A 247199-nucleotide genomic window follows, 5' to 3' on the forward strand; every position below is an offset into this window, starting at 1 on the left:
CATAGACTAACACTGGACACGTAGACTAACACTGGACCCATAGAATAACACTGAACCCATAGACTAACACTGGACCCATAGACTAACACTGGACCCATACACTAACACTGGACCCATAGACTAACACTGGACCCGTAGACTAACGCTGGACCCATAGACTAACACTGGACCCGTAGACTAACACTGGACCCATAGACTAACACTGGACCCATAGACTAACACTGGACACGTAGACTAAGACCGGACCCATAGACTAACACTGGACACGTAGACTAACACTGGACCCATAGAATAACACTGGACCCATAGACTAACACTGGACCCATAGAGTAACACTGGACCCCATAGACTAACACTGGACCCATAGACTAACACTGGACCGGTAGGACTATGTTATTCTTGCCGTGTGGCAGCGCTGTAGTTCAGGAGCTAAGTGCCAATGTCGAGGTCTGCTGCTGCTGCTGCCACGACGAGAGGGCTTCAGCAGAGAGAGAGAGTTCATGTCGTGTCGCTGTTCCTCCTCCTCCTCTGCTGAAGGAGCTCAGACCACAGTGGGTCTACTGTGGGTCCGTAATGTGGCTTAGATGCCCACAATCACACTGCTGTGGTTTGATCTTTCTCGTATCTCCATGGGTCTCTAGTTTTCTGAGTCTCTGTTTCTCTATATGAGTCTATGTGTCTCTGTATGAGTCTCTGTGTCTCTGTGTGAGTCTCTGTGTCTCTGTATGAGTCTCTGTATGAGTCTCTGTGCCTCTATATGAGTCTCTGTGTCTCTATATGAGTCTCTGTGTCTCTGTATGAGTCTCTGTGTCCTCTGTATGAGTCCCTGTGTCTCTATATGAGTCTGTGTGTCTCTGTATGAGTCTCTGTGTCTCTGTATGAGTCTCTGTGTCTCTATATGAGTCTCTGTGTTTCTATACGAGTAAATGTGTCTCTATATGAGTCTGTGTGTCTCTGTATGAGTCTCTGTGTCTCTGTATGAGTCTCTGTGTCTCTATACGAGTATCTGTGTCTCTATATGAGTCTCTGTGTCTCTGTATGAGTCTCAGTGTCTCTGTATGAGTCTCTGTGTCTCTGTATGAGTCTCTGTGTCTCTATATGAGTCTCTGTGTCTCTGTATGAGTCTCTGTGTCTCTGTATGAGTCTCTTTGTCTCTGTATGAGTCTCTGTGTCTCTCTATGAGTCTCTGTGTCTCTGTATGAGTCTCTGTGTCTCTATATGAGTCTCTGTGTCTCTATATGAGTCTCTGTGTCTCTGCATGAGTCTCTGTGTCTCTGTATGAGTCTCTGTGTCTCTGTATGAGTCTCTGTGTCTCTGTATAAGTAGACTGTGTCTCTGTATGAGTCTCTGTGTCTCTGTATGAGTCTCTGTGTCTCTGTATGAGTCACTGTGTCTTTGTATGAGTCTCTGTGTCTCTGTGTGAGTCTCTGTGTCTCTATATGAGTCTCTGTGTCTCTATATGAGTCTCTGTGTCTCTGTATGAGTCTCTGTGTCTCTGTATGAGTCTCTGTGTCTCTGTGTGAGTCTCGGTGTCTCTATTTGAGTCTCTGTGTCTCTATATGAGTCTCTGTGTCTCTGTATGAGTCTCTGTGTCTCTATATGAGTCTCTGTGTCTGTGTATGAGTCTCTGTATCTCTATATGAGTCTCTGTGTCTCTGTATGAGTCTCTGTGTTATTGTGGACGTCCACTCTGTTCGCCAGCGTTCTACCTGAGCCTGGCTGCGACATTATCGGATGGGTGACAGCAGAAAGGGGTGGTGGGTGGGTGGGGTGGGTGGGTGGGATGGTGTGGGTGGGGTGGGTGGGGTGGGGTGGATGGTGTTGTGGGTGGGGTGGGGTGGGTGGAGTGGGTGGGATGGTGTGGGTGGGGGTGGGTGGGGTGGTGTGGGTGGGGTGGGGTGGGTGGTTTCGGGTGGGGTGGGTGGGATGGTGTGGGTGGGGTGGGTGGGGTGGGTGGGGTGGGGTGGGTGGGATGGTGTGGGTGGGGTGGGGTGGGTGGTGGTTGGGTGGGTTGGGTGGGTGGATGGGTGGGTGGTGTGGGTGGGTGGGTTGGGTGGGTGGGGTGGGTGAGTGGTGGGTGGGTGGGGGAGGCCACGATTTGAGTTTGGCTGCTGCGAGGAGGAGGGCACCGTTGCGGTCTGGGTTGATAACGGCTCTAGGGGGCGGTCGTCGGTAAGGAAAACGTCACCTCCCTGGCGGTCTTCCCCTTCTTAATCTTCTTCTTAATCTTGTTATTCTTAATCTTCTTCTTGGTTCTTTCGGTAAAGTCACGTAGAAGGGAAATAATAAAATAATAAAAATAAAACAGAATAAAATACAATGTTCACGACGTTTCGGCCACAACGCAAGCAGCCGTCCTCGTTGTGGCCGAAACGTCGTGAGAATTGAATTTTATTATGTTAATTTTTTTATTATTTTATTATTTTTTTCTGCAGTTTTTATTGAAAATGCAATATTTGATATCTCAAAAACCTGATGTGATAGACAAAAACTGATGCCAGATTTGGAATCAGCACCCCAAAATTACATTGGAATACCTTATGCCAGAAAAAGTGTGTTGACCAGTGTAATTTATGCATTGTCCTTGAAACTGATTGGTCCACACCAGAGACAGCTTTCCTTAGAGCCTAGTCTCATTCGGTGTTCGACCAGATGACGCCAAAAAAAGCCGTCTCTGGTGTGGACCAATCAATTTCAAGGACAGTACATACATTATCAGAGTGTGTTTTTTGTTTGTATTCTGACCGCAGTTTATTGTGGTCAATGTAAACATGATTCCTTGTTAAAAGGTTTCAGTTTTGTTGCCAGGAAAAAAGGGGAAAAGACCTATTATTGGATTGTACCAAGTTGGATACTCTTCAGTTCTTACGGTAAAGTCACGTAGGTATAAAATAAAATAATCAAAAATAAATTAAAGCAACACAAGCTCCCGTCCCACCTGATGACGGAAGCGTGTGTTGCTTCTTCGTGGCTTTACCGAAAGAACTAAAGAGTATGGAACATTGCAGTCACGAAAACTTAAGATCTAAACTGTACCATGTCAATCCTCTGATAGTGCGCTGTCTTTGAGTTGTATGCCTTTTGGCGTCATCTGGTCCAACACCAATGGAGACTAGGCTCTAAGAAAAGCTGTCTCGGGTGTGGACCAATCAACTTCAAGGACAGTGCATATCATTATCATCTTCAGAGTTGTTTATTTTTGTTTGCATTTTGACTGCTTGTGTTGTGGTTATTGCAAACATGATGCCTTGTATAAAGGTGTCAGATTTTGTACCAGTTGAAAGGGTAAAACCTATTACTGTACCAAGTTGGTTTTGTTTGTTTGTGTTTCCCCCAAAACTATTTTATTATTCACAAGACGATATCAGTTGCGAAGCACTAACCACGCATTGCCGATTGCAATGCAGTGCGTACATTATCATGCACTGTCCTTGAAATTGATTGGTCCACACCCGAGACAGCTTTTCTTAGAGCCTAGTCTCACATGGTGTTGGACCAGAAGACGCCAAAAGGCGCACAACTCAAGGACAATGCACCATCAGAGTATGAGAGCTCCGGTAAGCATTTACACCATTTATCTGGCAACAAAACTGACACCTTTTTTGTTACAAAGAGTCATGTTTGCATTCACCACAATACCTGCAGTCGGAATGCAAACAAAAAACATAACTCTGATAATGTATGCACTGTCCTTGAAGTTGATTGGTCCACACCCGAGACAGATTTCCTTAGAGCCTAGTCTCACATGATGTTGGACCAGATGACGCCAAAAGGCGCACAACTCAAAGACAATGCACCATCAGAGTATGAGAGCTCGGGGTAAGCATTTACACCATTGGTACCTCATTTGCCAGTAGCAAAATATGATAATTGTTTTTTTACCCTTTTATCTGGCAACAAAACTGACACATTTTTTACAAGGAGTCATTGCAAACGAGGTACCAATAGTGTAAATATTAAACTATTTTTTTAAATGTATTTAACCAGGTTCGGTTCCCACTGAGCCATGTAGCGCTCTCTCTCTCTCTCAGAAGCGACCTGGCTATTCGCAAATGAGAGATCAACGAAGTTGGCTCAGCATTACCATCATCATCATCGCTGTGGATATCTTTGGCAGTCAGATACTCTGAACGCGTGGTGATGTTGATTCTCAATGTGGAGGGGGGAAACCAGAGGACTCGGAGAAAAATCCACGCGACCACGGGGAGAGAGAGACACGCAAACTCCAAGTATACAGCAGGCATCGTCAGGGTCGAGATCTAACCCACGACCTCCTGTATACCAGGCGAGGTAATTAACATCTCCTAGCCACCATGATGATGAGAGAGAGACACGCAAACTCCAAATATACAGCAGGCGTCAGGGTCAAGGACGAACCCACGACCTCCTGTATACCAGGCGAGGTAGTTAACATCTCCTAGCCATCGTTGCATCCCCTACAACCTGCCTTCGACTCCTGATCACGGCTACCATCAGTGGCGAGCAATATCTAAACCGGTGCCCTGACTGTCACCAACCTTACCCTAAACCCCAACCGTCGCTTGAAACCAGCGTGGTGAAGTATGGTCAAAGAACCTCCAACGACAAACAACAACAGCAACAACAACAACTCGTCCTACGGTTGCTTTCATATGAGCGGTGGGTTGACAAAGGTTCGGTGCATCGATGTTATTTTAAAACGCGCACATCAATGGTCTCTTGGACAATCGCCTTTCATTCAGTTTCACCCATCTCATCCGCGATACTCATTCAATCAAAATTAATTACTCGTAACACACTCACTCCCTCCCTCCCTCCCCCCGCCCTCCATCCCTCCCACCCTTCCCCCCTCCCTCTCTCCCTCTCACCCTCCCTCTCACACTCCCACCCTCCCCCCCCTCCCTCTCACCCTCCCTCCCCCACTCCCACCCTCCCTCCCCCATCCCACCCTCCCCCCCCCTCCCACCCTCCCTCCTTCCCTCTCACCCTCTCTCCCTCCCCCCGCTCCCACCCCTCCCTCCACCCGTCCCTCACTCCCCCACTTCCACCCTTCCTCCCCCCTCCCTACCTCCCTACCTCCCCCTCCCTCCCTCCCTACCTCCCCCCTCCCACCCTCCCTCCACTGTGAACGAGAGCACGTGACCCTTGCCTCTCAAATCCGCTGCCCTCTCTGTCCACACAGAAGCATCATCATCATCATTATTTAGTATTATTCATCATCATTAGTATTATTTACACACCAACAACCGCAGTGCTCTCGAGATCTAAAGAGAGATAATCTCGTTACAAAAATAACGAACGCATCCGTCCCAAATTTGTCTCCCCACTTACAAAACAATAGACACATGTTGAAGTGTTTTTTGTTATTAACAAAATATCATCATCGTCATGATCATCTGTGAGTTGCATGCGTTCAGCAGAATTACTAAACTAAACGATGTATTTTATTTTACCAGGTGATGCCCCAATCAGCTACGCAGATCTTTTTCATGAGCGACATGGCGAAACACGAAGTGTCTTATCATCGTCATCATCACGTGGAAGTTGATAGCAGCCAAATGCTCTGAACGCGTCGTGAGGTTGATTCTAAATGCGGAGGGGAAAAAACGGAGAAAAATGTACGCGACCACGAGCAGAGAGAGACACGCCAACTCCAAATATACAGCAGCAGGCGACCTCCTGTACACCAGGCGAGGGAGTTAACATCTCCTAGCCACCTTGATGATGATGAGAGATAGAGACACACAAACTCCAAATATACAGCAGCAGGCGTCAGGGTCGGTATCAAACCCACGACCTCCTGTACACCAGGCGAGGTAGTTAACATCTCCTGGCCACCTTGATGATGATGAGAGACAGAGACACGCAAACTCCAAACATACAGCAGAAGGCGTCAAGGTCGGTATCAAACCCACGACCTCCTGTACATCAGGCGAGGTCGTTAACATATCCTAGCCACCGTGATGATGATGAGAGAGATGATGAGAGAGACACGCAAACTCCAAGTGTACAGCAGGCGTCATGGTCGGGATAGAACCCACGACTTCATGTACACCAGGCGAGGTCGTTAACATCTCCTAGCCACCGTGATGATGATGAGAGAGATGATGAGAGAGACACGCAAACTCCAAGTGTACAGCAGGCGTCATGGTTGGGATAGAACCAACGATTTCCTGTACACCAGGCGAGGTCGTTAACATCCCCTAGCCACCGTGATGATGATGAGAGAGATGATGAGAGATAGAGACACGCAAACTCCAAATATACAGCAGCAGGCGTCAGGGTCGGTATCAACCCCACGACCTCCTGTACACCAGGCGAGGTCGTTAACATCTCCTAGCCACCGTGATGATGATGAGAGAGATGATGAGAGAGACACGCAAACTCCAAGTGTACAGCAGGCGTCATGGTTGGGATAGAACCAACGATTTACTGTACACCAGGCGAGGTCGTTAACATCCCCTAGCCACCTTGATGATGATGAGAGACAGAGACACGCAAACTCCAAATATACAGCAGCAGGCGTCTGAGTCGGTATCAAACCCACGACCTCCTGTACACCAGGCGAGGTAGTTAACATCTCCTAGCCACCGTGGCGAGTTGCAGGCGACAGGGCCACGTGCTCTCTGCGTGGCATTCCGTGGGTTTAAGCCACGAATCCCGTGGCCGCCTCTCTGTGTGTGTGTGATGACTAATGCATTGCGCCGCCGTTACATCCCGTGGGTTGGAGCCCTGTCGGCGAGCGGTCAATATTGATGCGGAGAGGCGAACGCCGTGGAATTGATGCCACTCGTCTCCTCGTCGGAGCACTGACCTCGATCCCTGCCCCTACACAGCGGCAACAACTTGCCCCCCCCCCCCCTTCTGCTTTCGCGAGCGTCGTTTACGTGAAAGTGGGGAACATTTAGCGCGACACGAGTTCATCTTTGCAAGAGCAGAGCTTATATTCTTAGGGTTTTTCGGTAAAGTCACGTAGGTAAAAAATTTAAATTAATAAAAGTAAAATAAAATTAAAATAAAATAAAAATCACGACGTTTCGGAGGCAACACAAGCTTCCGTCTTCAGGTGGAACCGTCACAGCACGCTTGCTGTATACAGCCTCCGAAACGTCGTGAATTTTTTATTTTATTTTTATTTAATTTTACTTTTATTAATTTAAATTTACATTTTTTTACCTACGTGACTTTACCGAAAAAACCTAAGAATATGAATCCTTGCAGTCACGAAAGCTTCAAATCTAGAAGAGCGGAGCTGTTTTGTGTGCCGCGGTGTCCCGCATTGCAAGGCCCCCCCCCCCCCCACGTGACCCTGAGTGCGGCCCACGTCAATAGGGGCCATCCATTCAGTAGGTACCCACAAATCTGTCAAAGCTTGAACCCTTCCCCCCCTCCCTGTTTGCACGCGGACTTCTTACACCCCCCCCCCTCCACACACCTGAATTCTATAGAACGGCCGATATTTAATCCACGCAGAAACAATCAAGGATTAATAAAATTCACGTGTTTGAGCAAACAGATCGTCCACCGCCGGACTGTCTAACTCATTTGAAGGCCAATGTAGACAAATGATTATTATCGAGGCTTCAACCCCCTCCCCCCCCCCACCGTCTTCTATGCGTACGGACATTGTCAGTAGACCCCCCATACACGTTTGGGTTAACCCCCCCCCACCTCCATGCGTACAGTGAGGGAAAAAAGTATTTGATCCCCTGCTGATTTTGTACGTTTGCCCACTGACAAAGAAAAGATCAGTCTATAATTTTAATGGTAGATTTATTTGTACAGTGAGAGACAGAATAACAACAAAAAATCCAGAAAAACGCATGTCAAAAATGTTATAAATAGATTTGCATTTTAATGAGGGAAATAAGTATTTGACCCCCTCTCAATCAGAAAGATTTCTGGCTCCCAGGTGTCTTTTATACAGGTAACGAGCTGAGATTAGGAGCAGGGGATCAAATACTAAATGGATGGCCCCATACACGACGATTGACAAAACTCCCAAATCATGGTGCTGTCAACCCACCCACCCACCAATGATTCTAGATTTGAAGCTTTCGTGACTGCAAGGATTCATATTCTTAGGTTTTTACGGTAAAGTCACGTAGGTAAAACATTAAAATTAATAAAAGTAAAATAAAATAAAAATCACGACGTTTCGGAGGTAACACAAGCTTCCATCTTCAGGTGGAACCGTCACAGCCTCGACAGCTGTATCAAGTAAATGAGAGATTGCAAGAGCTACCACTCCGTATATATGATGGTTGGAGAGGGGGGGAAGGGCCAAGTACGGCACACTTTTTTATTAATATGGTAAGGTGAGGCTTAAGAGGCTGAGCCTTTGTTATGGAGAGGTACGGTTTGTGACTAAGCCTGGCCTACATAACAATATTGTGAAAAAAGAAGAACTAAACATTGTAAAACAAGCCTGGCTGTCTATCAATAACCTGTAATAGTTGTCTGTCAAATGCGATGTCTTATCGGCAAAAGTGGCTCCCCTCTGTGAAAACGAGTGAAGACCGCCGCTTTATGAAGAGCTTCCAACACCGGCGTCGCCTTCCTGCCGGCAAGGCGACGCAAGCGAGCAATCCGCAAAGAGAAGTTGATCATCTGTGATATCTGTCTGCTTAATATGTCTGTCTATATGTCTCTGGTTCTGTGTTTGATCTCTCTCTAAAAATTTAGCATTCTCAGGAAGAACGTAATCAACCAGGCAGGGTGTTGACTGTTATGTTATCCGACTCTCTGTTGTATTACATTACATTTCTAAGTATACTAGTTTTGTGTTTCTATTTCATTTATACCTGATGATCATTGCTTGTGTTGCAATCGAAACGTCGTATGCTAGTATTTTATTAAATTTATTATTTTATCTTGATACGTGACTTTACCGAAAGAACCAAAGCATAATTCCTGCAGTCACGAAAGCTCCAAATTAAGTTTGAAGTGGGTGGGAGTGGAGGTGGTGGGGGTGGTAAGGGAGATGTGGAGCTGTGTGGATGCGTGTCACGTGGTCATCACGGATGAATTTCTCTTAATTTGTAAATTATTCATTTAGGTAGCAGAAAGTCGTGGGTTCGTTCCGGCCCTGACGCCTGCCGTGTATTAGGAGTTTGCGTGTCTCTCTCTCTCTCATCATCTCTCTCATCATCATCACGGTGGCTAGGAGATGTTAACTACCTCGCCTGTTGTGCCGGAGGTCGTGGGTTCTATCCCGGCCATGACGCCTGCTGTACACTTTGAGTTTGCGTGTCTCTCTGTCATCATCTCTCTCATCATCATCACGGTGGCTAGGAGATGCTAACTACCTCACCTGGTGTACAGGAAGTCGTGGGTTCTATCCCGATCATGACGCCTGCTATACACTTGGAGTTTGCGTGTCTCTCTCTCTCTCATCATCTCTCTCATCATCATCACGGTGTCTCGGAGATGTTAACTACCTCGCCTGGTGTTGTTTGTGTGTGTTGTTGTTTGTGTGTGTTGTTGTTGTTTGTGTGTGTTGTTGTTGTTGTTTGTGTGTGTTGTTGTTTGTGTGTGGTTGTTGTCTGTGTGTGTTGTTGTTTGTGTGTGTGTTGTTGTTTGTGTTGTTGTTTGTGTGTGTTGTTGTTTGTGTGCGGGGAGGAACGAGAGTGGTCATTAAGGTGATGAGCGATGGAGCGCCGCCTGGCGGCTAAAGAGAGAGGGGAGGGGCGGGCGTGAGAGTGGGGGGTGGAAAGGAGGGGTGGGCGTGAGAGTGGGGGGTGGAGGGGAGGGGCCGCCGTGAGAGTGGGGGGTGGAGGGGAGGGGTGGGCGTGAGAGTGGGGGGTGGAGGGGAGGGGCCGCCGTGAGAGTGGGGGGTGGAGGGGAGGGGCGGGCGTGAGAGTGGGGGGTGGAGGGGAGGGGCCGCCGTGAGAGTGGGGGGTGGAGGGGAGGGGCGGGCGTGAGAGTGGGGGGTGGAGGGGAGGGGCCGCCGTGAGAGTGGGGAGTGGAGGGGAGGGGTGGGCGTGAGAGTGGGGGGTGGAGGGGAGGGGCCGCCGTGAGAGTGGGGGGTGGAGGGGAGGGGCGGGCGTGAGAGTGGGGAGTGGAGGGGAGGGGTGGGCGTGAGAGTGGGGGGTGGAGGGGAGGGGCCGCCGTGAGAGTGGGGGGTGGAGGGGAGGGGCGGGCGTGAGAGTGGGGGGGTGGAGGGGAGGGGGCGGGCGTGAGAGTGGGGGGTGGAGGGGAGGGGCGGGCGTGAGAGTGGGGGGTGGAGGGGAGGGGCGGGCGTGAGATTGGGGGGTGGAGGGGCCGCCGTGAGAGTGGGGGGTGGAGGGGAGGGGGCGGGCGTGAGAGTGGGGGGTGGAGGGGAGGGGCGGGCGTGAGAGTGGGGGGTGGAGGGGAGGGGCGACTGGGAATCTAACCTCTGTAACTCCTCCATGCCACGTGTTCACTTTCATGACAACTCGACTCTATGGGTGTCTGTGTGAGTCTATGGGTGTCTGTGTGAGTCTATGGGTGTCTGTGTGAGTCTATGGGTGTCTGTGTGAGTCTATGGGTGTCTGTGTGAGTCTATGGGTGTCTGTGTGAGGCTATGGGTACCTGTGTGAGTCTATGGGTGTCTGTGTGAGTCTATGGGTGTATGTGTGAGTCTATGGGTGTCTGTGTGAGTCTATGGGTGTCTGTGTGAGTCTATGGGTGTCTGTGTGAGTCTGTGGTGTCTGTGTGAGTCTATGGGTGTCTGTTTGTGCGAGTCTATGGGTGTCTGTTTGTGTGAGTCTATGGGTGTCTGTGCGAGTCTATGGGTGTCTGTCTGAGTCTATTGGTCTCTGTGTGAGTTTATGGGTCTCTGTGTGAGTCTATGGGTGTCTGTGTGAGTCTATGGGTGTCTGTGTGAGTCTGTGGTGTCTGTGTGAGTCTATGGGTGTCTGTTTGTGCGAGTCTATGGGTGTCTGTTTGTGTGAGTCTATGGGTGTCTGTGCGAGTCTATGGGTGTCTGTGTGACTCTATGGGTCTCTGTGTGAGTCTATGGGTGTATGTGTGAGTCTATGGGTGTTTGTCTGAGTCTATGGGTCTCTGTGTGAGTCTATGGGTGTCTGTGTGAGTCTATGGGTGTCTGTGTGAGTCTATGGGTGTCTGTGTGAGTCTATGGGTGTCTGTGTGAGTCTATGGGTGTCTGTGTGACTCTATGGGTGTCTGTGTGAGTCTATGGGTGTATGTGTGAGTCTATGGGTGTCTGTGTGAGTCTATGGGTCTCTGTGTGAGTCTATGGGAGTATGTGTGAGTCTACGGGTGTCTGTGTGAGTCTATGGGTGTCTGTGTGAGTCTATGGGTGTCTGTGTGAGTCTGTGGTGTCTGTGTGAGTCTATGGGTGTCTGTTTGTGCGAGTCTATTGGTGTCTGTTTGTGTGAGTCTATGGGTGTCTGTGCGAGTCTATGGGTGTCTGTCTGAGTCTATTGGTCTCTGTGTGAGTTTATGGGTCTCTGTGTGAGTCTATGGGTGTCTGTGTGAGTCTATGGGTGTCTGTGTGAGTCTGTGGTGTCTGTGTGAGTCTATGGGTGTCTGTTTGTAAGAGTCTATGGGTGTCTGTTTGTGTGAGTCTATGGGTGTCTGTGCGAGTCTATGGGTGTCTGTGTGACTCTATGGGTCTCTGTGTGAGTCTATGGGTGTATGTGTGAGTCTATGGGTGTTTGTCTGAGTCTATGGGTCTCTGTGTGAGTCTATGGGTGTCTGTGTGAGTCTATGGGTGTCTGTGTGAGTCTATGGGTGTCTGAGTGAGTCTATGGGTGTCTGTGTGAGTCTATGGGTGTCTGTGTGACTCTATGGGTCTCTGTGTGAGTCTATGGGTGTATGTGTGAGTCTATGGGTGTCTGTGTGAGTCTATGGGTCTCTGTGTGAGTCTATGGGAGTATGTGTGAGTCTACGGGTGTCTGTGTGAGTCTATGGGTGTCTGTGTGAGTCTATGGGTGTCTGTGTGAGTCTGTGGTGTCTGTGTGAGTCTATGGGTGTCTGTTTGTGCGAGTCTATGGGTGTCTGTGCGAGTCTATGGGTGTCTGTCTGAGTCTATTGGTCTCTGTGTGAGTTTATGGGTCTCTGTGTGAGTCTATGGGTGTCTGTGTGAGTCTATGGGTGTCTGTGTGAGTCTGTGGTGTCTGTGTGAGTCTATGGGTGTCTGTTTGTGCGAGTCTATGGGTGTCTGTTTGTGTGAGTCTATGGGTGTCTGTGCGAGTCTATGGGTGTCTGTCTGAGTCTATTGGTCTCTGTGTGAGTTTATGGGTCTCTGTGTGAGTCTATGGGTGTCTGTGTGAGTCTCTGGGTGTCTGTGTGAGTCTATGGGTCTCTGTGTGAGTCTATGGGTGTCTGTGTGAGTCTATGGGTGTTTGTCTGAGTCTATGGGTCTCTGTGTGAGTCTATGGGTGTCTGTGTGAGTCTATGGGTGTCTGTGTGAGTCTATGGGTGTCTGTGTGAGTCTATGGGTGTCTGTGTGAGTCTATGGGTGTCTGTGTGACTCTATGGGTGTCTGTGTGAGTCTATGGGTGTATGTGTGAGTCTATGGGTGTCTGTGTGAGTCTATGGGTCTCTGTGTGAGTCTATGGGAGTATGTGTGAGTCTATGGGTGTCTGTGTGAGTCTATGGGTGTCTGTGTGAGTCTATGGGTGTCTGTGTGAGTCTATGGGTGTCTGTGTGAGTCTATGGTTGTCTATGGGTGTCTGTGTGAGACTATGGGTGTATGTGTGAGTCTATGGGTGTCTGTGTGAGTCTATGGGTCTCTGTGTGAGTCTATGGGTCTCTGTGTGAGTCTTTGGGTGTCTGTGTGAGTCTATGAGTGTCTGTGTGAGTCTATGGGTGTCTGTGTGAGTCTATGGGTGTCTGTGTGAGTCTATGGGTGTCTGTGTGAGTCTGTGGTGTCTGTGTGAGTCTATGGGTGTCTGTTTGTGTGAGTCTATGGGTGAATGTGCGAGTCTATGGGTGTCTGTCTGAGTCTATTGGTCTCTGTGTGAGTTTATGGGTCTCTGTGTGAGTCTATGGGTGTCTGTGTGAGTCTATGGGTGTCTGTGTGAGTCTATGGGTCTCTGTGTGAGTCTATGGGTGTCTGTGTGAGTTTATGGGTGTTTGTCTGAGTCTATGGGTCTCTGTGTGAGTCTATGGGTGTCTGTGTGAGTCTATGGGTGTCTGTGTGAGTCTATGGTTGTCTGTGGGTGTCTGTGTGAGACTATGGGTGTATGTGTGAGTCTATGGGTGTCTGTGTGAGTCTATGGGTCTCTGTGTGAGTCTATGGGTCTCTGTGTGAGTCTATGGGTGTCTGTGTGAGTCTATGGGTGTCTGTGTGAGTCTATGGGTGTCTGTGTGAGTCTATGGGGGTCTGTGTGAGTTTATGGGTCTCTGTGTGAGTCTATGGGTGTCTGTGTGAGTCTATGGGTGTCTGTGTGAGTCTATGGGTCTCTGTGTGAGTCTATGGGTGTCTGTGTGAGTCTATGGGTGTTTGTCTGAGTCTATGGGTCTCTGTGTGAGTCTATGGGTGTCTGTGTGAGTCTATGGGTGTCTGTGTGAGTCTATGGGTGTCTGTGTGAGTCTATGGGTGTCTGTGTGAGTCTATGGGTGTCTGTGTGAGTCTATGGGTGTCTGTGTGAGTCTGTGGTGTCTGTGTGAGTCTATGGGTGTCTGTTTGTGCGAGTCTATGGGTGTCTGTTTGTGTGAGTCTATGGGTGTCTGTGCGAGTCTATGGGTGTCTGTCTGAGTCTATTGGTCTCTGTGTGAGTTTATGGGTCTCTGTGTGAGTCTATGGGTGTCTGTGTGAGTCTATGGGTGTCTGTGTGAGTCTATGGGTCTCTGTGTGAGTCTATGGGTGTCTGTGTGAGTCTATGGGTGTTTGTCTGAGTCTATGGGTCTCTGTGTGAGTCTATGGGTGTCTGTGTGAGTCTATGGGTGTCTGTGTGAGTCTATGGGTGTCTGTGTGAGTCTATGGGTGTCTGTGTGAGTCTATGGGTGTCTGTGTGACTCTATGGGTGTCTGTGTGAGTCTATGGGTGTATGTGTGAGTCTATGGGTGTCTGTGTGAGTCTATGGGTCTCTGTGTGAGTCTATGGGAGTATGTGTGAGTCTATGGGTGTCTGTGTGAGTCTATGGGTGTCTGTGTGAGTCTATGGGTGTCTGTGTGAGTCTATGGGTGTCTGTGTGAGTCTATGGTTGTCAATGGGTGTCTGTGTGAGACTATGGGTGTATGTGTGAGTCTATGGGTGTCTGTGTGAGTCTATGGGTCTCTGTGTGAGTCTATGGGTCTCTGTGTGAGTCTATGGGTGTCTGTGTGAGTCTATGGGTGTCTGTGTGAGTTTATGGGTGTCTGTGTGAGTCTATGGGTGTCTGTGTGTCTATGGGTGTCTGTGTGAGTCTATGGGTGTCTGTGTGAGTCTATGGGTGTCTGTGTGAGTCTATGGGTGTCTGTGTGAGTCTGTGGTGTCTGTGTGAGTCTATGGGTGTCTGTTTGTGTGAGTCTATGGGTGTCTGTGCGAGTCTATGGGTGTCTGTCTGAGTCTATTGGTCTCTGTGTGAGTTTATGGGTCTCTGTGTGAGTCTATGGGTGTCTGTGTGAGTCTATGGGTGTCTGTGTGAGTCTATGGGTCTCTGTGTGAGTCTATAGGTGTCTGTGTGAGTCTATGGGTGTTTGTCTGAGTCTATGGGTCTCTGTGTGAGTCTATGGGTGTCTGTGTGAGTCTATGGGTGTCTGTGTGAGTCTATGGTTGTCTATGGGTGTCTGTGTGAGACTATGGGTGTATGTGTGAGTCTATGGGTGTCTGTGTGAGTCTATGGGTCTCTGTGTGAGTCTATGGGAGTATGTGTGAGTCTATGGGTGTCTGTGTGAGTCTATGGGTGTCTGTGTGAGTCTATGGGTGTCTGTGTGAGTCTATGGGTGTCTGTGTGAGTCTATGGTTGTCTATGGGTGTATGTGTGAGACTATGGGTGTATGTGTGAGTCTATGGGTGTCTGTGTGAGTCTATGGGTCTCTGTGTGAGTCTATGGGTCTCTGTGTGAGTCTATGGGTGTCTGTGTGAGTCTATGGGTGTCTGTGTGAGTCTATGGGTGTCTGTGTGAGTCTATGGGTGTCTGTGTGAGTCTATGGGTGTCTGTGTGAGTCTATGGGTGTCTGTGTGAGTCTATGGGTGTCTGTGTGAGTCTGTGGTGTCTGTGTGAGTCTATGGGTGTCTGTTTGTGTGAGTCTATGGGTGTCTGTGCGAGTCTATGGGTGTCTGTCTGAGTCTATTGGTCTCTGTCTGAGTTTATGGGTCTCTGTGTGAGTCTATGGGTGTCTGTGTGAGTCTATGGGTGTCTGTGTGAGTCTATGGGTCTCTGTGTGAGTCTATGGGTGTCTGTGTGAGTCAATGGGTGTTTGTCTGAGTCTATGGGTCTCTGTGTGAGTCTATGGGTGTCTGTGTGAGTCTATGGGTGTCTGTGTGAGTCTATGGTTGTCTATGGGTGTCTGTGTGAGACTATGGGTGTATGTGTGAGTCTATGGGTGTCTGTGTGAGTCTATGGGTCTCTGTGTGAGTCTATGGATCTCTGTGTGAGTCTATGGGTGTCTGTGTGAGTCTATGGGTGTCTGTGTGAGTCTATGGGTGTCTGTGTGAGTCTATGGGTGTCTGTGTGAGTTTATGGGTCTCTGTGTGAGTCTATGGGTGTCTGTGTGAGTCTATGGGTGTCTGTGTGAGTCTATGGGTCTCTGTGTGAGTCTATGGGTGTCTGTGTGAGTCTATGGGTGTTTGTTTGAGTCTATGGGTCTCTGTGTGAGTCTATGGGTGTCTGTGTGAGTCTATGGGTGTCTGTGTGAGTTTATGGGTGTCTGTGTGAGTCTATGGGTGTCTGTGTGAGTCTATGGGTGTCTGTGTGAGTCTATGGGTGTCTGTGTGAGTCTGTGGTGTCTGTGTGAGTCTATGGGTGTCTGTTTGTGCGAGTCTATGGGTGTCTGTTTGTGTGAGTCTATGGGTGTCTGTGCGAGTCTATGGGTGTCTGTCTGAGTCTATTGGTCTCTGTGTGAGTTTATGGGTCTCTGTGTGAGTCTATGGGTGTCTGTGTGAGTCTATGGGTGTCTGTGTGAGTCTATGGGTCTCTGTGTGAGTCTATGGGTGTCTGTGTGAGTCTATGGGTGTTTGTCTGAGTCTATGGGTCTCTGTGTGAGTCTATGGGTGTCTGTGTGAGTCTATGGGTGTCTGTGTGAGTCTATGGGTGTCTGTGTGAGTCTATGGGTGTCTGTGTGACTCTATGGGTGTCTGTGTGAGTCTATGGGTGTATATGTGAGTCTATGGGTGTCTGTGTGAGTCTATGGGTCTCTGTGTGAGTCTATGGGAGTATGTGTGAGTCTATGGGTGTCTGTGTGAGTCTATGGTGTCTGTGTGAGTCTATGGGTGTCTGTGTGAGTCTATGGTTGTCTATGGGTGTCTGTGTGAGACTATGGGTGTATGTGTGAGTCTATGGGTGTCTGTGTGAGTCTATGGGTCTCTGTGTGAGTCTATGGGTCTCTGTGTGAGTCTATGGGTGTCTGTGTGAGTCTATGGGTGTCTGTGTGAGTCTATGGGTGTCTGTGTGAGTCTATGGGTGTCTGTGTGTCTATGGGTGTCTGTGTGAGTCTATGGGTGTCTGTGTGAGTCTATGGGTGTCTGTGTGAGTCTATGGGTGTCTGTGTGAGTATGTGGTGTCTGTGTGAGTCTATGGGTGTCTGTTTGTGTGAGTCTATGGGTGTCTGTGCGAGTCTATGGGTGTCTGTCTGAGTCTATTGGTCTCTGTGTGAGTTTATGGGTCTCTGTGTGAGTCTATGGGTGTCTGTGTGAGTCTATGGGTGTCTGTGTGAGTCTATGGGTCTCTGTGTGAGTCTATGGGTGTCTGTGTGAGTCTATGGGTGTTTGTCTGAGTCTATGGGTCTCTGTGTGAGTCTATGGGTGTCTGTGTGAGTCTATGGGTGTCTGTGTGAGTCTATGGTTGTCTATGGGTGTCTGTGTGAGACTATGGGTGTATGTGTGAGTCTATGGGTGTCTGTGTGAGTCTATGGGTGTCTGTGTGAGTCTATGGTTGTCTTTGGGTGTCTGTGTGAGACTATGGGTGTATGTGTGAGTCTATGGGTGTCTGTGTGAGTCTATGGGTCTCTGTGTGAGTCTATGGGTCTCTGTGTGAGTCTATGGGTGTCTGTGTGAGTCTATGGGTGTCTGTGTGAGTCTATGGGTGTCTGTGTGAGTCTATGGGTGTCTGTGTGTCTATGGGTGTCTGTGTGAGTCTATGGGTGTCTGTGTGAGTCTATGGGTGTCTGTGTGAGTCTATGGGTGTCTGTGTGAGTCTGTGGTGTCTGTGTGAGTCTATGGGTGTCTGTTTGTGTGAGTCTATGGGTGTCTGTGCGAGTCTATGGGTGTCTGTCTGAGTCTATTGGTCTCTGTGTGAGTTTATGGGTCTCTGTGTGAGTCTATGGGTGTCTGTGTGAGTCTATGGGTGTCTGTGTGAGTCTATGGGTCTCTGTGTGAGTCTATGGGTGTCTGTGTGAGTCTATGGGTGTTTGTCTGAGTCTATGGGTCTCTGTGTGAGTCTATGGGTGTCTGTGTGAGTCTATGGGTGTCTGTGTGAGTCTATGGTTGTCTATGGGTGTCTGTGTGAGACTATGGGTGTATGTGTGAGTCTATAGGTGTCTGTGTGAGTCTATGGGTCTCTGTGTGAGTCTATGGGTCTCTGTGTGAGTCTATGGGTGTCTGTGTGAGTCTATGGGTGTCTGTGTGAGTCTATGGGTGTCTGTGTGAGTCTCTGGGTGTCTGTGTGAGTTTATGGGTCTCTGTGTGAGTCTATGGGTATCTGTGTGAGTCTATGGGTGTCTGTGTGAGTCTATGGGTGTCTGTGTGAGTCTATGGGTGTCTGTGTGAGTCTATGGGTGTTTGTCTGAGTCTATGGGTCTCTGTGTGAGTCTATGGGTGTCTGTGTGAGTCTATGGGTGTCTGTGTGAGTCTATGGGTGTCTGTGTGAGTCTATGGGTGTCTGTGTGAGTCTATGGGTGTCTGTGTGAGTCTATGGGTGTCTGTGTGACTCTATGGGTGTCTGTGTGAGTCTATGGGTGTATGTGTGAGTCTATGGGTGTCTGTGTGAGTCTATGGGTCTCTGTGTGAGTCTATGGGAGTATGTGTGAGTCTATGGGTGTCTGTGTGAGTCTATGGGTGTCTGTGTGAGTCTATGTGTGTCTGTGTGAGTCTATGTGTGTCTGTGTGAGTCTTAGGGTGTCTGTGTGAGTCTATGGGTGTCTGTGTGAGTCTATGGGTGTCTGTGTGAGACTATGGGTGTATGTGTGAGTCTATGGGTGTCTGTGTGAGTCTATGGGTGTCTGTGTGAGTCTATGGTTGTCTTTGGGTGTCTGTGTGAGACTATGGGTGTATGTGTGAGTCTATGGGTGTCTGTGTGAGTCTATGGGTCTCTGTGTGAGTCTATGGGTCTCTGTGTGAGTCTATGGGTGTCTGTGTGAGTCTATGGGTGTCTGTGTGAGTCTATGGGTGTCTGTGTGAGTCTATGGGTGTCTGTGTGTCTATGGGTGTCTGTGTGAGTCTATGGGTGTCTGTGTGAGTCTATGGGTGTCTGTGTGAGTCTATGGGTGTCTGTGTGAGTCTGTGGTGTCTGTGTGAGTCTATGGGTGTCTGTTTGTGTGAGTCTATGGGTGTCTGTGCGAGTCTATGGGTGTCTGTCTGAGTCTATTGGTCTCTGTGTGAGTTTATGGGTCTCTGTGTGAGTCTATGGGTGTCTGTGTGAGTCTATGGGTGTCTGTGTGAGTCTATGGGTCTCTGTGTGAGTCTATGGGTGTCTGTGTGAGTCTATGGGTGTTTGTCTGAGTCTATGGGTCTCTGTGTGAGTCTATGGGTGTCTGTGTGAGTCTATGGGTGTCTGTGTGAGTCTATGGTTGTCTATGGGTGTCTGTGTGAGACTATGGGTGTATGTGTGAGTCTATAGGTGTCTGTGTGAGTCTATGGGTCTCTGTGTGAGTCTATGGGTCTCTGTGTGAGTCTATGGGTGTCTGTGTGAGTCTATGGGTGTCTGTGTGAGTCTATGGGTGTCTGTGTGAGTCTCTGGGTGTCTGTGTGAGTTTATGGGTCTCTGTGTGAGTCTATGGGTGTCTGTGTGAGTCTATGGGTGTCTGTGTGAGTCTATGGGTGTCTGTGTGAGTCTATGGGTGTCTGTGTGAGTCTATGGGTGTTTGTCTGAGTCTATGGGTCTCTGTGTGAGTCTATGGGTGTCTGTGTGAGTCTATGGGTGTCTGTGTGAGTCTATGGGTGTCTGTGTGAGTCTATGGGTGTCTGTGTGAGTCTATGGGTGTCTGTGTGAGTCTATGGGTGTCTGTGTGACTCTATGGGTGTCTGTGTGAGTCTATGGGTGTATGTGTGAGTCTATGGGTGTCTGTGTGAGTCTATGGGTCTCTGTGTGAGTCTATGGGAGTATGTGTGAGTCTATGGGTGTCTGTGTGAGTCTATGGGTGTCTGTGTGAGTCTATGTGTGTCTGTGTGAGTCTATGTGTGTCTGTGTGAGTCTTAGGGTGTCTGTGTGAGTCTATGGGTGTCTGTGTGAGTCTATGGGTGTCTGTGTGAGTCTGTGTGAGGCTATGGGTGTATGTGTGAGTCTATGGGTGTCTGTGTGAGTCTATGGGTGTCTGTGAGAGTCTATGGGTGTCTGTGTGACTCTATGGGTGTCTGTGTGACTCTATGGGTGTCTGTGTGAGTCTATGGGTGTCTGTGTGACTCTATGGGTGTCTGTGTGAGTCTATGGGTGTCTGTGTGATTCCACGGGTTTCCATGCGAGTCTGCGGGCCTCCTTGTGCATTCATTGGCGACCAGACTAAGGGGCCGTCCATAAATGACGTCACGCAATTTTGGACGATTTTTGACCCCCCCCCCTCGTCACACGGCGTCACAAAAAGTCAGACCCCCCCTCAAATATGACGTCACAAAGCTCTGCCCCCCCCCCCCCCACCAAAAAAATAAAACATGCTTCAAATCGCTTTAAACTATTGTCATTGTAGTGCGTGTTTAATGTGGCGCTGCACTCTCTTGTAGGAGAAAACATTTATTTAAAAGTCTATTTAATTAAGTAGAACGTGTTGTCTATATTTATTTAAAGTTGCGCATTTTGATGTGACGTCACATTTCTCAAACCCCCCCCCTCCCCCTCGTCACACATCGTCACAAATGTCTGACCCCCCCCCCCTCCCCTAGGTGCGTGACGTCATTTATGGACGGCCCCTAAGCCCGTCAAACCCCGCCACGCGTGTGAACGCGGCTGAGTCAAAGTCTGCGGCTGAAACCCCGAATTGTAACCCAGAAGATCTCAACGGTCGGCGGCCTCAACGCGTTGACCTCTGACCTCGGAGCCACGCGCCCTCTTCATAGCATTCCTGTAACGAGCACCAATTGTTTCACTTGGTTCTAGGAATTTAGAAAGAAGGGGAGGTGGGGGGTCAACCCTCCCCCCCCCCCACTCCACCCCCACCCCCCACGCGTGCCTCCTGGCCACACGTGTTGATGTGGCCTTGACACGCGCGCGTTGGGAGCCAAGGCTGTGGAGGGACATTGGACGAGTTAATTAGGGACAGAACGTGAATGCACAAAGGGTGGGTGGGGGAGGGTTGAGGGTCCAGCCGTATAAACATCATCAGCGGTGGGATCGATAAATTATGAGTGTAATTAACCGGCATCAGCATTGTCACTGAGGGTGGCTACAATGTATAATAATCTTTGTCTGCAGCATCAGGAATGATGACGGTGATCACCATCCGTTTGCCGATGACATCCCGGCGTCATCATCATCAGCAGCAGCAGCAACAGCAGCACCAATGATCAGCGCGACTCGTCATCATCATCATCAGCAGCAGCAGTTACCCACGAAATTAACCATCATCATCATCAGCAGCAGCAGCAGAAATTATCCACGAAATTAACCATCATCATCATCATCAGCAGCAATTACCCACGAAATTAACCATTATCATCATCAGCAGCAGCAGCAATTACCCACGAAATTAACCATTATCATCATCAGCAGCAGCAGCAGCAATTACCCACAAAATTAACCATTATCATCATCAGCAGCAGCAGCAATTACCCACGAAATTAACCATTATCATCATCAGCAGATTGATGCAGATGAGATCGAGATGCGATCTGAGAGAGAGAGAGGGAGAGGTGTAGACGAGAGGCAGGGATGGAGCGAGACCAGCACGCGTCTTTATGTCCTGGAGGAATCGCATCTGTTATAAAGGGGCCCTAAATAAAATAAAAACACGTAAATATTTAAAAACACACATTTTTAACTTGCATAGTAAAGTCATTATATTGTTTCATTTGCTATACAGCCAGATAATACGACAAATCGCTAACCTTAAACACCCGGTCGTTCGTAAAAGTTGAAGGCGGTATAGTACTATAGTCATAGAGCAAGTGCAGAATCACTGCACCGGAATTGATATCTTGAAAGCATTTCGCGCGGGGCCCTTAAAAGTGCGGGGCGCGTAGCTACTACATCATATGTAGATACTACACGTGCAGCTACTGCATATGTAGCTACTTGTGCTACTACGATAATCCGGCACTGCTGGTGGAGTGTTTTAAATTTCCCACGTGATCATCAGCTACCCCACGTGATCATCAGCTACCCCACGTGTGCATCAGCTACCCCACGTGTGCATCAGCTACCCCACGTGTGCATCAGCTACCCCACGTGTGCATCAGCTACCCCACGTGTTCATCAGCTACCCCACGTGTGCATCAGCTACCCCACGTGTGCATCAGCTACCCCACGTGTGCATCAGCTACCCCACGTGTGCATCAGCTACCCCACGTGTTCATCAGCTACCCCACGTGTGCATCAGCTACCCCACGTGATCATCAGCTACCCCACGTGTGCATCAGCTACCCCACGTGTGCATCAGCTACCCCACGTGTGCATCAGCTACCCCACGTGTGCATCAGCTACCCCACGTGTGCATCAGCTACCCCACGTGTGCATCAGCTACCCCACGTGTGCATCAGCTACCCCACGTGTGCATCAGCTACCCCACGTGTGCATCAGCTACCCCACGTGTGCATCAGCTACCCCACGTGTGCATCAGCTACCCCACGTGTTCATCAGCTACCCCACGTGTGCATCAGCTACCCCACGTGTGCATCAGCTACCCCACGTGTGCATCAGCTACCCCACGTGTGCATCAGCTACCCCACGTGTGCATCAGCTACCCCACGTGATCATCAGGGAACTTTCGATATGCGCAGTGGCTCTCTGCGAGTGCTGAGTGCAGCGTGATGTGCTTCCTTGCGCTCTCCATGTGTAAACACGCCGCTGGAAGCATCGCAATCGGAATAAAATTGGAATGACTGTATATATTTTTATTTAAATAAACAATAATAATTCCATCATCCGTCGGGAACACGCGTTGAGTGGCTGGTGGAGAGGTGTGTGTGTGGTGTGGTGTGTGTGGTGTGTGTGTGGTGTGTGTGTGTGGTGTGTGTGGCGTGTGTGTGTGGCGTGTGTGTGGTGTATGTGTGTGTGGTGTATGTGTGTGTGGTGTGTGTGTGTGTGGTGTATGTGTGTGTGTGCCGTGTGTGTGTGTGGTGTGTGGTGTACGTGTGTGTGGTGTGTGTGGTGTATGTGTGTGTGGTGTGTGTGTGTGTGGTGTGTGTGTGGTGTGTGTGTGGCGTGTGTGTGTGGTGTGTGGTGTGTATGGTGTATGTGTGTGTGGTGTGTGTGTGGTGTGTAAGGTGTGTGGTGTGTGTGTGTGGTGTGTGTAAGGTATGTGTGTGGTGTGGTGTGTGTGGTGTGTGTGTGTGGTGTGTGTGGTGTGTGTGTGTAAGGTGTGTGTGGTGTGTGTGTGCGGTGGGCGTCGTTAAACCCGACGCCGCCAACGAGTAAGGTTTGTCGCGTAAACAACACGTGCCAGCGGACCCGTGTGTTGGAGACTAAAACCCACAACAATTTACCACTGACAACATTCACATCGGTAAATGCACAGCTACGTTCGATGACTTCCTACACTTTCTATAGCAATATGTAATTCAGTACGGTGCCTGCTTGGGCCAATCTTGGTATTTTAGCCCCTCGTAACCCGAATCGGGCAATGTTTGGGCCGGACTGAACGTAGGATGGACATCTGTGAAACACAAAAATTGAGCTTCGCAGTTAATCGGACTTACGATGATGGGGTCGTCGTAACGCATCTCCATCGTAAGTCGGGGGCTACCTGTATAGTTTTGATTTAAAGCTTTCGTGACTGCAGGGATTCATATTCTTGGTTATTTCGGTAAAGTAAAAAAAAAATATTGCTATGGATTTCACACCTGATGATGATTGCTTGTGTTGCAGTCGAAACGTCGTGAGAATTTTTATTGTTTTATATTATCTTATTATTTCCCTTCTACGTGACTTTACCGAAAGAACCAACAATTCTAGATTTGAAGCTTTCGTGACTGCAAGTATTCATATTCTTAGGTTTTTTCGGTAAAGTCACGTAGGTAAATTTTTTATTATTTTATTATTTTACTTTTATTAATTTAAATTTTTTTTTTACCTACGTGACTTTACCGAAAAAACCTAAGAATAAGAACCAAGAATATGAATACCTGTAAAGTGTGTGCTTATTTGTTTGGCTGGTCACTGTGTTTTTCGTATCGGAATCGCCTCCAGTGCTGTTGCTGCTGGCGGCAATGAAAGTTGTTAACAAGTCAAAACGTCTCCCTTTCTTCTCTCTCTCCCCCTCGCCCTGTGTTGCTGCGTCGCTCCGCGTGACCCCCCCCCCCACCACCTCCACCTCCTCGTCCTCCTCGTCCTTCTCGGTGCCCGCGCGTCCAGGACACGGCGCACCGCTGTCGTGGCTCTGCGAGAAGATGCGGGGGGGGGGGGGTCTGGGGGGGGGCTGGGGACCTGGGGGGGGGGGGCTGGGGGGGGCCAGCGGTCTCCGTGTTAGGACGCCTCGACACAACCTCGGTCCATGCCCGCTCGGCAATCACGAGCAGTGGAAATACCCCCCCCCCCAGTCGCCCCCCCCCCCCCACACACACACTCACACTCACTCGCTGTCAATCAATCCACTGCTGGATAGCTCTGGGTACCAATGCCCTCAGTGGCCAATGGCCCGATACGTCAAGCGGCCGGCGACAAGCAGCACGACCACATTGGGAGAGTGGAAACACCGCACCTCCGATCAGCGCGGTTGGATACGTACGGCGCGAAAGAAGTTCAACGCAGGTACATAACACGTGTCTGGAATTGAGCAAGTAGTTGTTCACCTTCTTGGTTCTTTCGGTAAAGTCACGTAGAAAGAACCAAGAAGATGAATCCCTGCAGTCACGAAAGCTTTAAATCGAAATTCAAGTAGTTGTTCTTGTTGGGGGTGTGGGGGCAGGGGGTGTTAACTACCTCGCCCGGTACGCAGGAGGTTGCATGTTCGATCCGTACCCTGACGCCTGCTGCTGTATATTTAGAGTTTGCACGATCTCCTCGTGGTCGCGTGGATTTTTCTCCGGCTCTTCGCTCCACGTTTATATATTTAAAAAAAAAAAACCCATCACGCGCTTGAGAGTATTTGGCCGCAATACATTTCCGCGTGATGACGGCAATAAGCCGCTTTCGTTGAGCGATCGTTTGTTGTTGGCCAGGTGGCTTCTGGAAAAAAAGAGCTACAACACAGCCCAGTGGGGGCCCTTATCTGGTAAAATGGGAGAAAAAAAATTGTGACGACAAAAATGGTTGACTCAACCAACGGCACTACGTTGAATGCGATGGAGAGATCAATATTTTAAATCATAATCATAATAATAATTCAGCGATTTCTAACGCGCACGATGTCTCACGGACATCAACGAGCACGGCTCTGGGAGGCGCGGAGCCAAATTCAGTGTCGCTCGAAATTCGGCCCGAAAGATGTGGGGCCTCTAACAACGAAGTGGGGCCTTTAGCAGCGAATTGGGACCATAATCAAAGATGCGGGGCCTTTAGCAGCGAATTGGGACCATAATCAAAGACGCGGGGCCTTTAGCAGTGAAGTGGGGCCTTAATCAAAGATGCGGGGCCTTTAGCAGTGAAGTGGGGCCTTAATCAAAGATGTGGGGCCTTTAGCAGTGAAGTGGGGCCTTAATCAAAGACGTGGGGCCTTTAGCAGTGAAGTGGGGCCTTAATCAAAGACGTGGGGCCTTTAGCAGTGAAGTGGGGCCTTGATCAAATACGTGGGGTCTTTAGCAGTGAAGTGGGGCGTTAATCAAAGACGTGGGGCCTTTAGCAGTGAAGTGGAGCCTTAATCAAAGACGTGGGGCCTTTAGCAGTGAAGTGGGGCTTTAATCAAAGACGTGGGGCCTTTAGCAGTGAAGTGGGGCCTTAATCAAAGACGTGGGGCCTTTAGTAGTGAAGTGGGGCCTTAATCAAAGACGTGGGGCCTTTAGCAGTGAAGTGGGGCCTTAATCAAAGACGTGGGGCCTTTAGCAGTGAAGTGGGGCCTTAATCAAAGATGTGGGGCTTTTAGCAGTGAAGTGGGGCCTTAATCAAAGACGTGGGGCCTTTAGCAGTGAAGTGGGGCCTTAATCAAAGACGTGGGGCCTTTAGCAGTGAAGTGGGGCCTTAATCAAAGACGTGGGGCCTTTAGCAGTGAAGTGGGGCCTTAATCAAAGACGTGGGGCCTTTAGCAGTGAAGTGGAGCCTTAATCAAAGACGTGGGGCCTTTAGCAGTGAAGTGGGGCCTTAATCAAAGACGTGGGGCCTTTAGCAGTGAAGTGGGGCCTTAATCAAAGACGTGGGGCCTTTAGCAGTGAAGTGGGGCCTTAATCAAAGACGTGGGGCCTTTAGTAGTGAAGTGGGGCCTTAATCAAAGACGTGGGGCCTTTAGCAGTGAAGTGGGGCCTTAATCAAAGATGTGGGGCCTTTAGCAGTGAAGTGGGGCCTTAATCAAAGACGTGGGGCCTTTAGCAGTGAAGTGGGGCCTTAATCAAAGACGTGGGGCCTTTAGCAGTGAAGTGGGGCCTTAATCAAAGACGTGGGGCCTTTAGTAGTGAAGTGGGGCCTTAATCAAAGACGTGGGGCCTTTAGCAGTGAAGTGGGGCCTTAATCAAAGATGTGGGGCCTTTAGCAGTGAAGTGGGGCCTTAATCAAAGACGTGGGGCCTTTAGCAGTGAAGTGGGGCCTTAATCAAAGACGTGGGGCCTTTAAAAAAGACGCGGGACCATAAAGTGTCTCCTGAAAGTCGGTGTAGATCGGCGTTCTTCAATGCAAGGCCCGCGGGCCTCCGACAACACACGAATGGTGACATCACCGCCACCCATCATCATCATCGTCGTGCTGCTGTCACAAACCCCACAATGGTTCCAATTGTGTGGCGACCCTCGCACTCGTGATGACTCATCGGCGAAAGTGGGCCCCTTCTGAAGAGTCGTGAACGCCGGTGGAGCAGTGGAACGCTGCAGCAGCAGCAGCAGTGGGGATGACGACGATTATGACGGCGATGGTGAAGACGATGACGATCAAGACGACAATGAAGGCGACGATTGACGACGATTATGAAGACGATTATGACGACGACGATGGCTGGGTTCCAGACGGCGTGAAAATCAAAACAAACGCAACGCTCTTGCGCACCCCTGGACCTCGGCTCGGCTCGGCGCGGCGCGGAAATGCGACGGCGAGATTGTCGAGCGCCCCGCGGTACAAACGGTGCCATCCGCCCCGACGACGGCTCGAGACGACGCGTCCGCAGCGACCGGGGGAGCGGTCACGTTTGAGTCAACAACAACAACAAGATTTTTGTCATAATTGTTTTTTTACCCTTCTATCTTGCAACAAAACTGACACCTTTTTTACAAGGAGTCATGTTTGCATAGACCACAATACCTGCAGTCGTAATGCAAACAAAAAAACATAACTCTGATAATGCATGCACTGTCCTTGAAGTTGATTGGTCCACACCCGAGACAGCTTTCCTTAGGGCCTAGCCTCACATGGGCTCTAAGGAAAGCTGTCTCGGGTGTGGACCAATCAACTTCAAGGACAGTGCACATTATCAGAGTTATGTTTTTTTGTTTGCATTATGACTGCAGGTATTGTGGTCTATGCAAACATGACTCCTTGTAAAAAAAAAGGTGTCAGTTTTGTTGCCAGATAGAAGGGTAAAAAAAAAACAATAATCATATTTTTTACTGGCAAATGAGGTTCCAATGATGTAAAAGATTTTTGTCGTTTGTTTTGTTTTGTTTGCTTTAAGGTGCAGACTTTGGACAGAGGTTCTCTTTGGTGGGGGGGGGGGGGGGCACGGTGACCTACCTGGTCACGAAACATGAAAAATAACCGATCGCTCGCAATGAAGAGCGGCGCGCGGCATGACACGGAGGCTGCGTGTGTCCTCGGAATACCGCGAGCTCGACGCCAGGGAGGATGTGGGGGGGGGCACGCAGGTTCATCCACGCTGCTCACCAAACCCCGCGACTTACACGAAGATCTCATTTAGGCCATTCGCACGGTGCAGTTTACCGTGGAAGTCCAGTTTATCATGGAAGTCAAGTTTATCATTGAAGTCCAGTTTACAACGGGAGTCCAGTTTACCATAGGAGTCCAGTTCACCATGGGAGTCAAGTTTATCATTGAAGTCCAGTTCACCATAGGAGTCCAGTTCACCATGGGAGTCCAGTTCACCATGGGAGTCAAGTTTATCATTGAAGTCCAGTTCACCATAGGAGTCCAGTTCACCATGGGAGTCCAGTTCACCATGGGAGTCCAGTTTAACATGGGAGTCCAGTTCACCATGGAAGTCCAGTTCACCATGGGAGTCAAGTTTATCATTGAAGTCCAGTTCACCATAGGAGTCCAGTTCACCATGGGAGTCCAGTTTAACATGGGAGTCCAGTTCACCATGGAAGTCCAGTTCACCATGGGAGTCAAGTTTATCATTGAAGTCCAGTTCACCATGGAAGTCCAGTTCACCATGGGAGTCCAGTTCACCATGGGAGTCAAGTTTATCATTGAAGTCCAGTTCATCATGGAAGTCCAGTTCACCATGGGAGTCCAGTTCACCATGGGAGTCAAGTTTATCATTGAAGTCCAGTTCACCATGGGAGTCCAGTTCAACACGAGCAGGGGTTAGCAGCCTGCGGCTCGTGAATGTCCGTTCTGTGACGTCGTCTCCTAGGGACCGCACCGCGTCTCGGATCGGGAGTCTCAAGTCCCACGGTGCCGCTCGAGTGAGCGCCGAGGCATCGCTGCTGCCCTCGCCTCCCGTGGTGGACATTCCACATTCCCGTGGCCGGAGGTGTGTGGTCTCCGCTCCAGTGGCGGCGAGGGCTTCATGGCAGAGATTCGCGTCAAGGAACGTGAACAAAAAAACGAAATCATCATCGCGCGAACTGCGATCGTCCTCGCCGTGGCTATTGGCCCGAGCCGTCGGACATGAAAGACGGCGCTTTCAGACGCGCGGATTCTGCGGTGGCCGTCTGGAGCGCTCTCTTCCTTCCCGTGACGAGGAAGCCAACGGGAGAGCCATGGCACTTTTAGATCATCATCATCATCATCATCTCGATTTACCAACTCGATTCTTGTGCTTTGTTTAATGTCCTCCTCCACGGTTGGCTACGTGCGGTGCGAATTAGTTCAACACACACACACACGATGATGATGGTGGTGGTGATGTTGTTGAAGAGGTACCGGTGTGAGGAGTGTGGGTTGTTAACGTTGACGGTTGTGATGGTGGTGATGTTGATGGTGGTGATGTTGGTGATGTTGGTGATGTTGGTGATGTTGGTGGTGATGGTGATGTTGATGGTGGTGATGGTGATGTTGATGATGGTGATGGTAATGTTGATGGTGGTGATGTTGATGGTGGTGATGTTGATGATGGTGGTGATGTTGATGGTGGTGATGTTGATGGTGGTGATGTTGATGATAGTGGTGATGTTGACGGTGGTGATGTTGATGATGGTGGTGATGTTGACGGTGGTGATGTTAATGATGGTGGTGATGTTGATGATGGTGGTGATGTTGATGATGGTGATGTTAATGATGGTGTTGATGATGGTGGTGATGTTGATGATGGTGATGTAGATGGTGGTGGTGGGGATGTTGATGTTGCAGCAGCCGTCTGGAACGCTCTTTCCTCTGATGTTAGGAAGCCACCGAGGGAGCTATGGCACTTTTAAATCATCACCATCATCATCATCTCGATTGACAAACTCATTTATTCAGACCCGCTTCTTGTGCTTTGTTTGCTGTGCACGGCTGGCTACGTGCGGTGCGAGAGAGCTTCAAGGTTCACGCTCCTGTTGGGGCACAGGACGAAGCTGCGGCGGCGTTTCCCGTGGTGCCACGCAGCTGCAACTGTCGAGTCGGCACCGCTTTGCGATGCTGGGAAGACAAAGGCGGCCGGGCGCGGTGCTGGCCACAAACCCCTCGTGTGTCGTGCCGGCATTCATAGGTGCTCGCTAACATCACTTGCCCCAATAGTTTGTAGGCTACACGGGAGATCTTTGTCTTTGTACGTTGAACTTCTTTCGCGCCGTACGTAGCCAACCGTGGCAATCGGAGGGTTGGGTGGGTGTGTGGATGAGTGACTATGTGAGCGTGTGAGTGACTGTGTGAGTCTATGTTCACGTGTACGTTGAACTTCTTTCGCGCCGTACGTAGCCAACCGTGCCAATCGGAGGTGCGCGGGGGAAGGACGACAACACAAAAAAAACAGTCCTAAGGAAATGAGTTTGTCAATCCAAATGATGATTTCAAAGTGCCGTAACTCCCAGTGGTTTCATCAACGTCGGAGGGAAGAGCGTTCCAGACGGCCGCATAAGCAGCACGTCCGAACGCGTCGCGTTGCGGTGACCGACTGGTCGTGCCATCGTTCCCCTCCAGCCCGTGACACTTCGAACCCACACAACACAAGAACAATTCCATGCACACAGCGGCTTTTCATTAAGGATCTCAAAGTGCCGTACGGGACACTCGGCAAACAAACAAACAATTATATTACATCTTCTTGGTTCTTTCGGTAAAGTCACGTAGAAGGGAAATAATAAAATAATACAAATGAAACATAACATAATTCTCACGTTTCGGCCACAACGCAAGCAGCCGTCCTCAGGCGAAGAACAGGTCTGTCGGAAAGACAGCGTCCTCATGTTCTCGAATGCTCTGTTCTTCACCTGAGGACGGCTGCTTGCGTTGTGGCCGAAACGTCGTGAGAATTATGTTATGTTTCATTTTTTTATAATTTTATTATTTCCCTTCTACGTGACTTTACCGAAAGAACCAAGAAGATGAATCCCTGCAGTAACGAAAGCTTTAAATCGAAAATTATATTATATTTTAAGAAACGTTAACTGGTTTGGCCATGTTTGTTTGTTGTAGTACACAGTAAGACTGATGGCCTTAATCTAAGTTGTCTTGTGGTTGTTGTTGTTGTTTGACTTGCATCCCACTGGGATTTTTGCACACAGCGTCGGTGTACAGTGCTTTTTCTGCAATATTTTGCTGTCTATTCTTGGATTTTCTGTTTGCACATAGTCACATATTCACTTTAAGATGTTTTCTTGTTCACGTTTTTGTTTTTTGCTTGTTGCCGTTGCACTCTATTCAACAGCCGAATGGCTCACAGGGCTACACCTAATAAATGAACTTGAAGAATCCATTTACTAAACGAACTAAAGGTTGAATAAACAGAAGGATATAAATGTTTTAAGGCGCATTAAAAAAAATCCACAGACTCAAGAGAGAGATTTCCTGATATCACGTGGTAGAGCGTTCCGTAGCCGCGGGGGGGGGGGGGCTACACGGGGACAAATCTCGGCCACCCATCGCCCAAAGATGCCTCGAACTGACAATGCAGATATGTTCTGCATCCCCCCCCCCCGCCGCACCCCACAGATCTTAGCGACATTGATGGGACCCAGATGGATGGCTAAGACTTCCCTATGCTCGCGGCGACGACTGAAACTCGACAAGGCAACCCCCAAAAAAAATAACCACGACGAAGCCACATCCACCCAGCAGAACTACACATAGTCTTTGTTTTTTTCGGTAAAGTTACGTAGGTAAAAAAAAGAAAATAAATTAAATCACGACAGTAACTTTGCTGTGACGGTGCCACCTGAAGACGGAAGCTTGTGTTGCCTCCGAAACGTCGTGATTTTATTTATTTACATTTTCTTACCTACGTGACTCTACCGAAAAAAACAGAGAGTATGGACCCATGCAGTCACGAAAACTTCAAATCTAGAAATAATTACACATGCCGGACCGCGAAGACATCATAAATATTCACTTTATTTTTTCGTTAAAAAATATACGCACAACCAACACGCGTGCACACGTGTCCCAACAACCCCCAGCGCCCCACACATGACACCATCACTTCTCGCCGTCTCGCCTGCGTACAACCTAGCGCTTAAAGGAGGGAACACATTTAAAAACAAATTAAAAGGTGACCACTTTTTAAAATGTTTTCTCGTTTGTTATGATGGTACAACACTGACGCATACACTGGGCTCGCAGACAAGATCCCCCCTCTCCACACACCGTACACCTTGAACAGACTTTAATGGGCAAGTGATGTTAGCACCAGGTGCTCATTTGAGTCGGAATCGACCTAGGGGAGGCCCAGGACCGGTTCAGATAATCGCGAGCGGGAATCGAACTCAGCTCGAAGGGGTTCGTAGCGCAGCGCGCTAACCGCTACACCCACCGCTCCCCCTTCACACACAGATACGCGCACACACACACATTGACACACACACATCAAGCAGACTTTCAGGCGCGCGCGCACACAACACACCTCTAGACGAGTCGCGAGAGAGACAATCGCCGCAATGTAAACATGACGAGGCGGGAAGGGGAGTTTCATTTGATTTGTTTGACGTCTCGCGCGTCTCTGCGTGCCGTCAGGGCCGGAGACCGCTACCCCCCCCACACACCCCTATCCTCTTCCTCGCTTCTCTTACACGACTTTTAATTGACACAAATTAAGACAAAGATCCCCCACGTGTAGCCTGTAACAGCCTGCTGGGGCAAGCGCTGTTAGCGAGCACATGTGAAGGCCGGCACGGCACACGAAGGGGTGGGGTGGCCAGCACCACGCCCGGCCGCCTGTCTCCCCGGCGGCGATATTTACACACCGCACAGAGTACTCACTTGAGGCCGAGTCGACCTAGGGGAGGCCCAGGACCGGTTTAAATACCCGTCGCCGGTGTTAGCCGCGAGCGGCTTTGCTGGGTTCCGTAGCGCTAACCGCTCCACCACCGCTCCCCACACAAGACGAAACGGACTCAATCGAACACCGGGCCGCGTGCGTTGCGTTCGTCTCGCTCTGGTGACCCTCCTGCCCGCCCGCCCGCCCGCTCGCAGCTGATGTTCACGACCCCAGCGACTCTGCCACTTGGCCCACAGCTGCCTGGGGTCACCAAGCCCCGCCCTCTCAAGCGGTGACCTCTCAGCCGTCGAGTACGCAGGCGGTGCAACTGCACCGGCCGTCCCCCCCCCCCCCACCGCTAACAACCCCCACGTGCCAGAGGGATAGGAGGGGGGACAAGGTGCCACGCTACGGACGAAGATATGAATCTGTTAACGAGCTATTCTTTAATGCTTCATAACCAACGGGGGGGACCCGAGTATAACGCCGCACGTTTACGCATTGTTATCACCACCATCATCATCACCACCATCATCACCATCATCACCATCATCATCACCATCATCATCACCACCATCACCACAATCACCACCACCATCATCACCACCATCACCACCATCATCACCATCATCACCACCATCATCATCACCACCATCATCATCATCACCATCATCATCACCACCATCACCATCACCACCACCATCATCATCATCACCACCACCACCATCACCACAACCATCACTACCACCATCACCACCACCATCATCACCACCATCATCAGTACCATCATCAGTACCATCATCAGCACCATCATCATCATCACCACCATCACCACCACCATCAGCACCACGTGGATCCTCGTGGACCAACAGATGACGCCTCTAGAGATCAGCGGCGACGTTCTCCGTTCCCCGACTCCCACGGCGCGTAAGGGCGACGTAAGGGCGATGTAAGGGCGACGGCTCCGGAGAGAAGACGCACCACCCCTCCAAACGTGTTGCCCCGGTACAATAGCGTTATAATACAGAGCTGGTCACACACACACAAGGAACTCCCACCCACCAACCAGCCCTCCCCGTACTGCCTGGACAGACTTTCTTTTGGGGCAAGTGCTGTAAGCGAGCAGCACTGATGGAGGCCGGCTCTGTGGCACACGAGGGGGTGGGGTGGCCAGCACCACGCCCGGCCGCCTTTGTCTCCCCAAGTGGCGATGTTGACGACGACACATCGCGCCGGGGTGCTCGTTTGAGGCCGAGTCGACCTCGGGGAGGCCCAGGACCGGTTCAGACAATCGTCACCGGCCTTGGCCGTGAGCGGGAATCGAACTCGGCTCGCGCGCTAAACCACACTGCACTACCGCTCCCCCACGCATGCACATGCACACACACACGCACATACACACGCACGCACACACGCACGCACACACACACGCACGCACATACGCACGCGCACACACACACAAGCACATACACACACGCACATACACACACACACACGCAGAAACACCCAGCGGATTGTAAGACGCACGCACGCACACAAGGCGACCGTTTTCTGCTTTCCGAAATAAAACACACCATGTACACAGACGAGCGATAAACCGCGAGCGACACAATTGCACAGATCCACCGCTGTCGCCTCGACGGGGTAAACAGGAGCGGCGTTTAAAAGAAACCAAACGAGCAGACAACCCTACACCGCCACCACCGCCACCACGGCGTTTTGTTCGGGGTTATTTGATCGCAGCAAGAGGGCACCGTGTAGGCGGAGGCATTTTTAATCAAGTGCTCGTCAGAACGAAATCGTTGTATTGCACGGCTACAGACTTGTGGCTCTTCACTCCCGAGCCGCGGGCGGTCTCGGGCGAAGGCCGGTCAAGAATCCGTTTCGGTCTGACCACGAAGTCGCCACCCACCAAAACCACCACCACCACCAACACCACCCCCAATACCACCACGACCCCCAGCACTAACCAGCACCAACACCAACCACCACCACCAACCAACACCACCCTCAACACTAACCAGCACCACCCCCAACACCACCACCACCACCCCCAACACTAACCCAGCACCAACGGGCGTAAGATGGTCGAAACCACGAGACCTCCTGTATACCAGGCGAGGTAGTTAACACCTCACCACCACCACGGCGGCACCCATCATCATCAACACCAGCCATGAACTGTCGAAGGGCTTCCGAAGCGACTGCCGGTCACTCGGGGGGGGGGGGGGTGGTTCCTCGTGGTGCAACGAACCCATATCTAGTGCGCGCGCACAAAGTCGCATTGCCCAGCGCTCCATCACGCTCTCGGTCCGCGTTGCGCCGCTCAACTGAGCCGCCGCTCCCTGCCGGGGTCGTCTCACCCCCCCCCCTTCTCGTCGCGAGCGAGCCCACAGCGACTTGTCAGCGCGGATGTCCCCTGAACCGGCGTCAAGCAGCTCTCCGACGCGTGTCCTTCCGTCGGCGTGACGTCACGCAAATTTAAGAACTCCCATCGCTCGACACGGCGTGGTGGGATGGGGGCGGTTAAGTGTATAAGAATGTGAATTAAACTGGTTGCGACTGAGATCGCTAGACGCATCAATTGCGGTGTTTGTCCCATAACGTCTCTTGGGGAGACTCTAATTCTTCCCGGAGCATCGTCAATTTACTTATTCGTACTCTTAGGTTTTTTCCTTGCAGTCACGAAAGCTTCAAATCTATAATTGACTTATTCATGTCTCCCAATTGGGACAGCCCCGTTCCCCTTAATTTTAGAGAGCTCAGCTTGATGCCGAAAGCCTTGAAGCTCGTGGAAAGGATCCACACTCGCATCGGCAGCTTTCCTCAACATCCGACATCCGTGGCCCAAACGCAGAAAGAAAAGACACCGCTGCGCTGGCCTTCGCTTATCCGGGGTCTCCTCGACCCAGCCAGAGGCAGGCGGGCAAAAACGACGATACTTACTAGGCAGCGTGATTAGCACGAGATTAAAGTACGTGCCAGCTGTGGTCCCCATTACGCCTCGCTCAGTGTGACCGACGGCTGTGCTCATCGCTAAAAAAAACCACCACGCGGTTTTTTTTTTCTCTCTCTCGTTTCTTCGCGACCTCAAGAATCTCGAGCTCACTAATCGCGACCTCGAGAATCACCACCTCCCGTTGACCAAGAAAATCTCTGGCCCAAACTCGAGGCCGCGAACCGACTATTCGCGTCTTACCAATACCACGTCAACACGGACCTGCTGGCACACGGTTGGGTCACATCACCGCAGCCTGGGACGCGTGGGTACACGGTTGGGTCACATCACCGCAGCCTGGGACGCGTGAGCGCACACACAAAGCATCAATTCCCAGCGAGCCGCAGCACCGCCGCTCACCCGGAGAGACGCGCTCGCAATAAGAACGCGGCAATCGTAACAAACAAACAAACACACGCATGCACGTGTAACCAGCGGCGCAAACGCTCCCTCGCTCAAGCGAGTGTTTGTTGTGCGTGTCTCTTTACAATTGCCGGCTCTCCTTCGATGCAAAACGACGGGCGAGAGAGCGCCGGGTATCGCCCCCGCAGCGCCGCCAACAGACGGCAATGTCGCGGGCTCGGCGAGGGCACGTTCGAAATGAATGCGCACCTTTGCAAAAGACACGGGCAATGTTCTAGGGCGGAGAAAATAATACCGAAGCGAGGTCATTGTAAGACGCTTAGAAGGTAGTCTTTATATATATATTTGTTGTAAACACAGCTGCTTTTCTCAATAGTAAAGTAAAAAAGAAAATACTACCTATTATTGCAGTTATTAGGAATTGCTTGAACGTTTTAGCGTCATGATATTTTGACATCTACACACGGGCCGGTCCAGCAAGAGGAACGATAAAACGAGAACAACCCAACGGGGGGGAACCCGTCGCCTGGAACCCGGCTGGGCGACGGAGCCGGAGGGCAACGCAGGCAGCTGGGGGGGGCACCCCGAAGCGTTCCGTTCCGTTCGGGGTTCGTGGCGTTAAGCCCGGCGGTGAAGGCGAGGGGGCCAGGCCATCATCATCCATTCCAGCGGGAGAAGGGGAGACAACACGGGTCAGAATCCGTTCCGGGATTCGTGGCGCTCGGCAGCGCAAACACTTGAAAAACATATTGGACCTTTTTTTGGCCAGTTTGAAAGAATGAAAAATGAGAATAGGTGTTAACCCTTTTGCCGTTGTCTGGTCTGACACTGGTGGGACTAGGCCATAAAGCAGGCCGTTTCTGGCGTTTAGGCCAATCAGTTTCACAGGCAATGCATACATCATCATAGCATGTGTGTTAGCACGTTGCATGTTCACCACAAGTACCGCGTATTATTAATGTGGACTTGATTCCCTGCAAAAGGTGTCTAACTTGGTGTTTGAACATCTTAGCATGTGTTTTATTGCGAGAAGGGGTAAAACTTTACAGCGCGAATAACCTGAAGCGAGTGGCAGGGTGAATTATGATTTTTGATTTTTCAGATTTGTGGTCGTACGGTCTGGCCGGCGATCGCCACCACCTCCTCCCTCCACCGAGGGCCAAGAAGCCGCGTCGCCGTGTGGAGGAGGTGGAACCGCAATCTTGGCGAGCTGGCGAGCAAAGCAAAAATAAATAAATAAAATATGAAGCTTATTTTTTGGCGACTTTCCCGTTTCGCTTTCGGAAGGCCAGGTGCGATCCACAGTCTACGTGAGTTTGGAGTTCACCGGTAGGTAGGTAGGTGGGTGGGGTGGGGGGGGTGGGGGGTGATATCCGACGTAAACCATAACCTCGCGTCTCTCCGGCAAACGAGCGACAGAAACTCTCTCCCGGAAGAAGTCGCCGCGCGTCCGCTCTGAACGCGTCGTGACAAAATACACACACACACACACGTGTGCGACTCGCGCAGTTCAAAGCTGCTCCCCCAGCCGCAAGAAAACGTAGAACTTCACGTGGTTAGTCCAACCCCACCGACCCCCCCCCCCTTCCCCCTCGCCCCCCCCCCCCCCAGTGGTGGGTGCTGCTGGTGCCTCCCCCCGCCGGCGCTGGAGGCAACCGGAGTCAGCAATCCTCCTCGCTCGATGGTCCGAGCTCGAGCCGAGCCGCGCGTCAAAAGTTCCGCGTGCAAATGTTTTATTTACCTCCGCGGGTACGTTCTGCCGTGGGCCAATTAAAAAGCACCACGCACGCACACACACAGAATGCGCCAACGTGACCCCGAGCTCTGGAGGCTCAAACTAACGATCGCAGCCTGGGTCCGTAGCGACGCTATCCATGCCTTGTTTCTCCTCCTCCCCCCCTCACAGTCAGACTTGCCCTGCTCCCTGGTTTGTGTCGTCTCCAGAGAGGCCGGCGTCGCGGGCGCAAGCCTGGCGAGTTTTTCCACGTTCCGGGTCGGTGGGCCTTGGCGTCGTTCATCCCACGGCCTGGCCCCATTCTTTTACTTTTGCTCTCTCTTCTTCGCCGAGGGCGGGCGACTCGGCCCGACGATCGGGAAAAATCCGACGGCGCCGCGTTCGAGCGTAGTAGGGAGCGTGCGCGCCAGTGCAGTCGGCCCGCCCTCCTTGTCCCTCTCGCGCCAGCTGCCTGCTCCGCTCCGTCCCGACGCGCGTGCCGCGTCCCCCCGATCTCACGGCAGGCGATCGTCAGCTGCCGAGCGCGGAGCCAGCTACTGGCGGGCGCTCAATCCGGCTCGAGGGTTCTGATCCGCCTGGACGGGCTGAGTTGGACCGTGTGAAAGGCCCCCATCTGGATGGAAGGTGATGATTATTGGCAAGATCCACATGATTGCAGATAAACGGCGAGATTCAGATGAGTCCAACGTGGATGGAAGATGTAATCCACAAAGAATGGTGACATCTGGATGGTGCAGCTGGAGAGAACAGCCGATCCAAGTTGTATTATTGTCCAGAGAGTTGGATATCTCCGCTTGCGGCTGATCCAGTTCGGCCAATCTGGATGGTGAGGTCTCCTCCGGATAAGGGAAGCTGATCTCGGCGGATTGTCCCATCCGAACAGAACAAACTTGACCTGGCCGCATCGTCCCATACTGACAGATGACTTCAATCGGACGGACGCCCCGATGTGGCCTCAGGGTCCGATCCAGCGGCAAGTGGGTGCGGCGCAAGCCCGGCTCAGCGGCTCGATCCCGATCCGGGTTAACGACGGTGCTAACCGGTTCCTACTTCCTCAACGGCCACCCGCCCCTCCTCTCTCCACCGACCACGGCCTGTTGGGGCACCAGCCCCTCGCACGATTTCCGGGCTCCGGCTCCCTCATCTCGTTGACAACGGCCGCCGGTCCTCGACGCTTTAAAAACCCGGCGGGGCACATGCCCCGCGGACGGACGGTCACATGCGGCGACGCAGAGCGAGAGTGGGAGAGCAGCGGAGGCCGCCGGCGGGAAGGGCGGTGCGGCGGGGGGCGGGGAGAAGGAGGGGGGGGGGAGGGAGGGGGGGGTTTAGGGGGCGGGGGTGGCGACCAGGTGCGGCGGCGCTACGACCCGCACAGGCGATGCATGATGCTGAGGAGGCGCGGCTGCACGATGCCAAGGAGGGGTCGGCGGGCGGGGTCACCGTCCCAGCACGCCTCCATCAGCTGCCAGCACTCCTCGTCGAACAGCGGCAGCCGCTCGGGCCGCGTGCCTGCACGCCGCACCAGAGACAACGATGATCCCACCCCCCCCACCCCCCCACCCCCCCACCACACCGTGTAGCCTTAACGGACTGTCGGAGCAAAGTGCTGTTTGCGAGTAGCAGCTACGAAGGCCGGGCACTGTAGCGCACGAGGGGGTGGGTGGCAGCACCACGCCCGGCCTCGTCCGTCTCCCGAGTGGCGATGTGTTTACACACCGCACCGGGCACTCGCTTGAGGCCGAGTCAAAGTAGGGGAGGCCCAGGACCGGTTCAGATAATTGTCACCGGTGGTGACCGTGGGCGGGAATCGAACCCGGGTGTCCAGGTTCGTAGGGCACCGCGCCGCATAACGCACTCGTGACGCGCACATTAACCGACACCACCCGCATCCGTTCCGTGAAATGCCGCCAGCAGAGAGAGCCTTCCGCACGTCACCTAACGGCCTCAAAGCGAACCTAGCATGGCGCGAGCTAGGCCGCGGTGACGTCGCCGCGTACGCACGACGGGCGCCTAGGCACAGTCGCGCGCGACAGTCACGCTCAGTGGCGAGCAGCGGCTCGTTGTTGATGACGCAACGTATGTACGTACGTCGAACTTTTTGTCGCGCCGTACGTAGCCGACCGTGCTGATCGGAGGTGCGGTGGCTTCCTGACATCGTAAGGAAGAGCGCTCCGGACGGCCGCCGCAGAAGCGCACCTGCAGCGGTCGCGTGGGTCGCGTGGGTCGCGTGGGTCGCGTGGGTCGCGTGGGTCGCGTGGGTCGCGTGGGTCGCGTGAGTCGCGTGAGTCGCGTGGGTCGCGTGGGTCGCGTGGGTAGTGCGGGTCGCGTGGGTGCCGTGCGTGCGCTGCCTCACCCCTGCGCACGTTGGTCCAAAGCTGATCCTTGGTGGCGCAGCGCTCGAAGGCCTCGGGCAGCCGCACGGCGCCGGCGCACACGTACCAGAAGAGGATGCCGAATGCGTACACGTCCACAGAGTTGTCGTACTTGCCTGCACCGCGCCGCGCCAAGGCCGCGGTTTCGGGGGCGGGGAGGAGACAGAGACGAAGGATGGGGGGGGAGGGGGGTACCATCAAAAGGTGGCGCAGAGAGGATGAGCAGGAGGGGGGAGGAGGAAGAGGGGGGGAGGATGAGATGAGGGGTGGGGGGTGAGGGAGATGGGTGGTGGGGGGGGCGGGAGGGGGGGGGGGGAGCAAATGCTTCTGAAAGCACAGGGTGTGCCTGTTGGGTGTGTGTGTGTGTTTGTTATTGGTGTGCCTGTTGGGTGTGTGTGGTGTGTGTGCGTGTTTGTTATTGGTGTATGTGGTGTGTGGTGTGTTTGTTATTTGTGTATGTGGTGTGTGTTTGTTATTTGTGTATGTGGTGTGTGTGGTGTGTGTTTGTTATTGGTGTGCCTGTTGGGTGTGTGTGGTGTGTGTGCGTGTTTGTTATTGGTGTGTGTGGTGGAGAGCGGCGGCACACTGATTATCGCACTGCCCTGCTCACGACCAATAACGGCGGCGATTAAATGAACCGGCCCTGGGCATCCTCGAGGTCGACTGAGCCTCAAAAGAGCACCTGGCGCATCGCGTAAACATCGCCCCACGTGTGCCGTGGCAGCCTCCATAGGTGCTCGCTCGCAGCACTTGCCCCAAGTGACGTACGTACAAAGTTTGTTTTCGGTCATCGATACCCATTCAAAGCCATCACTTTAAAGCTGCCTAAGCAGCGGGGCCTCCTCACTAACGAGGGCGCTGTCGAGAGAGAGAGGGCGGCGCGGGCATTCTGCGAGCTTGTTTGCGGTCCGTTGCGTTTCCGCCGTTCGTCACCGACGGACAAAGGCCGCTCGTTCACTCAGCGGGGAGATACGGGGGAGAGATGGGCACTCGAGGAGAGAGAGCAATCACGGCCACCCCACCCCCCCCCCCCCCCGCTACTGAACGTATGAATCAGCGACTACGCAGGATAAATCCATCTCGCCTCTCCACGGTTTCCCGCGAGCGAACGCACACGGGGGGTCGCGGGGGTATCGGTAAGGTCACCCCACACGCGCGCCCCGTGGAAAATGACGAGACGTAATGGTGGCTGCGGATGGATAAACGCGTTTGTAGCAACGGCGAAAACGAGGAGCGATCGCAAACGCGCGATTATTATCATCATCATCATTTAAAGAACGCTACGGGAAGGCTCACGCTCGCTCGCTGTGCGATGCTGGATCACCCGCACGAAATGCTCGGAATTTTATGTTTTTCCTTCTCCTCAGAAATGTTTACTCTGGGACTCGCGCGTGAATCACGTGCGGGGGGGGGGGGGGGGGTGCGGGGGGGGTGCGGGGGGGGGGGGTGCGGGGGGGGGGGCGGGGGGGGGGGGTGCGGGGGGGGGGTGCGGGGGGGGGGGTGCGGGGGGGGGGCGGGGGGGAGGGGGGGCTGCTCCTGCTGTGCGCGAGCGGCAGGCATCGGCGCGTAAGCGTCGCAAACCAAGCACCTTCGATTAGCGTGCTTGGCTCCGTACGGTGCGAAAGACGTTCAACTTCACTCACCTGCTGCCCGTCCCCTCCATGAACACTCATCCCTTACATCCCTTACCCATCCTCCGCTACTGCTGCTACTCTTCCCGCATCGGCGGCGAGATGTTAATTGCCTCGCCTCGTATGCAGGAGTTCGTGGGCTCGATCCCGGCCCCTGGAGATACCCGTTTATTTGGAGTTTGCGTTCCTCTCTCCCCGTGGTCATGTGGAGTCCCCCGGTTATTCCCTCCACACTTAGAATCAACATCACTCGTTTGGAGCATTAGGCGGCTTTAAATGTCCCCGTGACGATGATGAAAAAGAGCTGCATAGCTCAGTGAGGCCTTACCTGGTAAAATAAAAAAACAGTTGATAGTTTTTTTTAATTTGATATGTACTCTATCCCTGCATAAGTAGTTCGCGGACTCGGTGAGACGTGGATGTGTTGAAGTGCATCACCTGCCAATGTTACTTGAAAAGAGCAAGGCTTGAGTGTTTTGTTCACTTGCTCGTTACTCAGCGTCCGCAGTAGTACGACTTACATGCTGTAACTTTCTGTTTTTTGTACGTATCTACACATGTTGTACTTCACAGTACGTAGCCGACCGTGCTAATCGGACGTGCGGGGGGGGGGGGAAACGACAAAAAAACTAAAACACAAACAGAAATTAGTTTGCCAATCTGGATTTAAAATTGCGAAGCCCAGGGTGGCTCCTTTGTCACCAAGATCCTCCGCGCGTCATTCTTGGAAAACAGTCGACTGCTTCATATGTATTACGCGCGGAAACAAATACGGCCATTCAAAACAACCACCGCACGCCTCCTCCTCCTCTTCCCCGCGTGCCGCAGATGACCCCAATATTTGCCGCACGGCATCTTGAGACGGCGGCCGCATTTGGAGGCTCTAGAATTCCAAATCGTAATTTCCGTTGAAAGGCAGTGCTGATCTACAGTTTAAAGTGTTTAGGCATTGGCCCGTTGCTCTCATCCATAATTTGGGGGGGGGGGTGGCAACTCTCGTAAAGATGATCTAAAAACACAATTCCTGCGGAGGGAGCTGGTAGGAACGTTGAGTTGCTCGGTCAATGGCCAGGGTCAACGGCGGCGTGGTGTATTCCGCAAATATGCCCGACTGTGAGGGCGGGCACAAGCCGGCGTGAGTAGGTTAAACGTTGAGTTTCATAAGGGCACCACGGGGTGACCAGCCCCTCCCCACCCAGCTCCACCCAGCCCCTCCCCACCCTCCCCACCCAGCTCCTCCCCACCCTCCCCTCCCCACCCTCCCTACCCAGCCCCTCCCTCGATAGCTACCGTGGCTATCGTCTCGTTGCCTGGCTTGTTGCTGTCACGTTCTGACCACGTGCCCCTGCTGTACACCTGTGAAAAAGAGCTTTGATTGCTCATCGGATTCCTCCCGCAGCACGAATAACCATTCTGATTATCGCAAATTAAACACGAGGGAGGGTGACCGAGCGGTGGTGGGAAGCGTTGTACGTAGCCATGCGAGTGCAAGGTTTTTCTTACTTGTTAGTTTGCCCTCGAACTCACCAGAGAAGAGCTCGGGAGCCATGTGGATGGGCGTCCCCACGATGCTGCCCGACATCATCGCCTCGGGTTTGCAGAATCCCAGGTCGGTGATCTTCGCGCGGTTTGACTTGTCCAGCTACACAGAGCGACGCACACATGGTGCACGCACACAGGCACACATGGTGCACGCACACACGCACAGACGCAAAGACGCACACACGCACAGACGCACAAGCACAAGGGGCATGCACACACGCACACATGGTGCACGCACACACGCACACACGCACAAGCACAAGGGGCACGCACACACGCACACATGGTACACGCACACACGCACAGACGCACACGCACATGGGGCACGCACGCACACGGGGCACGCACACACGCACAGACACACACGCACATGGGGCACGCACGCACATACGCACACACGCACACACGCGCAAAGACAAAGATTACCGCATACAGCCTTGAACTGACCATTGGGGCAAGTGCAGTTAGCGAGCAGTTACCCCAAACCAAAGACAAAGATCCCCCGTACAGCTTAAACAGACTGTTGGGGCAAGTGCTGTCAGCGAGCACCTGCGAAGGCCGGAACGAACGGCACACGAGGGGGTGGGTGGTCAGCACCACGCCCGACCGCCTTTGTCTCCCTAGAGGCGATGTTTACTACGCATCGCACCAGGTACTCATTTGAGGCTGAGTCGACTTAGGGGAGGCGCAGGACCGGTTCAGATAATCGTCACCGGTGTCGGCCGTGAGCGGGAATCGAACTCGGGCCGCCGGGTTCGTAGCGCAGCGTAGCGCTAACCGCTACACCACCCCAGCTACCCCAACACACACAGCACAAACAACCGCTATCCGCCACCGGGCGGCGGTGACGTCACCGCAGCGATCTTGCCAGGCAAGGTGCACTCTGTGCCAGGCTAGGTGCACCAGGGTGACGCTCTCTTGGAAAGGGGGGGGGGGGTGCGTGCGGTCACGTGGGCGGACGTACGAGCACGTTCTTCAGTTTGATGTCTCGGTGGACAAGGCCTTGGCTGTGCAGGAATCGGATCCCCTCCACCACGTCCAGCGCCACCCGGAGCCGAGCCGCTAAAACCAGCCCCCCCTAAGAGACAAAAAAGATCCCACCCCCCCCCCCCGCAAAGCCTTTACAGACCGGCGCAGGCACGAGCAGTCAAGGAGCATCTCACGTACACGTACAAGCGAGCACTTGAAGGGGAAACACATTTTAAAAATACATGAAATGGTGACAACTTTTAAAAAGTTTTTTTATTCATTTCACGGTTAGCGATGCTTGGGGCACATCCGTCCACGCACCCAGACAAAAAGACAAAGATCCTCCAAATATCTTCTTGGTTCTTTCGGTAAAGTCACGTAGAATGGAAATAATAAAAATAAAGCATAATTATTTTATTATGTTTTATTTTTATTATTTTATTATTTCCATTCTACGTGACTTTAAAAAATAAAGCATAATTATTTTATTATGTTTTATTTTTATTATTTTATTATTTCCCTTCTACGTGACTTTACCGAAAGAACCAAGAAGATGAATCCCTGCAGTCACGAAAGCTTTAAATCGAAATCCTCCATATAGCCTCAACAGACTTTCAGGGTGCTGGTAGCAAGCAGCACCTATGAATGACGGGCACGGCACGCCAAGGGGGTGGGTGGTCAGCACCACGCCCGGCCGCCTTCGTTTCACAGGTATTCATTTGAGGCTGAGTGGACCTAGGGGAGGCCCAGGACCGTCAAATCGTCACTGGTGTTGCCCGTGAGCGTGAATCGAACTCGCTGGGTTCGGAGCGCGAGGCGCCAACCGCGACACTCCCGCCTCCTCTATGCCACATACACACACCATATATACACTATGCAGATCTCGACCAGACCATGCATATATGTAGCCTCGAACAGACTGTTGAGGCAAGTGCTGTTCACGGGCACCGATGAAGGCCGGAACGGCACACGAGGGAGTAGGTGGCTATGGGTAGGTGGCTGGGGCCACGCCTGGCCACATTTGTATCCCCAGTGCTGACGATTACACACCACACCAGGTACTCGGTTAAGGCTGCGTCGTCCTAGAGGGGGCCCAGGATAAGTCGAGGTATTCGCTCTCGTTAGTCGCGAGCGTGAATCGAACGCCGGTCGGCCGCGTTCGTATCGCAGTGCGCCGACCACTGTGCCACCGCTCCCCCACGCACGCTCGCACACAACCACTGTGCCACCGCTCCCCCACTCACGCTCGCACACGATACACACGACCACTGTGCCACCGCTCCCCAACACACGCTCGCACACAATACACACGACCACTGTGCCACCACTCCCCACACACGCTCGCACACAATACACACGACCACTGTGCAACCACTCCCCACACACGCTCGCACACAATACACACAACCACTGTGCCACCGCTCCCCCACACACGCTCGCACACAATACACACGACCACTGTGCCACCACTCCCCACACACGCTCGCACACAATACACACAACCACTGTGCCACCGCTCCCCCACACACGCTCGCACACAATACACACGACCACTGTGCCACCACTCCCCACACACGCTCGCACACAATGACACACGACCACTGTGCCACCGCTCCCCAACACACGCTCGCACACAATACACACAACCACTGTGCCACCACTCCCCCACACACGCTCGCACAAAATAATACACAACCACTGTGCCACCACTCCCCCACACACGCTCGCACAAAATAATACACAACCACTGTGCCACCACTCCCCCACACACGCTCGCACACGATAACACACGACCACTGTGCCACCGCTCCCCCACACACGCTCGCACACAATACACACAACCACTGTGCCACCACTCCCCCACACACGCTCGCACACAATGACACACAACCACTGTGCCACCACTCCCCCACTCACGCTCGCACACAATGACACACGACCACTGTGCCACCACTCTCCCACACACGCTCGCACACAATGACACACGACCACTGTGCCACCACTCTCCCACACACGCTCGCACACAATGACACACAACCACTGTGCCACCACTCTCCCACACACGCTCGCACACAATACACACAACCACTGTGCCACCACTCTCCCACACACGCTCGCACACAATACACACGACCACTGTGCCACCACTCTCCCACACACGCTCGCACACAATGACACACAACCACTGTGCCACCACTCTCCCACACACGCTCGCACACAATACACACAACCACTGTGCCACCACTCTCCCACACACGCTCGCACACAATAACACACGACCACTGTGCCACCACTCTCCCACACACGCTCGCACACAATACACACGACCACTGTGCCACCACTCCCCCACACACGCTCGCACACAATACACACGACCACTGTGCCACCACTCCCCCACACACGCTCGCACACAATACACACGACCACTGTGCCACCACTCCCCACACACGCTCGCACACAATACACACAACCACTGTGCCACCACTCCCCACACACGCTCGCACACAATACACACAACCACTGTGCCACCACTCCCCCACACACGCTCGCACACAATACACACGACCACTGTGCCACCACTCCCCACACACGCTCGCACACAATACACACAACCACTGTGCCACCACTCCCCCACACACGCTCGCACACAATACACACGACCACTGTGCCACCACTCTCCCACACACGCTCGCACACAATACACACAACCACTGTGCCACCGCTCCCCCACACACGCTCGCACACAATACACACGACCACTGTGCCACCACTCCCCACACACGCTCGCACACAATACACACAACCACTGTGCCACCACTCCCCACACACGCTCGCACACAATACACACAACCACTGTGCCACCGCTCCCCCACACACGCTCGCACACAATACACACGACCACTGTGCCACCACTCCCCACACACGCTCGCACACGATAACACACGACCACTGTGCCACCACTCTCCCACACACGCTCGCACACAATGACACACAACCACTGTGCCACCGCTCTCCCACACACGCTCGCACACAATAACACACGACCACTGTGCCACCACTCCCCCACACACGCTCGCACACAATACACACAACCACTGTGCCACCACTCCCCCACACACGCTCGCACACAATAACACACGACCACTGTGCCACCACTCCCCCACACACTCTCGCACACGATAACACACGACCACTGTGCCACCGCTCCCCCACACACGCTCGCACACAATAACACACGACCACTGTGCCACCACTCCCCCACGCACGCTCGCACACAATGACACACGACCACTGTGCCACCACTCCCCCACACACGCTCGCACACAATGACACACGACCACTGTGCCACCACTCCCCCACACACGCTCGCACACAATGACACACGACCACTGTGCCACCACTCCCCCACACACGCTCGCACACAATAACACACGACCACTGTGCCACCACTCCCCCACACACGCTCGCACACAATGACACACGACCACTGTGCCACCACTCCCCCACGCACGCTCGCACACAATGACACACGACCACTGTGCCACCACTCCCCCACGCACGCTCGCACACAATGACACACGACCACTGTGCCACCACTCCCCCACACACGCTCGCACACAATAACACACAACCACTGTGCCACCACTCCCCCACGCACGCTCGCACACAATAACACACAACCACTGTGCCACCGCTCCCCCACACACGCTCGCACACAATAACACACAACCACTGTGCCACCGCTAGCCCACACACGCTCGCACACAATAACACACAACCACTGTGCCACCGCTCCCCCACGCACGCTCGCACACAATAACACACAACCACTGTGCCACCGCTCCCCCACACACGCTCGCACACAATAACACACAACCACTGTGCCACCGCTCCCCCACACACGCTCGCACACAATAACACACAACCACTGTGCCACCACTCCCCCACACACGCTCGCACACAATGACACACGACCACTGTGCCACCACTCCCCCACACACGCTCGCACACAATAACACACAACCACTGTGCCACCGCTCCCCCACACACGCTCGCACACAATAACACACAACCACTGTGCCACCACTCCCCCACACACGCTCGCACACAATGACACACAACCACTGTGCCACCGCTCCTCCACACACGCTCGCACACAATACACACAACCACTGTGCCACCACTCCCCCACACACACTCGCACACAATAACACACAACCACTGTGCCACCACTCCCCCACGCATGCTCGCACACAATACACACAACCACTGTGCCACCGCTCCTCCACACACGCTCGCACACAATAACACACAACCACTGTGCCACCACTCCCCACACACGCTCGCACACAATACACACAACCACTGTGCCACCGCTCCTCCACACACGCTCGCACACAATAACACACGCACTTCTCTGCTCCGTTTGCAAATGCTCACTCTCGAGCACGAGAATGCCACGCGGGTTTTAAAAAAGACTTTCATTTGAATATGTCGTCGGGCCCGAGTGTTCTGATCAAACAAAACCCCACGCACCGATTCAACTGCGCGCTGCTGATTGTATCCACACTTTGAGCAGCTCTTGGCGCCCGCTGGCCAATCAACGAAGACAAATGCTCACAGCTTCGAGTGCGTGCTTGTGTTTCGAAACACGCGTGCGCGCGCGCGTATATATAAATAACACAACCTGAATGACAATACTAATACGGACGCGGGCTGCTGCTGCTGCTTGCTGCTGCGATGACGACGACGACGGAGAAGAAGCAGCGCCGGGGACCGTCACGCTCGCGAGTCGGTATCCGCGGCTAAGAGGCGGCTCGCTCATTGTCCCGCCACAAAAGCGTGGCGGGGAGCGTTAATGCCGCTGGCGGAGAAACGGGTGGGTCGGGGTGGGTGGGTGGCACTTAGCAGCAACTTCAATACTCCCTTCAAAGGGGTGCGCGGCACTCTCTCCTCACTCTCTCTCATTTTAGCGGGGGGGGATTGGGGGGGGGGGATTGGGCCTTTTCTCTCTAACTACACCGGGAAAGCAGTCCGCGGGACAAAACGCTTTTGTTCGGCGATCGCCGCGAGTACGGACGGAAGGATGCGGGGCTTGCAACGGCCGAGCCGGCCTCGTGCACTAACCCTTTCCTGCCCTCGGGGACTTTTTGTTTGCGATCGCGGCGAGGCGGCCCGGACGGCCGCGTGGGGGGCCCCGGCCCAGGGTCGCGACGGAGATGCCGAGCCGGAGCCGGTGAGGCCGCGAGAACCCGGGCGTCGGCCCGCCCCGGGGTGATAGAAACACGAGTTCTCGAGCGAAGCGAAGCAGACGTTCTCTCTCAGCCGGCTCACCGGTGACCGTACCAACGGGCACGTCCAATTCGGTGCCGCGCTTAATTGCGGATCTGACCGTCGGGTGATGTAAATGTTATTCACGGTGGCAGGTGTGGGTGGGAAAGTTCCGTCCCCTATTGCAGGGGTCCACAACCCCCAGGCCGCGCGGGCTGGTACAGGTCCGCCGCCTGTTAGGAACCAGGCCGTGGACCGGTCCGTGAAAAAAGTTGTCTTCCACGAAACGGTTCCTGGTGCCAAAAAAGTTGGGGACCGCTGCCCTGCCGCACGGACGAGGTCAGGTGCAGGGATATCGCAAGTAGTTTTGCGATATCCGCTTCCGCACGTCGACGTTTAGCGAACAAGGGAGAAGTCGCGCCGTTCTGCGTGAGATCCGTTCAAGCCCTGACATTCACCCTGCAGTGACTGCAGCCCGGACAACGGCGGTGGAACGGGAGCGAAAAGACAGATGAACGGACGGTCCGACAGTCGGGCGGACAGATGGATGGATGGTCAGAAGAAGTATGGATGGTCGGGCAGATGGACAGACGGACGAGCGAATTGTGGCTGAGCAGATGGACAGACAGTTGGACAGACAGTTGGACAGACGGACGAACGGACGGATGAACGGAAGGATGGATGGAATGGTCCAATGGAGAGTCAGAGACACAGACGGATAGACGCGTAGAGGTGGCAATCGCTCGCTCGCTCGCAGTGGGGGCGAAGTCGAGCCATCTCCGGGGTAAACTCAAACAAAACTGTTTTTATTTCACCAGGTGAGGCCCACTGAGCTATGTAGCTCTTTTTCAGAAGCGACCTGGCCACGAATGGTAGCTTAGCGGAGTGGCTTGTCGTGCGGAAATTTACAGCAGCCAAATATTCTTCACGCACACTTCAAGATGCGGAGGGAAAGACCGGGGGACCCGGAGAAAAATCCACACGACCGCGGGGAGAGAGACACGCGCAAACTCAGGATCGGACCCACGACCTCGTGTATACCTGGCGAGGTAGCTAACAACTCGCGGATGCAGAGCTGACGCGGCGCAACGGACTCGGACCGTCGCTCTTTCCTCCTCATGGGTTAAAAACCGCGGCGGTGGAGGAAAAAAAAAACAAACCCAAGTGCAGCTTTTTTTTAAATAAACACAAGCGGCGTGGAGTGGCCGTAATTAAGAGGCCTCACGCGGAATCTTTCAGCTCCTTGGCGCGTTTATTTATTTATTTAGGCCTGAGAGCAGAAAAGATAAGGCTCCATTTGCAAGGGTCAGAACCGACGCTCCCCCCACCCCCCAGTGTCTCGCTCTCTCTCTGGGCTATTACGCGTTTTTTTGTTTATCGGCCACAAACAAATCCCTTCAAAGCCGTCCCCCTCGTATTATTAAACACATGCAAAGGACACGTGAAGGATGCCTCTTGTGGATTTGGCGGGCGGGCGGGCGCGCGTTGTTTTGTTTGTATTAATATTTTGTTTTACTGAATTCGGCTAAACTTGCATCTCGTCGAGTAATATTAATAATAAAACGTTGCTTTGAATGTAACGCGACAGGCACCTTTGTAGTGGGGGCGCGTGGGAAAGTGCTGACCCCGAGAGCGGGCAAGAGGTCGCTGGAATGGATCTCAGAAGTAGTTCTGTGACATCTCCTTCAGCGAGGGTGGCGAATGGACACTTCGTCGATTCATAAACTGGCGCCGATAACGCAGCAGGTATAACAAAAAAAAACAACAACGGGGAAACGACACGACGGAAAGAATGATCGCAAATGAACTCCCGGCTGCGTTGCCCGCAGTTGTGAATTTTCCCACGCACGGTGTCACGAATCCCCAACGGACGACGGACAGAAATGGAAGTCCATCGCAGACCGCCCGACCTCGCAAATCGCGCGGATGCGGGATGGGCGCGATCGCTCGCTAGGGGCACACAAACGAGCGCTGCATCGGCCGCGCACGCACACATGCGCACGCACACATGCGCACGCACGCGCACACACACATGAATGCGCACACACACACGCATCGCACGGCCACGTTTACAGAGACAAAGATCTGTCTGACGCACACAGGCACGAATGTACGCACGCACGCGCGCGTGGGCGCACTCACCGACGCACACATGGACGCACGAGATCGCACACACGCACGTATGGTCACACTGACACGCGCACATGCGCACGCACCTTGATGGCGGTGTAGAGATCGCGGAGCAGCCGATCCATGATGAGGAGCACGGCCATGTTGGAGCCGCCCCCGTACGTGTAGTCAATTACGGAGCCGTGCAGAGACACGAGCCGGTCGTGCCGCGGCATCGAGCTGGGTGAGGATACGCACGCAGAATCACACACGCACGCACAATCACACACGCACGCACGCAGAATCACACACGCACGCACGCACACAGAATCACACACGCACGCAGAATCACACACGCATGCACGCAGAATCACACACGCACGCAGAATCACACACGCACGCAGAATCACACACGCACGCACGCAGAATCACACACGCACGCAGAATCACACACGCATGCACGCAGAATCACACACGCACGCACGCAGAATCACACACGCACGCAGAATCACACACGCACGCACGCAGAATCACACACGCATGCACGCAGAATCACACACGCATGCACGCAGAATCACACACGCACGCACGCAGAATCACACACGCACGCAGAATCACACACGCATGCACGCAGAATCACACACGCACGCACGCAGAATCACACACGCATGCACGCAGAATCACACACGCATGCAGAATCACACACGCACGCAGAATCACACACGCATGCACGCAGAATCACACACGCATGCACGCAGAATCACACAAGCATGCACGCAGAATCACACACGCATGCACGCAGAATCACACACGCATGCACGCAGAATCACACACGCACGCACGCAGAATCACACACGCATGCACGCAGAATCACACACGCATGCACGCAGAATCACACACGCATGCACGCAGAATCACACACGCATGCACGCAGAATCACACACGCATGCACGCAGAATCACACACGCACGCACGCAGAATCACACACGCATGCACGCAGAATCACACACGCATGCACGCAGAATCACACACGCATGCACGCAGAATCACACACGCATGCACGCAGAATCACACACGCATGCACGCAGAATCACACACGCACGCACGCAGAATCACACACGCATGCACGCAGAATCACACACGCATGCACGCAGAATCACACACGCATGCACGCAGAATCACACACGCATGCACGCAGAATCACACACGCATGCACGCAGAATCACACACGCATGCACGCAGAATCACACACGCATGCACGCAGAATCACACACGCATGCAGAATCACACACGCATGCACGCAGAATCACACACGCATGCACGCAGAATCACACACGCATGCAGAATCACACACGCACGCAGAATCACACACGCATGCACGCAGAATCACACACGCACGCACGCAGAATCACACACGCATGCACGCAGAATCACACACACACGCACGCAGAATCACACACACACGCACGCAGAATCACACACGCACGCACGCACGCAAAATCACACATGCACGCACGCACGCAGAATCACACACGCACACACAAAACAATAACGACAACAGGCAACGTTCGCCAACGAGTGACGTCCTCGCAACGCCTGTGCCAGGCTAGCTGCACTTTGAGGCCGTCACGTGCAATGCGGGAGGCTCACTGCTGAGAGGAGGTCACGGGACAGACCCAGGTACAGTCGGTGTTGATTGCCTGAGATCACTAGCAGATGCACCACCTGTGCCAAAACTGTTGGCACAGGTGGCGCATCTGGTCCAACGCCACGTGGGACTAGGCTCTAAGGAAAGCCGTCTCGGGTGTGGACCAATCAACTTCAAGGACCATGTGAGACTAGGCTCTAAGGAAAGCCGTCTCGGGTGTGGACCAATCAACTTCAAGGACCATGTGGGACTAGGCTCTAAGGAAAGCCGTCTCGGGTGTGGACCAATCAACTTCAAGGACCATGTGAGACTAGGCTCTAAGGAAAGCCGTCTCGGGTGTGGACCAATCAACTTCAAGGACCACGTGAGACTAGGCTCTAAGGAAAGCCGTCTCGGGTGTGGACCAATCAACTTCAAGGACCACGTGAGACTAGGCTCTAAGGAAAGCCGTCTCGGGTGTGGACCAATCAACTTCAAGGACCATGTGAGACTAGGCTCTAAGGAAAGCCGTCTCGGGTGTGGACCAATCAACTTCAAGGACAGTGCATACATTATCAGAGTTATGTTTTTTGTTTGCATTACGACTGCAGGTATTGTGGGCTATGCAAATATGACTCCTTGTAAAAAAAGGTGTCAGTTTTGTTGCCAGATAAAAGGGTAAAAAAACAATAATCACTGTTGGCAGAGTTGTATCGCACGCGCACACACACGCACACACGTGGTATCACACACACACTGACACATACAAGCGGTATTACGCACACGCTAGCATGCACACACACACACGGGCGTCATTGCACACACACAGGAACGCATAAGACAAAGATCCCGCGAATAGCCCATCAGGGTCGACACGGCACACGAAGGGGGGGGTGGCGTGGCCAGGCCTCACAATGGCCTACTCATTTCGAATGACGTCAGAGGACCTTGAAAGTTCACCGTGAAGCAGACGGGCGGGTATTCATGGTCGACACACCCGCGCAGCATTAACCAGGGCGACCCGCCGGATTAAAATCGTGAACACCTTAACAAGCGGCGAATGCGTCACCCTTGGGCCACGGACACCGAGATGAGATGTGACGTAAGAGGCTCCGAGTCTAAAGTTTAAAGGACCTATAAATACAAATCCTCATCCCTGAAAGGATGTACACGCACGCACAAGCATACTCAGACGCGGGAACGTATCAATCAGACCGCTCTACCGTTGAATGCACATTATGTACGGCGCAAAATTACAGCGATGTTGCCATAACGACGGCCAAGGGCAGGACTGGTCAAGTGGGCCCGCGTTGCGGCTCGCACACATGGGAGCGAAGCGTGACGCGTGGACGATCGATCGCTGACGGCGGGAATGAGATTGATGCGGCGTTCTTGAGAAGCACGTCAAACGCGCAAACGGCGATGCTAATGAGATGCGGTTCATTGGTACCGTCACGTACGTGCGTACGTGACGTAGCCAACCGCGCCATAAAATCAGAGGTGCGGCTAATGGGAGATTCATCTCAAGGCAGTTGTGGCACAATGGTGGGCACGTTGGTCAGAGAGAGAGGCACAGTCAGTCGGTCATAGGCATAAGGGGCGAGAGATCTTGAGCCTGGACCTGAAAAGGAACAGGGAGTCGACAGAACAGATGGGGGGCACAGAGGAGAATGAGCCAAGATTGGAGGGCGAGTGGCAGAGGTCGCAAACGAGTTTTGATTCCTTACCCGTACCCGGCCGCACCAGGGTCGCAAACGGGTACCCGTACTTGTACCCTACCCGATACCTGGCTACCCGTACCCGGCCGGGTATCGGGTAGGGTACGGGTACCCGATTGCGACCTCTGGGATGAAGCCATGTTGCAGGCGCGGGTGGGTTGATTCTATGAACTTGAATTGTGAGAAGAGACAAGACGTCGGGAAATAAGTGACAAACGGTGACTCACCAGTGACTCACGGTCTACCCGTACCCGGCCGCACCAGGGTCGCAGACGGGTACCCGTACCCGGCCGGGTATGGGTAACCGGGCACGGGTAGCCGGGTATCGGGTAGAGTACGGGTATCGGGTACCCGATTGCGACCTCTGGCGAGTGGATGAGCGGGTGAGCGAGGAAGCGAGCCGGAGGGCAGGTGGGCGAGCAGACCAGTGGCCGGGCGAGCGAGCTGGCGAGCAGACGAGTGGAACGGCGAGCGAGCGAGCAGACGGAGCGGGCGGCCGAGGGGCGCCGGGCTGTCGAATCTCACCGCGTGTAGTGGAACTCGAGCGCCAGGTCGTTCCAGTGCTTGTCGTCGGGCGGGATGACCGACTTGAGGGCGCAGTGCGCGTGTCCGCCCCACGGCTCGTGGCAGGCGTACACCACGCCGTACTGCCCGCGGCCCAGCTCGGGGCCCAGTCGCGGCATGCCTACACGAGCGAGCGCCACGCGGTACACGCGCAAGACAAAGATTCACGACAATAGCCTCAACGGACTGTCGGGGCAAGCGCCGTTAGCACCGATGAAGGCCGGCACGGCAGGTGAGGGGGGCAGGCGGCCGGAACCACGCCCGGCCGACTTTGTCTCTCTCGTGCCGTTGTTTACACACCGCAGCGGGCAGAGTCGAACCTCGGATTGCCGGGTTGGTAGCGCAGCGTGCCAACTGCCTCAACTACCGCTACTACGTGTGCCGCAGGGACATATCGAGCACGTACACATGCGCACGGCACGCACACACACACACGCACGGCCACAAGGGTCAGCAGGTACAAAGGGGCAGGGTGTCACACGGGTTTATGGACACACCGACGGGCAGGCGGAGACATAGAGACTTGTGGATTTTGAATGTCTGCAACAGAAAGAAACAAAACATCCCGCGTCCAGCCAAACCAGACTGTTGGGGCAAGTGCTGTTAGCGAGCCGTACCTATGAAGGTCGGAACGGCACACGAGGGGGTGGGTGACCAGCACCACGCCCGACCGCCTTTGCCTCCCCAGTGACGATATTAACTACACACCACACCAGACATTCATTTGATGCCGAGTCGACCTAGGGAAGGGCCCAGGACCGGTTCAAATAATCGTCACTGGGTGTTGGCCGTGAGCGGGAATCGAACTCGGGTGCCCGGGTTCGTAGCGCAGCGACACGACCGGTCCCCATACGAACAGCACCACAAACAGGCAGATAGGCGTGCAAAATCAGGTCACGTGGATACAAATGCATTTAGATACACAGCTATGCCGATATGCGGATAAAAGCGTGTTCCGCAGATTCGCAGGTACGTGAAAACACGGCGCACGCACAGGCACAACAACAACAACAACAACCGCCATTCGCCACTAAGTGGCGGTGACGTCACCACGACGCTTGTGCCAGGCCGTGTGCACCTTGAGGCCACGTGAAGTGTCGAACGCCCGCTGGCAGGTCACGGGGCAGGCACACACACACACACAGACACATGAAGGCGACTAATGCTACACATTAGTCAAGGTGTAACGCGCCGTGCCCGAGGACACGGGTCCGTAGGCAACTCATCTCCAGCGTGCGGAGGTCACCAAGGTCGCCACACAATGCCTCCCAGTCCCCTCGGCACTTTGCGGCTCTCACGGCTCGCTCGCTCGTCCGCCCCCCTTCGCTTCGCGATCCGGACAACCGGGGAACGGCGCTGGGCTGTCTTCATCCTTACCAGGGTTGCAAAAGAAGTGCGCCAAATGTCTTCCGGATTATTTCATCCAACCAGGTAAATTCCCCTGTGTTATCAAAACGCTCCTCTCCCCCCTGTCTTTGCTCAAATTACACCACCCCACCCGCCCCCCCCCCCCCGCTAGCAGCCCCCCACCCCCCCCCCCGCAGTAATCAGGTATCCAATTTTTATTTTAAAACTATTTTTTATCTTTACCAGGTAAGGCCCCCCCCACTGAGCGATGTGGCTCTTTTTCAGAAGCGACCAGGCCACAAATGATAGCTCAATAGAGTTGGCTTATCGTCACGTGAACATGTATAGCAGCCAGATACTCTAAACGCGCGCTGTTGATTCTAAATGTGGAGGGAAAAGCCGGAGGACCCGGAGAAAAATCCACGTGAGCACGGGGAGAGAGACACGCAAACTCCAAATAGACAGCGGGCGTCAGGGTTGGGATAGAACCCACGACCTCCTGCATACCAGGCGAGGATGTCAACATCTCCTAGCCACCGTGGCGCCCCAAAGGGTGCTCTGCTCACAAAGCGGCGGGTGACGCACCGCTCCCCCTCGACGCCCATTGCACGGACACCGCTTTTCCGCCTCGTGTAAGACCACACGAAGCTCCCAAGAGCCGAAAGCGTGGCCATTCCGTTGCGGTAAACCAGCACTCGCTTCGCCCACCCGGCGCCCGGCAAAACTTCCCGTGGCTTCAACGGCGAATTTGCATTTCGCCCGCCGAACACGTTGAGTCTCGGTGTGTGCACCACGACGGTCAAATCGTTCGCGAGAGCCAACGCCGCATCGCGCAGCGCGCACTCGCTGGGCGCAAACGGACCGTCGTCCCCGTCCGTCTCGGCGCACGGCTGCCCATGTGGACGCAGCGCGACGACTTCACGTGCGGGCGGGCAGGCGGGCCAGGCAACCGCGTCAGGAGACAGCGGAGTAGCGTTACCATCGCCGCGATGTCTCCTTCCGATTCGTGGATCGGGGGCATTGAGTCGTTACGCGTTTGCGTACCGTCTGTTCTGGATGACCGCAGTCGCACCGCCACCACTACTACTACTGGAGAGTTTTACGTTTGTGCATCAGGTATCCGCATCTGCCGCGGCTTGCACGGACGCGGTTTACGGTGGACCACGGAGCATTTGTGGAAGATCAAAAGCGGGAACTTTTGCCATCGAAGCGGCGACCGAACATCGATCGTCGACCCCCCCCCCGGTCCCCCGAGTGGCAACAACAACAACAGCAGCAGCAGCAACACGTGCAACAACCGTAACTCATGCAAATAAACGATGGCGGTGGCGGCGCTCGGTCATCGTCCCGGGGTGACAGCTCCTCTGGGCGCGCCATCCTGGCGAGCCGACCCCTTCTGGCAGGCCTGACCCCCCCCCACCCCCCCACCCTCACTCCCACCAAGACCGATCGCGGTGGCGACTGCGCCGACATAAATTAAGCCCAGGGGGTGAGCGCGGACGTTCGTCCGAGCCGGCAGACGGACGCTCGGACGGTTCAGACGGGTCGGATGCGCGCGAGCGAGCGCACCGCATCGATCGGGGCGGCGATATGGGCCGGGTGGCAGCAATCAGGTGCGCTCCCGCGGCCGTCTGGAACGCTCTCCTTTCCGATGTTAGGAAGCCACTGGTAGCTACGCACTTTTAAATCATCATCATCTCGATTGACAAACTCATTTCTTTAGAACTGCTCTTCGTAGTTTAGTTTGTTGTCCTTCCCCTCCCCGTCACCTCAGATTAGCACGGTCGGCTTGAGTTCAACATTCATGCACACGTACTGCAGGGAGTGTCCCGTGAGTTAGCTGCGCAGCGCGTATCGATTCTCCTAATCGTGTGTGTTTGCAATACACCCGTGGCGGGGAGCCGTCATCACCGTGGTCGTTAGCACCACACCGAGGAAAGGGGCTGCGGCGGTGGCGTTAAATACCCCCCCTCCGCCCCCGCCGGAGCGTCTCAACGGCATCGACGTGAAACCGACCACGGCGGTCTACGACCACGGCGAGGCCACGCCGCCGCCCGCTAATTGCGTCGATTACCGAAAGTCACGTCGCGTCGGCGCCCACGGTGCAGGGAGCGCCGACCCCGAGCGCACGCGAGATTAAACCCCGCGCCGGGGCCTTTGCCGGACAACAAAAGTAAACAAAAACAAACCCAACGGCCAAACGAGAGATTTTCGCTTAGCCGATCGCGCACTCAAGAACCGACGGGATTTAATGTGCACCTCGAAAACATAATGAGCCGCGTTCAATCCAACTGTGCTAATCATGGCAGATCCACCCACTGTGACCTTCACCCGCGGAAGTTCACGGAAAGCGTGGCGTGCAATCGCAGAGACACCGACCGGACCATCGACCACACAGCAGTGAGTCTGTGGGCCTCTGCCTGAGTCCATGGGACTCAACGTGAACCTGCAAGTCACTGAGTGAGACCACATAGTAGTGAACCGCTGTGAACAATGCGCGAGTCTGTGGGCCTTTGCCCGAGTCCATGGGACTCTACGTGAACCTGCAAGTCACTGAGTGAGACCACATAGTAGTGAGACCACACAGTAGTGAACCGCTGTGAACAATGCGCAAGTCTCTGGGCCTCTGCCCGAGTCCATGGGACTCTACGTGAACCTGCAAGTCACTGAGTGAGACCACATAGTAGTGAACCGCTGTGAACAATGCGCGAGTCTGTGGGTCTCTGCCCGAGTCCATGGGACTCTACGTGCACCTGCAAGTCACTGAGTGAGACCACATAGTAGTGAGACCACATAGTAGTGAACCGCTGTGAACAATGCGCAAGTCTCTGGGCCTCTGCCCGAGTCCATGGGACTCTACGTGAACCTGCAAGTCACTGAGTGAGACCACACAGTAGTGAACCGCTGTGAACAATGTGCGAGTCTGTGGGTCTCTGCGCAAGCCGTGCGAGTCATTGCCAACTCCAAAAATTCTACGGAAGCATCGAAGCCATCCAATGCACGTCCACTTACTCTGGACGTAGACTAATGCACCGCCATTCATGCAGAAGAGGACCAACATCATTCAGCTGTGACAATAGAGACGCGAGTATTAATGGGTCTGGCTATTTAAAAAAAAAAAATAATTGCCTTACCACCCACACCGTTGCGACGACTCGGCTGGGCTAAAATTATTGGGGGGTTTACACCGGGGCTGAACACGCGGAGGAGTAATAGGCCCCCCCCGACCCCTCCATCACACACACTACAACTAAATAATGTTTTATTTTACCAGGTAAGGCCCATTGAGCTACATAGCTCTTTTTCCGAAGAGACCTGGCTATCATCTTCTTGGTTCTCTCGGTAAAGTCACGTAGAAGGGAAGTAATAAAATAATAAAAATAAAACATAATAAAATAATTCTCACGACGTTTCGGCCACAACGCAAGCAGCCGTCCTCAGGCGAAGAACAGGTCTGTCGGGGAGACAGCGTCTGAATGAAACACCACCACGCTTGGAGCGTATATTTAAGCTGGGTTGGAAGTGGAAGAGCACCAAGAAGATGAATCCCTGCAGTCACGAAAGCTTTACATCGAAAATTAGACCTGGCTATCGTGAATGATAGCTCAAACGAGTGGCTTATCATCATTTGGAAATATATAGCAGTAGCCAAATACTCTAAACACGTGATGTTGATTCTAAACGTGCAGGGAAAACCCGCAGGACCCAGAGAAAAATCCACGTGACCATGTGGAGAGAGACACACACATTCCAAATATACAGCAGGCAATCAGGGTCGGGATCGAACCCACGACCTCTCCTGCATGCCAGGCGAGGGAGTAAACATCTCTGCCCAGGGCAGCAAGAATTATCTGAAAAAATGAAAACCCTCTCAAAAAAATGTAATTCTAAGTCGGCCGGAGCTTTGCGTTATTCAATACTCGCAAGCACAGAGACGCCGCTTCGGAGCCCAATTCACAGACCGCGAATTTGTCAGCTGCGTCGGAAGAAGGGCAGCTTGATCGATCGTTCCTACTCATTGGCCAGCCAGGTGGGAATGCATTGGGACAACGCGTTGAGCTGGGCGGTGGCGGCATTGGTGGCGGCGGCAGCAGCGAGGGTTGGTGGACACACAGAGATGTTAAATTTCGATTTAAAGCTTTCGTGACTGCAGGGATTCATCTTCTAAAAATAATAAAATAAAACATAATAAAATAATTCTCACGACGTTTGGGCCACAACGCAAGCAGCCGTTGTGGCCGACACGTCGTGAGAATTATTTTATTATGTTTTATTTTATTATTTTTATTGTTTCCATTCTACGTGACTTTACCGAAAGAACCAAGAAGACACAGAGATGTTGTTGTGACAATCGACTTTCTCCCGTGGGCGTCGAGGAGCAAGCCCTACCCCTGGCTCCCCAGGAAAAGGCCAGTGCAGCGCAGTGTGGACTAATCGCCATCTGTTGATTCCATCTGTACGGGGGATCGAGCGTTGCCCCCTCGCGCGCGTGTTTGTTTTCTTTTTCTCGAGCGCTCCGGTTTCCTTCCACTTGTGCAAGTACTCATTAGTTGGCTGGAAAAAAAACAATGCAAAACACCTACGAAAAAGCCTAAGTGTGTCTCGCATGGATGAATAGGTAAATTGTAATTAGTAGTAGTATTTTTATGTAATTAACAGAGGGCTCATATTTGTATCAGCGGCTCGGCTCAGGCTCCTGGAGCGAATATTTTCTCACCGACTTACATGAGAGACCCGCAGACTCACAAAGAGACCCGCAGACTCGCACAAGGCAGCGGGCTCAGCTCCGGCTTGAGCGATTCACTTGCCTTCATAGGCACAGGGAGTGGGCACAAGCCTTGGCCTGGCTCAGGTTTAGGCTCAGACTCATGGAAATACTGAGGCATGGCTGGGACCGTGTTCAGTGGCTCAGAGCCGAGAGCCGGCTCTGAGCCACGATTTTCAAGACCAACGCAAGACACTTTTTACAGGGAGGTCCAGGGTAACAGAGAGACCAGCGTGGGGAGCGCATTACTGTGCAAGTCACGTGTAAAACAAGCACGTGTAAACAAGAAACATAAACACAACAAAATACTCGGCTACAGATACAAACTACTGCTTTGTCTGGACTATCATGCATTTCCCCAACCCCACCGCCCCCATGTAATTTTCATGAAAAAGTTGGCGGTGCGTCTTTGCGCGTGAACAGATTTGTATAACTTCACCGACACCGGGCATGAGAATGGGGTGCGTCAAACTTTCGAGAGAGCCTCATAATCTGGAGAATACGGCAACAGAGAAATGAGTTGAAGGCAAAAATAATCATCATCATCAAGAGCAATCACACTCAAACCTTCAGAGTATCTCGCTTGTCGTAGGAGATGGTTTTCAAAAGGCCAAGATCAAGATCGTCATGATTGAAGCTGTTCATGCCACCGCCACCACCACCACTGCCACCACACCAACCACTGCCACCACCACCGCCACCACACCAACCACTGCCACCGCCACCACCACTGCCACCACACCAACCACTGTCACTGCCACCACCACCGCCGCCACCACCACCACTGCCACCACACCAACCACTGTCACTGCCGCCACTGCCACCGCCACCACCACCACCACTGCCACCACACCAACCACTGCCACCGCCACCACCACCACCACTGCCACCACACCAACCACTGCCACCACCACCGCCGCCACCACCACCACAGCCACCACCACCACAGCCACCACACCAACCACTGCCACCGCCACCACCACCACCACCACCACACCTAATTGCCAACGCGGTCCAACTTCTGCCAGCAGATACCACAGCTGCTGCACAGCAAAGAGAAAGACACCCCCCCCCCGTATTGCCTATAACAGACTGTGAGGTCAAGTGCTGTTAGCGAGCACCTACAAAGGCCGGACACAGCGCACGAGGGGGTGTGTGGCCAGCACCACGCCCGGCCGCCTTTGTCTCCCGAGTTGCGATATTTACACACCGCACCAGGTACTCATTTGAGGCCGAGTCGACCTATGGGAGGCCCAGGACCGTTTCAGATTATTTTCACTCGTGCCCTAAAAGTATCCCGCCGTACAATCCGAGGTCTCCCCTTAATATTGGTCGCCAAGCCCACTCCAACATCTGTCGGGGTATCCATACCTCCCCAATCCTGCATGCTTGATGTGTATGGTCGCGGGTGAATGAGCAATCTACGGAATTCTCGCATCAATTCTCGGAAGCTTACGGGGGGGATTTAGCGAAGTGCCGTGAGGTCGCGAGGGTCGAGGTCACGCTTGTAGTTGCACAATCGTACGCAGATGCAGCCCGCCCGCCCGCCCGCCCGCCACCCCCCCCCCGCCCCCACCGAGTTAAAAGCCATCCCCTCCAGGTACAACACACGGAGACGTGTCACGGAGCAAGGGGAAATAATCGCAAATTGGACATTCGTAATTCATAATTCACGGGGCGAATGCGGCAAGGCTTGCAGCGGCGTCAAACAGCCTTTTGGTGAATTCTGGACATCCGCACTTGTGTGTGAGAGAGAGACAAGGGAGAGGAGTGGGAGATCGAGAGAGACAGAAATTCACCGTGGGCGATGCAAAGCACACTCCAGATTAAGCGCCGTGCCGCTGCCGATATGGCGCGCTATCCGAGAGCTAAAACGGGCGTGCCGGACGGCACAAACGAGGCGAGGCGAGGCTGCGGCACGCGGCGACACACACAGCGACACACACAGCGACACACCTCTCCATACGCAGCGACACACACAGCGACACACCTCTCCATACGCAGCGACACACACAGCGACACACCTCTCCATACGCAGCGACACACACAGCGACACACCTCTCCATACGCAGCGACACACACAGCGACACACCTCTCCATACGCAGCGACACACACAGCGACACACCTCTCCATACGCAGCGACACACACAGCGACACACCTCTCCATACGCAGCGACACACACAGCGACACACCTCTCCATACGCAGCGACACACACAGCGACACACCTCTCCATACGCAGCGACACACACAGCGACACACCTCTCCATACGCAGCGACACACACAGAGACACACCTCTCCATACGCAGCGACACACACACAGCGACACACCTCTCCATACGCAGCGACACACACAGCGACACACCTCTCCATACGCAGCGACACACACACAGCGACACACCTCTCCATACGCAGCGACACACACACAGCGACACACCTCTCCATACGCAGCGACACACACACAGCGACACACCTCTCCATACGCAGCGACACACACAGCGACACACCTCTCCATACGCAGCGACACACACAGCGACACACCTCTCCATACGCAGCGACACACACACAACGACACACCTCTCCATACGCAGCGACACACACACAGCGACACACCTCTCCATACGCAGCGACACACACAGCGACACACCTCTCCATACGCAGCGACACACACAGCGACACACCTCTCCATACGCAGCGACACACACAGCGACACACCTCTCCATACGCAGCGACACACACAGCGACACACCTCTCCATACGCAGCGACACACACAGCGACACACACGGCGACAAAGAACCCCCGTATAGCCTTAACAGACTGTAGGGGCAAGTGCTGTTAGCGAGCACCTATGAAGGCCGGAACGGTACAAGAGGGGGTGGGTGGCCAGCACCACGCCCGGCAGCCTTTGTCTCCCCAGTGGCGATGTTTACACACCGCACCAGGTACTCATTTAAGGCTGAGTCGACCTAGGGGAAGCCCAGGACCGGTTCAGATAATCGTCACTGGTGTTAGCCGTGAGCGGGAATCGAACCCGGGTCGCCAGGTTCATAGCGCAGCGTAGCGCTAACCGCTACACTACCGCTCCCCACACACGGCGACACACACGGCGACACACACACGGCGATGCACACACAGATACACACGGAGACACACACGGAGACACACACGGCCACGCACACGGCGACACACACGCCTGCTCTGCAATCAAATGCCGAAGGAACAAGGTGGCAAGGCAGATGGCAGAGTTGCGACGGTGGTGGTGGTGGTAGGATTTGTCTCGCGACGAAGGGGTGGTTCTGTTCGGTCGGATCATGACTTGGGGGGGGGGGGGGGGTCACGGCGCCCTGGGCACACAGAGCTGTCCCTGTTCCCCCCAGTCTCCTCCACCCCCTCTGTCCCCCCAACCCCTCTCCCCCCCCCTTGCCCATGGCTGAAGTTAGTGGCCCCTGTGCACGTGTTTGTGCGGGTGTGTTTGTGCACCTGTTTTTGTGCGTGTGTGTGTGCGTTTGCTTGACCGCGTGTGTTTGAGCGCGTGTGTTCGTGCGGGTGTGTTTCAGCGCGTGTGTTCGTGCGGATGTGTTCGAGCAGGTTTGTTAGTGAGCGTGTGTTTGTGAGTGTGTGTTCGTGAGCGTGTGTTCGTGAGCGTGTGTTCGTGCGCGCGCGTCTGCACGAGTGTTTGAGCGCGTGCGTTTTTGCGTCTGTAACTCTCCAGATTTGCCAGAAGCGCAGCCCGAGGCGAAATGGCACGCACGCCGCCGTACGTCCAGGCCGATTTCATCTTGGAATTCTTTTTTGTTGCTTTGCGGCACGTCCTGCTGAAATGTGATCGCTCATTCGTCCGTCCGTCCGTCCGTGTGCGCGTGCATGAAGCAAAGCATTAAACAGAGCTGCTTTGAATGCTTCTTTGAAGACATCAACTGTGGCTGACAACTCTTGACAAAAAAAAAGAAAGAAACACGACAGCCACTCACAACTCGGATAAAGGAAGAAAAAACGCTTTCATATATTTTTGCAGTCTCCTGAACCGACTTCTCACCGCGTTCGCTCGATACTCAACGCTTTGCAATTTTGGACAGGAGCAAGCAATTATGCCCCCCCCTGACAGTAATTTCTGCGCCTTAATAATTCACGTTAGGCGGCGATGTGTGCGCCCGAAGGCCGCCTCTGCCGGCCGCCGAACTTCAAGCGTTCGCTACCCGGCCGCGACGATCGCAAACAGGTCGCGCGGGTTTCAAACCCAGCACGTGGACGAGGCCTCGTTTGACTGTTCGCGTGACTCAGCGCCTGTGGGTCAAGGCAGGACAAAACTCCGAGGCGGTGCGGTCGCTATCGGAGATGAGAGCGTAAGGATCGGGAGGCAGCTTCCTCGCCCGCTCCTAAACCTCATTTGTAATTCGCGAGCAAACGAGCAGATCTTGTTTGTAGATGGGACGCATACCCAGCCTCATTTACAGGAGGAGGAGGGGGGTGGGGGGAAGTTTGAGGAATTAGGGTTTATCCAAGCGCCTGGGAATATATACGTGGAGAACTGTGATTAAGCGGCGTTGGGAATTGAGTGGGGACACACGGAATTAATGAGCTCTGATCTTCATCCATTATTAATGCGCCTGAAGACGAAAGTTTTACCGGCGGACGTGACCGGCCGTGACGTGGATGGGTCCGACACACGGACACCCAACCAGAAGAGATTGGAACCCGAGCTGAAATGTTTGCTCAAATAAGCACGGAAAGATGTATGTATGTACGTACGTTAAAATTTATAATTGGTTTTTTACCCTTCTATCTGGCAACAAAACTGACACCTTTTTTTACAAGGAGTCATGTTTGCATAGACCACAATACCTGCAGCCATAATGCAAACAAAAAACATAACTCTGATAATATATGCACTGTCCTTGAAGTTGATTGGTCCACACTCGAGACAGCTTTCCTTAGAGCCTAGTCTCACATGGGTTGGACCAGATTACATTAAAAGGCGCACAACTCAAAGACAATGCACCATCAGAGTATGAGAGCTTGGGGTAAGCATTTACACCATTGTAACTTCATTTGCCAGTAAACAATATGATAATTGGTTTTTTACCCTTCTATCTGGCTTTGGAGGCAGGACACGTTACCAGAAGGATGGCCGGTGTTCGAGGCTAACGCCAGAGTCGCAGCCAAAGGAGGGGGGGACACACGCCCGAGAGAATGTCTATTGGAGTGAGATGGAGCGATCCAATCGGCTCAACGTGCAGGAGTGAGATGGATTGCCGCATCGCAAGACCGTGACAGATGGTGGCGGCTTGGGGAGACATTCATCCAGCAGCCTGTCTGCCTGTCCGACTGCCTACCTGTGTATACGTGTGTGTCTGTCTGTCTGTCTCAACAGTCTGCCTGCATCTGTCTGTACGGTACACGAGGGGGTGGGTGGCCAGCACCACGCCCCACCGCCTTTGTCTCTCCAGTGGCGATGTTTACACACCGTACCGGGTACTCATTTGAGGCTGAGTCGACCTATAGGAAGAGGCCCATAACCGGTTCAGATAATTGTCACCAATGCTGGCCCGTGAGTGGGAATCTAACTCGGGTCGCCGGGTTCGTAGCGCAGCACGCCGACCGTGACACCACCGCTCCCCGCCGCCCATACACACACACGCTCGTGCATGTGTGTGCGTGCATGTGTGTGCGTGCATGTGTGTGCGCGAATGTGTGTGCGCGCATGTGTGTGCGCGCATGTGTCTGCTGCCACGGCGACTCACGTCAACGGGGCACGATGAGCGGCAGCGTCGGTTGGCGGCGCCGGCCACGTGTTCCGGTGCGAGCCTCCCAGCTGCGCTCCGCAGACGCTCGCCCCCTCGCACGCTCGCCCCCTCGCACGCTCGCCCCCTCGCACGCTCGCCCCCTCGCACGCTCGCCCCTCGACGTCAATCGCGGCTGAAGCGGAGCGACCATCGCCCCGGCACGCGCGTGGCCCCACCACGCCGGCGGTGGCAACCACGGTGACCCGCTGCGTCATCCTTTTTTAGGTGCGTGTACGTACGCCGAACTTCTTTTGCACCGTACGTAGCCAACCGTGAGTGAGTGGGTGAGCGTGTGGGGGAGTGAGTGGGTGAGTGGGTGAGTGAGTGAGTGTGTGGGTGAGTGAGTGGGTGGGGGAGTGAGTGGGTGGGTGGGTGAGTGGGTGGGTGAGTGGGTGGGTGAGTGAGTGTGTGGGGGAGTGAGTGGGTGAGTGTGTGGGTGAGTGAGTGAGTGGGTGAGTGGGTCAATGCGTGGGTGTGTGGGTGAGTGTGTGGGTGAGTGAGTGAGTGGGTGGGGGAGTGAGTGAGTGTGTGGGTGTGTGGGTGAGTGAGTGTGTGGGTGGGTGAGTGAGTGGGTGAGTGGGTCAATGCGTGGGTGAGTGGGTCAATGAGTGGGTGGGTGAGTGTATGTGTGTATGTTGAACTTCTTTCGCACCGTACGTAAACCAACCGTGCTAATCGGAGGTGCGCGAACATTCGTTGCCGAGCCCAAGCCACCGAAAAAACGACAAAGCGGCCAGCAACAAATGGAACTCTTGAAGTCGGAATCGATTTGAGATGAACTCTTTCTCGAGCCGAGCGAGGTCATTGTAAGAGCTTCAGAAATTGGATGAGAGAAGTAAACTCCAAAGTTGAGCGTTGTGAGAAAAGAAGCGGAAAGGGAAGAGGCTTGACCAGCGGGGGATGAGCGAGCGTGTGAATGAGGCCACGCCATGTGCCGCCACGTGTGCGTACTTTGAACTTCTTTCGCACCGTACGTAGCCAATCGTGCTAATCGGAAGTGCGTGTCGTGCAGGCAGGCGGCACGGCGTGGGTTGGCGAGTGGGTGGATGGGTGAATGAGTGTGGTCGTCGTGACCTGCGGTCTGGTGGCTGAACGCAGCATGGACGAGACGAACCAGTGAGTCGAGTAGACCGAGTTCCCCGCATCAGCGAGTGAAGTTCATGGGAACAGCACGAATGCAAACACTTGTGATAGAAGAGTGATAAGGGGGAGAACTGACCACCAGTTGTTCTGGCTTAGCAATCATGGGAAGGATTTGATAAACCATTTCGGGTCTTAATTGATTGTGTTCAGGCTTACGGTGACTTTCAGACCACATTCCATCCTTTTCTTCTCCCCCCTCCTCTTTTCCAAACATAGATGGACTAGTTCATCTGAACAACTGCCAAAATCGCTGTCCGTGGTGCTGACGTTAAGAAAAAAACGCCACTTTTTTAAAATTTTCTTTCTGTGTTTTTCACACCTGATGATGATCAAAGTTCAAAGTTAATGTATTAGGTATAACCCTGTGAGCCATTCGGCTCTTGAATCGGGTGCAACCGCAACAAACAAAAAACAAAAACATGAACAAGAAAACATCTTAAAGTGACTATGTGCAAACTGATTGCTTGTGTTGCAGTCGAAACGTCGTGAGAATTTAATTTTTTATATTTTTATTATTTCATTGTTTCCCTTCTACGTGACTTTGCCGAAAGAACGAGTGGACCATGAATCAACGTGGCGTCAGTACATCCGTAGCACCAGGTTGTTGTGGCGATACAGCAACACCCCGATGGACGTCTCCACCTTCAACGTCATTTTCGAAATCCATTGTCACTTTATTATTAACACCGCTACCTGATTTGCATCGCCTTAACGTCGCTGGCAGCATCGTCGCCCGCAGCATCGTCGCCCGTCCTGTCTCGTTATCCGTTAACTCTCAGCCTCCACCACCACCCACTACCACTACCACCGTGTAAATCACTTCGACTGACGTCGTTCCGATATTCGTCTTCGCACCAATAATAATCTATTCATACAGGTAGGAACAATAGTTCCACACTGCCCACCAGGGAGTATTTGTCTGTCTGTCGTGCATAGCCACGCCCTCGATTTGTATTTCATAGAGCCCTTCGGCCGGGCTCAGCACCACGTGACGCGCCGCGTGACACGGATCGCACGAATGCGCTGTCCAACCAAGTTCCTACCTGCCCACTTCCGAAGGAACGTGTCTTAGAACATTTAAACTTCCGTCATGGATCCCGTATCGTACGATGCATCGTGGTATCGCCACATCGCGGGTGACCATGGCAACGACAATACGGTCGCCCCCCCCACCACGGCCACAATCTCAATCTCGCGACGCGAACCAAATCGACGGCGTGCGTCCCTCCGCAAATCTGTTTTCATTTCCTCCTCTCCGGGAAAATAAGTCAACATTTTTACATTTTTATCCCGTTCATTTTAGGGCGACCCTTCTTGCACCTTCATCGCCACAAAATAAAACGAAAAGCAAAAACCTCGCCGTGCCGAGGCGGGCGGAGGGGGAGAGAGAGGCGCCCAGCGGAGTTGCCCCTCCGCTGGATTCCGTGTCCTAACTCGCAGTAAATTTGGATCGCGACTTCGAGGCAATTCAGTTCAATTTTATTTAACTGGGAGGTCTCTCTTTCCATACGGGGGGGGGGGGGGGGGAAATCGCAATTTCCAGAAGAGTCCTGGGACATATGAAGCACACAGATACAACGTTCTCCAGGTTATAAGAAATGCTTTTGAACCCCTGTGTTTTTAAACAACATTTGTTGTGGGGTCCCGTACTTTTCGTTCACACCACATCATAATGGATGAGTGACTGGGTGAGTTGATGGGTGAGTGGGTGAGTAAGTGGGTGACTGGGTGAGTTGGTGGGTGAGTGAGTGGGTGAGTGGATGAGTGACTGGGTGAGTTGGTGGGTGAGTGGGTGGGTGAGTGAGTGGGTGAGTGGATGAGTGACTGTGTGAGTTGATGGGTGAGTGGGTAAGTGGGTGACTGGGTGAGTTGGTGGGTTAGTCAGTGGGTGAGTGGATGAGTGACTGGGTGAGTTGGTGGGTGAGTGAGTGGGTGAGTGGATGAGTGACTGGGTGAGTTGATGGGTGAGTGGGTGAGTAAGAGGGTGACTGGGTGAGTTGGTGGGTGAGTGAGTGGGTGAGTGGATGAGTGACTGGGTGAGTGAGTGGGTGAGTGGATGAGTGACTGGGTGAGTTGGTGGGTGAGTGAGTGGGTAAATTTAGCCTTCACCCCCCACTAGTTCTAGCCGTTTGCCCTGCAGGTCCTGTTCATCTCCTGGCTCTCCATACACGGCGGCATGCATTGGTGGGATCTATGGTTGAAGTTCCACTTTACTCACGGAAATTAGTGTTAACACCGGCGTCATTACGAGAGCGGCAATTTGGTGCGATTCGTTCTATCCGCCTACGTTGTACGCTCTCACTTTTTGCAGCCAACTGCAGGTGCGGCCACCGTCACCACCACAATGCGAGCACGAGAGAGGGAACCGATCTTTGTATGGAACTGCGAAAGAATCGGAAGAACGCGCGGAATCTCAACACGCGGCAGACGAACGGGCGAGACGAACTGGGGTTGAACGAGAGCTGAAACGCGCGCAAAGAAGCGTGGAGGGCGCCCTTACGACGAACGGCTTGCCGTGTTACGGCGCTGCAGAGGCAGCCGCTGTTATTACTATTCATTCGCCTATATAACCATCTGTTTCAAAGTTAATTGATCTATCGATTAAGCCATCTAATCAGTCTGTCTGTCCATCAATCGGTCTGTCAGTCTGTCTGCAGGCCTGAATGCCACCCTACCTGCCTGCCTGTCTCGTCTGTCTATCCATTCCCCCTACCTACCCATCTGCGCGTCCCGTTCATTCAACCGTTGATCTGTGCGCCCGTTTGTCTGGCGCAAGGCCATCAACAGCCACGCCAAGCGCAACGCGTGTGCGGTATAATGCGGCAACAACTACGCTGACCGTTACCGCCCGCCCGCCCCCCCCGGCCCCCTGAACGCTCTCTGACCCACCCCTGGTGACATTTGCAATTGTCAGCTCCCGGCAGGTGCTGTTCCCGAAGGAGGCAGGGGGTAGTGGGGGGGTGGGGGGGGGCTGGGAGGACAGGGAGCAGAAAGTGGCAAGAAATTGGCCAAAACAAAAGCTCCGCTCCCATTTACAAGGCGGAGGGGGCAGCGTCCGTTACATTTCCTCCCAAGGACCGCCCGGGCCGGCCGGATGAGGCCCAGGCAAATGTCCATTACGACGGCTAACGAGCTACACGACCAACTCATCCCCGACTCTTTATAGCGCGCGTACCCCCGCCGGGCATCGGAAGCCCGTGAGAGGCCGCCGTTGATCAGCGAGGCCGGGACAAGCTCACGATTTTATCGATGCCGAGCGAAATCATTAAATTGCACGGTCAAATTGACCCTCCCCACCCCCCCCCCTCCCCTCCCCTCTAAACCCACCCCACCCCAAGCTGTTAAGTTTTGAATTTCACTCTTTCATCAGTGTGCCGTAATTAGTGACATACCCTTACGGGAGGGGAAAGGTGCGGGGGGGGAGAGACTTCACACAGAGAGAGAAAATCAAAAAAATCAAGGAAGTCAAATTCTCCAATTTAACGAGCAAGTGGAGCTTGGTAGAGTTCACGTAACTAGTATCGGCTACTGAAATGTAACTGTCGGTTTCATTACAGCGGCATTGCTAACGCGTGACACGCTGTTATCGCTACATTTCCCGCGTGGGTTCCCGTGGCTGTCCTGTTATTACCGCACGGCATTTCTGAGTTGCGAGGATTATTGTTTGGCCTCGAAGGCTGTTGACGTATTCGGTGCAATTTCGCGGCGATTGTTGATGGCAACCGTTGCCACGTCGTTCTGTATTTCCAAAAACAATTGTTGCCCAAATGCAGCCACATCTGTTTCTCCTGTAACGCTGGAGGAGTTGCGTTCCTGAAAAGAAAAACGCGTTTTGGAAAAAATCGCGTTACAATAATAAAACCTGGGTAAGGCACTGCGGGGAATAACACGTGAGATCCATAATACAGGTTTTTGTTGTTGGGTTAGATCGCGTGAATATGAATGTGTCTCGATTTAAAGCTTTCGTGACTGCAGGGATTCATTTTCTTGGTTCTTTCGGTAAAGTCACGTAGAAGGGAAGTAATAAAATAATAAAAATAAACATAATAAAATACAATTCTCACAACGTTTCGGCCACAACGCAAGCAGCCGTCCTCAGGTGAAGAACAGGTCTTTCGGAAAACTTCATTCATTCAGACGGAAAGACAGCGTCTGAATGAAACTTCATTCATTCAGACGCTGTCTTTCCAACAGACCTGTTCTTCACCTGAGGACGGCTGCTTGCGTTGTGGCCGAAACGTCGTGAGAATTATTTTATATTGTTTTATTTTTATTATTTTATTATTTCCCTTCTACGTGACTTTACCGAAAGAACCAAGAAGATGAATGTGTCGTATACACGGCATCTCCCGACACAGCCTATTCGTAAGGTTTGTCACGTAAACAGAACGTGGCCAATTCGTTACTAGTACAGCACACCGGTGTGTTGGGAGCGTAAACCTACAACATTTACAATTCGAGTAACGTGACGTTTCGCCGTTTATTACAACCAGCCTCGTCATTAGAGTCACTGGGACTTGGCAGCAGCAGCAACTTTTGGCTAACCATCGAACAAAGACGGTCAACCGCATCGCGTGGCGCTTTCAGACGCACGCTTCTGTGGCCGTCTGGAATGCTCTTCCTTCCGATATTAGGAAGCTACTGCAGCTATGCACTTTTAAGTTATCCAGATTGAAACACATATTTTTTTACAACTGGATTTTTGTGTTCAGTTCAGCGTACATAGTTTGTTTTCCTTCCCCCGCACCTCCGATGAGCACGGTTGGCTACGTACGGTGCAAAAGAAGTTCAACGTACATCACACGTGCCTCAAGGAGAATCTAGAATCGATCTAGCGCTAACGAGATGGAGGCCACTGGCCCCCTCTCATTTGTAGCCTTTTCTCACTTCATCACTCATGTTAAAATGTGCATGGATATTGGCGATTGGGAATATGGGATGTCAAAATCCGATGAGTAATAGGTTCCTTATTTATGCCTCTGTGAGCCTCAGGCTCAAGAACCCAAAAAGGTGCCTTGGTCGGTTAATTTATGTGCAGCGACCGCTCACGTCCGCATAGTCGTCTACGTAATAATCGTACAAATATTAATAACAATGCCGGATGACGGCCTCCGGACACCAAGTCCGTCACGGGGTTTTGCTTGAAGCATACTTCACCAGCGCATGCTGGATGAGGGGCGGAGGGGCCTAGGGCCAAGATCAGACGTCACCCGCCGCTGACGTTCGCTGTAGCCAGGAAGAATAGAGACTCGGGTGGGCGGCTGGCTTCATAGCGCGAGGCGCGCCACACCGGCAGACCATGCAGCCGCACACAATCTGAACGCGAAACACTGAGCGCAAATCCAAAGGGTGGCCATAACATCTTCCAGATGCGGTGACTCCATGGTATCCCACGGGACCTTGACCTCGCGACAACAGACGCTGCCTCATTAAGACGGAAAAACCCCCTGAGTAAATCAGTGGATGGTGGAGACTTGTGGGAGGTGTGATTTACTGGCTGCCCTTGTATTAAGTGCTCCCGGGCCAAAATGTGAAATGGGATTTATATAAGACGAGGATTGCAAAAACAACACAATTAAAGTAGAATTTGGATTTAGATATACCGTCCGAGGTGGGGGGCAGTGGTCACCGCAACGCCGCTAGCTGTGAAGGTGGCAGACCCGAGTTCTATTCCCAGCCACGGCTAACCTCAGCGGCGAGAGATCCTAGGCCTCCGTAACCTTCCAAAACACGGGAGCCATTTGTTGAAATTCCATAATCCTATGGCGGGGACGAGACTGGTTCAAGTGGTGGCAGCCACGCCAATGGCTCACTGCATCGCTCGCTTTCAGGTGCGTGCTTCTACGGCCGTCTGGAACGCTCTTCCTCCCGATATTAGGAAACCTCCAGAGCTATGCACTTTTGAATCGACACTTCAAACTCATTTGTTTAGAGCTGCTTTTTTGGCATTAGTTTGTTGTCCTTCCTCCGCACCTCTGATTAGCACGGTTGGCTAAGCACGGTGTGAAAGTGCAACATACATACATCATACAACCAACGCGTCACCGCGTAGACAGCAATAACCCAATTTGCGCCTTTCCGTTTGACGTACTTTCGCTATGATGTACTCGACTAAATTGATACCCAATCCCGTTGTACGCACTCTGGTACCTCGCTATAACCAAATGCCCTAATGCTCATGTAAATGAGCGTACATTGCCCGCACATTGACCCTTGACTTCTGGCCGAGATTAGCCGTGGACCAGGAATGGAACTCGGGTCACGGGGTTTGTAGAGCAAGTGCACTCACCGCCGCATGGCCGCTCGCACAATTAGCACGCGTGTATAACATCTGAAGGGTAGATCGCCTGCCAGCTCGGTGAAGGACCACCGATCCATCTTAAAAAATATCTTTAAAAAATACACAAGTTGTACGAAGCGGCCGTTACACGCTTAAAGCAAAGGCAATGAGTGCGTCAGCCTGGGGCTTTTTTTAAAGCCACTCTCCGACCCGCGCCGCCGACGGAGAGTGAAGATGAGCGAGCATCCGTCGGGGATGGGACCTCCTTCATTACGACGGCAGCGCGAAAAACAAGCGTCACGCACGCACGCACACACGCCGACGACACAAACAACAACGACGACAAGGGCCCTCAGGGTAGACACACGGCTCTTCTGCTCGTCCACGGTGACGACCGCGCTCCGAATCGCACATCGAGTGCTCGCAAACGGTCCGGAGGGAGGGTGGGGGCGGGCTGAAGAGGGGACGGGAGTAGAGAGGGGCACGCGAAACGGAGAGAGGGACACTTGTGGGCAAACTGTGCTCGATGCGCAAACGCTTGGGAACGTCGTCAACGATGGGGTTTGACGAGCGGTCGAACTGCACGTCCCGATGGTCTAATTCGCGACTGCGTACTGAGTGCGCGCACTGAGTGTGCATGTACCGAGTGCGCGCGCGTCCTCAGAAGACGGTGTTCGGATATCCCACCCCCCCAACGGGCTACGAGCGGCGGTGGAGGTGAGGGCTTGAGCTACGTGGCGAACGGCAGGCGCCATCTGCTGGCGCGGTTTCAGAACTGGATGTCTCAAAGACGTTAAACTAAACTACAGTATGTTATTTAACCTCACCTTGGTGTGTCGATCACAACCCTGACGACGCCTGCTGTGTATGTGGAGTTTGCGTGTCTCTCTCCCCGTGGCCGCGTGAATATTTCTCCGGGTCTTCCGGTTGTTCCCTCCACATTTAGAATCAACATCGCGACGCGTTTTAGCGAATTCGGCCGCTGTGAATTTCCACGTGATGATGACGACGACGAGCCACTTTGCGGAGCTGTAATTCGTGGCCAGGTCGCTTCTGAGAAAGAGCTACGTAGCTCAGTGGGCCTTCCTTACGTGGCAAAATTAAAAAAGTTGAGTTCATTTTAGATTAGACTCTTTTTGTCATTTATACCGAGTGGGCTGCAGGGAATGCTGCACGTTAAATGTGTGTAATGTGAGGACATATCCGGGTTGCTGTTGGATTACAACTCGTACGATGATTGGCTCTGCTGGTCCCGGCCCATAGCCAATGGGGAGAAGTCGAGGGGCGTGGCCCTGACGTAATGGAAAGGTGACATCTGTAAGTAGAGGATTGGTTCTGCTGGCTTTGGCCACAGCCAATGGGGGACGAGTCAGGGGCGTGGTCCCGGGAGCCTACGATGGAGTCTAGAAGATTCCATAGAGGCTAACCAGGATTGGTGGAAAGGTACCACGTGACCCAGGTATTAAAAGGGGAGGAGACAAACAACACGTGGTCAGATCTGGAACGAACGGAGGGTGAGGCCACGCTGGAGCGGGGTCCAGGCTGCCACGTGGCCGCGCGTGTCTCTCTCTCTCTCTCTCCCTCTCCCGCTGTCTGTCAGCAGCGTGAAGGAGTAAGACGGGAGTGTTGTGAACGAAAGACAAATAAAGACCGGATTCCAGAAGTCGCTTCCACGACCTTTGTTACATGTGTAAGAGAAGAGTCGCGTGGATGGCGGTATTGACGAAGAATCAACGGGTCGCCCGCTGTTTCGCGAGATGCATTCGCGTAATACTCCCCGTACTCTAACGGTAAATACTGCAGTGGGTTTTACTCTCCAACGCACGACCGGTGTGCTGAACCGGTAACGAATTGGCACGTTCTGTTTACGTGACAAACCCCTCACTCATTGGCTGTGTCGGGTGGTGGCGTGTTCAACGACACACATCTACATTTCAGCGATCGAACCCAAAAAAAAACCTCTATTGTGTGTATTCAGCGTCCCGTGGCGTGACGCCGACGCCGAAAGCACGGTTGGAGGGGGGGTGGCGGGTGGAGTTAAAGACACAAAGACACGGGGGATGAGTGGGCGCCAGCGTACCGTGCAGGAGGATGTCTCGGAGCGAGCGGCTCTCGAGCGACAGTCTGGCGAGGCGTGGGGCGTGGTCCTTCCTCACCCTCAGCCACATGTCCTCCGTGCGCTCCAGGCGGCCCGAGTGTTTCGCCTCCAGCTGTGAAAACGACGAGCGGGGGGGGCGGGGGGGTCACGACGGAAACTCGCACGCCGCCGCAGTCGTCGCCGTCGGATCCAGAGAATCCACGGCGTCGCCAAAACTACGACGGTGTGCCGACTCGAAGATAATCGATGGTCGCTCGGTCGCTCGCGCGGTACGACGCGATCTTCGATTGTGGACCGGGCGACGCGGCCCAGCGGTGGCGCATTCGCCGGCAGGACGCAGAAGGTTTCGCGGTTTGAATCCGACAGGTTGCCCTGGGTTATTACCACCGCGGTTATTAAGCGTACGCGCACGCGCAGTCCGCTTCACGGTGGACGAGGAAGATCGCATAAGTCATTCGGAAAGAGTAGGCCACCGTGCGTGTGCCGGCGTCACGCTTCAAATTTGCCAAATTCGATTAAATTCCCCGATTGGAAAATACAGTAGAACCTTGGATTGCTAGTAACTTGGTCTGCGAGTGTTTTGCAAGACGAGCAAAAATTTTAAATGAATATTAATTTTATAAACGAGCGAGGCCTTGCAATACGAGTAGTACGTGTATACGCTTTGTCTGCCGAGCGTCACGTGATCACAACTGATAAACGAGTGCTTTGATATTACGAGTGATTTGGATTACAAACACGTTTCCGGAACGAATTATGCTCGCAGTCCAAGGTTTTACTGCACCGCGCCGCAACGTCGTCAACCTCCTGCGAAACTACCCCACAGCCCGTGTCTGCGAGACATGGCGCCTTCGTGACAGCCTTGCCCTTCAAAGATCTGCGCGCGTACCAAACGCGCCAAATCACGGCCCATCGCGATTCCGCAACGGCACCCGTCGACCCCAGACTTCACCGTTCCCCTTCGGCGGCGGCGTCTCACCTGGCGCAGCGAGGACGCGAAGGCCTCGTGCGAGTGGTTGAGCCGCGCGCGGAACTGGCTGCAGATGTTCTTGGCGAGCTTGGAGGCGCTGAGGCTCTCCATGGTGTCCTGCGCCACCTTGCGTTTCCACTCGGCCGTGGGCGCTGGCGGCGTTGTCCACGTGAGGCTGTGGATCAGCTGTGGTTCCGCACAAACGCAGGGTCGCGTACGGGACGCCGCGTGGCGTTGGAACAGGTCGACAGGCCGCAAAGCCAGTCCAGCAAGGGAGCCTCTCGCCAGCCGGCTTGTTAGCGTTTTCCGTATTTCGTAAATTTTCGCCCGAATTTTATCGCGATTCTGATCACGGCAAAGTATCCGTTCGGGTCGGTGTGAAACCCTTTGCGTTCCGGTAAATTTGCCAAATTCAAAAAGATGTACCTGCAAATCGGTCAATTGCGACTACACTCCTGCGCCCCTTGCGGGTAGACTCAGGTCAAGCGCCCGAGTCACCTTGTGCTGCACAGAGACAGCTGCCACTGGAGGTGCCCCTTTTCAACGTTCGTGATGAAGATGTGACGTGAGCCGCTTATTGCGCGGAAAAGCGCTCCCGAGACATTCCGGTGAACACGGTTGCTGCTCTTATCAAAAACAAATCAGAATATGTATTTATACTACCGGAGGAATACGATGAGCTATGAAGCTATTTTCCACAATTGGGAATCAATACAAAAACATGACGGGAGTGCAAAGTATGGGAAAGTTAAACAAATCACTTGACAATACACAAATTAAACTAGATAACTTTTGTTTTATCGCTAACCTTAAGATTACGCAACGCGCAACATACAAATTAGAACCGCGACGCTTTATTTGCTAGGGTCAGCGCCAGAATGCAGAATGTCCCCACCCACCCACCCCCCGAGGGTCACATTGGACGGTGGCACACAAAGCGCCACTGTCCGCTACCCCCCGCGCACGCAGTCACGAGCTGCCAGCCGGCCCGCCGAGCCTGTGCCTCGTGACCCCTGACCCCCGGGGGTCATGAGCACAAGGGTGAGGCACTCAGACTCGTGACCCCAGGCCCCCGAGGGTCATGGCCACAAGGGGGCGGCACCCAGCCTCGTGACCCTTGACACCCAGGGGTCATGAGCACAAGGGGGCGGCGCTCGTGGGGCCGCTCCTCTGTTGGGGCCGCTGCCACCGTAATATTATTCAAACGAGGCGATGATGTTACGTACGGGCTTATAGAGTGGACAACACTGCACGAACCAGACGTAAGAAACACAACAAACTAGACCAGGCCCACCTGCTTAATCTGCTCCCAGAGGATGTAGGCGACGGAGGAACCCGACTGGAAGGTGACCTCCACGTGGTAGGCCGCGTTCAAGATCTGCCGGGACGCGCGTGGGGAGGGGGGGGGCACGGTGAGGACAGAGCGAGCAACTCCCACCCCCCACACAACCGATAACGTGAAGTCCTTGTTATCAAATAAAAAAGGGACGCAGAGGCAGATAACGCAGAGCTCGCTTCAAGTGACGCGCGGGCATAAGTAAGCGACTTCCCACTCGCACCGGCACAGGCAGCAGCGAGTGAGGGTTCGTCGCTAGACCGTCAGCCCCACATTCTCATTCTCAGAGATGAAATTCGGGCAAATTCACTGCAGAAACGAATGTAATGCGAGAGTTTTGTTTTGCAGTGGTGGTCAGGCCGAGACGATCGACTTGCTAGGCTCCAGCGCCCAGTTGAATCACAACTCATTCACCGTGAATCTACGGGTCTCTGAATTTCTACAGGTCTCCTGCTCTGAGTCCATAGATTTTCTGTGTACATCTACGGGTCTCTATGAATTTCATTGGTGACCTGGTCCAGAAACGGTCAATGAACACTAGGCTTGAGAAGCCGGATTGATCACAGGCAGCTGAAACCTGACCAGGAACGCATCGGTGTCAGCACAGCGAGCGCCGTGACCTCTGAGCGACCCTGCCACCTTGTGTGTGCTTTCATTAACGATTTTTTATATTTTACCTGGACAATCCTTGAGATGGAACATCTCATTTGAAGGAATGTCCAGCGGACGAACTTACCGATTTCAAAATAAAACGTTTGAACGCCTACAGTATGTACAGCGGACCTTTATACAGCGTCACGTGATTGAATGCGAGGTCAAGAACAGGAACAAGGCCAAGGCAGCGCGCGTGAGCATCATACGTGGACGTCATGTGTGGACGTCATACGTGGACCTCATACGTGCTCTCAGGGAGCCCCGCATGAGCCTCACGTCCCATCGTTCCCACGTGCAACCAAACGCTGTTTGAATTCGTTGAGCAACAAACTCTGTCTGGGGCGACATGGCCGCGCGATGTTAACTACCTCGCCTGGTACACAGGAGATCGTGAGATAGATACCGACCCTGACGCCTGCTGTATATTTGGAGTTTGCACGCTCTCCCCGTGGCCGTGTGGATTTTTACCCGGGTCCTCCAGTTTTTCCCTCCACACTTAGAAACGTGCGTTCATAAAAGTCTACGTGGCGGATGGACAGACAGAAAAGCAGGCAGACATACGGACAAATTGGCAGACAGACAGAAAGACAGGTAGACGGACAGACGGTCGGACCGATAGAGAGATGGACGGACATACAGGCAGGCAGAGAAATGGATGGACAGACGGATGTATGGACAGACAGACACAGGCAGACAGTGCACACCTCACCACCCCCCCCCCGCCCCCACCTGCTTGAGGTGCGAGCTGGTGAGGCTGTTGCTGGTGACGTCCCCGCCCGACTTCTCCAGCGAGTCGAGGCAGCGCGCGAGCGTGCCCACGAAGCTCTCGCGCAGGTAGTCCACCGAGGCGATGAGCTTGCTGGCCACCGCCTCCTTCAGACGATTCAGCACCAGCTCCTGGATGTGCTTGGAGCAGCGCTGGACGCCACGTCCGCTGCCCGACTCCCCGTTGCTCACAGGAACGTCTGCGACGAAAGACAACGGCGGCGATGCCCAGTTGTTGTTGTTGTTGTTTTTCTCTTCCCCAACGCGGCGGGGGAACAAAAACAACGGCAAGTAACGTTTCCCGACGCGTGTTTGCCCGCGGCAGTACGTTACACTGGCCGCGCAGAGACGGCGCCGCTGTTTTTGTATTTCTCACTCGCCCAACCGCCCAACCGCCTACTCACCAAACCACCCACTCACTTCTAGACTTGAAGCTTTCGTGACTGCAAGGATTCATACCCACTCACTCACCCACCCACCCACCTAACTGCCCACTCACTCACCCAACCACCCACCCACGCACCACCCACCCACCCACGCACCACTCACCCACCCACGCAACCACGCACGCACCCACGCACCCACCCACGCACCCACCCACGCACGCACCCACCACACTGCAGGCCACAACTGCTTCGCTTTCTGCCTCCACTTTGGAATTCCCTCTCTCACAAGAAGTTTGTACTATTTGTGCCCAGTTCAGGATACGTCAACTTGCTACACCTCACTTTATTCTGCTGATTGTAAGACGCACCACTGCCTCTGTATTTCAGACCAAAAATGTGGGGTGCGTACTATAATTGGGTTGATGTGCGTGTGTGTATGTAAGGGAATGTATAAATTTATGTTTAACGGCAAGGCACAAAGGGGGGGTGGGGTGCGGGGGGAGTAGTCAGGATTCATAATGGCTGTGTAAGAGTCGGCACAGCCGAGATCTGGAGTTGGTATCTCCGAGAGCGCCGGTTTTGACCGCGTGCGATTTATCGGGGGTCGTACAGCTACGGGGGTCAACACGCAATAAAATTATCGTCGTTGACAAAGTTGGCTTGTGAAGGTGGCCGGGTGGTTTGGGGGGGCTGGTTGCACGTGCGTGCATTGAACTTCCTTCGCACCGTACGTAGCCAACCGTGCTAATCGGAGGTGCGTAACCAGATCCGTGCAACTGCGTGGACACCGGGCACGAGTTTTGGGCACGTCTTACTTTTCCGCAGAGCTTCTTGTCATCCGGATAAAGTGCCAATCGGCGACAGGTGTAAACACGTTTGTTTGAAGTGAGCATGGCTACGAGGAGAAAGTGGGAAAATAAGCGATGGGAGGGAATTCCAGTGCGGAGCGGTGCGAGGAAAGTAGTACGCGGAGAAGATTTGTGACCTGCTGGACATTAACCGCCCCCACCCCCCACCCTTCGCACCCGATTGGCTCGCAAGTGACGACATCACATTCATCCCCACCTCTGTTTAAGACCGAAACAGGAGGTGGATTTCGCCAAAAATCTGCGGCTGTCCGCCTGATGATGCTGGTTGTTGTGATTGCCGGCGAAACGTCACGGTACAGGAATGGTAAATGTTGTCGTGGGTTTGCTCTCTGACACACCGGTGTGCTGAACTAGTAACGAATTGGCACGTTCTGTTTACGTGACAAACCTTACTCATTGGCTGTGTCGGGTGGTGGCGGGTTTAACGACACATTTACTCGCTCTAACCCAAAAGCTTCTCTTATGGATTATATCGGTCGCGAAAGCCCCCTCCTCCTCCTGCGACTGCTGCGTGTTAAACTCCTGTACACGCTCGCGATTGTGCCCTTTGGGGGCCTGTGTTTGACAACCGCGATCAAAAAAAAAATCCCGGCAAAAATTTCTCGCATCAAACCCGCGGTAACGACCGCCCCATCTCCCCTCTCTCTCGCCAAACCCTTAACCCTGAACCATAAAACCCTATCCGTTAACCGCAACCCTAACCCACAGCCACAACCGCACCACCACCACCCACCCCGCCCCGCCGACGAACCGGCGAACTCCGTGGTGGCCGCCTCCTCGAGCAGCTGCTTGCGCATGCTGTCGAGCGTGTCGACGATCATCTGGCGGATCTCCTCCTGCTTCTCGTTGGCGATCTCGAGCAGCGACGCGTACAGCTCCTCCTCCTTGGCGCGCGTGTACTGCAGGCGGCGCGGCGTGATCTGCAGGTCGCGCGCCATGTCGAACGCGTGGCTGATGAACAGGTCGAGGCCGCGGGCATGCACCCCGCCCAGCACACCCGTCGCCTCCACGAGCCGAGCGTGCAGCGCCAGCCGCGAGAAGTGCGGCAGCCGGTCGGCGCAGTCCGTCAGCGCGCTGTGAGCCCGGCCCGCCGACGTGCCCGCCGACGTGCCGCCCAAGTAGTCCAGCCCGACGAGCTGCTGGTGCAGCGCCGTGCCGCCGCAGTTGTTGCCGGCGCTCAGGAGGTCCCTTTCCAGTTTGGCGTAGGTGGTGGTGAGGCGGGCGTAGGGGGGCGCGGGCGCGGGGGGCGGCGCGTGCGCGGGGGGCAGGCGCAGGAAGAAGACCGGCTCGGAGAAGTTCTGCTTGAGGTGCGCCAGCTCGAGGGCGTCGGCGTCGCACAGCCGGTCGCAGGCGACGGCGTAGAGGACGACGGGCAGGAAGTGGCTGCGCAGCTCCTCCAGCGCGGCGGTGAGCGGCTGCAGCTGCCGCGACGGCGCCAGCACCACGCTCACCTCCTGGTGGGGCGGGCACGTGGGGGTGACGCGGGTTGTACGGTTAGCACGGCACGGCTCCGATTATCGCGTTTGGCTATGTACGGCGCGAAACGTACACGTGCGTAAATATATATAGGGGTAAACAGACACACGGACGGACACGCACACACAGAAACGCAGACACGTGGTCACACGTGGACATTCGGACAGACAGGTACACAGGCGCGCACACACACAGACAGGTACACAGGCGCGCACACACACACAGACAGGTACACAGGCGCACACACACACAGACAGGTACACAGGCGCGCACACACACAGGCAGACGGGCACACAGGCGCATGGTCATACAGAAACATTGGCAGATCAGCTGACATAAGCACAGACACACAGAGGCATAGACACAGGGGCACGCAGACGCATGGAGCACCTATTAAGGATGGCACGGTACGAATTGTGGGTGGCGTGTATCCAGCAGCATGCCTGACTGCCCGTGTTGTTTAACGGTCCGTGCCGGGTACTTAATTAAGGCCGAGAAGGCCGAGGACAACAAGAAGATCAAATACCACTCTCCACCGAGCGGGAAATCAAACGCAAGTCGGTGGGTTCGTAGCGCAATGTGCCAACCACTGCACTGGTGCATACCACGCATATTCATGGAAAGGTATTCGGATGTACCGGCGAACAGGGAGACAAACAGGCAGGCAGAAAAGAGAGGCAGATTGACAGGTAGGTAGAAAGACAGGTAGTCAGAAAGTCAGTCAAACAGGTAGAGACCCGATGGTCAGGCAGGCAAGTCGACAGGTAGACAGATGGGCAGACAGAAAGTAACACAGGCAGGCGGACACAGTCAAACAGGTAGACGGACAACCAATGAAGCAGGTAAAACAGGTGTGCTGGGTAGTAAACCCACTGCGCTAACCACCGTCCCACGCCCTCCACTCGCAAACGCACACACGCACACACGCACGCACGCACGCACGCACACCAACACGCACCTTCGATGAACACGGTTGGCTATGTACGGTGCAAAGTAATTTTAACATACGTACATACAACAGGCCATGCTTTGCTATTAGGAACCAACTATTTTTATTTTGCCAACTAAGGCCCACTGAGCTATGCAGCTCTTTTTTTAAGAGCGACCTGGTGACAAATGGTAGCCCAACAAAGTGGCCTGTCATCACGTGTCCATGTATAGCCGCAAAATTCTCTAAACGCGTGACGTTGCTGAAATGTGGAGCGGAAAAAACCGCGGACCAGGAAAAAAATCCACACGACCACGGGGAGAGACACGCGCAAACTCCAAGTGTGTACAGGCGTCGGGATCGAACCCACGACCTCCTGTATACCAGGCGAGGTAGTTAACATCTCCTAGCCACCGTGATGATGATAATGATAGACAAATTCCAAATATTCAGGCGTAGTCAGGGTCGGGATCGAACCCACGACCTCCTGTATACCAGGCGAGGTGGTTAACATCTCCTAGCCGCCGTGGTGCCCAGTATTTAAAAACTTTCCAGTTCCCATGGTAACCGCACATGTTGTTAAAAAACAAAGCAGATGATTATTGGAGCTCGCGCGCAGCATTCCTTGCGCCTGCAGGCAACTCGGTATGAACTTTCCCTGGCAACACGGGAGCGTTGTTGTTACTCGCACACAACACAACAACACGCCGCCTCGTACGTTGTGTTACCCGCACACACCACAACAACAACAACACGCTGCCTTGCACGTTGTGTTACTCGCACACACAACAACAACACGCCGCCTTGCACGTTGCGTTACCCGCACACACCACAACAACAACAACACGCTGCCTTGCACGTTGTGTTACTCGCACACACAACAACAACACGCTGCCTTGCACGTTGTGTTACCCGCACACACCACAACACACCGCCTTGCACGTTGTGTTACCCGCACACACCACAACAACAACACGCTGCCTTGCACGTTGTGTTACTCGCACACACCACAACAACAACAACACGCCGCCTTGCACGTTGTGTTACTCGCACACACAACAACAACACGCTGCCTTGCACGTTGTGTTACCCGCACACACCACAACAACAACAACACGCTGCCTTGCACGTTGTGTTACTCGCACACACAACAACAACACGCTGCCTTGCACGTTGTGTTACCCGCACACACCACAACAACAACAACACGCCGCCTTGCACGTTGTGTTACTCGCACACACAACAACAACACGCCGCCTTGCACGTTGTGTTATTCACGCACACACCACAACAACAACAACACGCTGCCTTGCACGTTGTGTTATTCACGCACACACCACAACAACAACAACACGCTGCCTTGCACGTTGTGTTACCCGCACACACCACAACAACAACACGCTGCCTTGCACGTTGCGTTACCCGCACACACCACAACACACCGCCTTGCACGTTGTGTTACCCGCACACACAACAACAACACGCTGCCTTGCACGTTGTGTTACCCGCACACACCACAACAACAACACGCTGCCTTGCACGTTGCGTTACCCGCACACACCACAACACACCGCCTTGCACGTTGTGTTACCCGCACACACAACAACAACACGCTGCCTCGCACGTTGTGTTACCCGCACACACCACAACAACAACAACACGCTGCCTTGCACGTTGTGTTACCCACACACACCACAACAACAACAACACGCTGCCTTGCACGTTGTGTTACCCGCACACACAACAACAACAACAACACGCCGCCTTGCACGTTGTGTTACCCGCACACACCACAACAACAACAACACGCCGCCTTGCACGTTGTGTTACCCGCCTACACACCACAACAACAACAACATGCTGCCTTGCACGTTGTTACCCGCACACACCACCACAACAACAACAACACGCTGCCTTGCACGTTGCGTTACCCGCACACACCACAACAACACGCTGCATTGCACGCTGCGTTCCCCGCGCACACGGCGACGATGACATCGCCGCAGCAGTGCCAGCAGGACGCCTGCTGGCCATGACAATGCCAACGCGGCCGCAATAATGCGCGAGGGGCGTGAAGGCGACGACATATTGGGTTTAGGAACTACGCTCGTGACAATGGGACAGTTCTGCAGGTTCTCTACGCGCTCGCGAGGGCGATGAAAACTGAGGGGCGTGTGTCGGGACCGGGGGGGACAAGGCGTGTAGGCGATGAGGACAGGCCGGGGCGAGAGAACGCGCGCAGGCCAGACACGTCGTGAAGGCCGAGGGTCATGCCTCACAGCGGAACGCGAGCACAAGGAGGGGGCCACTCCTGAGGGGGACGCGGAGCCGTGAAATCATCTCGCGTGCACGCGGCCGCCGGGTTCCTGCACCGTGCGATCGTGAGAGATGGCGACGGGCTTCGGGAGGCCCTCGGTGCTCGTACGCCGAGCTTCCTTCGCACCGTACGTAGCCAACCGTGACGGTCGGAGGGGGGGGCGGTGGGGAAAGACGACGAATTGATGCGGGACCCCTTTGTGTTTGACCGTCATTCCCCACACACGTTCGAATATCCGACCTTCTCACTTGTCCGCCTGTACGTCAGTCCCCAGCTGTTCGGATATGCGAAGTTGTACTTCACATATATATTTTCATACATTATATATGGGATGTTTATTGGGTGTTTTTTTTTTTCACTTGCCGATCGTGTCGACTCGGTGCTAATGAAGTCTTCCTGCCCGTGCGACATTCCGCACGTGAGTGGGCGCCGGGCTTCATCGTGGCGCGCCCCGCCGCGACGTTCCGGCACCGCGTTGTTAAAACTCCCGCGCCGTTAATTATATCTCGTTGGTGGGTGCTTGTAATTCATCATCATGGCAAAAACAAAATAAACTTTTTCTTTTACCAGGTCAGGCCAGAGGTCGGGCACGGGTAGGCCGTGAGTCACTGGTGAGTAACTGTCACTCATTTCCCAACGTCTTGTCTCTTCTCACAATTCAAGTTCCTAGAATCAACCGACCCGCACCTGCAACATGGCTTCATCCCAGAGGTCGCAATCAGGTACCCGATACCCGTACCCTACCCGTACCCGGCCGGGTACGGGTAGGGTACGGGTACGGCCGGGTACGGGTACCCGTTTGCGACCCTGGTGCGGCCGGGTACGGGTACGGGTAAGGAATCAAAACCCGTTTGCGACCTCTGGGTCAGGACCACTGAACTACGCAGCTGTTTTTCAGTAGCGACCTGGCTAGCACTAATGATAGGTAAACGAAGTGGCTTGTCATCATCACGTGGGTATTTCTAGCAGCCAAATACTCTAAACGCGTGATGTTGATTCTAAAGGCGGAGGGAGGAAATCGGGGGAACTGGAGAAAAATCCACGCGAGCACAGGGAGAACGTGCAAACTTCAAATATACAGCAGGCGTCAGGGTCGTGATTGAACCCACGACCTCCTGTTTACCAGGCGAGGTAGTTAACATTTCCTAGCCACCGTGATGAGAGAGAAAGAGACACGCAAACTCCAAATATACAGCAGGCGTCAGGGTCGGGATCGAACCCACGACCTCCTGTGTACCAGGCGAGGCAGTTAACATCTCCTAGCCACCGTGGCGGGCCCCACGGACGGCTCCTCGAGATCAGCTGATCGTCAACCCCTCCGTGCGACCGCCAGCAGCGCCCCGCGCGGTCACCTTGAGCAGCGGGTGCGGCAGGCTGAGCTCCAGCTGAGCTTGCCGGAACGCCGGGTCTTGGCACTCGGGCTGCAGCATGCGCAGGTAAGCAGCGGTAGCAGCAACAGCAGCCGGCGTCCTCTCCCAGTCGTCGTCTTCGTGCTGCTGCTGCAGCTGCTGTTGCAGCTGCTGCTGCAGCTGCTGCTGTAGCTGCTGCTGCAGCTGCTGCTGCGGCTGTTGCGTCTGCTGCTGCTGCAGAGGCTGCTGCGGCGGCGTGGCCTGCTGCGGGTGCAGCAGCTCAAACTGCCCCGGCAGGACGAGGCTGGCGCGGCGCTCCGTGCCGTGCCGCAGCCGGGTTGCTCGGCACGCCGCTCCCGCGCTGCCGCCACCGTCGCCGTCGCCGCCATTGCCGTTCCCGACGCCGTCGGCCGTTCCACCGCCCGCATTGTCCGCTACAGCCGGGAGGCCGGGAGGAGAGAGAGCGGAGTGCGGTTGAGGGGGAGCTGTTGGGGATGGATCAGAGGTCGCAAACGGGTTTTGATTCCTTACCAGTACCCGTACCCGGCCGCACCAGGGTCGCAAATGGGTACCCGTACCTGTACCCGGCCGGGTACGGGTACCCGTACCCTACCCGAAATGAGTGACAAACAGTTACTCACCAGTGACTCACGGCCTACCCGTACCCGGCCGCACCAGGGTCGCAAACGGCTACCCGTACCCGGCCGGGTACGGGTAGCCGGGTATCGGGTAGGGTACGGGTATCGGGTACCCGGTTGCGACCTCTGGGACGGATTCCACTTTCGCACGATGCAGTCTCGTCCCCGAGGCATTCGAAGTATGTCGGTCTTGGGCGAATGGGCTCGTGCGTGTACAAGTACGTTTACTTAGTCGCACGCGGACGACTGCTTGAAGAGGCGCTGAAACGCGTCGTCCGCACAATGAGAAAGCTCATCCGAATATTGACGCACGGGCGTGCATTTAAACATTGTCAAAAACCGATGTAACTCATTGCACCCCTGGGGCTAGAGTAGGCCAAATACCCCCCCCCACCCCCCAGAAGGGCCCCCTAGAGCCCCTCCTCGTGAAGGTATTTCTGGCAGGTCGTGGTATGAGGCAGCAATTTCAAAAATCGCAAAAATGCCAAACAAAGGGTGTTGAATGATCATCAGAAAGCCGCGGTGCCGAGATGTTAACTACCTCGCCTGGTGTACAGGAGGTCGTGGGTTCGATCCCGGCCCTGACGCCTGCTGCTGTATTTTTGGAGTTTGCATGTTCCCTCTCCCCGTGGTCGCGTGGATTTTTCTCCGGGTCCTCTGGTTTTTCCCTCCACATTTAGAATCAACATCGCGCGTTTAGAGTATTTGGCTGCTAATAAATGTCCACGTGATGATGACAAGCCACTGAATCGGGCTTTCATTCGTGGCCAGATCGCTTCTGAAAAAGATCTCCATAGCTCAGCGGGCCTTAACACCTGGTAACACAGAAAATAGCTTCCAGTTTAAATAGTTTAAAATAGCTCACAATTCATCTCTCGGCTTGCCAATACGTGCCAGTACAGCACAAGCGGATTAATCCCCTTGCACGGGGGGAGGATCGAGTTTACGGTCGACCCCTTTGCCGTTTGACCGCAGGTGACGAGAGCGGGGCCGCACCGTCCGAGGGAAGGTCGGGCAGCACGCGCTCCCCGAGGATGCACTCGAGCGCGCGCAGCTTGGCGCCGTCGCTGGTGCCGGCGATGAGGAGGCACGGGGCGCAGTCGCCCACCGAGTGGAGGTAGGCAAGCTCGTGCGCCGGGAAAGAGATGCAGCTGCGCTGGTCTGCGGGGGGGTGTGGGGGGGGTCAAGCGGACACGAGCGGATTAACGTCGTCGTCGTCTCTGAGCTTTAGACGGCGCACTGGTCGACGTGGACAACACACGCATCCGCCAGCACGAGCAGCGGCGGAGAGAGGGCCAGATCAACGTGGTCGTCGTCATCGTCATCGTCGTGATAACCATCGTCGTCATATCCGAGCTCTAGATGATGTATTGCGCTGCGGTGACAAAACATGCACAGCACCACCAGGACTACCGATGAAGAGAATGTATGAATGTCGTCTTCATCATCATCATCATCGTCGTCAACATCATCGTCAACATTATCATCATCTCCAAGCTGTAGATGATGCATTGGCCTGCGGTGAGAAAACATGCACGGCACCACCAGGACTACCGGTGAAGAGAATGTATGAATGTCGTCATCGTCATCATCATCATCATCGTCGTCGTCATCATCGTCAACATTATCATCATCTCCAAGCTGTAGATGATAAACTGGCCCACGGTGACGACACACACACACACACGGGACCACGACGAGGCTGAATAATCACCATTGACATCATCGTTGTCATTATCGCCAAACTCCAGGTGATGCGCTGGACTGCAGTGACCACGCACAGCCACAGCAGTGGATGAACGACATCATCATCACGTGATTGACCATTTCTGTGTTTACGTTCATGCTTCCAGTGAGGTTCTTTGTAAGTCTATGGGTCCAATGTTTGCGTATGAATTCTATGTAAGTCTATGCGTATTATGTTAGTGTATGGGTCCTGCATAAGTCTTTGGATTCTACGTTAAGGTATGGGTCCTATGTAAGTGTATGGGTCCGACGTGAGTTTATGGGCCCTATATTAACGTATGGATCCGATTTGTGCGTGTCCTATGTCAGTAAATATATAATTTTTCCTGTCTGCTGTAACATCGTCAGTGCTCTTAGTTGACAACGATGCACCCCCCAACCTTCTTTTGCCTTAAGATGCGGGGAAAAACAAGCGCGTCATAATCCGGAGAATACAACATTCGAATCATTTGCTCAAAAAATCCTCTTAAACCGTCACCCGGCCCCCGAGCAAAACGCGACGCTGCGGAATCGCACAACAACTTCATCGTCGGATTTTTTTCCTTTCTCGGCGGCCACGCAAACCGGCGGGAGTACAGTAGCGGCTTTGTGAGCACCGCCATTTGTCGACGGCGGGGTGGAGGCAACGGGATGATGCGCGACAAAACAAAGAAAAAAAGAGCAGAATGGCAGCGGCGCTCGCTCCGTCCGATAGCCCCAAACCACGGGGCGGGGAAAACCTTCCAGTTTCAAGTTGATTTCGCGATAACCAAGGCGAGAGCAATGTCACTTGCGAGAGTGACCGAGGGCATTTCATTCGTCTGCCAGTCGGAGGAGGTCGTGGGTTCAATCACGTGTAATGCAATTGAGTAACCTGCCGTGCCATTCGGATACTGACGCACACGTACGTGTGTGTGTGTGTGTAAGTAGAACTTCTTTCGCACCGTACGTGGCCAACCGTGCTAATCGGAGGTGCAGATGGCCAACTGTTGCGAATGACATCGGGGGGGGTTCTTTTCGCGTCAGTTGCGAGTGAAGCTGACGGCATTCACGGTTATCAGATCCACAACAATAACAAGGTGACTGTAATGATGATCGGTGGAGAACGTGCTATCCCTCAGCCATATCACCAGCCAAACGCATTTCCTTACTAAGGGCCGAACAAGATACTCAGATACTATTGGCAATCCACATATGAACACACGCCTCGGGATTATACAACAAACGGCGCACGTGCAGCCCTGCGGCTACCGGCATTGCACGTTGAACTTCTTTCGCACCGTACGTAGCCAAGCGTGCTAATCGGAGGTGCGGGGGAAGGACAACAAACTAAACACAAAGAGCAGTTCTGAAGGTGGAGGAAAGGGGCCTCACAACTCAAGAGGGGGCCGAAGAGCGCTCATCTCAACGCAATTTTGGGCCCACTATGGATAATAATTTCAACTTGTAACGCACACGCAGCGTTCGCTCGCCCTCAAAGAGAGAGAGAGAGAGCACGACTCAAGGGGCACGGGGAGGAACCACGGGAGAATTTTGTTTTTATTGGAAGATGTGCTGGTTTATTCCAGGATGTTTCTGTTGCGCGTCGTCGCTTTAAGATGTTCTCCGTTCATATTTAGTTTGTTGCGGTTGCACCCGACTTAAGAGCCACATGGCTCACAGGGCTATACCAAATAAATGAAACTTGAATGAAATGAAACTTGAAGTGGGAACGCAGCCGGGCGGTGAGCCGGCGCCACCAGTTACCCCAGCTCTGCAGTCCCCGACGTATTAAGATGTTTTCAGCCAATTAACGACGGTTTGTACGCGGGAGGTAAACCAGAGTACCCGAAGAAGATCCACACGGGCGACAACACCCGACCCCGTGCAGCACGCAGAGTTCCACATTTGCTTGCACCCCGACGTCCACGGGAAGGGGCTTGCACGACATCTGCGCAATCCACCAACCGTCGCCTCCACGCTGCTCGATTCACAGGCGTGCACGGCCCGCCGCCAACGCCACCGCCACCGCCGCCGCCCTGCTGCGACTCTTCCACGCTCGACAGGGACGAGCGTTGCTCTGATCCGCGGTCGACTCGCCACAGGAGGTCGCCGCTCCCGCCACGGCTTCTGGGGTCTGGAATTCTCGGCCGCTTGAACCGAGCGCAGTTGAGACCCCGCCCATGAAAACAGGCGCATCTGTTTTCGTGGGCATGCGTCCATAACAGTTGTTTTGTGGGGGTTAGATCGCGTGAATATAAATGTTGTCGTTAAACCCGCCAACACCCGAAACAGTCAATTAGTAAACATGCCAATTAGTTACTGGTACGGCGCACCGCTTGTGTGTTGGAGAGTAAACCCACAACATTTACAATTCGAGTGCCGTGACGTTTCGCCGGCAAATTACAACAACCAGCGTCATCAGGCGGACAGCCGCAGATATGTGGAGAAATCCTCGTCCTGTTGCGGTCTCAAATAGAGGGGGGTAAAAATGTGACGTCGTCAACTGTGAGCCAGTCGGGTGCGAAGACCAGAGGGGGGGGGGGGGGGTTAATGTGGTCGTATAAATTCCTTCATTTTTCGTGTCTACCGCTCTGTTAAGGCCCAACTCGTTTAACGCTTCACGTTTCGTGTGACGCGTCTGGAGTTGCGTAGCGAAGGACACTGCTGTGTGGACGGGTTTTGATTCCTTACCCGTACCCATACCCGGCCGCACCAGGGTACGGGTAGCCGGGTATCGGGTAGGGTACGGGTATCGGGTACCCGGTTGCGACCTCTGATGCTGATGTGTGTATGCTGAACTTCTTTCGCACCGTACTTAGCCAACCGTGCTCATTGGAGGTGTGTGATTACGGACCAAATGAACAAAACGACAAAACTAAAGCTTGTGTTGCGATCGAAACGTCGTGGTCTATGAATTTTCTATCTACGTGACTTTACCGAAAGAACCAAAGAGTATGGATTCCTGCAGTGACGAAAGCTTCAAGATTGGTAAAACTAAACTATTTAAATTTTATATTTCGATTTAAAGCTTTCGTGACTGCAGGGATTCATCTTCTTGGTTCTTTCGGTAAAGTCACGTAGAAGGGAAATAATAAAATAATAAAAATAAAACATTAAATTTTTTTGTTTTTATTTAAATTTTATCAGGCAAGGTCCACTGAGCTATGTAGCTCTTTTTCAGAAGCGACCTGGCGACCACAAATTATAGCTCCATCACAAGTGACTCATGAAGTCGAAATTCATAGCAGCTATATAATACTATTAACGAAACGTTGATTCTACATTTGGAGGGCCCGGAGAAACATCCACGTGACCACGGGGATAGAGGGAACACGCAAACTCCAAATATACAACGGGCGTCAGGGTTGGGATCGAACCCACGACCTCCTAGATAGCAGGTGAGGTAGTTAACATCTCGCCAGCGTGGCACTACTACTGCTGCTGCTGCCGATGATGATGATAAGTGCAATGATCACATTAACACAACGGAGTTGGGAAAATTACAGTTTTCTGTCAGTCGCCTGGAAAACCGCTCGTCCTCTCCGATTGTTTTCTGGTCCAACTTCGAGGCGGAAAACCGATTGGCTCCGCCTGGATTAAGGCCACGGAGAAAAAAGCCAAACCACAATCGAGGCATTCCAGCGGAGCGAACGCCAATTTAGAAAACAAGTCAGGGGGTGCTGCTGTTAACCAGCGTTTGCCTCGGGGATCATTTTCACGGGACATAAAAATCTTTTTGTTGTTGTTGCGGATAAACTCACATTGAATACCGCTAGAGAATCCACAATATTTCTAGATTTGAAGCTTTCGTGACTGCAAGGATTCATATTCTTAGGTTTTTTCGGGTAAAGTCACGTAGGTAAAAAATTAAAATTAATAAAAGTTAAATAAAAATAAAATAAAAATCACGACGTTTCGGAGGCAACACAAGCCTCCATCTTCAGGTGAAACCGTCACAGCACGACTGCTGTATCAAGTGAGAGCTTGAGAGCTTCTCACTTGATACAGCTATCGTGCTGTGACGGTGTGTTGCCTCCGAAACGTCGTGATTTTTATTTTATTTTTATTCCACAATGTTTATTCCCCGTTTTATCTCCATCAAATTAATCCGTTACCTCGCAAATCCATTTGTGTGGTCACGCCGCATGGCTTTTAGAGCGAGTGGTCGTGACATTAAACCCTTACAGCAGCAAGATTCACAAAGCCTGACTGCTAAATGAGATCACAACGAGTGAGACCGGGCCACAGAATTTTTCCGCTTGAACAAAAAAACGCTCCTGGATAACAGTTGGCGAGGGCGGTAAGCGAAATGAACTTGGAAACCTGAGTTCGATTCCCAACCAGTGGTGTGTAATAACTGATCCGGTTCTGAGCGCCCCCCCCACCCCCCCCGTTCACCAACCTGCAATGAGCATGTACGTATTATGAACTTCTTTCACACCGTACGTAGCCAACCGTGCGGGGCAAGGACAACAAACTAAAGGCTAGAGACAATTCTCTAGCATTCTCTGGAAGAACGTAATCAACCAGGTAGGGTGTTGACTGTTATGCTAGCCGACTGTCTGTGTTGTATTGCATTACATTTCTAAGTATACTAGGTTTGTTTTCTATTTCATTTATACCTGATGATGATTGCTTGTGTTGCAATCGAAACGTCGTATGCTATTATTTGATTTTATTATTTTCTCTTCATACGTGACTTTACCGAAATAACCAAAGAGTCATTCCTGCAGTCACGAAAGCTCCAAATTAAGTTTAAAGACAAGAGACAATTCTAAAGAAATGAGTTTCCAATCTAGATTTTAAAGTGAATAGCTCCAGTGGCTGACTAATATCAGAAGGGAAGAGCATTCCAGACGGCCGCAGAAGCGCATCTGAAAAGCATAGCGGTATGGTGATGTACAGCCAAACAACTTTCATCGCCTGCAAGTGTGGAAAGTCCCTCTTGCAGTGGTTGATTGACAATGGGCTGTAAAATTTTGATTTCAAGCTTTCGTGACTGCAGGGATTCATATTCTTGGTTCTTTCGGTAAAGTCTCGTAGAAGGGAAACAATAAAATAAATAATAAAGAAATAAGAAATAAATTATAATTAAAAAAATCCCCATTTTTGCTCGCTTGACGAATAAAATGGGTCAAATTTCGATTTAAAGCTTTCGTGACTGCAGGGATTCATCTTCTTGGTTCTTTCCGTAAAGTCACGTGGAATTGAAATAATAAAATAATAAAAATAAAACATAAAATAATTCTCACGACGTTTCGGCCACAACGCAAGTATCCGTCCTCAGGTGGAGAACAGGTCTGTCGAGGAGACAGAGTCTGTCTATTTTTATTATTTTATTATTTCAATTCTACGTGACTTTACCGAAAGAACCAAGAATAATGGGCTGCAAGCTATTATTTCTATTCGATATTGAGTCTGGCAATTACCGAGCATGACGGACAGACGACCAGCATCATTGTGTCACGAGATTCAGAAATGTCCACGCGGAAACTCTCGCGGCCGCAGCGCCGTTCGCCCCACGCCGCAAAACGTCGCCAGGAGTCACGGAACAACTTCTGAATTAACTCCCTTACAACCACGCAAAAAACCTAGACGATAGAAAGTCCGATTATTTACGTTCTTAACCAAAAAACGTTACGCAACAGCGCACACTCAATTTTCACTTTCTGTTGTTGTTAATTAAGGCACGTAACACTCGCAAAGATGTCTGCAGAGCATCGGCAAACTCATCATTGCCAGGACGACAAATTCCCGGGCCAAGTGAGGAATGTGTGACGATGAGTGACAATGTACTGTGCGTGGACAGGACTTCATAAGGCAGTCCACTTTCATTTGTTCCCGTCCAAAGGGCTTCACAACTTCTTCACAAGTTAGCGGTAAATCTGGTCAACTATTGACCCGGACGAGCAAAACCTCGGACGTACCCGGCAAGGGAGATTCCACTGCGGACGCTCGCACGATCTTCGCTCGCGCACAAAATCGTTGGTCGCAGGACGCCGACGAAAAACTCAAACAAAGAGCCAAAGAGCGCGGGGTTTCACGAGCACGTCTGTGTCGGTGCCGCACGAGAAGCAACGTCACTCTTCTCGTGATCGCAGCGGGGGGGGGGGGGGGCGCCGAACGTCGTTTACCATTCCAGCCGTGCGGCTGTCGTTTGTTTTTGTCGCCGGCTCGCGAGTCGGCTTTAGAAGTGCTTTGTCAAATTCTAGAGTTTGATGTTTTCGTGACTGCAAGGATCCATACTCTTTGTTTTTTTCGGTAAAGTCACGTACGTGAAAACAAAAACTAAATTAAAAAACGACGTTTCAGAAGCAACACAAGCATCCGTCATCAGGTTTGACCGCTCCGGCAAAATTACTGTAGCGTATTTTATTTTGTTTTCACCTATGTGACTTTACCGAAAAAAACAAAGAGTATAGTTTGTAAAATGTTACAAAAATATCGATTATTTTTTTTGGGGGAGTTTTTTTAACCCCAATTCAACGGTGCACCAAAAGATTCAGTTGTGTTGCCGGAAAAAAGGGGAAAAACCCTATTATTATATTTTGGTACTGGCAAAGGAGGTCTAATGATAACGTGGGTTACCAAGGTCCCAATGGCGTTCTCGACATTGTACCATGAGATTAATTTTGCATGTCCCCTCCTACACCCCCCCTCCCCCCCGCTGCCTTATACCTACAAAAATCACCCAGGAATGTCCTTAACGCTCGTAACGTCACTCCACATCGACCAGCCCCACGAATTAATATTCATGAGCAGGTGACGTCCCCCAAATGGACACCCCTCCATTATCATTACCTACTTTGAGCCAAGAATGTCTGTGTGCAACGCTGGTGACGTCACCACGTCGACCAGCTCCTCCTCGAAAATTCTGCTCCTCGCTTCCTCCTCCCGGATTGAGGATTTATTTTGTCCACACCACAGATCACAACAACTCACTCACTCACCACACCGCATTAAACCAACTACTCACTCACCACACCACATTAAACCAACTACTCACTCACCACCCCGCAGATCACAACAACTCACTCACTCACCACACCACAGATCACAACAACTCACTCACTCACCACACCACAGATCACAACAACTCACTCACTCACCACACCACAGATCACAACAACTCACTCACTCACCACACCACAGATCACAACAACACACTCACTCACCACACCACAGATCACAACAACACACTCACTCACTCACCACACCACAGATCACAACAACACACTCACTCACCACACCACAGATCACAACAACTCACTCACTCACCACACCACAGATCACAACAACTCACTCACTCACCACACCACAGATCACAACAACTCACTCACTCACCACACCACAGATCACAACAACTCACTCACTCACCACACCACAGATCACAACAACACACTCACTCACCACACCACAGATCACAACAACACACTCACTCACTCACCACACCACAGATCACAACAACTCACTCACTCACCACACCACAGATCACAACAACTCACTCACCACACCGCAGATCACAACAACTCACTCACTCACCACACCACAGATCACAACAACTCACTCACTCACCACACCACAGATCACAACAACTCACTCACTCACCACACCACAGATCACAACAACTCACTCACTCACCACACCACAGATCACAACAACACACTCACTCACCACACCACAGATCACAACAACACACTCACTCACCACACCACAGATCACAACAACTCACTCACTCACCACACCACAGATCACAACAACTCACTCACTCACCACACCACAGATCACAACAACTCACTCACTCACCACACCACAGATCACAGCAACTCACTCACTCACCACACCACAGATCACAACAACTCACTCACTCACCACACCACAGATCACAACAACTCACTCACTCACCACACCACAGATCACAACAACTCACTCACTCACCACACCGCAGATCACAAAAACTCACTCACTCACCACACCACAGATCACAACAACTCACTCACTCACCACACCACAGATCACAACAACTCACTCACTCACCACACCACAGATCACAACAACTCACTCACTCACCACACCACAGATCACAACAACTCACTCACTCACCACACCACAGATCACAACACACTCACTCACCACACCACAGATCACAACAACACACTCACTCACTCACCACACCACAGATCACAACAACACACTCACTCACCACACCACAGATCACAACAACTCACTCACTCACCACACCACAGATCACAAAAAACTCACTCACTCACCACACCACAGATCACAACAACTCACTCACCACACCACAGATCACAACAACTCACTCACTCACCACACCACAGATCACAACAACTCACTCACCACACCACAGATCACAACAACTCACTCACTCACCACACCACAGATCACAACAACACACTCACTCACCACACCACAGATCACAACAACACACTCACTCACTCACCACACCACAGATCACAACAACTCACTCACTCACCACACCACAGATCACAACAACTCACTCACTCACCACACCACAGATCACAACAACTCACTCACTCACTCACCACACCACAGATCACAACAACACACTCACTTACCACACTGCAGGTCACAACAACACACTCACTCACCACACTGCAGGTCACAACAACACACTCACTCACCACACCACACTGCAGGTCACAACAACACACTCACTCACCACACCACACTGCAGGTCACAACAACACACTCACTCACCACACCACACTGTAGGTCACAGCAACACACTCACTCACCACACTGCAGGTCACAACAACACACTCACTCACCACACTGCAGGTCACAACAACACACTCACTTACCACACTGCAGGTCACAACAACACACTCACTCACCACACCACACTGTAGGTCACAGCAACACACTCACTCACCACACTGCAGGTCACAACAACACACTCACTCACCACACTGCAGGTCACAACAACACACTCACTCACCACACTGCAGGTCACAACAACACACTCACTTACCACACTGCAGGTCACAACAACACACTCACTCACCACACTGCAGGTCACAACAACACACTCACTCACCACACTGCAGGTCACAACAACACACTCACTCACCACACTGTAGGTCACAGCAACACACTCACTCACCACACTGCAGGTCACAACAACACACTCACTCACCACACTGCAGGTCACAACAACACACTCACTTACCACACTGCAGGTCACAACAACACACTCACTCACCACACTGCAGGTCACAACAACACACTCACTCACCACACTGCAGGTCACAGCAACACTCACCCACTCACCACACTGCAGGTCACAACAACACTCACCCACTCACCACACTGCAGGTCACAACAACACTCACCCACTCACCACACTGCAGGTCACAACAACACTCACCCACTCACCACACTGCAGGTCACAACAACACTCACCCACTCACCACACTGCAGGTCACAACAACACTCACCCACTCACCACACTGCAGGTCACAACAACACTCACCCACTCACCACACTGCAGGTCACAACAACACTCACCCACTCACCACACTGTAGGTCACACCAACTCACTCACCACACTGCAGGTCACAACAAAACACTCACTTACCACACTGCAGGTCACACCAACTCACTCACCACACTGCAGGTCACAACAACACTCACTCACTCACCACACTGCAGGTCACAACAACACTCACCCACTCACCACACTGTAGGTCACACCAACTCACTCACCACACTGCAGGTCACAACAAAACACTCACTTACCACACTGCAGGTCACACCAACTCACTCACCACACTGCAGGTCACAACAACACTCACTCACTCACCACACTGCAGGTCACAACAACACTCACCCACTCACCACACTGTAGGTCACACCAACTTACTCACCACACTGCAGGTCACAACAAAACACTCACTTACCACACTGCAGGTCACACCAACTCACTCACCACACTGCAGGTCACAGCAACACACTCACTCACCACACTGCAGGTCACAACAACACACTCACTCACCACACTGCAGGTCACAACAACACACTCACCCACTCACCACACTGCAGGTCACAACAACACACTCACTCACCACACTGCAGGTCACAACAACACACTCACCACACACCACACTGCAGGTCACACCAACTCACTCACTCACCACACTGTAGGTCACAGCAACACACTCACTCACCACACTGTAGGTCACAGCAACACACTCACTCACCACACTGTAGGTCACACCAACTCACTCACTCACCACACTGTAGGTCACACCAACTCACTCACTCACCACACTGTAGGTCACACCAACTCACTCACTCACCACACTGTAGGTCACACCAACTCACTCACTCACCACACTGTAGGTCACACCAACTCACTCACTCACCACACTGTAGGTCACAGCAACACACTCACTCACCACACTGCAGGTCACAACAACACACTCACCACACACCACACTGCAGGTCACACCAACTCACTCACTCACCACACTGTAGGTCACAGCAACACACTCACTCACCACACTGCAGGTCACAACAACACACTCACCCACTCACCACACTGCAGGTCACAACAACACACTCACTCACCACACTGCAGGTCACAACAACACACTCACCACACACCACACTGCAGGTCACACCAACTCACTCACTCACCACACTGCAGGTCACAGCAACACACACTCACCACACTGCAGGTCACAACAACACACACTCACCACACACCACACTGCAGGTCACAACAACACACTCACTCACCACACTGTAGGTCACAACAACACACACTCACCACACACCACACTGCAGGTCACAGCAACACACTCACTCACCACACTGCAGGTCACAACAAAACACTCACTTACCACACTGTAGGTCACAGCAACACACTCACTCACTCATCACACTGCAGGTCACAACAACACACTCACTCACCACACTGCAGGTCACACCAAAACACTCACTTACCACACTGTAGGTCACAGCAACACACTCACTCACCACACTGCAGGTCACAACAAAACACTCACTTACCACACTGTAGGTCACAACAACACACTCACTCACTCATCACACTGCAGGTCACAACAACACACTCACTCACCACACTGCAGGTCACAACAACACACTCACTAACCACACTGCAGGTCACAACAACACACTCACTCACCACACTGCAGGTCACAACAACACACTCACTCACCACACCACACTGCAGGTCACAACAACACACTCACTCACCACACTGCAGGTCACAACAACACACTCACTCACCACACCACACTGTAGGTCACAGCAACACACTCACTCACCACACTGCAGGTCACAACAACACACCCACTCACCACACTGCAGGTCACAACAACACACCCACTCACCACGCTGCAGGTCACAACAACTCACTCACCACACTGCAGGTCACAACAAAACACTCACGCACTGCACAACATTTCCCTTTCTGTTTCACCCTTGCATTGACCGACTTTGGAATTCCCTCCCTTCGTCTCTTTTCCCAAGGTCACAAAGACCTTTCTCAACCCAAGAAACGTACCGACTGTTATCAATTACAACAAGCGGTGTTGTGTGTAACAGGCCGCTTGGGCACTTTGGGCCTTGTGTTGAAGAGCTGCGATGAAAAAAATAAAACAATTACATAAACGTTTTAGCTCCGCTGCGGACGATGCCCCGAACCAGGATTTCCCGCAAGAGTGACACCATTTGCATGCAAGCATGAGCGTGCGTGCGTGAAAAGCGTATGCACCCTGTATTAATCGCTCGCTTTAAGCCACTTAAAACCAGCGCACAGAATATGCGTCCCTGTGCGGGCCACTGTAATGAAGCTTCGGCGGGATCGTAAAGACGGAATTTCATCGTCATGAGATCGACTTGAGAACACTTCTGGGAGAACTAACAAGCACGCGCACTGCACCCGCTCTCCTTCCCCTCTCTCTCTCTCTACCAGTCAATGCCCGCAGTCTATTATATTGCATTTGTCTCACGTCGGCTCGCATGAACACTGCAAATTCATTTTTATTTTTATTTTGTCAAGGTCGCTCTTCTTCCCACCTCCCCCCCTCCAACCCAGCTTAAATATACGCTCCAAGCTTGGTGGTGTTTCATTCTTCACCCGAGAACGGCTGCTTGCGTTGTGGCCGAAACGTCGTGATAATTATTTTATAATGTTTTATTTTTATTATTGTATTACTTCCCTTCTACGTGACTTTACCGAAAGAACCAAGAAGACTGCAAATTCATGTTTATTTGTGTGAAGGAGGCATGGGGGGGGGGTGGGTAGCGGGCACAGAGTTTAGTGCACCGCACTCCCAGTGAACAACTTTGGAGATCTGATATGGCCCTGGGCATCATCCCTTTTCCCCAATTCGCACTGACCAGCGTGGTGAAGTATGGTGTACCAAAAAAAAATCTGAATTTCTTTGACATGGAACGGGGGGGGGTAGGCCTTCATACAGCAGTGAATAGAACGTAGATAAATATTTGGAGCCATACCGCCATGCACAGAGCTGGCCGACCTAAAAACACACAGCCTCTTAAGAAAACTTGCAATATGCGATGACGTTCAAGCTTCACTACTTGTTTAGGCAGGTCAAAGTTTTTATCTTCTCTTGCAGGGAGATACTTAAATATTTCACCGAAATGAGTGACAAACGGTTACTCACCAGTGACTCACGGCCTACCCGTACCCGGCCGCACCAGGGTCGCAAACGGCTACCCGTACCCGTACCCGGCCGGGTACGGGTAGCCGGGTATCGGGTAGGGTACGGGTATCGGGTACCCGGTTGCGACCTCTGCTGCAGGTTGCCCAAGCGAGTCACACGAGAGCGCGTTCGGGATTCTTCAAGAATTCGCCGCAAATACCGAAAGCACCAGCGAACGGCGAAGCCTCAAGCGACTTCACCGAAAATCCCAAGTTCATTCCGTTCACGAGCCAGGTGAAGGCTCGAGAGACGAGGAAAATCGAACTTGCAGGCGTGACGCGGGGTGAAGAGCGGCGGGTGAAATGACCCACGCCCTCCTGCGCGGACGCCTCGTTATAATTAAATCACGATTTGAAGCTTTCGTGACTGCAGGGATTCATCGTCTTGGTTCTTTCGGTAAAGTCACGTAGAAGGGAAATAATAAAATAATAAAAATAAAACGTAATAAAATAATTCTCACGACGTTTCGGCCACAATGCCTGAGGACGGCTGCTTGCGTTGTGGCCCGAAACGTCGTGAGAATTATTTTATTATGTTTTATTTTTATTATTTTATTACTTCCCTTCTACGTGACTTTAACGAAAGAATCAAGAAGATAATTAAATCACTTTTGTGTTCTTCTCACGTTTGCCAGAAATATTTCAGTATTAACGTTGCCAAACCATCACCCCCCACCCCCCATCGTGACCAACGAGCAGTGCCACTCTCGCTTTTATAGCTCCTAGCCATAGTGACAGGCTGGTTCGCAATTTTAGTCGGCTTGGGTGCCACACCCACGCCGCTTGAGTCACTAAAACTCGTGTTGTTGAGGCTTGCATCCAACCTCAATTTCAGTTCTACAATAGCCCCGGCCCCGGGGCCCCCTCCCTCATTCCAATAAATATGAAATAACGAAGTAAAAAAACAATTCGGTATTTAATTGCCCGAGTGGAGCAGTCCCCGGGCAATGTTAGATTGGGTCATGCCGCCTTAAAGTGGCCTTGCCGCCGAGCGATTCCAACAGCTATTTAAGGTATAGTACAGGGGTCTGCAACCTTTAAGACATAAAGAGCCACTTGGACCCGTTTCCGAAGGAAAAAATAAACTGGGAGCCGCAAAACCATTGCAACATTTAAAACAAATATAACACTGCATATATTGTTTCTTACCTTATTGCTATATACAGGACCGTGCAGTCAGCTGTCAATCTGAATAAAAAAAGGACTTTTTCACTTAACAATGTAAAATATATTTTTGCAAATTAATAGCTAAATTACCTGGTTAATGGGATTTTTGCTCCTGAACCTCAGTGCACAGTGTCTGCACATCAGGGCTGTAAGACGTCACCTTCATTTTCACACAGGCTTGCAAGCTGTCATCTGTGAGGCGTGATCGATGTTTGTTTTTAATATAGTTCATGTTGGAGAAGACCTGCTCACATACATATGTGGAGCCGAAGATCGACAGGACTCCAAATGCATACTTTTTCATATTTATATAAGTGTTGGGGATGGCATTCCATGTTTCGAATACAAGTTTGTCCTGTTTGGGAAGGTTTTCAATATCACTCCATTTATGATTCTGAGCCAGAATGGCCTTCTGACGGGCAACATCCTCAAGAGTAGCGGTCAAGCATTTGAACTTGGACACCCATATATCTTTGTCGGCTATATCGGCCAGTTCCATCTCAAGATCAGGTTGACTTACACCTGCAAATGCAGTCATATTCAATAGGGATGGATCGATCGCCAGGGGAGTGACAGGGAAGGATAATGTCGTTTTTTCCTCTCTGAACTCACAGAATCGTTTCCCAAACGAACTTTGCATTGTGGTGATTGCAGACTTGAAATATTCCAAATTTATCGTATCATGACTTTGTTTGAACTCTCTCAAAGAGGGAAAGTGAGACAGTGTACCTCTCTGTAAATCTTTGACAAACACTGTCAACTTGCGCTCGAATGCCAAAACCTCCTCCAGCATGTGCAGGGATGTGCCTCCTTTCCCCTGAAGGGTTGTATTTAGCGTGTTTAGATGTGCTGTCATGTCTACCATAAAATGTAATTTTTCCAGCCACTCTGGCTGTTCCAGCTCAGCAAAGGTGAGCTCTTTGCTGCCCAGGAAGGTTTTTACTTCTTCCAAACATGTGACAAAGCAACGGCAACGTTATTGCCTGTCACCGGGCGGGCAGTGTGGAGCGGAGCGGCGACCTGTCAGCAGCGGCAACGCCAGAGCAGGTGTCACAGTGCGCCTCCCCCCCTCGCTAGCATCCGCCCCGGAGCCGCGGTCAAGGTTCAAAAGAGCCGCATGCGGCTCCGGAGCCGCAGGTTGCCGACCCCTGGTATAGTAGTAGGTTTTTACCCTTTAAACTGGTACAAAACTGACACCTTTATACAAGGCATCATGTTTGCAATAACCGCAACACAAGCAGTCAAAATGCAAAAGAAACAACTCTGATAATGGTAATGATATGCATATCATTACCATTATCAAAATGCAAAAGAAACAACTCTGATAATGGTAATGATATGCATATCATTACCATTATCAGAGTTGTTTCTTTTAGACTGCTTGTGTTGCGGTTATTGCAAACATGATGCCTTGTATAAAGGTGTCAGTTTTGTACCAGTTTAAAGGGTAAAAACCTACTACTATATTTTGCCACTGGTAAAGGAGGTCTCATAGTGTAAAAGCTATTTAAGACCTCGACACAGAGGCGTGGTTTCTGTGTGCCTATGTATCTTTGTGATATCTGTCTCCACTTATATGTCTGTCGAAATGTCTCTGGTTCTGTGTTTTAGCTCTCAAATTTAGCATTCTCAGGAAGAACGTAATCAACCAGGTAGGGTGTTGACTGTTATGTTATCCGACTCTCTGTTGTATTACATTACATTTCTAAGTATACTAGATTTGTGTTTCTATTTCATTTATACCTGATGATGATTGCTTTTGTTGCAATCGAAACGTCGTATGCTAGTATTTAATTTATTCTTTTCTCTTTATACGTGACTTTACCGAAAGAAATGTAATGTAATACAACAGAGAGTCGGATAACATAACAGTCAACACCCTACCTGGTTGATTACGTTCTTCCTGAGAATGCTAAATTTGAGAGAGAGATCAAACACAGAACCAGAGACATATAGACAGACATATAAGCAGACAGATATCACAGAGATACATAGAGAGACAAACATAGGCACACAGAGAAACCACGCCTCTGTGTTGAGGCCTTAATTTTCCACTTGTGTATCTCAGAAGCCAACTAGGGTTGAGCTTGGACAGAGTTCCTGATGGGTGACCACCATACAGAACAGGTCTTATAGGCTAAGCGCTGTGTGTGCGGCTGCATTGGCGAACAGCTGATGGACAGTGCAGAAAAAACATACTGTTGTACTGTACTTCTATGCTCATAATGAAGGTGTTCTTTTTGCCATTCTGGCAAATCGCCCGACACCGCGCTGGGTGTACTCACCAGCGAAACGTCGTACTACTCAAATTGTAAATGTTGTGGATTTACTCTCCAACACACCGGTGGGCTGAAGTTGTAACTCATCGGCGCGATGTTTACGTGACGAACCTTACCGGCTGTGTCGGGTGGTGGAGGGTTACGACACAATTACACTTACGTGATCTAAACCAAAAAAAAACCTAATTATGAATAATATTGGTCGCGAAAAGCCTACGCGCCAAACTGTACCCCTATGTTCCCACGTATATGCTGCCCGCCTTCAAGCCCCCCCTCCCCCTTCCTACCGACCGGCATGGTCAGTGGAGGTGGTCACGAGAAACGACGGTGGCCGGTGGTCGAATATAACGACGGCGTGGCAGCCAAGGGAATGAGCGCACCCAAGAGGATGTTGACTGCGGAAATGCAGTGACGAAACCGGCATGGGCAACGCAGAGGTCGATGGGTTCGGGGAGGTCTTCATCCAGCGGTGGGTGGATCATGACCATGGATAACTATAATTTGGAAATACAGTAATCCCTCGCCACTTCGCGGTTCAAGTTTCGCGGCCTCAGTGCATCACGGATTTTTCGAACTGATTTAAAGGCCTCATTATACCTGTGCAGTAATACCATCATCATCATCATTCATCAACACATTCATCGAACTGCACAGGTCTGTCATCGTCGTCATTGTCATCGTCATTGTCATCGTCGTCGTCGTCATTACTGGAGTCAAGTCTCAAGATACTACTGTCATTGGTAAGTGTAGAACACCATAATATGTATCGTATGAGAGAGAGAGAGTGAATGTATAATATTAAGGTTTTATAATTAAATAGATTTAAGTAATATATATATAAAGTATAAATATACATATTTTAAACATTCTGGTACCTACACACACATATACGGAAATTCCTAGGGGGCCAATCCTACTTCGCGGATTTTCACCTATCGCTAGGGGTTCCGGTCCCCATTAACCGCGATAAACGAGGGATCACTGTACCGAAAACGTGCCATGACCACTGAGCCTTCACCACCAAGCGAAGCAACCCCATGCCCCCCCCAGGGCCCAATGGTCACCACATTTTCTGAATGCCTCTCCCAGATGTGTGGATCGTGGAATTGAGGAAATGACCTATGCAAAGTAGAATTATTTATTTTATTGCCGACGAAGACCGCACCGAGAAGATGAGGAACAAACCAGCGGGTCAGTGCCCATCTCAGACAACTGAGTAAAATTATTGACTCAGATGGCTAAGATATATTGATCAGGGGTTAAAGTTCGAGGTTCATGGTGGCCACCAAAGACTGGCAGAGAGAAACATCTATTCAAGTGGCCAGGGAAGCTTATTGGTTAGGGTTAGGGTTTCGTGGTGCCCATCTCGGAAACGCAGAGAGGAAGTCCACTCAGCTGGCCAGGGGGACACACGCGATAAGAATAGAGGAAAACCACATTGAAAGAAGAAACGCAAACGACGTGGAAGTACCAGGAGAGAGTACCGAGAAGCTGGCCTAAGAAGGATTTGGTTGCAAGTGGTGAACCAGGGATGTGAAGGATGTAAAGGCCTCTGGAGTGGACGTGGAGAATATGGCGCAGTTTACACCATTGAGACCTCCTTTGCCAGTAGCAAAATATGATAATTGGTTAAAAAACAACCAATTATGATATTTTTTACTGGCAAAGGAGGTTCCAATTGTGTAAATGCTTACCCCGAGTGCTCATACTCTGATGGTGCATTGTCTTTGAGTTGTGCGCCTTTTGGCGTCATCTGGTCCAACCCATGTGAGACTAGGCTCTAAGAAAAGCTGTCTCGGATGTGGACCAATCAATTTCAAGGACAGTGCGTACATTATCAGAGTTGTGTTTTTTGTTTGCATTCCGACCGCAGGTATTGTGGTCAATGCAAACATGACTCCTCATAAAAAAGGTGTCAAGTTTTGTTGCCAGATAAAAGGGTAAAAAACCAATTATTATAATATGGCGCGGGTTTAGGAATGCGTGGGGAAAGAGGATGGCCAGGAAGGTGGAGGCCACAAAAGTGAGACCAAATCCAGGAAGAACAAGACTCAACTTCTTGGTTCTTTCGGTAAAGTCACGTAGAATGGAAATAATAAAATAATAAAATAAAACATAATAAAATAATTCTCGCGACGTTTCGGCCACAACGCAAGCAGCCGTCCTCAGGTGAAGACCAGGTCTGTGGCCGAAACGTCGTGAGAATTATTTGATTATGTTTTATTTTATCATTTTATTATTTCCATTCTACGTGACTTTACCGAAAGAACCAAGAAGATGAATCCCTGCAGTCACGAAAGCTTTAAATCGAAACAACACTCAACTTAAGGCAGCTGAGAAGAAATAACACGGCTCTGCTCAAGACAACATGGCCACATAATTATGACCGGCACAGCCACGGATGGCTATGTTTGTTGCCACTGAATGGAGACCTGAGATCACCCAACGGCAGAGCTCCACAACTACTAATAACAATACGTGATATTGATAAAGCGCCATGCAACATGTACTCAAGGCGCTGCACACATCAGATACGTACATAAATAAATGTTTCATTGCCCAAGGGGAGAACATCTTATCTTATCTATATATAAAAGGGAAATTTGTGAATATGCGTGTCTGTTCGAAATGTTTAGCATACTTCCCGACATGCAACAAACTTAAAATTTGGCACGTGGGTAGCTTCCAGACTGTACACAATGCTAAAAGTATAAAAAATAGACTTGTGTATTTTTTTGGGGGGGGGGGCGCAATAACGGATATATTTTGCACGGCAAGTGAGCTGTGACGTCACATCTGTGATGTCACCCGCATGCGGCAGCGTCACGCAGTGTGCCCGCTGACGTCACGCAGTGCCCGCTGACGTCACGCAGTGTGCCCGCTGACGTCACGCAGTGTGCCCGCTGACGTCACGCAGTGTGCCCGCTGACGTCACGCAGTGTGCCCGCTGACGTCACGCAGTGTGCCCGCTGACGTCACGCAGTGTGCCCGCTGACGTCACGCAGTGTGCCCGCTGACGTCACGCAGTGTGCCTGCTGACGTCACGCAGTGTGCCCGCTGACGTCACGCATCCCCCCCAACCCTCCGCGTAGGCCGCGTATTAATCCAAGACAAGAATCCAAGTCTCGGGCAAAGCCGATGAGTAAAGCCAGTAATTTATAAAGCGCCTTTATCCACGGCGCTTTACAACTGAAAAGCCTCCAATGTGCCTCAAAACTTATGTCAGGAGGTTTCTGCAACATTTTAAAGTAAAACCAGTTCGACATTGAAGAGTTCGGCTCCGTGCGAGAGGAATCTGGGGGAACCTAGTGAAAACCCAGCAAGTCTTCTTGGTTCTTTCGGTAAAGTCACGTAGAATGGAAATAATAAAATAATAAAAATAAAATATCATAAAATAATTCTCACGACGTTTCGGCCACAACGCAAGCAGCCGTCCTCAGGTGAAGAACAGGTCTGTCGAGAAGACAGTGTCTGAAGACAGACCTGTTCTTCACCTGAGGACGGCTGCTTGCGTTGTGGCCGAAACGTCGTGAGAATTATTTTATTATGTTTTATTTTTATTATTTTATTATTTCCCTTCTACGTGACTTTACCGAAAGAACCAAGAAGATGAATCCCTGCAGTCAGGAAAGCTTTAAATCGAAACCCACCAAGTGTAAATTACGTACAACGGGGTGACAACCTCGGCACCCGCCAACTTTTTGGCCACACCTCACGGCCTCGCACACACACCGACGACACCGGAACAATGCCCCCTTGGCCACCCATGCGAGCATGAACCAGGCGCCGACCTGTTTAGCCTCCGAAGACCCGGCGAGGTTTAGTCTTGAGGACACACTGACCGCCGCACCGGTGGGGTGTATGCAGAGACCTGGCCTGGCCCCCACAGTCCAAATCGACCACCCGGGTTATCCCATTAACAGTTCACCAAGTGCCTTTCATTTCACTTGGCCTCGGAGCACCGACGACTCGAGTGAGAGAGCAGTTAAGAGCCGCCTGGGTATATAACGTCCTCCTCCTGTGCTATGATTTCCCGGCGATAGCGAATATCAAGTGGCGAGCGATGTCTTGCAGTTTGGTCAAAACAAACTCCCTTCATCCCCCTCCCCCCCATGACCGACGTGGCTTGGCCAGGGCATTTGTCCAGCTGTAGATTGACAAAGGGGCTTATAAATTACAAAATAAAAATGTCATCGTTTGCCAATAATTTTTAACATGATCTCCGCTGTGTGACTCATGAGACTAGCTGTCCTGTGATCGCCACACGCAACTGCATTGCTTCCTTTGTACGAGTCTACCGAAGGCCGACTTTTCCGATCTCGCTTTGAAATGTGCCTTCTTTTTCAATTTCACTGCTCGAAACTATGAAAACTTTTCTCGTCCTAATTCTCCCAATTGCTTGCTCTGTTCGATACCGATTTCCTCATCATCACCATCAAGATCATCACCGCCAGGTGCATTGGTATTTTTAATTTGTATTTTGCCTTTTTTTCACTATCTCCTTCGTGACAAAGGCTGCTGTGATACTGGTAGGAACCTCCTGGTTACCACCAGCCCACAGGGGATTATTGTGTCCGTCCGTCGTGCAGGGACGGGCTGGGTGGGGAGGGAGGGGCTGGGAGGGGAGGGGAGAGTGGGGAGGGGCTGGATGGGGAGGGTGGGGAGGGGCTGGGTGGGGAGGGTGGGGAGGGGCTGGTCACCCTGTGGTGCCCTTATAAAACTCAACGTTTAACCTACTCACGCCGGCATGTGCCCGCCCTCACAGTCGGGCATATTTGCGGAATACACCACGCCGCCGTTGACCCTGGCCATTGACCGAGCAACCCAACGTTCCTACCAGCTCCATCCGCAGGAATGTGTTATAGCAATCCAGTGAGAGCTCCACTAGCCAGACTAATACGGGGGTGGAGAGCCGTGGCCCTACTAGCAGAAAAGTCCGGTTAGCCGCTACATTAATTAACATGAATGGAAAAAAAGATATCAACAAACCTGTGGCTACCTTAGCTGCATACGTATATGGTGTCATTGTATGTATATGAATGTTGTGGGGGCATATGTAGCGTGTGTGTATGTGTGTTAATTGTGCAAATAAACTAATGAAAAGTAATTATAGTTATACTGCAAGCTATATTTGCTATTCAATTTCTACCTTATCATTAATATAATTAATATTGTATTGCATTTCAGTTTGTTTTACCGATGTTTTTTTTATTTTAGCCGACCTGGTGTGGTTAAATGTGAAATCTGGGTAGCCTGGAAATAACTGTACAAAAACATGTCATTTCAAACATAACCCAACATCTCGTCCACTTCGAAAAATATTGTTAGATAGCAAGTATCATTTCACTTTAAAATGTTCCTAAATATTCCACTTCCTGGCAACATATTCTACAATATAACACCGTAATTAAATGTGATTCAAAAAATATGTATTATATGAGACATTTTTTTAAAATATTTCAGGAGTAATTGACGTTTTGGTGATGATGACATTATATATATAACTAATGGATTATTTTCCATTTCACTGACAGTATAAGCATCTTCTTGGTTCTTTCGGTAAAGTCACGTAGAAGGGAAATATTAAAATAATAAAAATAAAACATAATAAAATACAATTCTCACGACGTTTCGGCCACAACGCAAGCAGCCGTCCTCCCTTCTACGTGACTTTACCGAAAGAACCAAGAAGATGAATCCCTGCAGTCACGAAAGCTTTAAATCGAAGTATAAGCATCATGCGTTCTAATGATTCAACTGTTGAAACGATGTTACCAGGTAAGGCCCACTGAGCTATACAGCTCTTTTTCAGAAGCAACATGGTCACAAATGATAGCTGAACTAAGTGGCTTAACAAGTGAAAATGTATAGCAGCCAAATACTCTAAATGCGTGACGTTGACTCTAAATATGGAGGGGAAAAACCGGCGGACCCCAAGAAAAATCCAAGCGACCACGGGGAGAACAAGTAAACTTCAAATATACAACAGGCGTCAGGGTCGAGATCGAACCCACGACCTTCTGTATACCAGGCGAGGTAGTTAACATCTCCTAGCCACCGAGACTCATGGCAAGGATGTATTGTGTGAACTGTAGTTGAATAACTTTTAATCAATGTAAATTCGTACCAAAAGTGCAGCAACGCACACAAAATCTAATACAAATGTGAAGTGAATTACAAAGTCACGAGAAACTGATATCACAATAATTTTCGATTTAAAGCTTTCGCGGCTGCAGGGATTCATATTCTTGGTTCTTTCGGTAAAGTCACGTAGAAGGGAAATAATAAAAATAAAACAATACAATTCTCACGACGTTTCGATTGCAACACAAGCAATCATCATCAGGTGTGAAAACCACAGCAATAAAATTTCAAAAAAACGCCACTTTTTTAAAAATTTCTTTCTGTGGTTTTCACACCTAATGCCGATTGCTTGTGTTGCAATCTAAACGTCGTGAGAATATTATTGTTTTCTTTTTATTATTTTATTATTTCCCTTCTACGTGACTTCACCGAAAAAACCAAGAATATCACGCTAATTGTTAAATTGTGAAATTTTATATTATGTCTTGAAAAATTACACTGTGACACCTATTAGGAAGTTGTTTACTTTCGATTACATTAAGCTACGCTCGTTTGAATTAACTTCCAAGTAATGTTCAGCAATCTCACACTGCCACTTCCCGATGACACCCGGTTCCATTGCAAGACCTTTCGTCAAATATTTTATCTCACTTCTCACCTTGAGTTTGTGATGCTCCTGTAGATTTCCTCGCGAGATAGATAATGCATTCACTTTTCTTTTGCTTTGACACAACATCTCTGAAGTTTAGCTGCTCGTTTATCGTTTCATAATTGTTAACTTCGTTCCGTTAGCATCCACTTCCACTCTGAAGTTCACAGAACTGTGCGCTAACCACTCACTGCACCACTGCCACAACCCCAGGTGCATAATGTACGGTGCAATTAAGTACCGGATTCTGTGCATCATCATGCACTCTTTTCCCCTGTAATGTAAACAAAAAGTGGGGAAGTGCGTCTTACAAGATGTGTCTGCGTGCGAGACCAGATTCGTCTAACTTTATTAACATCAAGCACAAGTTTTGGCTGCGGATTACTTTCCAGAGTGCCATATAATCCGGAGAAAACGGTTTAAGTGGGTGAAAGTCCTTTTGGCAACAAGTCTCGGATTGTAAAGGAGACCTGGGGCGCAAATCATTAACACAAAAAACACACGCGACACACGAGCCTGGTGAAATATTAAACACGTGCTTAGAAATCAACAAAAGATGAAAACACATTTCAGGGAAGTCTCATGCCGGTGAAGAATGATAATAATACGACAGTGGTGGTGATCTTTCCGAGTCTAAAGACTGACCGACGAATATGGCAATGACCAGAAACAACGGAGGGGGTCAGTCCTCCGTCAACAGACTTGTGTCACCCCAACCAACCACGGCATCACTGCGATGAATCATGAATCAAGCCTCAAGGGTCGTGTCTGTTTTCCCCTATTCAAGAAATGACCAAATCAACAACAACAACCGCCATTCGCCACTAAGTGGCGGTGACGTCATCCACGGCGCTCGTGCCAGGCTATGTGCACAATAAGGGCAGCTGAAGTGTCCAACGCCCGCTGGCAGGAAGGTCACAGGTCAGACTCAGCAGGTGCCATGGGGCTGACTGACTGCGGGTGCCACACGACCCCATCGAGATGTTGTCGCAAGCTAAGCAGTTTTGAGCCTGCATGGCGCTCCGTCGGGAGACAAAGATCCCCCGTGTAGCCTTAACAGACTGTTGGGGCAAGTGCTGTTAGTGAGCACCTATGAAGCCCTGAACGCTACGCGAACGGGGATAGGTGGCCGCCACCACCACGCCCGGCCGCCTTTGTGTCCCCAGTGGCGATGTTGACTACACACCGCACCAGGTACTCATTTGAGGCCGAGTCGACCTAGGGAAGGAGGCCCAGGACCGGTTCAGACAATCGCCACCGGTGTTGGCCGCGAGAGGGGGGGGATCGAACTCGGGTGGCCGGGTTCGTAGCGCAGCGTAGCGCTAACCGCTGCACACGCCGTCTGGAGACGACACGCACGCACAAGGCAGGTTGTCACAGTGGCTTTGCAGGCTCACGTGGTGCGTGAGCAGCCACGCAAGTGCAATGGAGCAACAACAACAAAAGCAATTGTTGCACGCCACCTCTATGCTCCCACGACTAGCGCTCGCCAGTCTTCACCGACCCGCAACTAGCACGGCGTGGGAACGGAGAATCCCTCGGCCAACAATGGCAGCTGGTTATGATGACACCATGCATGGGGTGCTGCGGCGGCGAGATGTTAACGACCTCGCCTGGTATACAGGAGGTCGTGGGTTCGATCTCGACCCTGACGCCTGCTGCTGTATACTTGGAGTTTGCGTGTCTCTCTCTCTCTCATCACGATGGCTAGGAGATGTTAACTACCTCGCCTGGTATACAAGATGTCGTGGGTTCGATCCCGACCCTGACGCCTGCTGTATATTTGGAGTTTGCGTGTCTCTCTCTCTCATCACGATGGCTAGGAGATGTTAACTACCTCGCCTGGTATACAGGAGGTCGTGGGTTCGATCCCGACCCTGACGCCTGCTGCTGTATATTTGGAGTTTGCGTGTCTCTCTCTCTCATCACGATGGCTAGGAGATGTTAACTACCTCGCCTGGTATACAGGAGGTCGTGGGTTCGATCTCGACCCTGACGCCTGCTGCTGTATATTTGGAGTTTGCGTGTCTCTCTCTCTCATCACGATGGCTAGGAGATGTTAACTACCTCGCCTGGTATACAGGAGGTCGTGGGTTCGATCTCGACCCTGACGCCTGCTGCTGTATATTTGGAGTTTGCATCTCTCTCTCTCTTATCATCACCACGGTGGCTTGGAGATGTTAACTACCTCACCCGTTATGCAGGAGGTCGTGGGTTCGATCCCGACCCTGACGCCTGCTGCTGTATATTTGGAGTTTGCGTGCCTCTCTCGCCGTGGTCGCGTGGATTTTCCTCTGGGTCCTCCGGTCTCCCCCCCCGCCCTCTCCACATTATCACGCGTTCAGACTAATTTGGTTGCTTACATTTTCACGTGATGATGATGATGATAATAAGCCGCCAACTTCGTTGAGCTATCGTTTGTGACAGCCAGGTCGTCGTCTTCTGTAAAAATAGCTACAACATAAGCTCAGTGGGGGGGGGGGGGGGTGTGGGGGGGGCTTACCGAGTAACTCGTTTAGTTTCGTAATCTTTCGCGTAAAATTTACAAGGGGAAGATTCGCATCGAGTCGTCTTTGCCATCTTCTTATTCTTCCTCTTCACACCATCGACAAATGTCAATTCGACCGCGCGCCAAGCGAAACCCACGAGCGGATTAACGCGCACAAACCGATTAATCGTAGCGAGCGGATTAACGCGCACAACATCGATTAATCGTAGCGAGCGGATTAAGGCGCACAAATCGATTAATCGCAAGGGGGACACAACACGTGTGTGACGTCGCGCGAGCCGAGAGGGCGATCGATGGGGGCACGGCGGGGTCGTCATCCAGCAGCGGATCGAGAGAAACCCCCAACACGCAACTGGTTGTTGTGGGTTGCCGTGCCTCGTAACGAAAGGGCACGTTCTGTTTACGTGGCAAAAACCTTAACTAAACCACCTATATTCTTGGTTCTTTCGGTAAAGTCACGTAGAAGGGAAATAATACAATCATAAAAATATAAAACAATAAAATTCTCACGACGTTTCGATTGCAACACAAGCAATCATCATCAAGTGTGAAAACCAGACAATTTGAAAAAAAAAAATGCAAGACAATTTGAAAAATGTTTGCTGTGGTTTTCACACCTGATGATGATTGCTTGTGTTGCAATCGAAACGTCGTGAGAATTTTATTGTTAAAATTTTATTATTTTATTATTTCCCTTCTTCTACGTGACTTTACCGAAAGAACCAAGAATATGAATCCCTGCAGTCACGAAAGCTTTAAATCGAAATAAACTACCTACATTACGGATGATATTGATCGCAAAACGCCCGACTAACCACCACCACCACCACCACTGCTACGACTTACGCGTTAATAAACTAACGTGGAGTTTGATAATTGTTTTTTTACCCTTCTATCTGGCAACAAACCTGACACCTTTTTTACAAGGAGTCATGTTTGCATAGACCACAATACCTGCAGTCATAATGCAAACAAAAAACATAACTCTGATAATGTGCACTGACTTATGTTTTTTGTTTGCATTATGACTGCAGGTATTGTCGTGTATGCAAACATGACTCCTTGTAAAAAAAGGTGTCAGTTTTGTTGCCAGATAGAAGGGTAAAAAAAACCAATTATCATATTTTTTACTGGCAAATGAGGTTACAATGGAGTAACGTGGAGTTTGTTTACAATCGCCGGTGCCGTTCATATTTCCCAGCTCGCATAAGCGCAAGACCCCCCCCCCCAACCCCCCCGCGCGCCATTGGCCCCGGCAGCCCACGTGACGCAACGTTCATCCAATGGGCGTGCGCCGCCGCGGTAATCCCACGCCTATCCGCACTGGGAAATCGCAAGGCGGGGCGTGGCCACGCCGACCCTCCTCCCCCCCCCGTTCGAAGCGAAGCAAAAAATGGAAAAAAATGCCGCGATTTGGAACTGCGGCGTTCGGCAAACTCGGCACTCGCCTTCGTCATAGTGTCCGCAGTCCTGCAGCTCGGCGAAGTACTCCTCCGTCTCCTGCAGGTTGTTCTGGAAGTGCTGCTTGAGGCGGCCGAAGGCGCGGAAAGTGCGCGCCAGCTCCTTGGCGAGCAGCGCGGGAGACGCGACGAACCAGCGAGTCGACGCGTCCGCCATGATGAACTGGGCGGTGGGGGGGGCAGCTGTGGAGGGGGTGGGGCAATGGGTGGAGGGGGGGTGGGGTAATGGGTGGAGGGAGTGGGATAATGAGTGGGCGGGGCGCTGGGGAAGGTGGGGCAATGAGTGGGGGGGCAATGGGTGGAGGGGGTGGGGTAATGAGTGGGCGGGGCAATGGGTGGAGGGGGTGGGGCAATGGGTGGAGGGAGTGGGATAATGAGTGGGCGGGGCAATGGGTGGAGGGGGTGGGGCAATGGGTGGAGGGGGTGGGGTAATGAGTGGGCGGGGCAATGGGTGGAGGGGGTGGGGCAATGGGTGGAGGGAGTGGGATAATGAGTGGGCGGGGCGCTGGGGAAGGTGGGGCAATGAGTGGGGGGGCAATGGGTGGAGGGGGTGGGGCAATGAGTGGGCGGGGCGCTGGGGAAGGTGGGGCAATGAGTGGGGGGGCAATGGGTGGAGGGGGTGGGGTAATGGGTGGAGGGGGTGGGATAATGAGTGGGCGGGGCGCTGGGGAAGGTGGGGCAATGAGTGGGGGGGGCAATGGGTGGAGGGGGTGGGGTAATGGGTGGAGGGGGTGGGATAATGAGTGGGCGGGGCGCTGGGGAAGGTGGGGCAATGAGTGGGCGGGGCAATGGCTGGAGGGGGTGGGGCAATTGGTGGAGGGAGTGGGATAATGAGTGGGCGGGGCGCTGGGGAAGGTGGGGCAATGAGGGGGGGGGGGGCAATGGGTGGAGGGGGGTGGGGCAATGGGTGGAGGGGGTGGGGTAATGTGGGAGGAGGTGGGGTAATGAGTGGGCGGGGCACTGGGTGGAGGGGGTGGGACAATGGGTGAGTGGGGCACTGGGGGAGGTGGGGCAATGCGGGGGGGAGGGGTAATGTGGGAGGGGTGGGGCAATGGGGGGGAGAGGCGAGGAATTGGGGTAGAGGGTGGGGCAATGAGGGGGGTGGGGCAATGAGGGGGGGGGCAATTGGGGGGCGGGGCAATCGGGGAGGGGCACGAGCAATTTGACTCAGAATTATAATTTAGACAACATGAGGAATCCGATGAGCTCTAAAGCTCTTTTCACAATGGGGAAAAGTGGTGGGGCAATGGGGAGAGAGGCGGGGTCAACAGGGGATAGGACAATGTGTCTCTGAATACAATTGAGTTTTTTTTATATTTTTTGGTTCTTTCGGTAAAGTCACGTAGGTGAAACCTGATGACGGACGCTTGTGTTGCGCCCGAAACGTCGTTATTTAATGTAGTTATTTTAATTTTTTATTTTATTTATTTTTATTCTTATTTTCACCCACGTGACGTTACCGAAAGAACCAAAGAGTATGGATCCTTGCAATCACAAAAACTTCAAATCTAGAATTGAGTTTATTTAGTCATACACTCATACGTTTGAATTATTTGAGGTTTTATGCGTTAGTAGAGAGCGAATACTATGTAACTATTCACGTGATAATAAACACACTTCACGAGGAGACGTTTTAAAGGTGTAATTATTGCCGTGTTCTATCATGATGCGCCAAACGAAGGGCCATTGCCCGAAACGTCCCCTCTGCCATAGGGGCCGTCCATAAATGACGTCACGCACCTGGGGGGGGGGGGTCAGACATTTGTGACGATGTGTGACGAGGGGGGGGGGGGGGTTGAGAAATGTGACGTCACATAAAAATGCGCAACTTTAAATAAATATAGACAACACGTTCTACTTAATTAAATAGACTTGTAAATAAATGTTTTCTCCTACAACATCAGAGTGCAGCGCCACATTAAATACGCGCTACAATGACAATTGTTTAAAGCGATTCGAAGCATGTTTTATTTTCAAAATGGAAACATGGTTTTCAGGGGGGAGGGGGGCAGAGCTTTGTGACGTCATATTTGAGGGGGGGGGGTCTGACTTTTCGTGACGCCATATAACGAGGGGTGGGGGGGGGTCAAAAATCGTCCAAAATCGCGTGACGTCATTTATGGACGGCCCCATATATTTGTTTTTACTTTCGGGCCACACTGGGTGAGGCTCTACCTTGGCGAGCCCTGGAAAACCTCAGTGGGATGAAGTGGGCGGGGCGAGATGGCCTTGGGGGGGGAGGGGCTGCGGGTTAACTGGGGGATGGGGGCGGGGCTTTGGTTAAATAATTTCGGCTTTTTTGTACAGGATGGTCCAGATGTTTCGATTTAAAGCTTTCGTGACTGCAGGGATTCATCGTCTTGGTTCTTTCGGTAAAGTCACGTAGAAGGGAAGTAATAAAATAATAAAAATAAAACTTTACCGAAATAACTAAGAAGATGGTCCAGATGTCTTGTGACCTCCCCTCCCCATTTAATTCTCGAAGCAAGTGATTCTTAACCTGGGGTGCACGCAATCCCTGAGGGGGGGGGGGGTGCGAGATGCCCTTTCTAAGGACCAAATAGGTGCAGGCTGCACTAAGAGTTAAGAAACCGCTGGTCTACATTATTAACTACACGAACTTGTGAGGAAAAAACATGCAAACGAAGACAATGGCTATATTACCAGAGGAGGTTTGTTTGCATGCTTGTCATGTGGAACTGTAAAGCAGCCAAATACTCTGAAAGCATGTTTCGAAATGTGGAGAGGAAAAACTGGAGGTCCCGGAGAAAAATCCACGCGGCCGCGGGGGGAGAGAGACACGCAAACTCCCAATATACAGCAGGCGTCAGGGTCGGGATCGAACCCACGACCTCCTGAATACCAGGCGAGGGAGTTAACATCTCCTAGCCACTGTGATGATGATGAGAGAGAGAGACGCAAACTCCAAATATACAGCAGGCGTCAGGGTCGGGATCGAACCCACGACCTCCTGTATACCAGGCGAGGGAGTTAACATCTCCTAATCGCTGTGGTGCCCATTATTAACCAGGGCCGCCTGCCGGATTCTAATCCGTGAAACCCCTGCGACAAGAGGCGAATGCATTGCGTAACTTCCTCACTTAACATAACTGACCCAACGTGGATTTCAAATATAAAAAAAACTCTTTCTGACCGTACGCATGCATGTAGGCTGGCCTCAAGCGGGATATTTGACCGGGCGTAATGCGAACATTGTGTCACGGAAATGAGAAAAAAACGTGGGTCTCACCGCAACAGAAAATCTCCCCTTCCCCCCTCCAAATAAACTTTGACGCAAACATTTTTTTTCCGTTTAAGGGCCACGGTGGTTTATTGACGAATGTGTTGAGTGTGCATTTATGCTGGTAGGAACGAAGTGGACCAGACCACCAATAGATTATATCGTCCGACCGTTTGTCCGTCCGTCCGTCCGTCCGCGTCCGTTTGTCCGTCCGTCCGTCCGTCCGCGTCCGTTTGTCCGTCCGTCCGTCCGTCCGCGTCCGTTTGTCCGTCCGTCCGTCCGACAAGATGGCCGCCCGCTCCCCCTGCGCGTGTGTGTGTGCGTGTGTGTTTGCGTGCGTGTGTGTGCGTGTGTATGCGCGTGTGTGTGCGTGTGTGTGCGTGTCTGTGTGTGCGTGCGTGTGTGTATATGTGTGACTGTGTGCGTGTGTGTGCGTGCGTGTGTGCGTGTCCGGCCCACTCGAGCGGCGTGATGAATGGGCGCTATTGGGCTTCGGATCGTTATTCACGGCGAACTGGAAGCGTAGCAACACAACTTCATTACGTGTGCGTGTGCGCGCGTGCATGTATGTGTGTGTGCATGCGGTGTGTGTGCGTGTGTGTGTGCGTGTGTACGTTTATGCGCGTGTGTGCGCGTGTGCGTGCGGTCGATATCCCTGTACCGGTATTAGTATTATTCCTACCAGCCCACCCGCAGGGTCCTGTTACTGGTAGGAACAAAGTGGACCAGACCACCAATAGATTATATCGTCCGTCCGTCCGTCCATGTATCAACATCGCCCCCTACTGCAGACACTTGGCATGACCCTGTCCGACAAGATGGCCGCCCGCTCCCCCTGCGATCTGTGAATTAAACAAGATGGCCGTCGCTTCCGGCGCCTCACGGCGAAACTTTTTGATCGACTGACTATGGGCGAACTCATTTATTCTGGTGGGTGAACAGTGGCGGGGAGGGGTGGAGGAGGAATTGATGATAAAAACAAACTTGCACCATCGTTACAGCTGCCGCGACGAGAGATGTGGGAGGAGAAGCGGCGACCGCTGCCTTGCAGGTGAGAGGTGCGTGTGTGTGTGTGTGTGCGCGTGCGTGTGTGTATGTGTTTGCGTGCGTGTGTGTGCGTGTGTATGCGCGTGTGTGTGCGTGTCTGTGTGTGTGTGTGTGCGTGCGTGTGTGTATATGTGTGACTGTGTGCGTGTGTGTGCGTGCGTGCGTGTGTGCGTGTCCGGCCCACTCGAGCGGCGTGATGAATGGGCGCTATTGGGCTTCGGATCGTTATTCACGGCGAACTGGAAGCGTAGCAACACAACTTCATTACGTGTGCGTGTGCGTGCGTGCATGTGTGTGTACGTGTGTGTGTGTGCGTGCGGTGTGTGTGCGTGTGCGTGTGTACGTGTATGTGCGTGTGTGCGCGCGCGTGTGTGTGCGGTCGATTTCCCTGTACCGGTATTAGTATTATTCCTACCAGCCCACCCCGCAGGGTCCTGTTTTATTTCACTCTTCTTCTTCTGAAACTTCTTCTTTTTTCGATTTAAAGCTTTCGTGACTGCAGGGATTCATCTTCTTAGTTCTTTCGGTAAAGTAACGTAGAAGGGAAGTAATAAAATAATAAAAATAAAACAATAAAATAAACGTCGTGAGAATTATTTTATTTTATTATGCTTTATTTTTATTATTTTATTACTTCCCTTCTACGTGACTTTACCGAAAGAACCAAGAAGATGAAACTTCTTCTTTCGTACGGCTGCTGATGTCGATCCACAGCAACAACTACAATTTCACTGTCACGTGGTCGATCCAGCGGCGTCGTCGCATCATCGCTGTGACGTCTCCTTTTGTTCTAGATTTGAAGCTTTCGTGACTGCAAGGATTCATACTCTTAGGTTTTTTTTCGGTAAAGTCACGTAGGTGAAAAAAATATAATAATAAAAGATAAATAATAATAAAAATAATGGAAGAAGTAATAGAAATAAAATTAAAATAATAAAATTGTATTACTATTATTTTAAATATTTATTCTTTATTTATTTTTACCTACGTGACTTTACCGGAAAAACCTAAGGAGTTCTCCTTTTGTATGTGCGGGTCGGGGCGGCATTGCGTCATCATCTGTGTGTGTACCGTCTGTTCTGAATGACCACAGTCACACCAACCACCACTACTACACCTACTACTGGCATCATGTGTGTGTACGGTCTGTTCTGGATGACCACAGTCCCACCGCCACCACTACTACACCTACTACTGGCATCATGTGTGTGTACGGTCTGTTCTGGATGACCAAAGTCGCACCGCCACCACTACTACACCTACTACTGGCATCATGTGTGTGTACCGTCTGTTCTGGATGACCACAGTCCCACCGCCACCACTACTACACCTACTACTGTCATCATGTGTGTGTACCGTCTGTTCTGGATGACCACAGTCCCACCGCCACCACTACTACACCTACTACTGGCATCATGTGTGTGTACCGTCTGTTCTGGATGACCACAGCCCAACCGCCACCACTACTACACCTACTACTGGCATCATGTGTGTACGGTCTGTTCTGGATTACCACATTCGCACCGCCACCACTACTACACCTACTACTGGCATCATGTGTGTGTACCGTCTGTTCTGGATGACCACATTCGCACCGCCACCACTACTACACCTACTACTGGCATCATGTGTGTGTACGGTCTGTTCTGGATGACCACAGTCCCACCGCCACCACTACTACTCCTACTACTGGAGAGTTTATTTCATTTAAACGCGGCGACCGATGCCAATGGCAGTGCCAGGAAACATGGGGTCAGCTGTTGGTCCCACGATCCACGTTCACTGGCAATATCCATATTTAATTTGGAGCTTTCGTGACTGCAGGAATTACTCTTTGGTTCTTTCGGTAAAGTCACGTATAAAGAGAAAATAATAAATTAAACGATAGCATACGACGTTTCGATTGCAACACAAGCAATCGTCATCAGGTACAAATGAAATAGAAAACAAACCTAGTAAACTTAGAAATGTAATGCGATACAACACAGACAGTCGGCTAACATAACGGTCAACACCCTACCTGGTTGATTACGTTCTTCCAGAGAATGCTAAATTTGAGAGAGAGATAAAACACAGAACCGGAGACATAGATTCTGGTTCTGTGTTTCATCTCTCAAATTTAGCATTCTCTGGAAGAACGTAATTAACCAGGTAGGGTATTGACTGTTATGTTAGCCGATTGTCTGTGTTGTAATGCATTATATTTCTAAGTATACTAGGTTTGTTTTCTCTTTCATTTGTACCTGATGATGATTGCTTGTATTGCAATCGAAACGTCGTATGCTATTATTTAATTTATTATTTTCTCTTTATACGTGACTTTACCGAAAAAACCAAAGAGTAATAACCATAGATTTGAAGCTTTCGTGACTGCATTTTCTTAGGTTTTTTCGGTAAAGTCACGTAGGTAAAACATCAAAATTAATGAAAATTAAATAAAACAAAATTTATTTTATTTTATTTTCATTAATTTTAATGAAAATAAAATAAAATAAAACAAAATTTATTTTATTTTATTTTCATTAATTTTGATGAAAATAAAATAAAATAAAACAAAATTTATTTTATTTTATTTTCATTAATTTTAATGAAAATAAAATAAAATAAAACAAAATTTATTTTATTTTATTTTCATTAATTTTGATGAAAATAAAATAAAATAAAACAAAATTTATTTTATTTTATTTTCATTAATTTTAATGAAAATAAAATAAAATAAAACAAAATGTATTTTATTTTATTTTCATTAATTTTGATGTTTTACCTACGTGACTTTACCGAAAAAACCTAAGAAGAGTAATAACCATATTGTCCAGATGAGTGGTTCTCAATCTTCATTTTGGCTTCTGTTACTCCCCTTGTTGAATTTTGTTTCAACCGAGCACCCCCCCTTTGCCTGACCCAACAAGGTTCTGAGAAATAAATGTACGGATGATGAACGTAAATATTTTCTAACCATATTCTTGGTTCATTCGGTAAAGTCACGTAGAAGGGAAATAATTAAATAATAATAATAAAACATATTAAGATAAAATTCTCACGACGTTTTTATTATTTCCCTTCTACGTGACTTTACCGAAAGAACCAAGAATATAAATCTACTTTCTTTGCCATTATTGAAACGGCTGTACGCCGTGTGGACCTGAAAACTCAACAAAGTAACACGAGGTCGGACGGAGCCTGGCTTGTGGGACACTGCACTCAAAACTCGACACCCGAATCAGCGTCTCCACCTAGTGGATGATATCACTGGTCAACAAAAAAAAAGTTCTTTTCTGGCCTGGACTTTTGCAGCTGTTTTAGACTAATTTCAGGGTGCTGATTCCAAATCTGATCTCAGATTTGCTCTATCACATCTCATTTTATGCTATAGGCATACCCCATTTTCATTGATTTTACCCGAAATTAATTACGTCACTTATGATTGCAAGATGTTGCGAGTCAGTGACTGCTTTAGTGTTAAAAGATGGTGCTGTATTTTTAGGATAGTGTGTTTATAATATCATTTTATGTAGATATCCAAGCTGTCACAGTAGGGGGCACAGGTGGTGCATCAGCCAGTCGTCTCAGTCAGTCGACCCGTGGCACCTGCTGGGTCTGCCCCGTGACCTCGTGCCAGCGGGCGTTCGACACTTCACGTGGCCTCAATGTGCACACAGCCTGACACAAGCGTCGTGATGACGTCACCGCCACTTCGTGGCGAATGGCGTTTGTTGTTGTATATAGTAGCATACATGTCAACCCATACGGTTTATCCCGTATTCTTGTACAGGGAAATTTAGTTTTTAGGTCGTTTTAATAAGGGCAAAAAAATAGTTTTTTCTATTTGTTTGTGTTTTGGCCTTGCGATGGTACGTTGTAGGATGAACGTTGAGGTTTATAAGGGCACCGCGGGGTGACCACTAAGATCCGAATTGGCCTGTAAGAAGTTAGGGCACTGATAAGGGGGTCGGACAGGTATGGGGTTCATCTTCTTGGTTCCTTCGGTAAAGTCACGTAGACTTTACCGAAAGAACCAAGAAGATGAATCCCTGCAGTCACGAAAACTTTCAATCGAAAGGTATGGGGTTGTATTGTACGTTAACTTCCTCCTACATTCGCCCCGAATGAAGGGAGGGAAAACTGGGCTCCACACTGCTGCCCTACCCAGGTGGTGACCACGAGGTGGAGAGGGGGGGTGGACATGAACAGAGGCGTCCTTCTGCCAAAGCCGCCCGCAATCAACCTTCGTTCAACAGGAGGAGGCGGGGGGGGGGGGTCGCTCCTTTTCGGCTTCTGCTCCCGCTGTCTGGAATCCTCTTTCTAGATTTGAAGCTTTCGTGGCTGCAAGGATTTATACTCTAAGGGTTTTTTTTCTTCAGTTGGGGACGTTCCCACCTGAAGACGGAGACTTGTATTGCCTCCGAAACGTCGTGATTTAATTGAGTTATTTTCATTTATGATTATTATTTTATAATATATTTTTACCTACGTGACTTTACCGAAAAAAACCCTAAGAGTATGGAATCCTCTTCTTCTTGATCTCCTTTTGTGCGCCCTCGTTCAAAAGGTCAAAGTCCAACAATTTGTTTTCATTTCCCCTTGCCCTGCGAATCGTCCTGAGACGTGGTTGTGGGTACGTTGCTGAATTTTCTTTCGCGCCGTTACGTTGCCACCCGCGCTAATCGAGGAGACGCGGGGCCTTGCGAGCGACACCTCCCACGCTGGCATTCGCATCGCACCAGCCGCAAATTCTTTCCACGCCTTCCCCCCGTGCCACCGCATCTCAAAAGCACACCTTGAAGTGACCTCCTCTCTTCTTGGTTCTTTCGGTAAAATTACGTAGAAGGGAAATAATAAATTAATACATTTAAAACATAATAAAATAATTCTCACGACGTTTCGGCCACAACGCAAGCAGCCGTCTTCAGGTGAAGACCAGGTCTGTCGGGGAGACAGCTGTCCAAGAAGATGAATCCCTGCCGTCACGAAAGCTTTAAATCGAAATTTGACCTCCTCTCCGTTAAGACCGTCGCATAGGGCAATGCACGCTGTCCGCGCGTGTACCGCTCGCGACGACTGAAACGCCTGGGGCTGGCTCGGTGGCTCCATGGCTCAAGAGGAGGTCCGAGACACTGAGTCAGCACCGTTGACAACGCTGGGTTCGACCCCAGGTTTCAGCCGCCTGTGATCTAGTTAATCAGAGTGTAGCGAGTTGATGGTCTCAGCCTCGAACGCATTATTAATAAAATGATGTACGTTAAAATGTGGTTCGACAGCTCTCGGAATCAAACACATTCCTGCGGAGGGAGCTGGTAAGAACGTTGGGTTGCTCGGTCAATGGCCAGGGTCAACGGCGGCGTGGTGTATTCCGCAAATATGCCCGACTGTGAGGACGGGCACAAGCCGGCGTGAGTAGGTTAAACGTTGAGTTTTATAAGGACACCATGGGGTGACCAGCCCCTCCCCACCCAGCCCCACCCCACCCAGCCCCACCCTCCCCACCGAGCCCCTCCCTCCCCACCCAGCCCCTCCCTGCACGACGGACGGACGGACACAATAATCCTCTGTGGGCTGGTGTAACCAGAGGTTCCTACCAGTAATATCTCGGGGGTTTGACTGTTCTGCGATGAGCATTACTCTCGTCACAGACTGGGTGGGGAAGTGTTGATTGATCGTGGGCCTTTTGATGGAATCTCAGAGGTCGTTCTGCAATATCCTCTTCCGTGGGCAGTTCTCTAAAATTGTGGGGGGGGGGGGAGGGGGGTTGCAATTCTCTGCGAGTTCCAAATTGTTATGAGATGACAGAGACAATTGTGGGAAAAGACTAAAAATAAATATATAATTTGGCGGGTATTGAAATTGTCCACCAGAATTGCCAACAAATACACGCGCGCGTGAATGGTAATTAGAACAATGACGACACTTTCTACGCAGATGTTTTTTCCCCCCCACGTTTATTGTACACATCACAGATGCAATTGATGACACCGGATTGCGCCACGCACACACACACACACGCGCGCGCACGCACAGATACCCCTACCGCTCCCAATCACCGCTAACACACGCCACCACGTACTGTGGCTTCGATTAGAAAAATAAACGTACAAACTAGAGCAGCGCAGCGGTCCGTTCGCTCCGTGTGGACATCCAAGCGGCCGGGGCTCAATTCCCGGCGACGTCCGCGTGTGTGTCCCGATACTTCAGAATTGAAGATTCCACCAACATTACCGCCACAGCTCAGTTGCAGCAGCAGCAGCAGCAACAGTAGCGGGCGGTATGACCATCATTCTCGATCCACCGCTGGAAGAACGCCTTCCCACGCCACATCTCGGCAGCGTCACTCATCTCCGGAGTCCCAGCGCTGTTTGCCGCCCTGCGTCTCCTTTGCGGTGGTGCCCGTCCCGGGGCTGTGCGCGTTCAAACTTCCAAGTGACCCATTTTATCTTCTTGGTTCTTTCGGTAAAGTCACGTAGAATTGAAATAATAAAATAATAAAAATAGACAGACTCTGTCTCCTCGACAGACCTGTTTCTCCACCTGAGGACGGCTGCTTGCGTTGTGGCCGAAACGTCGTGAGAATTATTTTATTATGTTTCATTTTTATTATTTTATTATCTCAATTCCACGTGACTTTACCGAAAGAACCAAGAAGATGAATCCCTGCACTCACGAAAGCTTTAAATCGAAATTTGACCCATTTTATTCGTCAAGCGAGCGAAAATGATCGGCAACGCGGGAAAACGGGTTGGCGGAGCCGAGGGCATCTCAGCCACGAACGCTTACAAGGGGACCCCCCCCCCCCCCCACCACGACCACGAGTCGCACGCACGCGCGGAGACGCACGCGGTGCACAGCGCGACGACCTTACGCGAGCAAAATGAGCGGGAATAATCAAGGACCGGGAAGACGTCGCCCGTCGTCGTCGTCACCATAGGGCCACGATCTGGTCCACTGCTGCTGGATGAAAGGCCTCCCTCGCCGTGCGTCGCCATGCGACGATCCGCGTGAGTCGCTGCACACAAGCCCATTTTTAAATCCTTTATATTAAGTTCACTTGCTTGCTTGTTTGCTTGCGCGCTTACGACCGTGCAAATCTTTCGGTCGTTTTTTTAACCCACTTCCCGTGATCCGATCGAGCTGACATTTTGCACACAGACTCGTTGTGCGTGACAATTAATTTTCGTGAATTTTTTTTTCCTAAATTTTCCACTTTTTAGAAAAAAAAATGTTCATATTTTATTTAAAATACCAATGTGATAAAAATGAAACTCTTAAGAAAAACAGAAATGAATAATAAAATAAAACCGATGCCACGCATATAAAGGATTTATAGTGAAAAACTTTGTTTTTACGGGTTAATTTTTATCGCAATAGCTCCGCAGCGAGCATTCCTCTGGGGCGCGATTGGCTGCTACTCCCATCGTCCCGTCGGTAGTTCCGAAACCCCCACACCCCCTCCACCGCCACATCCCTTCTCCTTGATGTACCCCGGGCCCCGAGCCCGCGTAGTTTTTTTTCTATTAAAGTCAATATGACATCTATAGCTTGGCTTATGTCCTCGAATCCATAAGCGAGCGGAGTTAACGCGACGGCGATTCACGCCGAAGAGAAATGAAAAATGCCTTTTTTGTTTTACTTGTAACACATCGCTGCCGCGTGGGGATGCCGGCACGCCCTCGACCAAATCCGAGTTGAGATTTTCTTCTTTTTTTTTCGGTCACGTCCCTGAAAGATCGGGAGAGCCCGCGCAGGATAGAGGAGTTTAGGAGGAACACGGCGGGAAAGCGCCCCCCTTCGCGAGCCCGCGATGCCAACTGCTGCCGTACGCAGGTTCTTACAAGGGAAAAGAAACACGCGCGGCTCGGTGCATTTCTTCTGTAAGAAAAGAAACCACGAGCAACGGCTTTTTTTTGTTAGTCCCTCTCGCGTGTCGTCGGTATTTCAAGTCGATCGCACGCTGACACCAGCGTCTTAGCTCGCACGGTCTCTCGACTGCTCAAATTGTACCCCCCCCCCCCACACTTGCCACCCCCCCCCCCACACGCACCACCCACACCCACCACACTCACCACCCCCCCCCACACTCACCACCCCCCCCCACACTCACCACCCCCCCCCACACCCACCACCGCCCCCCCCCCCCACACTGACCACTCACACCCACCACACTCACCACCCACACCCACCACACTCACCACCGCCCCCCCCCCACACTCACCACTCACACCCACCACACTCACCACCCACACTCACCACCGCCCCCCCAACCCCCCCCACACTCACCACTCACACCCACCACACTCACCACCCACACCCACCACACTCACCACCGCCCCCCCCCCCACACTCACCACCCACACCCACCACACTCACCACCCACACCCACCACACTCACCACCGCCCCCCCCCCCCACACTCACCACTCACACCCACCACACTCACCACCCACACCCACCACACTCACCACCGCCCCCCCCCCCCCCACACTCACCACTCACACCCACCACACTCACCACCCACACCCACCATACTCACCACCGCCCCCCCCCCCCCACACTCACCACTCACACCCACCACACTCACCACCCCCCCCCACACTCACCACCCCCCCCACACCCACCACCGCCCCCCCCCCCCACACTCACCACTCACACCCACCACACTCACCACCCCCCCCCACACTCACCACCCCCCCCCACACCCACCACCGCCCCCCCCCCCACACTCACCACTCACACCCACCACACTCACCACCCACACCCACCACACTCACCACCCACCACACTCACCACCGCCCCCCCCCCCACACTCACCACTCACACCCACCACACTCACCACCCACCACACTCACCACCACCGCCCCCCCCCCCCACACTCACCACTCACACCCACCACACTCACCACCCACCACACTCACCACCGCCCCCCCCCCCCCACACTCACCACTCACACCCACCACACTCACCACCGCCCCCCCCCCACACTCACCACCCACACCCACCACACTCACCACCGCCCCCCCCCCACACTCGCCACCCACACCCACCACACTCACCCCCCACACCCACCACACCCACCACACCCACCACCCACACCCACCACACACACTTGCGTTGCACTGATGGAAGGCAATGGGCTATTTGTGATGGCAGCGGGCACTCTGGGGTGGCAGGGTGGCAACACTCGTGCCTCGCGGCGAGAGGGCCTGGCTTCAATTGCTCATGTTGGTGCCAACTCTGCATGGAGTTAGTACGTTCTCTACACGCTCTGCATGGGTTTAGCTACAAAGACAAAGATCCCCCGTATAGCCTTAACAGACTGTTGGGGCAAGTGCTGTTAGCGAGCACCTCATGAAGGCCGGCACGGCACACGAGGGGGTGGGTGGCCAACACCACGCCCGGTCGCCTTTGTCTCCCTAGTGGTGATGTTTACACACCGCACCAGGTATTCATTTGAGGCTGAGTCGACCTAGGGGAGGCCCAGCACCGGTTCAGATAACCGTCACTGATGTTGGCCGTGAGCGGGAATCGAACCCGGGTCGCCAGGTTTGTAGCGCAGCGCGCTAACCGCTACACAACCGCTACACTACCGCTCCCCACTATAGCTACAACACACGCGCGCGTTTAATTAGTATTGGCCCAGCATCCCAATGCTGGGCAAAATAACCTGCGACTGACTAAATTTGGACTGTTTGTATGTACGTTGAACTTCTTTCACAACGTACGTATCCAACCGTGCTAATCGGAGGTGCGGGGGAAGGACGGCAAACCCGAGCACAATAAACAGTTCGAAAGAAAGAGTTTTCAACGTGGATTTAAAAGTGCACAGCGCCAGCGGCTACCTAATATCGGAAGGGGGAGCGTGTTCCAGACGGCCGCGGAAGGGCATCTGAAAGGGCGCAAATAACATCGTCCCCCAACTGCAAAAAATCTGACAGGACCCTCCTGAAAAACGAGTCTTGAGGCCTTGCTTGGCAAAAGAAGCGTAAATGATCATCATCATCATCATGAGCACCATTGGCATTGCTCCCGATGGGCATGCTGTACCCACAGCTCCACTCTCATAGGGGGATTCTGCCATGGTGGGCTTGATGCAGTGGTCGCCTGTTCGATTCGTGGGGCACCACGGTGGCTCGGAGATGTTAACTACTTCGCCTGGTCTACAGGAGGTCGTGGGCTCCATCCCGACCCTAACGCCTGCTGTATATGGCGTTTGTGTGTCTCTCTCTCTCATCATCATCACGGTGGCTAGGAGATGTTAACTACTTCGCCTGGTATGCAGGAGGTCGTGGGCTCCATCCCGACCCTAATGCCTGCTGTATATGGCGTTTGTGTGTCTCTCTCTCTCATCATCATCACGGTGGCTAGGAGATGTTAACTACTTCGCCTGGTATACAGGAGGTTGTGGGCTCCATCCCGACCCTAACGCCTGCTGTATATGGCGTTTGTGTGTCTCTCTCACCCTCATCATCATCACGGTGGCTAGGAGATGTTAACTACTTCGCCTGGTATACAGGAGGTTGTGGGCTCCATCCCGACCCTAACGCCTGCTGTATATGGCGTTTGTGTGTCTCTCTCACCCTCATCATCATCACGGTGGCTAGGAGATGTTAACTACTTCGCCTGGTATGCAGGAGGTCGTGGGCTCTATCCCGACCCTAACGCCTGCTGCTGTGTATGGCATTTGCGTGTCTCTCTCTCTCCACGTGGTCGGCGTGGATTTTTTACGGGGTCCCTTGGCTTCTACCTCCACATTTAGAATCAACGTGCGTTCAGAGTATTTGGCTGCTATACATTTCCACTTCATTGGGCTATCATTTGTGGAAGCCAGGTCGCTTCTGAAAAATAGCTATTATAGCTCAGTGGGCCTTACCCGGTAAAATAAAAAAAGTTTTTTGCAAAAAAAACCATCTGAAATAGCGGGCAACTTTTTTTTTTATCTCCCCCCTCCCCCCCAACCTCTATCCACCCGGCAGCATAAATGGGTTCACCACGGTGAGTCGATCGGCAGGTCGCGTGTGGTTGGCCAGAGCGCGTGCGCAGGCCCACCTCCTTCAAGACGTCTGGCCAGCATGGAAGAGTAGGCCAAGCGCCTCCCAGAAAGGGCTCTCGGGAAATAGGAGGGAGGGCCCTTCTGCCGGCAGCTGCTCAAAGCAGCCGCAGGGCCGCACCTTTTAGCCTTCCGTACCGCGTGTGCCGCACGGCTCAACTCAGAAGGTGACGTCCGGGCCGTAGCGCAGCCAGTGGGCATCCCAATCCACACGGTGAAATGCTGAAAAGAGCAAACTTTCTCGACAAGGGTGACCAACGGATGAAGATCTAAACGCCGCCACCGTCTCGCTCCGCAAGACCCCCTCCCCCAAAAAAAGGAGACAAAAAAAAACCCAAAACCAGATTGTCAGAGGCTTGTTCCATCCCTGAACAAATTCAGCGAGTTTCCACCCCCCACCCCCACCCCCCCGAGGGTTGGCAGCGGAGAGGGGAACGAACGCACGGTCGGTCACGCAGCGAGGATTTAACGGCGCACGTCAAAATGAGCCATTTTTTCCGCGCCCAGGGCGCCCTCGCCCCCTTCCATCTCAGCCCCTGTCCCACGAGGTCGCACGAGGTCGCACGGGGTCGCACGAGGTCGCACGGGGTCGCACGGGATCGCACGGGATCGCACAAGGTCGCACGGGGTCGCACGGGGTCGCACGGGGTCGCACGGGTTCGCACGGGTTCGCACGGGTTCGCGCCAACGGCGGCAAGAGCAGAAAATAACTAGCGACAACAGGCAGACCGCACTCCCCTGCGCCGACACGGCTACCGCCTGGGGCCCACCGCCGACAGAGGGAACTGCAAACGCGAAGGTTGAAGGAGAGTCCAGTGGACGGTTTCATCGACGGTCAAAAAGTGGACGAACTGTCGCCGATTCATCGGCATACTTTCAAGTAAACGTCGCCGCCGCCACCGATCGCGGCGGTGGCGGCAGCCGGAGCCGCAGGCCGGCACCCTCACGACGCCACACTTTACCAGACCAGCGTGCAGCATCCGGAATTAACGGGAATGGATGGAACGGGACCGGGACTGGGGGGGGCCGGGGGAGCAGAAACACTGCTCCGCCCGCCTAAAGTGACGGCTGCTACCGCTGCTGCTGCTGCCGCTGCTGCTGCTGCTGCTGCCGCTGCTGCTGCTGCTGCTGGCGGCGGCGATGAGGGGCGGCTCGTCCGTGCCGGCCCGCGCCTTAGAAGAGCGTGTCGTCCGTGCAGCCTCCGCCGAGCGAGTAGCGGAACTCCTGCAGGTTGGAGACGCCGTGGAAGTGCACGCACGCCGCCGCCACCACCAGCACGTGGAAGATCTGGTGCGACTGGAACTGAGACAGAAGACGCACACGCCGTGCACGCAAAAGCAAAGTTTCTCTCGTGTAGCCCAGGGGCAAGCGCTGATTGGCGGGCGCGTATGGAGGCCGGCGATGCGCACGAGGGGTGTCTACTGGGTGTCTTGGGTGTCTACTGGCACAGCCATCGAACAAAGAGGGTCACCACGTCGAGGCGCTTTCACATTCGCTTCTGCGGCCATCTTGCGATATTAGGAAGCCACTGGTGCTATCACTTTTAAATGTAGATTGAAAACGAATTTCTTTAGAACAGATATTTGGCTTGAGTTTGTTGGCCTTACCCCGCACCTCCGATTAGCACGGTTGGCTACGTACGGTGCGAAAGAAGTTCAACATACGGTACATACTTACTGCCGAGTGTGAATGTCTACTCAGTGTTGTGCAGAGTCAGGTGACTGTCTGCCGAGTGGTGAGTGTCTGCTCGGTGTTTATAGCGAGTGGTGAGCGTCTGATGAGGATTACATCAAAGCCAGCTCTTTATTGTCCATCAAGAACGTCTCGTGGTGATCGACTGCAGATACATTTGTGCAATGGAACAGAAGCAGGAAGTGGTGATACTGTACAGTTTATAGCGCGGCTTCTGAAATGAAAACCAATTTCTTTAGAACTGCTTTTTGCATCAGCAGCAGCAACAGCGGCAGCAGCGTACCCAGATGTCGCACTTTCCCGGGAAGAAACGCTCGGGCACGCGCGCGGCGTACAGCCCCGCGCCCGTGATGTACAGCACCGCCATGAGGAGCAGCCAGCCCATCTGCCCCACCGTGGTGGCCTTCACGAAGCCCTCGGCCACCGCAAAGTGGACGGTCGGCACCACCCCGCTCAGACCCAGGCCCAGGAACACGCCTTGCCGGGGGGAGAGACAGACAGAGAGGCAGACAGACGCGATCGGATGACGTACAAAACAATTTCGCATTCAATTTGTGCCTTAAGTTTGGTGGGATTTCCATCTCTTTAAGAATTGAAACATATATATATCGGTGGACTGTTATGCGATTGCAATAAAGCTCGTTGAGGCGACTTCTGGAATCCGTCTTTTGTTCAACTTGTGTTACAGCTTTCCTTCACGCTGCTGACAGGCAGCGTGAGAGGGAGAGATAGAGAGAGAGACACACCGCCACGTGGCAGCCTGGACCACGTGGCAGCCTGGACCACGTGGCAGCCTGGACCACGTGGCAGCCTGGACCACGTGGCAGCCTGGACCACGTGGCAGCCTGGACCACGTGGCAACCCGGAGCCCCGCTCCCGCGTGGCCCCCTTCCTCTGTTCGTTCCCGTTCTGACCACGTGTCGTCCGTCTCCACCCCTATTTAATACCCGGGTCACGTGGTACGTTTCCACCAATCCTGGTTAGCCTTTATGGAATATTCCAGAGGCTCCCGGGACCACGCCCTTGACTCGTCTCCCCATTGGCTGTGGCTAAAGCCAGCAGAACCAATCCTCTACTTACAGTTGTCACCTTTCCATGACGTCAGGGCCACGCCCCTAGGCTTCCCCCCATTGGATATGAACCAGGACCGGCAGAGCCAATCGTCGTGACGAGTTGTAATCCGTCAACGACCCGGATATAACCTCACATTACACAATGAACATTACTCCACGTGGCAGGTCGGGTGGGAAAGTGCTCCCTTCTCCCGTGCGGAGGACCACAGGTCACTGGAATTGATATTAAGATGTAGCTCTATGATATCAAGCTCCGTGGGCTGTTCTCTTGCACAAGAGTCGCACCCTGCCGCGAGGGTTCCCGCACGGATCCCGCGTCTCGCGGCGCCGACAGCGCAGGGCTGCGCGTGTCACGCGTCTCCCGCACATGCTGCGGGTTTCAGCGAATCTGGAGATCCGGGACCGAGGTCCAAAGGCTGGAGCGTCCGTTTCCGACCGCTGTGATAACAGCACGGATGCGCGGGAACAGGAATACGAGAGTGCTCCGCTTCAGAGGTGCAGAGGGGAAGCTCACGGCACGGTCGACCCCGTCACGTACCTTCCCTACTCAATTAAACCACGACAACTCGCTAAGACCAGCAGGCGGCTCACTACGGCTTCAGAGCTGGTTTATGACTGCGGGCGACTGCAACCCAGATTCAAACTTGGTCAACGATTGTGATCGGCGAGTCGGCGATCGCGATCATCGTTCGGTCAGCGATCACGATCAGCGTCGGTCAGCGATCACTGTCAGTCAGCGATCACGATCAGTGATCACTGTCAGTCAGCGATCACGATCAGTGATCACTGTCAGTCAGCGATCACGATCAGTGATCACTGTCAGTCAACAATCACGATCAGCGTCGGTCAGCGATCACCATCAGTGTTGATAAGCAATCACCGTCAGTCAGCGATCACCGTCAGTTGGCGATCACGATCAGCGTCGGGTCAGCGATCGCCGTCAGTCGGCGTCGGCGTCACCGAAGACGACGTTGGCCAGGCCTCACCGGCGCGCACCGCCCGGTAGGCCGGCGTGGAGAAGCGGTCCCACTGCGAGACGACGATGGCGGCGACGCCGAGCACGCACACGATGACGAGGTAGATGAGGCGCGGCTGCGGAGAGCAGTAGAACGAGTAGTAGAGCCAGGGCACGAAGCTGCCCATGATGAGCAGCGCGATGCCCGAGTAGTCGAGCCTGCGTCGCACAATGCACGCGTACGCGCACAACGCACGCTTGCACACGTGCGCGCGCAACGCACACCACTTGCACGCGTGCGCGAACAGCACACACTTGCACACGTGCGCGCACAACGCACACTTGCACACGTGCGCGCACAACGCACACCACTTTCACGCGTGCGCGCACAACGCACACTTTCACGCGTGCGCGCACAACGCACACTTGCACACGTGCGCGCACAACGCACACTTGCACACGTGCGCGCACAACGCACACCACTTTCACGCGTGCGCGCACAACGCACACTTGCACACGTGCGCGCACAACGCACGCTTGCACATGTGCGCGCGTACAAAGGCAAATATCCCCCCCCCCCCCGGGCGGCCTCTTGTAGACCGTTGGGGCAAGCGGTGGTAGCGAGCACCAACCAGAGCGGGGTGTGCGACCGTCGCCACACGCGCCGTACCAGGTACCCAATGAAGGCCGAGTCGACCTAGGGGAGGCACAGAACGGGTTATGATATTCCCGACCGACGCTCGCTCCCGTGAAGAGCTCCTCGCGCACGCGCACGGTGCGCGAGGCTTTCTCCGAGCGGCAGGAGACGACGTCTGATCACGAAGGGTCGGACCTGGCGGACAACACGATGTCTGTGAGTGAGGGGCCGGGTGGGGGGGGGGGTAGCCTGCCAGAAGTCGTGACGACTGCACAGCAGAGGTCGCAAACGGGTTTTGATCCCTTACCCGTACCCGTACCCGGCCGCACCAGGGTCGCAAATGGGTACCCGTACCCGGCCGGGTACGGGTACCCGTTCCCTACCCGTACCCTACCCTATCCGAAATGAGTGACAAACGGTGACTCACCAGTGACTCACGGTCTACCCGTACCCGGCCGGGTACGGGTAGCCGGGTATCGGGTAGGGTACGGGTATCGGGTACCCGGTTGCAACCTCTGCTGCACAGGCAGAGCCAAGTTTAAAAGTAGCAGAGCCGCCGACAACCCATCTGATTGGACGGCATCGGAGCATTCAAATCAGATTGGTGCAGAGGGAAGGGGGCGGGAATATTAAAGTAATGAATAAGGAACGGTTGATAACCGTTGGAAAAGGAGAAAGGGGATTGGAAGAGAGAGGAGAACCTGCTAGAAAGGGGAGTTCGGGATATACAAGGGGGCCGAGAGAGAGAGAGAGAGCCGGTCGCGCATTCTGGAGGGAAGCCTCGAAAAGTGTGGCCTCCATGCGTTTGCAGGTGACCTGTGAATAAAGCACGAAGTCGAGCGTTACTCACCTCGTCCGAAGTTCTTTACAATCACAACGGCACGCGATCGTGTGCTGTGCAGAGCGGGATTCTTCATTGAATTTCAGAGGGGGGGGGGGGCACTTTGGCCGATAAGACATCAGTCCGTGTGCGAGGGCCGCCACACCGTTTGAAAGCATCGGGGTTCGGACAGCATCACGATGATCGTGGGGGGGTGTTCTCACACGTTGTGTATTGTCGGGGGCCGCAAGTCAGGGGCCGCACTAAAGGCCGTCAGGGGCCGCCAGTGGCCCGCGGGAGGCCTTGCTATGAAGGCCGCGGCGGTATAGCATCGACTCCGGGAATGAGCTGCCACGACCTGTAAGGGAGGCTTCCCTCTTACGTAGGTTTTCACAACCAATGATTCATATTTATTTCTTTTGATTACATTTTACGAGATAAGGCCCATATTTAGTTTATTTTGGGGTTACGTCGTCGTGTTGATAAGCATGCAAACATTGCCCTTTAAAAGCAAGCACAGTGTATCTCCGAAATTCCGCTGGTTTGCTGAATAACCAAATCAATTGGCATATTTGCCCATGTTGGGCGATGGAGGGTTACAGTAAAAACATTGACAATTATACCCACACGACGACCTAACCCTGAAGAATATAATTACGAACCAGGGGCTCCGTCTGTTGCTATTTTTAAAGTGAGAACATATTTGTGCGACCCAGCGTTCAAATGCTCGTAATCAATCATTTACGGCTTTCTTTCAACTATTTATATTTCCAATGCATGTCCACTTTCGATAGCGCTCTCACGCTTTTTGCCATTTTCATTGTTCTCCGATGTACGTATTTAGAGTATTTTAGTTATTAAAATTTTCCTGCAAAGCAACGAGACTCGAATTTATGATGAAGGGCACTGTAAAAAAAATAAGCGATAGATGATGTAGTGTCTTGCTGTACTGTACAGGCTTTTTTGGGTGAGATCGAATAAGTATAAATGTGTCCTTAAACCCGCCACAGCCAATTTGTAAGGTTTGTCACGTAAACAGAACATGCCAAGTTGTCACTAGTACAGCACTAACCGGTGTGTTGGAGAGCCAAGCCACAACATTTACAATCCGAGTACGACGTTTCGCCAGTAATTACAACCGGCATCATCAGGCGACAGCCAGATTTGTGGAGAAATCCTGTTTCGTTCTCTTAAATAGAGGGGATAGATACGTGTTGAACTGTACGATGTAATATTATATTCTTGGTTCTTTCGGTAAAGTCACGTAGAAGGGATGATGATTGCTTGTGTTGCAGTCGAAACGTCGTGAGAATTTTTATTGTTTTATATTTGTATTAATTTATTATTTCCCTTCTTCTACGTGACTTTACCGAAAGAACCAAGAATATGAATCCCTGCAGTCACGAAAGCTTTAAATCGAAATTTGTACGATGTTAAGTTTTCCTTTTGTCATTTTGTTCGCCCAGGTCACGCTTACATTAGAGGCTCATCCTGGTCTCATGAGTACTCACCTGATTGCACAATATCAACTTGGACTTAATCACTCTCTCCCTACATCGTTTACCCACTCGCCCTCCAACTCACCCGTCCACTCATTCACTCGCTCATGTATTCATTCGCTCACTTGCCCATTCACCGACCCACTCACTCACTACTCTTGGGTGTTGTCGGTAAAGTCACGTAGGTAAAAAATAAAATTTAAAGTTAATAAAAGTAACAATGGAAATAAAATAAAATAATAAATCACACGTGACTTTACCGAACAAAAACCTTAGAGTATGAATCCTTGCAGTCACGAAAGCTTCAAATCTAGAACCACTCACTCACTCTTGCAAATGAGACTAACTTAGTCTCTGGTTAAACAAAATGAAGTTGAACTTGAAACTTGTGGCCCTCGGCAATAACAAGAACTACTTACTATGAAACTAAACTATTTTTTTATCTTACCAGGTAAGGCCCACTGAGCTACGTAGCTCCTTTTAAAAAGTGACCTGGCCACAAACGTTAGCCCAACTTAGTGGCTTATGATCACGTGGACATTTATAGCAGCAAAATTCTCTAAACGCGTGACGTCGATTCTAACTGTGAAGCAAAAAACTGGAGGACCCGGAGAAAAATCCCAACGACCACCACAGGGAAAGTGAACACGTAAACTCCAAATATACAGCAGCAGGCGCCAGGATCGGGGATTGAACCCACGACCTCCTGTATACCAGGCGAGGCGGTCAACATCTCTCCATAATCAACGTTTTTGGGTTTAGATCGCGTTATTTAAAAATGTGCCGTAACCCTCCACCACCCGACACGGCCAATCAGCAAAAAAGTGTCACGTTGACAAAAGACAAATAGTTCACTGCTTTAGCCCACCGGTGTGTTGAAGTGTGAAACCACAACATTTACAATTTTTGAGTAGCACGACGTTTCGCTGGTAATTGCATCCAGCATCATCGGGCAATTCGCCAGAATGGTGAGGCTCTGCTGTGTCTCCCGTTCTTATATTGTAATTATTTACTAGATTAGTAATCAGGAAGTTGTTACGATGCGAGTTGTAGATTAGTAATCAGTTGGAATGTGTTTTATTGTGATTATGCTACATAGTATAATCACAATAAAACACATTCCAACTGATTACTAATCTACAACTCGCATCATAACAACTGACTGATTACTAATCTAGTATATAATTACAATAACCCCCCCCCTCTCAAATCGTTGCACCTGATGAGTTAATGATGACGTCACCCTGCTGCTGCTCTATATAAGAACGGGAGACACAGCAGAGCCTCACCATTCTGGCGAATTGCCCGATGATGCTGGATGCAATTACCAGCGAAACGTCGTACTCAAATAGTAAATGTTGTGGTTTCACGCTTCAACACACCGGTGGGCTAAAGCAGTGAACTATTTGTCTTTTGTCAACGTGACACTTTTTTACTGATTGGCCGTGTCGGGTGGTGGAGGGTTACGACACATTTATAAATAACGCGATCTAACCCAAAAACGTTGATTATGAATAATATTGGTCGCGAAAGCCTCACACGTGTTAAACTAACATCTCTCCAACCACGGCGCCCAAGATTTCAGTTTTTTGCTGGCCGCGAGCTCGTGCCCGTCAGCCCGCGCCCTCGCGTGCAACTCACTTGGAGAAGGTGCGCCACTCACTTGGAGAAGGTGCGCGAGACTTTCTCCGAGTGGCAGTAGACGGTGTGGAAGAGCCAGGAGAAGCACAGGCAGAGCACGGCGCCCACGAAGAACGCGCCGAACACCACCTTCTCCTGCAGCGGCGCCACGAACGCCATGTTGGGGCGCAGCATGTACACCACGCCTAGCGACAGGAACAGCACGAAGCCTGTTCGAGTGGGGGGGGGGGGGGGGGAGCGGCACCACCGTCACCTTACACTGACCACGCTACGGCAGAGCGAGACACGGTCTCGCTATCCCGGTCCGCACCGCGAGCTGGGTCCCGGACCGACCGCGTGGCTAGAGGCTTCTTCAACCCGACGCGGGTCTTCTTCACCAGCAACTCGAAGAACCCCGAGCCTGATAATAGTTTTTTTTACCCTTCTATCTGGCAACAAAACTGACACCTTTTTTACCAGGAGTCATGTTTGCATAGACCACAATACCTGCAGTCATAATGCAAACAAAAAACATAACTCTGATCATGTATGCACTGTCCTTGAGACAGCTTTCCTTAGAGCCTAGTCTCACATGGTGTTGGACCAGAAGACGCCAAAAGGCGTACAACACCATGTGAGACGAGGTTCTAAGGAAAGCTGTCTCGGGTGTGGACCAATCAACTTCAAGGACAGTGCATAAATTATCAGAGTTATGTTTTTTGTTTGCATTATGACTGCAGGTATTGTGGTCTATGCAAGCATGACTCCTCGAAAAAAGGTGTCAGTTTTGTTGCCAGATAAAAGGGTAAAAAACCAATTATCATATTTTTTTACTGGCAAATGAGGTTCCAATGGTGTAAACCCCTCGCCTCTCGCGGGGCCGCCCCCGTTATATCGCCCGTGCTGGGGCCGGCTCCGCCCCTCGCCCCGCCCACCTTCTAGATCTCTCTCGAGCTCTTTCCCGAAGGCTCCCGAGAGCTCCTCTATACCACGTGACCGCCCAACGGCCCCCCGTCCACCGGTGGCCCCCCTCCAATATCATCCGGTCACGTGTCGGCAGGTCAACCGGCGTATCATGCCCCAACGTCACCCTGGCTGGATGACGCTCCCTCTCGCTCCTTCACCGGGAGCCCGCACCGCACACTGGACGTGATGCCTCACCCAAGCCCCGCTAGGGCTGGTGCTACTACACCCAGTAACCGGGCTGCACGTAATGGCAACGTATTATCTGCCGTGGCCTCGCAAGCCCGGCACCACACAGTGACAGTCACTACACTTGTATGCCACCGTACCCGATTGCAGCTATCACACAGCTCAGCAGCGAGTCTCACAGTCTGGCGGCCTGCCCCATGGATGACACATCCTTCAATCTGGCCTCACCGCAGACTGCCGCCGGCTCAAGATTTTAGCCGCGAATCTGTTCGTGCCGATGCTGCGCGGACATTTGATAATGCGCTGTCCGTCACTCGCACAACCTGAACTGATTATCAAGCGCACATGTCCCGTGCGCGGCGTGTAGCATCACTCGTCGCAGGCCAGTGTCAAACGACACCAGCGCATTCACACGACGGAGCCGTCTGACAGTGAGAACAACCAAAAGCTGGATGATGACCAGAGGTGGGACAAAGTCATTGTTATGCAAGTCCAAGTCGAGTCGCAAGTCATCAAATTCATGACTCGAGTCTGACTCGAGTCCAAGTCACATGACTCGAGTCCACATCTCATAGGTGGGACAAAGTCATTGTTATGCAAGTCCAAGTCGAGTCGCAAGTCATCAAATTCATGACTCGAGTCTGACTCGAGTCCAAGTCACATGACTCGAGTCCACACCTCTGATGATGACGATGACGATGACGATGACGACGACGTCAGCGACGCTGTGGATGATCTTGAGGCGGCGGCCTAGCAGGCCGCAGCTAACGCCGCTGCGCTGCAGCCTGACACTGCGCGTGGTGACGAAACTCCGACAATACGCCGTCACCTCTTTAATGGTACGCAACTTAATTCTGTAAATGCAGCCGGCGGTGGCCTATCTGTTCGCTTAAACACGTTAATATTATTAATCCTTGATCGTTTCGGTGTGGATTAAATATCGGCCGTTCTATAGGATCCGGGGGGGGGGGGGGTGCGTGCGTCAAGCGTGCGTACAGGGAGGGGGGGAGGGGTCAAGTTTTGACAGATTTTTGCGTACGTACTGAATGGATGGCCCCATAAATAAACGTCATGAAGCGAGCCGCATGGTTTACCATGGTAAACTGGACTCCCATGGTAAACTGGACTCCCATGGTGAACTGGACTCCCATAGTAAACTGAACTCCCATGGTAAACTGGACTACCATGGTAAACTGGACTTCCATGGTAAACTGGACTCCCATGGTAAACTGGACTCCCATGGTAAACTGTACTCCCATGTAAAACTGAACTCCCATGGTAAACTGTACTCCCATGTAAAACTGAACTCCCATGGTAAACTGGACTCCCATGGTAAACTGAACTCTCATGGTAAACTGGACTCCCATGGAAAACTGGACTCCCATGGAAAACTGGACTCCCATGGAACACTGAACTCCCATGGTAAACTGAACTCCCATGGTAAACTGCACCTCCATGGTAAACTAGACTCCCATGGTAAACTGGACTCCCATGGTAAACTAGACTCCCATGGTAAACTAGACTCCCATGGTAAACTGAACTCCCATGGTAAACTCGGCTTCCATGCTCAGGGGTCGGCAACCACAATAACAAGAAGAGCCATTTGTTTAGAATTTCAAGAGCGGCCGCTACAGTCCTTCAAGAGCGACCGCACGCGGCTCCGCAGCCGTGGGTTGCCGACCTCTGACCTAACCACAAAGCCCGAGGCCTAACTTGAACCTTCTTATTCTTAGGTTTTTTTCGGTAAAGTCACGTAGGTACATTTAAAAAAAAAATAAAAGTAAAATAAAATGTATTTTTATTTTACTTTTATTAATTTATAAAAATTTTACCTACGTGACTTTACTGAAAAAAACCTAAGAATATGAATCCTTGCAGTCACGAAAGCTTCAAATCTAGAATTTAACCTTCTTCACAGTTGAACGGTAACGATCCCCTTACGCCATTCGAAATGGGTAGGCCATTAAAACTTGACTTGGAGCTTTCGTGACTGCAGGAATTACTCTTTGGTTCTTTGGGTAATGTCACGTAGAAATATTTTTCTTTATCAAAGAACAGCATACGACGTTTCGATTGCAACACAAGCAATCATCATCAGGTACAAATAAAAGATAAAACAAACCTAGCAAACTTACAGCACAGAGAGTCGGCTAACATAACAGTCAACACCCTACCTGGTTGATTACGTTCTTCCAAAGATTGCTAAATTTGAGAGAGACAAACCACAGACACGGAGACACACAGACAAACACATAAGCAGAGAGATAACACAGAGACACACAGAGACAGACACACAACATAGACACACAAACAGACACACAAGCAGAGAGAGACACACACAGAGACACACAGAGAGAGACACACAACATAGACACACAGACAGACACACAAGCAGAGAGAGACAAACACAGAGACACACAGAGAGAGACACACAACATAGACACACAGAGAGACACACAACATAGACACACAGACAGACACACAACATAGACACACAGACAGACACACACACACAGAGAGACACACACAGAGACACACAACATAGACACATGGACAGACACACACACAGAGAGAGACACACACAGAGACACACAGAGAGAGACACACAACATAGACACACAGACAGACACACAAGCAGAGAGAGACACACACAGACACACAGAGAGAGACACACAACACAGACACACAGACGGACACACAAGTAGAGAGAGACAACACAGACACACACAGACAGACACATAAGCACAGAGAGACAACACAGACACACACAGACAGACACATAAGCACAGAGAGATAACACAGAGACACACAGAGACAGACACACACACATAGGCCATTGTATGCAAGCCTCACGTTCCAAATTTGCAACGACATAAAACCACCAGCAAAGCACTCGTTACACGTAGCAGCATCGCCCCCTACTGCTAAACCACTGCAAGGCTGCGTCTGTAAAACAAATCACATTCGCGACACCCCTGCGTCTCGAACAAACGTACAAAGCCATCGTCAAGTTCAAGTTCATGTATTAGGTATAGCCCTGTGAGCCATTCGGCTCTTGAATCGGGTGCAGCCGCAACAAACAAAAAACAAAAACATGAACAAGAAAACATCTTAAAGTGACTATGCGCAAACAGAAAATCAAGAAAAGACGGCAAAGCCATCGCCGCGATCCTGGTGCCGCGATTCGCGCAAAAACCTTCTCTCACCGATGAGGTGCGTCCAGATGTTGCCGGTCTCCGTGTGGATACGGAAGATGCTGCTGAAGCACGCGCGGAACGACGGCATGGGCGGCCGGTGGCCCTGCAGGAGATAGTCATTGTCCTGCAGCCAGCTGGGTAGCAGGTCGAACGGGATGACCTGCCAGCGCCGTTCCCACACCTGCGCCGTGGATGGGTTCACACATGTGTAGTAGGTTCAAAGAGACTTGGACGACGTAGTCGGAAACACACTTCTTTATTAAACGTCCCACTCTATACAGGCCAAGGAATACGACACTCGAAGGGGTATCGGCCCCTTTACCCGTCTAACAGGGAGATCCCACAATCTCTATCCCGGCTAGCCTACTCCCAGGTCCTCCACTACAGAGCTAGGGGAGGCTAGCTGACCCAGCTCTGGCCAAGCTGGGATCACGGCACCCTGAGTCACCAGACCGCCTCTTACAAGAGCATCGGCTCTGGGCTCTCGGGGCCACGCCACTGGCTTGCCCTGGTCGGTCCTTAGAAGGACGGCGATCGAGTGGAGTCCCAGGGCCTATCTAGCCGGTCTTCCTTCTTCGCTGGTTTAAGCTAAATACTGAACCGCGAGCCCTCCGGCTCACCGCCTTGTACAGCAACTCCCCCACCGAGGTGTGGGGCCATGGGGAATCACAGCGCCGTTTAAGCATCCTTCCGCGTGCGGGCATAACCACCCCTGGTGTGTTTGTTCGCCCTCCCGTAACACCTCTAGACAAGAAAGAGACGCTGGAAATTCCAACCGCTTCCAAAAACGCTCCTCGGTCATTCGACTCTTCGCAAATCGCTTTTGATTTTCGATTTAAAGCTTTCGTGACTGCAGGGATTCATCTTCTTGGTTCTTTTCGGTAAAGTCACGTAGAAGGGAAGTAATAAAATAATACAAATAAAACATAATAAAATGATATAATATAATAATATAATATTATATTATTTTATTATGTAATAAAATAATAAAAATCTAACATAATAAAACAATATTATATTATATTATTTTATTATATTATTATGTTTTATTTTTATTATTATAAAATAACAAAAATAAAACATAATAAAATAATATATTATATTATTTTATTATGTTTTATTTTTATTATTTTATTACTTCCCTTCTACGTGACTTTACCGAAAGAACCAAGAAGATTAGTGGACCATCTCTCCCGATACAAAGACAAAGATCCCCCGTATAGCCTGAAGAGGCTGTTGGGGCAAGTGCTGTTAGCGAGGAGCACCTATGAAGGCCGGCACGGCACACGAGGGCGTGGGCGGCCATCACTGCACCCCAGCCGCCTTTGTCTCCCCAGTGGTGATGTTTACACACCACACCAGGTACTCATTTGAGGTTGAGTCGACCTACAAACCTATGTAACCAACCTCAGTGACCTTTGGTAAAGTTCAAAGTTCATTTATTAGGTGTAGCCCTGTGAGCCATTCGGCTCTTGAATCGGGTGCAATCGCAACAAACAAAAAAACATGAACAAGAAAACATCTTAAAGTGACTGAGTGCAAACAGAAAATCCAAGAAAAGACAGCAAAAAATTGCCGAAAAATCACCGTACACCAACCCTGTGCAAATATCCCAGTGTAAATATTGACCTCCACCTCTCTTGTTATGACTGCCTCGTGACCCCCCCCCCTCTGCCCACCAAAGACAATGGGTAATCGACTTGCATTCGTTTACGCTGCAATTCCGCTTGTGTTTGTAGCTGCTCACACGCCCCCCCGCCCCCCCGCTATTGTTCAGCTGTGCCCAGTTGATGATGCTCACTGTAAACAACCACTTCCCACGTTGCTATAACGGGGTCTTCTGGGTCAAAAGACGGGCAAGGCAGCTGCATATTTCGGAAGCCACGACCTTTTGGCAGAGAAAAAAAAGTGTAAAATAAACAAGAGGCAGCGATGACGATAATCGCGGCGACAATCGTGATGATGATGATGATGAGAGTAATGATGATGATGACGGTGATAATGATGATTAATATGATTCCGATGATGATAACAACGTTGATGACGATGACGATGATAATCACGCAGAAAATGCCGTCACTTACGCGACAGACACTGTGACCCGATGTCCACGGGTTTTTGTTTTTGTGAAATTTGAGAGATTTTTTTAATCTCCGTGTAAAATCATTCTGCCCTCGTGCGCGACCCATGATGCAGCGGGGCAGAGCTATCCGGGATGCAGAGGAGTGGGCAGCACCTATGAGCGTATGGAGTGGCCACTAAATATGCTCGTAGGCACATCAGAAAGAGCAAGGAGGTGGGGTAGTAAGCTGAGCGATCGTGGCTATGTAATAGGAGGTCGACTCAGCCTAAAATGAGTAGCTGGTGCGGTGTGTAAACATCGCCACTGGGGAGACAAAGGCGGCCGGGGGTGGTGCTGGCCACCCACCCCCCTCGTGTGCCGTGCCGGCCTTCATAGGTGCTGCTCGCTAACGGCACTTGCCCCAACAGTCTGTTAAGGCTACACGGGGGGTCTTTGTATTTTTCTTGTGGGCGGTGCTGAGAGTGTGAGGGTGAGAGGGACTCCTCATGAGTCGTGCTTGAGTCTCTCAGAAGCGTGGCAGCTTCGTCCTTCCCCCGCACCTGCCATTATCACGGTCGGCTACGTACGGTGTGAAAGAAGTTCAACATACAGGTAAGTCCTCTACTTGCAATGGAGATGCGTTACGACGACCCCATCGTCGTAAGTCGAATATATCGTAAGTCGAAGATGGCCTAGCCTACCCAGGAGTCTTAAAGAATGGTGATAATTTAGCAAAATAGAACAATTTACAGTAGCGTACTGTATAAACTATATACTGTATGTATTTATTAATTACAATACTGTATTGCACAGTAACATATAAAGTAAAAAAACACAAGGTAAATTCTTAGCCTACCTATATGAACTGCAATTTAATAGAAAGTTTTTTTCAGAAAACAATCCGATCTGCTATAAAAAAAACTTTTAACATGCATTAAACGTATCGTTTCGTGGTAACCCTAAAATAAAATCGCTAAAGCTACGCATCACACATGCATTGCACGTATCGTAACGTATCATATTGTACTGCACTCACCAAGATTCGTACCTCGTACGCTGCTGCTGCGTTTGCCTGCCATCGAAAGATCGAAATATCGCAAGTCGGACCATCGTAACTCGAGGACTATCTGTACATATTCTTGGTTCTTTCAGTAAAGTCACGTAGAATGGAAATAATAAAATAATAAAACATAATAAAATAATTCTCAGGACGTTTCGGCCACAACGCAAGCAGCCGTCCTCAGGTGAAGAATTATTTTGTTTTATTTTTATTATTATATTATTTCCATTCTACGTGACTTTACCGAAAGAACCAAGAAGATGAATCCCTGCAGTCACGAAAACTTTAAATCGAAATTTATCTGTACATAGTTTGTTGTCCTTCCCCCGCACCTCCGATGAGCACGGTCGGCTACGTATGGCGCGAAAGAAGTTCAACGTACACACACAACACACGTACCTTGTACACAAACTCTTCCATCTTCTCCATGGCGTGGTGGGCCTGCTCGGGCAGCGTGATGACTCTCAGGGGCACCTCCTCCTCCTCTTCCTCCTCCTCAGTGGCTCCACCAGAAGTCGTCCGCGCATCCTGCACACCCGCAGATTGGTAAAATGCGCAGCCCTGAAATGCCTCGCTCGTGCCACCGCTGGCAGAAGGCCCTCCACTGGAGGCGTCACGGTGGCGAGATGTTAACTATTTTTCGATTTAAAGCCTTCGTGACTGCAGGGATTCATCTTCTTGGTTCTTTCGGTAAAGTCACGTAGAAGGGAAGTAATAAAATAATAAAAATAAAACATAAAATATTTTATTTTTAAAAATAATATCTTTCGGTAAAGTCACGTAGAAGGAAAGTAATAAAATAATAAAAATAAAACATAATAAAATAATATAATAATAAATAAAACATAATAAACATTATTTTAAAAAATAAAATATTTTATTATGTTTTATTTTTATTATTTTATTACTTCCCTTCTACGTGACTTTACCGAAAGAACCAAGAAGAGATGTTAACTACTTCGCCTGTATGCGTTTATCTTGAACATCTTTCGCAACGTAGCATGCAGGAGGTCTTGGGTTCGATCCCAACCCTGACGCCTGTATATTTAGAGTTTGCATGTTCAACGTGGGTTTAGACTATTTGGCTGCCATACATTTGCACGTGATAGATGAGCCACTTCGTTGAGCTGTCATTTGTGGCCAGGTCGCTTCTGAAAAAGCGCTATAAAGCTCTGTGGGCGTAACCTGGAAAAATCTAAAACACTCTTTGGTTCTTTCGGTAAAGTCACGTAGGTAGAAAAATAATAGATCACGACGTTTCGATCGCAACACAAGCAACCGTCATCGGGTGGGACAACCACAGCAAGAAAAAACTTCTGAAGTTGTGATTGAAACTTCGTGATCTATTATTTTTCTACCTACGTGACTTTACCGAAAGAACCAAAGAGTATGGATTCCTGCAGTCACGAAAGCTTCGAATAAAAAAAAAAATAGTTTAGTTTTTAGAAGAAGATCCAAAGACCGCCCCCCCCCCCCTGCCTTGATTGGTCTTCCACGCTAGGCAGACATCTCAGAAGCGGTGGGATCACCCACACGTTGCCCCCATCACACACGACGTGCCGATTGACCGACTGTGCTGTTTATTCTGCTGGGTGGCCACAGGTGGATTTACTACCAAGACGAGTGACAACAATCGGTACGCAAACACAAACACCGCCGATTAGCACGCTTGGCTACGTACGGTGCAAAAGAAGTTCATCATATAACACACTAGCTTTACTAGCCGGCTTCGCCCGAGACTTGGATTCTTGTCTTGGATTAATACACGGCCTACGCGGAGGGTGGGGGGGAGGATGCGTGACATCAGCAGGCACACTGCTTAACGCTTCCGCATGCGGGTGACATCACAGATGTGACGTCACCCCCCAAATACAAAAGTTGATTTTGATACTTTTTGCATTGTGTACAGTCTGGAAGCTACCCACATGCCAAATTTAAAGTTTGTTGCATGTTGGGAAGTATGCTAAACATTTCGAACAGACACACACATTCACAAATTTCCCTTTCATATATTTACAAGATAAACTACACAGACAATTATAAATGAAATATTCCAAGAACCAGAGGTGTGGACTCGAGTCATGTGACTTGGACTCGAGTCAGACTCGAGTCATGAATTTGATGACTTGCGACTCGACTTGGACTTGCATAACAATGACTTTGTCCCACCTATGAGATGTGGACTCGAGTCATGTGACTTGGACTCGAGTCAGACTCGAGTCATGAATTTGATGACTTGCGACTCGACTTGGACTTGCATAACAATGACTTTGTCCCACCTCTGCCAAGAACTAAACATCTACAACACGCTTTAAAGCTTTCGTGACTGCAGGGATTCATCTTCTTGGTTCTTTCGGTAAAGTCACGTAAAGGGGAAGTAATAAAATAATAAAAATAAAACATAATAAAATAATTCTCACGACGTTTCAGCCACAACGCAAGCAGCCGTCCTCAGGTGAAAACCAGGTCTGTCGAGAAGACAGACCTGTTTCTTCTCGACAGACCTGTTTCTTCACCTGAGGACGGCTACACAGACCTGTTTCTTCTCGACAGACCTGTTTCTTCACCTGAGGACGGCTACTTGCGTTGTGGCCGAAACGTCGTGAGAATAATTTTATTATGTTTAATTTGTATTATTTTATTACTTCCCCTCTACGTGACTTTACCGACAGAACCAAGAAGATCTACAACACGCTAGGTCAGTCTCGGGGCATCTTCGTCCATACTTCACCGTGCTGGCCAGTGAAGTTACGTGGGCAGCCAGATATTTACACCCGCCATTGATGTTATCCGTGAACAGGAATTGAACTCAGGTCCGCCGGACTCGTAGAGCAGTGCGCTCACCACTGTAATAAAGTAAATCCCTGGCTCGCTGGACCCTGGATAACCAGAATCTCGCTAGCCGGATTTAGTATTTAGCCGGACTGGTTGGGTATTTGAAAAAAATAAATAATCTAAAATGTCAGTGGGATGCAAAGAGATAGTCAATATAATAGGACAATGACATACTGTACTACGTAAAATACGTCATGTAACGTATAGTACACAAGCACTGGGTATACGTTATATATTGTGTATAATGTGGGGGTGGTGGGGAGGGGTGATAGGGGAGGGGTGGTGGGGGTGGTGGGGAGGGGTGATAGGGGAGGGGTGGTGGGGGATGGTGGGGAGGGGGTGGTACGGGGTGGTGGGGGATGGTGGGGAGGGGGGAATAGGGGAGGGGTGGTGGGGGGTGGTGGGGAGGGGGGATAGGGGAGGGATGGTGGGGGTGGTGGGGAGGGGTGATAGGGGAGGGGTGGTGGGGGATGGTGGGGAGGGGGGTGGTACGGGGTGGTGGGGGATGGTGGGGAGGGGAGATAGGGGAGGGGTGGTGGGGGGTGGTGGGGAGGGGGGATAGGGGAGAGGTGGTGGGGGGGTGGTGGAGGGTGGGGTGGAGGGGGGATAGGGGAGGGGTGGTGAGGAGGGGGGGAATAGGGGAGGGGTGATGGGGGATGGTGGGGAGGGGGTGGTAGGGGGTGGTGGGGGATGGTGGGGAGGGGGTGATAGGGGGGAGGTGGTGGGAGGGTGGTGGAGGGTGGGGGGGGTGGTGGGGTGGAGGGGGGATAGGGGAGGGGTGGTGAGGAGGGGGTGGTAGGGGAGGGGTGATGGGGGATGGTGGGGAGGGGGTGGTAGGGGGGGGGACCAGCGTTCACGCGTACTGGACAATACATAATTGCCGTACAGCACTAGTACACAACACGTAGCATTAGCAGCAGTTTACGTGTTGGTCTGTACAATAACACACACTACAGACCCTAAAACATTTACAGTCATACATATATAGCAACAATGGCTTGGTGTTATTGTTGCTGTTGTTTTACGTCGATTTTAATGTTGTGGATTTGCTCTCCAACACACCGGTGTGCTGTACTAATAACAAATTGGCCACGTTTTGTTTACGTGACAAACCTGAACTAATTTGGCTGTGTCCGGGTGGTGGCGGGTTTAACGACACATTTATATTTACCCCGATCTAACCCAAAAAACCTGTATTATGGATGATATTTGTCTCGAAAGCCCTACTACTGCGTGTTCAACTGAGTGTAGCGGCTTGCCGGACTTTTCAGCGGTCCGGACCAGCGCACCCCCCCCCCCCCGCTTGTCCGCCTTGCGGAGGATTTACACGGAACAACATCAATTTCACAAGCACCGCACAATCTTTTATCGGGTGAAAGTCCACGTTGGCCGTTGCTGCTGCTGCTGCTACGAATTTCTGTATGAAAGTTCGTGCCAAAAGCCTCAGCCCACTTATACGAGTCTCGTGTGAGTATTGTACTGTAAATGGATCTCTATGTTAGTCTATGGGTCTCTATTTGACTCTATGGGTCTCTATGTGAGTCTACGAGTCTGTGTGAGTCTATGGGCTCTATGTGAGTCTATAGGCTCTATGTGAGTCTGGGGGTCTCCGTACATTGAAAATGACCACACATTTTGGTTTCGGATAGTGTCAAATTGTGACCACATCTGAAGAAACTGTACAGAAACCGTGGACTTATTTATTTAATATGTGCACGAAGGCAGCGAGTCATTGTGAAAAAAGGAAGTACTTTAGTTTGGATTTGAGGCAGGGAGTCGATAGTACAGATGGCTGGAGAAATCCATTTCCAGAAATGAGGGTAGCAGATGGGAATAAGCAACTTCCCACTAATCGAAGGTTGACTGTTGGACTTCCATTATAAAAAGGCTGGGTTGCCGGAGTGTAGAGGATGTGGGAAGGGCGGTAGAGTGAGATGATGAGCGGGGAGCTGTAGGACAGTCTGTGTGGAGCAGAGGTCGCAACCGGGTACCCGATACCCGTACCCTACCCGATACCCGGCTACCCGTACCCGGCCGGGTACAGGTACCCGTTTGCGACCCTGGTGCGGCCGGGTATGGGTACGGGTAAGCCGCGAGTCACTGGTGAGTAACCGTTTGTCACTCATTTCCCAACGTCTTGTCTCTTCTCACAATTCAGGTTCCTAGAATCAACCCACCCGCGCCTGCAACATGCCTTCATCCCAGAGGTTGCAATCGGGTACCCGTACCCGTACCCTACACGATACCCGGCCGGGTACGGGTAGCCGGGTATCGGGTAGGGTACGGGTACCCGTTTGCGACCCTGGTGCGGCCGAGTACGGGTAAGGAATCAAAACCCGTTTGCGACCTCTGGTGTGGAGTGGCCTAGCATGGGATGAGAAGACAGAGAGCGAGATGGGTGCAGAGAGGTGGGAGATTGAGGGGAGCAAAGCGAGATGAGAAGGGCAGGAGTGAGAGCTCGGGGTGAGCAGCAGCTCCAAAGAAAGCTGTCTCTGGTGTGGACCAATCAGTTTCAAAGACAATGCATCATCTACTACCAGAGCATTTTGTTGTTGTTGCATGTTCACCACAGGTACGTGTGCTTAACGCGGACACGATTCCTTGCAAAATGTTTCAGTTGGGGGTTTGAACATCTTAACACAGCTGTTTTATGATGGCCAGAAACTGTAAAACCTATTCTTATATTTTGATACTGGCAAGGGAGGTCTCAGAATTGAAGTGATTGGAAGGAAAATTCGAAGGTAAGAAGGCGGTGAAAACGAGGGTGGACTGTCGGGGGGTAACGGTTGACGACCGTTCGGGAAGGAGGAGGACTGGCTGCGGGGAGTGGCGGTGAGCGAACATTCGAGAAAGGGGCCCTTTATTTTGGTGATTTCGAAAAGTTTACTGGTTTGGCCATGTTTGTTTGTTGTAGTACGGAGTAAGACTGATGGCCTTAATCTAAGTTGTCTTGTGGTTGTTGTTATTGTTTGACTTGCATCCCACTGGGATTTTTGCACACAGCGTTGGTGTGCGGTGTTTTTTATGCAATATTTTGCTGTCTTTTCTTGGATTTTCTTGGATAGTCATTTTAAGATGTTTTCTTGTTCATGTTTTAGTTTTTTGTTTGTTGTGGTTGCACCCGATTCAAGAGCCGAATGGCTCACAGGGCTACACCTAATAAATGAACTTGAACTTGAGGGAAATAAAAGGGGACAGCACGAGGGGAAGGGACGGTTGGGCCTAGAATTCGTGTTGCGTCCAAAATAAAAGGCTCGTAGTAGCAAGAACATGTGTCGGCGTCTCTACATCATCATCATCATCGCTAATTATACATTACCGCTAATTATATACGTATTCCCGTTGATAAACACACGTGGTGCCCGTTATAGAATGGGAGCATATGGCATACATTTGTTTAAATTCGTCGTTTAAAGACCAGATTAGCCTTTTTACCAAACCACGCTGCAATTGTGTTAACGGGGCATTGTTTGCAGTGCAGCGAAATCCATCGAAACACATTCCTGCGGAGGGAGCTGGTAGCAACGTTGGGTTGCTCGGTCAATGGCCAGGGTCAATGGCGGCGTGGTGTATTCCCCGACTGTGAGGGCGGGCACAAGCCGGTGTGAGTAGGTTAAACGTTGAGTTTTATAAGGGCACCACGGGGTGACCAGCCCCTCCCCACCCAGCCCCACTTCTCCCACCCCCCACCCAGCCCCACCCTCCCCACCCAGCCCCTCTCCTCCCCACCCAGCCCCTCCCTCCCCACCCAGCCCCACCCCTCCCACCCAGCCCCACCGCACCCTCCCCACCCAGCCCCTCCCCACCCTCCCCACCCAGCCCCTCCCCACCCAGCCCCTCCTCACCCTCCCCTCCCCACCCAGCCCCACCCTCCCCACCCAGCCCCACCCTCCCCACCCAGCCCCTCCCCTCACCACCCAGCCCCTCCCTCCCCACCCAGCCCCTCCCCACCCTCCCCTCCCCACCCAGCCCCTCCCTCCCCACCCAGCCCCTCCCTGCACGACGGACACAATAATCCCCTCTGGGCTGGTGCATCTATACCTTGGTCAAGGTATAGATGCGCACACATCTATACCTTGACCAACCCACACTGAGCAGCGCGGGGAAAGCATGGTCAAATATCGCTCACGGCCTACTTGCCATGGGGAGGCCATAAACCCAGCAGGGGATTGGTAGAAGGACCGGACTGGTACATTGCAAGACAGTGCAGCGCCGAGATACAAAAGACACCCTCTCCTTCTTGGTTCTTTCGGTAAAGTCACGTAGAAGGAAAATAATAAAATAATAAAAATAAAACCTATTTTCCTTCTACGTGACTTTACCGAAAGAACCAAGAAGATGACACCCTCTCCTCTAAATGCATTTTCACGCTCCGCTGCCAACGGGAGAACGTTATTTTGCACCCTATTCACACTGCGGGGTGACACAAAGCTCTATTTAAATCGCGTGATGTTGAAACAGTTGTTTCGCCAAGTCTGAAAGCACCTAAGCGACGCCAAGTGTTGACACAAAGCCCAGACGTTTGCGCTTTTTAAATCATATTCTTAGGTTTTTTCGGTAAAGTCACGTAGGTAAAACATCAAAATTAATGAAAATAAAATAAAACAAAAATCACGACGTTTCGGAGGCAGCACAAGTCTCTGTGTTGCCTCCGAAACGTCGTGATTTTTGTTTTTATTTTATTTTATTTTCATTAATTTTGTAGTTTTACCTACGTGACTTTACCGAAAAAACCTAAGAATATGATTCCTTGCAGTCACGAAAGCTTCAAATCTAGCTTTTTAAATCCTTTATATTAAGTTCGCTTGCTTGCTTAGGACCGTGCAAATCTTTCGGTCGTTTTTTAACCCACTTCCCGTGATCCAATCGAGCTGACATTTTGCACACAGACTCGTTGTGCGTGACAATTTATTTTCGTGAAAAAAAAATTTCCAAAATTTTACACTGTTTAGGGAATTTTTTTAAAATATTTAATTACCAATTTTTAATGCTGCCAGACAATCATCTGACCCATAGGTGGCAGCCATCTCAAGCCAGAGGACGAGAGGACTCTAGCCGCCCCGATGCCATGCATATAAAGGATTTATAGTGAAGAACTTTGATTTTACGGGTTAATTTTTTCTTGTTTGTATGTATCTGTGCACCTGTGTGGCTGCGTTTGTGGCTCTCCATTTGGCTGTGTGGCTGTCTGTGTGATGGTCTATGTATCTGTCCATGTTGCTGTACACGTGGCTGTGTGATGGTGGGGAGCGGTAGATTGTAGCGATTAGCGCCCTGCGCTACGAACCCGGCCCCCTGAGTTCAATTCCCCCTCACGATCAACAACATTGACGATCATCTGAACCGGTCCTGGGCCTCCCTGAGGTCTACTTAGCCTCAAATGAGCACCTGGATGCGGTGTGTAAACATCTCCACTTATTCTAGATTTGAAGCTTTCGTGACTGCAAGGATTCATACTCTTAGTATTTTCGGTAAAGTCATGTAGGTAACAAAATGAAATTAAAATTAATAAAAATAATTAATTTCAATTTCATTTTTTTACCTACGTGACTTTACCGAAAAAACTAAGAGTATCTCCACTTGTGAAGACAAAGATGGCCGGGCGTGGTGCTGGCCACCCACCCCCACCACGCGTGCGGGCCTTCATTAGGTGCTTGCTAACAGCACTCGCCCCGACAGACTGTTAAAGGCTGTACGAGGGATATTTGTATCTGTGTGTATCTGTGCGTCTCTGCGGCTATGGGTGCATCTGTGTATTGCCGCTTGCCTGGCGGTCCGACTGCCCTGTGTGTCTGCCCATGTGGCCGTTGTGGACAGTTTCCACGCAAGTGGTGCAAATGCTTACCCGAGCTCTCATACTCTGATGGTTCATTGTCTTTGAGTTGTGCGCCTTTTGGCGTCATCTGGTCCAACCCATGAGAGACTAGGCTCTAAGGAAAGCTGTCTCGGGTATGGACCAATCAACTTCAAGGACAGTGCATACATTATCAGAGTTATGTTTCTTGTTTGCATTATGACTGCAGGTATTGTGGTCTATGCAAACATGACTCCTTGTAAAAAGGTGTCAGTTTTGTTGGCAGATAGAAGGGTAAAAAAAAACAATTATCAAGTGTCTCTCTGTCGGATTGAACGCCTATCCTTCACCACGTTGGTCACTGCGGGTTAGCGAAGGCGGACCCGACAACTGAACGCGGTGACATGTGCCGCCCCGACACCCGACGGCCACTGCCAGCTCCCGGCGACTCACGGTGCGTCCCGGCAGCAGCGGTCCCATCTCGGCGGCGGTCACTCCGCCTGGATCCGGCTGATCCTTCCGTGGGAAGGACTTCGCTTCCGCGGCCGAAGCCATCGCGGCCGACGCGGAGCCGGGACAGACGTGGCCGACCCGGACCCTGACCCCCTCCACCGTGCCTCTTCCTCCGCCGTGTCCTCCTCCTCCTGCTCGGCACAAAAGCGAACGGAGGCCGCCGACGGGTTAAAAGGAGGAAGACAAAGGAGGCCAGGATCACCCGTATCGGGGGGAGCAGTGTGCCACGGTACAGCTGTGGTTCGTTGTTCGAATCCGGCGGCTCTCCCCGGTTACTACTGCGGGCGTATTAACCGTAGGACACTGTTAAAGATCCTCCGACGTCGTTCGAACACGAGCCAGCGTAACGGTCCAAAGTACGTCAAAAATTACCTGCGAATTGTTGAGTTGGGATCACACACACAGCAGTATCGCTGACCCCCCTGGCAGACGATATTATCTGTGAAACACAGCACCTTCGTGATAGCCATGGGCTATGAGGATGGCACGCACATCAATACGAAATGTGCTCCGGTACGCTGTCATTATTTGTATAGCCAAGCAGAACGATGGGGCAAGTGCTGTTCCCCCACGGACAGCACGTGCCAGTCCACTGCTGAATGAAGGCCTTCCCACGGTCCCCATGGCTTTGTTGACCATACACAGCATGTTCTGCTATAACGCGGTCGTCGTTACGTTCCCGAAGAACACCACATTATGGAAAAATCTGCGTTATAAATTAATAATATTGGCTAAAGCACGGTCCGCGATAACACCTGAGATGCGTGCGCAGGCCGAACAAAGGCTGAGGCGCGTGGGAAGCGTCTAGAAGTATCCAGCAGCATCCCGCCCCGCGTGACGCTACTTCGACGCAGCCGTACAACAGCTTATTCCTACTCACGCGACGTAGTTCCATTCACTCAGATCCCGTGAATATCCACTTCGTGTCGGCGCTATGCAAAAATGTGTTCCAACACATTCATCGGGTTATATACAAATTGGCGTTATGAAAACAACACGTGGCTTTGTAGGATAACAGACCTTACATAACCATACTCATACCAGTCAACCCCTTACTATCAGTGCCTACCTTATTGCAGGCCAATTCAGACCCTATTGGTCACCCCATGCTCATTATAAATCTCAACGTTAATCCTATAAATTCCCATCACAAGGTAGAAGCACTAACAAATAGACATTTTTTGCCCGTATTGAAACGGCCGTACGCCTTGTGGACCTAAAAATCTAAATTTTCCTGGACAAGAATACCGGGTAAACTGTATGGGTTGACAGCTATGCTTCAACATTGGAGTCTATGGGAGAATTCAACATTGGAGTCTATGGGAGACTTTAACATTGGAGTGTGTGGGAGACTTTAACATTGGAGTCTGTGGGAGACTTTAACATTGGAGTCTATGGGAGACTTTAACATTGGAGTCTATGGGAGAATTCAACATTGGAGTCTATGGGAGACTTTAACATTGGAGTGTGTGGGAGACTTTAACATTGGAGTCTATGGGAGACTTTAACATTGGAGTCTGTGGGAGACTTTAACATTGGAGTCTGTGGGAGACTTTAACATTGGAGTCTGTGGGAGACTTTAACATTGGAGCCTATGGGAAACTTTAACATTGGAGTCTATGGGAGACTTTAACATTGGAGTCTATGGGAGACTTTAACATTGGAGCCTATGGGAAACTTAAACATTGGAGCCTATGGGAGACTTTAACATTGGAGCCTATGGGAGACTTTAACATAGGAGTCTATGGGAGACTTTAACATAGGAGTCTATGGGAGACTTTAACATTGGAGTCTGTGGGAGACTTTAACATTGGAGTGTGTGGGAGACTTTAACATTGGAGTCTATGGGAGACTTTAACATTGGAGTCTGTGGGAGACTTTAACATTGGAGTCTGTGGGAGACTTTAAAATTGGAGTCTATGAGAGACTTTAACATTGGAGCCTATGGGAAACTTTAACATTGGAGTCTATGGGAGACTTTAACATTGGAGCCTATTGGAAACTTTAACATTGGAGTCTATGGGAGACTTTAACATTGGAGCCTATGGGAAACTTTAACATTGGAGCCTATGGGAGACTTTAACATTGGAGCCTATGGGAGACTTTAACATAGGAGTCTATGGGAGACTTTAACATTGGAGTCTATGGAGACTTTAACATTGGAGTCTATGGGAGACTTTAACATTGGAGTCTATGGGAGACTTTAACATTGAAGTCTATGGGAGACTTTAACATTGGAGTCTATGGGATTATTTTATTATTTCCATTCTACGTGACTTTACCGAAAGAACCAAGAAGATGAATACCTGCAGTCACGAAAGCTTTAAATCGAAATTTAAATGCACGTCTGTTTATCACGTGGCTTTTCGCACCCAATGTTATCCATAACAGAGGCTTTTTTTAGTTTCTTTTGGGATTAAATCGGGTTGTGGGTTTTTTCTCCTAAACACAACGGGTATGCTGGACTGGTAACGAATTGCCACGTTCTGTTTACGTGACAAACCTCCTTACGGATTGGCCGTGTCGGGTGGCGACGGGGTCAACGGCAGCATTTATACTTACCCCGATCTAACCCCATCGAACACCCCACCCCCCCGCCACGCAAAAAAACCCTCTATTATGGAAATGTACACCGGCGTACTTATCCCTTACAACACCCGGTACAATCAAACCTCACAACGACCAAAAACAACTCCGGAGAGCAGCACCGCACAACCGCGGAAACATACGCAGCAGCAGTAGCAGCAGTAGTAGCAGCAGCAGCACAAGTAGCAGCAGCAGCAGCAGAACAGAGAGCCCAGCGGTTAGCGGAAAACACGACCGGGTGTTCACGTAACAGCAGCCCTCTTCGTCGCTCCGCTGCTGGATGTTGTGCCTCTTCCACGACGCGCGTGGGCCACGGGTCGGGTCGTTGTGCCGTACCTCACCGTGATGGTCAGTGCGGGTCGCCGGTGCTCACGACCGTTCAATTCTCACTCACCAGCAGCGCTGTCAGCCATGGCCACGGGAGAGTTGGCGAATCCTGGGTATCCGGGTTCAGGGTGCAGTGTGTTCAGCTCTACGCCACCACGCCACCACGCCACCACTCGTCCACCCCCCCCACCCCCTACTCGACAAATACACGCTCCTTATCTCGTGGACCATGCATCAAGTTCACGGCTCCCTCCGCTCAGGCAAAATTCGATGACACGTCGAGGTCCCGTGAGATGCGATCCAAGTGAGGAATCGATTATTTTTGTCACGTGTTGTTTACCGCCTCGTCTGCTAAGTTCCTCGTTCGTTCGTTCGCTCCATCAGGCTCAATGTAACATTTTGTGTCACCTGGACATTATTTGCGTCAGCTGCTAATTAATTATCTGTTCTTACGCATCCCGTGAGACAACTTGCCTGGCATATGAATGCTGCTGCGGTATTACGGTCAGCACACTGGAATTGCAACCCAGAGGTCATGAGCTCGATGACCCAGTTGAAGCACTGGACAAATTGTCTGTGTGGCTGTCTGTGTGGCTGTCTGTGTGGCCGTCTGTGTGGCTGTGTCTGTAGCTGTCTGTGTGGCTGTCTGTCTAGCCGTCTGTGTGGCTGTCTGTGTGGCTGTATGTGTGGCTGTCTGTGTATCTGTCTGTGTGGCTGTCTGTGTGGCTGTCTGTGTATCTGTCTGTGTGGCTGTCAGTGTATCTGTCTGTGTGGCTGTCTGTGTGGCTGTCTGTGTAGCTGTCTGTGTAGCTGTCTGTGTGGCTGTCTGTGTGGCTGTCTGTGTGGCTGTCTGTGTAGCTGTCTGTGTGGCTGTCTGTGTGGCTGTCTGTGTAGCTGTCTGTGTGGCTGTCTGTGTGGCTGTCTGTGTGGATGTCTGTGTGCTGTCTGTGTGGCTGTCTGTGTAGCTGTCTGTGTAGCTGTCTGTGCGGCTGTCTGTGTAGCTGTCTGTGTGCCTGTCTGTGTGGCTGTCTGTTTCAAACGTTATGCAACCCAAGGTGTGTTAACGCGCTCAGGAACGGTGAAGGGATTTCACCTGATTTAAAGAACGAAGGCTGTTTTCCCTCAAGTATTTCACTTCCAATTATAATAACAACGATCCATTAGGTAATTGCCTCAGCCGAGGGCTATTTTCTCCCCAGGTGTTTACAACAATTGGAGCCACGACCCGGGTGTGGCTTAAGGGGCCGTCCATAAATGACGTCACGCAACTAGGGAGGGAGGGGGGTCAGACATTTGTGACGATGTGTGACGAGAGGGGGGGGGGTACTGAGAAATGTGACGTCACATCAAAATGCGCAACTTTCAATAAATGTAGAATTGTTATAACAACACTAATTGTTATAACAACACTCCTACAACATCAGAGTGCAGCGCCACATTAAATACGCACTACAATGACAATAGTTTAAAGCGATTTGAAGCATGTTTTATTTTCAAAATGGAAGTATGGTTTTTTGGGGGGGGGGCGGGGGCAGAGCTTTGTGACGTCATATTTGAGGGGGGGGGGTCAAAAATCGCGTGACGTCATTTATGTACGACCCCTCGGCCAGAAGCGGATTGATAAAGTGTTGTATCAAGTAAACGTTGATATGTTTTCAGATGAAGTTAAGGGGCCTCCTTAATTAACGAAATGTTAACAATGTATTCGTACAGTCGTGTACAGTGTAGATGTAACCAGGCGCAATGAAGGGGATGCATTTAAATATATTTAAAGATATTTCTCGACCACCACCACCGCCAACAACAACAACAACCACCAACAACAACAACAACCACCAACAACAACAACAACCACCAACAACAACAACCACCAACAACAACAACAACCACCAACAACAACCACCACCAACAACCACCACCACCAACAACAACAACAACAACCAACAACAACAACAACCACCACCAACAACAACCACCAACAACAACAACCACCAACAACAACAACAACCACCAACAACAACAACAACCACCAACAACAACAACCACCAACAACAACCACCACCAACAACAACAACCACCAACAACAACAACAACCACCAACAACAACAACCACCACCAACAACAACAACCACCAACAACAACCACCACCAACAACAACAACCACCACCAACAACAACAACCACCACCACCAACAACCACCACCGCCAACAACAACAACCACCACCACCAACAACAACAACCACCAACAACAACAACCACCACCAACAACAACCACCACCAACAACAACCACCACCAACAACAACAACCACCAACAACAACCACCACCACCAACAACAACAACAACCACCAACAACAACAACAACCACCAACAACAACAACAACCACCAACAACAACAACAACCACCAACAACAACAACCACCAACAACAACAACAACCACCAACAACAACCACCACCAACAACCACCACCACCAACAACAACAACAACAACCACCACCAACAACAACCACCAACAACAACCACCAACAACAACAACAACCACCAACAACAACAACAACCACCAACAACAACAACCACCAACAACAACCACCACCAACAACAACAACAACAACCACCACCAACAACAACCACCAACAACAACCACCAACAACAACAACAACCACCAACAACCACCACCACCAACAACAACAACAACAACCACCACCAACAACAACCACCAACAACAACCACCAACAACAACAACAACCACCAACAACAACAACAACCACCAACAACAACAACCACCAACAACAACCACCACCAACAACAACAACCACCAACAACAACAACAACCACCAACAACAACAACCACCACCAACAACAACAACCACCAACAACAACCACCACCAACAACAACAACCACCACCAACAACAACAACCACCACCACCAACAACCACCACCGCCAACAACAACAACCACCACCACCAACAACCACCACCGCCAACAACAACCACCACCGCCAACAACAACAACCACCACCATCATCAACCACCACCACCAACCACCACCAACAACCACCGCCACCAACAACAACAACCAACAACCACCACCACCACCAACCACCACCAACAACCACCACCACCAACAACCACCACCACCAACAACCACCACCACCAACAACCACCACCACCAACCACCACCACCACCAACAACCACCACCACCCACCACCACCACCAACAACCACCACCACCAACAACCACCACCACCAACCACAACCACCACCACCAACAACCACCACCACCAACAACCACCACCACCAACAACCACCACCACCAACAACAACAACCACCACCACCAACAACAACAACCACCACCACCAACAACCACCACCACCGCCACCACCACCAACAACAACAACCACCACTACCACCAACCACCAACACCAACAACCACCACCACCAAAACAACCACCACCACCGCCAACCACGCCAGCCGCTTGCGTAACGGCCCCACACGTTAATCCGATTGAACACTTCACGATGATTGAGAGAGTGGAAGGAGGAGGGAACGAAGGGAGGACGATGGAGAAGATCGTTCGCAGGACCAGTTCAGGCGTCAGCTCGCCACTGACGTTAGCCGTGAGAGAGCGGGCGAGCGGGCGAGAGTGGGGGTGGAGGAGGAGGGGGGGCCCTTAACGCGGCACTGGGGTCAAACCGGGTCCATCAGCATCAGCAGCACAGCGCTTGATGCCCGATGCAAGTTGCGTACCTCTTCCTCGTTGTTGCTGGTGGTGGTGGGGGGGGCACGCGATATTAATCCGGCTTCAGTGGGTGGGTGATGATGGTGGTGGTTGTTGTTGCTATGTGTGGGGAGAGGTCACAGCCGAAGGTTTAATTATTAAGATAACGGCGCTAATTGCGATTGACCTTACAACGCAGCAGCAGTAGCAGCAGCGTCTTCGTGCCGGGCATTTAACATTGGCCGATTGCAGGACAGGGGGGCGGGGCGAGTGGGAGGGGCGGGGCTAGAGAGGGGTTCGTGGGGGTGGGGGGGCGATCGGAGCGGTCACGTGCACGCGGTGGGGGGAGGGGCGGGGCTAGAGAGGGGTTCGTGGGGGGTGGGGGGGGCGATCGGGGCCGTCACGTGCACACGGTGGGGGGAGGGAGGGGCGGGGCTAGAGAGGGGTTCGTGGGGGTGGGGGGGCGATCGGGGCCGTCACGTGCACACGGTGGGGGGAGGGAGGGGCGGGGCTAGAGAGGGGTTCGTGGGGGTGGGGGGGGCGATCGGAGCGGTCACGTGCACACGGTGGGGGGAGGGAGGGGCGGGGCTAGAGAGGGGTTCGTGGGGGTGGGGGGGCGATCGGGGCCGTCACGTGCACACGGTGGGGGGAGGGAGGGGCGGGGCTAGAGAGGGGTTCGTGGGGGTGGGGGGGCGATCGGGGCAGTCACGTGCACGCGGTGGGGGGAGGGAGGGGCGGGGCTAGAGAGGGGTTCGTGGGGGTGGGGGCGATCGGGGCAGTCACGTGCACACGGTGGGGGGAGGGAGGGGCGGGGCTAGAGAGGGGTTCGTGGGGGTGGGGGGGCGATCGGGGTAGTCACGTGCACACGGTGGGGGGGAGGGAGGGGCGGGGCTAGAGAGGGGTTCGTGGGGGTGGAAGATTTGCGCGTCGACGTCATCGCATGACCCGCCCTCGCCCAATAGGAGCGCTGCGATCGGCGGTCACGTGCGCGGATGTGCCTCTCTGGGTGACGTCACCGCGTGTGCGCGTGCTAACCACGTGGGGTGGCCCTCAGCTCTTCCTGTTTGGGGGAGCGGTGGCGCAGCGGTGAGCGCGCCACGAACCCGGCGACCCGAGTTCGATTTCCTGCTCACGGCCACCACCGGTGACAGATTATCTGAACCGATCCTGTGCCTCCCCTAGGTCGACTCGGCCTCAAATGAGTAACCGGTGTGTAAACATCGCTACTGAGGAAGACAAAGGCGGTATGGTGCTGGCCACCCACTCCCTCGTGTGCCGTTCTGGCATTCATAGGTGCTGCTCGCTAACAGCACTTGCCCCTACAGTCTGTTAAGGCTACACGGGGCATCTTTGTCTTTGCCAACCACGTGGGGTTGGCCCTCAGCTCTATGAGCTGTCAATCAAGTGTCACCGATTGTGCGACTGTGGATGAGTCCAAACCATCAAGCACATCACCAATGAATGCTCCATCCATGCACATCCTGGCGGTGTCGCTGAAATACACACTGCGTCAACCACATTATTGGACTGAATGAGAAACTTTTCCACAAGTAGTGACTAATCCCATATCTACATTTCCATAAATATGCTAAATTCATCTGTTGATATGCAAATTCCTTTTGTCAAGGCGCCCTTCCCCCTCTAACCCAGCTTAAATATACGCTGCCAAGCTTGGCGGTGTTCATTCAGACGCTGGCTTTCCGACAGACCTGTTCTTCACCTGAGGACGGCTGCTTGCGTTGTGGCCGAAACGTCGTGAGAATAGTTTTTATTATGTTTTATTTTTATTATTTCATTACTTCCCTTCTACGTGACTTTACCGAAAGAACCAAGAAGATGAATGAGAAACATTTGCATTAATTTATGATTATGAAAAAATAAAAACTGTTGCTTTTCACTATGCCATACGAAAGAAGAAAACAGGCTTCAGTTGATAGAATGCATTGCAATGTATGCTCATCATAGCGTGTTGATTTATAAACCCCCCTAGGACGCCCTTGCAGCAAAAACAAAAACATCGAAATACATTCGTCAATAATACTGCGGTCTTACCATAAATCTAAGTTGACTTTCCGTTGGAACCATTGGACGCATCAACGTTTGGCCCATCTTCTTGGTTTTTTCGGTAAAGTCACGTAGAATGGAAATAATAAAATAATAAAAATAAAACAATACAATTCTCACGACGTTTCGGCCACAACGCAAGCAGCCGTCCTCATGTGAAGAACAGGTCTGTCGTGAGAATTAGTTTATTATTTTTATTATTTTATTATTATTTCCATTCTACGTGACTTTACCGAAAGAACCAAGAAGATGAATCTCTGCAGTCACGAAAGCTTTAAATCGAAGTTTGGCCCATCGTTCTATGTCGACCGGGTTATTGGCTCCAGCTCACCGATGAGGATTGAGAAACAGTCGGTTGCAGTGCGCAAACATCTTTGACCTTGGAAGTTTCTATCTTTATTTGTTTAACGTTCATAAACTTCTTCTTTGCTGCCCTGCGTTTTTCACAGGGTCACTCATCGAGTCTGAAACCCAATTATACTGCAGGCATTATAGGCATGGTCGACGGGTCAGATGTACGTACCGTATTCTCCAGACTATATCACGCTCCGGAAAGTAAGACGCACCCGAAAACTATTAATGATAGTGCCGATAAAGTTACAACAACAACAACCGCCATTCGCCACTAAGTGGCGGTGACGTCACCACGACGCTTGTGCCAGGCCAAGTGCACCTTGAGGTCACATGAAGTGTCGAACGCCCGCTGGCAGGAGGTCACGGGGCAGACCCAGCAGGTGCCACGGGTCGACTGACCGAGATGACTGGCTGATGCACCACCTGTGCCCCCTACTGTACCAACTTGCTGTGCTTTAAAGTTACACACATCTCATCACACACCTATGGTGCTTCCCATGTTATAAGATGCACCCTCAACTCTTGTTTGAAACTAACAGCGAAAAAAGTCTTATAATCTAGACAATCCGGAGGGAGCTGGTAGGAACGTTGGGTTGCTCGGTCAATGGCCAGGGTCAACGGCGGCGTGGTGTATTCTGCAAATATGCCCGACTGTGAGGGCGGGCACAAGCCGGCGTGAGTAGGTTAAACGTTGAGTTTTATAAGGGCACCACGGGGTGACCAGCCCCTCTCCACCCAGCCCCACCCCTCCCATTTTTGGATGCACGACGGACGGACACAATAATCCCCTGTGGGCTGGTGGAACTAGGTGGTTCCTACCAGTATAACTTAAACACGATAGATGTTTTTTTTTCCGTAGCCAGCACTATTATTATTCATAATATGATTTAGAATATTAATTGCTCAGTTGGATTGTGAGCTTCGTTCTGAAACGAATATTGGGGGCGTTGAAACGCCTGTGGGCCGTGACAATTTGGTTGGCTGTGTCGGGCGGTGAAGGGGTTTGACGAGACACATCGGGGTCCACATCTGGGAATGCTGCTGCGTTGACAAGTGGTACACACTGCACAATTAATGCATTTAAAAAAAAACGCGACACATTCGTAAATGACGGACAATGACCCTTTTCCATTTACAGGATATGCTACAACAAAGTTCCTACTGCCCGGAATGTCGCCAAACGCATCTCTATTTATACTCTTAGGTTTTTCGGTAAAGTCACGTAGGTAAAAATAATTAATAATAATAAATTATAATATAAATTAAATTATAAATCACGACGTTTCGGAGTGATTTACCTAAGACAGTAAATCTAGCTGTGACGGTCCCACCTGATGACGGAGACTTGTGTTGTCTCCGAAACGTCGTGATTTATTATTTTATTTCTATTATTATTACTATTTTTTTTTCTATTATTTTTTACCTACGTGACTTTACCGAAAAACCTAAGCGTATGAATCCTTGCAGTCACGAAAGCTTCAAATCTAGCATCTCTATTTTAAGGCCACTGTGTTGTGGACAAAATGCATTGGGAACAGGGGGAGATTACGTGGCCCAGCCCAAACATCAATAATGATCAATCACTGTAATTGCTGCTTGTGTTTTTTATAGCCATGTGCACGTGTAGCACACAAGGTGACAGTGTGAACTATCCTGGGTGATGGTAAAATTAAATCGAGGAGCTCCATGGACAACAACGTCTGGCTGAGTTGTTGACATTGCAACACCGGTCGCTGTGATGAGACGCTTCCTGTAGTGTCAAATGTAGTGATTTTCAGTGGCACAGCGTTTTAAGGTCATGCGTAAATTGCATGCTGGCATAGCAAACCAGTGGTCGCTGGTTCGATCTACCGGCGCGGCATTTGAAACAATTGCGAAACTTTATCAAATCTACCCCCCACCACCTCCGTCCATCCAGCAGTGATTGGGTAACGCTGTAGTTTAATCGACCTGCAGTTTGCGTGCAGTGGGGTTAAAGTGTGGGTACCCCCACCACCCCACCCATGCCAAGATGTCTGGGCAGGTTGGAGGAAGAGGAGGCCAAGGTACCGACCCCTCAATTGGAGGGCCCTCTCCGCTCGCAATGATGCGAGCAAGAAATTGCAGGGCTGCGCTTTTCTATATTACAGGAAGAACGGCCCCCAAATACAAAATAGAGAAGTGACGTCACTTTCTGCAATTGTTGATTAATAGGAATTGCCGTTCAAAAGTACCTACCTCGAGATTCCCCTGTACGCCGATGGGGATTGCCACTTGCACCAGAGGCTTTGTAACAAAAACGCACGGCTGCTAATGAATCAATCCTCCTAATCGCGTCAGAATCTCGGAAGCTGAGCAGACTTGAGCCAGAACAATTCTCGGATGGGCGACGACCGCTGCGTTGAACGCACAACAACAATCAGTTATCCAGGTCACCCGCACGCAACCGGCTTGCGTGGTGGATGCGTTTTGAGCAGCAGCGATTAGGGGGCAGTGCAGCGAAATTACATCGATGTGCTACTGCTGCTGCTGCTACCACCAGGGGCTCGGCAACCTGCGGGGTGGAGCTGCAGTGGGTGGCCCTTTAAAGGGCCCTGCAGAGGCGCCTCTTGAAATTCGAAAACAAAAATATAAGAGGCTCTTTTTGTTATTTTGGTTGCCGACCTCTGACCATGGAAGTGCAGTTCACCATGGAAGTTAAGTTCACCACAAGAGTCCAGTTCACCACGGGAGTCAAGTTCACAATCGAAGTCCAATTTACCATGGAAGTCTAGTTTACCATGGAAGTCCAGTTCACCATGGCAGTCCAGTTTTCCATGGAAGCCCAGTTTACCATGAGAGTCCAGTTTACCATGGGAGTTCAGTTTACCACGGGAGTCCAGTTCACCATGAGAGTCCAGTTCACCATGGGAGTCCAGTTCACCATGGGAGTCCAGTTTACCATGAGAGTCCAGTTCACCATGGGAGTCCAGTTCACCATGAGAGTCCAGTTCACCATGGGAGTCCAGTTCACCATGGAAGCCCAGTTTACCATCGAAGTCCAGTTTACCATGGGAGTCCAGTTCACCATTGGAGTCCAGTTCACCATGGGAGTCCAGTTCACCATGAGAGTCCAGTTCACCATGGGAGTCCAGTTCACCATGGAAGCCCAGTTTACCATGAGAGTCCAGTTCACCATGGGAGTCCAGTTCACCATTGGAGTCCAGTTCACCATGGAAGCCCAGTTTACCATGAGAGTCCAGTTCACCATGGGAGTCCAGTTTACCATGGACAAGGGGGTCTGCGGCTCATTAAGGAACTGCTGCTTCGTGACGCGTCGTATCGATGACCCGCACCACCTCGTGTTCACCACACGGTGCGCGGCTGCTCTTGAAGTTTTGTTGAGTTTTTTTTTTTACCGAAAAAATCAAACACATTCCTGCGGAGGGAGCTGGTAGGAACGTTGGGTTGCTCGGTCAATGGCCAGAGCCAACGGCGGCGTGGTGTATTCCGCAAATATGGCCGACTGTGAGGGCGGGCACAAGCCGGCGTGAGTAGGTTAAACGTTGAGTTTTATAAGGGCACCACGGGGTGACCAGCCCCTCCCCACCCAGCCCCACCCCTCCCAGCCCCTCCCCACCCAGCCCCACCCCTCCCAGCCCCTCCCCACACTCCTCTCCACCCAGCCCCACCCCTCCCATTTTAGTATGCACGACGGACGGACACAATAATCCCCTGTGGGCTGGTGTAACCAGTAAAATATTTCTTCTTGTTGTTGTTGCCTGTGCCATACTTTGATCTCACATCTCGAGTTAGCACCCTGCCACTCCCCACCCCCTTCCTTGTTCACCAACCCGCATTGACTGGTATGGTCTAGTCTGGTCTCATAGCCTCGGTGACCTGTACGGCGTGGGAAGGCCCTCTCATCCAGTAAGTGGATTGACGATAAGTAATATTAAAAAAAAAACTTTTCTAAAAAACACTATTTTATGAAATGTACAAGTAATGGAAGAACTCCACGACTCCATGAAGTGGCCTCGAAGCTTGCCACAACGTAAGGGACCGTTGGTCAATCACAGCCAACGTGAGTTGAGCGTGGACAATTGTACCCAAGCCGAAAGATCACATATAAAATAATGTTTAAACATATTTTTATTTATTTTTATGATAGAATATAGTATTGTCATTCAGAGTGTAAGTATACAAAGTTTACAGTCGATACCATATTGGGAAGTGGGTTAAAATTGAGTTACAAGATTTTTAGAGGATACGACAACAGACGGAGCGAGTTAAATAAAAGCGTGTAAAAAGAACGTTTAAAAATATATAATTTTAATTTGTTTTATGATAGAATATAATTATAGTCATCGGTATGACATGAGTATACCAAGTTTGCAGTCGATAGCACATTTGGAAGTGGGTTAAAATTGAGTTGCAAGATTTTCAGAGGATACAACAACGACAACAGAGTTCATTAAAGAAAGCGTGTAAATAAAACATTGTCTGTGCCCGCACTTGGGGTTGACGAAAACCAGCGTCGATTGACCGCACGTGCATTCCAACCGTATGCGTAAAAGCATTTTATTATTATCAAGCAACACTCTGGGTAGAAATCCGCACCCGCCATAGGAATGTGGAATTTCCACCACCGGCCCAACGGAAATTACCGTAGAGATGCAAAGTCGTTCGTTAAGAGAACTGAACAAAAAAATTGAAATGTTGCACATATTGGCACGGGCAGATACGTGCTTGGAATTATTACCGAGGTAGAAAGACAAAAGGTGTGTACGTTAGACTTCTTTCGCGCCGTACGTAGCCAACCATGCTAATCCGAGAAGCGTGGGGTCGGACAAATGAGAAAAACAGGACAACCATCACCACAATAACGCCCACAGCCATCACCGCCACAAACCTCAATTTTTACCATCAGCAATTAACGCTATCATAACCACCAGCAGAAATTAACACCATAACCACCACCACATAACACGCATCACCAAAAGAACCTCAAATGCAACCACCATCAACATCACAACCAACCAGCCATCACCACAACCGCAACTATTTCAATACGTGCGATTGTACTTATTTTATTTCATGCTAAGTTCACCCAGGTGTGCCACAAACCAACACCACCACCACCATCATCATCATCGCCACAACAGCCACAACTACCACAACCAACACAATTGCCGCAAACTTCGTGAGCAGCACCACCACCAATGCAACAAGTGCTACGTGCATTTTAGGCCGAGCCGACCTAGGTGCGTCACACACCAACATCACAACCAATCAAAACGAAAAGTCAATCACCACAGCAATATAACCAACACGACCACAACAAACCAATAGCACCACTACAACCACCACCACCACCACCATCACAACCACCGCAACCACCACCCATCATCACAACCCACCAATAAACAAAAATCACCACCGGCACGACCACAACCACTCTGCAATAATTAAGTTGACCTCCGACTAATGTATATTTTTGAAGACCGAGGCAACCTAGACGTGTCACAGACCACAACAACCACCTATGCATCAAGTGCAACGTATTACATTCATCACTGCACAAACAACAAAGATCCCCCGTATAGCTTTAACATACTGCTGGGGGCAATTCTAGATTTGAAGCTTTCGTGACTGCAAGGATTCATACTCTTAGTTCTTTCGGTAAAGTCACGTAGGTAACAAAATGAGTTTTTATTTTAATTTCATTTTTTACCTACGTGACTTCACCGAAAGAACTAAGAGTATGCTTGGGGCAAGTGCTGCTAAAGAGAAGCAGCAGCAGCAGAACTATGAAAGGCCGGCACGGCACACGAAGGGGGCTTTTGTGGCGTGGTCGTCACCACGCCCGGCCGCCTTTGTCTCCCCAGTGGCTAAGTTCCTACACCACGGGGTGGCGGTCCTGACTTTAAAGGCAGAGTCTGTGAGCCGAAGGGGTTAAACGCGGGCGGTGGGCGTGAGTGTGTGGCCGTGACGTGGCCAGTGGCTATTATAAGGCTGGTTCACGCCGGTGCCGGCTTTAGTCGGCGTGGGTTGGAGAGAGAGACACACAGAGAGAGAGACAGACGGAGAGAGACACACACACAGAGACGGAGAGAGACACAGAGACACGGAGAGAGACACACACAGAGACGCAGAGAGACAGAGACACACAGAGAGACACACACACAGACAGAGACACACACAGAGACCGAGACACACACAGAGACCGAGAGACACACACACACACGCTCTAACGCACACTCACCGATACACGCGATCCACCACACACGCACGCTCAGCGTCACCACTCACCAACACTCGGTGCACCGCACTTCCGATCAGCACCGCCGGCTACGTACGGTGCGAAAGAAGTTCGCCGTACATTCCATGCGACACTCGATCCACGGCACCTCCTCCCCAAGTAATACTGCAAGTACTTAACGCGCACACTCCGACGTACACTCCACTAGCACACAGACCGACACACGCGCACACACAACCTAATCCACACCCACATAGGCCGAAAGCACACACGCGCAGACTCGTAAATGCGCCCTCGTTCCACTCACAAACCCTCGCTTAGCTCGGACACACTCCCATAATAGCCCGCTTGGCTGGGCTACGTAGGGAGCGAAAGAAGTTCAGCGCACACACACACACAGGCGCGGTTGCTCCCCTACACCACCACGGATCTCAGCGAGTCGCCATGCCCCCTGTTGGAGCCCTTCGTGCCGTCTACAGGACGGCAGCTTCCAGGAGCTGTCACATCTTGAGCGTGGCCGCTAGCGGTGGGCACTCTTCCGACAACGTGTCCAGCACCCATCGCCAACATCACCACCATCAACATCATCAGCAGCAGCAGCAACAGCAGAGGAATTACCATTGCCATCAACATCAGCAGCAGCACAATGGCAACAACCACCACCACCACCACTGTGGACACATTCACCAGCAGACACGAATGCAGAGCCGTGGCTCCGGTCTCGTCGGCACTGGTGGCCCCATGGGGCAATGTCCCCACGTCAGCCCGTTCACGTCCTGCTCGACCCCAATGGCAGAAGGTGGAGGTGGTGGTGGAGGTGGAGGTGGTGGTGGAGGTGGTGACGACATGACAGCCCCGCAGCAGAAGCCAGAGTTCCTGAGGCAGCAATACGCGCGGCTCAAGCACGTGGTCAGCGGTGAGTGGGGGGGGGCATCATTCAGAATCAATTGACTGCGTTGTGGCCGAGTGGTTTATTGGTTGAATTGTTCAGTGTTAATTGTGCCGGTTTGTTTTGTGGCATGGCTGGCTGGCTGATTGGTCGTATGGCTGATTGGTCGATTGGCTGGTTGATCGATTGGCTACACAGTTTGTTATTAGCATGGCTGGCTGTCTGGCTGATTGGTTGAATGGCTGATTGGTTGAATGGCTGATTGGTCGTATGGCTGATTGATCGATTGTCTCCACAGTTTGTTATTAGCCTGGCTGGCTGACTGGTTGCATTGTGGATTAGTAAGGCGGTTGGGTAGTTGATTAGTTAATTGGCTGGTTGGTTGCATCTTGCATGTGACTTGCTGGGTGATTGTGTAATCCGTTGCTGGGTTGTATAGCTGCTTGGGTAAGTGGCCAGTTGGATCGGTGAATGGTTGGTTTGGTGGGATGGTGGTGGTTTGATTAACTCTGATTGTTGCAGAGTTGGCAGATGGAGATGTTGAGGTTTTTGGGCTAATTGGCCATTCTGTTGGCTTTCTGGCCCGGCTGGTTGTGACGGTTACCCGGTTTGATAGCGGACGTAGGTTCAATCTAGATTTGAAAGTTTCCGCAAAAAAAATGTATTGCTGTGCTTTACCCACCTGATGATGATTGCTTGTGTTGCAATCGAAACGTCGTGATTTATTTAGTTATATTTTATACCTACGTGACTTTACCGAAAGAACCAAAGAGTATGAACGTAGGTTCGTCTGCGTTGACAAACCGTGCATTGTTCTGCCTCGGTAACTCCTCTCACCCGAAGCTTAACGCACGAGAGAGGTGCTTCGTGGTCACCGTGTATCTTCAAATGTACGTGTCACACGGACACCTCGGTCAAATTCACAAAGGGCATCTGAACCATATGTGTGGGGGGGGGGGAGGTGTCATTTTGGAACGGTGACCTCCCTGCGGTTTCAATAACGCGGATTATTTATGGAACGAGTCCGACGATGATCTATCACACCCACAGAAAACTCAGTGGCATCATCCCAACGTGGGTGGGGGCAGTGCCGGATTAAGCTAGTGCAGGGCCTGTAGCATATGTTATGAAGAGGCCCTAAATAAAACAAACATTAAAACACGTAAATGTTTAACTTGCGTAGTAAAGTAATTGTATTTTTTCATTTGCTATACAGCCAGATAATACGACAAATTGCTAACCTTAAACACCCGGTTCATTCGTAAAAGTTGAAGGCGGTATAGTACTATAGTAATAGAGCAAGTGCAGAATCACTGAACCGGAATTGATAGCTTGAAAGCATTTAGCGTGGGGCCCTTGAAAGTGCAGTAGCTACTACATATGTACTACATATGTAGTAGCTACTGCACATGTAGCTACTTATGCTACTAGGGTCATCCGGCACTGGGTCGGGGTAAAACCCCGACACTTCACCTGAGGACGTTCATCAACGCCGCGTTTCTCTCCCGCGATCAAGAAAGGTTTTGGACGCGTTGCTGCACCATCCGAATCGCGACCCTGAACTGTTTGACGCGCTTTGCCCAGCTACAAGGCCGCCTCGTGATCGGAGTTGCCGCTGAAAAGCAAACGACGAAATCGAACAAAACGTCACGGATCTTCCTCCCGTGAGACAAATCGTCCATTGCAATGGGCGGGCTCCGGTTGGTTTCACCGCCCTTGGCGCTCATCACGGAGCCGCTGACATTTGACGGGCAACTTCCACGAAGGGGACGTCCCAGGAGAGGTCGTGGTCCCGCGAGCCCGGCTCCTCCGTTGATGCTTCCCTGGTGCTGCGTCATCTCACCACCGGGGCTTCAACGCATGCTGGCAACCGCGTTGAGAAGTGGCCGTGGTAGAAAAAAGGGGAAACCCCCTATGAGTATATGTTGGTGCTGGCAAAGGAGGTCCCATTATGTAGCTGCTCACCCCGAGCTCTCATTACTCTGGTAGTGCGTTGTCTTTGAACTGTGCGCCTTTTCGCGTCATCTGGTCGAACACCATATGAGACTAGGCTCCAAAGAAAGCTGTCTCTGGTGTGGACCAATCAGTTTCAAAGACAATGCATACATTATCAGAGTATTGTTTTTTGTTTGCATTTGACTGCAAGTATTGTGGTTAATGTAAGCATGATTCCTTGCAAAAGGTGTCAGTTTTGTTGTCAGAAAAAGGGGAAAACCCCTATTAGTATATTTTGGTACTGGCAAAGGAGGTCCCATGATGAAGTGGTCGTGGCTTGCTGATGAGCGCCACGCGACGTGGGTCGGGAATGTTGTAAGGTTCGGGGTTTCGATTTAAAGCTTTTGTGACTGCAGGGATTAATCTTCTTGGTTTTTTCGGTAAAGTCACGTAGAATGGAAGTAATACAATAATACAAATAAAACATGATAAAATAATGATTTAAAGCTTTCGTGACTGCAGGGATTCATCTTCTTGGTTCTTTCGGTAAAGTCACGTAGAATGGAAATAATAAAATAATAAAAATAAAACATAATAAAATAATTCTCACGACGTTTCGGCCACAACGCAAGCAGCCGTCCTCAGGTGGAGAGCAGGTCTGTCGAGTAGACAGATTCATTGTTATATTATTATTATTTTATTATTTCCATTCTACGTGACTTTACCGAAAGAACCAAGAAGATGTCCGGGGTTGACTGCGTGTTCTGTACTTGGGTCAGGCCAGCAAATACAGTGTGCTTAAAAAAAAATGTGAACACATACATGCGACTATCGTGTTTAATGGAAAAATAATATATAATATAGTCTTCTTAATAAAAAGAAAACATGATAAAATATTTTATTACGTTTTATTTTTATTATTTTATTATTTATTTCCATTCTACGTGACTTTACCGAAAGAACCAAGAAGATGAATCCCTGCAGTCACGAAAGCTTTAAATCGAAATATAATAGGTAAAAAATGAAGCAAATAATATTAATAATAATAGAAATAAAATAATAAATCACGACGTTTCGGAGGCAACACAAGTCTCCGTCATCATGTTGCCTCCGAAACGTCGTGATTTATAATTGTATTTCTATTAGTATTTTTATTATTTATTTTTTATTTTATTTTTCACCCACGTGACTTTACCGAAAGAAACCTAAGAATATGAATCCTTGCAGTCACGAAAGCTTCAAATCTAGAACATATAATATACATTTTAATGTGATAACAAATGCATGTTAATAGCTTTCAAAAGTCAAGAGTCTCCAATTATATAAGCATAGGTTTTACCCTTTCTGGCAATAAAACAGTTGTGTTAAGATGTTTAAACGCCAAACTGAAACCTTTTGCAAGGATTCATGTCTGCATTAACCACATAAAATTGTGGTGAACATGCAAAACAAAGTGCTCTGGTAGTAGATGATAATGCATTGTCTTTGAAACTGATTGATCCACACCAGACCGCTTTCTTTAGAGCCTAGTCTCATTCGTTCGCCATTATTGTCAACGCTACGCCTGGAATCTTCTCCAGGTGGTTTTCAGAGCCCGGAGGCAACACATTGCTTGTGGTGTTGTTGCAAATGATCAGAAGTGTGAACACATTCCTGCGGAGGGAGCTGGTAGGAACGTTGGGTTGCTCGGTCAATGGCCAGGGTCAACGGCGGCGTGGTGTATTCCGCAAATATGCCCGACTGTGAGGGTGGGCACAAGCCGGCGTGAGTAGGTTAAACGTTGAGTTTTATAAGGGCACCACGGGGTGACTAGCCCCTCCCCACCCAGCCCCACCCCACCCAGCCCCACCCCTCCCACCCCCCACCCAGCCCCACCCTCCCCACCCAGCCCCTCCCCACCCAGCCCCTCCCCACCCTTCCCACCCAGCCCCTTCTCACCCTCCCCACCCAGCCCCTCCCCACCCCACCCAGCCCCACCCCTCCCACCCCCCCACCCAGCCCCACCCAGCCCCTTCTCACCCTCCCCTCCCCACCCTCCCTTCCCCACCCAGCCCCTCCCCATCCTCCCCTCCGCACCCAGCCCCTCCCTCCCCACCCAGCCCCTCCCTTCCCACCCAGCCCCTCCCTGCACGACGGACACAATAATCCCCTGTGGGCTGGTGTAACCAGGAGGTTCCTACCAGTAAAGACATTTAGAAGCACCCCGTATATTCGGGAGACTCGATGCCATTGTCGAGGTCGGCTTGGCACGAGAGGGCTTCGGTTGAGAGTTTGGTGTCGTTTTGACAATCCTCCTCCACTGAAGGAACGTAGACGTCAGCGGTTTATTATGTCGTCCATTTGTTTGGGTTGCGTGTCTCTATGGGTCTCTATGGGTCTCTACGTATCTCTGTGAGCTGCTGTGTATCTCCATGTGTCTCTGTGTTTACTTCTTGGGGCATGGTTTGGGTTGCGTGGACACAATCGCACTCCTGTGGCTTGTCCTGAATGCATCTCTATGGGTGTCTATGTATCTCTGTGGGCCAGGATGTATCTCCATGTGTTTCTATGTTTCTCTGTGTCTCTATGGGTTTACTATTTGGGCTGTGGTTTGGGTTGCTTGGCCACAATCCCACGATTGTGGCTTGTCCTTAAAGTATCTTTAAGGGTCTCTATGTATCCGTGTGTGTCTCTTTGAGTCTCTGTATTTCTACGAGTCTTTATGTTTCTGTGTGTCTCTGGGTTTTTACGCTTTAGGTCCTCGTTTGGTTTGCACCGCCACAATCGCTCGTCTTTGTTGTTGGACACGATATCACGTTTCACGGTATGGGCGGTGTCGTATTTACGCGATATGACAATTATCACCAGGTGAATTTTCTCTACGGTGTCACATTTTGATCGCTTTGTTTGTGCACTTTTGCTGTACGTCTGGTACGAAGAAAGATTAGAAGTTGTTCGTCTGCGGTCTTGCTCAACGTATGCCTTCTGTTGATTGTAACGCAAGCGATGTTTTTGACGCTCGTAACGCACGTTGCTGCCAGCGATACAGGACATCACGAAATTAACCGCGATCGTCGCGGTGTTGGAGAAGCGCCCAAATGTGAATTACTCTGACGGACATTTTGCAAAGCACTTAATTTCGCCATTTCGTTGCAACTTTAACTGACAGTTTTCTTAAAACAAATGTTTCACCGAGAAATTAAATGCGAATTAAACGTAAAAACGAGGAATGATAATTTACGATTGAATTAATAATTTTTACCCAGGTAACGCTGTTGTTTTTGCACTGATTTCTGTTTGCTCGATAGCTTTTAATTATAACATTTTTTTAATAAGACAAATGTTTCGTCAATTTCGTGGCTCGGGATCACTCCTGGGCCCTTCCTTGAGTTTTTTCGTCGCCCGGTTGAAAAAGAAATGGACAAATAAGCCCCGACCTTCACGTGCCTTGCAAACGTGATGGATGCTGCATCTCAAGTGAGTTTACAGGGTAAACATTTAACATTCAAACAAGCGTGTATCATTTGCAAAACCTGACGTGACGATTACGGGGGGGGGGGGGGGGGGGCACCCAGATATCGCACGATTATTGTTTCGCTGCGATTCACAGTCGATTTCTGGGTCCGACCACGTAAGTAGAATGCTGTGTCCTGAAGGCCCCTAACCAGAGGTCGCAACCGGGTACCCGATACCCGTACCCTACCCGACACCCGGCTACCCGTACCCGGCCGGGTACGGGTACGGGTACCCGTTTGCGACCCTGGTGCGGCCGGGTACGGGTACAGGTCGGCCGTGAGTCACTGGTGAGTCACCGTTTGTCACTCATTTCCCAACGTCTTGTCTCTTCTCACAATTCAAGTTCCTAGAATCAACCCACCCACGCCTGCAACATGGCTTCATCCCAGAGGTCGCAATCAGGTACCCGATACCCGTATTCTACCCATACCCGGCCGGGTACGGGTACCCGTTTGCGACGCTGGTGCGGCCGGGTACGGATACGGGTAAGGAATTCAAACCCGTTTGCGACCTCTGCCCTTAACCCTGCCCGACACGGACAACTCATTGGGCTTGTCGCGGGACGAACAACCCTGACCAGCGATTGCGGCGACAAATCGATTTCCAGCAATTAAATGGGGCACGCACGTGGCCCGTGTTGTTGGGAGCGGAAAACCACTCGGCGAGTTCCGCTCATCACGTCGCAGCTCCCATCAGCTGGCCCGTGTCGGGTGGGACGAGGAAGAGGGGGCGGGGGGGCGTACGGCAATGCGACATTTCACTCGCGCGGCGGCGATCCGACCCAGAAATCGACGACAAACCTTCTTCTTGGTTCTTTCGGTAAAGTCATCACGTAGAATGGAAATGATTAAATAAAAATAAAAAATAAAAAAATAATAATTCTCACGACGTTTCGGCCACAACGCAAGCAGCCGTCCTCAGGTGAAGAACAGGTCTGTCGAGAAGATGATAAGACCTGTCTGTCGATAAGACGATAAGTCCTGTTCTTCACCTGAGGACGGCTGCTTGCGTTGTGGCCGAAACGTCGTGAGAATTATTTTATTATGTTTTATTATTTTATTATTTCCATTCTACGTGACTTTACCGAAAGAACCAAGAAGATGAATCCCTGCAGTCACGAAAGCTTTAAATCGAAATTTAAACGACGACGAACCGTCGCGATATTGGGTTAAGTATTTCGTCGTCGTGCCAACGGTGGAGGGGGGTGGGGTTGGGGGGGGGGGGCTCGTTGGCCACGTCTGCCTCCGCATTGCGTGCTTTTTTTTGGGGGGAGCGCTCATTATCATGCCACCTTGGTGCCATGGATTGTTCGCTCGTCAGCACTTCACGAGCCGCGTGGCGCCTTTGCCAAGGGTGCAATGAAGAGACGAATGGTGGTCTGAGCGGGCGGACGTGATGCGTGGCGTTACGTAAGACAATACTTCCCCCCCCCCCCCCGTGGCACAGCGTGATGCCTGTAACGTTAGACGCATCGTGATGGGGGGCGGGGGGCGGGGGGCGATTCTGTCGTGGGGGGGTAACGGTTGGGCCACTGTAATGGCAATCCAGAGGTCACCGGTTCAAATCAATCACCCAGCGTGGTAGTTGAGACTGTGGGGCAAGTTTATTTCACCACCCCCCCTCCCTGCCCAATTCCACCGCCTCTGTCCACCTCCGATTAGCACTACGTGCAGTGCCAAAGAAATTCAACATGCATACAACATGCATACAACACGCATACAACACGCATACAACATGCATGCACATAGACCCAGCAGGATAAGTGGCTGCGCCCCAAGTTAGTCGTACGGCAGGTCACGTGTGGTGGGGTAAAGTGTGGTGGGGTAAAGTGTGGTGGGGTAAAGTGTGGTGGGGTAAAGTGTGGTGGGGTAAAGTGTGGTGGGGTAAAGTGTGGTGGGGTAAAGTGTGGTGGGGTAAAGTGTGGTGGGGTAAAGTGTGGTGGGGTAAAGTGTGGTGGGGTAAAGTGTGGTGGGGTAAAGTGTGGTGGGGTAAAGTGTGGTGGGGTAAAGTGTGGTGGGGTAAAGTGTGGTGGGGTAAAGTGTGGTGGGGTAAAGTGTGGTGGGGTAAAGTGTGGTGGGGTAAAGTGTGGTGGGGTAAAGTGTGGTGGGGTAAAGTGTGGTGGGGTAAAGTGTGGTGGGGTAAAGTGTGGTGGGGTAAAGTGTGGTGGGGTAAAGTGTGGTGGGGTAAAGTGTGGTGGGGTAAAGTGTGGTGGGGTAAAGTGTGGTGGGGTAAAGTGTGGTGGGGTAAAGTGTGGTGGGGTAAAGTGTGGTGGGGTAAAGTGTGGTGGGGTAAAGTGTGGTGGGGTAAAGTGTGGTGGGGTAAAGTGTGGTGGGGTAAAGTGTGGTGGGGTAAAGTGTGGTGGGGTAAAGTGTGGTGGGGTAAAGTGTGGTGGGGTAAAGTGTGGTGGGGTAAAGTGTGGTGGGGTAAAGTGTGGTGGGGTAAAGTGTGGTGGGGTAAAGTGTGGTGGGGTAAAGTGTGGTGGGGTAAAGTGTGGTGGGGTAAAGTGTGGTGGGGTAAAGTGTGGTGGGGTAAAGTGTGGTGGGGTAAAGTGTGGTGGGGTAAAGTGTGGTGGGGTAAAGTGTGGTGGGGTAAAGTGTGGTGGGGTAAAGTGTGGTGGGGTAAAGTGTGGTGGGGTAAAGTGTGGTGGGGTAAAGTGTGGTGGGGTAAAGTGTGGTGGGGTAAAGTGTGGTGGGGTAAAGTGTGGTGGGGTAAAGTGTGGTGGGGTAAAGTGTGGTGGGGTAAAGTGTGGTGGGGTAAAGTGTGGTGGGGTAAAGTGTGGTGGGGTAAAGTGTGGTGGGGTAAAGTGTGGTGGGGTAAAGTGTGGTGGGGTAAAGTGTGGTGGGGTAAAGTGTGGTGGGGTAAAGTGTGGTGGGGTAAAGTGTGGTGGGGTAAAGTGTGGTGGGGTAAAGTGTGGTGGGGTAAAGTGTGGTGGGGTAAAGTGTGGTGGGGTAAAGTGTGGTGGGGTAAAGTGTGGTGGGGTAAAGTGTGGTGGGGTAAAGTGTGGTGGGGTAAAGTGTGGTGGGGTAAAGTGTGGTGGGGTAAAGTGTGGTGGGGTAAAGTGTGGTGGGGTAAAGTGTGGTGGGGTAAAGTGTGGTGGGGTAAAGTGTGGTGGGGTAAAGTGTGGTGGGGTAAAGTGTGGTGGGGTAAAGTGTGGTGGGGTAAAGTGTGGTGGGGTAAAGTGTGGTGGGGTAAAGTGTGGTGGGGTAAAGTGTGGTGGGGTAAAGTGTGGTGGGGTAAAGTGTGGTGGGGTAAAGTGTGGTGGGGTAAAGTGTGGTGGGGTAAAGTGTGGTGGGGTAAAGTGTGGTGGGGTAAAGTGTGGTGGGGTAAAGTGTGGTGGGGTAAAGTGTGGTGGGGTAAAGTGTGGTGGGGTAAAGTGTGGTGGGGTAAAGTGTGGTGGGGTAAAGTGTGGTGGGGTAAAGTGTGGTGGGGTAAAGTGTGGTGGGGTAAAGTGTGGTGGGGTAAAGTGTGGTGGGGTAAAGTGTGGTGGGGTAAAGTGTGGTGGGGTAAAGTGTGGTGGGGTAAAGTGTGGTGGGGTAAAGTGTGGTGGGGTAAAGTGTGGTGGGGTAAAGTGTGGTGGGGTAAAGTGTGGTGGGGTAAAGTGTGGTGGGGTAAAGTGTGGGCGCCTCTAAATTGCTCCAATATGTCTGGCTGGCCAGTGTGGAAGAGTAGGCCAAATTACCGTCGAGAGGGGCGGTGGGGGGGGGGGCTTTTTGAGCGCCCCCGGCCCTTCCACCCGGCGGTGGAGTGGGCAGGGCATTGCACGGCTGCGCCTTTAACCCTTCACAACATTAGAAATGTCAGCCGTTACCATCGGTTAAATACAAAAAATATATATATTTTTATTATTAAAAAATATATATATTTTTTAATAATAAAAAAATATATATTTTTATTATTAAAAAAAATATATATTTTTTTATTATTTAATTGGGTGAGAGCCCACCCGGACGTTACTTACAAATTCTGACTTTTGATTGCGGGCCGAAAATATGTTCATATATTTTTTTAACGGATCGCAATCGAGTTCCTTAAAATTAATCTAATGGCCTTTGGCGATCCACTGCTGGATGAAGGGCCTCCCCTATTCCGTGTCGGTCGCACGCGGGGGGGGGGGGGGGTTGTATGGGCCATACTTCACCACAACGGTCAGTGTGGGTTGTTGAAATATGTGGCCGGGGCTGAGCGGGGGACATGGGTAGGGAACCCCCTTTACCGGTTCAGATATCGCTTGCCACTAATGTTAGCCGTGAATTGGGGCCCGCCAGCTCTCGTAGCGTAGTGCGCTAGCCACCGCTTCACCTGTCAGGGATTGAACTCTGATTTAATGTGATGGGGGGGGGGGGTGTTGTGTGTGTGTGTGCGTAGTCATTTTGGTGACTTGACTCGAGCCCTCTAACACTTGAGAGCACTTCTTCTTGGTTCTTTTGGTAAAGTCACGTAGAAGGGAAATAATAAAATAATAAAAATGAAACATTAAAATACAATTCTCACGACGTTTTGGCCACAACACAAGCAGCCGTCCTTAGGTGAAGAACAGGGCTGTCGGAAAGACAGCGTCCGACGCTGCTTGCGTTGTGGCCGAAACGTCGTGAGAATTGTATTTTATTTTGTTGTATTTTATTTTATTATTTCCCTTCTACGTGACTTTACCGAAAGAACCAAGAAGATGAATCCCTGCACTCACGAAAGCAGCTTTAAATCGAAACTTGAGAACCCATTTTAAACTGGATGCACGCAAGTCGTCCTCCGGCTCACCGTGCGAGTCTCCGAGCCACTCCCGGACGTGTCCATGGCTCTGTGCGTTTCATCCATTTGGGAGACTGAGGCTGAAAATTGCCAACCCGCAAAAAAAACTCGAGAAGCCGGTGACGGACACCAGGAGTTGAACCCAGGCTCCCGGGGCAAGCGTGGTGCACACGACATACGAGCCACTGGGCCACCTCGGGTTTTTGAGATTCTTGGGCTGAAATGTCAGACGGCGCACACGCGCTGACCCACGGGGCATTTGCCCTTTAGCTCGTCGTTCTCGGCGTGTCGATTCGATCCCCGCTCACGGTCAACACCAGTGACGTTGATCTCAACCGGTCATTGGCCTCCCCTAGGTCGACTCGACCTCAAATGAGTACCTGGTGCGGTGTGTAAACATCGCCACTGGGGAGACAAAGGCGGTCGGGCGTGGTGCTGGCCACTGGACCCCCTCGTGTGCCGTGCCGGCCTTCATAGGTGCTCGCTAACAGCACTTGCCCCTACAGACTGTTAAGGCTATACGGGTGTTCTTTGTCTTTGTGTGTATGCAGGGGAGCCTTCACAGGTGCTCGCTAACAGCACTTGCCCCTACACTATGCCACAGGCTATACGGGGGATCTATGTCTTTGTGTTTTTTTTTACGGAGGAGCGCGGTGGTGCAGCATTAAGCGCGCTGCGCTACGAACCCAACGACCCGAGTTTGATTCCCTGCTCACAGCCATCAACACCGGTGACAATTATCTGAACCGGTTCTGGGCCTCCCCTAGGTCGACTCGGCCTCAAATGAGTACCTGGCGCAATTTGTAAATATCGCCTCTCGCGGGGGTTACCTGCGATGTTTTTACCTCGCGGATAAGAATAAAATTTCGGATAACAGGATTCGTGATAGTGGTCTCCACCCCCAACCTCCATATCTCACGTAGACTTTTTATTTCACCAGGTAAGGCCCACTTGGCTATGTAGCTCTTTTTTCAGAATCGACCTGGCCACAGGTGATAGCTCAATGAAGTGGCTCATCATCATCATCACGCGGAAATTTCTAGCAGCCAAATGCTCTGAACGCGCGTTGTTGATTCTAAACGAAGAGGGAAATAAACGGAGGACCCGGAGAAAAATCCACGCGACCAGGGGGCGAGAGACACGCAAACTCCAAATATACAGCAGGCGTCAAGGTCAGGGTCGAACCCACGACCTCCTGTATACCAGGCGAGGAAGTTAACATCTCCGAGCCACCGTGATGATGATGAGAGAGACACCGCAAACTCCAAATATACAGCAGCAGGCGTCAAGGTCTGGGTCGAACCCACGACCTCCTGTATAGCGGGCGAGGTAGTTAACATCTCCTAGCCACAGCGAATATAGAGGGGTTCTCCTGGAGTCGAGTTATCCTAACCGACGATCTGTAAAGTCATCGGTGACTAGGATGATCGGACGAGAGCCCAGCCCGATCTGAGAATTTCGCCATCGCCTGCGCTGCCGTTGCAGTTGTTGTTGTTGCGGTTGTTGTTATTGTGCGGCTGTTGTGGCCAAAGGTTCCGTGACTGTCACGGAGTCATCGTCGTTGGAGGAGGAGGAGGAGAGAGACGCACGACCTCGGAGGGGAAACGTGTGACCTCCGTCCCGCGGGGGAGACTCTGAACAAACAAGGGGGGAGAATTCAGAGTTTCGGGGAAAAACACAACGGCGTGTACGGCAACCGGCGGATATTTGTTTGGCAAGCAAAGCCGCCTCCGCTGATGAGACCCGGGAGGTCAAAGCCGCCTCCAGTCGATTTTTGCTCGCTTCAAAACAGAATGCTGGCCCCTCTCCCACCCCCCCCCCCCTCTCGGTGGTTCATGTGGAGCTCGCGTGCCCAGGGGGGCATCCGACGTCAACGTCCCAATCGTGGAGTTGGAGCAAATCAAAAAAATCGGCTCTTGTGCAGGTGCCAAGTGGATCCATTGCATCGCCGGATCGCGAGGGATGGTGGTTGCCTGGTGGGGGAGGCTTTGGCTTGATCATGGCTGACAACGACGACGATGATGAACGTTAATCGAGAAGGCCAACTTGCGGATTGACTCGATGGATATTTTTAGCGCAGAGATGCAGCGCAAAAGTCATTCTAGGCATTTAGTGACTCGGAACTGCATCGCGATCGGAGTCTTTGTTTAGACGGCAGGAGGTTGAATCCGACGAGCCACGATGTCCCTGTAGTTTGCAATATGTAAAGCCACCAGGACGTGGGAGCAAAACGTCGGACGTCTCGTCCGCACGACAGCACGCGGCGCGGGGGACGTATCGGAGAGACGCCCGGCACTTAAACATCAGCAGGCAGCCTTCAAAAAACTGTAAACTAAACATTTTTTATTTATTTTACTAGGTAAGGCCCCACTGAGCTATATGGATATTTTTCAGAAGCGATCTGGCCACAAATGATCGCTCAACAAACTGGCTTATTCTCAATTTTGGAGCTTTCGTGACTGCAGGAATTATTCGTTGGTTCTTTCGGTGAAGTCACGTATAAAGATAAAATAATAAATTAAGTAATAGCATTTTATTCATTATTTTATCTTTATACGTGACTTAACCGAAAGAACCAAAGAATAAAACTGGCTTATCACGTGGTAATTTAGAGCAGTCGAATACTCTGTACGCGTGACATTCATGATTTTGGGATGAAGTCTGGCGGACCCAATCACGGAACGCCCCGCTGACTACGACGACGATCCCGTCCGTCTCGTCGCTGGGATTTGCACGAGACAGCTGCGGGAATCGAGTCTGTGGCCCTGCTGTTTCGGGGGGGGGCAGGTGTTTGGGGGGGGGCAGTTGTTCCATTCTACTAGGGAGGGCTACCCTGCCCCCCCTCCCCCCGACCCCCGCCCTCCACCCCCCCTGCTCCCCCCCACCCCCCCGCTCCCCCTCCCCCAGCTGTTTGTAGAGACGGTGTCCGCCGCATATGGAGACTGCACAGTGGCCGTGCGTTGGGCAAAAGGGACATTTGGTTGTACGTTGAAAAGGTTGACATGGACTGCATTGGATATGTATGTGCGTGTTGAACTTCTTTCGCACTGTACGTAGCCAACCGCGCTAGTTGGAGGTGCAGGGGAAGGACAACAAACTAAACACAAAAAGCAGTTCTAAAGAAATGAGTTTGTTAATCAAGATTACACTGGTCAACAAAAAAAACATTTTTTTCTGGCCTGGACTTTTGCAGCTGTTTTATACTAATTTCAGGGTGCTGATTCCAAATCTGATCTCAGATTTGCTCTATCACATCTCATTTTTATGCTATCGGCATACCCCATTTTCATTGATTTTACCCGAAATTAACTCTGTCACACATTAAGATTGCAGGTTGTTGCGAGTCAGTGACTGCTTTAGTGTTAAAATATGGTGCTGTATTTTTAGGATAGTGTGTATAATATCATTTTATGTAGATATCCACATTTATTTAATATTTTTCTTCTGCAGTTTTTATTGAAAATGCAATATTTGATATCTCAAAAACCTGATGTGATAGACAAAAACTGATGCCAGATTTGGAATCAGCACCCCAGATTACATTAAACCCGTTGGAATACCTTATGCCAGAAAAAGTGTGTTGACCAGTGTTATTTAAAAGTGCACGCAGGTGGTAGCGGGTGCTGCATAAGTGTGGGCGCACAGAAGTGCGGTACAACGATGGGGTTTTTGGTGCAGTGGCCGGCTTGAAGCAGCCCCACATCCCCGTGACAAACTCGTGGGCACAGTGGTGGCTCATGCCACCCACAAAGCTTCATCCTGCTTTCATGGCTTTATTTTGGTGATTTTTGAAAAGTTTTTTGGTTTGGCCGTGTTTTGTTTGTTGTAGTACGGAGTAATCTAAGTTGTCTTGTAGTTGTTGTTGTTTGACTTGCATCCCACTGGGAATTTTGCACACAGCGTTGGTGTACGGTGCTTTTTCTGCAATATTTTGCTGTCTTTTTTTGGATTTTCTGTTTGCACATAGTCACTATAAGATGTTTTCTTGTTCATGTTTTAGTTTTTTTGTTTGTTGCGGTTGCACCCGATTCAAGAGCCGAATGGCTCACAGGGCTATACCTAATCAATGAAACTTGAAAACTTGAAACTTGAAATCCAGCCTCAAATCTGTTTCGCCTCTGAGATCTGATTAGAACGGGCACGTTCTTCGCGAAGTGTTGGCAGGCCGCGTGTTGCGCAATGGAATTTAGATTTACGTTAGATGGAAACTCGTAGTAGAACACGTTGGTTCGGGCGGCGAGATGTTGACTACCTCGCCTGGATGTCGTGGGTTCGATCCCCGACCCTGACACCTGCTGCTGTATATTTGGAGTTTGAGTGTCTCTCTCTCTCTCATCATCACCACGGTGGCTATGAGATGTTAACTACCTCGCCTGCTATGCAGGAGTTCGTGGGTTCGATCTCCGACCCTGACGCCTGCTGCTGTATATTTGGAGTTTGAGTGTCTCTCTCTCCCTGTGGTGATGATGATGATGATGAGAAGCCACAGCTATAATTTGTGGTAGCCAGGTCACTTCTGAAAAATAACTATATTATATCTCAGTTGGAGGGCTTACACAATGTTTACTTTAGTTTAATTTGAGATTGGCAAGACAAGTAGTTAGTTAATTTGAGATTGGCAATACAAGTTTCCGGAGCAAGGACATCGCTGTAGGCGCGTGACTTGTCCCTTGTGGCGCCTGGCTGCTGTCAGACGTTCGGTAAAGTCGCAGAGTAAAATTTCGCCCCCTCTCTTGAGATCGGCGTGGTCTTGTGTGCGTGTTGTTGGCGCGTCGTGGCGCCCGGCGTTTATCTGGACACCCGATCTGTCCACTCCGAGACCGCTCTGGGACTTGGTGACTCCCAGCACTCTCCTCCGTGAGCAGCTACGCGACGCAGACTCGGAGCGACGCGCGCGACGACGCGCACGTGTGTGCGCGCACACGTGTGTGTGCCGCCACCGCCAAAGACAAAGATCCCCCGGATAGCCTCAACAGACTTTCGGGGCAAGTGCTGTTAGCGAGTAGCACCTGCGAAGGCCGGCACCACGCCCGGCCGCCTTTGTCTGCCAAGTGGCGATGTTGCGCGTGCGTGTGTGTGTGTGCACACGTGTGTGTGTGTGTGTGTGCACACGTGTGTGTGTGTGTGTGCGCACACGTGTGTGTGCCGCCACCAAAGACAAAGATCCCCCGGATAGCCTCAACAGACTTTCGGGGCAAGTGCTGTTAAGCGAGCACCTTTTGAAGGCCTGCACGGCACACGAGGGCATGGGTTCCCGGCACCACGCCCGGTCACCTTTGTCTCGCGAGCTGCGATGTTTACACATCGCACCCATTTGAGACCGAGTCGACCTCGGGGAGGCCCACGACCGGTTCAGATAATCATCACCGGTGTTGGTGGCCATGAGCGCGAATCGGACTCTGGTCGCCGTGTTCGTAGCGCAGCGCTAATCGCTACCACCGCCACCGCCACCGCAGCCACCACAGCCAGCTGTGAAGAAATGAGTTTTCGGTCTACATTTAAGAGTGCAAAGCTCCAGTGGCTTCCTAATGTCGGAGGGGAGAGCGTTCCAGACGGCCGCCGAAGCGGGGAGGACCGTCTTTGTTCGATGGTCAGCGAAGGGGCGGTGAGATATCACGTCATCGTGAGCGCAACGTTCGGCGAGATGAATGCGGCCGCCTGCCAAAATAATTGCTGGAACCCCATCGCGGGAGCTACTGCGGTTTTAAAATTGAGCAACGCGACTGATTGCCCAGACGTTTGTAAAAGTGTCGGGATAATAGATGTCAGAAATTGTGGTAATGCGGAGAGGAAAAACCTGAGCAACCTGCTGTCAGGCGATAAATAAAACGTCGGGGGGGTTTGAAAATGAAAAAAATAACTCTCCGTCCGCCGCGCGATCGCCAAACAAACGAACAAATTGGTGAATGTATCACCGCCGACACGTCCGGAGCGAAGCTGGCGGCAGCGGCACCTCGCTTGCCCCACCCCACCCCGCACCCACTCGCCCTCGGCACCGACGGCGCCTCCCGTCGATGAGAGAACGAAAATAATTGTTGTTGGCACCGGCGGGAGAGGCGCTGGGATGAGACGGTTTTAGCCGCGGCGATTTTATGGAAAGGGCGCCGGGACGCGATCCCCCCCCACCCACCCCCCACCACGACGATGGGCGCTGTAACCCGAGCAAGAGCAGCCACTGCCACCGCCACCGGCACCGGCTATATTTACCGCACGGGCCCCCTGAGCGTGCACGAGAACGGCCCTCGCAACCGCCGAAGCGAGGGCGCTCGGCACGGCCACGGCCGCTGTGAACCGCCGGCGGTGGCGGGTCGCACGCCGGCGGTGGTGGGTCCCACGCCGGTGGTGGCGGGTCCCACGCTGGCGGCGGTGGGTCGCACGCCGGTGGCGGTGGGTCTCACGCCGGCGGTGGTGGGTCGCTCGCCGGTGGTGGTGTTTCGCACGCCGGCGGTGGCGGTCGCCGCCTTCCAACCCCGCCGGCCGGAGTTGAGCGGCGCGCCGATGTTTGTTGACCGGCCCACGCGGCCGGGCGGTTCGGCCGTCGGGAGCTGCGATTTGGTTTTGAGAGAGTTGTAGGCGGTTGTGCTTTGGATAGACTGCCCCGTCCCCACTGACCCTTCGCCACCCTCGACCCTCGCCATAGTAATGTGGAATTTCCACCGCTGGCTCGGGGCTATACACAGGGGGGGGGGGGGGCGGGATGAGTGCCGTTTAGATGTCCATTTGAGCGGCGACTCGCCTGTGACTTTAGATTACCAAATGTTTTTACTCGGGTGTAAGAGAGAGCTTTTATGCACGAGCTCTCTGTAAGAAGCAAAGCTTGAGTGTAAAGTTGCGCTACTATTAGGGACTTCTCCGATTGGGGGGGACAAAAAAACACTCCCCACGTTGATGAAAGGCGTAAATGGCCCATGTCTTGGGAGATGCCCTTTAAGTGTGTTCAGCCAGAAGTCCTTCTGCTAAGTACGCTGAAAGTCTTTCGCAATGCACCTTAGCCAACCATGCTAAGGGGCCGTCCATAAATGACGTCACGCACCTAGAGGGGGGGGGGGGGTGTCAGACATTTGTGACGATGTGTGACGAGGGGGGAGGGGGTTTAATAAATGTGACGTCACGTCAAAATGCGCAACTTTAAAATAAATATAGACAACACGTTCTACTTAATAAATGTTTATTATTTTATTATTTCCATTCTACGTGACTTTACCGAAAGAACCAAGAAGATGAATCCCTGCAGTCACGAAAGCTTTAAATCGAAATTTAATTAAATAGACTTTAATGTTTTCTCCTACAACATCAGAGTGCAGCGCCACATTAAATACGCACTACAACGACAATAGTTTAAAGCGATCTGAAGCATGTTTTATTTTTTTTTGGGGGGGGGGGGGCAGAGCTTTGTGACGTCATCTTTGAGAGGGGGGGGGGGTCTGGCTTTTTGTGACGCCGTGTGACAAGGGGGGGAAGGGGGGGGGGCAAAAATCGTCCAAAATCACGTGACGTCATTTATGGACGGCCCCCTAATCGCTGGGAAGAGCAACCAATGGCAGGCTGGCACCTGCACCCGTCTGGCCGTGTGGTTCGTGACGCACGGGGGGTGCCCGCTGACGCCGGCAAAAAGACGATCCACCGCCGGCGAAGACTTCGACGTGAAGTTTTCGTCGCTCTTGACTGCGGGAAAGCTGGCGACATTGATCAAAAAGTGTGGGGGGGGTGGTGGGGGTGGGTGGTGGTGGTGGGGGTGTGGTGTTAGAACTTGGAATTTGATCTTCGCCGCCAAGTCTTTGGCGACGTGACATTTGGCTGCTACGCACTGTACGTGCGTGCGGGGGCCGCGGGGAAAAATCAAAAGAATCGACGTGCCACCAATGAAACGCTCAGCGACACGGGCTGGGAACCTGCCCCCGGCGCTGGCTTCGACGCACCCGGCGCCCCGAGCAATTAACCTACGCCGCTTGCGCGCAGTCCGTCATCATCGTCGTCGTCGTCAACGTCATCATCATCATTGTCGTCAACATTATCGTCATCATCATCGTCGTCATCATCATCGTCATCATCGTCGTCGTCAACATCATCGTCGTCGTCAACATCATCGTCGTCGTCATCATCGTCATCATCGTCGTCATCATCATCGTCATCATTGTCGTCGTCAACATCGTCATCATCATCATCATCGTCGTCGTCAACATCTTCGTCGTCGTCGTCAACATCTTCGTCGTCGTCGTCTCTCTGTATATTAAAAAATGTAAACATTTTATTGACAAGAGCCTAGTAAAAGGCACGAACCTGTAACGAGGGAGGGAGCGGGGGGGGGGGTACAGAAATTCCGCGGACGACCAAAGGCCGAATTCCCTTGCTCCTGGGTGTGGGGAAGGTGACGACGATTGGGGCTCACCGCCCCCCCCCCACGCCTCCTAGTAGTCGGGCGAGCGTGAGCCGACGGATTTTTATTACACGGGGGGGAGGGAGGGGGGGCAGGGGGGTGAAAGAGGAAGGCAAGGGGGAAAGGAACAAAAGTAAAAGTAAAGGGAAAGGGGGGGGGGAGGCGGCGGTGGGGGCAGTGCCGGATGATCCCAGTATCACAAGTAGCTACACGTGTAGTAGCTATGGGCCCCGCACTTTCAAGGGCCCGCTCTAAATGTTGTCAAGCTGGTTCAGTGATTCTGCACTTGCTCTATTACTATAGTACTATACTTCAGAGTTGTTTCTTTTTGTTTGCATTTTGACTGCTTGTGTTGTGGTTATTGCAAACATGATGCCTTGTATAAAGGTGTCAGTTTTTGTACCAGTTGAAAGGGTAAAAACCTACTACTATATTTTGCCACTGGTAAAGGGGAGGTCTCATAGTGTATTTTCATTGTCAGGACCAAAAACAGCGCGGTGGATTGGCCTTGCGACTTCTGGCGACGTAAATCGGACGAGAGGGTCCGATTCACATTCCCACCACCACCAACCCCCCCCCCCCCGCTCCCTGCCCCCCACCACCGCCACCACCGCCACCACCGCCACCACCGCCGCTCCCTGCCCCCCACCACCGCCACCACCCCCACCACCGCCACCACCGCCACCACCGCCACCACCGCTCCCTGCCCCCCACCACCGCCACCACCGCCACCACCGCTCCCTGCCCCCCACCACCGCCACCACCGCCACCACCGCCACCACCACCGCTCCCTGCCCCCCACCACCACCGCCACCACCGCTCCCTGCCCCCCACCACCGCCACCACCGCCACCACCCCCACCACCGCCACCACCCCCACCACCGCCACCACCGCCACCACCGCTCCCTGCCCCCCACCACCACCGCCACCACCCCCACCACCGCTCCCTGCCCCCCACCACCGCTACCACCGCCACCACCGCCACCACCACCACCACCGCTCCTTGCCCCCCACCACCGCCACCACCGCCACCACCGCCACAACCGCCACCACCGCCACCACCGCTCCCTGCCCCCCGCCGCCGCCACCACCACCACAACCGCTCTTTGCCCCCCACCACCGCCACCACCGCCACCACCGCTCCCTGCCCCCCACCATCCCTGCCCCCCACCACCGCCACCACCGCCACCACCGCCACCACCGCTCCCTGCCCCCCACCATCGCCACCACCGCCACCACCACCGCCACCACCACCACCACCGCCACCACCGCCACCACCGCTCCCTGCCCCCCATCACCGCCACCACCGCCACCACCGCCACCACCGCCGCCACCACCGCCACCACCGCTCCCTGCCCCCCACCACCGCCACCACCGCCACCACCGCCACCACCGCCCCCCACCGCGCTCCTCCCAGCCGCCGTCGCCGCGACGATTTGGCTTGCTCGCGTTCCTGGACCGACGGCGCGGCCGGCACCGTCGCCGTGGGAGACGCGGCACGAGCGAGCGAGCGAGCGAGCGGCTGGCCGGGGTTCGAACACGCCGGCATCGATTGTTTTGTGTTTAGTTTTGATCGGAGCAGCGTCCAGGAAGGGAAGGCGGCAGTCTTGTTGTAACCTGCCGGAGAACAATCACTTTGGGCGCTGCCAAAACAGGAGCTGTTACACAAGAATTACCGTGACCTTTGTCCCAACCCACCCCGCCCGCCGCACCGATTTTCCCTCTTCGGCGATTCCGTGAGTTATTGTCGCGATCCCGGTTTTGTTGTTGTTGTTGTTGTTGGTCGCGCGATGAGTTTCCTCTTCGCGGTTGTTGAGTGGGTGAGTGACTGGATTAGAGAGTGAGTGAGTGTGTGAGTGAGTGTGTGAGCAACTGGATGAGAGAGTGAGTGAGTGTGTGTGAGTGAGTGTGTGAGCAACTGGATGAGAGTGAGTGAGTGAGTGTGTGAGTGAGTGAGTGAGCGACTGGATGAGAGTGAGTGAGTGTGTGAGTGAGTGTGTGAGCGACTGGATGAGAGTGAGTGAGTGTGTGAGTGAGTGTGTGAGCGACTGGATGAGAGTGAGTGAGTGTGTGAGCGACTGGATGAGAGTGAGTGAGTGAGTGAGCAACTGGATGAGAGTGAGTGAGTGAGTGAGCAACTGGATGAGAGTGAGTGAGTGAGTGAGCAACTGGATGAGAGTGAGTGAGTGAGTGAGCAACTGGATGAGAGTGAGTGAGTGTGTGAGTGTGTGAGTGAGTGTGTGAGCGACTGGATGAGAGTGAGTGAGTGAGTGTGTGAGCAACTGGATGAGAGTGAGTGAGTGTGTGAGTGAGTGTGTGAGCGACTGGATGAGAGTGAGTGAGTGAGTGAGTGTGTGAGTGAGTGTGTGAGCGACTGGATGAGAGTGAGTGAGTGTGTGAGTGAGCAACTGGATGAGAGTGAGTGAGTGTGTGAGCGACTGGATGAGAGTGAGTGAGTGAGTGAGCAACTGGATGAGAGTGAGTGAGTGAGTGAGTGAGTGAGCAACTGGATGAGAGTGAGTGAGTGTGTGAGTGAGTGAGTGAGCGACTGGATGAGAGTGAGTGAGTGAGTGAGCAACTGGATGAGAGTGAGTGAGTGAGTGAGCAACTGGATGAGAGTGAGTGAGTGAGTGAGTGAGCAACTGGATGAGAGTGAGTGAGTGTGTGAGCGACTGGATGAGAGTGAGTGAGTGAGTGTGTGAGCGACTGGATGAGAGTGAGTGAGTGAGTGAGTGTGTGAGCGACTGGATGAGAGTGAGTGAGTGTGTGAGTGAGTGAGTGAGCAACTGGATGAGAGTGAGTGAGTGAGTGAGCAACTGGATGAGAGTGAGTGAGTGAGTGAGTGAGCGACTGGATGAGAGTGAGTGAGTGAGTGAGTGTGTGAGCGACTGGATGAGAGTGAGTGAGTGAGTGAGCAACTGGATGAGAGTGAGTGAGTGAGTGAGCAACTGGATGAGAGTGAGTGAGTGAGTGTGTGAGCGACTGGATGAGAGTGAGTGAGTGTGTGAGTGAGTGTGTGAGCGACTGGATGAGAGTGAGTGAGTGAGTGAGTGTGTGAGTGAGTGTGTGAGCGACTGGATGAGAGTGAGTGAGTGTGTGAGTGAGCAACTGGATGAGAGTGAGTGAGTGTGTGAGCGACTGGATGAGAGTGAGTGAGTGAGTGAGCAACTGGATGAGAGTGAGTGAGTGAGTGAGTGAGCAACTGGATGAGAGTGAGTGAGTGAGTGAGCAACTGGATGAGAGTGAGTGAGTGAGTGAGTGAGCGACTGGATGAGAGTGAGTGAGTGAGTGAGTGTGTGAGCGACTGGATGAGAGTGAGTGAGTGAGTGAGCAACTGGATGAGAGTGAGTGAGTGAGTGAGCAACTGGATGAGAGTGAGTGAGTGAGTGTGTGAGCGACTGGATGAGAGTGAGTGAGTGTGTGAGTGAGTGTGTGAGCGACTGGATGAGAGTGAGTGAGTGAGTGAGTGTGTGAGTGAGTGTGTGAGCGACTGGATGAGAGTGAGTGAGTGTGTGAGTGAGCAACTGGATGAGAGTGAGTGAGTGTGTGAGCGACTGGATGAGAGTGAGTGAGTGAGTGAGCAACTGGATGAGAGTGAGTGAGTGAGTGAGCAACTGGATGAGAGTGAGTGAGTGAGTGAGCAACTGGATGAGAGTGAGTGAGTGAGTGAGTGAGCAACTGGATGAGAGTGAGTGAGTGTGTGAGTGAGTGTGTGAGCGACTGGATGAGAGTGAGTGAGTGAGTGAGTGTGTGAGTGAGTGTGTGAGCGACTGGATGAGAGTGAGTGAGTGTGTGAGTGAGCAACTGGATGAGAGTGAGTGAGTGTGTGAGTGAGTGTGTGAGCGACTGGATGAGAGTGAGTGAGTGAGTGTGTGAGCAACTGGATGAGAGTGAGTGAGTGTGTGAGTGAGTGTGTGAGCGACTGGATGAGAGTGAGTGAGTGAGTGAGTGTGTGAGTGAGTGTGTGAGCGACTCGATGAGAGTGAGTGAGTGTGTGAGTGAGCAACTGGATGAGAGTGAGTGAGTGTGTGAGCGACTGGATGAGAGTGAGTGAGTGAGTGAGCAACTGGATGAGAGTGAGTGAGTGAGTGAGCAACTGGATGAGAGTGAGTGAGTGTGTGAGTGAGTGTGTGAGCGACTGGATGAGAGTGAGTGAGTGAGTGAGTGAGCAACTGGATGAGAGTGAGTGAGTGAGTGAGTGAGCAACTGGATGAGAGTGAGTGAGTGTGTGAGCGACTGGATGAGAGTGAGTGAGTGTGTGAGCAACTGGATGAGAGTGAGTGAGTGAGTGAGCAACTGGATGAGAGTGAGTGAGTGTGTGAGCGACTGGATGAGAGTGAGTGAGTGTGTGAGCAACTGGATGAGAGTGAGTGAGTGAGTGAGCAACTGGATGAGAGTGAGTGAGTGTGTGAGCGACTGGATGAGAGTGAGTGAGTGTGTGAGCAACTGGATGAGAGTGAGTGAGCAACTGGATGAGAGTGAGTGAGTGTGTGAGCAACTGGATGAGAGTGAGTGAGTGAGTGAGCAACTGGATGAGAGTGAGTGAGTGTGTGAGCGACTGGATGAGAGTGAGTGAGTGTGTGAGCAACTGGATGAGAGTGAGTGAGTGAGTGAGCAACTGGATGAGAGTGAGTGAGTGTGTGAGCGACTGGATGAGAGTGAGTGAGTGTGTGAGCAACTGGATGAGAGTGAGTGAGTGAGCAACTGGATGAGAGTGAGTGAGTGTGTGAGCAACTGGATGAGAGTGAGTGAGTGAGTGAGCAACTGGATGAGAGTGAGTGAGTGTGTGAGTGAGTGTGTGAGCGACTGGATGAGAGTGAGTGAGTGTGTGAGCGACTGGATGAGAGTGAGTGAGTGAGTGAGCAACTGGATGAGAGTGAGTGAGTGAGTGAGCAACTGGATGAGAGTGAGTGAGTGTGTGAGTGAGTGTGTGAGCGACTGGATGAGAGTGAGTGAGTGTGTGAGCGACTGGATGAGAGTGAGTGAGTGTGTGAGTGACTGGATGAGAGTGAGTGAGTGAGTGAGCAACTGGATGAGAGTGAGTGAGTGAGTGAGTGTGTGAGTGTGTGAGCGACTGGATGAGAGTGAGTGAGTGTGTGAGCGACTGGATGAGAGTGAGTGAGTGTGTGAGCAACTGGATGAGAGTGAGTGAGTGTGTGAGCGACTGGATGAGAGTGAGTGAGTGTGTGAGCAACTGGATGAGAGTGAGTGAGTGTGTGAGCAACTGGATGAGAGTGAGTGAGTGTGTGAGCGACTGGATGAGAGTGAGTGAGTGTGTGAGCGACTGGATGAGAGTGAGTGAGTGTGTGAGCGACTGGATGAGAGTGAGTGAGTGTGTGAGTGACTGGATGAGAGTGAGTGAGTGTGTGAGCGACTGGATGAGAGTGAGTGAGTGTGTGAGCGACTGGATGAGAGTGAGTGAGTGAGTGAGTGTGTGAGCGACTGGATGAGAGTGAGTGAGTGTGTGAGCGACTGGATGAGAGTGAGTGAGTGAGTGAGTGTGTGAGCGACTGGATGAGAGTGAGTGAGTGTGTGAGCAACTGGATGAGAGTGAGTGAGTGTGTGAGCAACTGGATGAGAGTGAGTGAGTGTGTGAGCGACTGGATGAGAGTGAGTGAGTGTGTGAGTGAGTGTGTGAGCGACTGGATGAGAGTGAGTGAGTGTGTGAGTGAGTGTGTGAGCAACTGGATGAGAGTGAGTGAGTGTGTGAGCGACTGGATGAGAGTGAGTGAGTGAGTGTGTGAGCGAGCAAGTCAGCAAGTGAGTGAGTAGGTGAGTGATTGGATGAGAATGCGCGCGAGTGGGTGGGTGAGCGACGAGATGAGTGAGTGGGTGCATGAGTGAGCGAGCGAGTGACTGGATGAGAAAGAGGGTGAGCGGGTGAGCGAGTGACTGGATGAGAAAGAGGGTGAGCGGGTGAGCGAGTGACTGGATGAGAAAGAGGGTGAGTGGGTGAGCGAGTGACTGGATGAGAAAGAGGGTGAGCGGGTGAGCGGGTGAGCGAGCAAGTGACTGGATGACAAAGAGGGTGAGCGGGTGAGCGGATAAGCGAGTGGACGAACTCCCCCTCCTCCGGTTTTCACCGCGCGCACTTTGACCCCCACCGCCCCCCCCACCGCCCCCCCACCAGCGTGTGCGTTGTGCGAAGGTTGCGACGACGTTGTGGGGGGGGGGGGTCTCGTGAGAACGTCAAGTTTGTGAGAGACGGTTGAACGGCGTGTGGGTTGACAGGCGGTATGACGCTGCGTCATGCGCACGCTTATTGTACGCATCATGAGAATGCGGTACGGTGATGTGCGTGCCGATTTGCGAGGCTTATGGCTGGAGATCTCATCCTGCACTTTGCCGTACCGCCTTCTCCCGGTGACACTGGGCAATCCCCAAACGCGCGGGCCGATTTTACAGGCGTTCTTAGCCGACTCTTTGACCCCTGACCTCCCTCCGCCCCCCCCCCCCTCTTTCCCCCCACAAACACAGAGATGGTGCCCCCCACGATCTGCCAAGCCCAAAGCGCGTCCTCCATCTTCGCCAACAACGAGCTGAGCCTGGCGAGCGTGCAGGTGTACGGCTTCGACTACGACTACACGCTCGCCTTCTACTCCAACGAGCTGCACGCCAAGATCTTCAGCACGGCCCTCGACATCCTGCTGTCCGAGTACAAGGTGGGGCCCTTGGATTTCTCGCGCGCTCGCTCGCTGACTCGCTCGCTCGCTCATCCGGTCGCTCACCCCACCGGCTCGATCAGTTGACTCTCTCATCCAGTGGCTCGCCCACTCGCTCACTCGCCCACTCGCTCGCTCACTCGCCCACTCGCTCGCTCACTCGCCCACTCGCTCGCTCGCTCGCTCACTCGCCCACTCGCTCGCTCACTCGCCCACTCGCTCGCTCACTCGCTCACTCGCTCACCCTCTTTCTCATCCAGTCACTCGCTCACTCGTTCACTCACTCACTCGCTCACTCGCTCACTCGTCCACTCGCCCACTCGCTCACTTCGCTCACACACTCACTCGCTCACTCGCTCCCCCTCTTTCTCATCAAGTCACTCGCTCACTCACTCACGCACCCACTCACTCACTCATCTCGTCGCTCACCCACCCACTCGCGCGCACTCTAATCCAGTCACTCACCCACTCACTCATTAAGTCATTCACCGAATCACTCACTCATCCAGTCGCTCACCCACCCACTCGCTCGCATTCTCATCCAATCACTCACCTACTCACTCACTCGCTGACTTGCTCGCTCACACACTCACTCACTCTCTTATCCAGTTGCTCACACACACACTCACTCTCTCATCCAGTCACTCACACACTCACTCACTCTCTCATCCAGTCGTTCACACACTCACTCTCTTATCCAAATTAAGACATTTAGAGACAAAAGCGGCCGGGAGCTGTTGGCGCCACTGGTGAGATGTCAACGACCTCGTCTGGTGTACAGGAGGTCGTGGGTTCGATCCCGACCCTGACGCCTGCTGCTGTATATTTGGAGTTTGCATGTCTCTCTCCCCGTGGTCGTGTGGCTTTATCTCTTTTTCCCTCCATGTTTATAGTCGACGTCACCACGCGTTCAGAGTATTTGGCTGCTGCTATACATTTTTACGATGACGACGACGACGATGATGATGATGACGATGATGACGATGATGACGATGACGACGATGACGACGATGATGACGATGATGACGACGATGACGATGATGACGACGATGACGACGATGACGATGATGACGATGATGATGACGACGATGACGACGATGATGATGATGACGACGATGACGACGATGATGACGATGATGACGACGATGACGATGATGACGACGATGACGACGATGACGATGATGACGATGATGATGACGACGATGACGACGATGATGATGATGACGACGATGACGACGATGATGATGATGACGACTATGACGACGATGACGATGATGACGATGACGACGATGACGACGATGATGATGATGACGACGATGACGACGATGACGACGACGACGATGATGACGATGATGACAATGATGACGATGACGACGATGATGACGATGATGACGACGATGACGATGATGACGACGATGACAATGATGACGATGATGACGATGACGATGATGATGATGATGACGACTATGATGACGATGACGACGATGACGATGACGACGATGACGACGACGATGAGCCGCTGGGTTGGGCCATCGTTTGTGATGGCCAGGTCGCTTCTGGAAAAAGCGCGACATAGCTCAATGGGCCTGACCTGGTAAGAATAGTTTAGTTTAGATTGCACGACCCCGTTGTGTGCCGGGTCGGCCTTAATAGGTGCTCACTAACACTGCTGGCCTCAACAGGCAGGGGGGCTACACGGGGATCCATGTGGTCTGTGTGATCTGTCTGTCTGTGTGATCTGTGTGTGATCTGTGTGTGATCTCTGTATCTGTGTGATCTCTGTATCTGTATGATCTGTGTGTCTGTATGATCTGTGTGTGATCTGTATGATCTGTGTGTCTGTATGATCTGTGTGATCTGTATGATCTCTGTATCTGTATGATCTGTGTGTCTGTATGATCTGTATGATCTGTGTGATCTGTGTGTGATCTGTGTGTCTGTATGATCTGTGTGTCTGTATGATCTGTGTGTGATCTGTGTGTGATCTGTGCGATCTGTGTGATCTCTGTGATCTGTGTGTGATCTGTGTGTGATCTGTGTATGATCTGTGTATGATCTGTGTATGATCTGTGTGTCTGTATGATCTCTGTGATCTGTGTGTGATCTGTGTATGGTCTGTGTATGGTCTGTGTATGATCTGTGTATGATCTGTGTGTGATCTGTGTGTCTGTATGATCTGTGTGTGATCTGTGTGTGATCTGTGTGATCTGTATGATCTGTGTGATTTGTGTGATCTGTATGATCTCTGTGTGATCTGTGTGTGATCTGTATGATCTCTGTGATCTGTGTGTCTGTGTGATCTGTATGATCTGTATGATCTGTGTGTGATATCTGTGATCTGTGTGTGATCTGTGTGTGATCTGTATGATCTCTGTGATCTGTGTGTGATCTGTGTGTGATCTGTATGATCTCTGTGATCTGTGTGTGTCTGTGTGTGATCTGTGTATGATCTGTATGATATGTGTGTGATATCTGTGATCTGTGTGTGATCTGTGTGTGATCTGTATGATCTCTGTGATCTGTGTGTGTCTGTGTGTGATCTGTGTATGATCTGTGTATGATCTGTGTGATCTGTGTGTGATCTGTGTGATCTGTATGATCTCTGTATGATCTCTGTATGATCTGTGCGATCTGTATGATCTCTGTGATCTCTGTGATCTGTATAATTTGTCTGTCTGCAGTACCCAGAGGAGCTGCGTGCCTACACATATTTGCCGGGCTTTGCCATCAGGGGCCTTCACTACGATGTCCAGAAGGTACGGAGATCTGGACTCGTTGACATCTTGACGCAGCTGTTTCTGTGTGCAAACACATGTCTCTGTGTGTGAACACATGTCTCTGTGTGTGAACACATGTCTCTGTGTGTGAACACATGTCTCTGTATGTGAACACATGTCTCTGTGTGTGAACACATGTCTCTGTGTGTGAACACATGTCTCTGTGTGTGAACACATGTCTCTGCGTGTGAACACATGTCTCTGCGTGTGAACACATGTCTCTGTGTGTGAATACATGTCTCTGTGTGTGAACACATGTCTCTGTGTGTGAACGCATGTCTCTGCGTGTGAACGCATGTCTCTGCGTGTGAACACATGTCTCTGTGTGTGAACACATGTCTCTGTGTGTGAACGCATGTCTCTGTGTGTGAACACATGTCTCTGCGTGTGAACACATGTCTCTGTGTGTGAACACATGTCTCTGTGTGTGAACACATGTCTCTGTGTGTGAACGCATGTCTCTGTGTGTGAACACATGTCTCTGTGTGTGAACGCATGTCTCTGTGTGTGAACACATGTCTCTGTGTGTGAACACATGTCTCTGTGTGTGAACACATGTCTCTGTGTGTGAACGCATGTCTCTGTGTGTGAACGCATGTCTCTGTGTGTGAACACATGTCTCTGTGTGTGAACGCATGTCTCTGTGTGTGAACACATGTCTCTGCGTGTGAACACATGTCTCTGTGTGTGAACACATGTCTCTGTGTGTGAACACATGTCTCTGTGTGTGAACGCATGTCTCTGTGTGTGAACACATGTCTCTGTGTGTGAACACATGTCTCTGTGTGCAAACACGTGTCTCTGTGTGTGAACGCATGTCTCTGTGTGCGAACACATGTCTCTGTGTGTGAACGCATGTCTCTGTGTGTGAACACATGTCTCTGTGTGTGAACACATGTCTCTGTGTGCAAACACGTGTCTCTGTGTGTGAACGCATGTCTCTGTGTGTGAACACATGTCTCTGTGTGTGAACGCATGTCTCTGTGTGTGAACACATGTCTCTGTGTGTGAACACATGTCTCTGTGTGCAAACACGTGTCTCTGTGTGTGAACACATGTCTCTGCGTGCGAACACATGTCTCTGCGTGCAAACACATGTCTCTGTGTGTGAACACATGTCTCTGCGTGTGAACACATGTCTCTGTGTGTGAACACATGTCTCTGTGTTTGAACACATGTCTCTGTGTGTGAACACATGTCTCTGTGTGTGAACACATGTCTCTGTGTTTGAACACATGTCTCTGTGTGTGAACACATGTCTCTGTGTTTGAACACGTGTCTCTGCGTGTGAACACGTGTCTCTGTGTGTGAACACATGTCTCTGTGTGTGAACACATGTCTCTGTGTTTGAACACATGTCTCTGTGTGTGAACACGTGTCTCTGCGTGTGAACACGTGTCTCTGTGTGTGAACACGTGTCTCTGTGTTTGAACACATGTCTCTGTGTGTGAACACGTGTCTCTTTGTGTGAACACATGTCTCTGTGTGTGAACACGTGTCTCTGTGTGTGTACACGTGTCTCTGTGTGTGAACACATGTCTCTGTGTGTGAACGCATGTCTCTGCGTGTGAACGCATGTCTCTGTGTGTGAACGCGTGTCTCTGCGTGTGAACACGTGTCTTTGTGTGTGAACACATGTCTCTGCGTGTGAACGCATGTCTCTGCGTGCGAACACATGTCTCTGCGTGTGAACGCATGTCTCTGCGTGTGAACGCATGTCTCTGCGTGTGAACGCATGTCTCTGTGTGCGAACACATGTCTCTGCGTGCGAACACATGTCTCTGCGTGTAAACACATGTCTCTGCGTGTAAACACATGTCTCTGCGTGTAAACACATGTCTCTGCGTGTAAACACATGTCTCTGCGTGTAAAAACATGTCTCTGCGTGTAAACACATGTCTCTGCGTGTGAACACATGTCTCTGCGTGTAAACACATGTCTCTGCGTTTGAACACATGTCTCTGTGTGTGAACACGTGTCTCTGTGTGTGAACACGTGTCTCTGCGTGTGAACACATGTCTCTGTGTGTGAACACATGTCTCTGTGTGTGAACACGTGTCTCTGCGTGTGAACACATGTCTCTGTGTGTGAACACGTGTCTCTGCGTGTGAACACATGTCTCTGCGTGTGAACACATGTCTCTGTGTGTGAACGCATGTCTCTGTGTGTGAACACATGTCTCTGTGTGTGAACACGTGTCTCTGTGTGTGAACACATGTCTCTGTGTGTGAACACATGTCTCTGTGTGTGAACACGTGTCTCTGCGTGTGAACACGTGTCTCTGTGTGTGAACACATGTCTCTGCGTGCGAACGCATGTCTCTGCGTGCGAACGCATGTCTCTGCGTGCGAACGCATGTCTCTGCGTGCGAACGCATGTCTCTGCGTGCGAACGCATGTCTCTGCGTGTGAACGCATGTCTCTGTGTGCGAACACATGTCTCTGTATGTGAAGGCATGTCTCTGCGTGTGAACGCATGTCTCTGCGTGTGAACACGTGTCTCTGTGTGTGAACACGTGTCTCTTTGTGTGAACACGTGTCTCTGTGTGTGAACACATGTCTCTGCGTGTGAACGCATGTCTCTGTGTGGGAACGCATGTCTCTGCGTGTGAACACATGTCTCTGCGTGTGAACACGTGTCTCTGTGTGTGAACACATGTCTCTGTGTATGAACGCATGTCTCTGCGTGTGAACGCATGTCTCTGCGTGTGAACACATGTCTCTGTGTGCGAACACATGTCTCTGTGTGTGAACACATGTCTCTGTGTGTGAACACGTGTCTCTGCGTGCGAACACGTGTCTCTGTGTGTGAACACGTGTGTCTGCGTGTGAACACATGTCTCTGCGTGTGAACACATGTCTCTGCGTGTGAACACATGTCTCTGTGTGTGAACACATGTCTCTGTGTGTGAACACATGTCTCTGCGTGTGAACACATGTCTCTGCGTGTGAACACATGTCTCTGTGTGTGAACACATGTCTTTGCGTGCGAACACATGTCTCTGTATGTGAACGCATGTCTCTGCGTGTGAACGCATGTCTCTGCGTGTGAACACGTGTCTCTGTGTGTGAACACGTGTCTCTGTGTGTGAACACGTGTCTCTGTGTGTGAACACATGTCTCTGCGTGTGAACGCATGTCTCTGTGTGGGAACGCATGTCTCTGCGTGTGAACACATGTCTCTGTGTGTGAACACGTGTCTCTGTGTGTGAACACATGTCTCTGCGTGTGAACGCATGTCTCTGCGTGTGAACGCATGTCTCTGCGTGTGAACACATGTCTCTGTGTGTGAACACGTGTCTCTGCGTGCGAACACGTGTCTCTGTGTGTGAACACGTGTGTCTGCGTGTGAACACATGTCTCTGTGTGTGAACACATGTCTCTGCGTGTGAACACATGTCTCTGTGTGTGAACACGTGTCTCTGCGTGCGACCACATGTCTCTGTGTGTGAACACGTGTCTCTGCGTGCGAACACATGTCTCTGTGTGTGAACACATGTCTCTGCGTGTGAACACATGTCTCTGTGTGTGAACACGTGTCTCTGCGTGCGAACACGTGTCTCTGTGTGTGAACACGTGTGTCTGCGTGTGAACACATGTCTCTGCGTGTGAACACATGTCTCTGCGTGTGAACACATGTCTCTGCGTGTGAACGCGGCTGCCTTGCTGGGGATGCAGCTGCCTACGTATAACAACGCCTGCCTAGGTGGGAATTTGAATCCAGTCTGTCCGCCCCCCCCGCCCCCCCCCCCCCGCTAGGCTCTGCTCATGAAGATCGACGCTTTCCACTACATCCAGCCGGGCACCGTGTACAGGTGAGCCGCCCCCGCGCGCAGGTTGAGCTCTCCCCGTGCTCTCTCCGCTGCTGCTGGATGCAGGCCCCGCAGCCACAGTCCGTCTCGCCGCTGCGCCCCGTGCTTGACGTCGCTCGCAGTCGTCGTTATTGGGCTGCGGCCTCTCCACTGCTGGATGAAGGCAGCCCCCTCCCCACGTGGGTTTAGCGCGTTTGGCCAAGCGGCGGAGACCAACCCTGAGAGTGAATCGACTTTTTGCTAATCCGCACTCTCTCATCTCCCTCCTCTCTTTCTCCCCCCCCCCCCTCTCTCTCCCCCCCCCCCTCTCTCCCTCCCCCCTCTCTCCCTCCCCCCTCTCTTCCCCCCCCTCTCATCCCCCCCACTCCCCCCCCCACACTCCCCCCCCACACTTTCCCCCCCCCCTCACACTCCGCCCCTCACTCTTCCCCCCCCACCCCCCCCCCACCACTCTCCCCCCCACTCACTCCCCCCCCTCTCTTTCCCCCCCTCTCCCCCCCCCTCTCTCTCCCCCCCCCCTCACCCCCCCCCACTCTTCCCCCCCCTCCCCCCCCCCCTCACTCTCCCCCCCCCTCTCTCCCCCCCTCTCTCTCTCCCTCCCCCTCTCCCCTCCCCCCCGCTCTCTCCTCCCCCCCTCTCTCTCCCCCCCCTCTCTCTCCCCCCCCACTCTTTCCCCCCCTCCCCCCCCCCCCTCTCTCTCGCCCCCCTCACTCTCCCCCCCCCTCTCTTTCCCCCCCTCTCCCCCCCCCTCTCTCTCCCCCCCCCCTCACTCCCCCCCCCCTCTCTTCCCCCCCTCACCCCCCCCCCTCTCTCTCCCCCCCCCTCCACTCCCCCCCTCACTCTCTCCCTCCCCCACTCCCCTCCCCCCCGCTCTCTCCTCCCCCCTCTCTCTCCCCCCCCCTCTCTCTCCCCCCCTCTCACTCACCCCCCCCCTCTCTTTCCCCCCCTCTCCCCCCCCCTCTCTCTCCCCCCCCTCTCTTCCCCCCCTCTCCCCCCCCTCTCTCTCCCCCCCCTCTCTTTCCCCCCCCTCTCTTTCCCCCCCCCTCTCTCCCCCCCCCCTCTCCCCCCCCTCTCTCTCCCCCCCCTCTCTCTCCCCCCCCTCTCTCACCCCCCCCCTCTCTTTCCCCCCCTCTCCCCCCCCCTCTCTCTCCCCCCCTCTCTTTCCCCCCCTCTCCCCCCCCTCTCTCTCCCCCCCCTCTCTTTCCCCCCCTCTCCCCCCCCTCTCTCTCCCCCCCCTCTCTTTCCCCCCCTCTCCCCCCCCTCTCTCTCCCCCCCCTCTCTTTCCCCCCCTCTCCCCCCCCCTCTCTCTCTCCCCCCCTCTCTCTCCCCCCCCTCTCTTTCCCCCCCTCTCCCCCCCCTCTCTCTCCCCCCCCCTCTCTCTCCCCCCCTCTCTTTCCCCCCCTCTCTCTCCCCCCCCTTTTTTTCCCCCCCTCTCTCTCCCCCCCCTCTCTTTCCCCCCTCTCTCCCCCCCTCTCTCTCCCCCCCCTCTCTTTCCCCCCTCTCCCCCCCCTCTCTCTCCCCCCCCTCTCTCTCCCCCCCCTCTCTTTCCCCCCCTCTCCCCCCCCTCTCTCTCCCCCCCCTCTCTTTCCCCCCCTCTCCCCCCCCTCTCTCTCCCCCCCCTCTCTTTCCCCCCTCTCCCCCCCCCTCTCTCTCTCCCCCCCTCTCTCCCCCCCTCTCTTTCCCCCCTCTCTCCCCCCCTCTCTCTCCCCCCCTCTCTTTCCCCCCCTCTCCCCCCCCTCTCTCTCCCCCCCCTCTCTCTCCCCCCCCTCTCTTTCCCCCCCTCTCCCCCCCCTCTCTCTCCCCCCCCTCTCTTTCCCCCCCTCTCCCCCCCCTCTCTCTCCCCCCCCTCTCTTTCCCCCCCTCTCCCCCCCCCTCTCTCTCTCCCCCCCTCTCTCCCCCCCCTCTCTTTCCCCCCCTCTCCCCCCCCTCTCTCTCCCCCCCCCTCTCCCCCCCCCTCTCTCTCCCCCCCTCTCTTTCCCCCCCTCTCTCTCCCCCCCCCCTTTCTTTCCCCCCCTCTCTCTCCCCCCCCCCTCTCTTTCCCCCCCTCTCCCCCCCCCTCTCTTTCCCCCCCTCTCTCTCCCCCCCTCTCTCTCCCCCCCCCTCTCCCCCCCCCTCTCTCTCCCCCCCTCTCTTTCCCCCCCTCTCTCTCCCCCCCCCCTTTCTTTCCCCCCCTCTCTCTCCCCCCCCTCTCTCTCCCCCCCCCCTCTCTCCCCCCCCCCGTCTCTTTCCACTCTCTCCCCCGTTGCCCCCAGGGGCCTGAGCCCCGTGTCGGAGGAGGAGGTTCGCTCGCTGTACGACGGCACGCACGTCCCACTCGACCAGATGAGCGACTTCTACGGCAAGGTGGGCGAGTGGCCGATTGGGCGAGTGGCCGAGTGGGCGAGTGGCCGATTGGACGAGTGGCCGATTGGGCGAGTGGCCGATTGGGCGAAGTGGCCGAGTGGGCGAGTGGCCGATTGGACGAGTGGCCGATTGGGCGAGTGGCCGATTGGACGAGTGGCCGATTGGGCGAGTGGCCGATTGGGCGAGTGGGTGAGTGGGTAAGGGGGCGAGTGGACGAGATTCGCAGATTGAGTGTGAGTGGCCAATTGGGCGAGTTGCCGATTGGGCGAGGGGGCGAGGGGGCGACTCCCACGCGTCTCCTCACTCTGCCGTGCGTGGTGAAGAGGGCGGCAGTGCGTGCGTGGTGAAGAGGGCGGCAGTGCGTGCGTGCGTGCGTGGTGAAGAGGGCGGCAGTCCGTGCGTGGTGAAGAGGGCGGCAGTGCGTGCGGGCGGCCGGGCGGTGCGGCGGCGGTGGCAGCCACGCGACCTCGTTCGTCTGCTCACTCGCCCGCTGACTCACTCGCCCACTCAGTCGCCCGCTTATTCGCTCACTCGCCCACTTGCCCATTCATTCGCCTGCTCACTCGCCCATTCACTCGCCCGCTCACTCGTCTGCTGACTCGCCCGCTCGCCTGATCACTCGCCCGCGCTCGCTCGCCCGCTCACTCGCCCTCTCATTCGCCTGCTGACTCACTCGCCCGCTGATTCGCCCGCCCGCTCACTCGCCTGCTCACTCGCCCGCTCACTCGCCCACTCACTCGCCTGCTGACTCATTCGCCCGCTCGCTCACCCGCTCTCTCACCTGCTGACTCACTCGCCCGCTCACTCGCCCGCTCACTCGCCCGCTCACTCGCCCTCTCGCTCGCTCGCTCACCCGCTCACTCACTCACTCGCCCACTCACTCGCCCACTCACTCGCCCACTCGCTCACTCGCCCGCTCACTCACTCGCCGCGGTTGCCTGTCGCGTGCAGGGGAGCTCCATGAAGCAGTTCATGGACATCTTCTCGCTGCCCGAGATGATGCTGCTGTCCTGCGTCAACGACTACTTCCTGAGCAACAACATCGACTACGACCCCGTCCACCTCTACAAGGACGTGACGGTGCGCGCCGCGCCAGCTGCCCGCCGGCCGGCGTGGCGGCCTTCCCATCGGCCTGGCTGCCCACCCCAACCACACGCCCACCACACCCACCAGGGCCACCGCACCCACACACCCACCGCACTCGCGTACCCACGGCACCCACACACCCACCGCACCAACACACCCACCGCACCCACACACCCACCGCACCCACACACCCACCGCACCCACACACCCACCGCACCCACACACCCACCGCACCCACACACCCACCGCACCCACCGCACCCGTCACGTCCACCACATCCACACCTCACCGCATCAAGATGGCCACCGCAACCCAGACCCCCACTGCACCCACCACCCCCACCACAACCACCACGCCCACCACACCCACACGCCCACCACACCCACCACCCCCACCACAACCACACGCCCACCGCACCCACACGCCCACCGCACCCACCACAACCACCACCCCCACCACAACCACACGCCCACCATACCCACCACCCCCACCACACCCACACGCCCACCGTACCCACACGCCCACCGTACCCACACGCCCACCACACGCCCACCACACCCACACGCCCACCGCGCCTGACACCCAACATATATTGGAAGATGGTGGCTAAAATCGCAACGTGACGATGCTTCATAGAAATATTCAGAGGAAGGTTTGTGGTGGTTGTGGTGGTGGTGGTTGTGGTGGTTGTGGTGATTGTGGTTGTAATGGTGGTGGCAGTGGCTTTTTGCTGCACCTGGGTCTGTTCCGTGACCTCCTGCCAGCGGGAGTTGAACACCTCACGTGGCCTTAAAGTGCACTTGGCCTGGCACAAGCGCCGTGGTGACGTCACTGCCACCTAGCCGCGAATGGCGGTTGTTGTTGTTATTGTTGTTGGTGGTGGCGGTTGTGGTTATGGCGCACACACGCGCACCTCGTGTCGCTCCGAATCTGTGTCGCTCGGTGAGCTGGGCGTCACGCGCCGGAGTTCGATCTGGCGTGAGCCACGGGAGTCGGGGCTCTGGGAGGGCAGCGATCCGGTGTCCAGGTCAAAACGCCGGGCCCCGGTTGACCACCGGCCATAAAAGTTGCGACCCGCCGCCGTTTTGCACAAAATCTCTGCCGACTGGGCGCCGCTCTCGGCGTCGCGTCGCCGGGGCGGTGCAGCCCCCGCCTCAACCCGCGTGGCAGAGCGGTCCGCAGAAGCGGATGTCGCAGAACTACCCTCCGGTGATCAGTTCAAGCGAACCTCCGGTGACGATGCCCGTGGATGACGACGACCACGATGATAACGACGATGACGATGACAATGACGATGATGACGACGACGATGACGACGACGATGATGATGACGATGATGACGACGACGATGATGATGACGATGATGATGATGATGACGATGACGACGACGACGATGATGATGACGATGATGACGACGACGATGATGATGACGATGACGACGACGACGATGACGATGACGATGATGACGACGATGATGACGATGACGACGACGACCACGATGACGACGATGATGATGACGACTGCAGTGATGACGCCGACGGCGACGATCGGTGTGTGTCCGCAGGATTCGGTGAAGGATGTCCACACCAGGGGAGTGATGTACAAGTTGATTGAAAAGGATCTCGGTGAGTTGGGTGCACGCGTGACGCGCCAGACGCCCCATGCTGCAGCCGTCGCCACGATCTTGGGGCCAGAGAGTGCATTAACCAGGGCGGGCTGCTGGATTCGAACCGCGAACCTCTCCAACAAAGTGGTGAAAGCGCCACCGCTGGGACATGCGATCGCCCCCCCCCCCCTCTACCAAATTAAACAATGGAGCTTCCAGTCCAATCAGACTCCCGACACGAGGGAACTGCCCCCAGGGAACTGCCCCCAGGGAACTGCCCCCAGGGAACTGCCCCCCAGCCAACTGCCCCCAGGGAACTGCCCCCAGGGAACTGCCCCCAGGGAACTGCCCCCAGGGAACTGCCCCCAGGGAACTGCCCCCCAGCCAACTGCCCCCAGAGACGTACACACACACACACACGCACGTACACACACACGCGCGCGCAGACACGGTATGTACAAAGATAAAGATCCCCCGTATAGCCTTTAACAGACTGTTGGGGCAAGTGCTGTTAGCGAGCACCTGTGAAGGCTGGCACGGCACACGAGGGGGTGGATTGCTAACACCACGCCCAGCCGCATTTGTCTCCCCAGTGGTGATGCTTACACGTCATACCAGGTACTCATTTGAGGCTGAGTCGACCTAGGGGAAGCCCGGGCCACCGGTTCAGATAATCGTAACTGGTGTTGGCCGTGAGCGGGAATTGAACCTGGGTTGCCAGGTTCGTAGCGCAGCGCGCTAACCGCTACACTACCGCACATATGTACACGCACACACAAGCGTACACGCACACATACGTACACGCACACACAAGCGTACACACACACATACGTACACGCACACACAAGCGTACACACACACATATGTACACACACACATACGTACACACACACAAGCGTACACACACACATACGTACACGCACACACAAGCGTACACACACACATATGTACACACACACATATGTACACACACACATACGTACACACACACAAGCGTACACACACACATACGTACACGCACACACAAGCGTACACACACACATATGTACACACACACATACGTACACACACACAAGCGTACACACACACATACGTACACGCACACACAAGCGTACACACACACATATGTACACACACACATACGTACACACACACACATACGTACACGCACACACAAGCGTACACACACACAAGCGTACACGCACACACAAGCGTACACACACACATACGTACACGCACACACAAGCGTACACACACACATACGTACACGCACACACAAGCGTACACACACACATACGTACACGCACACACAAGCGTACACACACACATATGTACACACACACACAAGCGTACACACACACACAAGCGTACACACACACAAGCGTACACACACACATACGTACACACACACATACGTACACGCACACACAAGCGTACACACACACAAGCGTACACACACACATACGTACACGCACACACAAGCGTACACACACACATACGTACACACACACATACGTACACGCACACACAAGCGTACACACACACATATGTACACACACACATATGTACACGCACACACAAGCGTACACACACACAAGCGTACACACACACATATGTACACACACACATATGTACACGCACACACAAGCGTACACGCACACACAAGCGTACACACACACATATGTACACACACACATATGTACACGCACACACAAGCGTACACACACACAAGCGTACACACACACATATGTACACACACACATATGTACACGCACACACAAGCGTACACACACACAAGCGTACACACACACATATGTACACACACACATACGTACACGCACACACAAGCGTACACGCACACACAAGCGTACACGCACACACAAGCGTACACACACACAAGCGTACGTACGTAGCCAAGCGTGCTTATCGGAGGTGCGGGGGAAGGAAAAAACACAAAAAGCAAGTCTAAAGAAACGAGTTTTCCATCTAGATGATGGTGATTTCAAAGTGGCTTCCTAATATCGGAAGGAGGAAGAGCGTTCCAGACGGCCACAGAAGCGCAATGCGGTGACCACCGTCTTCGTTTGATGGCGAGCCAAAAGCCGCTGGTGAGGATGACCGGAGTTCGCGTGATCGCTCATGCTCCTGTCTCTCTCTCTGTGTCGCTTCTTCATCTCTCTCCGTGTCTCTCTCGCTGTCTCACTCTGTCTCTCTGTCTCTCTCGCTGTTTCTCTCTCTGTCTCTCTCTCTGTCTCTCTCCGTGTCTCTCCGTCTCTCTCCTCCTGTCTCTCCATGTCCCTCCATCTCTCTCTCTCGCTCTCTCTCTGTCTCTCTCCGTGTCTCTCTTCGTGTCTCTCTGTCTCTCTCTCCTCCTGTCTGTCTCTCTCCGTGTCTCTCTGTCTCTATCTGTCTCTCGCTCTCTATGTCTCTCTCTCTCTGTCTCTCTCTGTGTCTCTCTCCGTCTCTCTCTGTGTCTCTCTCCGTCTCTCTCTGTCTCTCTCGCTCTCGCTCTCTCTGTCTCTCTCCGTGCCTCTCTGCGTGTCTCTCCCCCTGTCTGTGTCCCTACCCGGTGCCTCCGCTGCGTCTGCAGAGCGCTACATCCTGCACGGCAAGGAGACCCACGACATCCTCCACAAGTTGACCGCCAGCGGCAAGAAGCTCTTCCTCATCACCAACAGTCCCTTCAGCTTCGTGTGAGGAACCGCCGTTTACTCCAGTAACCCCGTTACTTTAGTAATCCCGTTACTATAGTAATCCCGTTATTATGGTAATCCCGTTACTCTAGTAATCCCTTTACTATAGTAATCCCATTACTCTAGTAATCCCCTCTATAGTAATCCCGTTACTCTAGTAATCCCTTTACTATAGTAATCCCATTACTCTAGTAATCCCCTCTATAGTAATCCCGTTACTCTAGTAATCCCTTTACTATAGTAATCCCATTACTCTAGTAATCCCCTCTATAGTAATCCCGTTACTCTAGTAATCCCTTTACTATATTAATCCCATTACTCTAGTAATCCCCTCTATAGTAATCCCGTTACTCTAGTAATCCCTTTACTATAGTAATCCCATTACTCTAGTAATCCCCTCTATAGTAATCCCGTTACTCTAGCAATCCCTTCACCATAGTAATCCCATTACTCTAGTAATCCCGTTACTATAGTAGTCCCGTTACTCTAGTAATCCATTTACTATAGTAATCCCATTACTCTAGTAATCCCGTTACTATAGCAATCCCGTTACTCTAGCAATCCCGTTACTATAGTAATCCCGTTACTATAGTAATACCGTTGCTAGAGGAATCTCGTTACTATAGTAATCCCGTTACTATGGTGATTCCGTTACTCTAGTATGCAAGTTACTCTAGTAATCCCGTTAATATAGTAATCCCTTTACTCTAGCAATCCCGTTACTCTAGCAATCCCGTTAATATAGTAATCCCGTTACTCTAGCAATCCAGTTACTCTAGTAATTCCGTTACTATAGTAATCCCGTTACTACAGTAAGCCCGTTACTATAGTAATCCTGTTAATATAGTAAGTCCGTTACTCTAGTAAGCCCGTTACTCTAGTAAGCCCGTTACTCTAGTAATCCCGTTGCTCTAGTAATCCTGTTACTCTAGTAGTCCCGTTAGTATAGTAATCCCGTTACTCTAGTAATCCTGTTACTCTAGTAATCCCGTTAGTATAGTAATCCCGTTGCTCTAGTAATCCCGTTGCTCTAGTAATCCCGTTGCTCTAGTAATCCCATTACTATAGTAATCCCGTTGCTCTAGTAATCCCGTTACTATAGTAATCACGTTGCTCTAGTAATCCCGTTACTCTAGTAATCCCGTTACTCTAGTAATCCCGTTACTCTAGTAATCCGATCACATTAGCAATCTGGTCACTCTAGTAATCCGATCACATGTAATCCCATTACTATAGTAATCTGATCACTATAGTAATCCAGTTACTCTAGTGATCCAGTTACTCTAGCAATCTGGTTACGCTAGTAATCCGATCACTAGCAATCTGGTCGCTCTAGTAATCCCATTACTTTAGTAATCCGGTCACTCTATTAATCCCGTCACTCTAGTAATATAGTTACGCTAGTAGTCCGATTACTCTAGCAATCTGGTCGTTCTGGTAATCCCGTTACTCTAGTAATCCCGCTACTCTAGTAATCCGATTACTCTAGTAATCTGGTCGCTCTGGTAATCCCATTACTTTAGTAATCCGATCACTCTATTAATCCCGTCACTCTAGTAATATTGTCACGCTAGTAATCTGATTACTCTAGCAATCTGGTCGCTCTGGTAATCCCATTACTCTACTTTAGTAATCACTATAGTAATCCCGTTACGCTAGCAATGTGGTTATGCTAGTAATCCGATTACTCTAGCAATCTGGTCTCTCCGGTAATCCGGTTACTCTGTCGACTATCGGCTCGGTAACCGGACCAAGCGGAGAGCGTGAAGCTGGAACCTCGCTGCCCCCCCATACCCCGGGGTGGTAATCCCATCACTCTGATTACTCGAGAGAAGCATTCGATGATGCATCGTCATTGGCATCGTCATTGACGATCCCTGGTGATGGGACTTTGCAGGATGAACGTTGAGATGTTATGAGGGGCACGGGGTGACCAGTAAGGTCTGGGTGGGTCTGTAACACGGTGCGGCACCATCTGCCGTTCAAACAAACCAAGAAGCCAAGCCTAAAGTAGAGTCCCCGTTTATTCTGTCCCCTTTGTCACAGGGGCTTCCGCAGATTTCTACCGAGCCCATTTGTAACCCCCCCCCCCCCCCCCATAGGTTGCTCATGGCTCGGGCCATGGCTTGTTTAGCCTGGGGGGGGGGGCGGGATTTTACAGCTCGGCTCAATTCTGCCATGTGGCTCCAAGTGTGTGAGTGTGTGTGAGTGCGAGTGTGTGTGAGTGTGTGGGAGTGTGTGTGAGTGCGTGTGAGTGCGAGTGCGTGTGAGTGCGAGTGCGTGTGAGTGCGAGTGTGTGTGAGTGTGTGTGAGTGTGTGTGAGTGTGTGGGAGTGAGTGTGTGTGAGGCAAAACAACCTCCTACCTCGTCGCGGTGCCGGACGGGCAACACTGTCGTGGGCAGTGCTGTGGGGGGAGGGCCAATGCCCATTGGCCTCTCCCCTCATGGCGTCTGTGACCACCACAGTGGCTAAACGGGGGCTCTGGACGGGTGCGAGGGGCTGGTAACCCCTCCACCTTCAATTAACCACCACTAAACTACGAATTAAACATAAACCTGTAATTAATAAGCTTGTGCCGGAGGCCCCGGGGGGTCAGGCTTTTATGATGTCTCCTGGCCAAACCCCATTTGGCGGAGCCAGGAGATTGAATTTTCACCCTCGGGGCTCCTCCAGAAACAACGAAAAACCATTGCGGATGGCCACGTGGAATGTTCGAACGCTCACTGCGGAGGAGAGGCTGCCACTCCTCTGTCGGGAGCTGGACCGGTACCGCCTGGATCTTTGTGGCATTCAGGAGGTCCGGTGGACCGGTTCTGGATCCTGCCACCATGAGGGGTGGACAGTCCTCTACTCGGGGCAGGAGACTGCCAAACAACAGGGTGTGGCTCTTCTTCTGAACAAAAGAATGAAGGGGGCGTGGGAGCGTGGCGGTGAGGTGTGGGAAGCTGTAAGCCCCAGGATACTTTGGGCTCGCCTTCCCATCAACCAGAGGCGAGGAGTGGTGGTCGTGGTTACTTATGCCCCCACCGAAGACGAACATCCGTGGAGGGATGCAGGCAAAGCCGATGAGTCAGACGCTTTCTATGACCTCCTGTCACAGGTGCTGGCTAAAGTGGCCACTCGGGACAGAGTCATCTTGTTGGGTGACTTCAATGCCCGAGTTGGTCATGATGCTGGCACCTGGTCTGGAGTGATTGGAAGGCATGGGCCAGATCAGCTCAATAATAACGGTAGGAGGCTGCTAGATTTTTGTGCAGCCCATGGGCTTGTAATTACCAACACGCTCTTCCGGCATTGGCGCATCCACACAACATCATGGATACATGCCGGGTCCAAGCAAGAACATCTGCTGGACTACATAGTGACGGACCAGCGGATGCGAGCCCATGTCCTTGACACCAGGACCTACCGTGGAGCTGATCTGACCTCTGACTATCGACTAGTCATCTGTAAGATGCGCCTGCCATTCTTCCACTCCGGTGGTGGGTGTACACCCAGGACCCTATTCCAACCAAAAGTGGCCTGGTCTCAGCTAGCTGATGAAAGTTGCAAGCGAGAATTTCATCATTGCTTGCAGCTGGGGTTGGCATCGTCCCCCACTCCACCTGATGTCGAGGGTAAATGGGCGAGGTTTAAGATTGTGACTGATGCAGCTGCAATGGCTGCTTTGGGTACGCGGTCCAGACCTCCCCAGAAACCCTGGCTGACGGAGGAGGTGTTCAGGTTAATTGAGAAAAAGCGACAGGCCCACTCTCATCGCCTACAGCATCCCACGTCAGAGAGTGAGGAGGTTTACCGCAGCCTTCGCTCGGAGGTTCGGAGAGCCGTAAGGCGCTGTAAGGATGGGTGGTGGTCGCGGGTTGCTGAGGAGATGGAGTCTGCCTCAGTGGCCCGCGATCACAAATCACTATTTAACTCCATCAAAAAAGTAACCTGCAGCGCCACACCTATTACCATCATTAGAGGAAAAAACGGTGATCCAATCTCCGACCCCCAGGGACAGGTTTGCAGATTTGCTGAGCATTTCTGTGAGGTCCTGGGGGAGGGAAAATCTCTCAGCCAGGAAAACATCATGGCACAAAGTGGGGATAACCCTGCTGAGGCTGCGGTGCTTCAAATATTGGAAGAGGTCACCCCCTGTGAGTGGCTGGCTGAGGTACCAGCTGTTGAGGAAGTACTGAGGGCGATCCGGAGTCTGAGACCAGGGAAGGCACCGGGCAGAGATGATCTCCCAAGCGAAATGCTGAGGGAGGGTGGCGTTTGTGCACAGACTGCCCTATATGACATCATAACAACAGTCTGGACCACTGGACGGGTTCCGCAGGACTGGAAGGATGCCCTGGTGGTCCCCCTCTTTAAGAAGGGGGACCGTACCGACTGTAACAACTACAGGGGCATCTCACTCCTCAGTGTGCCGGGTAAGGTCCTGGCAAGGATTATTCAACATCGCCTTGCTAGGCACGCTGAGGAGAGGCTTGCGGAGCCCCAATGCGGTTTCAGGAAAGGGCGGTCCTGCACAGATGCCATATTTTCTGTCCGTCTGCTACAGCAGAGGTGTAGGGAATTCCAAAAAGACCTACATCTCTGCTTTATTGACCTGGTCAAGGCCTATGATACCATCAGTAGGACTGGGCTCTGGGTTGTTCTTCGTGCTTTCGGAGTCCCTGACCCTCTGCTCACGATCATTAAGGACCTTCATGATGGTGAGCGGGCCCGGGTAAAACTACGTGGCCGGGAGTCGGAGCCTTTCCCTGTACACCTTGGGGTGCGACAGGGATGTCCTCTGGCTCCCACATTATTTAACATCTATTTCGACTGCGTAGTTCGTGAAGCCTTCAATAGCTGTACCGGGGGAATTACCATTTGGTACAGATATAATGGGAGGCTGATCGACGCCCGGGTGCGATCAAGGGATGGCTCCCTATTGGTCAACCACGTTATGTATGCCGATGATTTGGTAATAGCTGCTCATTCAGAAGAGGAGTTGGAGACGCTGCTGCTGAGACTGGAGCGTGCCACTAAGAGGTGGGGCCTTACCATCAGCCCCACCAAAACTAAGCACCTGCCTGGGTATTTTGTACCATCGGGCACTCCACCCCCACAACTCCCAATCGGTGATGGGGCAGTTGTGGAGAGAGTGGAGAGTTTCCCATACCTGGGCAGTGTGCTTATGACCGGCTGCAGTTTATCAGCAGAGGTCTCACTCCGAATCAGTCGAGCGGCAATATCTTTTCATCGGTTGCGTAACGCTGTGTGGAAGCTACCTGGTCTGTCGCTCCGCACGAAGGTTCAGGTCTTCTCGGCCACGGTCATTCCCTCCCTTCTCTACGCTTGCGAAACGTGGACCCCCCTAGTGGAGCATCTTCGCCGGTTGGAAACATTTAGGCTGGCCTGCCTACGATCCATCCTGGGTTTAACCAGGCTGGATTGTGTGAGGAGCTCACAAGTCCTTGAAAGATCTGGGCAAAGTCCCATCAGTGAGCTCCTCCGGCAGGCAAGGCTGCGTTGGCTGGGTCATGTAGCCCGCATGCCCAGCCACCGCATGCCTAAACAGCTTTTGTTCGGCCGGATCGAGGGGGCTAAACGGGCGCGGCACGGGCTAGAGAAGAGATGGAGTGATGTGGTACAGGAGGACGTGGAGCTGAGTGGACTTGCCGATGACTGGTGCCAGCGGTGTCAAGATCGGCCTCAGTGGAGGAGGCTCGTGAAGGACGCTACTGGGCAGTTGGAGGCAGTCGCACTCCAACAACAACGGAGGGCGGAGGAGCGACGCTCACAACAACGAGCGGAGCGCCGAGTGGCTAAAGCACAGCAAGTTGGCACAGTAGGGGGCACAGGTGGTGCATCAGCCAGTCATCTCGGTCATCTCGGTCAGTCGACCCGTGGCACCTGGGTCTGCCCCGTGACCTCCTGTCAGCGGGCGTTCGACACTTCACGTGGCCTCAGGGTGCACATGGCCTGGCACAAGCGTCGTGGTGACGTCACCGCCACTTAGTGGCGAATGGCGGTTGTTGTTGTTGTGTGTGAGTGTGTGAGTGGGTGTGAGTTTGTGTGAGTGTGTGTGAGTGCGTGGGAGTGCGTGTGAGTGTGTGTGAGTGTGTGTGAGTGTGTGTGTGTGCGTGTGTGTGCGTGTGAGTGTGTGTGAGTGTAGGTGCTCGCTAACAGCACTTGCCCCAACAATCTTAAGACTCTACGGGGGATCTTTGTATATGTGTAGGTCCTCGCTAACAGCACTTGCCCCAACATTCTGTTAAGGCTATACGGGGGATCTTTGTAAATGAGTGTGAGTGTATGGGAGTATGTGTGTGTGTGAGTGTATGGAGTGGTGGTGTAGCGGTTAGCGCTACGCTGCGCTACGAACCTGGCGACCAGAGTTCGATTCCCGCTCACGGCCAACACCGGTGACAATTATCTGAACCGGTCCTGGGCCTCCCCTAGGTCGACTCGGCCTCAAATGAGTACCTGGTGCGGTGTGTAGTAAACATCGCCACTGGGGAGACAAAGGCGGTCGGGCGTGGTGCTGGCCACCCACCCCCTCGTGCGCCGTGCCGGCCTTCATAGGTGCTCGCTAACAGCACTTGTCCCGAAAGTCTGTTCAGGCTACACGGGGGATCTTTGTCTTTGTAGCGACAAGGGCATGCGGTACATGGTGGGGAAGGACTGGAGGGACCTCTTTGACGTGGTCATCGTGAAGGCCGACAAGCCGAGCTTCTTCAACGACAAGCGGAAGTGAGCCCACGTGTGTGTGTGCGTACACTGTGTGTGTGTACACTGTGTGTGTGTGTGTACACTGTGTGTGTGCACTGTGTGTGTGTACACTGTGTGTGTGTGTGTACACTGTGTGTGTGCACTGTGTGTGTGTGTGTACACTGTGTGTGTGTGTGCACTGTGTGTGTGCACTGTGTGTGTGTGTGTACACTGTGTGTGTGTGTGTGCACTGTGTGTGTGTGCACTGTGTGTGTGTGCACTGTGTGTGTGTGCACTGTGTGTGTGTGCACTGTGTGTGTGTGTGCACTGTGTGTGTGTGTGCACTGTGTGTGTGTGTGCACTGTGTGTGTGTGTGCACTGTTTCTGTGTGTACACTATGTGTGTGTGTACACTGTGTGTGTACACTGTGTGTGTACACTGTGTGTGTGTACACTGTGTGTGTGTGTACACTGTGTGTGTACACTGTGTGTGTGTGTACACTCTGTGTGTGCGTACACTGTGTGTGTGTGTACACTGTGTGTGTGTGTACACTCTGTGTGTGTGTACACTGTGTGTGTGTGTGTACACTGTGTGTGTGTGTGTGCACTGTGTGTGTGTGTACGATGTGTATGTGTGTGTGCGATGTGTGTGTGTACACTGTGTGTGTGTGCGATGTGTGTGTGTGTGTACACTGTGTGTGTGTACACTGTGTGTGTGTGTACGATGTGTGTGTGTGTGTACACTGTGTGTATGTGTACGATGTGTGTGTGTGTACAATGTGTGTGTGTACAATGTGTGTGTGTGCGTGTGTCACCTAGACCGTTCCGCCGGCTGGACGCGCAGGGTGGACTCCAGTGGGACCGCATCACGGCTCTGCACAAGGGCGAGGTGTACAAGCAGGTACCGCCACGTCTCCCCACTCTCCCCCGCCACCTCCTCCTCCTCCTCACCCCCTCCTCACCGCCACTCAGAGACCCAGACTCACATAGAGACTCGTATACTCGCATAGAGACTCGTAGACTCACACAGAGACCCGTAGACTCACACAGAGACCCATAGACCCACCCAGAGACCCGTAGACTCACACAGAGACCCGTAGACTCACACAGAGACCCGTAGACCCACCCAGAGACCCGTAGACTCACACAGAGACCCATAGACTCACGCAGAGACCCGTAGACTCACACAGAGACCCGTAGACTCATGCAGAGACCCGTAGACTCACACAGAGACCCGTAGACTCACACAGAGACCCGTAGACTCACACAGAGACCCATAGACTCATGCAGAGACCCGTAGACTCACACAGAGACCCGTAGACTCACACAGAGACCCATAGACTTATGCAGAGACCCGTAGACTCACGCAGAGACCCGTAGACTCACACAGAGACCCGTAGACTCACACAGAGACCCGTAGACTCACGCAGAGACCCGTAGACTCACACAGAGACCCGTAGACTCACGCAGAGACCCGTAGACTCACACAGAGACCCGTAGACTCACACAGAGACCCATAGACTCATGCAGAGACCCGTAGACTCACACAGAGACCCATAGACTCACACAGAGACCCGTAGACCCACCCAGAGACCCGTAGACTCACACAGAGACCCGTAGACTCACACAGAGACCCATAGACTCATGCAGAGACACAGACTCATGCAGAGACCCGTAGACTCACACAGAGACCCATAGACTTATGCAGAGACCCATAGACTCATGCAGAGACCCATAGACTCACACAGAGACCCGTAGACTCACACAGAGACCCATAGACTTATGCAGAGACCCATAGACTCATGCAGAGACCCATAGACTCACGCAGAGACCCGTAGACTCACACAGAGACCCATAGACTTATGCAGAGACCCATAGACTCATGCAGAGACCCATAGACTCACACAGAGACACAGACTCACGCAGAGACCCGTAGACTCACGCAGAGACCCGTAGACTCACACAGAGACCCATAGACTCATGCAGAGACCCATAGACTCACACAGAGACCCGTAGACTCACGTAGAAACCCGTAGACTTGCCCAGAGACCCGTAGACTCACACAGAGACCCATAGACCCACGCAGAGACCCGCAGGCTCACGTAGAGACCCATAGAATTGCATAGAGACAAAGTGGGTTCACTCATAGACTCACGTTCGGACACATAGACTCACATAGAGACCTGCTTAGAGACCCATTGACTCGCACAGAGACCCAGAGGCTCGCACGGAGACCTATAGAGACTTGCAAAGAGTCGGGTTGACTCGATCATTGAGTTGACCACGTGACGGAGCGAGGAGGACTCTGAACGGCCGGGTGGACTCGGCCGGGTGGACTTGCACGGCCGGCTACGTACGGTGCGAAGAAAGTTCGTGCGCACTGTATCCGTACTGTACGTGCAAGCCCAAAGCGTCGAGCTTGCGAGCGACAAAGCAGCCCGACGAGTTGGACTCCTGAGCGGTGATTGAGAGAGCGAGCGCTAGTGCGTGTGCACTCATGCATGTGCGTGTCATGTGTGTCATGCGTGTCATGCGTGTCGTGCGTGCGTGCGTGTGCGTGTCGTGCGTGTCGTGCGTGGCGTGCGTGTCGTGCGTGTGTGCACTCATGCGTGTGCGTGTCGTGCGTGTGCGTGTCGTGCGTGTGCGTGTCGTGCGTGTCGTGCGTGTCGTGTGTGCGTGTCATGCGTGTGCGTGTCGTGCGTGTCGTGGGAAGACGCCGGTCCCACTCGCGCTCACGGCTGCCAGCACCGGTGACGATTGGATGAACCGGCACGTAAACATTCGCGGCACTCGCCCCGGCGGCCCCTTACAGGCTACGCGGGGGACCTTTGTCTGTTGTGTGGTGGCGCGCGCAGGGAAACCTCTATGAGTTCATGCGGCTCACGGGCTGGGTGGGCTCCCACGTGCTCTACTTCGGGGACCACATCTACAGCGACCTCGCGGTACCGCGGCCCGGCTCGCCCACACAGAGACACACGCATGTGGAGTGACACGCACCTGCAGTGACACGCACCTGCAGTGACACGCACCTGCAGTGACACACACCTGCAGTGACACACACCTGCAGTGACACACACCTGGAGTGACACACATCTATACTGATACACATCTGGATTGACACACATCTATACTGATACACACCTGGAGTGACACACACCTGCAGTGACACACACCTGCAGTGACACACACCTGGAGTGACACACATCTATACTGATACACACCTGGAGTGACACACACCTGCAGTGACACACACCTGCAGTGACACACACCTGCAGTGACACACACCTGGAGTGACACACATCTATACTGATACACACCTGGAGTGGCACACACCTGGAGTGGCACACACCTGGAGTGACACACATCTATACTGATACACATCTGGAAAGACACACACCTAAGTGACACACACCTGGAGTGACACACACCTGCAGTGACACACATCTATACTGATACACATCTGGAGTGACACACACCTGGAGTGACACACACCTGCAGTGACACGCACCTGCAGTGACACACATCTATACTGATACACATCTGGAGTGACGCACACCTGGAGTGACACACACCTGCAGTGACACACATCTATACTGATACACATCTGGAAAGACACACACCTAAGTGACACACACCTGGAGTGACACACACCTGGAGTGACACACACCTGCAGTGACACACATCTATACTGATACACATCTGGAAAGACACACACCTAAGTGACACACACCTGGAGTGACACACACCTGCAGTGACACACATCTATACTGATACACATCTGGAGTGACACACACCTGCAGTGACACTCTATAGAGATACACATCTATAGAGATACACATCTATACTGACACTCTATAGAGATACACATCTATACTGACACTCTATACTGATACACATCTATACTGATACACATCTATAGAGATACACATCTATAGAGAAACACCTCCATGAAGCGCTATGTATATATTTATCTCTCCCGCCACTCCTCTATAGCTCTACATTCTCAAACACACTCTCATGGCCGCGTTAATAATGCATGCACGCGCGCCACCACTACCACTACCGACACCACCGACACCACCACCACCACCGCCACCACCACCGCACAACACCACAGGTCGAGGCGGAGCAGGCCGGCTCGTACTGCGAGATCGGCCACAGCGCCGGCGACCCCACCGCCGACGCCACCAGGACCAGCTCCGCCGCCATCACCAGCGCGACCGCGGTGCCACCCCTCCTCCTCCTCCTCCTCCGGCAGGACCTGACGCTGCGACACGGCTGGAGGACGGGCGCCATCATCCCGGAGCTGCGCGACGAGATCAACACCATCAACTCGGCCGAGTACACGCGCCAGCTCACCTGGCTGCAGGCACTCACGGGGCTCATCGACCGCATGCAGGTGAGCGGGCGGGTGAGCGGGCGGGTGAGCGGGCGGGTGAGCGGGCGGGTGAGCCGGAGGGTGAGCGGGCGGGTGAGCATGCAGGTGAGCGGGCGGGTGAGCGGGTAGGTGAGCGGGCGGGTGAGCGGGCGGGTGAGTAGGCAGGTGAGCTGGCGGGTGAGCGGGCGGGTGAGCGGGCGGGTGAGCGGGCGGGTGAGCGGGTAGGTGAGCGGGCGGGTGAGCGGGCGGGTGAGCGGGCGGGTGAGCTGGCGGGTGAGCATGCAGGTGAGCCTGAGGGTGAGCGGGCGGGTGAGCGGGCGGGTGAGCCGGCGGGTGAGCGGGCGGGTGAGCCGGCGGGTGAGCGGGCGGGTGAGCCGGCGGGTGAGCGGGCGGGTGAGCGGGCGGGTGAGCGGGCGGGTGAGCGGGCGGGTGAGCTGGCGGGTGAGCGGGCGGGTGAGCGGGCGGGTGAGCCGGCGGGTGAGCGGGCGGGTGAGCGGGCGGGTGAGCGGGCGGGTGAGCGGGCGGGTGAGCGGGCGGGTGAGCCGGAGGGTGAGCGGGCGGGTGAGCCGGCGGGTGAGCATGCAGGTGAGCCGGAGGGTGAGCGGGCGGGTGAGTCGGAGGGTGTGCCGGAGGTGAGCCGGTGGGTGAGTCGGAGGGTGAGCGGGAGGGTGAGCCAGCGGGTGAGCATGCAGGTGAGCTGGCGGGTGAGCTGGCGGGTGAGCGGGCGGGTGAGCCGGCGGGTGAGCCTGAGGGTGAGCGGGCGGGTGAGCGGGCGGGTGAGCCGGCGGGTGAGTAGGCAGGTGAGCGGGCGGGTGATCCGGCGGGTGAGCCGGCGGGTGAGCCGGAGGGTGAGCCGGAGGGTGAGCGGGCGGGTGAGCGGGCGGGTGAGTCGGAGGGTGAGCGGGCGGGTGAGCCGGTGGGTGAGTCGGAGGGTGAGCGGGCGGGTGAGCGGGCGGGTGAGCCGGCGGGTGAGCCGGAGGGTGAGCGGGCGGGTGAGCGGGCGGGTGAGCGGGCGGGTGAGCGGGCGGGTGAGCGGGCGGGTGAGCGGGCGGGTGAGTCGGCGGGTGAGTCGGCGGGTGAGTCGGCGGGTGAGTCGGCGGGTGAGTCGGCGGGTGAGTCGGCGGGTGAGTCGGCGGGTGAGTCGGCGGGTGAGTCGGCGGGTGAGTCGGCGGGTGAGTCGGCGGGTGAGTCGGCGGGTGAGTCGGCGGGTGAGCCGGCGGGTGAGCCGGCGGGTGAGCCGGCGGGTGAGCCGGCGGGTGAGTCGGCGGGTGAGTCGGCGGGTGAGTCGGCGGGTGAGTCGGCGGGTGAGTCGGCGGGTGAGTCGGCGGGTGAGTCGGCGGGTGAGTCGGCGGGTGAGTCGGCGGGTGAGTCGGCGGGTGAGTCGGCGGGTGAGCGGGCGGGTGAGCCGGTGGGTGAGTCGGAGGGTGAGCGGGCGGGTGAGCCGGCGGGTGAGCCGGCGGGTGAGTCGGCGGGTGAGTCGGCGGGTGAGTCGGCGGGTGAGTCGGCGGGTGAGTCGGCGGGTGAGTCGGCGGGTGAGCATGCGGGTGAGCCGGAGGGTGAGCGGGCGGGTGAGCCGGTGGGTGAGTCGGAGGGTGAGCGGGCGGGTGAGCCGGCGGGTGAGCCGGCGGGTGAGCCGGAGGGTGAGCCGGAGGGTGAGCCGGAGGGTGAGCCGGAGGGTGAGCGGGCGGGTGAGCGGGCGGGTGAGCGGGCGGGTGAGCGGGCGGGTGAGCGGGCGGGTGAGCGGGCGGGTGAGCGGGCGGGTGAGCCGGCTGGTGAGCCGGCGGGTGAGCCGGCGGGTGAGCCGGCGGGTGAGCCGGCGGGTGAGCCGGCGGGTGAGCCGGCGGGTGAGCGAGCGGGTGAGCAGGTGAGCGGGCGGGTGAGCAGGTGGGTGAGCGGGCGGGTGAGCGGGCGGGTGAGCCGGCGGGTGAGCGGGCGGATGAGTCAGCCGTGGGGGGGGGGGGGGGTCGAGCAGGAGCGTGGGAGGAGTTGACACGAGTTGACGATTCTGTGCTGAGACGCGCAGCTGTGTGAGTGACTGATATGACGGTACCTGTACGAGATAGGACACGCACCTGTGGGATATGACCACGCACCTGTGTGGTGGTGCGGTACGTCACCGCGTGCTCCGCCGTGTGGCTGCGTGCGCTCGGCAGGTTTACCGGAGCCCCGAGTGCCTCGAGGTCGTGCAAGAGTGGGACCGTGAGCGCCAGGAGCTCCGGTGAGAACGCATCCACCAGCCTGCTCACTCGCTCGCTCACTCACTCACTCACCCACTTACTAACTCACTCACTAACTCACTCACTCACTTACTCACTAACTCACTCACTCACTTACTCACTAACTTACTCACTAACTCACTTACTCACTAACTCGCTCACCTACTGACCCACTCACTTGCCTACTCGCCCACTAACCCACCCACTCACCCACTCACTCACCCACGTACCCACTCACCCAACACTCACTCACTCACTCACCTACTGACCCACTCACTCGCCCACTCGCCCATTAACCCACCCACTCACTCACCCACTCACTCACCCACTCACTCACCCACTCACTCACCCACTCACTCACCCACTCACTCACCCACGTACCCACTCGCCCAACACTCACTCACTCCACTCACTCACCTATTGACCCACTCACTTGCCCACTCACCCACTAACCCACCCACTAACCCACCCACTCACTCACCCACTCACTCACCCACTCACTCACTCACTCACCCACTCACACACCCACGTACCCACTTACCCAACACTCACCCAACACTCACTCATTCACTCACTAACTCACTCACTCACCTACTGACCCACTCACTTGCCCACTCGCCCACTAACCCACTCACCCACCACTCACTCACTCACTCCACCTACTCACTCACCCACGTACCCACTCACCCAGCACTCACTCACTCACTCACTCACTCGCCCCCTAACCTCTCGCTCACTCGCTCAAAATGCACTAGCTCACCCACTCGGTCATCCACTTCCCCACTCACTCACTCACTCACCCACATACCCACTCACCCACCACTCACTCACCCACTCACCCACATACTCGCTCACCCACGAACCAACTTGCCCACCCACTTGCGCGTCCACCAGCCCACTGGCAAACTTAATCGCCCACTCACCCGCTCACTCTCTGGGATCGTATCGATCCAGAACGGGCAATGCCGCACACGCCGACTCGTTCCAAGAGTTCTTATTCTTAGGTTTTTTCGGTAAAGTCACGTAGGTAAAAAATAAAAATTAATAAAAGTAAAATAAAAATAAAATAAAAATCACGACGTTTCGGAGGCAACACAAGCCTCCGTCTTCAGGTGGAACCGTCACAGCACGATCGCTGTATCAAGTGAGAGAAATTCCAAGAAACAGTATTTGTATATATACTGGTTGAGGGTGGGAGGAGCCAAGGTAGGCCATCCCTCCCCAATTTCTCTTCCACTCTAACCGCCCCCACCACCCCCACCGCCCCCCCCACCCCCCGCCACGCAGAACGGTGACCAAGAGCCTGTTCAACCCCCAGTTCGGCAGCCTGTTCCGCACGCACCAGAACCCGACGTACTTCAACCGGCGGCTGTCGCGCTTCGCCGACGTCTACATGACGTGCGTCAGCTGCCTGCTCAACTACGACCTGCAGCACACCTTCTTCCCGCGCCGGGCGCCGCTGCAGCACGAGGCGCCGCTCTGGCTGGACCAGCTGTGCATCGGCTGCCTGGGACTCCCACGCCGGGAGACGGTCGCCGCCGCCGGTTCCGCCGGTTCCGCCGCCGCCGCGACGCAGCAGGAGCGGCAGTGACGGGGCGCTCGGTCCGCGCGCGGTCGACGTGAGTGTGAGCGAGCGTGAGTGTGAGCGAGCGTGAGTGCATGAGTGTGAGCGAGCGTGAGTGCGTGAGTGTGAGCGAGCGTGCGTGTGAGCAAGCGTGCGTGTGAGCGAGCGTGCGTGTGAGCGAGCGTGAGTGTGAGCGAGCGTGAGTGTGAGCGAGCGTGAGTGTGAGCGAGCGTGCGCGTGAGCATGAGTGTGAGCGTGAGCATGAGTGTGAGCGTGAGTGTGAGCGTGAGCGCGAGCGTGAGCGAGCGTGAGTGTGAGTGTGAGTGAGCGAGCACATTGCACGTGGGGACGACGGCGCGCTGCGGCGTACCCGCCGCCCTCGCGGGTCGACAAGCACTCCTGGCGCTCGATAGGCCGGGGCCGGGGGGGTAGGAGTGTCGTGCGTGAGCGTGGCTGACCCGGGGCGTGGACTGACCCCCGGTAGGAGAGTCGTGGGTGAGCGTGGCTGACCCGGGGCGTGCGCTGACCCCGGTAGGAGGGGCGTGCGTGAGCGTGGCTGACCCCGGGGTGTGCGCTGATCCCCGGCGCGAGAAGGCGAGCGAGAGATTCGTGGAGGAGGAGGGGGGGTGGTGTCGCTGTTGAGCCTTTGGGGTCATTTTCGGTCCTTGCACGTGGAGTGCTGCAAGATGCTGCAAGATGGGGGGGGGGTGATGCTTTAACGGACGAAGGGAAATGTATACAATGCGATGATGTTTTAAAAAAAATGTTTAATAACTGGACAAGTGTTTGTTTACGTAAATAGAACATGGCAATTCGCCACTAGTACAGCACTAACCGGTTGTGTGTTGGAGAGCCAAGCCACAGCGTTTACAATCTTGAGTACCGCGACGTTTCGCCCAGTAATTACCACCGGCTTCATCAGGCGACAGCCAGACTCGTGGAGAAATCCTCCTCCTGTTTCGTTCCTTAAATAGAGGGGGTCGATGTGATGGCATCACTTGTGAGCCCTTCTTGAGAGAAGTGGAGCAGGGGAGGGGGGGGTTAATGAATGCATATCAATGACAATGGCCACCCATTGTTAATGAATGCATATCGATGACAATGGATATCCATTGTTAATCAATGCATATCGATGACAATGGCTATCCATTGTTAATGAATGCATATCAGTGACAATGGCTATCCATTGTTAATGAATGCATATCGATAACAATGGCTATCCAATGTTAATGAATGCATATCGATGACAATGGCTATCCAATGTTAATGAATGCATATCGATAACAATGGCTATCCAATGTTAATGAATGCATATCGATAACAATGGCTATCCATTGTTAATGGATGCATATCAGTGACAATGGCTATCCATTGTTAATGAATGCATATCAATGACAATGGCTATCCATTGTTAATGAATGCATATCAATGACAATGGCTATCCATTGTTAATGAATGCATATCGATGACAATGGCTTTCCATTGTTAATGAATGCATATCAATGACAATGGCTTTCCATTGTTAATGAATGCATATCGATGACAATGGCTTTCCATTGTTAATGAATGCATATCAATGACAATGGCTATCCAATGTTAATGAATGCATATCGATGACAATGGCTATCCATTGTTAATGAATGCATATCAATGACAATGGCTATCCATTGTTAATGAATGCATATCGATGACAATGGCTATCCATTGTTCATGAATGCATATCAATGACAATGGATATCCATTGTTAATGAATGCATATCAATGACAATGGATATCCATTGTTAATGAATGCATATCGATGACAATGGATATCCATTGTTAATGAATGCATATCAATGACAATGGCTATCCATTGTTAATGAATGCATACCAATGACAATGGCTATCCATTGTTAATGAATGCATATCGATGACAATGGCTATCCATTGTTAATGAATGCATATCAGTGACAATGGCTATCCATTGTTAATGAATGCATATCGATGACAATGGCTATCCATTGTTCATGAATGCATATCGATGACAATGGATATCCATTGTTAATGAATGCATATCAGTGACAATGGCTATCCATTGTTAATGAATGCATATCAATGACAATGGCTTTCCATTGTTCATGAATGCATATCAGTGACAATGGCTATCCATTGTTAATGAATGCATATCAATGACAATGGCTTTCCATTGTTAATGAATGCATATCGATGACAATGGCTATCCATTGTTAATGAATGCATATCGATGACAATGGCTATCCATTGTTAATGAATGCATATCAATGACAATGGCTATCCATTGTTAATGAATGCATATCGATGACAATGGCTATCCATTGTTAATGAATGCATATCAGTGACAATGGCTATCCATTGTTAATGAATGCATATCAGTGACAATGGCTATCCATTGTTCATGAATGCATATCGATGACAATGGCTATCCATTGTTAATGAATGCATATCAATGACAATGGCTATCCATTGTTCATGAATGCATATCAATGACAATGGTTATCCATTGCCGGTTGGATTATTTGTATTGTAATCGACGCACGTTATGCATGCACATACAAGCCCATTTCCCTTGTACTGCCTGTCGATTGTGTGCACTGAAATAGCCGTATCTGCTATTGTTCGGTTATTTTAGTGCACGCAAACCTCACTAGTTGGCTGTGTCGGGTGGTGACGGGTTTAACGACACATTTATATATTTACGCGATCTAACCCCGAAAAAACCTTCTATGGATGATATTGGTCGCGAAAGCCTCCTACGTGTTAAACTAACTGGACAATAATTTACTGTGTGTGACTGTGTGTGTGTGTGTGCCGTGTGTATGTGTGACTGTGTATGTGCGCGTGTGTGTGTTGGGGAGCGGTAGAGCAGGCCTATCCCAAGCAACCCCTCTATCGATCCATCTTGCTTTGTTGCATGAAATCTAGACCACGTACAATAACACAATTGTTTTTGTTCAAATTATTGTCACGCCATGTACAATGTTATAATTGCTGTAAAGCGTCCTGGCAAAGGCGCTACGTGAATTTCATTAAGATCAGATGGCAAAAATGTGTTTCACCCCCCCCCCCCCCCCCAACACGTTCATCATCGCATCGTATTCGAGTTCGCGTTGATGAAAACGACACACTCGGCGTTACGGGAGACCGTACCCGGTGCGGTGTGGTGACCATCAGCACTGGGAAGACAAAGGCGGTCGGGCCTGGTGCTGACCACAAGCCCGCGACTTTGTGCGCAGTACAACATGAGCATCGCTGCCTCCTGACGACACTTTCGCCCCCCACCCCTGCCCCCCTCAAGCTATGAACGGCGACGTGGGGGAAATCTTCGTGTTTTTTGTTTCAGTGTTGAAGTAGGAATGGCAAGCAGTTTGCACTGCACTGGAACTCAGCCGCCCGAGTTCGAATCCTGCCCCCGGCTTGCAAGGCAACGTGTGTGTGTGTGTGGGCGGCATGTCTCTGGCCTCCCCCTACGTATGCTCGGCCTAAACACGACGACAGTACTTTTTGGTGAAGTATGCGTTTGCAAATATTGTTTTTACCCAGCGCGCGTGCGACTTGCTTGCACCTTGGAGGTCTAACGGCGTTCGCCCGAATCGAACGTTAACATATCGGAGAGTCTCTAAGTTATACGTGCGTGGAAAAAGGGAAAAAAAAATATATACACACACATCGTTAGACGGTAAATAGTTATGGCAAGTAAAGCGTTAATAAAGATGTTCATACGAACCACTCTCATGACGGACGCGCGGTCATTTCATGCCGTCGTCTGCGTTAGTTCCAAGCGTTGGTTTTCTCAACAGGAATATGATGATGTTGCGTGTGTGTGTGTGTGGTCCTGTTGTCTATCTCGTTTGTTCCGTCTCGTTTGTGTTGTCTAACTCGTTTGTTCCATCTCGTTTGTGTTGTCTAACTCGTTTGTTCCGTCTCGTTTGTGTTGTCTAACTCGTTTGTTCCGTCTCGTTTGTGTTTAACTCGTTTGTTCCATCTCGTTTGTGTTGTCTATCTCGTTTGTTCCATCTCGTTTGTGTTGTCTAACTCGTTTGTTCCATCTCGTTTGTGTTGTCTAACTCGTTTGTTCCATCTCGTTTGTGTTGTCTAACTCGTTTGTTCCGTCTCGTTTGTGTTGTCTAACTCGTTTGTTCCATCTCGTTTGTGTTGTCTAACTCGTTTGTTCCGTCTCGTTTGTGTTGTCTAACTCGTTTGTTCCATCTCGTTTGTGTTGTCTAACTCGTTTGTTCCATCTCATTTGTGTTGTCTATCTCGTTTGTTCCATCTCATTTGTGTTGTCTAACTCGTTTGTTCCGTCTCGTTTGTGTTGTCTAACTCGTTTGTTTCATCTCGTTTGTGTTGTCTAACTCGTTTGTTCCATCTCATTTGTGTTGTCTAACTCGTTTGTTCCGTCTCGTTTGTGTTGTCTAACTCGTTTGTTCCATCTCATTTGTGTTGTCTAACTCGTTTGTTCCGTCTCGTTTGTGTTGTCTAACTCGTTTGTTTCATCTCGTTTGTGTTGTCTAACTCGTTTGTGTTGTCTAACTCGTTTGTTCCGTCTCGTTTGTGTTGTCTATCTCGTTTGTTCCGTCTCGTTTGTGTTGTCTAACTCGTTTGTTCCGTCTCGTTTGTGTTGTCTAACTCGATTGTTCCGTCTCGTTTGTGTTGTCTATCTCGTTTGTTCCGTCTCGTTTGTGTTGTCTAACTCGTTTGTTCCGTCTCGTTTGTGTTGTCTAACTCGATTGTTCCGTCTCGTTTGTGTTGTCTATCTCGTTTGTTCCGTCTCGTTTGTGTTGTCTAACTCGTTTGTTCCGTCTCGTTTGTGTTGTCTATCTCGTTTGTTCCGTCTCGTTTGTGTTGTCTCTCTCGTTTGTTCCGTCTCGTTTGTGTTGTCTAACTCGTTTGTTCCGTCTCGTTTGTGTTGTCTATCTCGTTTGTTCCGTCTCGTTTGTGTTGTCTAACTCGTTTGTTCCGTCTCGTTTGTGTTGTCTAACTCGTTTGTTCCGTCTCGTTTGTGTTGTCTAACTCGTTTGTTCCGTCTCGTTTGTGTTGTCTAACTCGTTTGTTCCGTCTCGTTTGTGTTGTCTAACTCGATTGTTTCGTCTCGTTTGTGTTGTCTAACTCGTTTGTTCCGTCTCGTTTGTGTTGTCTAACTCGTTTGTTCCGTCTCGTTTGTGTTGTCTAACTCGTTTGTTCCGTCTCGTTTGTGTTGTCTAACTCGTTTGTTCCATCTCGTTTGTGTTGTCTAACTCGTTTGTTCCGTCTCGTTTGTGTTGTCTAACTCGTTTGTTCCGTCTCGTTTGTGTTGTCTAACTCGTTTGTTCCATCTCGTTTGTGTTGTCTAACTCGATTGTTTAATCTCGTTTGTGTTGTCTAACTCGTTTGTTCCGTCTCGTTTGTGTTGTCTAACTCGTTTGTTCCGTCTCGTTTGTGTTGTCTATCTCGTTTGTTCCATCTCGTTTGTGTTGTCTATCTCGTTTGTTCCATCTCGTTTGTGTTGTCCATCTCGTTTGTTCCGTCTCGTTTGTGTTGTCTAACTCGTTTGTTCCGTCTCGTTTGTGTTGCCTAACTCGTTTGTTCCGTCTCGTTTGTGTTGTCTAACTCGTTTGTTCCGTCTCGTTTGTGTTGTCTATCCCGTTTGTTCCGTCTCGTTTGTGTTGTCTATCTCGTTTGTTCCGTCTCGTTTGTGTTGTCTAACTCGTTTGTTCCGTCTCGTTTGTGTTGTCTAACTCGTTTGTTCCATCTCGTTTGTGTTGTCTATATCGTTTGTTCCATCTCGTTTGTGTTGTCTATCTCGTTTGTTCCGTCTCGTTTGTGTTGTCTAACTCGTTTGTTCCGTCTCGTTTGTGTTGTCTTACTCGTTTGTTCCGTCTCGTTTGTGTTGTCTAACTCGTTTGTTCCATCTCGTTTGTGTTGTCTAACTCGTTTGTTCCGTCTCGTTTGTGTTGTCTAACTCGTTTGTTCCGTCTCGTTTGTGTTGTCTAACTCGTTTGTTCCGTCTCGTTTGTGTTGTCTAACTCGTTTGTTCCGTCTCGTTTGTGTTGTCTAACTCGTTTGTTCCGTCTCGTTTGTGTTGTCTATCTCGTTTGTTCCATCTCGTTTGTGTTGTCTAACTCGTTTGTTCCGTCTCGTTTGTGTTGTCTTACTCGTTTGTTCCATCTCGTTTGTGTTGTCTAACTCGTTTGTTCCATCTCGTTTGTGTTGTCTAACTCGTTTGTTCCGTCTCGTTTGTGTTGTCTTACTCGTTTGTTCCATCTCGTTTGTGTTGTCTATCTCGTTTTTTCCATCTCGTTTGTGTTGTCTAACTCGTTTTTTCCGTCTCGTTTGTGTTGTCTTACTCGTTTGTTCCGTCTCGTTTGTGTTGTCTTACTCGTTTGTTCCATCTCGTTTGTGTTGTCTATCTCGTTTGTTCCGTCTCGTTTGTGTTGTCTTACTCGTTTGTTCCGTCTCGTTTGTGTTGTCTTACTCGTTTGTTCCGTCTCGTTTGTGTTGTCTATCTCGTTTTTTCCATCTCGTTTGTGTTGTCTAACTCGTTTGTTCCGTCTCGTTTGTGTTGTCTAACTCGTTTGTTCCATCTCGTTTGTGTTGTCTAACTCGTTTGTTCCATCTCATTTGTGTTGTCTAACTCGTTTGTTCCATCTCGTTTGTGTTGTCTAACTCGTTTGTTCCATCTCGTTTGTTCCATTTCGTTTGTTCCATCTCGTTTGTGTTGTCTAACTCGTTTGTTCCATCTCGTTTGTGTTGTCTAACTCGTTTGTTCCATCTCGTTTGTTCCATCTCGTTTGTTCCATCTCATTTGTGTTGTCTAACTCGTTTGTTCCATCTCGTTTGTGTTGTCTAACTCGTTTGTTCCGTCTTGTTTGTTCCGTCTCGTTTGTTCCATCTCGTTTGTGTTGTCTATCTCGTTTGTTCCATCTCGTTTGTTCCGTCTCGTTTGTGTTGTCTAACTCGTTTGTTCTGTCTCGTTTGTGTTGTCTAACTCGTTTGTTCCATCTCGTTTGTTCCGTCTCGTTTGTGTTGTCTAACTCGTTTGTTCCATCTCGTTTGTGTTGTCTATCTCGTTTGTTCCGCCTCGTTTGTGTTGTCTAACTCGTTTGTTCCGTCTCGTTTGTGTTGTCTAACTCGTTTGTTCCGTCTCGTTTGTGTTGTCTAACTCGATTGTTTCGTCTCGTTTGTGTTGTCTAACTCGTTTGTTTCGTCTCGTTTGTGTTGTCTAACTCGTTTGTTCCGTCTCGTTTGTGTTGTCTAACTCGTTTGTTCCGTCTCGTTTGTGTTGTCTAACTCGTTTGTTCCGTCTCGTTTGTGTTGTCTAACTCGTTTGTTCCGTCTCGTTTGTGTTGTCTAACTCGTTTGTTCCGTCTCGTTTGTGTTGTCTAACTCGTTTGTTCCGTCTCGTTTGTGTTGTCTAACTCGATTGTTTCATCTCGTTTGTGTTGTCTAACTCGATTGTTTCATCTCGTTTGTGTTGTCTAACTCGTTTGTTCCGTCTCGTTTGTGTTGTCTAACTCGTTTGTTCCGTCTCGTTTGTGTTGTCTATCTCGTTTGTTCCATCTCGTTTGTGTTGTCTATCTCGTTTGTTCCGTCTCGTTTGTGTTGTCTATCCCGTTTGTTCCGTCTCGTTTGTGTTGTCTATCTCGTTTGTTCCGTCTCGTTTGTGTTGTCTAACTCGTTTGTTCCGTCTCGTTTGTGTTGTCTAACTCGTTTGTTCCATCTCGTTTGTGTTGTCTATATCGTTTGTTCCATCTCGTTTGTGTTGTCTATCTCGTTTGTTCCGTCTCGTTTGTGTTGTCTAACTCGTTTGTTCCGTCTCGTTTGTGTTGTCTTACTCGTTTGTTCCGTCTCGTTTGTGTTGTCTAACTCGTTTGTTCCATCTCGTTTGTGTTGTCTAACTCGTTTGTTCCGTCTCGTTTGTGTTGTCTAACTCGTTTGTTCCGTCTCGTTTGTGTTGTCTAACTCGTTTGTTCCGTCTCGTTTGTGTTGTCTAACTCGTTTGTTCCGTCTCGTTTGTGTTGTCTAACTCGTTTGTTCCGTCTCGTTTGTGTTGTCTAACTCGTTTGTTCCGTCTCGTTTGTGTTGTCTAACTCGTTTGTTCCGTCTCGTTTGTGTTGTCTAACTCGTTTGTTCCGTCTCGTTTGTGTTGTCTAACTCGTTTGTTCCGTCTCGTTTGTGTTGTCTATCTCGTTTGTTCCATCTCGTTTGTGTTGTCTAACTCGTTTGTTCCGTCTCGTTTGTGTTGTCTTACTCGTTTGTTCCGTCTCGTTTGTGTTGTCTTACTCGTTTGTTCCATCTCGTTTGTGTTGTCTAACTCGTTTGTTCCATCTCGTTTGTGTTGTCTAACTCGTTTGTTCCGTCTCGTTTGTGTTGTCTTACTCGTTTGTTCCATCTCGTTTGTGTTGTCTATCTCGTTTTTTCCATCTCGTTTGTGTTGTCTAACTCGTTTTTTCCGTCTCGTTTGTGTTGTCTTACTCGTTTGTTCCGTCTCGTTTGTGTTGTCTTACTCGTTTGTTCCGTCTCGTTTGTGTTGTCTATCTCGTTTTTTCCATCTCGTTTGTGTTGTCTAACTCGTTTGTTCCGTCTCGTTTGTGTTGTCTAACTCGTTTGTTCCATCTCGTTTGTGTTGTCTAACTCGTTTGTTCCATCTCATTTGTGTTGTCTAACTCGTTTGTTCCATCTCGTTTGTGTTGTCTAACTCGTTTGTTCCATCTCGTTTGTTCCATCTCGTTTGTTCCATCTCGTTTGTGTTGTCTAACTCGTTTGTTCCGTCTTGTTTGTTCCGTCTCGTTTGTTCCATCTCGTTTGTGTTGTCTATCTCGTTTGTTCCATCTCGTTTGTTCCGTCTCGTTTGTGTTGTCTAACTCGTTTGTTCCGTCTCGTTTGTGTTGTCTAACTCGTTTGTTCCATCTCGTTTGTTCCGTCTCGTTTGTGTTGTCTAACTCGTTTGTTCCATCTCGTTTGTGTTGTCTATCTCGTTTGTTCCGCCTCGTTTGTGTTGTCTATCTCGTTTGTTCCGCCTCGTTTGTGTTGTCTAACTCGTTTGTTCCGTCTCGTTTGTGTTGTCTATCTCGTTTGTTCCATCTCGTTTGTTCCGTCTCGTTTGTGTTGTCTAACTCGTTTGTTCCGTCTCGTTTGTGTTGTCTATCTCATTTGTTCCATCTCGTTTGTGTTGTCTATCTCGTTTGTTCCGCCTCGTTTGCCCCGTCCTGTGTCTCCTCCAGTCCACGCGCTCCTTCCCTCTGCGTCTCCGTGCAACTGCGATCCTTCCTTTGCGAGAACTCCCCTCCCCCTTTCTTCCTCCCTCCCATTCTCCTGTGGTCGACGAAGGCCTCGGCAAGGTAAGGTAAAAGTGTAAAAACAACGAGCAGACCTTTACCCTACCTTTTACCTTACCACAATACAATCACTCTACCCTACCTTTCACCCTTTAGCAATGTAAGGTAAAAGGTAAAAAGCAACGAGCCTACCTTTTACCCTACCCTTTACCCTTACCCCTTGGCATGTCGACACCTTTACCCTTTTACCCGGTAAAAAGGGTACAATTACCTTACCTTGCCGAGGCCTAGGTCGACGTGGCCCACGTGACGGAACCGTAGCGCCCCCGTGGGCAAGGCCCACCCCCGCGCCCCATCGGAAGGACGCTTTCTCCAGGCCGACGCGCCGGGATGCCCGTGTGCCTTTCATCGATATCCCTCTGCACATTCGCAGCATCACCTCAATCGCCTCCTTCAAGAGAGACTTAAAAACTCACCTCTACAGCCACGCGCTTTCGAGCGACTCTTGAGCTTGGCTCCGCGCCTCTGAGTTGCGGCCACTACGTCTGCAAATTTGCGCGCGTTACAAATTGAACTATTATTAAAGGCAGCGGCAGTTCGTGCGGCGAGCAGGCCCCAAATCCCCTGCCCAAGCTCTGGACTCCTCTACACACGAAGGTGTCTCCGGCCAATGACTGAGCATTTAACACGTGGAAAGGAAAGCGGAGCGCCCGGGGGAAATACAAAATAAATCTTCGTGTGCGAGGGGACAACGCTCAATCCCCGTACGGACGGGGAGAGGGTGGAAAGCTGTCGACTTGCTGTTCTGCCTTTTCTCCTGGCGAGCAGAGGACGTGTGGTACCTCATCCACGCACACGGGGAAGGGAGGTTTCAATTTCACAACAACGTCTCTGTGTGTGGTGGTGGTGGTGCAGGGGTTAGCGCGCTGCGCTACGAACCTGGCGACCCGGGTTCGATTCCCGCTCACGGGCCAACACCGGTGACGATTATCTGAACCGGTCCTGGGCCTCCCCTAGGTCGACTCGGCCTCAAATGAGTATCTGGTGCGATGTGTAGTAAACATCGCCACTGGGGAGACAAAGGCGGCCGGGCGTGGTGCCGACCACCCCCACCCCCTCGTGTGCCATGCCGGCCTTCATAGGTGCTCGCTAACAGCACTTGCCCCAACAGTCTGTCGCAGGCTACACGGGGGATCTTTGTCTTTGATCCACCAAAATAGTGATTTGCGACTTGTGCACCTGGCCTGGCACAGGCGCGTGGTGCCGTCACCGTCACTTTGTGGCGAATGACGTTTAATCATCATCATCATCATCACCACCTCCATCATTTACACCACCACCACCAACAGCCGCTGTTCGCCACTAAGAGACGGTGACGTTAGCCACGGCGCTTGTACCAGGCTAGGTTCACCTTGAGACCACGTCATATGTCGAAGGCTCGCTGGCACACGGTCACGGGGGGCAGACCCAGGTGCTATGGGTTGACTGGCTGAGATGACTGGCGGATGCACCCAGCTATGCTCGCCACTAACAACAACAACAACATGAAGTGTCGTTTACAACATCCCATCGGCCACACTTCTTTCTGAGATTTGTGCATCACGTCAGCAGCGTCGGCGTCGGTGTTGGTCGTGGAAGTCTGCTACGTGTTAAACGAGCAGTTAAACTATAGCAAACTAAACAATATTATTTATTTTATCAGGTAAGGCCCACTAAGCTATATGGCTCTTTTTCTTATGACAGTCATATACTTTGAACGCGTGATGTCGATTTAAAAATGTGGAGGGGGGGGAAACCGGAGGATCCGGAGAAAACTCCACACGACCATGGGGAGAGAGAGGCACCCAAACTCCAATTATACAGCAGCAGGCATCGTCAGGGTTGGGATCGAACCCACGCACTCCTGTCTCGCAGGCGAGGTAGTTAACATCTCCTAGCCACCGTGATGATGATGAGAGAGACACGCAATCTCCAAATATACAGCAGGCGTCAGGGTCGGGATCAAACCCACAACCTCCTGTATACCAGGCGAGGTAGTTAACATCTCCCCGCCACCTACAATTGAAAGGGGAATCGAACGAGGCGATGGGCTGGCGCCGGAACCAGCGCCGACCCTATACGAGAGATTTGATTTCTGAAATCCGTGGGGGGATTTGGATGCAGCTTAATAGACGCGATTGGAGATAACCGTGGACCGCGGTCGTCATGGCAACCGTCGGTAACTGTCGAAAAGCTGATAACGAAGACTGCTGCACTCTAGAGATTAACAGGGGCCGTCCATAAATGACGTCACGCACCTAGGGGGGGGGGGGGTCAGACATTTGTGACGATGTGTGACGAGGGGGGGGGGGGGTGTTTGAGAAATGTGACGTCACATCAAAATGCGCAACTTTAAATAAATATAGACGACATTTTCTACTTAATTAAATAGACTTGTAAATAAATGTTTTCTCCTACAACATCAGAGTGCAGCGCCACATTAAATACGCACGACAATGACAATAGTTCAAAGCGATTTGAAGCATGTTTTATTTTGGGGGGGGGCAGAGCTTTGTGACGTCATATTTGAGGGGGGGGGTGACTTTTTGTGACGCCGTGTGACGAAGGGGGGGGGGGGGTCAAAAATCGTCAAATCGCGTGACGTCATTTATGGACGGCCCCACAGCCGTGACGCCCAAATCCCAGTGAAGATATCTGGAGAACGCGTGCCACCACATTCCCCTAAACACCTACCGTAGACACAGGGGCGAGGCACAGGTTCCCGTATAGCCGACACACTGTTGGGGCAAGTGCTGTGAAGGAAGACCTCCTGAAGGTCGGCACAGCACACGAGGGGCTGGGCTGGGTGGCGACGATGTTCACTACACACCGCACCGGGTACTCATTCGAGGCCGAGTCGACCTAGCGGAGGCCCAAGACCGATTCGGATTAATCGTCACCGGCGTTGGTGGCCGCGAACGGAACTCGGTTCGCCGGGTTCGTAGTGCAAGCGCTAACCGCTGCACCACCTTCTTGGTTCTTTCGGTAAAGTCACGTAGAAGGGAAATAATAAAATGATAAAAATAAAACAATAAAATACAATTCTCACGACGTTTCGGCCACAACGCAAGCAGCCGTCCTCAGGTGAAGAACAGGTCTGTCGGAAAGACAGCGTCCGAATGAACACCACCAAGCTTGGCAGCGTATATTTAAGCTGGGTTAGGGGAGGAAGGGCGCCTTGACAAAGGAATGTGCATATCAAGAGAGGAATTTAGCATATTTATGGAAAATGCAGATATGGGATTAGTTCTTTCTGGTGTTCATTCAGACGCTGTCTTTCCGACAGACATGTTCTTCACCTGATGACGGCTGCTTGCGTTGTGGCCGAAACGTCGTGAGAATTGTATTTTATTATGTTTTACTTTTATTATTTCATAATTTCCCTTCTACGTGATGACTTTACCGAAAGAACCAAGAAGATGAATCCCTGCAGTCACGAAAGCTTTAAACCGCTGCACCACCGCCGCCCGCTTACACGAGTGGTGTTCCTGCACACGAGCATGCGTAGGCGTACGCGCAACTCACCTGGGCCACCTTTTACCTGGTCGTGACCTGCCCGAGCCAGACCTGGGCTCGCATTTGCGTTTAATTCTCGGCACAGACGGAGGCCGACTCCGGTCTAACCCGAGCTGAGATTTAAAAATAAATCAAAAGGCTCGGAAGAGCAGAGACAGAGAGAGGGAGACGCGGGCTGCGAGATCAAAGGAAGATGGTATCACGTGGTCAGCCACTTAGCTGACACGTGGTAGGGTGAGAGTCGAATCCTGATTGGAGGATGACACCCGCCCAATCGTCATCTTCGACGGCTTCATCAACATCATCTAGATTATCATCGTCACCATCAAATGTTCATCGTCTTCGGCATGAGCATCATCATCATCATCATCATACCGTCCAGCCTCATCATCATTATGCATCATCGTCACCATCGCGTTCTGCAGATGTAGATGCCACTGGTTCTTCATGTTCTGCAGATGTAGATGCCATTGATCCTTCACGTTCTGCAGATGTAGATGCCACTGGTTCTTCACGTTCTGCAGATGTAGATGCCACTGGTTCTTCATGTTCTGCAGATGTAGATGCCACTGGTTCTTCATGTTCTGCAGATGTAGATGCCATTGATCCTTCACGTTCTGCAGATGTAGATGCCACTGGTTCTTCATGTTCTGCAGATGTAGATGCCACTGGTTCTTCATGTTCTGCAGATGTAGATGCCACTGGTTCTTCACGTTCTGCAGATGTAGATGCCACTGGTTCTTCATGTTCTGCAGATGTAGATGCCACTGGTTCTTCATGTTCTGCAGATGTAGATGCCACTGGTTCTTCACGTTCTGCAGATGTAGATGCCACTGGTTCTTCATGTTCTGCAGATGTAGATGCCACTGGTTCTTCATGTTCTGCAGATGTAGATGTCACTGGTTCTTCATGTTCTGCAGATGAAGATGCCACTGGTTCTTCACGTTCTGCAGATGTAGATGCCACTGGTTCTTCATGTTCTGCAGATGTAGATGCCACTGGTTCTTCATGTTCTGCAGATGTAGATGCCACTGGTTCTTCATGTTCTGTAGATGTAGATGCCACTGGTTCTTCATGTTCTGCAGATGTAGATGCCACTGGTTCTTCATGTTCTGCAGATGTAGATGCCACTGGTTCTTCATGTTCTGTAGATGTAGATGCCACTGGTTCTTCATGTTCTGCAGATGTAGATGCCACTGGTTCTTCATGTTCTGCAGATGTAGATGCCACTGGTTCTTCACGTTCTGCAGATGTAGATGCCACTGGTTCTTCATGTTCTGCAGATGTAGATGCCACTGGTTCTTCATGTTCTGCAGATGTAGATGCAATTGTCCTTCACGTTCTGCAGATGTAGATGCCACTGGTTCTTCATGTTCTGTAGATGTAGATGCAATTGATCTTCACGTTCTGCAGATGTAGAAGCCACTGGTTCTTCATGTTCTGCAGATGTAGATGCCATTGTCCTTCACGTTCTGCAGATGTAGATGCCACTGGTTCTTAATGTTCTGTAGATGTAGATGCCATTGATCCTTCACGTTCTGCAAATGGAGATGCCACTGGTTTTTAACGTTCTGCAGATGTAGATGCCATTGGTTCTTAACGTTCTGCAGATGTAGATGCCATTGGTTCTTCACGTTCTGCAGATGTAGATGCCACTGGTTCTTAACGTTCTGCAGATGTAGATGCCATTGGTTCTTCACGTTCTGCAGATGTAGATGTCACTGGTTCTTCACGTTCTGCAAATGTAGATGTCACTGGTTCTTCACGTTCTGCAGATGTAGATGCCACTGGTTCTTCACGTACTGCAGATGTAGATGCACTGGTTCTTCACGTTCTGCAGATGTAGATGCCACTGGTTCTTCACGTTCTGCAGATGTAGATGCCACTGGTTCTTCACGTACTGCAGATGTAGATGTCACTGGTTCTTCACGTTCTGCAGATGTAGATGCCACTGGTTCTTCACGTTCTGCAGATGTAGATGTCACTGGTTCTTCACGTTCTGCAGATGTAGATGCCACTGGTTCTTCACGTTCTGCAGATGTAGATGCCACTGGTTCTTCACGTTCTCCAGATGTAGATGCCACTGGTTCTTCACGTTCTCCAGATGTAGATGCCACTGGTTCTTCACGTTCTGCAGATGTAGATGCCACTACCGCCATCTATTGCGCGGCCGTTGAACTTACAACTCTCGATCCGAACATGCAACTGGACATACGGACAGGTTTGTTCGTATCCCTGAAAGTTCGTAAGTCGAGTGTTCGTAAGTAGAGGAGTCCATGTAATCCATAACAGAAACTAATCATGAGCATGATAGTTGATGGTATCCGTGGGCTAGTGCAGGGTCCTTTTTTCGTACGGCTTGCTGCCGATGTAGACGCAGAGCAGCGGATACAATTTCACATCGCGGTGGTGAAGCCAACAGATACACCCGCGGCAGGAGACAGCGGGGTCGTGTTATCATCATCATCGCTGCGATGTCTCCTTCTTCGTATTTGTGGATCGGGGGGGTGGGGGGCATTGCGTCGTTACGCGCTGTTACGATCTCTGTTCTGGATGACCCCCACAATCGCACCACCACCACTACGACTGCTGCTACCGGAGAGTGTTTGAATCTTCCACAAGTGTGTATCAGCTACCCCACGTGATCATCAGCTACCCCACGTGTACCCCACGTGTGCATCAGTTACCCCACGTGTACCCCACCTGATCATCAGCTACCCCACGTGTACCCCACGTGTGCATCAGCTACCCCACGTGTATCCCACGTGATCATCAGCTACCCCACGTGTACCCCACGTGTGCATCAGCTACCCCACGTGTATCCCACGTGATCATCAGCTACCCCACGTGTACCCCACGTGTGCATCAGCTACCCCACGTGTATCCAACGTGATCATCAGCTACCCCACGTGTGCATCAGCTGTCCGCATCTGCTGCTGTCGTGAGCGTGTGCAGTGGGAGGATGAACCCCCCCCCCCTGCCCCCCCCAGTGGGATCTACCGTCGGTCGCTCTTGAACAACGATTCGGTGATTTGCGAGTTCTGCCGAACTCCGCGTGCCACGGATCTCATCCAAATCTGCGCCGTGCGGAGTGCGCCCAGCAGAGGGCGCCAACGCATCGATCACTCGATCACCACGGGGGCCGCCTTCAAAGAAGACGTCCGTGTGGACTTTTTTTTGTTTTTTGTTTACGATCAGTGGAAACAAGAAGATGCTCGGTGTAGTCGGCACTTTGCTTCGTTCATCATTTCGTATTTTTTGTATTTTTAAACTTTGCTTTATGTAAACCCCCACCTCTCGCTCACTCTCTCGCTCACTCTCTCGGTCACTCTCTCGCTCACTCTCTCGCTCACTCTCTCGCTCACTCTCTCAGTCACTCTCTCGCTCGCTCTCTCGCTCGCTCTCTCGCTCGCTCTCTCGCTCGCTCTCTCGGTCGCTCTCTCGCTCGCTCTCTCGCTCGCTCTCTCGCTCGCTCTCTCGCTCGCTCTCTCGCTCGCTCTCTCGCTCGCTCTCTCGGTCGCTCTCTCGCTCGCTCTCTCGCTCGCTCTCTCGGTCGCTCTCTCGCTCGCTCTCTCGGTCGCTCTCTCGGTCGCTCTCTCGGTCGCTCTCTCGGTCGCTCTCTCGCTCGCTCTCTCGCTCGCTCTCTCGGTCGCTCTCTCGGTCGCTCTCTCGCTCGCTCTCTCGCTCGCTCTCTCGCTCGCTCTCTCGCTCGCTCTCTCGCTCGCTCTCTCGCTCGCTCTCTCGGTCGCTCTCTCGCTCGCTCTCTCGCTCGCTCTCTCGCTCGCTCTCTCGCTCGCTCTCTCGCTCGCTCTCTCGCTCGCTCTCTCGCTCGCTCTCTCGCTCGCTCTCTCGCTCGCTCTCTCGCTCGCTCTCTCGGTCGCTCTCTCGCTCGCTCTCTCGGTCGCTCTCTCGGTCGCTCTCTCGGTCGCTCTCTCGGTCGCTCTCTCGCTCGCTCTCTCGCTCGCTCTCTCGGTCGCTCTCTCGGTCGCTCTCTCGCTCGCTCTCTCGCTCGCTCTCTCGCTCGCTCTCTCGCTCGCTCTCCCGCTCGCTCTCCCGCTCGCTCTCCCGCTCGCTCTCTCGGTCGCTCTCTCGCTCGCTCTCTCGCTCACTCTCTCGCTCGCTCTCTCGCTCACTCTCTCGCTCACTCTCTCGGTCACTCTCTCGCTCACTCTCTCGGTCACTCCCTCGGTCACTCTCTCGGTCACTCTCTCGGTCACTCTCTCGGTCACTCTCTCGCTCACTCTCTCGCTCACTCTCCCGGTCACTCTCCCGGTCACTCTCCCGCTCACTCTCCCGCTCACTCTCTCGCTCACTCTCTCGCTCACTCTCTCGCTCACTCTCTCGCTCACTCTCTCGCTCACTCTCCCGGTCACTCTCCCGCTCACTCTCCCGCTCACTCTCTCGCTCACTCTCTCGGTCACTCTCTCGCTCACTCTCTCGGTCACTCTCTCGCTCACTCTCCCGGTCACTCTCCCGGTCACTCTCCCGGTCACTCTCCCGGTCACTCTCCCGCTCACTCTCCCGCTCACTCTCTCGGTCACTCTCTCGCTCACTCTCTCGCTCACTCTCTCGCTCACTCTCTCGGTCACTCTCTCGCTCACTCTCTCGGTCACTCTCTCGCTCACTCTCTCGCTCACTCTCTCGGTCACTCTCTCGCTCACTCTCTCGCTCACTCTCTCGGTCACTCTCTCGCTCACTCTCTCGGTCGCTCTCTCGCTCGCTCTCTCGCTCGCTCTCTCGGTCGCTCTCTCGCTCGCTCTCTCGGTCGCTCTCTCGCTCGCTCTCTCGGTCGCTCTCTCGGTCGCTCTCTCGCTCCGCTCTCTCGCTCGCTCTCTCGGTCGCTCTCTCGGTCGCTCTCTCGCTCGCTCTCTCGCTCGCTCTCTCGCTCGCTCTCTCGCTCGCTCTCCCGCTCGTTCTCCCGCTCGCTCTCTCGCTCGCTCTCTCGGTCGCTCTCTCGCTCGCTCTCTCGGTCGCTCTCTCGCTCGCTCTCTCGCTCACTCTCTCGCTCACTCTCTCGCTCACTCTCTCGCTCACTCTCTCGCTCACTCTCTCGGTCACTCCCTCGGTCACTCTCTCGGTCACTCTCTCGCGTCACTCTCTCGCTCACTCTCTCGCTCACTCTCCCGGTCACTCTCCCGGTCACTCTCCCGCTCACTCTCTCGCTCACTCTCTCGCTCACTCTCTCGCTCACTCTCTCGCTCACTCTCTCGCTCACTCTCCCGGTCACTCTCCCGCTCACTCTCTCGCTCACTCTCTCGCTCACTCTCTCGGTCACTCTCTCGCTCACTCTCTCGGTCACTCTCTCGCTCACTCTCCCGGTCACTCTCCCGGTCACTCTCCCGGTCACTCTCCCGCTCACTCTCCCGCTCACTCTCTCGGTCACTCTCTCGCTCACTCTCTCGCTCACTCTCTCGCTCACTCTCTCGGTCACTCTCTCGCTCACTCTCTCGGTCACTCTCTCGCTCACTCTCGTCCTCTCTCGGTCACTCTCTCGCTCACTCTCTCGGTCACTCTCTCGCTCACTCTCCGGTCACTCTCGGTCACTCTCGCTCACTCTCTCGCTCACTCTCTCGCTCACTCTCTCCCGTCACTCTCCCCCGGTCACTCTCCCGCTCACTCTCTCGCTCACTCTCTCGCTCACTCTCTCGGTCACTCTCTCGCTCACTCTCTCGCTCACTCTCTCGGTCACTCTCTAGCTCACTCTCTCGCTCACTCTCTCGGTCACTCTCTCGCTCACTCTCTCGGTCACTCTCTCGGTCACTCTCTCGCTCACTCTCTAGCTCACTCTCTCGGTCACTCTCTCGCTCACTCTCTCGGTCACTCTCTTTCGAGCGGGGCAACGTCGGAATTCCACTCGTGTGGCACGGGTGGAGCCCACCACGTGCCCGCTGGGCTGCATTCTCCCGGCGAGCCCCCCAGGGGCACCATCGTGATGTGGCGGTAGGGGGAGTTTCACAGCAACGTCTGTGTGTGATCCAACAACCCTCGCTGTTGCTGTTGCTGCTGCTGTTGCTGCTGCTGTTGCTGCTGCTGTTGCTGCTGCTGTTGCTGCTGCTGTTGCTGCTGCTGTTGCTGCTGCTGTTGCTGCTGATGCTGCTGCTGCTGATGCTGCTGCTGCTGTTGCTGATGCTGCTGCTGTTGCTGTTGCTGGCTGCTGCTGCTGTTGCTGCTGCTGCTGTTGCTGCTGCTGCTGTTGCTGCTGCTGCTGCTTGCTGGATGCTGCTGCTGCTGTTGCTGATGCTGCTGCTGCTGTTGCTGATGCTGCTGCTGCTGTTGCTGATGCTGCTGCTGCTGTTGCTGATGCTGCTGTTGCTGATGCTGCTGCTGCTGTTGCCGCTGCCGCTGCTGCTGCTGCAGCAGCAGCGGTGGCTACCGGCTGTGGGTATTTGCGTCTCGTCACTGCGGGAGACTCTGCAAGACGGCGCTTCCACTCCGCGGTTAGAGGTTCATTTTCTTCTCGGAGGAGGGGCGGTTAGATGGAGTGAATATGAAATGTTTGTGTCGTGAACTAAGCCGCCAATTAGCGAGGGGTTTGTCGCGCTAACGACACGTGCCAATTAGCAGCGAGCTCGGCATCACCGGTGTGTCTGGGGGAGAAAACTCACCACCACCGCCGCCGCCGCCGCCGCTGCTGCTCAGTGGAGGCAACTGACTCCACACCGATGGATTCAAGGATCTCTGTGGACTCCCCCCCTCCCCCACCCCCCAAGAAAAAACAAGCGGTCGCGACTGATGGCTGAGTTAATTAAAGGATGGCCCGGCTAGTTAATTAATGGATGGCTGAGTTAATGAATGGATGGGTGAGTTAATTAACTGGGGGTAGCTGAGTTAATGAATGGGCTGCCTATGTAATGAAGGATAATCGGCAAGGGGGGTGCGGCGTCACGTGGGCTGTGCCCCCCCCCTCCCCCCCCGACACTAATTGTCGCTAACGAGTGA

General features: G+C 52.1%; 3 protein-coding genes across 6 annotated transcripts; 1 reads left to right on the forward strand and 2 right to left on the reverse strand.

Annotated features, from left to right (window-relative positions):
• Positions 1 to 31184: 31184 nt before the first annotated feature.
• Positions 31185 to 116824, reverse strand: DSTYK (dual serine/threonine and tyrosine protein kinase). 3 transcript variants are annotated; one of them, XR_013639697.1, is made up of 15 exons: positions 116655 to 116824; positions 89069 to 89233; positions 87438 to 87868; positions 82116 to 82818; positions 80074 to 80309; positions 78649 to 78732; positions 77364 to 77540; positions 76367 to 76496; positions 54928 to 55087; positions 51165 to 51297; positions 43673 to 43786; positions 42670 to 42808; positions 39517 to 39651; positions 35363 to 38672; positions 31185 to 35321 (listed from the first exon to the last, which is right to left on the reverse strand). XR_013639697.1 is itself a non-coding variant. In XM_078874080.1 (14 exons), exons 1-14 carry the CDS (start codon positions 116821 to 116823, stop codon positions 38524 to 38526), a joined length of 2901 nt encoding a protein of 966 aa, XP_078730206.1. In that variant the 5' UTR covers position 116824; the 3' UTR covers positions 31185 to 38523. The 3 variants fall into 3 exon arrangements, 2 of the variants coding, with proteins under 2 accessions (XP_078730206.1, XP_078730205.1); XM_078874080.1 differs by having other exon boundaries at positions 31185 to 38672; positions 42694 to 42808; XM_078874079.1 differs by having other exon boundaries at positions 31185 to 38672.
• Positions 116825 to 132402: 15578 nt separating this feature from the next.
• ADIPOR1 (adiponectin receptor 1) lies at positions 132403 to 157019 on the reverse strand. Its single transcript, XM_078874083.1, has 7 exons — positions 156838 to 157019; positions 148155 to 148283; positions 144643 to 144814; positions 140328 to 140514; positions 135740 to 135927; positions 133964 to 134157; positions 132403 to 133290 (listed from the first exon to the last, which is right to left on the reverse strand). Exons 1-7 carry the CDS (start codon positions 156937 to 156939, stop codon positions 133162 to 133164), a joined length of 1101 nt encoding a protein of 366 aa, XP_078730209.1. The 5' UTR covers positions 156940 to 157019; the 3' UTR covers positions 132403 to 133161.
• Positions 157020 to 171964: 14945 nt separating this feature from the next.
• LOC144945594 (5'-nucleotidase domain-containing protein 3-like) lies at positions 171965 to 243470 on the forward strand. 2 transcript variants are annotated; one of them, XM_078874086.1, is made up of 15 exons: positions 171965 to 173084; positions 198088 to 198272; positions 200954 to 201028; positions 204808 to 204863; positions 207113 to 207203; positions 208155 to 208283; positions 209854 to 209914; positions 212486 to 212588; positions 219217 to 219318; positions 220095 to 220176; positions 222131 to 222217; positions 223534 to 223674; positions 225807 to 225871; positions 227157 to 227488; positions 243251 to 243470. In XM_078874086.1, the coding sequence occupies exons 1-14, from the start codon at positions 172613 to 172615 to the stop codon at positions 227458 to 227460; spliced, it is 1953 nt and encodes a 650-aa protein (XP_078730212.1). In that variant the 5' UTR covers positions 171965 to 172612; the 3' UTR covers positions 227461 to 227488; positions 243251 to 243470. The 2 variants fall into 2 exon arrangements, with proteins under 2 accessions (XP_078730212.1, XP_078730210.1); XM_078874084.1 differs by lacking the exon at positions 243251 to 243470 and having other exon boundaries at positions 227157 to 228497.
• Positions 243471 to 247199: the final 3729 nt, after the last annotated feature.

Source organism: Lampetra fluviatilis, chromosome 38 (genome assembly GCF_964198595.1).
Source record: "Lampetra fluviatilis chromosome 38, kcLamFluv1.1, whole genome shotgun sequence".
In the NCBI taxonomy this organism is placed as follows: domain Eukaryota; kingdom Metazoa; phylum Chordata; class Hyperoartia; order Petromyzontiformes; family Petromyzontidae; genus Lampetra; species Lampetra fluviatilis.

Excerpts from the sequence above, each read along its gene's own strand:
- DSTYK (XM_078874079.1), bottom strand. The coding sequence starts at position 116,823 with ATGGCGGACGCGTCGACTCGCTGGTTCGTCGCGTCTCCCGCGCTGCTC. Across the intron at positions 87,869-89,068 it reads GCCCGACCTTCCCTCGGACG|CGGACAATGCGGGCGGTGGA; the intron begins GTGCGGCCCCGC and ends TCCCGGCTGTAG. Across the intron at positions 55,088-76,366 it reads CCGAGACATCCTCCTGCACG|GCATGCCGCGACTGGGCCCC; the intron begins GTACGCTGGCGC and ends TCGCTCGTGTAG.
- LOC144945594 (XM_078874086.1), top strand. The coding sequence starts at position 172,613 with ATGCCCCCTGTTGGAGCCCTTCGTGCCGTCTACAGGACGGCAGCTTCC. Across the intron at positions 220,177-222,130 it reads AGGGCGAGGTGTACAAGCAG|GGAAACCTCTATGAGTTCAT; the intron begins GTACCGCCACGT and ends TGGCGCGCGCAG. Across the intron at positions 222,218-223,533 it reads ACATCTACAGCGACCTCGCG|GACCTGACGCTGCGACACGG; the intron begins GTACCGCGGCCC and ends CTCCTCCGGCAG.
- ADIPOR1 (XM_078874083.1), bottom strand. The coding sequence starts at position 156,939 with ATGGCTTCGGCCGCGGAAGCGAAGTCCTTCCCACGGAAGGATCAGCCG. Across the intron at positions 144,815-148,154 it reads TGGAAGAGTTTGTGTACAAG|GTGTGGGAACGGCGCTGGCA; the intron begins GTACGTGTGTTG and ends TCCACGGCGCAG. Across the intron at positions 133,291-133,963 it reads CGGGAAAGTGCGACATCTGG|TTCCAGTCGCACCAGATCTT; the intron begins GTACGCTGCTGC and ends CTTCTGTCTCAG.